The 268830-nt window shown below is 49.0% G+C and overlaps 4 protein-coding genes across 4 annotated transcripts; 1 reads left to right on the top strand and 3 right to left on the bottom strand.

Annotated features, from left to right (window-relative positions):
* Positions 1-16283: 16283 nt before the first annotated feature.
* On the bottom strand, positions 16284-21183 carry BHLHE40 (basic helix-loop-helix family member e40). The gene is made up of 5 exons (XM_082289083.1): positions 20931-21183; positions 20766-20835; positions 20446-20553; positions 19786-19909; positions 16284-18818 (listed from the first exon to the last, which is right to left on the bottom strand). The coding sequence occupies exons 1-5, from the start codon at positions 21008-21010 to the stop codon at positions 17959-17961; spliced, it is 1242 nt and encodes a 413-aa protein (XP_082145209.1). The 5' UTR covers positions 21011-21183; the 3' UTR covers positions 16284-17958.
* A 47074-nt stretch (positions 21184-68257) lies between these two features.
* ITPR1 (inositol 1,4,5-trisphosphate receptor type 1) lies at positions 68258-228255 on the bottom strand. Its single transcript, XM_082288495.1, has 58 exons — positions 228148-228255; positions 213629-213736; positions 209875-209945; positions 180638-180753; positions 177002-177088; positions 176115-176273; positions 175188-175286; positions 174588-174671; positions 174359-174505; positions 173038-173133; positions 171958-172002; positions 168871-169022; positions 167879-167978; positions 167268-167428; positions 166381-166522; positions 165731-165889; positions 164990-165162; positions 164620-164739; positions 163347-163541; positions 161097-161348; positions 159510-159651; positions 158409-158562; positions 157338-157525; positions 155642-155780; positions 155406-155464; positions 154821-154982; positions 154552-154722; positions 153564-153629; positions 152721-152858; positions 151086-151211; positions 150515-150715; positions 148609-148860; positions 147949-148074; positions 147117-147245; positions 144087-144207; positions 142811-142995; positions 142491-142639; positions 141493-141604; positions 123872-124004; positions 123046-123236; positions 109397-109577; positions 108545-108798; positions 104492-104692; positions 103282-103392; positions 101902-101997; positions 101298-101420; positions 100238-100342; positions 99097-99289; positions 96279-96401; positions 93144-93319; positions 92298-92462; positions 90872-91067; positions 90246-90347; positions 88137-88276; positions 86522-86687; positions 85164-85324; positions 74164-74325; positions 68258-69568 (listed from the first exon to the last, which is right to left on the bottom strand). Exons 2-58 carry the CDS (start codon positions 213718-213720, stop codon positions 69479-69481), a joined length of 8139 nt encoding a protein of 2712 aa, XP_082144621.1. The 5' UTR covers positions 213721-213736; positions 228148-228255; the 3' UTR covers positions 68258-69478.
* Positions 228256-232620: 4365 nt separating this feature from the next.
* On the top strand, positions 232621-254362 carry SUMF1 (sulfatase modifying factor 1; the record flags this gene model as incomplete). Its single annotated transcript, XM_082289009.1, has 9 exons — positions 232621-232812; positions 234284-234457; positions 236141-236215; positions 244604-244686; positions 246650-246772; positions 247309-247423; positions 248270-248383; positions 252084-252143; positions 253601-254362. 9 exons carry the CDS (start codon positions 232621-232623, stop codon positions 253709-253711), a joined length of 1047 nt encoding a protein of 348 aa, XP_082145135.1. The 3' UTR covers positions 253712-254362.
* Positions 254363-257474: 3112 nt separating this feature from the next.
* Positions 257475-259977, bottom strand: LOC309576956 (histone-lysine N-methyltransferase SETMAR). Its single transcript, XM_082288561.1, has 2 exons — positions 259897-259977; positions 257475-258667 (listed from the first exon to the last, which is right to left on the bottom strand). The coding sequence occupies exons 1-2, from the start codon at positions 259972-259974 to the stop codon at positions 257876-257878; spliced, it is 870 nt and encodes a 289-aa protein (XP_082144687.1). The 5' UTR covers positions 259975-259977; the 3' UTR covers positions 257475-257875.
* Positions 259978-268830: the final 8853 nt, after the last annotated feature.

Genomic DNA, 268830 nt, shown 5'->3' with positions numbered 1-268830 from the left:
CAAATGGAGTTGAAGGAATAGCATGCATTTTGCATGGGCTTTTGGGGTGATTTACCAGGGTTCTTGTCACTGTAACTGGGGTTATTTTAATTCCCAGTCAAATTAGGCCCAAATTCACACATTTTGCTGCTCCAGCTCTCTGGGGAGTTATGCAGTGACTTGTGCACTGAGGCCAGGCGGGAGCAAGAGGTGAGGTGGGAGCAAATGGAGATGCAGCAGGAAAAAAATCATGAGGAAATCTACAGAATGCCTGAGGAATATCTTCTGTTCTCCTGAAGCACAATCTTTTTCCTCAGGATTTCTTATGATGTTGCAGTAAAACTTTCATGACTCAAATGAAGGGCTATTAATGGATGTTAAGCAGGATTTGTTGGTTGTCAATAGATTGGAAAAGCACTACTGTTTTGCACCTGGCTGCAATGGTTCTCAAATTATTTTACAAGTATTAAAGAGCTAAGAAAATGCATGAAGAATGGATTGAGCTGCCTGGATATGGACCAGAGGTTACATGCTGTGTCTGGGACACCTGCAAAGGGTTCTCCTTCTCCACTGCTGGCAGAAGGAAAAGTTCTAAATCACACAGAAAAAAAATATTTTTCTGAGTTGGAAAAAATGGGTGTCACAAATCTACTTTTCAGAACAGTGTAAAACAGGTGTAAAAAACAATTAGAGTGGGATTGGTATAAAAACACCAAAGCGCGCACTGGGGACGATGGTCTGAGGGATGTGGATCTCCATCAGGAGGATGCACCACGCCCAGACCAGCCCTTGATGCTCCCGCAGCTCCCTGGCCTGGGGAGATCTGCACTAATTGGTCTCTTCCCGCAGGGCCTTGCGCAGGAGGAATAGCGAGGGCTGCACACAGAGAATAAAGCCCGTTCCCATCCCTCCTCGGGCTCACGGTGCGGGGAAGGCGCTGCCTTCAAATGCCGTGGCTCTGCCACACTGAAATTAGAAATTCCCAGCTCCCCAGTGGCAGCGAAGGCATTTGTGCGTGTGCTTTTTCACCCCAAAACACGGCTTTCCTTTGTATCCATAAAAAAGCCAACTAATATACTCCTTCCAATTAAGCTGTGATATGAACTGCACTTTGAAAGTTCTTAATCCATTCTCTGGTTCATTAACTCGGAAAATTTCATCCCCGTGGTTAGCCCTATCAGAGAGGATGGAATGCCTGGCACCAATTAGTTCTAATAACGAGCTAAGTTGTGCACAGATTTCGGAGCCTGTCATTAGTATGAGAAAATAGGACAGCTCCTCTCAGAATAGAATATCTTACTGGACCTTCCTTTAATTTGTCTTTGGCTAACGACTCCTCCCGCAGACAAAGGAACTAATTGATTTGATGAGTTGCAGACACCTACTGTGTGGCACTTCCCCTGCTGCTGAGCAAGGAGCTGAAGCCAAAAAATAGCGACAATATTGCTCTGAGATTCTGCTTTCCTGCTTGTTCACAACCCGTGCTTTAAGGCGGCAAACACACGTGCCCTGTTAGTGCCCTCAGTTCGTTTGGATGCTGACTTTCTTCCAGGGATTCAGCTGGGTATTGGTAAAATGTCTTAGAGATTGTGGGTGCCTCCCAGGTCAGGATCCTCCCTTGCCGAGGGAGGGAGAAGCTCTTAGATCTGGGGAATCTGAGGACTGTGAGGACAAACGGGAGCCTTGCTCTGCAGTGCCAGGAGGCAGCTGGGGGCTCTTTCCAGCTCTGCTCTTTCAAGGCCCACTTAAAATGATATCAAAAGAAACAGGGGCAGATGATAGCAGGTACAAGATATGTGTCACCTTACGTTACAGACTCTTACAGGAAAGCGTAAGATTAGTGGTCACCGCTAAAGAGATGGACATTAAATAACTGGTTCCTAAATCTGCCACCGCCTGTAGCAGAGTCTTCCGTCATTTTATACAGGGCTCTTGGTACTGCCACAGTATAAACAGTCACTAAAGAACCTGAGGAAGCAAAGGAAGGATTTCTCTGTCTGCCTCACTTTCCTGAAAAAAGAGATGTGTCAGTTACGCTGTTACTGCTTGAGCTAAACCAGAAGTATTCCTTTGCTATGAAGAGGGAGACGCACCATGAAAATTAAACTGTAACTTATTTCCTCAGAGATGTTTGCATGCTGCCAGCATGCCATAAAATCCGGCCTCTTTCTTCAGCCGAGGACAGCACCAAGTCTTCTCCACAGTGGGGAGGAGAGACAGAGAAGGGGAGGGAGGTGGCAGTGAGGGCAGCACAGCCCTGCTTTGCCAGCGACCCGGGGCACGCAGCAGCGTGACTCCTGCATGAAACCTGACGTGAGTGCCTGTATCTCATTTCCCAGAGTCACGGGATCACAGGGTGACCGAATGGTTTGGGTGTAAGTCAGAGGTGTGCATGCTTGGACACTGAGGTTTCCACATCTCTAAGAGGACTGCCTGCAGGTGAGCCCAAGTGAAAATCCTGATCTCAAGGTGACCTGGTATCGAGTTCATTGGGAGGCATCACTTTTCATGCACCTCCTTCACCTCGGAGTGAAGTCTCCAAGCCTGGGAACGTGGCAGCTCGGCGGCTGGCAAGCTGTGCAATTGTCTGTCACTGCCAGGGAAAATATAAATGATGGCAGTCGCTTTAGCATTTCGATTTCGTAGGTGCTGGCAAACACTCCCCAGCATGAGCTGCTGCATGCAAGTGATGACCTTCAGGAATGCTGGCATCTCCCAGTGCCGAAGAAGCAGGAGCATGAATCAGCAGAAGGGAGCAGGGAAAAAAAATTATAGTTAAAAAGGAGCCTGCTGTTAGCAGGAAGTTAAAAAAAATTCTCCTGGTCCTCCAGTCAGATTTATTAGCAGTGACCTTGGCACTTGCAGAGCCCCCTGCACAAAAGCCAGGCCCACGCTTGCAGATTTAGTGCAGAGTCAGGGCCTTGGCCAGCCTAGGGACTGCATTTCACCCTTTCTGTAATTTAGATTTTAAATCTAAAAGGAAACAAACCCAGTCTTCCAGTCTAAGCACAAACAGCCTCCAAGCGAGGCTGTGAAAGGCGGGCACAGAGCCCTGGGCTCCAGCTCTGCACAGACACCTGTATGACCAGCTTCAGAGGGAGCAGCACCTTGGGAAGGCCACAACAGGGACTTCTTGGAGGTCTTCGGTTAGACAGAGCCATGAGCTGCCCACCCAGGGACCATGCACATGGTGCCAGGCCAGGGGAGACATTTCTCCAGCCTCTGCTTTGAAGTAGAGCTCCCTCCCAGCTGCCAGGCAAGATCCAGCCAGTGCTGCAGCCCCTTCCTGACAAACCCCAGCGCCCACAGCCCAGGTTGCCATATGTATTTCAGTCCCAGCCAGGTGTTTTGCAGCTCATGCCCATCAGCCGTGGCCCCTGGGCACCACCTGGGCTACGAAGCATCTCTGAACCCAGCACCAAAGCACTGAGATTGTCTGTGCCATTCTGTTTAGTTCCAGTCGCGATTCTCCACCTGCTGTGAGACCCTGCCACATCATCAGGGCCACTCTGACCCACGGCACCGGGTGCTGCCCCTGCCTCACTTATCCATTCCCATGATGGGGAGTGGGATTGTGCCTGGCACAAATGTGATGTGGTCCCAATTTCTGCAGAGGGTCAGGTTGTCCCCAGCAAGAGCCCTCTCATTATGACAGGCATGGGATGAACCCCAGTACAGCCCCAGGGACCCCGGGCCTCACTTACGTTCTTTACACATTAATTTCCCCTTTTCCTCTCGAAGTGTTCTCCCTGGCTAGCGGCTGCTCTGCTGCCTTTGCTCGGATTGTCCAGGAGAGGGGGATGCAGCCTCACCAAAACTGTCCTCCTTCCCTAAAGCTTTTAGCTGTGTCCTCACCTTCATCCTCACCCTCAGCCTGGGCTGGGCTCCCTGCGCAGCACGGCCCCTGGCCCGGCAGTGCCAGCACCCACACCCAGCCCTCCCCTGGCACATGGGTACCACAGAGCCCGGCAAATCTTCCTCTCTATTTCTCGGAATAAATCCAAAGCAAGGGATGTTATCAGCCGTGAGCTGCTCACAGGAGATGGACAACAGGAACAGCAAAGCAATGTCCCATGGGAGCCCCAGCCTGCCCGGCGGGAACATCTCTGGGGGGCTGTCCCCAGTGTTGTCACGGACAAGGGGGGAGAGAATCCTGGGAACGGATTGTCACTTTGGAAGGAGGGAGAGACAAGGCTGCAGCCCAGGTACTATGGAATGCTGCACAGGCAGGTGCGAGTTTTTGCTCAGGTATCACTCTCTGCTGCCCATGCTCTCACCTTGTGGTGAAGGAGCATCCAATTCGCTCCAGGTGCGAGGGGCAAATCCCAGGTGATGCCTTTGCCTTTAGTGGGGGAAGAAGCAACACATCTACAGGTACAAACAGCATCCCATGAGCCCAGTCAGCTGAGCTGCACTGATTTACACCAGCCAAATACACAACCTGTTGCCTCAAGCACCTGGTGAGAGTCCTGAACTGAGCAGGGGGAACTTCATGTGTGCCAGTGCTGAAACCAGGAGCAGAAGGGAGCACCCAGCCCACTCTGCAGCCTCTCTTGCACTGGATTGTGGGTGCTCTGCTTGTTTGTATTGTCCTTTGTCATCTCCTCTGTGTCACGTTCCCTGTTGGCATTTGATGGAGCAGGGCCATCTCAGGGAGCTGGGCACCTCACGCCATCATGTCAGAGCTGTGCCTTCAAGGTTATTTCTTGTCAAACGCTCCTTCTTTCAGCCATCCAGTTATTTTCTCCTTGGCTAAATCATCTGAAAATAGTCTGCAGCCATCCTAGCTCTTCCTGCTTTGTATGCATGAGCAGGAAGGGGAATTTAGGATTTTGCTGTAATGCCATACACAAAAGCCTGCTGGAGAGCATCACTTTGATTAGCTCTTATTGTACACCCAAGAAAACAGAAAAGAATAAGAATAAGGGAGAGCCCAGCATGAGGCTGCTGTGCCTTGCTGCTTCAAGGCTGCTCAGAAAATCTGCCTGGTTGCTCAGGGCCCTCAATATCAATAGCATATTTGTGCATATCCCAAAAATGGGTTGGGTTTTATCTTCTTAATAATGAGGGAAAGAAGGACAGGAGCACTGTAATGATTTGCTCACTAGCACATCCCAAAACTTGAGCTCTGGCAATAAAGCAGCCCCGTGTGTGACCCCAAGGCCTCCCCTCCACTTGGTCACCTGCAGGCAGGTGAACCTTTCCAACCCCTCACCACACCACACAGGGCACAGCAAAGCTTCCCAGCTGCAAACAAGACATCCCAGCTCCTGGAAGTCCGAGATGGAAAACTTGATTTAGCTCTGGGAATTAAATTAGCAAAAGGGATGAAAAAGAAGAAAAATATTTCACATCCAAGCACGCATCTTTGGCAGAATTTATGATTGGAAAAAAGTATTGGGATGTGAATTTTGCAGACAGCTCTGATGAGTGATGGAATGGACCGAACTCCTTGTTCTAAACTCCCTGAACTTTGAGGATTTGATGCAGATCCAGATTTTAAATTTCCATTAGGGCCTTTCTCATTAAAACCAGAAGCAGAAGGATCTCGTTTCCCTACAGAGGCTGTACCAAATATTAACTTGCCCCTTCTCTCTGTGTGTACTGGCCACCCCCTCTTTATCCTTTCTCAGTTTACATGAGTCTTTGTCACAAGGCACTGACAAACCGAGCAGTCCTGGTTCTCCCAAGACATAGGGCACTGAGTTCTGGAAAACAGAATTAAGTCCAAGTATCTGCATATGGATTTTTAAAATAAACCTAATCCCAAATAAAGCTCATCCGAAGCTGTGGGCACTCAAATCATGTTTAAAAACACGAGAACACAGGAGAGACAGAATGCAATCAATGCTTCCCTGCTTCCCACCCAGCCAGGCGAGCTCCGGTCATGAGACTCACACAGCTTAAATCCCACTGTTACACTTTCCCACCAGACAAATCCTACTTTATTAAACCAAAGTGCAAGGGAATTAGCAAAACCGCCCGTTTCCTTCACACTATAGTATATATAAGCAACCTAATCCATACGCCAAAGCTCCCACTGCTCTCAAAACCTCTCAGTTGGGAATTCCCGTCAGCAGCTCGCAGTCTCCCTCCTGTCAGCTCGGGATTACCTTTCCCTAACAGGGCACAGGAAGGAGAAAAACACGTGGGCACCTGCCAAACCCATCCCTGCCGCTCCCCTTGCACGGTGACCCCGCCTGAAGGAGAACCGCAGGGATGGGGATGGGGCAAGGGGCTGCACACCAGACTAATTAGTGCTCGGCTTTGCTCATTAAAGAGGCTCCTTTGGCTGACCTGACCAAATACTTCCCATTGTTTCCTTCAATCCCATGGCTGCTGGGTCTGCTCAGCGGCGCGGGGAGGAGAGGGATTGATGAGCTAGGGAGGGATCCCCATGCCCTGCCCGTCACCCCTCCTGGCAGAGGCGGCCCAAAATTCTGCTGAGAGAGAAAGGAGGTGCGAGTCAGCGAGGCCGGCGTTTCATTTCCATGAGATAAGCGCCTCCGTGTAGCAATAGAAATCAGGGGTAATTGGAGGGGCTGGAAAGACGGAGCCTTTTGTTACACAAGGCTTAATGGGCCTCTTCGGAGGGAGCAGGAACCAGCGCTCCCACCAGCGAACATTGCCGGCCGGGATAGTGATGTGCTACATCCCATTTCTCAGGAGGGAGGAAGGAAGGAAGGACACGTGAAAAGAAAATAGCAGTAAATGATCCCACTTCGTCATTTTTTTTCCCTGTAACCCTTCTGGCCTTACAAACAGGAACTTCATTTTAAACTAAAAATAAAGCCTGGTGCCTGTGGCGCAGTTGCGATGGGTGTTTCCAAGAGCGCCGCTGGGGCTCAGCCCTGTTCTATATGCAGCCTGGGCTGGGCACCCTAGGAAAGTGCCTGGCTTTGCATTTGCTATATTTACATATCATCAGTTATCAGGAGAACAGGATGTCCCAGGGGATCTGAAATAGGATATATCTCACTCCATCTCCTGGTCAGTTCAGCCACGGGCCAGGCCCGTATGACTGATCCTGTTTGCCTGTCTGCCCGTGGCTCTGGGGCTGCCGGCGGTGCCCGGTGGGTGTTATCCATCCCAGCCCAGCTGGCACGTGGGCTGGGCTGCTGTGGCATCCCCAGCCTTCCTCCAGACACATGTGGCTGCAGCAGAGAAGAGCTAGGGGGTGGAAAGCTCCTATTTCTCTTTCTGCCACACTATTTTTTATTGCAAAGGCAGAGGAGATTTATTCTGCCCTCTGAAACATCAGGTCTGTATATCTCCTCCACACATTGTTTTTTACACAAAAGCCCCAGCAGCCATCAGGAGCCTTCAATACAGGGTGATGGAGCGCAAACAAGCCCTTTCCCAGGCAGAGCAGTGCCAGGGCAGGACCAGAACCCTTGGCACAGCTTCCTGCAGGCCCATGGAGGGGCTCACCGGGGTGCAAAGCACAGAGCCAGAGAGGGCAGGGGGGCAGATGGAGGGGGGGTACCCTGCTGGGGAGGTTACAGCTGGCACTGCAGACCCTGCAAGGCATGGGCTGTCCCGTTGGAAGCATGCAGGGTGCCCTGCCTACCTCACCACCTTGGATTTAAATGCCTTTCTCACACGCTGGGCGTAGCTGCCAAGTATTGTGCCTTCGGTACATCACTCCACCTTGATTTCAAGCCACTTCAGCTTGTGTTTGGGAGTGGTTTCCAAGCATTCAGCTCACCCATATCTTATCCACACTGGTTTCCTTTATGAGCTGCACCCACTACAGGTCCAGAGCTTTAAATGCAAACCCAAACAAGTCTGTGGTAGCGCTTCCCATTCCCACTGGACTGGCCTGGAGTGGGAGTGGAATGAGTCAGGAGTACCATAAAGGAAAGTGAAATAGATCCACCCTGAGCAGATGATAGGATCAGGGCAGATTAGTAGCCTTGGATCAGATTCAAGGGTCAGCATAAATCTTTAATCTTTGCAAAGTCCTCGAGCCTCCCTCCCCTCACTGTCTCACATGCACACACACCAGGCATGACTAAACAGCTCTCTGTGGGGATGGCAGACGCTTCAGAAACTCCCGGCTGGTTTTGGTTTGCAAAATACAACAATAAAGCTGTTCTCTGTTCTATAAACGTGAGAACTTCCCTACGCAGGCACCTCGCCACTGGATGCTGTGGGATGCTGCCAGGGACGGTGTCACACCACAGCTACCACTGCCACCAGCACCGGGGGCTCACCAGGGCCCCTCCGGCTTGCTGACCCCACAGTCAGGCTGCAGCACACTCACCTGCCAAAAGCATCGGGTGAGAGGCAAGGACAGTCCCTACCTTGTGCCTTATTAGGGCCCGACATGGTCTGCCAGCACGTCATTACTCATTATTCCTCTATATTTGCTCCCCACTGACGCTGTGCTCAGTGCACATAATCTGGATAGTTCCCAGGTTGCACGTGGAGCTGCAAGTGCCTGGCTCAGGGGTGGTAGAAATGCCAGGCTGCCCTGGGAAGGGGCTGTGTGGGAACAGAGGGGCTGGAGGAGACGTGTGTGCCAGCTTTGCACCCAACTGTGATGCACTAAAGGAAAAGAAAGAAAAAAATTATATAGCAAAAAGCCCTGGCCTAGTTTTTGCTAGTTTTTGTTTCACTGTGCTGGGCTCAGGCTCGAAGGATGTGGTTTGGTGGTCAGCGCATAAGACAGCAAATGCAAAAAAAAATTCCTTTGATTAAATCCAGATCAGGTCTGTGCAAGCTCTTCCTGCGGCCATCGGGAAATCACACGAGGGAAAACCCTGCCCACGCTGCCTGTGGCTGGGCACCAAGGGACGTGACGCAGTCCTGTGGTGGCCCCATCCTGCTCGGTGGGGCACTTTGTCCCACGGAGTGAGGTGTCCCATCCTGGCACCTGGAGGACTCAGTCCCCGGGGTGCTCTGAGACATCCATCTCACCATGCTGAAGGCTCCATCTGAAGCTTTTGTGATAGATTTATAACAATTCAAGTCACTCTCGCCACCGCTCTGCACACGAAGGGCCAGGCAAGTTCTGTATAAGTGAATATTTATATATTCCCATAAACATTTTTAAATGGGAAATTACCTAATATGCCTTATTAAAGGGAAAGCACGAACAGCTGGCCGAGGGCGCCTGGCAGAGCTGCTGACAGTGGATGTGCTGTTGCTGCTGCACCTCACAGCTCTAATTGTTTCAGGAATCCTTTGACTCATCTTCCAAGCGGCTCCAGGATCTGAACAGAGATCTTGGTCTTGCCGGTCTCCTTAAAAACACCTTTGCCTCGCTGTTGGGTTCAAAAAGCTCGTGCTGCAGATGCCTCCTGACCTCAAGTGCCCAGGTGCTTGCTGGAGCCCGGAAAACCCCTCTGTGGTTCCTGCCTCACCCGCACATAGCAGCCGGGCTCATGCTGCTCACACGTGCGGCATGGCCTGGCCCTGCCACAGCAGATACCCGGCTGCTGCTGCAGGTACTGGGGACAAAGACCTGCCACCAGCCAGTCCTCACCCCAGCAAGGTCCTGGGCCAGCCCCACACCTGCCCCTTCTGCCCTTGACCAACAGTTCTTTGCTCTCCCGGGGCTGCAGAGACACAGTGGAACCCTGACACGCTCTGAAGTGCAGGAGAGCTGTCCCCGGGCTCTGTACATCACCGAGGAGTTGGGGATGCGGACCACGAAGGTCCTTGGCTTCTCCCTGGGGACCAGGGATGTCACTGAGCGCTGCAGTGCCAGCCTGCTCTGTTACTATGGGGACAAGCACCACGGGGCTGAACAGAATAAATGTATAAAAATCCCCAGTAGCTTCGCTCCGAGGGTGGCGGTGGGATCACCAGGGTGCCGCAAGCTGCCCTCCCTCCCTGCCCCTTGCCTGGCTCGGTGGCCTCCCACCCCTTGCGACACCCAGCCCGTTCCTATCTTTGCCCAATCTGCCAGGCTGACAGCTCAGGGCTTACACACAGCTGTGGTTAGGCTGGCCCGGAAACGCCCCGCGGCGGAGGCGGCGAGCCCGCTGCCCCCTGCCCTGCCCCGGCTGCCCGGAGCATCCCTGCGGAGCCGTGTGCCGGGCCAGGGCCTGTGCCGCGGGCACGGCACGGTGGGCAACGGGCTCCGCGCCCCCACCAGCGCCGGGCTTGCCACGGCCGGGCAGCTCGGGAGCGGAGCGAGTCAGGCGTCACATACTCACTCCTTATTCACTCGGCTGCGTGAGCTCCAGGCAGCGGCTGAATTCCCCGTGACCTTTGGACACTCATTTCAGCCATGGAAAGGGTGATGGGCGGCCAGAGGGAAGGGAAAACAGGCAACTGGCCTGGCGAGATGGCAGCAGGTACTGCCGGGGGAGCCTCCACCCCGGGCTGGTCCCCAGGCTGGGCGGTGCCATCACCCCGGAGCCTTCCAGCGCCCGGTATGGGGTGGCGGGGCTGAGAGCAGCTCGTGGGACACCTGTGTGCTGGGGGTCCCATAGCTGTTCCGCCTAGGGAAAGGCGCTGTTCCCATGGGAACGGGCCCGAGGAGGGATTGAGTGCGGCTGTGCTGCTGGGAGGGAGCTGCCACGCACGGCAAGGCCGGTGACAGCTTTCCCGAGGGCATCGTCTTAGAAAGCGGCTCTTGGGAGGCCCGGTGATTCAAGGGGAAAGCTCTGCAACACTCATTCTGGGAAGTTTCCATTTGAATTGCTGCAAAGAGCAGTTTTTCCATGATAAACAGATTGCTTCAGTTCCCCAGCAGCACTGGGGGGGGTCACAGCCACCCCCTCCCTCCACGGGGCCCTGAGTCATCCTCCACCCAAAGGCTCAGCCAGGGGCTGGTGTGGTGGGGCTGGGATGGCAGAGCCCTGGTGGGATGGGCCGTGAGAGGTGCTCCGAGCAGCCTCCCACAGCACAGGGGAATTCAGCCCCGGAGCAGCCAGCACCTCTTTGAGGTCAAACGTCTGTCTGAAATCCAGACCCTGAGAAAACCCCTCCCCAGCCACCTCCTGACCAGTGCGTTCGGAGCCAGGGCCCCTCTGGGGCTCCCTGGGGGGATTGGGCTTTTTCATTCCTGAACCAGGACTCCAGCACTGGGGGGTCAAACATTTGGTACAGGCAATGCTGATGAGAACCTGGCCTCCTGTGTCCCCACGCCACCAGGAGTTCTGGATCATGGGGAGCTGCCCAGTCCCTCACATTTCACTGCAGCCCCAGAGCAGCACCCCAGCCCTGGCCAACCTCATCTCCTCCCTGGGGTGACACCAACACCAGGCCGGGTGCTTTGTGTTCCAGCCAGCTCCAAGGCAAACATCTAAGCAGCAGAGAACAGTGAGAGAGAGGAATTCCACTCCCTGTGCCTCTCTAATCCTGTGGAATAATGCATCCCATGAAGTGCAGTCTGGATCCAGTCCAGCACTCACGGAAGGCAATGACAGACCTCCCACTGATTTCAATGGGAGCAGAGCGAGCTGGGGTTTAATCAGCGTGGTACCAGCAGCAATAGCTCGTCAGCCCCAGCATTTCTGAATACATTAGAACATGTTGCCTATGCCCATAGGTCACATTTCATCTCAAATCACACTAATTTCACAATACACACACTAATACCACGAGATAATCATCAGCAACTGCTTCCATTTGGGATGGAGCTTTACCCCAATCAATAGCTGCAGTCAAACCCCACCAACAGGTCCCCAGGCCCTGCCACAGCAGGAGGAGGGCACTGGGAAAGGCCCCCAACATGGTCATAACCTTATTAATGATTCGGTGTCAAGAATAGAAATAAGAGTTAAATCTTCCCTAAGCTGCTCAGCTGCACACTGGTGGTGTACACATCCTCAGGCAGCAGCACAAACACGAGCTCCGTGCACGCCCCGTGAGGCGGATAAGCAATATTTCAGCCCTAATAGTTTGCATATTCATCAGTCCTTTCAAAGCAGGATAGATCTCAGCCTTTTCTCTCAGTGCCACTGCATGGAGGCAACCAGAGAGCAGCACGGAGGAGGGAATGCTGAGCACCCCAGGCTGAAGGGAGGATAAAGCTGTGTTGCAGAGAGAAACTAATTATTCCTCTTGTGCGACAGCTCTGGCAGCCACAGACCGTGGCCATCGCTTCTTGGGCTGAGCTGGTGTTCAGAAAACAACAACGTGGGAGCCCATCCTGGGCACTGGAATAAAGAGCAGAGAGGTCAGAGACAAGATAAAATGGAGCACTGGGGATAAACCAAGGCAGTAATGGCCAACCCAGCCCTTTCCTATCAGCGTTGTCACCCCTACAGATGGACACTCAGACACATGGGCAGTGCTGAGATGACCAAGAGTCCATCCCACAACAAACACCCACCTGCCTCAGCCAGGCCTGCCTCTGTGGAGGCATAAAGACTTGGATGCCAGGAGCAACCAGCCCAGGACAGACTCCAGCCAGCTCCCTCCATCCCAACACCAGCAACAAGCACAAGAGGTACTGAGGGATCTGTCTTTTATTTCTAGGAATTCCTGTTTCCCTCAGCTGTGTGGTGTTACCCAGCCTGCTCCATTTGCAGTTTTTAATGAGGCACATGTGGTGAAAAACCCTTCCCAGGCAGAGTTTTCCTATTTGGCCATTTCCAGAGGCACTGGGCGTGATGGCAATAACTGACTCCATGGGGTGATGTGCCTGGGGCAGAAACACACCTGGGAGAAAGGCAAATGTCTAAGAAATAAATTATTCCGAAATAGGTAGAAATACTATCCTCCATTTCTGACACCCCAGCACAGTGGTGCCCCAGGAGTGTGGGCACGAGGGCACAGGCACCCCCTCAGCCATGCCCAGTGCTCCCAGTGCAGAGGCGCTGTGCCCAGGGCCACTGATGTCCACTGCAATTAGCAGCCCTCGCTGGCACTGAGAGGCAGCGAGAGAGTTCTCAAGTGCCGTGAACTGCCCGGAGAAGGGCAGTGGGAAAGGTCTGGAACACGAGGAGCAGTGGGAGCCACATCTCCTGGCCCCGGCAGCACGCCAGGGTTACAAAACACGGACACCCCGTGTCACATAGCGAGGGTCAGTGTCACCAGCCCCGCGGGCTACGGTTACATGGGCTGAGCCCAGCAGAGTCATTCTGCCTGCAGCCCTGGGGAGATCATCCCGCCTCTGCCCCCGCTGCCCGGGCATTCCCAGCCCTCTCCTTCCATCCCGAGCATCACACGAAATGTCTAAGGGGAAAAAAAGACTTGCTCAAGACCTGCTGCTTTTTCCACGCTGAAGCAGAAACAGCAATTATCTGGTTCAGTCTGGTGCTGCTGGCCTGGAACATGCCATGACAACGTGTTTCTCGTTTCAAAGCCTCTTTTGTACTAGGACACAGTTCAAGGGATCTTGCAATGCCTGCATTTGTAAACACGCCGCACTTGCAGCTACACGCTCTGCGGATGAAAGCCAAGGCGGAGCACAAGGGCACTTCTCCCTCCGTGTGTCACGGCCGGGGGACGGCGGAGCTCCCCCCGGCTCGGGTGGACGTGCTGAATCAGGGCCCCGGCAGCCCCGGGGCTGGGTAACCATGCGTGGTCCTCAAAAGTCACGGCACGTTCAGAAAAATGGAGTCCTGGAAAAGGGGGGGGGGGGGGGGGGGAATCACAGCAAAAAATGTGCGTCACTGCAGATTATTTTAGGCCCTGGTCCATGCATAATGCAAATAAGCAGCTCCCGGGGTACATGCCTGTAAAAACCATCCAGTCCCACAGCGCTCGGCTACAGGAGCTTTCCAAACAGGTGCTGAAAAGCTAAAATTATGTCTGTGTGTCCTCACCGGGGTTAGGAAAGGCCCTGGCTCTCAGGAAGGCTCTCCCCGTTCCTCCACAGGGCTGGTATGAAACAGGACCGAGACATTAAAAAATTCAGGAGCATTTCTTTCCTTTTGAGGCAATCCTGCGCTCCCGCTCAGCAAACCTCACTCAGCACCTCCAGGACACCCTTTGATCTGGCTGACCCCGCTGCCCCCTCCCACCCGCTCTTCACACACAATAACTTTTCTCTATTTTTTTTTTTTTTCTAAAAATCATTGTATCCTCCTTGTCTGACTTCAAGGAGTCGCTCGGGAAGCCCTATTTATGGGTTGAAATGCTGCTGAAAGAGTTATTGCCGTGTTATTCAGCTGTTGTGCCAAGCCTGCATGGGGATCGGGTTTCTGCTGAAAGGGTGCCAGGCACGTCTTTTTCCAGGAACCAGCAGCCGTATTTAGCCTCCGGCTGCACATGAAAGACTGCAGTCGGAAACGTGACATTGTGTCAACATTTGAGGCAGGTCAGAGCTGGGTGAGACCATGAAAACAAGTCCCGGGAACTCAGCACAGCCCGGCGGGGCGGGCGGCACGGGCTGTCCCGGGCTGGCGCCGTGCCGGGGGTCGCCCCTCCATCCATCCACCCATCCACCCGTCCATCCCTCCCTCCTTCCCTCCCTCCATCCCCTGCTCCTGCCGGGCCACCCCTCTCCTCCCGGGCCGGGCTGGAGCGCAGGGGAGAAGCTGCTCTGGCAGGGCAGGGAGGGGCTGCTCCGGCGCTGGGGTTGTGGGCGGGGTCCCCACCCGGTGCCCCCCCAGGCGCAGCCCCTGCCCCACTCTGCCCCACAGAACTCACCTGTCCTGCTGGTGCCGGGCCAGGGTGCCAGAGAAAATCCCAGCCCGTAATAATATTTTGCTTCCTGAATAAATGTTCTCTCTTCCACTTTTTTTTTTTTTCACTTTTTCCCTCCATGGCTGAGGATCTGGAACTCGTGCAAGTTGTCCCACCATAGGACAAGGGGGGTCAGAATATGGAGGCCAAAGGGGAGTGAGAGCCATGGAAAGGAGCCAGAAATCCAGGGGGTCCCGAGGCTGGAGACACCGCTGCACTGAGCACCAAATGCTGTCCCCAAATGGGGTTGTTACCGTCAGCTTCAGTGAGATCAATATTTAGCCCTAATTAAAGCAAACATAACATGAATGCTGGGACTTGTGGAGGCCCCAAACACATTAAACCAAGGAGCATTTTTTTCTAGCATTACTTAAGCTAAGGTTTCTTTAGTTCTAACCACAGTCTAACAGAAGCATCGGCCTCTCCCTGTGGGGTCCTGGAGATGCTCAGCCCAGGACTGAGCAGTGCTGGCCCAGTCGGACACTTAAACCACTCCTCACATTTTGTGACTCACCTGCACAGTGAAAATCCAAAATACTCCCTCAGAAGTGCCCATGCCCCAACCACTAGGAAACGGAGTCCTCCCACCCATCCCTTTGCTTCACCTCTTTTTTGCCTTTGGGGGAGGCTTGAGGTTGTCGTCATTTCTTGTGGAGGCCAGAAACCAGCCTTGCTGCTGGAGAGGCTGGGAGGGCCCATGGTGGGATGAGGAGCACATCCTCCGGCTCATTTTGCAGCACTGGGAGCAGAGGCACCAGGCTGCTCCACCACTCACAGTGCCAGCTGGAATTCCCGAATCAGGGACACCTGGGACATGTCAGGGTAGCAGCAGGGATCACTCCCAGCAAAGGCAGGACCTGGCCCTTGAACCCCTCAGCCTCAAGGGCCTGGTGGGCACCATCCCTGGCAGTCCTGGGGCAGCTCTGACACAGATCAAAGGCACTGGCAAAGCAAAAGCATCTTGCAAAAAGTGCATTTTCCTCCAGGAACAGGGCAAAGGCTGTGGAAACGCCACATCCTCCGGGGTGAGGGGCTGCCTCGTCCCCACAGAGCTTGGGGCCCAGGAGCCAAATGCCAGACACAGGGAGCGCAACGTGACATCAGGAGAGAGCAGGAAAGCCAGCCAGGCTGCCCTGGCACCTCCCTCCAGTCTGGAAGGAAAAAAATCCCTGAAGGTGCCAAGGGAGTTAAAATAAATAAATACCCCTGGTGACAGGGGTAATGGGACCCTGAGCTCCTTTGGGCACTGACAGCAGAGGAGCTGTGGGGGGAGCAAGGAGAGCCCTGCTCCCACCTGCAGCCCGAGATCCCCGCTCCCACCTGCACCCCAGGATCCCCCATCCTCCCTGCATCCCAAGATCTCCACTGCCCCCTGCACCCCGGGATCCCCACTTACCCCTGAAACCCGTGACCCCGCTCCTCCCTGCATCCCGAATTCCTGCTCCTCCCTGTGCCACCCCCTGCTGGACCAGACCATGTGGAATGACCCTGCTCAAACATTTCAAAGCACAGGAGGCAAACCCTTATCTTCCACAGGAAAAGAATTATTTTATTAAGCATTTTTAAACAACTACTTAACATTTACTCAAGATAAAAATATGTACAATATCCCACCTTGAAGGCGGCTCCAAAATATAAACACTGTACCTCTCCCGAGAGAAAAACGGAATATTCTTCTCTTCAAAAAAAAAAAGACAACCCAGAAACAAGAATACATTCATATTTCTCACTTCTTTATGCTCAAGTAGTTATACAAATAATAGACATCTGAAACGTCTTAACTTTTAATATATTTATATAATATATATATATTTATAACAGGATTTTACAAATAAAGGCAACAACTGTATACCAAAAAAACCCAAAAAAACCAACAACAAAATAAACGTTAGAACACAATCTGCAATCAAGCATAGTGCATCTCAACAGCTGGTGCAACGGGAGGGCGACATGAGGGTCCAGACAGGAGTTCTGATCACCAGTTCTCAAAACCAGTAAGAAAAAAACCACCAAAGAGCACTGCCTTTTGCAGTGAAGTTTGGGGGTTTTTAATTAAAAAAAAAAAAAACAAACTAAACTGGAAATGATGTTCCTCTGCTGAGAAAGCCCCTCGCAGCTTACAGGACAAGTGTCACACCGAGCCCTCTCTCCTTAGCACGGGGATGTGGGCCAGGGTTTGCCAAGGAGACTGAGGAATCCAGATGCTCAAACCCTGCCGGGATTAGACTCCTTTGACAATCCCAGCCTTTTCCTTTTCCAAAGGCACTGTCAGGGACACGTTCAGCAGGGACGGCGCTGCCAGCTCCGGCTGAACTGCTCCCTCTGGCAAGGAGCTCCCGACCCGCCCGGCCGGGAGCAGCTGGGCCGGGAAAACCGCGGTGATTCCCGAGGGACGCGGTGAGACCGTGCAGCAGCAGCGGGAGAGGCTGGAGCCAGTGCCACCAGCAAAGTGATCCCAGGGACAGCTCCTCCCGACCCGGCCCAGCGTAGCAGCTCAAGTTACAGGAAGAGCGCAGGTTAATTTATTTATTAGATGTACGCCATGGAAAGCTCCAAGCAGCAGCTACCTTTTATTTCTTAAAAAATATCTATGTATCAGCAAAGGTGTGGAGAGAAACCCATCTTAGGGCTGCCTGATCCTGCGTCACCTGGCAGTGACCGCTGCCCTGCTCCTCCTGCACTCATGGTGGCACTGCCACCACCACCAGTGACCACTGCCCTGCTCCTCCTGATGACATTGCTGCCCCTGCGGTGACCACTGCCCTGCTCCTCCTTGTGCTCTCTGTGGCATTGTCACCACCGCCACCACACCACAGTGACCACTGCCCTGCTCCTCCTTGTGCTCTCTGTGGCATTGTCACCACACCCCAGTGACCACTGCCCTGCTCCTCCTGCGCTCACGGTGGCATTGCCACCACCACCACCCCACACTCGGGGCTACTTGGACACTAGTCCAGCTCAAACAAGCTAGCGGGGCCGTTGCCTTCAGAGCCGCTCAGGGAAGTACCGTGTTTTATATTCATGTATTTTATATTCGCAGACCCTCAAACCAAGTCTGCCCCATGGAATATTTCTTCACAGCTTTGCAATAGATTGGCAGCTGACCGAGTCAACTGTTGCTCTGTAGATGTGGAGAGGGAAGAAGGGAAGGGGTGAAGCACAAAACCCTTCTTTAATCTTTTGGAAGTAGTTGTGAACCGCTAAACTGGGCGCATCCTTCATCCTTCTCCAAGCTACCTGACAAGTCAGAGAAAAGGGGATTTAGCTTCCTACGTGCAGTGAACCTCGTCCCCACACCTCAGTCCAGCCAATATATAAAAGTGAAACAGTCTCTCAAACTAAAAAAAAAAAAAAGAAGAAAAAAGAGAAAAAACAGTCACACTGCACTCAGTCTTTGGTTTCCAAGTTCAAAGGAGGAATCTGCTTCAAAGCTTGAAGCAGAGCTGAGGAGTCGATGGGGGAATGGGCTGGTACAGGAGAAGGGAGTCTCTGGGGCATCAGCAGAGGGGGGGAGATTTTGTCAGGGTTCATGAAGCCCGTCAGTGCTGCGGCAGAGGCCGGGAGGCTGGGGTACAACACAGGAACCGAGGCTGGGTACCAGCACTTCTCCAGCATGGGCAGGTAGGCGGTGGCAGACGGCGGGATCAGGTAGAAAGGCAGGCACAGGGGAGGCTGGTGAGCGTGGGGGCCCAGGAAGCTGCTGGAAGAGCCCATCATGTCACTGCCAAAAGGGCCCTCATCCTGCGGCGACTCCAGCCGGCTCCTTTTGGCCGGCGGGTCCTCAGTCTCTTGCTTAATAGAGCTTATTCTCTCCTGGACAGCGTACTTGAGGTCGGTATCCTTTTTGAAATAGGGCTGCTCCGATTTGGAGTCACTTTTCTCCAGCTCTCCCCCGTACCCGCTGTCTGTGTCCGTGTCGCTGCCGCTCTGCTCCCCGCTGGAGTGAGCGAATGTCCGCTGGATCACGGGCACGCAGTTCTTCCCGTGGCCCTCGCCCGCCGTGCCCAGGGGCACCGGCTTCTCTTTCAAGTCCACCATTTTGGGAGGGATGTCCCCAGCCTTGCGGGCAGCCCCGCCCTGCAGCACCTCGCTGGCCATCCGGTGCAGGTGGCTGACCAGCTGCGACGACTTCAGCTCCTTGCCGTTCTCGTGCTTTGCCAGGTATTGCAGCATTTCCTTGGCACACATCTGGAAACCAGATCGAAACATTTCCTGGCTGGAATCAAGGTTTCTCGATGACAGGTCACCTAAGGAAACATTAACAGAAAGAAATTAAAAATTAACAACATGCTAAATAGTTCCATTTTCATCTCTGAGGCAGACTGGAGGCGATGCTGGACTTGGGTTACAGCACAGGCAGAGGGGAATGTGACAGCCAGCCTGGACTGTATGAACAGAAATCCCCAGATTTCTGCAGGAATGGACATTTTCATTGGAACATCCACCTGTCCACTTTTACATAATAACTTTAAACTTATTTTTTGTTATTTACTGTATAATCCACCTTCAACAGGTACTGGAGTGTGGAGCAGGGGAGTGAGTCAAGCTGTGGCTTCTCCAGGAAACCCCCTGGGGAAGGCAGGGAGCTCCTGGCCCCGACAGCAGCTCCGCCAGCCCCAGGGGACTCCACGGCTCCACTGCACTCCCTGTGGCTGCCGGGGCAGGGACGGCGCCTCCGAAAAATTCGGGTTTACTGCATCAGATTCACGTGAGTGCCACATGTGAAAACAGCAGGAGGAAGTGCATCTAAGGCTGATAAGCTGAAGCACCGGGTCCCCTCTGCCTGCAGAGCACAGGCCAGCTCGCTTTTAAAGAAACTTAAAAAAGTGTGTGTAGAAAGCAGATTTATATCTAATTCCAGAGAAAAACAACCAAATAAACCCGACTGGGTCATCCAAAGCTCCCAAACACAAATGGGAAGAGTCAAATGGCTTTGGAGAGAACCTCACAGCAAACCTGCGCTGTAACTAAAACTACCTAAAACCCAATTTAATTTCAAACAACCCCCAGGGCACTCTGCACTGACCACCTTGAGCAATGCATCTTTTTTTGTGAAAGCTCGTAAGCAAAGCCTGAGAAAATAACAGCATGAAAGGCCAGAATTCCTGTCTCCTCCCTTGTCGGGAACAAGGTGTCACAACCGCATTTCACAGGCTCCCCAGGGAAAGTCCATCACACACACACAGCTTCTCACCCCACCTTTTGAACACTCACCCGCCTGCAAACCGTTCTGCAAAGCGATGATCTTCTGCTGCTGCTGCTCGATGAGATTGGTCAGTGCCTTCACATGCTTCAAGGTGAGCTCCAGAACCACAGCCTTCTCCAGGTGACCTAGAGTCTGGGAGCACAGGGACAGGTTGACACCCACCGCAGGCTCAGCCACGCAGGCAGGAGCCCCACGGGGCTGCCAGTGCCTTCCCAGAAGCCGCGGGAGGACGGACACGGTGAGACCCTGAGCAGGCAGGACTACCACCGACAACATTCCACAGAAATAACTTAAAAAGCAGGCTCCGGAAAAGGCTGTCACGGAACCCTGTGGGTACTTTCGGACCAGCCGCATAGCCCGGAGGAAGCTTTTTATTTATCGGTTCTGCTGCCCCTGCTGGCACCGTGACCTGAGCCCGGGGGAGCCTGGGAAGCCCGGCCGGGGGCTGCTCTCGCCCGGCAGCGGAGGGGGGAGAACCGGCGGGCAGCTCCCGCAGGGATCTGCAGCTCCCGGGGAAGTTTGGGATGCGCTTACAGCCTGTCCGGGTGTGCGGCACCGCGGAGCAAAAAAAAACAAAAAAACAAAAAAACAAAAAACCACCCCAAATCCGCGGTGAAGCGGCAGCAGAGAGCCGCTGCCCCGTCCCTCCGCCCGCCGCTCGCACCTACCGTCAGCTTGAGGTGCTCGGGCAGCAGGTCCTTCAGCTGCGCGATGCACTCGTTGATCCTGTCGCGCCTCTTCTTCTCGATCAGCCGATGCGGCAGCTTGTAGGTCTCCTGCGGGGCCGGAGGCAGCGGGTCAGCGGGGGGACACAGCCCGCACGGCCCCGCTCCCGCTGCTCCTCCCGTCCCGAGTGCCCCGCGGAGCGGCCGAGCCCCCGCCCCGGGAGCGCTGTCACGGCCGATTTACCCCGTTAACCCCCAAATTACCCCGTTAACCCCCAGTCTACCTTATCGCCCCTCATTGTACCCCGTCACCCCCCATCTACCTTGTTGTCCTCGCTCCTCTTTAAGCCCCTCCGGGGCTTGTACACCTGGTACATGTGCGCGAAGTCCAGCCTGCACGGGCGAAAGGAGAGCAGCGCGTTACCCCCGTCCCGGAGCCGGCGGGGCCGCTCCCCCCGGGTCCCCCGAGCCCCCGAAGCCCCGCTTACCCCGGCAGGTCTCCGGTCTCCAGGGCGGGCAGCTTGCCCAGGCAGCCGGGCGGGGGCTGCGCGCTGGGGATGCGCTCCATGGCGGGGGGCGCGGGCGGAGCGGGGCGCTCAGGGCGGGCAGGGGCTGCGGGCGCTGCCGGTGCCGCTGCTGCTCATGCCGCGCCCGCGCCGCGCGGGCTGAGGAGCGGCGGGCGGCCGCGGGCCGGGTTAAATGCGGGCGAGTGGGTGGACGGGAGCGACGTGCGGAGCCCTGTGACCGCCGGCACGTCTGGCGGCCCCGGCGCCCCCGCCCCGCCGTCACATGAGCCTCACGTGGCGGCGGCGCGGGGGGAGGCGGGGCCGGGGCACCGGGCCCCCCCCGCACGTGTGTCCCGGCGCGGCGGGGCCGGAGGCGGTGGCGCTGGGGCCGTGCCGTGCCGTGCCGTGCCGTGCCGGGCCGTGCCGGGCCGTGCCGTGCCGTGCCGTGCCGTGCCGGGCCGTGCCGGGCCGTGCCGGGCCGTGCGGTACCGCTGCTGCGTCCCGAGATCGGGGGGGGGGGGGGGGGAAATCACCCTCAAAGCGACACAGGCACAAACACGGAGCCGGAGAAACCTGCAGCCGCGGAACTTTGGAAATGTGGGGGGAAAAATAAAATAAGTGAGAGTCGCTAGAATGTGGCTCTGGGGAAATGGCGGTGCTGCAGGCAAGTTTTGGGATGGTAGGACCCCATCTCTGGGGGTGTCCAAGGCCAGGTTGGACAGGGTTTGGAGCAACTCGCTCCAGTGGAAGGTGTCCCTGCCCCTAACAGGGGGTGGAACTAGATAACCTTAAGCTCCCGTATAGCCCAAACCGTTCTGTGATTCTATGATCAGCAGGAAATTCTTCCCTGTGAGGGTGGTGAGGCCCTGGCACAGCTTCCCTGAGAAGCTGTGGCTGTCCCATCCCTGCAAGTGTTTCATGGAGCAACCCAGTCTAGTGGAAGGTGTCCCTGTGCATGGCAGGGGGTGGAATGATGATAACATTAATGTCCCCTCCAACCCAGACCATTCCATGCCATCCCATGCCCATGCCAGCCCGTGGATGCCAGCAGTTGCACAATGCCAAACGATGATAATGGTTTGTGTGTACCTGCCAAGGCAGAGCTCTCCTGAAGGGCCGTGGTCACTTCCCTGCTGAGTGCTGAGCAAGTAGAGGCAGGCTCAGCTGATAAAAGGTGCATTTACCAAGATAAGGGAACAGCAGAGCTCCAGCACTGAGCTGCTGCTGTTGCCTGCAGAGCCCTGGCTGCTCCACCTCAAGAGGAATCCGAGGGCAGGAGGTGTTACATGAGAGCACAGAGAGGTTTTATATGGGCGATGGAGACAGGCTGTTTAAGGCTCACCCCCATCTGAACATGTCTGTTGTTACCAGGAAGAATCCCAACGGAAGTCAGAACCTCAGAAAGATGCTAGCCATAAATGTAAGGTCTATAAACCCCCAAAATCTCCTCTACAAGCTCCCAGCAGCATCTCTAGTGTGAATGCCAAAGCACTGTGTCAGTGACATGGGGCTTCCAAAAAACAAATGTTTGAGTTGTCCCACTCAACAAGGTCTTCTCTGTGTTTGACATCTGAGCCTGCAAACCTGCTGATTATGGCCAGGATCATGGAATCCCAGAATGGTTTGGGTTGGAAGGGACCTTACATACAACTCATTCCAACCCCCTGCCATGGGCAGGACCTCCCCATCAATCTTGGGGGTCTCTGTGGTGCCGCAGCCCCGGTGCAACGTGGAGGAGAGGGCTTGGGACTGAGCATGGAGCTCTGAGTACCACAGGATCACAGCTCCGAGCTGTGACCTCTCACAGCAGAGCTGGTCTTTCCTATGGGCACTGAACAAATTCAGCAATAACCATGAGAAGACTTGAGGGTGATGTGTTTGTCCCCTCCTGCAGCTCAGGGGACCGTAACCAGCCTCAGTAACGAGCCCTGGAGCAGACGGTTCGTTCTCTCTATGCCCCCAAGACCCAAGCTGTTATTTTCCAAACAAAGGGTGAAAAAACAGAGACAATTTTTCATCTATCCCATCACTGACCCTTTGTCCAAGGCAACAGAAATAATTAGAGCTTGCTGCAGCCTTTTGCTAATGAAAAATGAGGTTTGGGGCCAACCTGCTCTGCATTTGAAGTTCAGGCTCCAGGAGTGCGTGGACGGCTTCATGGCCGTGGATTGTCTGACTTCTGCATGCTCCTTCAGATATTTGGTACATTCCTGCAGTGGGTGGTGAGCCACAAATCAGGGTCAGAGGTAATCCCCAATTATTTAGCCCTTTTACTGTTCTCGTGCTTGCCAAACAATTCTCCATATCAGGATTTGCTCATGACCTTAAGGGATGTTGCCAAGGATTTAGGAGTCCCCCTAAAAGGAGGATCCAAATGAAGTTATTACATTCTTGGGCATCAAGTGAGATTGCTCGAGAGTTGAGTTACATTTTCCTGGGGATCAGTTTTCATAAGCAAGGGCTGATGCAATCATCAATTCGCCTTCTCACTTGTGTTTGCTGAATTATTTCTACAAGGAGGGCTTCTTTGCACCATACAATTCAGGGAGTAACAAAATGCTTAAAAAGGCTGAATTCCCTCAAGCCATCCGTGGAGCAGCAGCTCTCCTGAGCACTCCTCCAGCAGGGCTGGGAGTCACAGGACCGCGACAGCTCGCGTCCAAGGGGATTTGCAGTTATTTACAGCGGCACGAGAAGGTGAGAGTTTGGGGGCTGGTTTGGGGGTGGGCTGGGAATCCGAGACTCAGGATCTGCCCCTTCCTGGGACTGTCCCCTTCCGACTGCAGGGATTTGGGGGAAAACGTTCCAAAAATCCCTGGCACTGCTGTCTGATGGAAGCCTATGTGGGCAGCGCCGGGAGTTAACAGATGGGTTGTGGATTCGAGCTTACGATAAGGTTACTGAGGGTGGTTTTGTTTTAAAATGTCTCTTACTTAATATATCCATGAAGGCCAGGCATGTGCCTGTGGCCTGTAATCAAATCGCTGACTCTCCCTCTCTCCCATTTCCAGCAATCCCGGGTCGGGTTACTGGCACCGGAGGTGAAAGCTCAGCCCTGCCGAGGCTGGACGCGGGCGCGGTGCCGGGCGGGATGCGCTCAGCCCTCGGCATCCTCGGCCCCGAGCCTCCGGCAGGAACACCCCGTGCTTTCTGCTCAAGGAAAAGTTCCCGTGGAAGCCAGGCTGTCTCTGAGAGAGCTGGGGAGCGGGGTTCTCTCCTGTGCTCAGCAAACATGACGGCTCCGCTCCCGAGCCCGGCAGCTCCGCAGCTGCCGCTCCCGCCTCTGGGATGGCCGAGAGGCACCGGGTGGGCAGCAGGGTGCAGTCAGCCAGGGGGGACAGCACCTCCATCCCCATGGGGTCTGTGCTCCTGCACAGTGTGGTCAGTGTGGGATGTATCCAGCCAGCAGCTCCCAGGAGACCTGCACGCCTCATTTCCCACCGCAGTACCCAAGGAAGGCGAAGGAGAGCCCACGCCCCTCAGCCGAAAGCTGGGTCCCAAGGGACACTGTGGGACCTCACAGCACAAGGTCTGAGGAGCAGTTTGACACCCACCAAAGCTCTGTCTCAGCCTTCTGGGAGTTGCAAAAGCCCAATTTGGTGTGAAGCCGGGTGGTGTCAGCTGTGTGTAACTCTCGATAGCACAGCTGGCCGCGCTCGCTGCCGTGGAACCGCCAGGAACCGTCACGAGTCAGAAGTCGAGATTTCATATTGCAAATATGTGCATCTATCGCTGCTTGATTGCATTGGTTTAGGCTGCCATGGGCTCTGCCTGGATAAAGCACTGGGAAAACACAGCAAGAGCTGTTGTCTCTGTGCCCTCCCTCCGGCACGACCCTGGAGCGCTGCCGGGCACGTGAGAGCTGCGGGAATGACGCTGGCATCGCTCAGCGAAACTCGCCCGAGGACTATTCAAATGAAAGCCATTCCCCTCTTTGAGCAGAGATGTTTGCCAGCACCCAGGGCAGCAGTGGGAGGAACATGTAGGTGGAAACTATTTGGAAGTGGCAGAATTTGTGGACATTAATAAGAGACTTTAGCCCACTTTGATAGTGTGTTTAATAAAACACACCGGCTTCCCGGTGACATCCTGCCCTGCCAAGCCCCAGCAGCTCACGCTGTTTAACCAGTTCCCCCCCGGCTCTTGCACCATCTCGTGAGAAAGAACCCCGGGCGTGCACAGCCCGGGGCTGCACAGGCCTCAGCTCTGTCTGCACACGGCCTAATCACGGAATCAGGGACTCATGCAATGGGCTGGCTTGGAAGGGACCTTGAAGTTAACCAGTTCCAGCCTCCTGCCATGGGCAGGGACACCCTCCACTATCCCAGGCTGCTCCAAGCCCCATCCAACCTCCTTGGACACTTCCAGGGATGGGAGTCCACAACCCAAGAGCCATTTCAGAGGCGACATCCTGGCTGCTGCAGGTGGGGCAGGGGACAGCGATGGGTGACCCATGGTTTGGAGGGGCAGGGAGGATGAGGAATCACTTCTCCCGCTGCTGGCATTGTCTGGTGGATGCTCTGCACAATGGATCTGATCACATCCCTCCTCCTGCCTCACATCAAACAGTGAGTCAGCGCTGGAGCCCCATCAGATGTCTCTGCCTCAGCTTTCATATCTGGGAAGCAGAGAGGATGGCGCTCTGTGAGTATGCAAAGCAAGGAAAGCAGGGTGCCTTCAGATCTGCCACTTGGAAAATACCATGTTATTTATTTTCCACTGGCACCCACATACCCCCGCAGGAATCAACACCACTGAGGCTCCCAGTCTGGGGAGATGTTGTTCTTTCAGGGGATGCAGGTAACAACAGCTACGGGGCTGAAATGCATCATGTCTGAGTCAAATATTAACAGGGAGAATATTCTGAACTTGCTAATTGAGTCAAAAAAATTACACACCCACCCCTAAAAATAATAATAAAATAAAAGTGGAACAGGCAAAAGAAGAGCCCGGGAGTGTGTTCCTCCTGCAGTTCGTGTGAGGACATGGATGAGTTAAACCTTGACCTCTGAACTCGAGGCTTTGGGGCAAGGTCTGTGTGACCTCCCTGCTCATGGGGTATGAGGCACCCAGGGGTTGGGCTGGGGGGACTCGGTTCAAGCTGCAAATGCCAGGGGTGAGCACAGGGGTGAGCAGAGGCTGCTCTTCAGGGCATGGGGAACAGGTGAGAGTGTGGCAAGTGAGTGTGGGGAGCTGGGGGATGAAGTGCTGCCCAGGCAGATGGTGGAGTCACTGCCTCTGCGAGTGTTCAAGAGGTGGCTAGATGGGGGACATGGTTTAGGGGCGGTGGTGCTGGGGGTGATGGTGGGACTGGATGATCTTGAAGATCTCTTCCAACCTTGATGATTCTGTGATTCCCTGTGATTCTGGGAAGGGGCACACAGGGAACCCAAAGGACTTTGCCAGGATGCCACAGTCTCCTTGGCTGGAGACAAGGGAGAACAAGCCCTTGTGCTGCACGTGGCCTTCCTCAGCCCAGTCTGGTCTTTGTGTGATCCTATGGGATCAGGCACCTGCTTGGAGGGCCTGGGATGTCTCCTGGCTAGCTGAGGGCTGCAGTTGTCCAGATTTACCAGGGCTGCTTAAGGTGGGTGGGTGGCTGTGTTGGGAGAGGAAAAGGGATTCCTGGCACTCAAACTCATAAGGACTTAATGAACATTTGGCTCCTTGGAATAAATGGGATGCAAAGAAAATGAAGGCAGAAGGGGAAGTGCAGCTGCACGAGGCCAGACAAGCCATACACATGAGATTGTTTCCTCGGCAGGCAGACTGAAAAAACCCTTGGCCAGGAATATCATTGAGCTCTGGGGCAGTCTGGAGCAGCCGTGGGAGAATGCAACCCGTCATTTTCTAAATAAGAAGCCAAACCTCTGAATCCAGATCCACCTCCTCCCAAACTCCTGGTCTGATCCCATGTGCATCACGAGCCAGATGTGGCTTGGGCACTACTCCTGCTGCAAATTCAGCTGAAATAAGCACAAACAGGAATTAAATGGAATAGGAAATATTCATGGTGGATTTCTGCCTAATCAAGATTACACACACAGTTCTGCTGACTGTGTTCCTACAGCACAGAGCAGGACCCCTCCTACGTTGCTCCTGGACCCCTCTGTGCCACACAGAGCCCTGATTCCAGCCCCCAAAACAGTACCTGGAAGGGAACATGCCTGTGTTTAGGTAGAAAACACAGCCCACCAGGACAGAGAGAAAGGCAAAGGACACCCAAGGCATCCCTACGAGGAGTAGTATTTGACAGGAATGTCTCTCATAGTGCCCTTCCCTCTGTATCAGCAGGGATCTGGCTGAGAAGTCCTGGAGCAAACCACAACTGAGAGTGTTGCTGTCTTCCCCAAATACTTTCTCTAATGAGGTTTTTAAATAGTTTTGCCCCGCCTACACTGGCAGCCGGAGCACTTTCATCTCCAGGTGAATGGGAACCGAGGTGGGACTCAGCTGTCTGCCGGGAGGATCATTTCCATACTGCAGCGAGGCGGGAGGCAGAGCAGGGAGAGCTCCGGCTCCTCTGGGAGCTGATCCCGGCACAAATATTCACCTCGTGCATCAGTGTTTGAGATGCAAAGAGCGCTCGGGCGGTGTGGGTTGGCAGGACGGGGGGGCCTCTCGGTTCCACCCTGGGCCGATGAGAACGGCCCTGAGCCCGCAGGTACCCGCTGGAAAATGAGGTTTGTGAGCAGGACTCAATTTGTTACAACCTGCTCCGAGTAACCACACACCTCTCGTTCTTAGGTGGCAAAGATCACGTCTATCCTGGAGGCTTTTGGGTGGGTGTGGAAGTACTTTCCACAGAAACGCATCTCGCCCCCTTCTCCTCCCCTGCGCTGCTGCCGCCGGAGCGGCGCTGACGTCGCCGGGGAGGCGAGCGCTCGCCCACCCGCACCAGCCGAGGAGCAGCCCAGACTCCAAGAATCCCAGAATCGCTGAGGCTGGAAAAGGCCTCCAAGATCATCGAGTCCAACCTGTTCCTGATCCCCACCTTGTCCCCAGCCCACGTCCTGAGTGCCATGTCCAGCCCTTCCTTGGGCACCTGCAGGGATGGGCACTCCAAACCTCCCTGGGCAGCCCCTGCCAAGGCCTGAGCACCCTTTCCATGGAGAAATTCCTGCTGATGCCCACCCTGAGCCTCCCCTGGCCCAGCCTGAGGCCGTTCCCTCTCCTCCTGTCCCTGTTCCCTGGCAGCAGAGCCCGACCCCCCCGGCTGCCCCCTCCTGTCAGGGACTTGTGCAGAGCCACAAGGTCCCCCCTGAGCCTCCTTTGCTCCAGACTGGCCTCGTTCCTCTGCAGGGCTCTCTCCCACAGGGATCAGAAAATCATAGGATAGCCTGAGCTGGAAGGGGCCCACAAGGATCATTGAGTCCAGCTCCTGGCTCTGCACAGGACACTCCAACCACCACATCAGAGGGGGCACCGCATTGGCCTCATGCACAGGGTGAGTGTGAGCTCTGAGAGGTCAGACAGGGCTCTGAGCTCTTCTTCTAAGGGAAAAGGAATAATTTCATCCCCAAATATTCACATGGGCCGTACTGCAGTAATCTGGGGAAATAGAAATGGCCACACAAGCTTATTACAGCTGTCCATTCTGATTTTATAAACTGCACATCCCTATCATGGAAATAAAGTCCAGCCCTGGAGAGCTGTGAACATCTGCAGCTGCTGCCCAGATGTGGTTGCCCGGAGCCTGAGCAGAGGTTTCAGGGGAAAACCCCCGTCTGCCTCGCACGAAATGCCAAAACAGAGGACAGAGGTTTCGCTTTGTAACCCTCGACCAAGGAGACATTAAGTGCCTTTGATCTCCAGATAGAAAAATGATCTTTTGATTTCAGATTATGAAAATGAGGAACCATCTGCTAAGAAACAGCTCCGGACCCACGTTTTATTGAGGCCAGATGGTGTCCAGGGTTCCTACGTATGAATTCAATTAGCTGCTTGTGTCTGCGTCAGTGAGTCTGGATCCACCCAGTCATGTTTTTGGAACAAATATTGTAATATTCCCATGGATCCTCCAGACAGTGGGAGGTGTTTCCTTCACTGTGAAGGTTTTGGGAAGTGGTGACTTTGTCTCATTTTCATCATTTTCATCCCTGCTCTGCATTTCTAGTCCCTTGGTTCTCAAGGCTCAGGGCTTCCCCTGGATCTCTGAGCCAGCTGTGCTGAGTGAAGACATCCCTGATTCCAGTTTGCCCATCAGGGCTGAGGTTTCAGCCCCTGGGAACCTCTCCCATCCACCTCTCCTACCCCGGGACTGAGTTTCAGCATTATTTGGAATATAACCCATCTCCAACATAAGCCAGAGCTGCTCCAGTCTCCTTTGCATGGTGCTTACCAGGGCTTTACTCAGGGTTTAGCTCGCTGAGAGCGAGGTCCCTGTTGCCAGCACCTTGCAGTCTGGAAGGGGGGCACAACGGGAGGCCTTTCCCAGGATGCAGAATGTGGGAATGAGCAGCTGCCTGACCAGCCACCAACCCCAGCACAGATGGATTTCCTGCCTGGATAGCCAGGCTCTGCAGATCCCAATTAGCTCCCCTCATCTTTCCAGTCTGATAATCTGGAAGTCCCTGGTTGGTTTTTTATACAGGTGTGGCTCAGCACCACACGTTACCCTCAGCAAGCTGCGTATTTGCACCAATTTCCCTCATTGCAGTGGTGGACTGGGGAAAATCCTGCTGTGGGAATGGGCAGGGCTGCAGCCCCGGGAGCAGCAGGCTGTGATTTGGGGCTGGAAGGGCTCACTCACAGCCCACACCTTCCTCTGCATCCTGGGAACTCACCTGCCTTGAAAAATGTTCCTGAGCAGGTAGTATCCCTGGCAAAGGGATGGCATTTGTTGTTTTCTCTGGTCTTTCTGGGGAGGGATGGGGCTGTCAAGCTCAATTGCTGTTTACAGACACAGGCTCTGGGCACAGGGTCTGCCACTGCCCACGGTGACATCCCTTGTTTCAGGGTTCCTCACCCATGAGCTGTGTTTGACTCTGGTTTTCCATCACAGGGAATGCTGGGAGGTCCAGCCCCTCTCTCCCTGCCTTTCCTGCCATGGAATCACGGTCTGTCCGGGCACGCTGTGGCTGCTGTGCCTGGGAATCCCCAGGGCACCTTTCCGGGCTGGCTCTGCTCCTCACCCTGCACGGCTGTGATTACAGCCCTATTACCAAATTAGAGGATTATAAGCATAATAACACACAGAGAAACTACTAATTTCCAATGATTTCTCCTTTTAAAAAGGAAATACAAGCCCTTTAGCAGATGGGGTTTGCAAAGAGCTCTGAAGGAGCAGCCATGAGGGAAGAGCCGTGGAGCAGAGGGATGAGAAAATGAAGCAGGTTCTCATTAGGGTGCAAGGTGTGTGATAATTACTTGAGGAAGCACGGAGAAGGCAGGGCTGGGTTCACCCTGGATCCCACAGCCACTGCAAGGCTCCTCATGTGCAGCTGCTGCGGGCCTGGAACACGATTTCCCAGCTCTGCCCAACCCAAGCGTTCCTCGCTCCTTCCTTCCCAGGAATTCTCAGGAATCTGTACCTGCTCCCACATGCCACTTGGGGTTTTTCCTTCCTGTTGGTGCTGAACTGCCTGATAGAGCTGTTATTGCTCCAAACCCAGGATTTTAGGCAGCTGGTTCAAGTTTGACACCCCTCAGCACGGATTAGTCAGCTTTACACCGTACTCATCCCTCTGCTCATTCAGCCTCCATTGACAACCTCACCCCCACCAGATGTCCTGGTTTTCCAGCCTCACAGTTTGTGTTATTCCAAGGACCCACCAAAGCTCCTTGGATCTCTGGCAGGTCCTTTGGGATTCCCTTACAGCAGCAGGCAGCAGCTTTTGGGCTCCCAAACCTCAATGTAGAACCTTCCAGAAACACTGAATCCGCCCACCTGTCCCCATTTCCATCACACATTACCAACGTCACCCCTTGCAAACCACTTTGAGGAAGGTTAAGAGTTGGCTGGTTGAAGCCAAAGTTGTGACTAATATTTTTTGGGGAAAGTACTTTATGTCAAAACAAGCGAGAAGTGAAGCGGAGACATGTGGTACAGGGATGTGGGAAGGGATGGAGGGGCTTTTTGGTGCCAAATTTCCCTGTTCCCTGAAGGGAGAACCCAAGTTGCCTTATTTCTTAATGTAGAATGAGACAGAGAAGGAAAACAGAGAAGGAAAGCTTCCTTCTTTACTTCTTTTAGATCCTTGTGTTTCTAGAAAGCTGCTGAATCACCCCCCTATGATGGAGTGTCATGGAAAGGGTCCCCTGGCTCACGACAGTGGCCACAGGCCAAGCCCCTGCCGGGTTCCAGAGCTGCTGGAGCCCCTCAGTGTCACCCCCGGGCCCTGCCCAGTGCAGGCTGGAGCTGCCAGAGCCTGCAGCGATCCCTTTCCCTCATGGCCCCTTCCCACAGCCACAGGCTGCAGCTTTCAGGTTTTCCAAGCCTTTTTCCAGCCAGAGCAAGGTGTGCAGGCACGCAGACACCTGGAAAGACAGTCAGTGGGGTCCAGCCCCAGGGACAGCCGAGGCATCCAGGTTCATTCCCTACAAGGCAGCCGGAGCCAGGTGTGTCACACGGAAACCTGTGGGTTCCGTGACTTTGGAAGTGAAATAACCAGTTATTTTCAGTCATTTAGAGCAGGCAAAGGACTCAACCCTCAGAACTACTTTGCTTCCACAAGTTATTCAAACCCTGTGGAGCCACATATATTTGGTTATTAACGAAGCGCCTGTGCTGGCCGAGCCTCGTCCCGCCCTGCCGAGCCCGGCGGAAGGAGGCAGAGCCCTCTGCACCCCGGTGCCTGCGGAGGCTCAGCTGCAGAGCTCATTTCCTATTTACATCCCAAAAAAGCGCAATTCAGCAGCGCTGCTGCCCCTGCAGCCAGCGAGGTGCGCTGTGAGGTGTGGGAGGGTGATTCACCCCGCACCCACGGGTTATCTGCGTCCTGCGGCTCCCGGTGCTTCCCCGGCACAGGCAATTCCAAGCACACCCAAATAAAGTCCCAAATCAGTCCTGTCTGGCCTCACCCTCTCTCTCACCAGAGGGTTTGGACAGCTTCCATGTCTCTTTTTCTCTTCCTTCCAGAGGAAGTTCGCCTCACAAGCAACTCCCTGTGAAGGCCTGACCCAGGAGCTGGGACCTGGCCTTGCTGTCCCGCTCTCCCGACCTCTCCTGATGGGAGTGACAACCTCCAAGGCTCTCCTACACCCCAGATGGGCTTTCCTCTTGCCCACACACAGCAGCCCCAGCACCCTCATTAACCCCTACTCTGCTCTCGGCTGCACAGCCCGGGCAGGGGGAGCCCCAGCTGAGCTGGGGGGATCAGTGGGGGCTGATTCCTGACCCCACTGATAACTAAACGAGGCAGCAGGGAATGAGGAACTGCACATGGAAACGAAACATCCCACCACGTTCTCCTTTCAGCAGGGCCTGTTGCAATAGGACAAGGGGGGATGGTTTTAAACTTAAAAGAGGAGAGATTCAGATGGGATGTCAGGAAGAAATTCCTCCCTGTGAGGGAGGTGAGGCCCTGGCACAGGGTGCCCAGAGAAGCCGTGGCCACCCCATCCCTGAAAGTGTCCAGGGGCAGCTTAGAGGGAGTTTGGAGCAACCCGGGATAGTAGAAGGTGTCCCTGCCCATGGCAGGGAGTGGAATGAGATGGTTTTTAAGGTCCTTCCCAACCCAAACCACTCCACAACTCTATAAACAGCTGGCTGGAGCCTGTCAACTTTGGCTACTCTTTACAAACTCATCGGAAATACTAAAATACCCTGATTTTGGTTTGCCATCCCTTGGGAACAGTGGTATTGTTCCCAGCCAGCAGCCAGGAGCTGTCAGGATGCCCAGACCATGACATGACTGGCTGAATGCCCCTGACAACCCCAGTTTCACTGGAAATGACGGGGCTGGGCTGGACATCCGGGTGCTGCGGCTTTGCCAGGCTCCAGCCCTCTCGGTGCTAACGCACAGCAAAAGGCACTTCCTGGGGACAGACAGTGTAAAACCTGAGTGTTATCACTGCCAGCTCACCAGCAGCAGGACTCATTGCAGATAATCTTCAGGGACAGGGACCTGAGGAACAACCCACCTGAGCAGAGGCTGCTCCATTAATCACTTTGGCTGCCCCCAAACTGAGCGAGGTTTGAGGCTCCCTCCTCCATCCGAGACGCCGTGTCACACTGTGACTGGATACAGTGCTGAAATGCAGCTGCCGGAATTATGGAGGTGGAAGACCTTTATTTAGCCCAATCTTCCATCGTGAAACCTCCTCCAGACTTCCAGCAACCCCCTCCCAGAGCACTGAGTAACAGGACCAGCGCAGCTGCCTGCCATGACCTCCCCCGAGCTGCCGAGCCCTGTGTATTTTGGATACCAAACTATTTTCCTCAGAAAATAACTTCCTCAGAAAGTTAGTGGGAGATCTTGGGGTTTATTTTTCTTATGGGATTTAAAAATACAGATAAATTCTATTTGTGTTTGCAAAGAAAACTCTGAAACCTCCTTTAGCCATAAAACAATTTGGGAGCCCAACCTGCCCTTGCCCCGATACTGTTGCCTCTCCCCAGCCATGGCTGTCGTTTAGGCATCACTTAGCAACACTTATGAGCAAGAATCTGTGCCGTGCTGGGGTCACCACACCCACCACCACATCACACATCTGCGCAGCCAACTTTCCAGAAAAATGAAATTAAAAAACCAACGACAAAAAAAAATCAACTCTTTTGGCGGCTTATTCCCACTACTCAAACGTTACTGATTTGGGGTGGAAATTCCCTGGCAGGAGCTTCTGTTTCCATTCTGTTTCTTGGGAAACGTGGTGAGGAGGGTTTTGGGAGATGAGCTGGGGGTGCCAGAATTGCAGCCTCCCCCTGGGCTCCTGCAGACCCCTCAGATGTGACCCCAGCATGCTGGGCACCCACAGTGATGGTCAGTGGCTGCTGCTGAGCTGCAGAGCACAGTGCTCCCTGATCTCCTGGACAGGGATGCTCCTGGGCTCCACTGTAGGAGCAGTTCCACGAAGAGATGGGTGCACATGCACCCCTCACCCTACACCTTCCCTGCACACACAGACACCCCTGCCAGAGCACGCTGGGCTCGCAGGTGCAAGCCAGAGCCTCCATCCTTGGTGAGGAGAGCATGGACACACACGGACCTGGCACTCCCACAGCAGGAATCTCCTCCAGCTCCTAGCCAAGGACAGGATGTAGTGGCTAAAGGAAGGCTTGACCTCCATCCCAAACCCCCAGGACAGCCATTTGGGGAACTTCTTCCAGCTGGCTCGGGAGCACCTTTAATTACACACAGCTTTTGCCGTGTGACACTTAGAGCTGCCATGGAGCCACAGTGATGCCACCGGCGCTGGCAGGAGGTGACAGACCCCTCACACCCCATGGGGTGTTGATGATCCACCAGTGTTCTATCTTGCTTCTTTCCAATTGCAAGACATGGAAAACCCCTGGAGCCTGACATGGCCATGCCCCGAGGGCAGCTGAGCAGGACAGCAATGACTCAGGCCAGGAGCTTCCAGGTCAGCCTGGTCACAGGGCCCCACCAGCCCCCCTGGCCCCGGAGGAGGTGACCACCAGGTCAGGTGGGCACAGGGCACTGCTGGGCCAGCTTCCAGCTGGGGTTTGGGAAGCAGTGCTTGTTCTCGTGTCTCTCACGAGGGTGTGTGGTGTGGCTGTACAGATACCAGACAGATCTGGCTGTCTGGGTGCTCCCCTCCCTCAGCAAAACAGAAGGTTGTTCTTTACTTTTCTTGCTGGCACCATCGCTCAATTGCCATATTTTATCTCCATGCACAGTTTCTGTACGGAATTCTCTGCTCTGGGACTCTTAGGATGAAAAGCCCTGTGTAAGTTTAAAACTATTTCTCAGTGCCATTGAAATTACCTAGAAATAATATAACCGCTTCAGTTCTGGAACCTCAGCATGAGGCAGGATTTAATCTTTACTGTCCTTGGCCAAGCACATCCCTGTGCTCCCCAAGGTGTCTGAGCACCTGCCCTGAAGTGACACCACGCTGGGGTTCTGCTCTGGGACCCATGACTGATGGATTTTCACTGCTTGGCTTAAGTAAGGAAAGAAGGGAAATACTGAAATGAACAGAACTAAACCCACAGCTTCATTAGAACTGCACTACCCCCTTCCATCCAAAATCTGATTTCTGCAGCCTGGCTGGCAATGCCTCATCACTTCAATGTCACCTTATGGACCACGACACCCAGAATACCACGGCAGTACAAATCTGTGCTGTTCCCTGCCTTCCTTCCCCAAGGCAAAGAATTAGGAATGGCGAAAACAAAATCATGGGACTGAAATAATAAGAATTAAAAAATAAAAAAATAAAAAAATAAAAAAAAGGAAGAAAAAAAAGGAATCACAAGACCAGTGGTTTGGAGCTAGGTGGTGCAGGGAGGGAGTCCACAGCCAAGCAGTGACCTCTGCTTGGGCTCCCACCACCTGGACACACCACACAGAACCTTTCTGGGATTTCTCCCTCCTTTCTGCCTTTTTCCAGCTCCTCAAGTCTGCACCTGAAAAGAAGGCATGGAGGAGCCAAGCTGATTTACTGAGTTTTATCCTTTTTTTCCCCTATAAGGAAACGTTCTCTTTTTCCCCCATGAACATTTGAAACCCTGCACATTTTGGGGATGAAAGCTCCTCTGTGTGTCTACAGCTAAAGAGGGACTTTGACTTCCCACCTGCCACTCTGGGACTGATGCAAGCAGGAGTGCGAGCAAGCTGACTCCCATTTCCTGGGAGACAGATCAGCCAGATTTAGGAAAAACTGAGCAGTCTCCTGTGCCAGGACCCATGGCAGATGCTGGGGGAATGGCAGGGATGGAGCTCAGAGACTGTGCTCGTTGCCAGGGATGCAGCACAGGCTGTGCTCAGCTCTCCTGGGGACCCCTTCGGGCTCTGCACCCAAATACCTGAGGCAGGTCCCCTCACCTGGGTGTGTGTGGGAGGAGAGGCGATGACCACACTTGGAAGTCCTGTAACTGCCCAGTGGCTGTGGAGGGACCCTGCATGTCAGAGGAGACACTTGGCCAGGTGTGTTGTCCCCTTCCCACCATGGCTGGAGTCAGGGAGAGGGACAGGGTGCCACTTCCTTCGGCAGAAGGTGAGGCCACCTCTGTGCTCTGCATGCGTGCAGGACCCCAGCACCCCCCACACACTGGCACACATGCACAGCAACGGCTCCCTGGGCATTCCACATCCCTGAATCAGGAACGGCCATTCTGGGACCTTCAGGAGAAAGAAACAACTTTCATGAGCTCGAGTGCAGCGTTTGATGGTGAGATGAGCACCCTGCGAGTGCCCTCTCACTTGGGAGGCATGTGGAGACTGACTATTGACACCTAATTAATCTCCCTCCATTACCCCTCATCCTCCATCCTGAGGGCCTTTCTCCCAAACTTCAGCCCAAGACCACTAAGTGTTCTTTGGCTCCATCACAGCAGAGTTCATCACTTAAATTATTTTGCTAAATCCCTTGAGTTGTTGCTACCCAACAAGGCCAGCACAAAGAACCCCGGATATGCTGTGGCGGAAGGCAACCTGCACATTCCCAGAGTGCCTGTGCCTCCGGAGGTGTCAGGACTCCTCACTCCTGTTGGCAAATCCAACTCTGCAGTAACCCACATCGCCTGACTCCTGGTCTTGTGCCTGGATCACAAGACGATTTTTCCCTCTGCAAGAGCACTGGGAGCGAGGGATGAAACATCCCTTGTATTGCCCAACACCTCCCCCACGGATGTGCTCCACTCAGACCTTGGGACGTGGCCGGGAGCCAGGACCCAGCCCAGCAAGGACACAATTCCCGGGCAGCTCAGAGCCTCCAAGGGTTTCCACTCCCACCTTGGTAATCCCTGATTTTTACAGCACGGATTTGGGACTGAGGTGAACCTCAGGTAGGCAAGCCTGCATCATGAGCAATACCAGCTTTGGCCATGGGAATCTTGTTTTAGGGGAAAAAACTGAGATAACACCCTGGAAATTAAACACAACTTTCTGTATTCCCTCTTTTTCTTCTCGAGGTCAGGCAGGCCCCACTGCATTCTTGACAAATACAAATGCAATAAACCAAATTCATTTACATGGAAACTGGCCCCAGCCTACAGTAATAATTCAATATCAAGAGAAATTTTATTCAGTGGAGCATCTTTATAAACTGAAATCCTGTGAATTCATCCCTTCAGGATATCCCCTTTTCCAACCCTGCCCCAGAGCTCACTCGGGGCCTTTTCCTTCAGCTGCAGTGGAATTTGGATCAGATCAGCTAAATAGAGTGGGGACTCAACGTGCAAACTGCAGCAGACCAGTCAGCCCTGGGTCCTTAGGGGTACTGAGGCCAAACTGGTGAGAACTGGGGAGTCCAGCCCTGCTGTCCCTCCTCTGTGGATGCCATTGCTAGCACTGCACAGCAGCACGAGCTCTGCTCTGCATGGACCACAGATGCTCAGGGTTTTCAGGTGCCACAGACAGACCTGCTCCTGCTTTGGTTCTGATTCCTAAACTGTCCCAAGATAAAATAATGATCTGTAGATGAAGCAACAACCCACAGAGCAGAAGCAAGGCAAAGGACTGTGCTGGTGGTGCTGATGCTCTGGGTCAGGTACTTGCTGTTCCTGTATTTACACGCTTTGGGGAGTCATTCCCTGTCTTGCAGAACTGCTTTCATGCAATGTTAATATTTCTTAGACTTCCTGGAGCTTTACTCCACATTCTTTCTCATTAGTGAAGTGACTTTTTCTTTCTGTAATTAATAATGGCCCTCTCCAGAAGCAGATAATTTGAAAATATAAATGTTTTATTGATCACATTTTTACTGATCCAAACTGGACTGTCTCCTTAGGAGACAGACACCACGGCTTTGCATTACCCTGCTCTCTCCTCCTTGTCTTGACCTATTTTCCCCTCTCTTTCCAATGGAATCAAATCCTGTAACTAACCTTTAAGGCTTCCTTAGGCTTTATTTTGTTCCTATTAACCTTCTGCTTCTCTGGATAATTCTGCAGCCAAGAGTAGGTGTGACTCCCACGGCACAAGTCTCGCTGTGCTGTTGACTCATGTGCTGTGCTCAGCCAGCTCCTGGGATGGGAGGCTTATGCAACGTAGCGAGGTCTCCCGGAGCATATGCTGCTCCTGGAGCTGTGAGATCCCGGCGTGTTCTCCTGCTGGATGTGCCCGTGGGACGCGCGGCGGGCGCACGCGCTGCCGCCAGCCCTGACTGTGCCCCGAGCACGCACACCGGGCCCCCGCACAGCACTGCGCAGGGGATTTGGGCAGGTTCCCCCCCTGCCTCCAGAGCTAAAAATCAAATATCTGCACAGAGCGGCTGCTGGGCTCTGGGCAGGGGTGGTTGTGCAGCTGCTGCCTGCCCTGGGCTCCGGGAGCTCCCAGCGAGGAGCCCTCCCTGGGTTTTTAAAGGGCACTCAGTTCTAAACAGAGATTATATAAAGTGAACTTAACAGACGGTCAGATTTGGCCTGGCATGTTGGGAGGGTTCTCACACAGATCTTTTTTTTTAGGAGGGAAACTAGCAAGACATGTGGTGAAAAACACCCTATAGCTTGTAACTCCTGTCTGTGAGATCCAGCCATCTGTTCCCATGAACTTCAAGTGAGAAGCAGCCACCATTTTGAAGGCAGGCACTTAAAAAAGTGAGAGGATCCAGCCTTCGATTCCTTGGGCAGAAAGCGGCTCCGGTGCCTGTCTGAAAGGGCAATGCACGAACTGCAAACCTCTCTGGGCAAGATCATCTTCCCTGCATGGCTGAGCAAAAGCTGAGCTAATGGCTAGAAAAATAATAGAATCACCGGATGGTTTGAGTTGGAAGGAACCTTAAAGCTCATTTCATTTTCCATCCCTGTGCCATGGGCAGGGACACTTTCCACCATCCCAGATTGCTCCAAGCCCTGTCCAACCTGGCCTTGAACACTTCCAGGGATGAGGCAGCCACAGCTTCTCTGAGAAACCTGTGCCAGGGTCTCACCACCCTCACAGGAAAGAATTTCTTCCTAACATCTAATTTAATCTTCCCTCTTTTAGTTTAAAACCATTCCCTCTTGTCCTAGCACCACCTGTGTAAATCCCTGGTGCTTTGGCTGCGCAGGTCGGAGCTTTCCCTGCACGACTTGCTGCCACCCAGCCCATAAACTCACCAGACTCATAAACACAAAAATAAAACCTCCTCAAAAGCCCTGCTGTGGAAAGGACAAACCCATCTCCTGCTGTGCAGCCCGCTCGATTCTGGAGCCAGGATTTCCCAGAGCAAGCTGAAAACCCCAGGTTTGGGGCGAGGTGTCAGCACATCACCGCAGCTTTGCTGGAACTCCTGCTGGAAGGCAGCTGAAACATTAACCTGGGCTCGCCGTGGCACCTTTCCCAACAGGAGATGAAAGCCAGCAGCTGCTGATATGGAAAGCAACTGTTGGAGCCGCCGAGCACTGACACATGCGATCGCACGGAGCCACCGGCTCCTGCAAACGTGCTGCAGGAAATGACTAAACATTGAGTGCTTGTTATTGAGCAGGATTCCTGGAGACACGTAGGTGGTGTGGACAGCGTGGTATGTGCATTAAAGTGCAATTTAGGTCAGTGATTCTTTGAAAGGACCATTCTCCCTTTTTTCTCCCCCCTTTCTCCCTTCAGGGACGTTTGCTATTCAAAGATTAACTTTCCCAGTTCTTTTTTCCAAACAGTTCCCATCAGCTCTAAATAAAATTTAAAAGGGTGAAAAGACAGTAAAAATTGCCCTGGTTTAATATTGAAATCTCTCTGCATTTTTTTTCTCATTTCAGCTGTTTTTAATGGTAAAACAGGATTCCAAAGAAGCTTTAGAGGGAAGAGTGCGTGTTCAGACAAAACCAATCCTTCTTCATGAGGTGTCTGCGTCTCACTTTTTAACAGGTGAACCCAAACTGAGAGCCAGCCCTGGAGGGACTGGACAGATTCAGGCTGTGGGAAGTGTCAGCACAGCTCCAGCTCACGCTGGGGCGTGCCAGGGCTGTGATCCACGTTTTCCATGGACCCTCCGGTGCCCGGCGGTTCCTGAAGCATCTCCAAGAATGTAAGGCGGTGCCTCCAGCACTGCCCCGGCACCCAGAGACCTCATCAGGAAACATAAATCTTCTCCAAAAGCTGCTAAAAGCTCCACAAATCCATCCTTATATCATAGATCATATTTGCATTATTGCACAGAAAGCCAGACTCCCACAGAGCCAGAGGCTCCCTGCCCTCCTTGGAGACACGGAGACCCAGAGGGATAAGGCTGCCATGGAAGAGGGCTCAGCAGGGCGTTCACCTCCAGTGGAGCAGAGCCACGAGACCCACAGCTTCCTCCCCACCACAAAGGGACTCTGACACTCTTTTCAGTGGGAATCAGAGAAATCCCAGCCTGGAATCAGTGGGAAATCTGCAGTGGGGCTGGGGGAGGCAGCTGGCTGTGCTGCAGGACTGGCCTCTAACACAGGCATCACTATAGAAAAGGTCTCCTTGCTAAAGAGAAATAAATTATTGATGGCAATGCAATTTCCTGCAGTGAGAAATTCCAAAGACCCTTTCCAGAGAGGAATGAGACCTGGCAGAATACTGGTCTTCTCAGGCCACCTACTTTTTTTTTTTCCACCCAAGGACCAGCTAAACAAAATCCCAAGAAAAGCTCATTTGTATCCATTTAATTATTTAATCAATAGCTCTGCTTTCAAAGCTCCTCCTCACCCTCACTCCAGCAAAGCCTGGTATCCCACACATCCTTGGATATCCAGAGGACAGCAAAGAATTTTAGTGGGCGACTGTTACAGGAGTTAAATTTAAATAAAATTCAATTACAAAGGCATTAACGAGACAGAGCAAGGGGAAACAACAGCTGGAAGCCTCGCCAAGCTGATACAAGTGTTTGGGTACAAAAGGTGGCTTTGAGGAGGGTGGGCACATCTCTGGGATGCCCAGGTTATCCCAGTGTCCCTCCAAAAGCCTCAGGGGTCCTGCAGCTGCCAAGGGGGCAGCGAGCAGGACAGGCAGGAGGGTGTTCAGGGGATTGTCTCCTGGCCAGGACATCACCTCCAGCAGCCTCGTGCCCTGGGTGTGAACCCGTCCCCTCCTGACCCAACAGATCCCAGCACCAGTTGAGTCATCCTGACATTTAACGGCGCCACTGGCCAGCTGCTGCTGCTGCTGTTCTTGAACCAGGAGAGGGATCACAACAAACCAGAAGTCCAGATCATTTTTAAAAGCATTTTCCTTGTTTTTGCCAGTCTCTTCTCCAAGGCTTTCCTGCATGCACTCAGAGTGAGGGAACGGCTGTGGCTGACTGCAAAGTGCTGCTAATGGTGGCCAGGCACTGCTTCTCTACCAGTGATCATTTTCTGGGAAAAGTTTTTCAAGTCATTGGAAAACCTCTGCTGAATTTGAGACGTGTCTCTGGAGTCTCCCATCAGCAGGAATGCACATACCCTTGGTTAGGGGGCCTACAAGGGAGCTGGAGAGGGACTTCGGACAATGGCCTGGAGTGACAGGACAAGGGGGAATGGCCTTAAGATGACTGAGGGCGGGGTTTGATTGGATACAGGGAAAAATTCTTGATTCTGAGGGTGGAGAGGCCCTGGCACATGTTGCCTAGAGAAGCTGTGGCTGCCCCATCCCAGGAAGTGTCCAAGGTCAGGGGGTGGGACAAGATAAGTTTTAAAACCAAACCATTCTATGATTCTCTGGAGTCAGGATAGGTCAGATCCGTGGCAAAGGGATTGCACAAGCCACAGTTTCAGTGGAACTTCCTCCTGACAATGGGCTGCAGAAACACATTGGGTGTGCATCTCACAGGAGAGTCAAGGGGCATAAAACCCCAAAGTAAAGTGCAAAAGGGCTCAAAATGACCCCTTTTATGATGCAAAACACTACACACAACTGTCATTAGTTTTCTCATATCTCCTTCCCCACCTTTCCCTTGTTTGGGTTTGCTCCTGAGTCCCATTGCTCCCGGGGTTGGGACCAGACAGTGGCAACACCACCTCCCATCAGCAAGCTTTGCCTTGGCGAATTTTCCAGCATTTGCTGCCTCCCAAGCCATTTGTTCTGAGGTATAAAGCCTTTTTTTTCTCCGGGAATTGATCTGGCAATGCTTTCGGGACTGCTGCCAAGGAAAGAGTGTCCCTATTGCTCCTTCATTACCATCACAGCTACCGGGACCTCTGCTGCCTGTCTCAGGATCTTGGCTGCAGTTCCCGAGCCTGAACAATCTTTCCAAATGCAGGGAGTTCCCTTTGGATAAAGGAACAGGGACCGTCACAGGAAAGCTTTGACTGCCATTCCTCTAACATATTCCTTCATGCCCTTGCAGGGAGCTGCCAACACGGCTGGAGCCAGCCGGCACCAACCCAGTCCAGGACACAAACATCAATGAAACCCCCAGTGCAGCTGCAGAAATCACTGTGCAGCAAAATCAAAATATAGGAGATCTTCCCTTTTTTCCTCTTAACCCACTTAAAGGCCTTACACAGCAAAAAAAGCATTACTGGAGAGAAAAACGATGTGCAAATACTGAGTATCATTAAAACAGGATCAACTCATACACGTGGTAAGGAGAAGGAGCTCCAGTATTCCTCCTCCTCTTAGGGGAGGGAGAAGTTGTGATCCCGCAGAGTTCCTGCTCCCGGCAGCTCCTGCCCCGGTTTCTGGATCAGAGGAGCAGCATCCCTCTCTCATCTGCTCTGTCACCACCCTGACTTTTCTCAAGCCCCTCTCGGTATCTCACCAGTTACTGCCATATACTTTTCTCTCCAGACACTCTGGAGCAGTTACTATTCACAGATGTAGTTGCTTAGTGCTCCCTCAAGTCACAAACACAAGACATCAGAAGACATCTGAGAACACAGTTTCTCCAAGGCCCTGAAGTGTGGAGATAAAGGATGGCTTTTCTCAGGAAAACGTAGGGCAAACCATAGCTATGATGTTTAAGAAGCCATCTCGATTCCTTAAACAGGGATGACTTTGCATTAACAGTAACAGTGCCCTTTTGCTAAAGACCCCTAGTTTGGGTTTCACAGAATCATTTAGGTTGGAAAATACCTCCAAGATCACTGAGCCCAACCTTTAACCCTCGGTTTGGGAGCGGGGACGGTGGGGTGTGGAGCTCACGTGCTTCCCGATAATCATGCTTGACCACATGACTGAGCAGCACACATCCCACGCTGCCCATTGCCGCTCCTTCTCCGCACACTGATCTCTGCTTTCATCTCCCAAACATAACATGGGTGGGATTTGTTTACACTGGGTGGAAGGATGTGCAAGAGCCAAGCCTGCGACTGCAAGTGTTAGAAACTGGCAGAAAGGGCAGCAGCTGTTATGATGCAAAAGTACATATTTGCCTGAAGACTCTGCCTAGGAAACCATCAGAGAAATCCAGACTGATTCATGCTCTGCGCCCTCCCCAGATGACTTCTGAGAGTCACGCCAGCCCTGCTGCCACAGCCAGAGCCGTGGTGGCTGCCCCAGGCCAGCTGCTGCCACCAGAGACACCGGGCTGGGACCACCCAGCTGCCTCCTCTGCTGGTGTGACACGTCAGATAGATTTCTCTTTAATCAAAGCTCCGAATGAAGATATTAAATGATGGTTTAACTACAGCATCAACAGCTGAATCACAACAGCTGAGCAAGCAACCTGTGCCAGACAATCCCGGTGCCTGGGGAGCTGCAGGGGAGCAGGTGAAAGCAGGCAGGAATGCTCAAGGCTGCAGCACCTGCACTGCCAAATCCACCCAGCCACAGTCTCGTGGCAGGGCCAGGAGAGAAATGCCCATGTACTCCCTCTTTGCTACTGGGAGTAAAACACTCTGAGCCTCATCTGTGTGACTTGATGCAGAACAAACCTGCTTGTTCAAGGGACGAAAGTCAGGGAAGTGGGAGAAGAGACTCTTCAAGGCATGAAACCTTGGAAATATGGGCTGAAGTTTGAGTTTATCAGAAGACTCCACAAGTTAATTTACAGTCTCTAAGCACCCCTCCCTCAGCCAGAGCTCCCAATTCACCCTTTTGAGGATGAGGAAAAGACAGAGAAATATTTCTCTGGGGGTTTTCTGAGGTTCCAATTCAGGTTTCTACGTTTGCATGTGATATTAAATGAACCCAATGTGCTGCCTGAAGAAGCTTCCACCATCATATGTCCTGGTTTTGGCTGGGGTGGAGTTTATTTTTTTTCCCAGTAGCTGATACAGGCCTGTGCTTTGGATTTAGCATAAGAGTCATGCTGATAACACACTGATGGTTTAGTTGTTGCTGAGCAGTGTTTACATTAAGTCAAGGACTTTTCAGCTTCTCACCCCAAAATAACTTCCCCTAAGGAGTTCCTAAATATGACAACTGTCACAGATCAATGGGGTGGCTCAAACTTCTACCAGTTGCCAAAGGTTGGCAATTGTGGTTGCCACATCTCAACTCTCAGTGAAAGGTGGCTTTCCCCCCTCATATTGCAGTATTTAATTGCTAGATGCTTTTCCTAATTCTATCCAGCAGCATTCTCAGACTAAGCACCAGTCTTTCATAAATCAGTACCAATCAGCAGCACCTTCCTCCACTTCCAGATGGCTTGACTTGTGCCTACAAGTCAGGACAGGAATCCTCAAGTGAAAAGGCTGATCCATCAGGCTTTGGGATTTTGGGCTGCCCATCCTGGGATGGGACAGGTTTTTCCAAGCCAGGTGACATGGCTGCAGATCACGGCCAGCATGGTCAGACCTCAGCTTCTGGAGGGACAAACACCTTCCTGGGGTAAAGGGACTGGTTACTGCAAAAGGGGAAAAATGGGCTACACTGCAGAGAAATAGCAGCAAAGTCTCCCTGAATGTCCTCAGAAATGAGGAAAGACTCCTTGGGAATATGTGGTTTGAGTAAAACCTGCTCCAGGGTGACTTGCTCTGTTCTGCTAGTGGCAGAATGACCTGCAGAGCTCTGTGTGTGACAGTAGCAGGGTGAGCAACACCACGCTGGAGCCAGAGGTGGATTTTATGCCCATATGGTATTCCCAAGATACCCTCCTTCCCTTCAGGTCATAAACAGAGTTTGGGGGAACTAGCTGTTATTTTTTGGGGGGTTGCAGCCTATTCTTTCCCCCCAGTGCTTATAACAAGACCTCTACTCCCACACAAACTGGGACAAACTCCCTTTCCCAGCCCCAGGCGAACATCTGAGCATATTGCTCAACCAGACCACAGGCAACAAAGCCATCAACTGACAGTCCCAAACCCTCCAGCACAGCCCTTGGAGTGGGACAGGACAGGGCCAAACAGCAGCCCATGGGCACATGAAACCCTTGGCAGCTGCTCTGCCCTCCCTGTCTGATGGGGTTTGCCCGTACAGCTCACACATATCAGGGACCCCCGTGCATGGGGAACCACCTCACCCACAGGAGGGCTACAGCACCAGCTCTGGTGACAGAGGCCCTCAAGTCCAGAGGGGCTGAAGAGCTCTGATTCTGTGCTTTGTTGTTTGCAGGGACCCCCAGCACAGTGCCCTGAAGTGTCCCCAGCACAGGGGAGCTCTGTGCCACACTGCTGCCCACATTCCCTGGCACAAGGCTGCCCCACTGCCAAAGCTGGGGATTCCACATGCTGAGGGTGCTACGTGCATGTTCCCACCCAACCACGTCCCTCTGGGTTATGCCCTATGGAATACAGGTGAATTGCATTATGGAGTCCAATGCATAATAAAGAAATGCAAGGTATTTCCCTGCTTTTGTCTCCCTCCTCCTTTCCAGCCTTGCATCAGTTTTTTCCCCCCTCCTGCCTTAACTTCAAATTCCCTCCCTCGCCCGGAGAAGAACCCCACAGCAATGCAATGTCTCTGGGCTCTCCAGCTTCAGGAGTTTACTGCCCACGCTGGATTTATACTGTGCTTATTTATTTAATGGCCCAGTTAGGAAACTCAGAGTGGGATCTGTGCATGGGATACGCATGGATCTCAGCAAGACCTGCCGCTAGCGCCTGGGAAATCTCTGGCCTCCAACCAGTGCAGCGTCAAGCCATGCTGCATTCACAGAAAACAGGAGAATATCACTGCCCTTCTGTGAGAAAAATCACCCATTTCAGCAGGGCTGTGCACAGAGCTGGGCAACCAGCATCTGGCCTCGGGCCACTGGCAGCCAGTGGTTCCCAGCCATGGGTTTTCCATGGGCTGGCATGCCATGGGCCTCAGCCCACTGGCACAGGCTTTGCCTCCTCAACTCCTGCCTCATTGCTGTGAAAACTGTGCCGTAGAATTGTGGAATCACAGAAGAGTTTAGGTTGGAAGGGACCCTGCCATGGGCAAGGACACCTTCCACTATCCCAGGGTGCTCCAAGCCCCATCCAAGCTGCCCTTGGACACTTCCAGGGATCCAGGGGCAGCCACAGCTTCTCTGGCCAAGCTGTGCCAGGGCCTTACCAGTCTCTGAGTCTCCTAACATCTACTCTGAACTCTCAAAGACACTGGTCCCACATCTCCAGCCCTTGTAACCAGCCCATAGTTTGTCACATCCAACTCACAGGCTTTACTAGCACTGACAGCCCTGCTCCTCCGCTTTCTGTCCCTTACGTCACAACAAACTGTCTGGACATTGCAGGAAGCATTGAGGACACTTCTGTTAGATTTTATAAACAGAAACTTCTGTGGGACTCTCTGGCTGGGTCAGCTTTGCTTTACACGACATAGAGCAGCACACCCAACACAGAAAATGACAGAACATGGCCCACAAGTGTGAAAATTCAACATGAAGCAAGGTCTCCATCAACCCTCCCTGCTCTGGATTCAGGTGGTGGCCAGGCAGGCACAAGAAGAGGTTTCTCCTCTGGCCAGAAGCCAGCACTGAAGAAATGCCAAACCCGAGCACCTGGCTCCTACCACACTCGTACCAGTTCTGCTCCCACCTCCGAGGCCCACGACTTACTTTGATGCTGTTCCGAAATCTCCTTCTCCCAGCTCCAAACCAAGACTTGAAATTATTAGAGGGAGTAATGCCTCTCAGGGCAGAATGCAAATTTAAAACACTTGTCCCAAATAACAGGAGGTAGTAATTAGGCTGCAGCACTCCAAAGCAGCATCCCTCAGCTACACCCTTTCCTGCACTGCTCCACTGATGTAGGGCATGTGCCATGCCGTGCCATGCTGTGCTATGCTGTTCTATGCTGTTAAAACCCAGGTTGCACGAGGCTGTTTTTCTTTATCTGTGTATAAATCAGCTCCCTTCTTTTCATTTTCCTCCTTCACTCTGTGCTCTGATCTGTGAGCTTTGCTCCCTGCTTGTTTAAACCTTTTGCTTCTTGTTGCTGCCCCTTACCCTGGTCCCACTTTTTTTTTTGTTTTAGCCCCTCAAGGTGCCTGCTTCCTTAAATAGTTCTCTCTCTCTCATTCCTTCCTCCCTTTCCTTATCATCTTCTCTTTCTCACAGTTACCCAAGGTCTCCTTCTTCTTCCCCGGGCTTCCCCACAAGGCCTTTTGCATTCTTTCTTAATCACATCAAACAGGAGATTTCAATTTAGCAGCAATCAGGAAAACACCTCAGACACCCCATGGCATCAAAGCCTCCTGCCACCTCCGTTCCCCCAATCCCACTGAACTCTGGGTGCGTGAAGCAGGAGCTCGGATTCACTTGGCACCGAGATGACAGCGTGTGTGAGGCACTGCCGTGCCCCGCTGCCACTGCACCATTCCCCTCTGCTCCGGGACCGTGTCCTGTCTGACCGCAGCCACATCATCCTGTGCATCTCTTCAGGCCAGCAAGGGCAGCCCTGCTGCTCCTGTGAGGCAAAAAATGAAGCCAATAATGTTGACTGCCACAGGGTGAGGGCTGAGTTTAGGGCTCAGCGGGATCGGATGCCCGAGGCAAAATAACCGGGACACAGGTACCTTGCCCTGCTACTGCCCGTGCCCTCGGGGAGCAGCAGAAAGCTAAAGAAGACAGGTCTTTACGTGGCCTTTAGGAATTAGATATGTTCATTATAATCTGATTAAAATTCCTTACAAATACACTTTAAAGTTAGCTCTGAAATCAGGGAATGGTCGTGGATTTCCTCAAGCACAGGATTTGTGTTTAAGAAATTCCATTGTTATGGTAAATCTATGAAGAATGTGTCCAGCTGGGTTAGTGCTGCCACAAGAGCCTGTGGTTCACTGCTCATCCCGACTGCCAGGTTAAAGATAGGCGGAAGCTGAAATTCCAGGGAAAGTAAGGCAACCGAGAAACAGATGTTTTCAAAAAGACCAATGGAAGCAAAATGAGTATGGGTTTTCACATCACTTTTTCACTCTCAAATTGTTTAAGGTAGAATTTATAGGAAAAACATCTCCAGCCCCTCTAAATGACTCTCAGCCAAAGGTTCATGTGCTGAGAAAGCAGAGGGGAAGGGAAGCAGCCTGGTGCCAATTACACCAAGCCGAGGCTCCAGGACTTGTTCTTCAGGACAGCCAGTAAATTCACTGGAGTGATGTATCAATTGCCAGAATTTTTTTAAAGTTTTCTAATTCATCTGGACGTTTTCTTGCTCTGAGTATTGAGACGCTTGTCTGCACTTTGGATCCTTCTGCAGCCATCACGACAGCTCGAAAACTGCTTTGTTTTAAATTGGTAGCAGAGCTCTTGAGACATCCCCCACCAGGTGTGGGGGCTCTGGACATGCCGTGGGCCTCGCAAAGCCGGGGCAGTGCTGCTCCAGCAAAGGTGGGAACATCCCTGTGCCAAGGACGTGCCGTCCTGGGAGCGATGAGCTGTGTCAGCCCCATCCTGTGCTGGACCATTCCCAAAGAGAGATGGAAGGGTGGGGGAGAGGGCTGGTCTGCACCCCGGAGCGATGGGAGGACATGGGGGCACATGAGGCAGCGCTCTGGTCTCAGCTGACGCTGCAGAGAGAGTTCTGAGGCAGGCTTGTTCCCACAGTTCCCGGTGCATCCCTGCTCCGGGATCAGCAACCTCCTCGCAGCCAGCCCAGGGCTGATTTCACATCCTCCAGCCCGGCGCCGCTTCCCAAAGCTGCGGGAACTGCTGGAACGCGGTTACTATAGTGCTGCTTCCCGACGTCTGGCTACCCCGCTGCCCAATCCCTCCTCGTGGCTCCCCGTCTGGAGCAGTTTGGAAAACCCCGCGGCCGGAGGAGGGTGTTTGCCGTGCCCCCCGAGCAGCCAGCCCGCTCCCCGAACGCGGCCGAACGCAGCGCACGGGAGCGGGGCACGCATCCCGGGCAGCAAACACAGCGCACATCGCGCTCTGTTCTAATCCCGTCAAGGGTCTTCTCGGGAGCGAGCAGAGCCCGGCTGTGCAGAGTTAAGAATGAATCCCTATTTTTAGCCTGTCCTGGGTGAGGTAAGTGCGCGTGAGTCAGACGCCGGCGTGGGATGTTGCATAAGCCGGGCCTGCGCCGCAGCTCCCGGCGCACGGGGGTGCGAGGAGGAGGATGGAGGGAGCCTTCCCTCGCCGCTTCCTGGCATTGTCATTTCAAGACAGACCCTTCACGGTATTTAAATGCAGGGTTCTTTCTTCCCTCCCCACCCTCTCCCCCTCCCAGCCCCCCCCCCCCAAAAAAAAATTTAATTAGAAACAGCAGTAGGCTGGTTATGTAATGTGATTAATTGCAGCATTAGAGTGAAAAAATATAGGGCATACAGGTCTTAAAGATTCACATGCAAAGTCATGTGTGGGAGTGAGAGAGGCAAGGGTGAAACGAAAGACTTATCTGTTTGATTAGGTGCTTTTCACGGGGCAGTGATTTATTCCCTGAGTAATTTCGCCAGAGGAATCTGCAGATAGTTAAAGCAAAAAAGTAAAAAAAGGAGCAAATAAACATTGAGGAGAGAACGGGCCAAAAGTGCTTTCACAGCACCTCTAAAGGTTAGTGTTGTACCTGGGAGCAGGATGTTCCCTCAGCTGCAGACCTGCCCCTTAACAGCACTCACTCACACCAATAAAAAGGAGGATTTCCACTGAGTCATGATGAAGAAGCTGCAGACACATGCAGACACTGCAGCTAAACTTTCACTATGCTGGAACGTTATTCCAGGGAACATGTGAAGCTTCAGATGACTTCTTTTCCCCCTGCCTTTTGTGAGCCTCCCGGCAGGGAAGCCCCGGATTCCAGGCTGGCATTCCCTCCCACCGGTGACCTCCAAGCACCTGACGCTGAATGCGCAGCGCTGGAAACGCTGCACTCGCCACGGCTGTTGATTAAATCCAGCCTAGTTCAATAATGGCAAGAAGTCCCCAGCGTGTTTGATTGCTCAAGTGCCCTATATGCCCATGGCTCTGTCGCAGAACAGCAGCTGTTGGGGTCTGAGTGAGCACCTCGCCGCAAAGCGGAGCTCAGCGAGGCTGAGCCCGTGCTGCCACGGCTGAGGAGGCATAGCTGGCTGGATTTTAGCATTGCAGCTCTTCAGAGGGAAACAACTGCTGTTAATATTCATGCAAGGGGGAAGATGAAAAGGCACCGGAGAAGGGAGCTCGTGGCAGGGTACCAAGGATGTCTCAGCAGGTTTTATCCTGTGCTCTTGCTGGGAAGAGGAGGGTTCACAGCCTGAGTGCAGCTGTTCTTACAACAGAGATATTCTCCAGCGTTGCCTTAATTCCAGCTACCCCTAAACTCAATTCTGAGGCTCCACTAAACTAAGTATTAATTTAAGGCAGCCTGAGGTCCCTCTGAAGTGAAGGCTCTTCCCTCACTGAGCTCGGTCTAGTTCTACAAAGCTTAATTCCTGGCAGCCTTAGCTGTAAAGCCAGGGCTGGAAACATAAAAACCTCCAGACTTGATCTCTCCTGAATAAGAACTTCATTTGTTACAGCTGTGCGATGATTTCAGAGGCTTCGGATTTGTCAAGCAGGAAAATGCCAAGATTAATTTAAAAACAGCTTTACAATTACCTCAAGTTTGCATCTTGTTTCTTGCTTTACTAATAAGCAAAACACTAAACGATTCATATTAGAAAAGAGATTTCAGCAGTCTTCTCAGGCAGGCCCAGTGCTCACTCCAAGTGATAAATGTAGAAATTCCCTCCCATGAGGCTTCCAGTCTTAACTGGAGCCGTAATGTGAGGGAGAGTGAATGGGCCGAGAAGTCCCAGGCCATGAGCCAGGTTTGTGAACTACACAGCCTTGCAATATTCCTCAGCTGTTTTCCTGCATTTCCAAAGCTTTCCTCCCCCTGCACATGATAGCCGAGCATGAAATACATCCCTGGAGTCAGCACTTGACTTCACCTGTCCCAGTGCATGTGTTCCATATCACCTGAGCACACTTCCTTCTGCAGAACCTATTTGGAGACAATTGTAGGGACAGACCCTGAAGATGCTGCTCACTGACATCTTCCCTGGAACCATTTTCCAGTGGAAACTTTTTTCCACTGGACAAAGAAAAATTGTTCAGGTCTCTCAGTGCTATCTACATGCACAGTAAGATATCTCCTGAAGAAATCAAGATCAAAGCTCACACAATTAGAGACAAACCAAAATCAAGGGCACCTTTACTGAAGCTCATTAAAAATATCCTTTGTACCACTCTCCTGCGTGGCACCCAAAGTCTCCCAAATACTGTGCTCTAATGAGAATGCAGTGAGGGTTTTTTCCCTCCAGTATTTTTCTTTTCCCTAGCTAGCAACTGTCATAGTTTAATTAAGGGATGTCACAGGCACGGAGTGCTGCCCCGAGATAATCAGACCCTGCTGGTAGATAACTGCTGAGGTGAAGACAAGCAGGAACAGCCACCGTGCAAATGCCAAATCATCAAGGGAGGGCAAAGTTCAGAAATGGAACTGACAATCCTTCATTTATAGAGGTGGGAGATGTTTTTGCCAGCCTTTGTGAATGGGCCCCTCCACCCAGCTCCGCCTCACAACCCTTTCTGAGCTCCTGACTCCTCTCGGGCCTCTTTTTGCTCCCATGTCGTCCCTTGCAGGAAGATTCACTCCGAAGTATCTCCTGGGTGTCTCCAGCATCACAGACGTGCTGCTGGCACAGCCTTTTCCTTGGAGCAGCCCACTGACACTCCCTAAGGAAGGATCCCAGCTCCCACCCGGACACCCCGTGGCCTTGAGCCCTATGTAACCTCACTAAGAACTGACCTCCAGCCATTCAAATCACTACAAAGGCTCCCACCGCCTTTAATTTAGTCTTTCAAAGCATGCAGGTCTTTATTTATTAATATTTACCAAAGCCCTTCCAGTCTTTGGCTCTTTGATTTTACAACCTTTTATGATTCTCACTAGCTGAAGTTTTCTTTTCCTGGAAAACAACCCAGCCCCAAGCCAATCAGCTGTCTGCTCCTCTCTCCTGCTGTCTGTACTTGCTTTCATGGGAAGGTTGTCTCCCTCTCCTTTCCCTTTTCCACCCAGGTCATTATTGATCTGGTCATTCCAGCAGCAGTTTTGTGCTAACAGCTGTCTCTGGGCTGTGCCCTCCGATGAATCCATGACCTGCAAACCATCCTGATTTCTCGCTTGTTGCCCTTGCCTGGGTTCATTCACAGATCACTTCACAGAACAGTTTTTTGAAGGGATGGTCTATGCTTTATTTCACCAATTACTCCCATTTCTCAGCTTCTGTGGCACAACACCTTATGGATTCCCTGTCTCTTCAAAATTATCTTCCAGTTAATGTACAGGTCCTGTATTTCCAGCAAATATTTCCTTGTAAATAGAAAAGGTACCCTAAAAATGGCATGCTGGAGTCCCTGTATAAGTTCATCAACACAAAGTGCTCTGAAGATGGTCAGATGGGGCTCAGGTCCAGGCTCAATCCCTGTTCCTGATGAGGAGACCACCAGCCACACAGAAATAAAAGAAAACATCTCTTTAGAATTACAACACCTGCTACAATTTTTCCATGGTGCTGGGGACAACGCCAGCGTGGGGCTACAGCATTTTCAGACTCCACAGGTCAAGCAAGATGGATAATTTTTCTTGGATCCTGGTTGATCCCTCACTGCATTATTAACAAACAGCTGTATTTTGACTGGCTTTGATATAAACTTTATCTGACCCAGTGGTGAGGTTCTTCAAGCGAGCACTCCACAGAGGTCCCTGGGTGAGGGGTTCAGAAAGTAGTTGTGAGTAACAAAGAGGAGCCAAATTAATTCCTTCACTCTGAAAAATGGTGTGTATCTTCTGAGCCAGGAAACAAAAGGATTTCCATGGCATTCCCGTACAAAACTATCAATGGTTTCATTTCCGTGAAACCAGCTTCATAAAATATTCTGTGGCTTTACCAATAAACTGTGATAAAACCAAGCCCCCATACTGCTTAATTGCACTTATTAGCAAGCCAATTGTCTGTCGCATTTATTTTGTTATGCAGGCCATGCTTGTCAGAAAGAGCATGAGATTTTTAATCAAACTTGTAACAGTCACGACAAGACAGATTTTTGAAGGCACAACTTTACCCAAACAAGCACATTTTTCATCACTGAGGACACAGAAGAGGTGGCTGTATCCTGGTATATGAAAACAGCTGATTGTATAAAGATTTATTTCCTCCATCCCACTCTGACTCTAATGCATTTGCAGACCTGCTTGATGGACCTTTGGGTGAGCCTGGGGCTCAGGTCCCTGCCCAGGTGAGGGGAGTCGCAATGCACAGCACATAAATCATTGACAGACACATACATTTACGTGCTCAAAAACTGTCACGCTGCTTCTTTTCCAGCTGGGACAGCTGCATCTCCCTCCACCTGTTCTACCAAACTTCAGCCCCACAGCTCTTCTCTGTTCACAGTGCCTGGTCCAGCGCTGACGTGCTCGGCGAGCGCACGGCCGCGGGCAGAGGTCACGGCAGCTCTGCCTCCCTGGCAGACGTGTTCCCGGCGGACTCTGGCCTCTCCTCGCTGCCACACCACCCCAGCCATTGCCCGCAAGGTGCCCGGCACGAACATTTCTTAGGTTGCAGAAAGCACCATGATTGAACTTTCCTTCCAGACATTTATCTTAATAACGCACACACATCTTTAGCACGCCACCCTGTTCTTATTTTTTCCATGAATATTCCAGACAAGAGCAGTACACTGATTACAAAGGTTGTCCAACACCCTCCACCATAAACTGCCTGTGTTAAGTTGATTACAACTTTGAAAAGGTTCACTGGCTCTCTCAGCCAAGGAAGCAAGGGGGCAGGGATATTTTATCCATGCTAAAATAATTCTAAAATTGTTTTTTGTGGAAAGGTCTGATGCCAACATGCCTTGGGCTTGCACCCAAAACCTGGCAGTGGAGGGAAGGGTGAGTTCTGCCATCTTAATGATGAGGCAATTGACCTGATAAGCTAATAATTGATAAGCTTCTGAGAAGCTGCAGTTGTTGCACTTCTCAGCAGAGGTTTGATAGATGCTCCCAGCTGAATTCCTCGAGGACCTCATTCGTGTGAGGTCCCATGGGCTCTCCCCTGCAACTGCAGATGCTCTGGGCTCAGCCTGGGCACTCGGGCTGAAGATGGGGTATTTAACCTCCTTGTTTTCCTAGGGATCTTTGGGGGTAGAAGCTGCCCTACTCAAGCACCAGGAGGGCAACACCTGCACTTGTGTTCAAGAAACTTCCGTTTGCTTTAGCACAAACTCACAAACTCTTTTTTTTTTTTGGATATTGGTAGAGAGCAGTAGGGCTGGAAGGGAGACTGGGGGCCAGGCAAGGATGTAAGCACAAGCACATGAGAGGGGAAGGCAGATGAACAGGCTGAAGGACACAGTCCTCATGAGCCCAAGCCCAATGTCTGGCAGTTCCCTTTCAGAGCTTGTACCAGTTCCTAAATCTTCCAACTCCCATTGCACGTCTACCATCTGCTAGTGTCAATGAAACCTTCTGGCCCCATGCAAAAGGCTGTGAGAGCGTAGCTGACTGCCCCAGAGCTGGCTTAGGGCATGTGGGTCTCTCACAGCCACAGGCAACACCCCGAGTTACAAAGGTAAAGCAGAACATTGAGTCCTTGCTCGTTAAGAAACACCCTCTGCTCTGCTCTGCTCACCAGCGAGACAGGGCTCTGTGCAAAAAGCAGGAGAGGAATATCTAATAAGGCTTCTAATCCATGCCCAGAGATAAGCCAAATTAATTTTGCACAGGCATCTCTTTTCAGTCCCGGATTTGGCAACCACAGAATTGGCCTTTGAGGAATGTTTCGTGTCTGTGCTTTAATCATTTGGGGCTTCACTGTGCCAGCTGTGGTACAAGCGGGGACAATAATGACCAAGGAGACATTTATGTGTGGAAAAATAGACCCAGGAACCACTTTTTTTGTAGATAAAAAAAGACCCAGGTAGGTACCAGTGGACGGAGGACATCAAGGTACCACAGGTAGGTGAGGGATGGTCACTACTGACTCATGGAGGCAATTTAGAGATTGCGTGGAGACCCCATAGCAACCACCATCTGAAAGGGGCCTACAGAGAAGCTGGAGAGGGACTTCACCAGGAACTGTAGTGACAGGACAAGGAATAAAAAAATTTTTAAAATGACAAATCAAAAGAGGGAAAATTTAGGTTAGATATTACAAAGTACTTCTTCCCTGTGAGGGTGCCAGGCCCTGGCACAGAGTGCCCAGAGCAGCTGGGGCTGCCCCTGGATCCCTGGCAGTGTCCAAGGCCAGGCTGGACACTGGGGCTTGGAGCAGCCTGGGACAGTGGAAGGTGTCCTTGCCCATGGCAGGGGTGGCACTGGATAGGACTGAAGGTCCATTCCAACCCTTTAACATTCTACAATTCCATGAATTTGGAAAGGATGGTGAGTGACCCTTGTGCGCAGCACACGCAGTGAGGCACTGCTGAGGACGCTCACACACACGTGTACATGCAAAGAAGGAAATGTCACATTCATTTTACACCGTTTCCCACGCTCTTCTATCAGCAGGATCGCTGCCCGGCCGAGACATCCACTGTGTCCCTGGGGAGCGGAATTCACACCACGTCTGTGGGAAGCTGAGGGAGGTGAGGTGAGGGGTGAGCGCTGCGCGGCTCCCCCGGGGCCGGGCCGGCTCTCAGGGGCGCCTTTTCCCCGCCGCGCTCCGTGAGGGGCGGGCGCTGCGCGGCCCCGAGCCGCCCCCGCGGCGGCCCCTGAGGGCGGGCCGGGCCGGGCCGGGCCATGCGGAGCGGAACGTGACGGGGCCGCGCCGCCGGGGAGCGGCTGAAGCACCGCCTCCCGCCCGGCCCGGCCCGGCCCCGCTCCCGCACGGGGACGGGCGGGCGGCCAAGGCGTGTCGCGGGCGGGCAGCCGGCTCCCGTCCTGTTTCCCTCCTTCCCTCTCTCCCTCCCTCCCGTCAGCCCGGCCCCCGCGGGCACGGCCCGTGTCCGCCCGCCTTCCTGCCGCCCCCGCCGCCGCCTGGCAGCCGCCCCGCGGGGCTTTCCAGCGCAGCCGCCGCGCCCGGCACGGGGGCTGCACCGCGGGGCCAAAAGGCGAGAAAAGCCCCCAAAATCACGAGCTGCGCCCGCCGCGGGGGCCCGGACCGCCTTCGGCCGAGCCCCGTTAGGTGCCGGGGACGGACGGGGTGCGGGTGGCGGCTGCCGCGCATCGCCGCCTGTCCCTTGAGCTCGCCGCCAGCCGGGCTGTGCTCAGCCATTCTGAGATGAAATAAAAACACAGAGCTGCCGGATTTTTATAAGCTAAAGCCCGGGGCTGCCTCATGGGCAGAAATGTGACCCGCAGCCCCTACAGAGAGCCCGGGCTCCCGCGCAGCCTTGGACGTGCCCGCTGTGCCGATCCCGCACAGCGCCAATGCCCGAATTCCCGAATTCCCGCATTCCCGGTCCAGCCGAGTGGCTCTGTGCCTTTGGAAATTTTGAGCTCACCTTTTGCTAAGCACATTCCCCGGGGATTTCGGGAGGTGCAGCAGGCATTTAAAATAGAAGAACATATGAGACCTTGTTCTTTCCAAAAGGCCTCAGCATGCACTTGCATAATATTCAAGTGTTATCCCTGTAATTACATTCGGTTTTACTTTTCACAATATTTAAAAAAAAAAAAAAAGTTCAGTCAGAGCTTCACTTTGCAGAAACTAGTATTTCCGCTTTTTAACATTTTATAGATAATATTTAACTTGTTAAAAAAAAAAAAAAAAAAAAAAGAAAAACTGTTTCTCAGGCTGTTACCTTGCAGGTTATTACTTATCAGTGCAGAACTGCAGTTACTTGGGATCTGACTGATCCACTTGGCTCAGGCTTGCAAGGACAATGTGATTTTCGAGATTTGATTGTGTTGGGAGTTATATATCTGGAACCTAGTGGGCAATTTATGGCTGCAACGTCACGTCTGATGTGCCAGTGCCATTAGCGGCATTCCAGGCTGGTCTTAAATGCTTCATCTGCCCCAGTCGATGCATTATCGTGGTTCAGCAGAAACTGGTAATTTAGCACAATCGATGTCTTGCTTCCTTGAAGAAAGAATCCTTTCAGGGTTTTTAATTCAATGCCTCCTAATCTGCTGCAGGTATTGTATTTCCCCGGTACAATCCTGCAAAAAACCAGTTGTTCTTAAATAAAATATGCTTAATATATAAGTAATGCCTTAAGTAAACCTTGAGCCCTGACATGGCACCTAGAGATGTGATCTCTCTTTGAAACAGTATGAAATGTATTCCACATGTGTTTGTGTTTGTTCCAGTAATGAGGGAAAGGTGGTGATGGTTAACAAGAACCAAGAGGAAAACCCCCAGCACAGTCATTTTTGAAGTCAAACAGAGGTTGTGCCAAGCCAAGAGGAAAAATGTTTTCTGCTGTATTTTCACATGACATCGAGGGGGTTGAAGAAGCTGCTGCTGCCTTGCCCTGGCACCAGAAGCATCCGTGGGTTAAACGTGGGTGTTCCAGGGTGGATGTCCTTGGCCAGCTGGATGCATGGAGGGGTCAGGGCTGGGAGCTGCTCCTGCACCTCGGTGTCCCCTCTGTGCAGCTGGACCTTCAGGGGGCTGAGCAGTCCCTCAGTTTGCTTCACAGGGGGATTACACCTGTAATTCCATACATAATTCCATACATAATGCCATACATAATTATTAGTAACTGATTCTGTCAGTAAACAGAGCTTGTGGAGCTGAGTTTGAGTCTTCTCCCTACTAACAGTTAACACTTACATGGAACAAAGCAGAGGTTAGGTAAGGTAGTTTTACATATACCTTTTAATATACTTATATATGTACACAGTGGATACAAATATGCCGCTAGCAAGAATTTCTCTTGCTTCTTTCCAATTCCGTGAGATATTTTTCTCTCTCACGGAAGACATTAGTAGAGTTCTATAAACTATGAACACCTGCAACCTTGCAAACCTTTGTTTATAGTACAGTAGAAAAATAATTTGACAATGGTTGTTTTAGGATTTTAGACAGTCACCCCAAGGGGTGGCTGATCCTCTGACCAATTAGACTATGAAGAAAAAAGTCTATAAAAGAGTTGTAAAATAATTAAATAAATCAGTCTTGCTGCACGATTCCTGCCTGCTGGATCTCTCTTCTCCTCCCTACCACTACTGGACACCGTGATAGTATATACATATGTATATATACCATTAGAAAGTAAGTTTAGTACAACACAGGGCTTCTTACTTTAAAAAATTTTGAAGTGCATCAGCAAATGGTTACTGCAAGTACCAGTGACTTTCTCAAATACCAGTGACTTTCCCAAACGCGTTTTGGTTTCATTGTACCATTTTTTTCCACTCAACTGCCACTTTTTGTAACACGTGTTTTCTGGGAGCAGAATTGGCATCCCCTGACTAGGGGACACACAAGGCAGCCAGGCAGAAGTGGCAGGGCTGTGCTCACACTGCCCCTGACCTTCACACCATCCACTCTGTGGTACCCACACCTTCCAGCCCCCAGCGTGACTCACAGTGAGCAGCCCTGCACTGCCAGAGCAAACCAGGCTGGGGATGGACAAAGGATGCAAAACTCCTGCTCTAGAGCTGCTGGCAGCTAGAAAAAACAAACTATTAAAATCTACTAATTGCCCAAAAAGCAGATCAGTTGTGCATCTTTGTAACGAGCAGGAAGCTTTTTCCGTAGTTCAAGAGATGGTAAATCCAAATCCCAGCGGGGCTTGTGCAGAGGGGTGATGGTAATGTGGAGAAGCGTGGAGCAATCTCTAACATCCCATGCCAGGGATCACCCCATCAAAACATGTGGAAGAGAAGTTGGTAGTACAGGAATGGAGAAGGTCAAGGAAGGTCTACAAAATATTTGACCATTTTTTATTTAAATCACTTCTCTGTAGCTGTATGCAAAGCACCAGCCCGATGCAAATCAACACTGCTGAGTCATGGCCAGAGTGGGGGGGGAAAAAGGTAATTTAAAATGTGACCTGAAAACTATCGTGAGGGAAAGAAAAAAATCATTCTAAAGCTTTTGAGTTTGGAATTGGAACCGCTCCTTCGTGACAGTCACAGTGTACAATTAGGGGACAGTATATCAACGTAAGAAATGCTTAAAACTATTTAAATTAAACATTTATAGAGCCCAAATTATTGTAAATATCAGGTAAGGAACTGCAAAAATATTTTTTCATCACAGCATTTTTTCAAGAGCTTAAAAAGAGAAGCCCCCAACTTCTTAAAATCAGAGGTACAGCAGAGTAGATGGGTAAAACTCTGAATAACAGCAAAACCAGCTATCAGCTCGGGGGGTATTTTCTATAAGATAAGAATGTATCAATGAAAAGGACATGATTATCTAGGTCATTCTGGGTTAATTTCTCTAAGCATTTTGGGGTTCATTCTGCAGAGGTTCTGGTTAAAGACTGCAGGGTTTATCTTAACCCCGTTTTTCCCAGCGCTGAGGATGCAGGGCGGTGCTGAAGGGAGTTTGTGGAGACACAGGGGAGAAAAGCTGCTTTGCTACTCCAGAGAAACCACTTCAGCATTCGGTGCCTTTCCCCCTGCCCGTCGCTCTGGGCGTGGCGTGGCCCTTTCCGAGGAGGGCTGGGGCTGGCTCAGCCCAGGCTTTGGGGCAGGGATGGATTTGGAGTGAGGGTTATCACTGTCCTGTGTCCCGCTGGTGCTCGCAGGAGGGGGGCAAAGTCCTCCTCGTCTCTCTGGCGTCACTCGGGCATTTATCTTCAAAGGCCCCGTCGTTAGGGAGCTGTACCGGGCCAGAGGGAGAGAGGTGGGAACGAGGACTTTGGGCTGAACCGTGGCTGCAAACCGCAGCTTAAGGCCAGCGTTGAACTTGGGGCGTTCAGGAGGGGCTTTGCCAGCTCCCTTGGACTGGGTGAGGGTGCTGGCTCTCGGTCCCCGGCACAGCTCTTCACTTGAATTACCATCCCAGTTGTTCTGGTGGCTGGGGTCTAGAAATCTGTTAGAAGACAGTCTTTATCCCCATTATTTCCTACCAAACACATCCTTCCACTCTGGCACTTTCCTACCATTCCCTCTTAGTTTGGGTGAGAAACATCTCCAGCCAGAGTTTGGGCAAGGGCTCTGCCTCTGAGTGGGTGTTACGAGAAAAACCCCTGAGCATTCAAATGAAGGACAAGAGCAACAGCTGTAGTAGAGTTTATATTCCACTGATCATGGGACTTTGGGTCGTTTCCTATCTGTTTTTCAGTAACGTGTCTGGTGGTTATAAAATGAGCAGAATTTATCTGACCCGGGAGGCAGAGACATTACCTCATTGTCACGGGGTCAGTGGCAATTAGACTGCAAAGCCCAGCCAAGCAGTGCCGCTGGGTACAATAGTCTGTGGCAGGCTTAACCTTTATGGTCACCGCTGCTGCGGGGGGACAGCATCGGGAGAGCCAGAACAGAAATGCCCTTTCCTCCCCAAACCCCTCCCAGGCAGCTCACACACGCTCATCCCTGTATATGTTAAAAGACTGCAATATATTAATTTAGGCAGGATGGATGGCTTAATGATTTATATTGGTTCAGTCTCGATTTGGAGTTAAAAATTAAGTTTATCCCCAAAAAGGTGTAGTAAGGACTGAGTGTAACGCAAGAGCAATAATCTATAGACATCAGTCAGCCCGTGGTTACTGTAAACACGGTGTACAAAGGTGAGCAGCCAGGTCAGCAGCCGTGCCCAGCGTCACTAGCCCAATTTAGCCTGCACCTGGAGATGGTGACAACAGCACCGGGGAGCAGCGAGGGGCCCTACCCACTGCTGCCCACCAGCAGCTGAGCCTGTGCTCGAGGGCATTTAGAACTGAAACCAGGCGCTTTTCCTCTCTGGAGGTGGCACCCTGATATTTCTGGTGTGTTCACACCCCGTTGTTTCTTACACACAGCTCCTGTCTGTGGGTGACAGGCTTGAATCACAAGCCAAACCCCAGCTCTGAATTGAAGGGCCATTCACGTTCAGAGAGGACCTTGAACAGTCACCCCAAAGGAGCCACCGACTGAGGGATGCTGGTCACAGCTCCCCACTGTTACTCATTAGTGCCTGCAAGGATTTGTCAGGGGTGGGCAGGATGCTGCGGGAACGCGCCGCAGGAGCTGTGCCTCAGCCTGGCTGCCTGCCACCAGGGCTTCCCTGCTCCCTGCAGTCACCTGAACCTCTGATTCACGCTGTCTGCCTGGCCTACACGAGTTCATGCACCACCTCTGGGCTTTTGGATCAGGAAAATTGAATGTTCTGCCCATTTGTTTTCCCACTGTAGAAAATGTGGGGTTTGGCATAGGTTGAGGTAACCCTGGTCTCCCAGAGAGAGCTGGGAGAGAGGGGAGGGGGCAGCACTGTAGGTATTGTACGAGCATGTAATCTTCCCTCTTGCTTTACAATTCCAATTGCTCAGAATTTGGGTGAAGATGTAGGTAAGGAGCAAGGTTTTCCCCTACTGCCATGTCAGACTGAGTACTAGCCCCACAAAAAGACCAGGAGCTAGGCTTGGAAAAGGTCTGAAAACCAAAAATCCTAGAGTTTATGTTCTTACCTTGTAGCCACCAACTCAGGCCCCAAGTTTGGGGTCTCAGTTCTTAGGTGACAGGGAAAGAAGGGTGGGTATATACGGGAGGCAGGAGAGCCTCTGGCACAGGGATGTAGCCTCTACTCAGCACAGAGCTCGCTTCCAGCTGCTTTTCTCCGTGCTGGAATCACAGCTGGGAACTCTGCCCAGGGCGAGGTGGAGAGCAAACCGCAGTACGCACCGGACAGCGGCCTGGAAGAGCCCCACAGCATTCCCAAAATGGGAACAGGAGCAATGCCCTCTCATGCCCAGGGAAGATTTTAATCTAGTTCTTCCAGGTAAAAGCTCTAGCTAGCAAGAGATCCCTGCTAGGAGCTGCTTCATTCCTCCTTGGATACTTATTCCATCAAACCCTGTAACACAGGCCTGCTCCCCAGGTAAGGGGATCCTGCAGCCCACAGCCTTGCTGTCCATGCCTGCTCCAGGCAACAGCCAAGGATTTTTATTCACTCCACCACTGCCCCTGTGCATCTGTGCCAATGTCGTGGAGCAGTTGTTGGTAGAGCATTCCCTTCAATCGATTGCTCTCTTTGGGGTGGTACAAGGTGGCTCCTTCAGGGCTATCCATTCATCCCAGACATCCTTTGCACTGCTGTCCTTGGCTCTGTGCAGGAAATTTTCACAGGGCCAGGAAGAAACTTAGGAGCGGCCGTGATGGCACTGACATCAAAGGGCTGCGAGGAACCTGCCTTTCCATCTCTTCCCAACATTTACATTGAGCAGGTTTTGGAGGCCACCATTTCCTTCTATTCCTCCCACTTCCTAATTTTAGGGAAAAAAGGGAACAAGCTCTGGTTGCCAACCACAAACACACACCTTTGGGAGAGAGGCTCCTGACGCAGCAGAGCAGGATGTCTGGGAGCACATTCAGGACGAGCCCATCAGCAGCATTTCCCTGTGGATGACTCATCCTGCCCAGCCAGCCCTGCCTGTTTGAGGTTTTCCATAGCCCTGGTCCTGGCTTCTTCCAGACTTGGAGCAGCTGTTGGTTTGGGGGTGTCTCCAGGGTGACTCTGGATTTCCATGCATTTTGGGTTTAAATGGCTTAATTCTCTCATCAGCTCTAGATCTAAGTGGACACAATCCAGGTTGCTCTCTGCAGAAGTCTCCCGGCCACTGAGGTGACCTTTTGTGCTGGAATGGGACTCACTGGCAGCAAAAATTCAAACAAAAGGCAAAAAGTACATTTATCAGTAAAGGCCATCAGCCACAGGGCCACATTGCAAAGGTCTATGCCAAATTTAGCATCACACAGCGATGTTGAAGATGTGGGGAAGTTTTCCCACCCCTTTGGGGTTGGACACTGGGAGATACTCTGTGATCTGGGTCCTGCAGGTAGTTGTGCTACTGCACAACCTCAAGTTGCACCAGGGGAGGTTTAGATTAGATATTAGGGAAATTTTTTCACAGACACGGTTGTAAAGCATTAGAGCAGGCTGCCCAAGGAAGTGGAGGAGTCGCCGTCCCTGTAAATGTTCCAAAAAAGCCTGTGCAAGTGGCACTGAGGACATGGTTTAGTGGTGAGCATGGTGGTGGGGCTGGGTTGACCACTGACTTGATGATCTCAAAGGCCTTTTCCAACCTTGACAATTCTATGATTCTACTTGATTATAATGGTTCTTTGGTTTGTGAATAATGAATCATCCTGTGATTAAATTGATGTGAAAACTGCCATGGTGTGTAAATAGAGGCAAGCTGCAGTTTTTAGCTCCTTTTGGGGTTGCTAACACCGAGGGGATAGAATTTTCTTCCTGGAATGTGATTGTACACGATGTTTGCACCCATCATTCATAAGGAAAAGTTTCTTACAGACTTAACAGATTGTGTTTCCATCTCTGCTGCGTAAAAACAGTGTTACGGACACAAGTGAAATGGAAATCATAACACAGCATCTCCACTATTTTAGGAGTCATATTGGAACACATGGAACAGAGATGGAATTCCACTCTTCACTGCCTTCAGATTTGGTGTTCTGTGTATTTACTTAGCGCTAGAAAAGGAAAGTGAAAACAAACCCGTTGCCTCAATAAAGCCCGGGAACGGGCTTTGCTCCTGCCCATTCCCTTGGGACCAGGCAGCATTTCCAGGCACTGGAAGGGCTCTGGTCAAGCAAGAGCTGCAAAGTCATTCCTGAGAGGAGACAAGAAAGGGGGAAAAAAGGGCCGAGTGTCAGGGTGAGAAGAGCCAGCTGAGGAGCACTAATGGGTGAGCAAGCTGAGAAGCAGGTCTGAGGGATGATATTGCTTCTGGAGGGAAGGGCTGCCTGGAAATGGGTCTGGCTGTTCCTGCTCAGTGGGGCTCCTGGGGAAGCACCTGCCTCGAGGCAATTTATCCAGCTGCCGTCCTGTTCTCACAGAGACTCTGAATGCATCCCGGCACTGGGACTTTGGCTCCACACAGGGTGCTTTTCCCATCTCCTGCTTATTGTTGAAATTTCAGGCCTTTTTCCTGTGTTGCGCTAGCTCGAACAGCTCCTGTTTCTCCCATGGAGACCTGAGCACAGGGAGATTTGGTCATTTCCACACCAGCAGTCCAGCTCTAAATCAATCAGATTTTCTGGAGTTTTATGTTTTTTGGGTTTTTTTTGCAAACTTCTCCCTGCAATTGCAGCTGCATCTCCTGAGTTACTTTGATTCAGACCAGAGTTATTCTTAAATTTTTTTTCCTTATGTAATTTCAATTCCAAGTGTCCCCCTCGCACACGTAAGTGCAGCAGAGCAGACAGGATTGGGCAGGCTGCTCTGATCGAAGTGTCCGGCGTGGCATCTCCCGTGTGCACGTCACAATTTCGGGGTGACTAAGCACATTGGCGGTGGTGTTCAGTGGCATCTCTAGAGCACTGTGCTATATTTGTCTTTACTTCCTCTGTTTGTCTCGGTTTAAAAGGAAAAACGCGGGTTCAAGCTACGTGCTGACAAGATTTAGTGATTCTGGATGGCAGGAGGGGTACGAGGCTCAGTGCTGCGAGTACTGGAAAGATATTTGTCACTGCAGATTCTGCCTGTCATATGCAGAGATGACATGCAGATCTCCCTCTGACAGATTGATAGTCATTCCGAGATGCATCCACCCACAAAAACCACAGACATGCTGCTTGACTCAAATCTTGACTTTAACCACAACTTTGTGATGCAAAACTGGTGGAGTTTTTGGTACTTTTTGTTAAAAATGAAATCTTTATAGGGGTTTTCCAGCATCCTTGCTAGTTACTAAAAACAAACCAACATCAGCCTACTGGATGGGACAGCTCAGTTTACTCGTGGGTGGTTTTGACATTCAGCTCATTAACATGTTTAGTCTGAAAGAAGGTTGGAAAGGTAGTAAATAAAAAATTGGATGGAGAAGTACAGCATCTCTCCAGAAGTTCCTCCTTATGTCGCAGTGACAATGCCAGTTTCACTGAGAAGGAATATTTGTTCTGATTTTACTCCAAATATCCGCAGCTCGTCCTGAGCTAGCACAAAGCCTGGTCAGTGTGTTTGTAGAAGTAAATGCACTGTGCTGAGTGTAAAAGTCACGCTCTGCGCTGGCCAGGAAATTCACAGCTCGGCACGGAACTTCCAGTGCGGCGTGGGAGAACCTGGGCACGCTGGCTCACAGCCAGGGAGTCTCCCATGGAAACAGGGAGCCACCCCAGTCTGTCAGCAGGAGCTTACGGCCCCTTTGTGTCCCCTGGTGGGGCAGGCCCTTGACGTGGAACTGGCTTTGGCTGTTCTGGCACGGGGCGGCTCCACAGGCATTCCCTGAGACCTCCTGTGCACTCCTGCCACGGGCTCTGGGATGGTTCCAGTGGAGCAGGGATGCTGGGCCAGGTGATCCCTTCCCACCTGACCCATTCTGGGATCGTATGTGTGCCTGGAAATGCAGCCAGTGGGGCTGCAGAGCACACAGAACACACATGGCAGCGTCTTCAGCTGCTTAGTTGGAAACGGGAGAGGGAAAATACTCCAAATAAGTTTCTCTTGTTCGGAAATACAATGGGCAATTTAAAACCCCTATTAGGCATGTGTGTAGGAGCATTTCCCATCCAGGGAGACGAGGGGGATTGTTCTATGGAGCTGTATTATGACTTCCCCGATATCAATCAAGCCCCCATTATGTAACGAGGTCTCCATCACACGCGCCCCAGCGCGAGGCCCCGCCGTGAGCACCGAGGCTGCAATCCCGGCTCCTTTGTCCTGCCCTCTGCCAATTTGCTGCAAAATTGAGGATGAGGCTTGAATTTGCCATTGTGGCGGTGCTGGGGCCGTGGCTGTGCTTTCAGAGCAGTTATTTGCATTGTCTTGATTAGCATGTCACCTGCTTCATTAGTGGAGAAAAGGCTCCTCCACACACTCAGCCAGTCATGCAAATTGAGGAATGCACGGAGATCCTTCCCCTCTAGGACTTTCCATTATTAGCAAAATTGGTAGATTCGGTTTGTTCCTTCCTCCTCAGAAAGTCACTGATTTCCACCTCCAAATGGAAGTTCATATTTAAGAACAAAGTAATCATGGTCCCAAACTTTAACATACAGCAGTCCTGCCTAATGGGACCTGATGCCAGAGGAAAACCCAGGTGTGTGCAAGGCAGGTGGAACCTCCCCGCTTTCAATCTAATCCTTAAACCAACAGCCATCTGTCTGTCACCCAATCATTCATTTTACTGGCTGTCAGGGATGTGTTTTTAGAGCCAAAAAGCTCCCTCCTCTGCAGGACCTAAACTTACATTACAGATACCTCTCTGAAGTTTTGGAGGGTTTTTTCACTTGAGAGTCCAACAAGTGCAAATAAAGCTTTTTGTGATACCAAGAGATACTCAGCTTTTGTGGAAAAGAGTACCCCAAATGGGGAAATTAAACACATCCCTCACACAGCTTTTCTTTGAGATCAGGAAGTTGTCATGGGGCACCAGATCTCAGTCCAGAACGGGAAAGTCCTAACACAGATTTGACCTCAGAGGCTGCAGGGACAGAACCACCACCAGCCCCAGCAGGGTTTTGGCCATTCCCCGCCTCTGCTGGCGCAGCCACGATGGGCAGAGGAGTTCAGCCAGAAGGAAAAATAAAAGAAAGCTTAGAAAACCCAAGAGTGAAAGAAGAAAAAAGGAAAAATGTCGTGGTCATGCATGAAATGTCACTGCAGAAATGAATCTGCAGAAGTGAATGACCTGTTCGTGGGCTGAAGGGAGGAACAGAGTCACCTTCCTCTGCTGACCAGCTGACACAGCCTCTGCTCAGGCTGTGGACACAGTGTGACCTCCTGAGCCATCTGTGCCACCCCTGGAACCACCCACCTGCCCTGCACAACTGCATCCCCACTGCCAGGGTGGTGGCTGTGCTCTGCTTCTCTCGCTGCAGCTGCACCCGAGGGAGAGAACCTCCCTTTTTGCATCTCCCCACACCTCCTGGGAAGGCACAACCGCAGTGAGAACCCCGGGTTCCACCCCGCTGGTTTTCACACGGATCACAGAGCAGAGCAGGGCTGTGCCAGTGCTGAGGCACCCGGTGCTTCTGCCTTTTTAAGGTAAAGATGAAGCAACACCGCACATCCTCAGGGGTGCCCTCTCAGGCTGTGCTCAGCCACCTCCCTCTCACCCGACTGGCAGAGGCTCCGGGAAGCCTGACAAATTTGTGTGTCTCCTTATCCCTGGATGGCAGGAGGGGAAGGAGTGAGTCAGGTACATCTCTGCTGCTCAGGGAAAATGAAATCCTGCTCCTCCACTGCGCCACGCCGGTGGCAGCCGCAGCGCCGCGCTCCCTCTGCACACACCTCGCTGCAGAGGGGAAGGCAGATTTACCAGGAGATATATATGGAAATCCAAGTGATTAAGGAGTCCCAATCTCCCAGATAAATCTCTGCCTCGAAGACTGCTGGTCAGGCTGCCCTCCTTCCTCCCTCCCTCCCCCTCGGGTGTCCCGCTGAGCTTTCCTGATGACCTGAGCTAGGGACACGCACCCACCTCAGACAGTTGTGTGCACTTACCAGATTAAGGATGATTAATTGTACCAGGTAGTTCCTGCTACATCTTAATCAAATACACAATCAGCAACGCTGCTGTGCACACGATACTTGGAGCTGGAGGGGTTTTTAACTCTCACATGCTCCACTGACAGCCACAAGCCTAAACTATCAGTGGGGAGAGTGTGAAGTATCCCAACCCAGAGTGACCGCAGGTGACGTCCCTTGGGTGCCAGTGCCTCTCACTGCTGGAGGAGGGACATGTTCTGGTTTCAAAAAAACCAACCTCTGCCCCTCTGGGCACTGGGAAAAGGCCCATCCTTACCTGCAAGGCCCCTGTGACGCTGCATCCCAGGACATGTGGGTGTGACAGAACTGCCACACGCCACCTTGGAGGGCACACAAACCACCAGCAGCCTCTGACCATAGAGTATTTTGCGTCATTTATTTAAATACCTATATTTATGCATTTACAAATTTTCATAGCTCTGTCTGTAGCTTTTTTTTTTTTTTTCTTTTTTTCTTTTTCTTTTGTAGACAGTATTGCAGAGAAGTCAGCTTCTGTAAAATGAGGTCCATGTATAAAACTATGCAGCGGATTGGAGGAAAAAAAACCAACCAAACAACAACCCGACAAGTTTCCTTTCACACTCTGGAGAATCAGAAACCAAAGAAAGTGACCGAATGAAAGGGAACAGGGAGAGGAAGGGGTGGGACAGAGCAGCCTCAAACCAGTGGCTCTCACACAAGCATTACACACATCAGTGCTCAGCTACAGGACACGTTTCAGTCGGTGCAGTGCCTGTTTGCTAAAGCTTTAGCAGGCACGTAGGTCTCTAATGAAAAAATAGAAGGAAAGGATCCTACACACGGAGAATGCAAAGCCTGGACAGCCCCGGCATCGATCCTGGGAGACTGCACCGACTTGCCAGCAGTGCATCCTCATTCCAAACTTCATTTTGCATAAAAAGTTCCCTTTAAGAAATCTTAGCATTTAAAAAACCCGGTGTCTGAGCTCTTCTAGCCTCAGTATTCTAAAGAAATCTCTTGAAAAATACCTCCTGCTTTCCTCACTCGGAAGCTTCAAAATAATGTTTTGCTTTAATCGATACCAATTGAACAGCCCACGGAGTCCCAGCGTCATCCCTGGGAGGAAGAGGCAACAAATATGGCATTGCAAGATATTTACACACATGGTACAAAAATGTCCAAGGGTATGAAAAAATCACCAGTTACACAATTTTGCAGCAGCCTCATTTACACCTGTAATTTTATACCATTTATTACATTGTACTAACACACCAGATCCAAAGATGTGCACTCCCTTTAGGACATTCAGGAGTTCCAAATATATTGTGATTGCATAATTCATATTGCACAATTGTATAAAAACATAAATACTAGCTATTCTATTCTTTTTTTTTTTTTTTAAATACAAAATACATGTCACATAGTCAAATAATCTTTTCAAGTGCAATTCAGGTGCTCTCTTTAGTCCTTCCAAGAAAAAGGCAATTTTGATAGTTTTGGCACAAAGTTTAACCTCCGTCCCGTGCCAACAGTTCTAATCACAATCCACACGCCCCCAGCTTGATAGAGTAGCAGTCATATACATCTAGTATAAAACCTGGGTATTTACAGGATGCACAGAAGGTACAGGGAGCAGCCTCCGGGCTGGGATGGTTCGGGGTGTCCCGGAGGGGCCGTGACCCTCCCGGCTTAGGCCGGTTGCTGCTGCAGGTTCACATTCATGGGCGGGGGGTGTCCAAGGAGACCGATGCGCTGCTTCTGCTTCCTCTGCTCCGTCATCTGGAAAACGAACAAGTTTGCTCATTAGGCCTCGGCGCTTCCTGTGCGTCAGCTCGCCCAAGGGCCTGTTGTGCTTGGCGTTTGCTCCGAAGTGCTGGCTACACCCAGTGCCTGCTCCGGGGGCAGGGGGTGACTCCAGCCCCAGCCGTGCCCGCCCCGCGGTGGCCACGAGCCCGTCTGGGGGCTCGGACACTGCTGTGCCAGGGACAGCCCGTCTGGGGGCTGGACACTGCTGTGCCAGGGACAGCCCGTCTGGGGGCTCGGACACTGCTGTGCCAGGGACAGCCCGGCAGGGCTCGGACACTGCTGTGCCAGGGACAGCCCGTCTGGGGGCTCGGACACTGCTGTGCCAGGGACAGCCCGTCTGGGGGCTCGGACACTGCTGTGCCAGGGACAGCCCGGCAGGGCCCAGTGGGCAGCGGGAATCTGTGCGGGGAGCAGCCTGCAGAACCCTCCCCCGTCAGGAATTCTTTCTAACCCGTCCAGCAGACGAGACGAGAGGGCGGAAAAAGGGGCGAGCCTCGCAGTCAGGCTGGGAATACCCTTGCCTTTGCTGGAAAAAGCTGAGCACTCCCGCTCTCATCCGGAGTGAGCCAACAGCCCTCCCCATCCACCAGGGCAGGACTTAACCACCTCACTGCCAGACACCCCAAACCTCAGCATTCCCCATCTGCTTCCCGGTAATTAAATAACATTCCCCTGATCGGTGAACCGCGAACGGAAAATGGATCACTGTTATTACTGATATTGAGAAACGGCCACAATCCAGTGCTCCACTGCAGTTTTTTAAAACTTTGGGAGGTTTCTGACAAGTTACATAAGCCATGCAAGGAATGACTCTGGCTGGGCAGGGTCTTGGGAGCGAACAGCTGGATCCCACAGCTCCCGCCACGTCCCGGCTGCAGAGGAGCTGACACGTGGGATGGCTCCCAGGAGCTGTGCAAGGGAACACCAGGACAGCGCCTCATCCCTGCACTACCGAGGGCACCCAGGCTCCCCCAGGAGCCCCCACACCCTCAGGGCTCAGCACACCACAGCATGTGATCCACATTCCCATCCTGCTCCTGCTGCTCCTCTCAGCTACATTCACCATTTAACTTCTCCAGTTTTTGCTGTTTAATGACAAATGCCAGCCAATGTCACTACTTGTGGCAGCAACCCCAGGAGAAGGGAGGTGGTGTGTACATGTGCAGCTCACTTGTAACATGCTTGGGATCACAGAACTGTTGGAAGTTGGGAACGATCTCTAAGATCAAACCCAACAGTCAGCCCAGCCCCACCACCACGGTCACCACTAAACCGCTTGAGTGCACCTGTTTAAAACCACCAGTTTCAGCGCTGATGGAGTTTCCCAACTGGTGCAGGGTATCCTGGTATGCCAGGGTGGCTGGCCTGGGGCTGACCTCGAGTCTGGAGTTCTCTGTGGGGAATGGGATTGCTCCAAACAGGCAGTGCTGGACAGCCTCCACAAGGCTTCTCTGCGGGCCGGACGCGCTGCACACCCCACACCTCACTGAGGGTCCAGTGGCACTCCTTTAACCACCAGGAACGGGGCTGAAACACCATCATTCCTCTTGAAACCATCATTAACCTTGAGCTCAGCCCAGCACTGTGCTCGCTGCCTGGCCCAAGGGGAGGCAGAGCTGCTGTTTCCCTTTCCTGAGAGCTGACGGCAGCCTCCCGAGGCCAGGGCACACCTCCTGCTCCTCTGCACAGCTGCTGCAATTCCCTTCACAAAACGCCCTAATGCTTCACAGGGAATGGGAGCAAGAGGAGAAGGGTCTTCCCAGAGCTCTCTGAACACACACACCCCCCACTCCCTGCTGAACCTGAATGTTAAACTGCTTCCAAGATAACCCACAAGTGGAAATGCAGAGATGCTGCGAGGACTCAGCTTAAAACTGCCCCTTTACATTAATTATCTTCACTGAGCAAACCAAGAGTCACAATTTCACACTGCCAATAAACCGATTCAGAGGAAGCACGGAATAAAAACGCAAAGAAAGAGGAATAATGAAAAGGGATTCCAGGAGATATTTTTCAGGCTGTGTAGAAAAGGGGTGGTGTACCCTGGTGCAGGTGTTTGTAGAAGATGTGGCTTTAAAAAAAGGGAAGAATAAAGCAACCAACCGTAAGTAAGAGGGAGAAATGCAATTTTAGTGTCGACGCAGAACATTATTAATCCTGCACAACGCTTAATGCTTGTGTGGAGGGCACAGGGCTGCAGGAGGGAGCAACTTATTGCCATCACATTTACTGGAGAGTGAATCTCCTGCAAAAGCTTTCCAGTGACAGCACACCTGGGCTAACAGGCAATGAAAGCCATGCACAGCGAGTCCCCAGGGAGCTGCCAGGCCCTGGAATTGTGCTGACAGGATCCAAACACAGCCCAAGGGGCCCGGGTTTCAGCTGAGCCAGGCTGGGCTCCCCGATAACGCCTGGATCCAAAGGTTATGGTGAGTTGGAGCTGCCTCCAGGAACAGGGCACAGGCAGGGGCAGCAATCCCACTGGACACAGCACCTGCCTGTGGGGCTGCTGGCAGCTGAGTCACCCTGAGTCACACCTGGAGGGCAGGGGGGCTGCTCCCAGCCAGGGCCCGGCCCTGGGAGCGATACTCACACCCAGTGACACCGAGGAGGCGCTGGGAAGGATTTCTGGGTGATTACATCTAATCCCCTGCTGCTGCAGACAATTATGGTGTAATCTTTTTGCACAGAATTAAAGTGATCAGGATTTTAATGGCTCTTGGTGCACTTTGGGGAAGCAGGCGGGCTGGAGCTCGGTTTCTAATAATTAGTCTCCAGAAACCTAACGAGCTTGAAGAGCAAATGAATGAGAGGTTTTCCCTTTATTTAATTACAAGAAAATAAATACAAATAAAAATTCCCTGAGTTAGTTCCTTTCCTGGAGACAGTTCCTGATCAGGAGGAGGGATATACTGGCTTTGTCACGTAATTGGAGCATCCTGCATCTTCAGCAGGGCTCTCAATAATGGTACTTAGGGGAATTCCTAAAAGCTATCACCACATTAATGAAGCTGGTTTCCTCTCTTGCTTTTACAGTCAAATAGCTCTCTAAAAGCTAAACCCTTCATTCTTATTTTCACAAAGAGCGAGAAGGGGTTTTAGTGCTTGGTCAGCCAAGAGGGCTGCGAGCTCCAGAAAGGAATGTGTCGTGAGGCAGCGCTGGCTGCGGCCGGCAGGGAGGCTCCTGTGACTGCAGAGCACTTTGAGTCAGAGCCTTCAGCAGGGAGACACCAGACACATGGGTCAGGGTAATTGTTTCCAGGCAAAACAGCGAAACCACTGCCCAGCAAGAACTAAAGCCCAGACAAAAGAGCAACTGCCTCTGCCCTCCATCCTCAGACCAACTGGAGCAAGGGGCTCTGTGGCACCATGCCTGAGAACTAATTACAGCCCGGAGAAGCGAGGTTGTCAGCTCCCAGTCCCCCACATTAATCCCTTCCTTGCACTCTGCAGGGTGCTCGGGACAGGGCCCAGCTCCAGAGCGTGATTGGAAGGCAGCAGCCGGATCTCAGGCAGTACCGGCTGCCAGGGACGCCTGATAGAGGAATGGTTCCTGGAGAAACCCAGCCAGCCCAGCAGAGATGGGATTGGTGCTGGGAGAGGCACCGACCCAGAGCCGCTGGGCCGCTCTTGCCCTGGGCAGCTCCATCCTCAACCCGGGTGTAAGTCAGAAATTAATCTTACCCAGTGCCAATACCTACATAAAGTCACTAATTGAACCATCTGGCTGAGGTTATTAATGCACAGAGATAAGCAGCCACCACAAACAGCTCCCACCAGCACAGGCAGCAGTGCTTTCCCTGTTCCCTCCAGTGAGGCTGGAATCCCTGTGGACACAGTGACCTAAAGCCCTGATGTCTCTGTCTTCCACAAAGCCATCGCTGGGGCTGGCCTGGGAACCAGCCTCACGATACCCTCGTGCCCAGCCAAGGCAGAAGCCAACCAGCTCTTGCTGCAGAGAAGCTGCTGCACCAGAAAAGCACTCGGAGGTGTGCGGAGCGCTCGCTGGTTCCGCAGCAGCAGCGCTTGGTGCAGTGCAAACATCTCCTGGGATGTGTGTGCTGCAGGCTGAGGGTGGCAGCAGCCAAATCACATCTGCACAGCCACAGCACGGAGGGACCAGCAGCACCAGTAACCACTCAAGCGCTTCTCCAGTTTCTCGGTGGGTTTTGAGGTCCACACAGTGACACAGCCCTTGTATCAGTGTCACACCCTCTGGCTGACAGGATCACACTCAGCTCTTCGGGTTAAAACCCCAAACAACAACAACACCACCACACACACAGGCTCCCTGCACCAGCCAGGACTGGTTTAGGTTAACTCTGGTGACTTTTTTTAACACAGGTTTTCCCTTTCTTAAGTGGGCACTCTGGAACATGCCAGTTGGGTCAGCACCAGACAGGTCAGCTGGGGCACAGGGCTCTGGAGGGCCATCTGGTTTGTTCACTTCTTTCCTAACCACGAATTACTCTGGGAAAGCTCTCCCTTTGGAGAAGCCATGGAGCTGCTGGTCTGAGGGGCTGGCGGGAGCCGTGTCCTGCCCACCGCGGTGTGTGGCCGCTCCTTACCTGATCCTTGAGCTCTGAGAGCTGCCCAGAGAGGTTGGTCACAAGCTTCATGGTGGATTCCAACTTCTCCTGCAGGTTCCTCAGCTCGTTCTGCTCTCCCTCTGAGTCGCTGCTGACCAGTGACATGGCCCTCATCCGGGGGAACCAGTCCAGGTTTCTCTCCTGAGGATCACACACACCAGGGCACAATTAGAGTTTGCCACATGAAAACCTGCCCCGAGAGCACAGCACAGACAGCTCTAAAGCCACGGGACATTCCTCGGATGCACCAGCTCTGTACTTATCTGCAGTTATCTGCAGTAACCTGCATTTGCATCTCACTGGAAAGTTTGCAAAGTGCCTGCCCGAGGCACTGAGGCGCTGCAGCCGCTGGGAATTGGGGCTGCTCAGGGCCAGGCTTCCTCTCCAGCTACTCACTGCCCCAGCCCTTGCTCCCTCACACGCACTTCAGGATAAATGCACACTGGACATTAAACCAGCCCAGAGTTCACGTCTGGACAAGCACTTCCCAGTGCTAGAAATCCGCTGCCATCTTACAATCTTCTAATTGTGTTTGAGGAAGATTTTCTGCTTTTTTGGTCAAGCAAAGCTTGGCTGTGATCTCTGATAAAAGAAACCAAGTACTACCTGGAAATTCTTCCGTAGCTGAAATACTTCCTTTTTAATGAAAAAGAAAATCATATTTTGACTGTCTGGTTCAGGCTAAAATGTGGGACAGACACATCACAATGCACTGCTTGTTGGAGAGTTTTCCTTCAGCCACACAAATTCTTTACGATTCCATGTCTGAGTTACAGTCAGGAATGTCACTGGACACACACTCAGTTTGAGGAGCCTGTACAGAGGCTCACAAAGGCACTCGTGTAACACACCAGAGATGTTAAAAATAAAGGCAGGAGCGGAACAGAAAGCCACAAAAGAGGAGGAGGGGTGCACCCCACGTCCTGACACCTTACAGTTCAACATCAAACTGGCTTCCCATCTAGTCTGGTTCTCCTCCCACGCTGGAGATATGCTCTGAAATGGACGCTGAACTCGGGCTGGCTGAGATAAAGGTGTGTGTGCTCTCCCAGGTAACACAGCTGGGAAGGTTTAAACACACCAGACAAGGTGATGGGTGACTGCATTAACACCAAGGGATGCTGTTAATCAAAAATCAATCACCACTGCTGATTAACGGTGACCAAAGCTCGCCCCACTGTGCTGGCCAGGCTCTTCTCTGGGCTCTCAGCTTGTTTTTGCAGCACTGCAAACTTCTGGCTTTTTGTCATTCCCTGCCTAAATCTCCAGCTCCAACCTGCTTCCCCTCCATGCTCCCCCTCCTTCCCAGGAGCATCCATCCTGCTTAATCAGGGCTGTGCACCTCTACAGAGAGCTCCAGTCACATCCTCTCTGCAATTGAGATGCGATGCCAAGACTCATCAGCTTAAATTAGCTGCTTCTGATCTGCCTGGAGTTTCCTTTTGCCAGGATGAGAAGGCAGAAAGCAGGCCCTTTCCCATGCAGGCACCACAGCATTCCCACGTGATGCAGAACTGCCAGGAAGGCTGTTTGCTCCTGATCTCTGTTTACAGGGCAGATGGTTTCTGCTAATAAAAGAAAAAAAAAAATCTATGTACAAAAAAAAATATGCCTTTATCAAGATGAGTGCCAAAATATTTTGGACTTTAGGAAACGCCAGTCCCACAATTAAGGTTTAATAGTAGAACAGGCAACATTGCACTGTGTTCTTCCAGCTGTAGTAAAAGCCTCATTAGGGAGGAGGGGGCAGCTCAACATTTGTGCTCAGGGCCAGCGTCTCCCACCCAGAGAAAACAAACTACATCAACTGCACTTCCCTGTGCTCCTCCAGGGAAGAAACCAGGACAGAAGACAAAGAAAATCAGACTAAAACGTAATTTATATTTGCAGGTTTGCCTGGACCCTCAAGCCCATGTCCTGAGGTTTCTAGGCAGACACAGGAGTCCTGAAGCTCCTGCCTGCCCCTTTTTCCCTTGTTCCCAAAAACATTTCTAAGGCCATCCCCAAAGCGTTCCCAGGTCCCATCCTTGAGAAGGATGACAGGGATGCGAGAAGCACCAACCTTCCCTACCTGCAATGTTTCATAACGAATACCCCAAGCACTTTCCAACATTACTCTGCAATTTAAGCCAACGCTGCAGCTGCTGCAGAGGCTGTGACTTGATCGTTCCAGGCCCGGAAGGTGAAATCAAACAGCACCCACAGCTTCTGCAGCCTCCTCAGAGCTTCCATACTCACTGGGTTTCTGAAAGCCCCAGCCCTCAAAGTTGCTAAATCTTGGCTTTGATTTGGAAAAAAAACCAACAAAGCACCTCTAGTTCTCATGCCAACGTTCAAAGATTAAAACCAAACCACATGAACTCCATGGGCTGAGGAAGGGGAAGGCTGAGGACAAGGAGACACAGCCCTCTGGGGTGGCTCACTGACCCACCTGGGAAAGGGTTAACAGGCACCTGGAAATTCCCTGTGCAGGGACAGCCTCAGCGAAGGACCTGGACATCCCTGTGCCCACCCTGGCTGGGCTGCACTGATCTGCCTCCCCATTCATGCAGCTCATTAGCACCACCCAAATGCAGTATTTATCTGGACATGTCCAGCTGCCATCTGGCAGGAAACAAGGGGGTGTCCACCCAAACAGGGTGGGAAAACACGGGGAGAGAGGTGCAGAGAAATCCCTGCGGATGCAGGGAATGCAGGCAGCAGGGAATGCAGGCAGCCTGGAATGCTCTCTGCCCCAGGCTGGTGCCGGGACTCCCAAGAGAGGACAGAGGGAAGCTGCCAGCACAGCAGGACACAGCTCTGCCTCCTGCACACGCTCTTCATCCTGGATTTACATGGGAAACCTTCAGCCTGTTCTCCAGCCTCCCCCAGTCCCACAGAGAGGAGCTGAATGTGACCAGGCTGCTGACACACAGCCCATCCCTGTCCCTGCTGGGAGTGTGGGGGTGTTTTCTTTCAAATAAATAAATATTTAAGCAGAGCCAGCACCAATGGAACGCTGAAAGGTCAGGGGATGGTGATCCTGCTGGGCCAGCCCGGCTCCCGGCACTGCCACTCAGGGGTCAATGAAAGATTTATATCTCCACAATCCAGTTTCTGCTGAACTTCAGCTCAGCCCTGGGGTGCCTTTAGATACGGCCTCATGTCCCCCTTGGGGCTTTAGAGGTGTTTTAGAGGCACTGAGTGAGCCGGGAGAGGGGAGGCAGCCCGTGCTCCTGTGCAGCTGCTGGCACCCATGGACCGATGCCTTTTGCACCCTCTGCCCTGGGATCCTGGGGTGCCCTCAGCTCCCCGTTCCCGGGGTGCCCGTGTGCCCTCAGCTCCCTATTCCTAGGATCCTGGTGTGCCCTCAGCTCCCCGTTCCCGGGGTGCCCGTGTGCCCTCAGCTCCCCGTTCCCAGCACGGGTGCAGCTCCCTGTGCTGCAGCAGCCGGAGCGAGCGCAGCCACTGACGGAAGCTGGCTGACCGCAAGGGCTGGGTTTCGGGTTGCAGCTCTCTTCTAGGTAAAGTTGGAAAAGTCCCTGTTGTAAGGCAAGTCTCACCGAATCTTAGACACGGGGGTGACGGGGGTGACCATCCCCGCTTGGAAACGCGAGGAAGAGGAAGCGGTGCTGCGTGATGCACGCGCGATTCATTCTGAGAAGCGCCGGCTCCTCCCGGCTTCTGCCGAAGGGTTGGTTCTGAGAAAGGCCGAGAGGCGACCTCAGCACGAGCTGTGCCAGGAGAGGCAGCAGCTCTGCTCTTCTCGGGCAAGGGATGGCAGCTCACGGCAAGGACTGCTCCTCTCCAGGGTCTCCATTTATCCAGCTACCCCTGTGCCTGAGAGTGCTGAAGGGCTAATTCAGCCCTCTCCAAAATAAATCCTACAGCTGCCATCAAAGGGCTGCCCAGCAGCATCAGTTACAGAATCACAGAATTATTTTGGTTGGAAAAAACCTCCAAGATCACCAAGTCCAAGCTGTGCCTGATCCCCATCTTATCACCAGCCCAGAGCACTGAGTGCTACGTCCAGTTGTTTCTTGAACACAAGCAGGGAAAGGTGGCAGCAGCAAATTTCAGTTTCTGTCACGGGAAGTTAAAAATCAGACCCACAAAGCTACAGAAGAGCTCTGTGAAGCACTTTGAAAATTCATGTTTGTTTGTGGTGAGATGGGACTCCTCTTGGGTCTTTCTTGAGCTTCCTGGAAAAATCCCCACACCAGGTTCTCTCCCTGCTGCAAAGGGCTCACCATCACTTCTTCCACACTGAGCTGCACTTCTCCCCTCTATAAAAACCAGCACTTGCCAGTGTCCCCCCCTCCACACTCAGAACACTCCCAACTCCTCACATGCCCTGTGTTGTTACACAGGAGGCTGATGACACAAGGTTTAGGGTGCGATAACCTCCTTTTCTCTGTTGCCAGAGGTTAAATACCCAAGTGGCACATGGGCTGGTGCAGAGTGGGGAACCTGGAACACCAACACAATTGTCAAAGGTGACCATGGCCCTACAGCCCTGAGACAGCTCTGCTGTGGGAGACTCACTGGAGCCCAGCCAAGCACCACCCATCCCAATGGACTGCGGGAACAGGATCCCTGAAGGCCATGTCCTGCCTCCCGAAGCACAAGGCCACCTCTCCACACCAACTTGTCCAGGCTGTTTGTTTCTCCATTGAATTAGGGCACGTTACACCTCCACAGCTGGGCAGGACAAAATTCCCCAGCGGAGGCTGAGCACCACAGCTGGTGGCAGCGGCTGCTGTCACCCACTCTTGCACAAGCATCCGTCCGGGAGCGCCCGCGGGGTCACGGCGGTGACTCAGGGCCAGCCTCGCCCCGGCCCTGGGCCACCTCCTCAGCACACAGGGCCCCACGGGGCTTTCTGGTCCCAGCAGGTTGTGTTCCCAGCGCGTCACCCCGCGGTTTCCAGGCAGGAACCTTCCCCCCTTTCTCCCAGGGCGCTGGCGCTGCTCCAGGAGCAGGACACGGCACCCACCCTGGCATCTGTTTGGGATCCACCCAAACCCCAGCACATTATGCAAACACCCCATTCCCCAGAACTGGCCCCAAGCCCTTCCTTCTGCTTTCATCCACCCAGGCCCTTTTCATACACATGCTCAGCCCAAGGGAAACCTTTGCCTGGTCAGCTGGTATACCAACCCGACGTTCCCAGCATGGATACCAGGTGGTTTGTCAGGGAAAACCAAGCACTGGGCCATGTGGGGTTCCTGTCAGCAGCAGGAGGGTTTCCTGCAGCCCACCTTGGGGCAGTCAGCTCACAGGGTCCAGAGAATCCCAGAACAGGTTGGAAGGGGTCTTAAAGCCCACCCAGTGCCACCCCTGCCATGGGCAGGGACACCTCCCACTGTCCCAGGCTGCTCCAAGCCCCAATGTCCAGCCTGGCCTTGGGCACTGCCAGGGATCCAGGGGCAGCCCCAGCTGCTCTGGGCACCCTGTGCCAGAGCTGGGGAAGATGACCAACCCTTTCTCCCAGTGCAGCTCCTGGTTTGCACCAAGGGTGGATCCAGTTCCTCCCCTATGTGAGCATGAAGCTCAGCCCGTGCCTATGACACAGTGTTTCCAGCAGCCCAGGGCCTGCTACCAAACACTCTTGGCTCTTCCATGCCTCTGCCATGATTTCTTGTTTAACCCTGTAATTATATTGGCTAACTCTGGCCAGCTATCTCAAGATGCAGCTTGTTATGAAGTTACCACCAAACTAAGCGCTGTCAGCTCCAGGTCACATCCTGACCTCCTTGGTCCTCCTCCTCTCCCAGCCTGCACCAGTATCGTGGTGACCGGTAGCCCCAAAACCCCAATTTCCTCATCTGTAACTGAGGTATTTGCACGGGCTGCTCGCTCCTGTGTCTGCAGCTCGCTTGCTCAATATTGATATGACAAATCTCTCCTATTTGACTCTGCCTGAAGTACAGGATTTCCAGGCACAAATGACAGATGAACATCGCTTAGTTTCCAACACTTTCTCAGACTGTAATTTCATGTACGTATGTCTTTCACCAGTGCTGGAATCATTAAGGCCCTTTTGGAATGCTTTGGGTTGGATGTATCATGGTCTGCCCTTGTCATTCCTGTAGGTGCTGCAGTGCAAAGCCAGTCTCGGCCATCTCCAGCTGAACTGGATTTCATGGAGAGCCTGGGACACAGCCACTCCTCAAAACCATCACCACTTGGGAATCCAGCATTCCTGCTGGGTTTCAGAGCACAGTGACTGTCCTTGCTGGGTAGCTCCCTGGGAAAGGCTTCAAGTCACACTTGCACTTCTGGAAGGATGCAATTTAAAAGCCTGACCCTGATGGAACCTTCTCTTTGCACAGCAGGCTGTGCCTTGGCAGAAGCTGCTCAAACCCAGAATGAGAAACACCTCCCATTACAGGACAGAGCTCAGGACACAAAGGAAAAAGCCCAATAATATATTTAAATCCCCAGGTTTGTACACAGAGGTTAACTAAGGTACAAAGGGAAATCTGTAGCCTTCATTTCCATTCCAAATTCCTTAAAGGATATCTGTGCCATCACTCCTACTTGTAAACGGTCCATTTCAATGACAACACAATCCAGATTTGGAACTCAGTGCCCTCGATCTGGACGTGGCAGCTTGGGCAACCCTGGCACCTCTGCCTCATTTCTGTAATAAAGGTTGTTAATGACACAGATCCTGCTTGGATTAAAAACATGGGGAAACCGCAGGAGCTAGTGAGGAAGCTCTGTGCCGAAAACTTTTCCAAAGCAGCCTTTATTTTTTAATAAGCACATTTGCGCGCACAACCCCTGACAGCCGTGGCTCGTACCCACACTGCTCAAGGTGCAGAGCAGGGGATGCAGGAGTTGGGCATGCAAATATTTGTCTGTGCTGTGACAGCCCATGCAGCTGCCTGCAGACAGCTTAGGAATGCACACAAACCCCGGGTGCCTGTGTGGTTTTCTCTGTACGGAGCTGCAGACTGAGAGATTTTACATATTCTAAATGCCTGCGCACAGCTGGCTGTGGCAGAGCCCTGCCAAGGCCCCGGTGACAGCTGAGCTGGCGGGGCTGCCGTGTTGCCCAGGCTGCCACAGCAACTGCAGGCAAAGGCACAGAACTCCAGGAGGAATTCTCAAGCCAGGATGGGAAGATAAGACATTTAAATGAACTAGTCTGCAGGGAGTTGCACGGAGTTCACATGAGTCATTTGGGTGTGGATGTCAATGTCTGGCCAAGGCGATAAGTGGATCCCCCCACCTCCCACACACAGGGTGTTATTCAGACATCACCTGATCTTCCCGGTGACTGCAGAGCCTCGCAGGAACGGGGCCTTTGTTCCTGGGAATCACGGCAGGCACCGGGCTGCCGGCTCTGCAGCACCCTCCGCATCCTCCCCGATCAACCCTCCCCAAAGGCACGGACCCAGCCCCGCTGTCTGCAGCGCCCATCCGCAGGGATGGAGCCAGACGGATCCCTGCTCCGGCCAGGAGAGCTGTACAAACACCAGGAATTAAAGAGCGTCTCTGCTACCAGGAGATGTTTTCTCACATCCTGCAGCACTGCCTGTGCCGTATTAAATTGATATTAAGGAGGTGGCTCCGGGATGCATTTCCAAGGGGAGCTGCTCCATGCCAGGCTGCTGAATTACATCTCCTGACATCCAGGAGGCTGCCGGGCTGGGCAGTGCTGGGCAGGGGCAGCAGGGCAGGGATGAGCCAGGGCAGCAGTGGGGTGACACAGGCTCAGCTTGTCCCACACCCCCATCCCCCCGTGCATCTCCAGCGATTCCCAGCAAGGATTCCTAAGATACCCCGAGTTTCACATCATCTGTGGCAGCAGGCACATCCCTCGCTGATGAAAGGGAGTATTATCCCTGTTTACAGGGGAAGGAATTCCAGCCTCCATCAGCAGCCTGGACTGCAGCTACAAGCCCAGGGCAGCCTGGCCCTGCATGGGACTCAACCAAACCAGTCCAGATCCCAGAGCCACCAGCAGCCCCATACTGGTGCCAGAACAAGGTATGGGAGGGAGAGTGACAGTGCTGGAGGTTGAGAGTCACAGCAGAACAGTTATTAGATCGTGTTTTATAGAATCCCAGAACCCCAGACTGGTTTGGGTTGGAAGGGACCTTAAATCTCATCTCACTGCAGCCCCATGGGCAGGGACACCTTTCACTTGCCCAGGCTGCTCAGGTGAGATCACTGCTGGGTTTTTTTTAATTTTGATTTTTTGATCAGTCTTCAGTGCTCTAAACTCAACTCTGTTTCCAAGTGTACCTGTTGACTTCCTTCCTTGTGATGTGTTTGAACTTAATGAGCTTCTGTCTGTGAAGAAATATGGAATTCACTAAAGAACTGTAGTTAATCATTGATTTTCAAGGCTACAATTTCTTCTAATGTGGGGTCAGGTTCCTGCAGGGTGCAGGATGAATGCTATGGGCCAGGTCCAGCTCTGCCATACCCAGTACAGTGGGAATCCTCAAAACTGCCTCTCTACACACATTATTTTTAGACAAGAAAACATCAAAATTCAAGATCACTCTTAAAGGCTCCTGAATATTCACTAACGAAATTGTCCAGGATTCTTTTGATACCACAGTGCTTAAAATATCTTTAAAGCACTGTACAAGCAGCACTGGAAGCAACTCACAAACTGACAGTGGATATAATTTAAGTGTCCTAAATTCTTTATTTTTTTTTCCTGTTCTGTAGTGTTGGAACAACCCACAAATACTAAGTGGCGAAGGCAATCTTTAAAATGGTATTTTCTTAATTTTTTTCTTTCATTTACCAAAGGGTGGAAATCCAAGTTTTCTGAAGCTGTTTTGTTGGGAGGCAGAGCACAGGTGAAACATTTGAGGTGTGTTCTGCCATCACAGTGGGACTTGGAGCACAGGGTGCTTCCTACCCCTTCTCCTAAAAATGGGTACAAACAGCAGCTGGTCCCACACAGCAGCCCAGGGAAGACGTGCCCCATCTCTGTCACCATCCAAGATGCTACAGTGCCACCTTCAGTCTGAAATACGAGAGGAAAATCCCTTTAAAAGCCAGCCATGCCCTGAGGAGGCTTCCCAGGAGAGGCTGGTGGCTGTGACATGAACGAGCCCATGGGAAACCAGCACCTGCACAGGGACTCTCTGCCTTGGCAATCACAGACAAATTTAATGCTTTCCTTGGTCTGTCCTTCTGCATTCAGGGGACTTTGCCCAGAGAGGCTGAGGCTGGGGACTCCCCATCCTTGGCAGTGTCCAAGGCCAGGCTGGACATTGGGGCTTGGAGCAGCCTGGGACAGTGGGAGGTGTCCCTGCCACGGCAGGGGTGGCACTGGGTGCTCTTAAAGGTCCCTTCCAGCCCAAACCAGTCTGGGATTTTATGAAGACAGAAAGCTTGAGGAACAGATGAACCAGGCCCCACCCAAATTACCCTGAAAAACACCTTAAACAGAAAAAAAAAGCACTTCTGACTCTTACAGCAGCATTTAAAACAAGTCTGGTAAAGAAACAGATTCATCATGTTTTACTCCCAGATTTTAGGGCAAAAAGGGAAGTTTTAACATTAAAGGACACAGGAAAGAAATTGATTTTCAGAGCAAGCTTTGCCAAATGGCTCCTCAGGAATACAAGGACTGCAGAGGACTCCAGAGTGAGGGTGCAGCAGCCTGAGCCTGGGGCAGGATGGTGACAGAGCACTGAGGTGAAATCCAGATTTCCTTCCTATTCCACACTCATACAGCTCTTTCTGAGACCTGCTCTTAGTTCTTCATTTAAAACTGGCTCATGAAGTGCAAAACCCCCCCAGCTACAGACACACTCCAGACCTCTACCTAGAGCACACGGTTACATAAAATTGCATCAGCATGAGACACTCTGGCTATGCATAATTTATCCCTATTCCCATCCACACACAGTAATTAGCCCTTGCTGACACTTAATGAATGGGAATTCTCATAGAAGTTCTCCAGTGTTTGTGCTTCATGCAAACATAGTCAGTGACTAATTTTTGGTTCTTATCTAATTCAAACTGTTCATCTGAAATAAGGAATTGGTTGGCAGTTGAAACTTCCTTTAAACTGGCTTTAACAGCAGCGAAAACACAACACAAAATTGTCTTTTAGAAGCAAAAGCACAACAAAAAATTGTCTTTTTGAAGGAAAAACCCTTCAGAAGTGCAGTGCTTGCCCCTGAAGTCATGTGTGCTGCAGGGGGATAAAGGAAGGGAGCAATATAATCAGCCAGACTGGAAAGCAGCAGTGATGCACTTGGTTATCTCACTGTGCTAATCCTCTATCAGGTGACTGCTCACAAGATTTCTTTAAGCCCTCATTATTGAGGTGGAAATCCAGAAGTAGGACGGACACTTTGGTGACCCCAAAATAACACGTTTGACCTCAGAGAGGGCTCGGGGGGATTTACAAACCCTCCCCAAGGGAGGTGGGTACCTCACAGCAGAAGAGCTGGGAGGGGAGTCAGGAAAGTGCTCTGCTATAAAGAAACCAGATTGGAATGGTGTAAATCAAACAGCTTTTGCTCCCCAGCCAGAAGACACAAATTAGTGACTGGGCTTCGGATCTAATTCCAGGAGCTCTGAACCTGCAGCTTGGCAGAGATGAGGCTTTTAATTCTCTCATTAAAAGCCCTTCCAATTGAGTAGACATTAATTGTAGTTTTCCACAATAATAAGCTCAAATCATATGACAACAAATCCTACAAGTCAGTTGGAGGTATTTATACCAGGACAGGTTATAACCTGTTTGTTGTACTTCAGACACTTCCACCAGCTTGAAAATACTCTCTCTAAATGTGAATTTAAGGCAGAACAGGTTCTCTTCCCCTGATCCAAGCCTTGGGGACTACCTGGCTGTCACCACTCACTGTCACCTGCTCCAGCACACACACAGAGCACCCTGGAGGCTGGGAACTCACAGGTACATTTACAAAATAAATACAACACAGAGCACTGTACCAAATATTCCACTGGACTGGTCTAATCTACAACAAAACCCACAGCTCCAAACTCACCTTGATCATTTCTGCCACGTAACTCTCTGGTCCTGTGTATTCTGTGGAATCTTTGACTTTCACTAAGACAATAAAGCACAAATAGTGCCACATGTTGTGCTCTTCCTTAATGTGCTCTTCAAAGGTGACCGTCTTGTTGTCAAACTTATCTCTCTCCAAACCTGTGGGAGGGACACAGGGAGAACCCTGAGCATTTGCCAGCCGGGAACCAGGAAAATCAGCTCTAGCACAAAACCGATTTCTAAAGTCTGCTGCACTGCTGGAAGTCACAGTCATTCTGGAATGGACACTGAATAACGGGATAAAATCTGACAAATGCCCAGGGAGGAGAGAAAGAGGAGAGAAAGAGGAGAGAAAGAGGAGAGAAAGAGGAGAGAAAGAGGAGAGAAAGAGGAGAGAAAGAGGAGAGAAAGAGGAGAGAAAGAGGAGAGAAAGAGGAGAGAAAGAGGAGAGAAAGAGGAGAGAAAGAGGAGAGAAAGAGGAGAGAAAGAGGAGAGAAAGAGGAGAGAAAGAGGAGAGAAAGAGGAGAGAAAGAGGAGAGAAAGAGGAGAGAAAGAGGAGAGAAAGAGGAGAGAAAGAGGAGAGAAAGAGGAGAGAAAGAGGAGAGAAAGAGGAGAGAAAGAGGAGAGAAAGAGGAGAGAAAGAGAAAGAAGAGAAAGAGAAAGAGAGAGAAATATGAGAAAGAAGGGGAGAATGAGAGAAAAGAAAGAGGAAAAAAGATGAAACAATAAAGAAGAGGAAAAAGAGGAGGAGGAGAAGGAGAAGAAGAGGAGGAAGAGGAAGAGTAAAGAAAGTGTAACAAGTACTGCTTATATTTATTATACATAACAGAAAAATTTTGGTTAAAAAAAGGCAGCAACCCTGTAGCAAGCAGTTTGTTGGATTTCTTAACACATCTCCTATTTTTAGGCAAACTGATAGCAAAAGCAGCATTTGCTTTGCAGCAAACTTCCAAAGGTTATCCCGTCAGGCTGTGTGTTATGTAACATGGCAGGACCATGTCAGTCAACCACAGCACCTCCATTCCCAATCTCCTGGTGGGAAAAGCTTCCACAGGCACCACTCTGCACGCTTGGAAAAAATGACTGTTTATAAAAATCTCTCCCATTCCAATAGGAAACTGTTCTTCGAGGCAGAGGAGAAACAAGAACAAAAGTCTTGAGGAAAAATGGTATCCTGAGCATTCCCCATCTGCTCCTGCTGCCAAGCTCCAGTGCACGTGGTACCCAGGAACATGAACTGGCTGAGGAATGCAAGGAAGAACAGCCAGTAATTCAAGAGCTTTTTCCTGTGAGTTTGCTGCTATCCCTGGCTTACCCAGAGTAACCCCTTCTTGTTAAGTGTGTCTCCACACTTACCACAAATAAAGCAAGTAGTTTTTAAAATTTCTTCTTTCTTCTGTTTTTCACTCCTTAAATCAGCAAAAGTGTCAATGATCACCCCAAAAATCAGGTTCAGGACAATAATGATGACCATGAAGAAGAACAACAGATCATAGATCACTCTAGCAGCAAAGAGAGGTTCCTGCAAGACACACATTTGAAATATTAACAGCCCAAATAGGTGCACATCTTACCCTTATTTACCACCCTGTCCCACACCTCTTTCCCTGAGAGTCTCCACTGCTGATGCTCTCCAAGGGTAACTCACAACTCAAAACATTCAGTGAAAGTAAAATGCAAAACTAAAATGCAAAATCACTGAAAGAAAAGCCGAATTAGTCAGCTGCCAGTGTGGGATCTCTGCAGAGCTGCTCTTTCTGTGTCCAAGGTTTTGGACTTCTCTCACTTTCACGAGAGAAAAAACTCCTCTCTCACACACTGAAATTTGTTCTCACCCCTCCCTGAAGCCCTTCCAAATTATATCCTTATATTAATCTGCTGTATATCAACAGAGGATCCCATTAATTGCATTTAACAACCTTATAAATGAACGCTAAGCTGGGCTTTTCAGTACACATTCCATATTTACTGCAGGCCTGAATACCCAAAATATCCACCCCCCATTTTCACAGCCATCCTGCCAGTCAAGTGCCAAACTTATTATTAAGAATTATGTAACTTTGTAAGCTGAAAGTAAGGCTAAATAATAGAAAAAAAAATTAGGATTTCAGGTAAAACAAAAAGCATTGGTCCCCAGTGTGGCTTTGGGAGTGACAGCCTGAGCCTCAGATCACAGAATCATCACAGAATCATAGAATGGGTGGGAAGGGACCTTGAAGCCCATCCAGTGCCACCCCTGCCATGGGCAGGGACACCTCCCACTGTCCCAGGCTGCTCCAAGCCCCAATGTCCAGCCTGGCCTTGGACACTGCCAGGGATCCAGGGGCAGCCACAGCTGCTCTGGGCACCCTGTGCCAGGGCCTGCCCACCCTCCCAGGGAACAATTCCTTCCTAAATGATGGACACAAACACCTTCAACAGCAGTCAGAGGGGGAGCCAGAGGGGCGCTATGGAAAATTCCTGCTGCTTAGCCTCGTCCTCACTCTGCTGATGGCTCCAAACCACATCCATCCTTCCTCCCCCACACTCCCACTAACCCAGCCTGGTCCATGTCCTCTCATCCCTTCCATTTGACATGTTACCTCTCCTTAGGGATGCTCCCACAAAAACTCTTGCCACTGGCATCCACCAGCTACCACAGCGTTTTCCTCTGCCACCTCACATTCCTCCCTCACTAGTTCGTACTCATCTCCTTCCTTCAGCTCCTCAGCTCCCAGCACACAGGCTGTTGGCTCCCCTGTGCCTGTTCTTCTGGGCCCTACTCTGGACAGCCCACAAGCTACAAAAGCCTGGGTAGAAGGCTGTAGAAGTGGCTGGTGTTTAGTGTGACCCCCAGAGATGTGACTAGAGAACCCCAGGAACAGCGCGGTGCCTCCCCGTGTTTGGAGCAGTGCACACACACTCTCCTCAGTAGAGCAGATCCCAGCCCTACTCGGTATCACTCCTCCACCCCCAGTCAGTGGTAATTTACCTCTTTGGAAGGTTTCCTGAGCACATCACCTACTCCACCCCCGCTCCTGAGCCCGTGACTCAGTACAGTAACAATGCACATCAGCAGCGTCTCGCACGTATGCTCCTTGTTCTCTTCCTCCATCTCCTCAGTGATCAGCTCTGGGAACACAGCAAGCAAAGACACGTTTCACAGCCAAGATTAGCTCTAAATCCTCCTCTCCATTCTTTGCTGGTTATGCTCTCTCCCCCCTCAGACTGCCAGCCTGTGTTGCAAATCCCTATAGGTTCATTCCCCAAATAATCACAGAACAGTGTGGGCTGGAGGGACCTCTGCAGATCATCCACCCAACCCCTGCCCGGGCAGGGTCAGCTGGAGCAGGTGACACAGGAACACATCCAGGTGGGTTTGGGATGTCTCCATGGAAACTCCATGATTCCCTGGGCAGCTGCTCCAGGGCTCTGCCCCACCACAGAAAGAAGCTCTTCCTCATGCTGAGGCAAAACCTGATTTAGTTTATGGCCATTGCTCCTTGTCCTGTCACTGCGCACCACTGGAAAGGGTCTGGAACCATTCTCTGACACCCCTGGGGGATATTGTATGGATTGACGGGATCCCCTCTCAGTCTTCCCTGGACTAAACAGGCCCTCAACAGTCTCTGCCCATAAGGGAGATGCTCCAGACCCCTCCATGGCCTCCCCTGGACCCTCTCCAGAGCCACCCTGGGAGCAGATCTCCTCCCTGCCCTCCTCTCCCCACCGCCAGTTTTCTTTTGTGCCTGAACTGCTGCCTGTGACTCGGTGAAATCTCTTTCCATCCCTGCCTGCATGCACAGCTCAGATCACCAGATGCCTGTTTATACAGAATCCGAGCTTTTTGACAGCTCAGAGGACAAAGTGTTGCCTCTTCCACTCTCCCCTGGTGCCTGACAGATTGCACAGCCTTTGGGCTGCACTCAAAATGGCAACTTCCACTCAGAGCTTTCAAATGGCTAAAATATCACTGCTTGTGGAAACAGCATTTTGCTAGAAAAGCAACACACTTTTTTGACCTTCTCTTCACTTGGCTCAAGGCTCCAACTTCACTGTTTCACTTGCAGAGCTGCTAGAATTCATTCCCTAACCTGATACACTCCCCCTGTACCCATTAAAAATCTCACGACTTTCATTTCATCACAGAAATGCTCATGAGCAGATCCCACCTTCCCACAGCCAGCCCTGGAAAGGCCCCAATCCCTGTGCAACCCTGAAATAACCAAACCCCAAGAGCAGTGGCTAAATGTGGGGCATCATGAACATCCCTGAGCACACAAGACCTCGGGACTATGTTGATTATTTGTGATACAAAAACATCCCTGAGTTTTCCTTCCTGCAGCCAGAGGGAAGGAGCTGAAAAAAGCAGCTTTTCCTGTATTCAAGGCTGAATTTCAGTTTCTCATAGAGGATCCCTGAGCAAAGCAGAACCCTCTCTCCTCCTGTGAGCAGGGGCTGGTGGCCATCACTGACCTTTGATGGCCATGCAAGAGCTCCCCTTCCCAGAGAAGCTGGGATGTTCTGTCTGCCCCTCCCAGCCAGCACCGTAAATCTCCCACAAGGAAATTACATTTTCTAGGAAATAAAACGGAAATATTTCAATACCCAGGTAATATCTCACTTTCTTGATCTCCAAACCCCCCAAACCTACCCTTGTCTACTTAATCCATTGAGTACTTCCTGCCATGATATTAAACCAGTTTCCTTAGTTTGAGATAGAACAATGCTGCCAATAAACCGTATTTCACTGGGCATTATCCTCTGAGATCACATTTAATAGCCTAATGTTTTAAAATAATAAACTTTGCAAAGAGGCAAACTGTATCCTTCTCCAATTGATGTAGAAAATTGAAGAGTATGGCAGTGTTTTATCAAGTCTGGTTTAGTTCTAAGTTTCTCTGCTTTAGTCACTTCATGGAACAAACATTACTTATGCTGTTAGCCTAAATTAATCCTATTTCAAGTTAATCTCATGATAGCTTTGTTCCCAATTTTATTGCATACGATTTTTAAAAGAAATTATTTTAATTGAAGGTGCTTAACTAGAAAAAGGGTGAAAACTCAGGGTGTGAGTTTGGAATTCCAGAGTGATACTTACGGTCGGAGGGAATGATGGAGGAGCAGTTCTCACTGCCCCCTGCCTTGCACACGTCTGAGTAGAGGAACTCGCCAGTCATGGTCTCACCTGGCTCTGTGTGATCTGAAACCAGAAAATGCTGCATCAAGGAATGCTTTAACACCTTGCAAGGTGACTGCTCAGGTATAAGGGTTCCCCATCATGGTCAGTGTGCATTACAAGGCATTTAGAGCAGTATCTTACCCTAGAGTTTAGAAGGGCACAGCACTTTCTGATTTACACATTCCATGGTTTTAAAGTCAACCACAAAAGCATTTCTATTTCACAGAATCACAGATTCACTGAAGCTGGAAAACACCTCCAAGATTCTTCACTGAGTGCCCGACCCCACCTTGTCCCCAGCCTAGAGCTCTGAGTGCCACCTCCAGCCCTTCCTTGGGCACCTCCAGGGATGGGCACTCCAAACCTCCCTGGGCAGCCCCTGCCAAGGCCTGAGCACCCTTTTCCATGGAGAAATTCCTCTTGATGTCCAACCTGGCCACCCCTGACACAGCTGGAGCCCTCTCCCCTTGTCCTGTCAATGCCTGGGGAACAAGAGCCCGGTATTTCCCCAACACAACCCATGGGAACGAGCCGCCGGTACTGACCTGGCAAAAGGGTTTCATTTGGGAGCTTGTCCACTTCCAGGATGAAGTCATCCTTGAAGAAGAGGTAGCCCACGATGGAGAACAGGTAGACCAGGATGAGGGCCAGCACGGCAGTGAGGATGATGGAGCGCCCGTTGCGGGTGACGCTCTTGATGACGTTGAGCAGAGTCTCCTCCCGGTACACCAGGTCAAAGAGCTGGGGACAGCCAACAACAGCACATGGAGCACCACTGGTGGCATCGTGTCCTGTGCCACACATTTGGAACAGCAGGAACTGAGGCAGCTGTGCCCTCCTCTGCAGCAGCTTGGCCAGCAGCCCGTGCCCGCTGCGGGCAGGTGTTCCTGCCTCAGTGCTAGACGCACACCAAGCTGCCAGCACAGACTGCTATCTGGTTTTTACAGCATTATCTACCCCCTCACAGCCTCCAAACAGCTCACTGCAAACTGCAATTTGTTATTTCCTTTAAATCTTAATTTACTGAGCATATAATTAAAGAAGCAATATTTTTTCCCAACTCTGCGTTTAGATTTCTCTGCTGGTGTTTCCTTCATTTTTCACTGGGTCTGGGACAACTCACAGCAGAGGCCGGGCAGGCTGTGGCTATGCTGGTGGATGACAGGACAGGTGTCTGTTAAACTGGACCTCCATGAACACAGACAATAACCAGCTCAGGTACCAGAGGATGTGGCAAACATCAACCAAAGGGACAAAAATAGCCTGTTCTGAATGGGATTTCAGGATCGCTTCAACACTGACACATTTTCTCCACCAACACTAAATCCACTCCTTCAGTGTTATTCTTAGAAGCATTGTGCTGTGCAAGGTGAATCCCACCCCAGACAGAAGGAACACGTGTGCCAGGATCCGTGTCCATCCCGTGAGGGCTGGAGCCTGGATACAGCTATGGAGACACTCCAGAGTTATCCAGCTGCTCAGAAAGCACGGACACAGTGACAGCTATTGGTAATAACACAGCAAAGCATCAAAGCCCATCTCATTCTACTCCATGGGCAGGGACACCTCCCACTGTCCCAGGCTGCTCCCAGCCCCAATGTCCAGCCTGGCCTTGGACACTGCCAGGGATCCAGGGGCAGCCCCAGCTGCTCTGGGCACCCTGTGCCAGGGCCTGCCCACCCTCACAGGCAACAATTCCTTCCTCACATCTAATCTAAATCTCTCCTCTTTTGGTTTAAAATCCCCATGTCCTCCCCCTGAGTATGAAGTTACACATCACAAGAAGGGATGTGGCAGAAGTCCTGTTGTCTCCCACAGTAACCTCTCCTAAGGAAAATCTCCAGGCTATGGATCTTCCCAGTGTCTGTTCAACAGTTTCCCAGCAGAAAAGCAGAAATTTTCCTGCATGTGCCCAAGATGGAGCTTCACAAACAGACCAGGAAATGTTCTGAGGGCCAAGCAAACACCCACCAAGAGGCTGTAAAAGAACTCGTGCACGAAGAGCCCCAGGGCACAGATCAGCAGGTACAGCAGGTGGTAGAGGAACTCCACATCCATGATCATGGCCTTGTATCCTCGTGTGAAGGTCCCGCAGTTACCCACAAAACTCATCAGGAAAATGATTTTATTACAAACCTAAGGAAAGATCATCCATAGTTACAACAGGTAGGTTTTCAGGGTAAACAGGCTGTTTTTTCAAGCTGGAGATAACTTGGCACCTTGCTGGGCAATCCCTGCCACTGCCTGAGCGCCCTTTCCATGGAGAAATTCCTGCTGATGCCCACCCTGAGCCTCCCCTGGCCCAGCCTGAGGCCGTTCCCTCTCCTCCTGTCCCTGTTCCCTGGGAGCAGAGCCCGACCCCCCCGGCTGCCCCCTCCTGTCAGGGACTTGTGCAGAGCCACAAGGTCCCCCCTGAGCCTCCTTTGCTCCAGCCTGAGCCCCTTTCCCAGCTCCCTCAGCTGTTCCCCATCAGACTCACAGTGCATCATTCAGCGAGTCTCACACAACCCCATAAATACTGAGGCAGTTTGGGTGAATAACCACGTGCTTTAGGTCAGAGAGGCTCCTCCCCGTGTCGCTCTGGGGTGGGAGCTGTTCCTACACGGAGCAAAACGTCAGAGCTCTGTCTGCAGCCTGGGGAACCAGGATTTAATGAACAACACAGAGCACTTGTGCTAGGAAAAGCCCAAGGAGGGAATTGCTCCTCCCACAGTCCCACCACGATGTCCCAAGCTATTTTTGCCCATCTTCACGTGCAGGTAAGGAACCCTTACATAAGAGGCAGGAGAATATCAGAAAAGCCCACTCGGTTCTTACGTTGAATGCTCCCAGAAGGAACAAGGTGGGCTGTAAACCAATGGAGAAGATGAGCCGCAGGATCGTGGAGGCGATCAGGGCCCGGATGCCATGGGGCTTGGGGAGGGCGATGACGATGGCCAGGGAGATGAGCATGGCTGTCCACAGCAGGCCAGACAAGTGGGGCTCCAGTGTGCCTGGGCAGAGGGAAGACAAACCCATTCCTGCATAACCCAACTGACCAAAGCACTGCCATTTGTTCTACCTTTGGTGGACATCGCCCAGCCCCACGTTCAGCCATCCCTGATTTCACAGCAGCAAGTGCAACATCTGAGCCCAAAGCCTTCAGCAGGTTCTCATTACAAACTTGTTACTAAATCATTATGCAAATGGTAAGTACTACAGGATCTTCATTTTCGGGTCCACTGCTTGTACACCTGAGTGCTGAGGGCCCTTTGCACACGTGCTGTGCAGAGGCAGGGCCTGGGCAGGGGAGGATGCTCCCCACGCCCAGAGCCACAGCAGAGCCTCCTGAGGTGCTTTTGGTCAGACCCTCGTACCCGTTTTTGTCATCTCTTCTGCTTCTGGGTCTATTTAGACTGTCCCATGAGACTGGCTGCTTACATAACACCAAGCCCGTGTAGCTAAAAATACACTTCCCTGAAAGAGCCATAGAAAAGATTCAGCCCAAAACACCATTTACCCTGGGTTTATGCAGAATATGAGAATGCTCTTTCTGAAAGCTGACATAAAAAAATTTTGCCTTCAAGCAACTGGTTCCTCAACAGCCAAAAAGGCAAGATCCCCCAAATTTCAGAGCACTCTGCAGCCCTTCTGCAAGCACATTCTCACAGAACTTGTGTCTGACTGGCAAGATTCTCACTCAGGGCTTTTTCCTCCTGCTCCCAAATTCAAGCAGCTTAGGAAACATTACTCTCATCTGACTACCACGAGCAGCCATTTAATCTTGTTCCAAATCACTGCAGATTAATAAAGACAGCAGAGGATGGATGGAAATTAAAAGTTAATAAGCGTAAAGTTGAACAGCTGTTTTGGCTGCCTGGGGGGAGTTCGGGCTCCTGGAGCAGCGCTGCCACCGGAGCTGTCACAGCACAAGGTGCAGAGCTGGGAACGGAGTCACCAAGTGGGAACAAGCAACAGCACGGAGAGGGGACCCAGGAAATGTGCAGCAGCTTATTTAGGAATGACTTATCTAAAAGCTAAGTAAGATTTATTGGGAATATATTTGCTTTCAGGAGTTGCAGCAGCTCCCAGCAGGCCTGAAGAAACACCTGGAGTTACTGAAGCCCCCAGGTGTTCCCTGAACACCCACCTGGGCCTGGCCCACAAGCCCAGGCTGCCCAGCAGCACGGGGAGGGCAATGCCAGGACCTCACAGGACCCAGCTGTGGCACCTGCAGGGCAGAGCAGGGCTTGGGGCACAGGCTCCCCTCTCCTTCCTAGGGACAGAGAGGGGCTGGGAGCAGTGTCCTTGTCCTGGCACATGGAGCCAAGGGTTGGTCACTCATCATTTCTGCACCCAACCTGACCCCAAAGCCTTGCTGGGAGTGCCTACACAACCACAGGCAGGAGGAATGTGCAGGAAGTTCTCCCTGTCTCTGGAATTCTCACCGTTCCAGTACTGAATTCCAGGCATCCAGTTTTGTTTCTGCTCCTCAAGTCAGAAGTTTTACAGCTTCTGCTACTGTCAGATGCTCATCAGCTGCTCAGTTCACCGTGTCTGAGCAATTCAAGACACTGACAACTTCCCCCAAACAGTCTGTTTGGAAGAGTCTTTTTTTCTTAAGCTAAATATAAGATACACACGTATTTATTTATTTTACTTTCTGGATTCAAACTAGGAGAAGAAGAGGTTGTATCAAAATGTTACCTGATAAATAAAGAATTTCAAATATGTAGGGTAGGGCATCTTCAAAATGCCAAACAATCCCCCCCGAGTCTTGCAGTTTGTAATCTCAGGGAACTCATTTAACCAGCAGCTTTCCTGGCAGCCATAAATACAGAGCTTTTAACTTGGGATCTTTGCAACCAGAGACAGAAACTCAGTCGCACTTTGGGCTTGTTGGAACCTTCCAGCCAGGATCTGGGTTGTGCCCACCCTGCTGACACTGGGTGTGACACAGAGGAACAGCAGCTGCAGCCACAGCCTGGTGGTCCTGATGGCAGAAGTTCTCTTCCCCCTCTCAGAACACTGGATTTTGGTCTTAAATATCCCTCTGAGAGGCTTTCTCAGGATGCAAACCCCCTAGACACAAGGAAAAAGCTCCTACCTAGACATTCCCTTCACAGCACTCTGTCAGCGATGCACGTGACATTCCTGAGAATATCCCTGCAGGTTTCCCAATTGCTGCTGACAGGATTCCAGCCCTGCCCTGCCTCAGGGTGCAGCTCTGGGGAGAGGCTGGATCCAGGGACGAGCAGCTGCATCTGCTCAGTGCTCACTGAGCTGGCTCTGGGAGCCACCAGTGTCCCACAGCCCCGGGTGGGGTCAGAGGAGCATCCACGGACCTGTCACAGGGAGGCTGTGCAATCCCACTGTGTCATCCCAGAATTTGTGCCAGGAATGCTGGCAAGCCCTGCTGAGAGCCAGGGGGCAGGGCTGGCACCCTGGGAATCCTCTGCTCCCCACATTCCTGGGGCAGGCAGTCCTGGGAATGGGCTCTTCTCCCTTATCCTCCACGGGTTCCTACTGGTCACTTCCCCCCTGCCAAGGCAGGATAATGTCACCCACCCACCCCCAGCACTCAGAGGCCTCCTGGAGCAGTGGGAAAACTGTGTGGAAAATTAATAAACTGCAAGCTCAAGGAACACAACACATTCAACATTTCGCCTGTTTTTAGTTCAATCCTTAATTACAAAACTCTGAACTGAAGTAGAGCAGTCAAGTAATTAAAGGTGGATGTTTGCCTTGGGTAATTTTTTCCCCTAGGAAAAAGCATGGCTCCACATTTTCCTTAAAAATGCCTCAAGAAAGAGTAAGAGAACAGCACAATTTAAAACAAGGCAATTCAAAAAGCCAGATTCAGTTCTGCCCTCACTGATGTAAACAGCAGTGCACAGATACTAGTGGGGAGGGCAGAATTTGGCTCATTACACCTTCTTTGTTCACATATTTTTGTAGGTTAAGTATCAGTACCTCCTCGAATTCCTTTGAATGGGTAGAAAAATGCCACGAGCAGGTTCATGAGGACAGCCAGGTTAAAGGAGATGCTGCTCCAGAAGGACATGTTCCGAGCACACCAGTACAGGAAAGGCTGAGCTGCAAAAGAGAAAAAAATTTCTTTTCAATGGAAGGTTTAGTAAAAATAAGAGGTCTCTATAAAAAAGATACCACCACCAAAACAAGTTTATTTTCAGTTTGCCCAAAAGCACAGCATCAAAAGTAACAATACTCATGGCTTATCCTGAAGTTTATTTCATTATCCTTCATCTTGGGGGCACTTCAGGTTTCCTAGGTGGTGTTTTAAGGCCAAGGATCGCTGGTTCATATATGGTTTAGCAGCAGCAAGAGAACAAGCTGAGAAACTGCAGAGATCAGGCACTTGAGGCTTCCCCTAATAATAGACTTTGTACTCGGAGTCACACCAAGAACAATTTGGAGGAGGAAGATGAGCAGTGAGCTCCAGCCCCATCCCTCTGTGTTCTGCTGCTGCCAGCAGCTCACCTGCACCAGACACTGCCACCTGCAAACTCAATTTCTGCTGAGAACAGCCCAAAACAGCCCCAGAATAACCAGGGGGTGAAGCTCCCTGGCCTTCCCTCCACCCCGGGGGCAAAGGACTCAGCACATCTGCACTGAGCTCAACGCACAGTCCAACAGCACATTTAAATCCTTAATGTTACACAGAAATACTTCTCAAAAAGACTCCTAATTTTAATAATCCCTGCAGCCAGAACCAAGAGGCAGAAAGCAGAAAGATTCCTTTTCTGAAGTGGTCGTAAACCCTAAGTCAAAAAGGAAGCCAAGAAGCTGCCTTGCAGTAATTCCCTCTGCATCCAGGCTAAATCCCCCTGATTTTAGCTCCTGCAGGCTTACTGCACAGCAGATTGTGTCCTCCTGAAATCTAGAGTAGGGAAAAAATTCATTAAAAATGGTCTCAAAGAAGGGAAAGAACTGTTTTGCCCTAGTGAAAGGAGGCAGCATGTTTAGATACCAGAGAGCAATGAAAAAGCTCTCAGTAAAATTTAGGAACAAGCTGAAAATGCAGACTTTGGGGCTGAAGGGTAATTTATTACATGCAGCAGTTCTGAGCCTTGCAATAGCCACCATGTCTCTCCAGCAAATCCCCTCCTCCAACACCCCTAGCAAACAAAGGGGTAAAGAATTCCACAATGTCTCAATCTTCTCAATTTCCTCTTAACAGGAAAAATTTGTAAGCAGGTTGAATTGATTTCTATGAAATTGTTACAGGAAGGGTGATTATAAAGGCCCAGGTTTAACTTCACACTTTCCTTTGGGGATGGACACTGACTCTCTGCCTGTGTAGGGCTTCTGCCTGGCTTTGGCAGCTCATTTCCATTCTTAATTAACGCTTAAGAGACTTCTGGTGCTCAGATTATGGGCCAGCACCATGAGCTGAAGGGAGAAGTACATGGGTCTTTATTTCAGAAGTCTTTTTGAAGGTTGAATAAACTCTAAGTGGCATCACATGAGCACACACAGAAATGCCAGAGGTCACAGCTCCAACACAAACTTTACTGAAGATGTGAGAAACAATTGTATGAACATAAAAAGTCACTCAGAGGCCAGACAAGACCTGAATATTAGAGACAGAATAAATGATCCCCATTTTTTAAAGAAAAAAAAAGGAAATATTCTCCACTTTCTGCAGGTGGATCTTGGCTAATTTGTGGTCTGTTGTTAATGATGAATGCCTTCACAGCTTGCTTGGAGACAGCCTCAAAGTGACTGGAGCAACAAAATCTAACAGAATATATGGATGCTGTTGAAGTTGCAATTTGTTTAGGATGTCATAGTCCCAGATTTCTTGCAGAGCTCTCAGATTTTTGGAAGCCGTCCCACATCTGCTCCAAGAGGGGGTTCCAGACCAGTCCTGCTCTTGCACTAAACACTGAAGTGGAGCTGATGCAGGGAAGGGGAGCAGCAGTGGTGGCAGATGGCAGGGGCTGACTTGAGCAGGAAGGACCTGCCCTGTCTCACATTTCACAAGGTCATTGCTGGTCAGTCTCAGCACTGCCCACTGAGCCTCAGCTGCAGCATCTGGCCTTCAGCAAAACAAGAACAAAAATATGAAGCAAATGAGCTAGAAGGTTTATGGGGGGATGTGGGGGCACTGTGTGAATCAGAATATCATTGTAAGGGATTTCCCAGCTGCCAGCAGGAACCTCAGGGAAAATCAGTGCTTGAAAACACCTGCTTTCAGATATTCTAGCATCATAGGGATGGAAGGGACTTATCAACCTGTCAGCCAGTCTACTTGCCAAAAAAGGATGAATTCTACTTTACCACTACTGAGAAATCGATCTTTAACTTGTTCTTAAACATCTCCATTCCTAGAGATGCCCTAAGTCCACAGAATCATCAAGGCTGGGAAAGACCTTTACAATCACCAAGTCCAACCTTGCTGCATTCCCCAGCCTTACTCCTCCCTGCCTCTGGCACAGGCCACTGCTCTCTTCAGCTGGGTTCTCTCCCTGCCTCCTTCCCATTTCAGCTACTCTTCCACACATTTGTTCCTTCCTGCTGGATCTCAAAAGGGACGACCTGTGCTGCTCCGTTCCGCTGTGCCCTGCATCCCCTCCAGAGGGTCCCTCCTGCTCCAGCATCCAGCCTGCCTTTATCCCAGCATCCTGCCATCGTGCACAGAGCAGCTCTTGCGAACAATGATCGAGGTTGCTGCCCCACTGGGGAACCATCTGCTGCCCAGCCAACGTTTCAAATCCCAAAATCCTGACCTCAGCGTTCTGCCCCACGCGGAGCAGCACCGACCTACCTCGCAGCTTCTTCTGCCAGTTCATCTCATTGAAGAGGTCTTCTGACTTGAGGAAGAAGTCGTTGATCTTGCTGCCCTGCTCATCCCTCTCCGTGGTGTAGTAGATGCGCAGCTTGGACTCCTTGGTGAGGAACTCGCAGATGCTGGGCACGGGGAACACGATCTGCTCCATGGTGCGGTCCGACCTGACAATCTGCACAGCAGCCTCGTGAGCCCTTCCCAGTGTTTAAATGCTTTTATTGCTTGGTTTTCTGCCTGTTTTGCTCCCCCTTTCAAACCAGCTACATGCAGACGCATTTCCAAAGAACAGCAGCTCGACACAGATTTCATTTAATTTACCCTTCAAAGCAGGTCTACATTTAGCTCCAAAATTGTAATTTCTATGCTGTGGTCTTATTCTGGCAGTACTGGTCTTAGCTGGGATATCCAAGGGGCCCAGTGAATCCTGCACCAGAGCTGGGATGGATTTCAGAGCAATGTGGTGGCCCAATTCAAGAATGCTGGCAAATTTGAGCCATGGGCAAGTACAAGGAATAACAGTTAATTCTGTATTGCTGATTACAGAGTTTTGGGAAGTCACAGAACCATGGACTGGTTTGGGTTGGAAAAGACCTTAAAGCCCATCCAGTGCCACCCCCTGCCATGGGCAGGGACACCTTCCACTGTCCCAGGCTACTCCAAAGCCCTGTCCCGCCTGGCCTGGGACATTGCCAGGGATCCAGGGGCAGCCACAGCTTCTCTAGGAAATCTCCATATTTGTGAACATTTTACTTTTATAAAGCTCTTAGATGGCACATGAGGCCAAACTGTCATTTGAATCCAGAAAGAGTGGCAAAAGCTATCACAAACTTTCTGGATTCAGCAATAGCACCGGCCAAAATGTAACAGAAGCGAAGCCACACTTCCTCCTGCCAAGAGAGCTCTGCTCAGCTCCATCCCCGAGCCCACACATGACAGCTCAGGAATAGCTCCCCCCACCACTGCCAGGGAATTAAATAAATAACTCTCTATTTATGTTCTGTATCAGAGACAACAGTCCACACACAGGCAGGCAGAGCCACGACAGCACCGTCAATAATGCACTGGGGCTGCACTCCCTGGCTCTCTCCTGGGAGGCTCAGCCCCTGCAGGCTCCCGGTACCTCGATCTGTGCCGTGTGCTTGGCGTAGAACTCCAGCGCCTCGTCCCCCTCGATCTGACCCCCCGGCTTCAGCATGTTCTGCAGCTCTTTGTTGTGGCGAGCCAACTAAAATAAAGGAATGCACAGGGAGTGGGAGACACCAGATGTCTCTCTGTGATATTAAATTTCTGATTTTTGGCATAAAAAAAGAAATAGTACGCAGTCAGCTGCTAGGAAAGGGCAAAGTTGACAGAAGGCTTGTTCTGTTCCAACCAGACACCCTGCAGCTCTATTTTGGGAGCAAGTCAGAATGATTCAAATATGTATTTCTTTAATGCCAGTGTTGTACTCCTCTTTTCCCCATCCTCTCCCACCCTTTGCCTGGAATCTTTCTGAACGTTCACATTTGGTCTGTCCTTCTACACCACCCTAACCCAAAGGTGTGCTCATCACCAAGGATCCAGGCAGAGACAAAGAGAAAATCTGCACCAGCTGAGCAGCAGATGCACAGAGCACTGCTCCAAAAATGCTGCTGGGTGCTCCAAATTCATCCTGCAGCACAGTGAGGGTCTGTCTGCTCAGATGCTGGAGGAACAGGAAGTCTCTAATGCAGGGAGAGATGCAGCATCAATACATTAAGTACATTTAGGTATGTTTTTGTCCCCTTTGGTTTTTTACCTTTCAAACACACATTGTATCAGTACAATGGCCCTGCCTGGCTCCAGCAGAGAGAGAATGTGGCAAGGACCGAGATTTCTGATTACACTTTAATTGATCTGTGAGTAGCATTTCTTTGGGAGCATAAAGTAACCTTTGATACAGCTGAAAAACAATACACTGCTGCTCGGTGCTGCCAAGAATTGAGCCACGTGTCCTCAGGAACTCTGTCCAGAGCCTGCCTGCTTCCCACTATAAAAGAAAATTCCCAGATTTTCTTGTATTGTACTATTTTTGTTTCTGATTAAGATTTGGATTTGCTCTGATGACAAGAGAATGTGCAGTGAGTTTCTCTCAGAGATGAACCATGAAAACAGGGAAAACTCTGGCTTTCCCCAGTTTGTGACTTGTGGTGAAACTCTACCTGATGAGCCAGGATATAAATGTTGTGTCCCACATTCCTCGGAGATGCGGCGACATCTTCCCCGTTCTCTCCATCCTCAAACTCCACTTCTCCCTGCAGATAAGCCTTCTTGATCACTTCCACCTGGAGAAGGAGGCAGAGGCAAGGAGAGGAGGCTCAGGCAAAGGGTGGGAGCTGCTGAGGGCAGCACACCCTCAGCACTCCTATGGAAGGGAATGGGAGCAGAGCAGGGACATTTAAAGGAAGGGCAGTGGGTTTCTAAGCATCCAGGATAAACAGGAGGTCTGAACTCAGCTTCAGCCCAGCTCACTGGCACAAGAAACTGAACCTCACGTTCCCCTGAAGGTAACATATTCCAGGCCACCCTCTCTGCACCCGCATCACGTTCTGACCCTGGCGCCAACGCAGCCCCGAGCACCGGGACAAGTCAGTGGTGCTTTGGCTGTACTTTGGATTTCCAGCCTGTGTTTTCACCGGTCCATCCACTAACCAGCCCCAAAACCCTGCTATGGTTTCCTGGACAGCTCTTGGGGCTCGAGGAATTTTCATTTCTCTGTCTCCTGTACAAATGAGTCAGGAGCTCGGGAGTGATCCCAGGACTCACCAGCTCCTTGGGCCTCATGTTGTAGAGGATCCTCTCAGCGTTCTCACTGTCATGCCTGCTCTCCATGATGGCCAAGAGCAACTTGGAAGCATTGTTCTGACGGGAGGGAAAAGCAACGGAATCACTGCCAGGAGCCAAACAATGAGGGTACCCAGCTTGAGTGGCAGCATTCTGCTGCCAGAGGGGCTTCAGGGACCTGGGTCCCCCAGCCAGCAGCCACCACAGGCAGATTGTGCCAGCCAGCTCAGGGCTCCCACAGCCTCACCTCACCAAGCCCCCCCCTTCCTCTAATTACTGACCTATACAACTTAAAAGGATTTTTTAGCAGTTTATTCCCCAAATCCTACTTATCGAATGACATTAAATTAATCCCAGCCAAGGTCTGGATTTCTGAAAATGCTGCTGTTTCATGCTCGTGTTATTTTGTTTTGGTTTAAAGACACTGCAGCATCACCACAAGCTCTGAGCTCCCAAATGGTGCAGCTCAGCTCTGCTGAAGATGCTGCTGATTAAATCAAGGGACAGCCAGGGCTGAAGACACAGACGTGCTTTGCTGCTCTTAACTGAAATCACTCTGCAGTCTGCTCACGCCAAGGAACACAGGGAGGAAATGGGAAACTACCACAAGGCACCAGACTACATTAATACAAACAATTAAGATTAAAATCCATCATGCCTGACAATAAAACCCAATAAAAGTATTTAATTTTGAAGTATAATGCTAATCGAGTCTAAAAGCATTTTTTATTTACAATAATAAAAAACCCACATTACCCATAATAATGGTGTGAGTCGGCAACGAAAAACAAGGAGACACTGCAGTGCCAGTCAGGGCAGTAAGTCAGAAAGGAAATATTTCTCAAGCACAGGCTGAAGCAAGGGTGCTCTGGGACTGCCATTGCTAGAGGGGAACCTGCTCCTGTGTTTTGAAACCAACACCAGGGCTAATTATTTCAGCATTGATATGAACAGCCCTGAAGAACTGTTGATGATTTAACAGCAACCGATTAAAAAACACCAATGAAATACTAGAAAAGTAGTTGCAACATGAGGAATTTCACTTCCATTGTCCACGTAAAAGCTCAGCAACAACAGAACAGTTTTCATCAGCTTTAAATTTTTTACAGGAAATCGTTTTAGGATTCCTCAGCGTATTCTGACTGCCTGCATCCTCCATCTGAGAACTGGCGGCTCCATGTCATCATTTGAAAGATTAAATACCTGTGACAAACAATCTTTGGGCACTGCCTCCAGCTCACTGATGGATATAATTTTTGGGCACTTATGAATATTGGGATATAATAAACACCCACATAATTCCAACAATAAAATTATGTTCCATCTCACTGTTAACGTGCCTCACACAGAACATTCACTTGCCTTCAGCTCCAACACGAGGTCCATCCTCTTCTTTCCCAGAGGGTTGATGTCATTGAGAATTAATGCTGTGATGATGTCAATGCCATTGGACTCGTGAGTAGCAATGCAGTTCTGTCCAAAGAAAAGTCATCAGACTTCACTAATTGCCTGCACTACAAACACAGCCTGGGCTGGTGACCCTGCCAGAGCAGCAGAGTCCCCTCTGTCATCACCTCGTGGGCTGCCCAAGATGGATAACTGCACAGAGAGCTCCAGGCAGTGCAACAACAAAAGATTAAGGCATTTTGTTCCAAGCTTTTCCTCTCCTCAGCCATGGTCCTACTGGAGTCCCCGGCCCCAGGAAGCACGAAGAACCAGAGCTGATAAATTAAGCATTTCCATGCCAAACTGTCCAGGCTGGAGGAACAGTGTTTTACTGAGATTAGGGAGAGTTTTCTTTCTATAAATGTGCCAATCAACACCTACTTCAGTCCTGTCTACACAAAGAACGGGAATTTCCGTCACCTTCTGCCTACCCTTCAGCCCTGCTTTTGGAGTGGCCTGTAACTCAAATGTACAAACAGCAGCTTGCTGGCTTCAAAATCCAGAGAGCCCTGCTCATTGAGGTGCACACCTAAAACTCCTAAAGGGTTTTATTCCACCTGATCCAGAGAGCAGAGGGACACTGACAGTTCTCCCTGGCATGCACAGCCTCACACATTCTGTTGCAGAGACAAGAATGGCAGGAAAGTCACATTCCAGTCTTTCAGGAAAATATTATGGTTCAAGTAATAAGGAAATGGAGAAAATAAGCAGAAACTGGCACAGGGTGCCCAGAGCAGCTGCGGCTGCCCCATCCCTGAAGTGTCCAAGGCCAGGTTGGACGGAGCTTGGAGCAGCCTGGGATAGTGGAAGGTGTCTCTGCCCATAGCTTTAAGGTCCCTTCCAACCCAAACCATTCTGGGATTCTATGAAGAACAGAAATTCCCCACTCTCCCTATCAAGTCTAATGAAACAAATCTTAGCAAAGCAGAAATATTCCACTGCTTTGAGTGTTTCAACTCCTCTTCCTCCCTGAGAAAGACAAGGTGATTATGAGGAGTTTATAAAGGAAAAAATCCTCAGACTTGCAGGGTAAGTAAAGTGGGCAGTGTTATAAGACAACAGTGGTCTGGCAGAGCTGGGGCCCAGGGAGGAAGGGGGAGACATTTCACAGCTCTGGATTCATTACCTGGTTCTCGTGGCAGGGCCCCTGGCAGTACTCGGTCAGACTTTCCAGCGTCTGGTTGATCAGTGCCACGTTTTTCTCGTTTATATACAGACCCAGAAGTCCAAGGCCCCCAGTTGTGCTCCCACAGATGCAGTCCAGGAACTGCAGTGTCTCACACACCAGGTTGTAGTTTGTCTTGTTGTTCTGGCAGCGTAGGAAATTCTGTGAGGAGAGTGTCAAAGCCATGAGGGAGGGGCAAGGCCATGCAAACTGCTGTTTGGCTGATAGTATTTATTAAGTTCATCCATCCCCAAGTGCACTGCATGGTGGATTGCTCTGGTTTCACTGTACAAACAGTTTAAGCCTCTTTTCAGGGCTTATTTGCAATGTGCTGCTCTCCTGAGCAGCTTGCTGGCTTCACGTTGTACAGCAATAAACAGAGTGCATCCCATAAACATCTCACAAAGAGAGATCCATTAGAGCCTGACACCCAGCCTTGAACAGGCACTCTGGGAAACTCTCCAGGGCCTGGAAGCTTCACTCCACCTGCTGCATTTCCCTGCCAACCATCGCTCAAGGCTCCCTCCTCCCAGACCTCTCTCCAAGGTGGAAGCAGTGATTCCCTGGCTGGGGCCTCTCAGCAGCTCCACCTGCACAAGAGGCACCTGAGTCCACATCATGAAGGAAGGTGCCTTGAAATGGAATTCTCTCCACTGCATTTCTTCCCACATAATTACTGTAATTCCTGCTTGAGGCTGCTGATTAGGAGCAGCTCCTCGAATGAAAAGCCAGATTTCTCGGCGTGGATTTAACAGCTGTCTGCTCTCCTGTATTCCAAATGAAAAAAAGCACCAAACCCATCCAAAACTAAAGGACAACTAAAGAAACCCAATTTCTCAGTGACTCGGATGCTGTTTGCCAGTGCATTCCCAGCAGTGCTGCAAAGACCAGCAGCCACTACCACTTGCTTTTCCTTGAAGTTTCAGCAGGAAAACTCTTATTTAGCTTAATTCCAGCAGGTAACAACAATTCCAGGGTGAAAAGCCCCTCAGAGGAATAGAAGTACAGAACCAGCAGGGCCTTTCCTGCCAGCCCAGAGAGCAGCACTGGTCCCTGGCTGTCTCTGCCTGAGTCAGACTAATGAATCTTTTAAGGCAAACAGAGAGAGAAATTGCAGATTCAATGGAAGGCAAAGCTAAAAAAGGAAAACGCTGTCATGAATGCAGACTAAAGGTGACAGTGATTCAGCACATTTCAGCTGATTGCTCATTTAGTATCCTGACTTCTGATTAACTTGTCAGAATGTAAAAAAGGTTGATCCTACAGAAATCGGAGCTCGTGCCTTCCCTCCAGGAAAAAAAGCAAAACAAAAGGATAATACCCAAAGTGAGGAAGTAAAATGCTCCCTGGCTGCAGCACAGCATTTATTCTGATTACAGCCAGGCTTGTACCTGAGCTGCTTGATCCAGTCAATAAGGAGAGAAGAAGAATAAGGCCCAGGAGGTGGGAGGGAGTGCATTGTTACGGGAAGGAACAAGGGGAAGGAAAAAATTGTGGAAAACAAACCCCTGCTGCACTGTGATAAACTGCCCAGGAAGTGTCCACTGCTGTCTCAGCCAGGACAGAGTGAGCTCTTCATTTTCTGTCATCCAGAGCATCTCACAGGCTACAGAGGGGGAACACAACCCTTCAGTACTGAGTGTGCCATCCCACTGCTCTCCTGGGAATGACCCCGAGGTGTGGACCCTCTGAGAGACCCTGCATCCAGAATGAGCAGCCGCAGGCAGATTCAGCTGGAACATGTGGAAAATATGCACCCACATGTTCATCCCAGTCCTTGCATTCATATGGAGAGGGTACTGCAGCTCCTCCAGCCCCATGGAGGGCTGGAGGGAACAACATCCACATGGAGCAAACGGGCTGTATCTGGGAAGGGAAGGACTGACTGATGCAGAGGGCACAGCACTGCAGCTGCCTGAGCATCCCAGAGACCTCCTCCTCTGACACACAGCAGCTCATCCTGCATGACTTGCAGCTCCCTGTGTTTGCACATCAGCTCCCACAGCTGCCAACAGCCTGGAAAGGCTCGGTGTGCCCAGCCCACAGCTGCACCGGGCAGCTGATCCCAACTCACTCCTCATTCAAATATAACGTGCAGTTCTGGGACACACACAGACTCCAGGAGAGTCCCTCCTTGTTCCTTTAGGCAGCGAGTCCTCTGGCACTGCTGCAGGGAGCTCAGCTGCATGCACCAGCTGCAGACACCAAGATTTTGGAGGATCAGACACTTCTGCCTCCCCTTCGGGGCTGAGGGAGAAGGACAAACCTCGAGGCAGGCAGGCAGGCAGCAAGAGGATTACACTGGAAAAATTGTTCTGCCGCCTTTTTTTTTTTTTTGTTAAAAAAAAGAGAAATCCCTTTTTCTCTCAGAGCTGACTACGACTACCTGCTGTTTGGGAAATCTAATTGTTCAGGACAGGGAAGAGCTCAGGCCAAGTTTGTGCACTGGCTGGAATTCAACTGCGCTCCTATAGCTGCGGGTGCCTCGCCAAAGGCAGCAGCGGATCCTGTGCGTGCGGTTTGGAATCGTGCCACAGGAACCGCCGGCCTGCTTGGCTCCGACACCGCCAGCGGCAGGAAAACCCTCTGACAAAACACACATCAAAGAGCTCTTTTTCTTAAAAATGAGGGAAAGGCTGATGTATATAACCTGGGCACTCAGAGATGCTCCCAGAATGCCAGGCTGGAGCACGGGGACGGTTCCATGCAGCTGTGATCCCACGTGCTGCCGGGACGTTCCCGCTCAGAGGAAGCGATTTGGCAGCTCTGCAAAGCTCTCACGCAGGGTCCCACGCTCCTGCCGGCCAGGGAACAATGTGCAATCAAGGCAATTATTACTCTTTATGAGGGCATTTAGCACATTGTACAGCACCTCACCAGCTTCTCGATCCCAACCCAGCAGCAGTGGCTGCGCTGAACAAAAATCATCTGAATTGCAGCCCCTCTGTAAGGGGGAATCTGCTCTGGGCTCCCTGGAATTCTACAAACACATCCCAGGACAGCACAGGACAGCTGAGGCTGCCAGGACCTTTGGACACTGCAAACTCCAGCCCCTATCATGGGGCAGCCAGAGCAGAGCCTGGCCCCCTCCTCTCCACATCCCCCATCAGGTGTTTGCACAAATGGTGAGAGACCCTGAGCCTTCTGCTCTCCAGCCTGACTTCTCTCAGCTCACCCTGCCTCTCCTTACCCATCAGTCATCTCTGAGACTCCCTGCTGGACTTGGGAGTCCAGGACTGGCCACATACAGCCTGGGGCATCCAGCTTGTTTAAATGCACATCCAGCTTGTTTAGATGTTTCCCATCCCAATTCTCCACCAAGAGTAAGTCTCCCTTGCTCCAGACCTCACCAGGGTGTCAGGGATGTAGGGTTGGTGAAGGCCAGTCTTACCAGTGAAGAGCAAAGTGAAGGTGGCACTGAGCTCCCTGACCTTCTCCACGTCCTTTGGCACCAAGGACCCCGCCCATTCCACAGCAAACCCCCCCCTCCCTAATTCCTCCTGTGTGGACACAACCTAGAAACCCTTCTTGTCCCTCAGCAGATTCATCTCCAGCTGAGGCATTCCCGACACCTTCACCATGTGTTCAACTCTAGGCACATGAAGAGATCCATGAAAACCCAGGAGAACTTGGTCACTGGAAAGTTAAGCTTGAGGAACCAAAGTCCCAATGCCCTCTTCATTTTCCTACATGATTTTTCTTTCTTTCCCTCCCCTCTCAAAAGCAAATCAGCAACTTTACAGTTCAACGCTTGCTTTCAACATATGCTCTTTAAAAACCCCAAGAAGCGTTGATCCCACCACCTTTTATGCACCTTCCAAAGACCACTGGATAAATGGACTTCCTCATATCAGTCCAGCAAGGTCTAAGTACTTTTTTTTGGATTAACTTCAAGAGCAAAGAGAATAATTGGTCGCATAATCCATTTAAAGAGGCCTGGGATTAGGGATAATGGTGTGGCAGCAGTGAACGCACAAGGCACCCCGAGCACACCTGCCCGGAGCCAGGCGGTACCTGCAAATCCCGGTTGTGGTTTTCGCAGAGCAGCTGCAGGAAGCGCAGGATGGGCTGCATGATGGAGATGACAGCACTCATCTCCAGCTCGTCTTTGCTCTTGTCTGCCGCAGCCTGGGCTCCCTCTCCCGCCGAGTAGTGCTCCTCGGGGTCGGCCTCCCTGCGGTACGTGTTGTACGCCTTCCGCGTGGCCGCAGATGCCTCCAGCAGCTGGTCCCGCACCTCCTCCGTGATCTGGGTCATGGGCTCCCTCACTACAACACACAAGGACACATCTCCCTTAGGGAAGCTGGCTAAAGGGGGCCAGGAGATCTGTTCACACGTGCCCACGGCAGCTTCACCCGCAGGCCCAGCTGCTGAGCAGCAGCTCCCTGGTGAGTACGTTTAGTGTAGGTGAGGGGCTCGTGTCACACTCTGCACCTTGTACACCAGCCACAGCAGGGTTATAAATTTGGGGATTAATTGGTTAGGGCACACACATCTAGCACTAGCCAGAGTTATGGTAAAAGGACCTGCTTCAGAACAAAATTAGGATTTCTTCACTTATTGTTAGAGAAGGCGCTGACCACAACCCACAGTCCAGGGTCATTACTACGGCTCAGATTTGGCCAGCTTGTCACGAGACAAGGCAGCAGACTCTCAGCTCAAAAAGACTTTTCCTCATTTCAATAGCACAACCTCACAAATAGTTGAAGAAGGGATGAAGCTCTTGAAATCCTGAGCCAGGGCACCACTGATCTCTGAACTTTGCTCTGTGGGATCAGAGATCAGAGCATTATTGTATCAGTTGAAACGAGTTCAAAACACACTGTACTCCCCTGTCAGTTCAGAAAGGGAACGACTGAGGATTACCTCTTTTCCTGTTGGGGACATCTCTGTCTGAGTCTTCATCTTTCTTTTTGTTTCCTAAGTCACTGGTGTTGACTGTGACAGTTGCCTTGATTTCCTGCTGTGCCACTTTCATGCGATCATAAAAAACCTTAAAGAACTTCTCGGATTTCTTATCTTCTGTCAGCCGGCAGAAGAAGGAATGCTACAAGGGAAAAGGAAGAGCATCTGTAGCTCCACACACAGGTCTGAACCCAGACAATTCCACCTTTCTGCACCGTGTGGTATCCTGCAGGACCAGGAGCTTCATTAGTCGTCAGCAAATTGAAACTCACAGCAACGGAAACTTGTAGTTTATTGTAAGGCAGCCCCAGTGTCTCAGCTTTGTTAAACCCCTCATTAACAGCTTCAAATACAGATTTAAAGAGAAGTGAGGGCAATAAATCACACCAGCCTGATACACTTGGGCAGCACACCTCACTCTCAACAAGGGAGATAAGGTAAGTACCACGAATTAAGGAGAAGGGAATTCCCTATAATTTGATTCTCAGTTCAGAAACAAAAGGGTATGAGCAAATTACAGAGGAGGAAGAATCGTCCTGCCTTCCCACCCTCAGATCCAAGGGACTGTGACTCAACACACAACAGCCAATGTTAATCACAGTCCAAAAACGTACAAAACAGGGTGATGCCATGAGGGACATCTCCTGCTGAGCTTCCCCTGCCCTGCCTGCAGCAGGCTCCTTAAAACTCCTTTTAGTTCCCACTCCAATATATCTTTAAGTGACAGAAAAACTCAAAGCACTACTTTTAAGAAGGTTTATTACTCTTCTTCTGCACATATGTGCACAGAGACAGAAAGTTCTCCCTAAAATCGAGGAGAATACAAATCATGTACAGGTCAAGAAGGAGCCAACACAGTGAGTGATCAGACAACTCTTGATGAAACCAATATGCTGTTACATAAATCAAGACCAGAGCTTAAACACGACTGAAGGATGAACTTGTAAGTGGGTCACCTTATGCAGAGCATTATGAAATTAGTTAGCATTCTGCAGCGGCTCGCCAGCCAACAGCTTTACATGATGAATAGGAATGAAGCCTGATTTATTGAAAAAACAAATTAAAATGGGAATAGCAATATATCCTGCCCGCTCTGCTGTGGAGCACACGGGGCCGTGGCTGCTGCTGCCTTTGATCACTCCCCAGCAGCTGCACCGAGAACACAGGGAGTGACTTTGAACACTCCCAGAGTTGTGTCTTTGATTACAGGCAGAGCAGGAGTGTGGCTATTTAAAGAACATGGTCAATATTCACGAGATGTCCCTCCCACCACTGCAGCACCTCCCACCTGCCCTCGGCACCTCAGGTAAACTCGCTAGATTCTGTTTACTGCTAGGGATTGAGAGAGAGGAGAGAAAGGAGAACAACCCAGGACAGACATCCCAAATCCACAAAGACAGTCACAGCAGTACCCCCTCCTGAGACCCACCCACAGAGTGCAGCAAAGCAGAGGTGCCAGAGCACTGCAGGATATGCCCTCTGCCCAGTGCTGGGCCTGTGATGTGCCACCTGGTGATCTGGGTGCCCAATTCATTTATTAGTATTGGTACAGTAAAAATAAAATATCTAATCCAAGCCTTTATACCGACAATTTGAGTGTTTTCTCATAATGTGTTCCCATGGCTCTAAACTGAAAGAGGGCTGATTTAGATTAGATATATTCAAGAAATCCTTCCTGGTGAGGAGGGTGAGGCTAACCAACAACCAAACCCCTCAATAACTGGGTGGTTGAGGCAGCCAAGCCTGAACTAACTCTGTTACTTGGTGGCTACACAGACAGAGAGAAGAAGAGTTTGGATCTGAGGAGCATCTTGCAAATTTCACTCTACCAAGATTACAAATAGTAACAACAACAATAACAACAATTTACAGATAGACCAGCAGAAGCCACGGGCTCCAGAAAGGCCAAGCACTTTCCGAAAAATCCCACGATTTGCACATCAGGCAGCGATGGCCGTGACCTGGCTGCCACATCTCCAGAGCCCAGACAGAAGGAGTTTCCCTATGATGAAGCCGTGCTGAAGGAAAAGCCTTTTTTTAATGAACCACACTAAAGAAATACCTTTTATGAGAGTAATTACTACTTGCTGACAGACTTGATTTTTGTCGTCTTTTCAAGCTTCTTAACTGAGTTTCCACTGCGCTTCAGAGAAAAAAAACCCAAATGAAAGGAGCATTTCCAGTAAAGCTTTTTGTGCATGCTGTGCATACATTGAAGGGGTGTCACCAAATGATTGTTTCAGTTTAGGTCAGGATGCCTAACACCTTCACACATATGAATCAACCACATGCCAGCTCCCAAGATACTGTATTTTAAGAGGTGTGATCTTGCAAGTTGCGCTTGAGCAGGTAACGGGTGGTGATAATTATGACAGAAATCCTAAAATTTTATTTACAGATATAGCCTCAAAGAAGAAAGTGGAGAAATCTCCCTTTTTAAAACGGAAATCGAGTGGCCATTTTAGAGCACCGTCTGCTGGGGTCCTGGCTTGTGTACAGACACCATGGAACCACAGGCTGCTGAAAGAGCAAGTGTGGAGGAACAGCCAACCTCCACACTCCTGTGGGATTTGAGGAAAAGAGCTTTAAACATAGCCCTGACACTGCAGCATCTGACACCAGCCATCCCTGAGGATCCAGTCACCATCACACTGGGGCTTGGGAGCTCCTAAAAACCTACTGCAGGGCAGGGAACTGTGTCCCATAACAAACCAGTACAGGCTGTGCCTGGCTGTCCCAGCATGGAAAAGCTGTCTGAGAGGTAGTGGAGATACAGCTCCATCTGGTACTGGAGACACGGGCAGTGAAGGCAAGAGAGGGATTTGTGACAAGGGCATGGAGGGACAGGACAAGGGGAATGGCTTCCCACTGCCAGAGGGCAGGGATAGATGGGATTTTGGGAAAGAATTGTTCCCTGGGAGGGTGGGCAGGCCCTGGCACAGGGTGCCCAGAGCAGCTGTGGCTGCCCCTGGATCCCTGGCAGTGTCCAAGGCCAGGCTGGACATTGGGGCTTGGAGCAGCCTGGGACAGTGGAAGGTGTCCCTGCCCACGGCAAGGGGTTGGAAGTAGATGATATTTAAGGTTCCTTCCAACCCAAACCATTCTGGCACTCTTACAGAGTGCTAAACTCATGCAATATGAAACTGCATTTTATTTCAACCCTGCATTGTTAATGTCTTTTAAGTCATTGCCCCTGGACAGGAGCCACGGCAGGGCCACAGCAGCTCGTGAGGTCTGCCCCATGCTCTCAGGCTCAGCAAAGAGCTTTAGGAGTGCCCACAGCTCAGGGAAGCCCAGCAGATCTCCAGAGCACAGCAACCTCCCGAGCAAATGAACCTCAGCTGCTCTGAGGCGACAACGCCCGAGATAATGGGATGGTAATTAATTAATTACACAGCCACAGAAGGAAACCCAGACCCACCCCACGTGACAAGCACGAGTGGCTGACAGGACAGATCCTCACTCACTGCGAGCAAGGACACCGCCACAGAGCTCTCCAGCACTTCTGAGGAGGGAGCAACCACCACCTGCACACATTCATTGTTTCAAGGGGATGGAAGGAGAACCCAGCACAGGCACCACGTCTGCAAAGCAGCCACACCACTGCTCCTCCTGACATCCAATTAAAGTACCACAGAGCAGATCAACTCCTAACACCAGATACCAGCAAACTTGTGGAGTAACTTCTTCCTTTCCCACTCCATCACCCAACTCTGCTCCTAAAGAATTCCAGCCAGAAGCCTCATGCACAGCAGGACATCCCCCTTACACCTCTGTCCCTCCAGTGGATCCCCCCTGGGCAAAGGAGCTCGGTACATAAATACCATCATCACCTATGACTCTATCTCCTGCTCCACACAACGCATGCAGAAGCAAAGCTGCAAACCCAGAGATGGATTTCTCTGGAGAAGAAATTGAAGGCCAAGTTTCTATTGCAGCACCTTGACCAGCTACAGCCTGGCCCACCCTGGAGCACCAGCAGCCCCTCGAGCTGCCTCATCAACTCATCCTGTGTTCCACGTGTTTTTTTGAGAAAAGAATCCTTTCTTGAGAAAGTGTCAGAGATGATGAACTGTGTCTGTCTGTGGTCTAGTCCAGTGGTTAAAAACTGTTAGAAACATGTGGTTAAGCTCCTTTTTATGTCACTAACTTCCAGTCACTCATATTTTTTTAAGTTTGTGTCTCTTCTGTAGTTATTCCCAGGAACTTGGACTCCCCTTCTGACTATTTACACACTCTGTGAAATGTTTACCTAACGTTCCGTGCTAAACTGAAAATACCATTTTTGCTTGCTGGCTTTTTATTCAGCATTAATATCATCTTCTGTGGTGGGTATTTTTTGGCATGTTCTTAAATATTGCAAATCATTAACAAGCTGGATTGTAGAACCACATTAAAAAAAAATAAATCAGCAAAGAACAGGCACATTTCCTGGTATTAGAACTTAATTCTGAGACCTTTGACATATGTAATATACATAATTTCTAATGATGAGTGGAAGAGAAGCTCAGCTAACTCCCCAGCAGTTCAGGGGGGCGGGATTATGGAGGCAGGATAACCACAGGGGAGGGACAAATGCTCCTTAACGTGTCTCTCATACCAGCAGTTGGTAACAAATTGGATTTTAGCCAGCAGAACTGACATCTGTCCTTCGGAGAGTGAAACCATAAAGCACAGCAGTCTGGTACCTTTGTGCAAGGTGTACAGAGGACAGACCCAGGTAAGTAATCCACTATAAATGTAACTAATCCACAGTAAATTTAATGATGAGTGAGCTTGTGCCCAGTGTAGGATTGTTAAATGGGAAAAGAAACCAGGCAGCAGCTGAAGGCAGCTGATTTCTACTCTTGCCTCTGAAAGACTCACCAGTTTGGCTGGTGTGTGCTGTCCCCTTTACTGGGAACACCTTTCCCTACCCCATTACCTGGCTCTGCCCTGAAGTCACGGCTGTTTTGCCAGCCAAGAAAAGGAGCAACAGTTGGATTGTGTCTCATGGAACAGCTTGACTTTCCACCCCAGGCTAGTTCCGGGCTGGGCTGTCTGATCCTGTGAGGAACAGCACCAAAACCCAGCAGCGAGCCCTGGGTTTCAGCAGGCTCTGCACAGCCGTGTTTGCTCCCCATGAGGGCTGGCCTGGCCTGGGGCTGCCTTGGCTGCAGGAGCCACTCCGAGGTTGCCGTCAGCCCACAGAGCTCGGAGCAGTCCCGGGGCCGCACCCTCCCAGAGCTGTTTCATCAGCTACGAAGCCCTGCCAGACCATCCCAACACATCCCAAAGAATTCCCCAGCAAAAAAAGCTTTTGATTACCAAGAAATCAGGGAAAGCAAAGCCCCAGCAAACACCTCACCAATTAAAGCAAACTGCTGTCGTCTCCTTCCCCATTTCTCTAATGCCAGCGCACAGAAAACACCCCGTGAACTTGGCGAGCCAGGGACATTTCAGAGAGGAAAGTCCCTCCAGAAAGAGGAGAAAGCTCAGCAATCTGGCTTAAACTCAGGACATTTTATTCCAACACTAGAGAGAAATCACTGCAGGGACCTCAGCTCGCTCGGGTTATCCGGCCAGCACGAACTAATGCAAAACTTGTGTGCTACTTCATCTCTGCAGGAAGAGTTTGCCACCCCCAGACGAGTTCTTAGAGCTGGACTACTTCAAACAAGCCACATTTTAAGGGGAACTGCACTAACACAAGCACTGAATTAAGCACAAATGCCAGCCTTCTACATTCTGCCTAAACATACTGTGAGGGCTTCTGCTGCAGAAAATTCCAACCCAACTTTGCTTTCAGTCCCTCCTCATTTATTTATTTTAAATATCATTAATCCCTCTCTCTCGAAATCTCTCTTACGTCCTGGCTCGCTGGAGATCCATCACTTTGGGCACGAGTGATGGATATCATTAGTCTTGCATAGCTTAAGGAAATGGCAGCTGAAATATTTCACACTGAACATACTTCACAGTTTGAAATAAACCCATAAGGAAAATCTGCCAGAACACCTCAATTGCCTGTTTTTTTTGCAAACTGTAAAATAAACTTTGTCCTGAAAGCAGAAGGAGGACTTCCCAGCTCTATTTTCCACAAATAAGACAAACTCTCCCTGCCATGGGCATCCACTCGGCATCCTGCACAGCTCTGCTCTTTGCTGGGGGTTCTGCCCACCTTAGCGGGGAACGTTTTCTGGGGGTGATGAGTGTACAGATCCTGACCTGTGGAAATGCTTGTGTGTCCCAACCAGCTTTAAATGAGACCAGCAGCACAACCACACCAGGAAGAGCCCTCGTGTCCTACCTGTTCTCTTTCTGCAACACCCAAAAATCTTGATGCAACTTAAAGTCATTTCACAGAGGAAAGCAAGAACAAACCTCACAGAGATACAGTTCCCTCACACCCTTCCAGAGCCAGTGTGAGCCCTTGGAAATATGAGGTGACACTGGTGGTGAGGGCACAGTGGGGGAACCACAAGTATAAATGTGACTGTGGGGTCTGGGCTCACAGATGGCCTGGGGAGCATGGAAGACTCGGGGTCTGCCTTGCTGTCAGCACAGAGCTGATTTGGGTTCCTCCTGCATCCCTGTGGGAACACACAGTGCTGGGTCACTCAGCTCAGCCATGGCAGGAGCATGGATCCCATTCCCCACCGAACCGGCGAGCGCTGTGTAGGTGTGAGAAACAAGGAAGTCTGCAGACTCCCCAAAAGAAAAAAATAAAAGTGTAAGATCTTCTTGAGAGACAGAGGAATTAAAGAAAACCATAGCAACAAGTCAGTCCACCTACCCAAACCACCCACCCACCACCAGTTTCATTTGCTGACGCACTTCAAAAACAAGCTGGCTCCTACCCGCTCTGGAAGGTGAGCAAGCCCTGAGAGCTCATTAAATTCCCTTCTCAGCTACTCTTGTGTGCCTGCAGCTAGTGAGCAAGTGGGATATAAATAGAAGTTATATAACAGCGCTTTGTTGATTCCTGTGCTTACCAAAAAAAAAGGCAGCATGACCTTGTTTTGCTGAATAGCTTTGCCTCTGCCTGCTCGGGGAGGACTTTAATCCTGCTAGGGATCGTCTTGAAAGTTTATGTTGGACGTGGATCCCGTGGAGAGGAATTGGGAGAATTACTGATTTATCTCCCTGCTCCTTGCAGGATCAGGATCCCAGTGGAATGCTGAGAGGATTGCCACAGAGGAGGTGGTACCCAAGCGTGAACAATACAAGGCCACCACGACACAGCTGAACCCTGAGGCAGCGCCTCTTCTCCTTTTTTTCCACCTACACTGCTCAACCGCACAGATGGGCACCTCAAAACCCAGTGGAAGACTTCCCTTTGGGAAAAAAGACTGGAAGATGTTCTGCTGCAGGAATACTGATGGCCCAAACACACCTCAGAAAGCAGCAGGAGCTGCAGCTCAAGTGGAAAGTTGAGGTGGTATCGTTACCATCTCACCTCATCCACCCTCAATCTCACCCATGCATTCCAGTGCCTTGAAAGAAAATGGAATCTCCCCTGCAGGAAGGATTGCTCACAGTGCATTATCAGAGGGGCTGGACTGTTCTGAGCATGGTGCTATCCAACAGCTGTGGGACACTGAGACTTCACTGTGCTAAATACATTAAAATATACTCCAAGGAGATGGGCGTGCTCCTACAGGCTTGGCAGCCCAGTCTCCTCACAGGCTGTGACAGAGCATCAGGACAGAGGTTTCTTCATGGCTACTGCAGGCCCTGTACTTTCCTTGGAAGGCAGCTGCACTATCAAGGAGGTCAGGATTTGCACAAGGTTTCCTTTCGGAGAGGGCTCTTTCACAAAAGGACAAGATCTCTGCCCACAGTTGATGATGCAGGTCCTTATCAACTTTTTTTTTTTTATGTCATGTTTGTAACATACTCAGAATGTAAAAAAAAAACCATATGGTGTATTTTACCTTGAGGAAAAACACATTAAAACAGTGAAAGACACAGGTGATTGTTTAACACATTCCAAGAGCTTGCTTGGCTGTGCTTTCGTTTCCTAAACAGGCATCACTAAAACAACGGAAAAAAAAAAGATATAACATCCTGTATCACAGAATTCTGCCTGTCAGAAACAAAAAAATTTAAGACTTGTTTTATCAATGATCAGAAGTTCTCAAGTGCTATTTACAGAAGTTTAGTGACCCAACGACATTCTTGTCTCGGAAGCCTTTGCTTTATATACAATTGTCTGTGCTCACTGATATCTGTGACTGCTGCAAATCTTGAAAGAAATCTGATTTAAAAACTCCAAACCACAAATTAAAGCACTATTGTGTCACTAAGCCTACATTTTATCCCACCAGTACTCCTGTAACGTTTTGCAGAGTTTCCCCCTCATTTTGCAGGGCAGTTGCAGCCACATAAAAAAAGAAACAAAGTGTTCCTGCAACCAAACAGGACATTTTGTCCACAGTCCTTCACAGCCAATGCTACAATGAGCTCAAGGACATAAACTTGTCTTGAAGTCTCTGCTCTCTCCAACCCAAGGGCTCCAGTGGCTGGTACCCCCCAGTGGGCTTCCCTGGGTCTCCTGAGTGCCAAAACCACAAAGAACTGGATAGCTCTGCATTCAATTCCTTTTCTGCACCAATCCTGCAATTATGAAATAACTATCAATCATCCCTGGACAGTCCGAGGCACAGAAAAGGAGACCACAATTCACCCTGGTGGGGTTTCCTCACTGGTTGCAAAACACGAGGAAAAATGTTGAGAAATGTCAACTGAGTCTGAATGCGGAGTAAGACCAGGCTAGGATGGGAGAGTTGTGTGAGTCCAGGCCAGAATTTCCTACCAAACCTGACTGATGAGGAGGTGGCTGCTGGGATTTCTGTGTCCATGGCACCTCTTCCACAGGCAGCACGGCCACAGCCCCCAGCCCCACAGAACACTCAAGGGAAGGCACACGGATCCTCTGGGGAGGCTCAACCAACAGCTCTGGAAGTTCAAACAGCTCAAAGCCACAAGCTTTTTGCACAGTCACATCTCAAAGGAGCCTCACATGCTCACGGTGAGCTCCAAGCCACCATTCCGTACAACATGGATTCACTCTTGCCATGCTGTGATGGAGGCACAACTCTCCAGTTCACCACCTGTCTCAAGTCAGGGTGGCCTCTGCTCCTCATCTCACACCCAGCTGCTGGGGAGAGGGGGCTATGAAGCACATCCCATCATCATCCTCTGTGCAAGAGCAGCAACTCTGCTCAGATGCCTTAAAGCCAGGAGCAAATCCCACTTCTTTCCTGAAAAATAATCACCCTTTCCTTGTGTGCCAACTCCCATCACCCCACCCTCTGTGTCTGCAGCCCACCTAGGGGGACAACAATGGACAAAGGGGAACAAAGGCACCACCAGTCTCCGAAGTGGCAGACGTGCATTGTGTCACCTTGGGGCAGCACTTAAAAACTGCCTGAAACAACCAATGTCGTCAACCTCATTTTACCTTCCCCTGCTGAAAGCACCAACATGTGCGTGTGGGTAATTTGTCACGCAAGCTGACTTTTGAGAAGATCCCTAATTAAAGGAGCAGAGTCTCCATGGAGAGGTGTTATGTAAGGGACTTTACTTGCCATTAACTTCCACCGACCAAGAAAACCCGAAACGCAGTGGAGGTGAGGCAGAGTAGCGGCACATGGAATTTTTACTGAGCAGACAAGAGACGAGCATTGCAGGATGAGTCCTCAGCAATTTCCTGCACTGTCACTCATGTGCCAAGGTTGCTGCACCAGAGGAAAGCCTGGCTGTGCTGCCACACGTGTGGGAGGGGATGGAGCATTCATCCCTTCCCAAGGAGATGCAGCTCTGAGTGCCCATGAGCACCAGCACCCACCAGAGCATTCCTTGCTCTGGGGAAGGGAGCCCAAGGCAGCACCAGGACAGCAGCCAGGCACTGGCACCCGGGGAGCAGGGCAGGCTCAGCCCTCACCCTCCAGAGCAGAGCTTGGGGCAGCCCCAGGGCTGCTCAGAACCACTGAGCCAGCGCTCCCCTGGGGGATGCTCAGGGTTATATAAATTAATAAAGGGGTTGATGTAATTTGCAGCTCAGTGAGTTGCAGCATTTGTCAAGCTAATTTGTTGTCTGGTGCTGACCCCGTGGTTCCACCTCTGCTTCTGTCTCCGTGCAAACGAGGGCAGGCCTCCCACTGAAACCCAGGGCTCCCGCTGAGCCGGAGTGACGAGCTGAGCTCACCAGGCACAGCCACCACAAGGTCACCACCATCCTGCTACCAAAGAACCTGACAGTGCTTCTAAGTTAATTCCAAAAGCTAAACCCCAGAAAGTTTCTACCTGGAGAGCTGGAAGCAGGCAAAGACCTTCCCAGAAGAGCTCATTTGCCACATTCACATTCACCCCTGCAGCAGAACGTGGAGCAGCGTGGGATTCACTGTGCCACACATCACCAGCTCAGCCTCCTTCCTGAGGTGAACCAGGAGCGTTTTCTCTTGTCCTGCTTCTCCCCCACATTAATTTTCTTAACAATAAAAATCCCTCCTGCCAATTACAATAAGGAACCTTTCGAGATTTGCTTTTCTGCTGGAGTTGGCAACCACCTACTTTGCCTACCCTTAATACTGGCCCTGCCTGTACCTAATGAAACAGCAACACCTATTCCAGTTATCCCTTCCCAGCATCATGGGGATCTGTTCTCCCACGGAAGCTCATGGGAGTTACCCGGGAACTCCCATTATTAACCGTATTACAATCAACATGTGCAAGTTCCTGTGTGTTGGTACAAACCTTCTGCTTCACTTCAGGCTGAATCAATTTCCCTTGTGAAAACCTGGAGTTAAGAAAATGCCATGCAGGGGTGACACGTTTCTGGCTTTGCTGCCAAAGAGCCTTTTTTACATAACCTGTCCCTATCCCACCACTTTCCTATTCTCAAAGGCCTGCAGACAGAAGCAATTAAAGTTCAGCAGAAATTATTCAAACTGAGCACAGAACAAACTTGTTTGGGACACTATCAATCAAAAGCTGCTTAAAGTAACCAAAAAATTTGTGAAATGAAGATAAACTCTGTTAGACCTCAAAGACAAAGCTGGCTGGTTTGGCTAGGTCATCTTTCCCAATGACAAATGCATCTGATGCAAAATGAACACAGTCATTAGTCCAGAGACTGAGGACGACTCTTCCACTGGCATTTGCTGGAAACTGCAGAAAAGCCACTCTGAGGTTGCAGAGATTGCCAAGCCCTACCTACCCACTCTGCAAAACTTACCAAAAGAACACAGATTACAGAAAGACCGGGATAAAACACAAGGAAAGTACTGGGTTCATTTTCCTAAGTGCATCTAGTTTCCACAAGCAGCCAAATTTTGCAGAGTGTTTTGTAAAAATGAATTCCTGCTAAGGGGAGACCATCACTTTGCTGCACTCAGTAAATCTTCACTGTGTCATAGCCAAAGGCTGCTATACAAAACCCATCAGCTTTGCAGATTATCAAGTACCCACACAGCTCTCCTGAACAGCTGGGCTGCACCCAGGGCCCTCTGCATTTTGAGCCATTCTTCCTACATGGAGACAGCAAAGCTTGATTACACAAGTTCACTGTCTCAGGATACCAGTTTAACTTGGCCATCACACCACTCAGTAACTACTCTGGGAGATACAGCCCCGAACTGATGATTTTACTGAAGAGCAAGCCTCCACCTTCGCTTTGATTCCCAGCGTGGAGCCAGCTGTTCTCCCAGAAGTTAAACTTTGTGGTTGGTGTTTTCCCCACTGCAGTTCCACTGACTTGGCTCTCTAAAGCCCTGCTGAAGCTCAGAATGCTGAGGACGTGCTGTTCCCGACTGCCACTGCCAGTGTCCCACGGGCCCCCATGTGCTGGAGCCGCTGCAAGGCACCAGAAATCCCTCCCCCTACCACCAGTTTAACCAACGTGGAGGAAAGCCACAGACCATGTCTGTGCACTGATTATGCTCCTTTTTCGCCACGAAGTCCATGGAGTGTTCTAGCACAGAATATCCACATCCCAACGACTCCATGGGATATTTTCAATAACATCCCATTTGAGCTTTGCATGCATTAGTAAGAGCTGCTGGGTGTGTCTGAGCCCTCAGAGCTCACAGCTGTAGGCATCACAAGTCGTTTGGTCCCTAAAACATTCTGTACTTAAGAGCAGCCCACACTCCAGCAGAGCCCCCTCCCAGCCCATCCCGCCGGAGCACGCAGACGCACCCGGGGACTGCTGGCTGCCTGGAGTCTACAGACACTTGCCAAGGACTTATTCCTGAGTGGGAAAGGGTGGAAAATAACCATTCTGGGTTGTGGAAGCACATCTGTAGAGGCTGGAGTGCAGCAGGACCTGGCAGGAGTGCACGGGGCGGAAGCACCACTGCCCTGAGAGCCATCATTCCTGACCACAGGGCTGTTCCACAGCCTCCCAGCTCCCGGTTTCAGACAGCAAATGAAAATGAAACTATCTCCCTTTTGGGCAAAGAAGGTGTCTTTGGAGATGGACTGCAGATTTTCCTGTTGATTTCCACTGGGTGAGCTAAGGAATCTGCTTCCAGCATGGATTTGTGCACAGTGGGAAGTGACTTTGCTCAATCCTTTAGCACTGGGGTCCAGCACAAGCAAAGGATCTCTCCCCGTCAGGCTGGTGCTGAGTTTGTTTTTCCTTCCAGCATGACAGTGCAAGGTTACCTGAGGCTCCCCGAGAGCTGTAAAGATGAAAGCTCAGCTTCCTCTACATTAGAGGAGAGCAGGAAATTTAAAGGCGTGACTGTCCCCCAGGAATGTTAATCCTGTCACTGCAGTTTAAGGTGACACAGGATTTTCAGCACTCAATTTCCGCTTTGTCTTTTGCACAGAAGTTTCATTCCAGAGCTTATACACAGGGGAATAAGGAGGGTACTGACTACAGAGACAGACTGAAGGAGCCCAGAAACATTCCCTGTCCTCTCAAGGGAAGCTTGCATCGACACAGGAGGTGCTGCTGTAGGGATCTACTGTGTGCTTTAAGCACAACAGTCAGTTATAACTGGCCAGGACTCAGCCCCACAGACAGACTGCAAACACAACACGTGTAGAGCCAAAAGAATAAGATATCACATAATCATCTTTGTATGCAAGTTTTGCTGGAATAAGGTTTTACTTTCCATTTGGAAGAATGTAAGAGCTCGTTGGTGTGTGTTCATTAATCCACACCAGGGACAATTTTCATTTAGGAGAATCTAATCCTTACTGAAAACATGGAAAGGAAGAACAGTGAGATTGCAGGAGAGCAGTGGTGGCCTGGAGTTTACCATACACTTATTTCAAATTCCAGTCTGAAATTTAACAGCTCATTGTAAAAGTCCCTGAGCACATTGCAGTTGCTTAAGTTATTTGTAACAGCAGTCAGTAACTTACCTACAAATCTGTTTTATTATACATTCCTCTATATTGCCCTGGGAAAACACCTCAATTACCCAGTGCCCATGCAGACATTTAATAAGTTCACTTTTGCATGGCAGACACTAATATTTCCCTTAATTACAGGTCAAAGATCATTCAGTCATTTCCCCTCCCACCTCCTTAACCCTCTCAAATTTCCTGGATTTCATAAAAACATTTCCCTTCCCGACACGGTTCAGTCACAAGAGAGTTTTCCATTTCCCTACCTGTATCGTGGTGTTCCCACCTTCCAGCAGGGCAATGGCCAGCAGGATGCTCTCGTGGAAGACTCTGTCACTGGTGGCATTCATGATGAGATCTATGACCAGGTTGGAAGCACCTTCTTTATCCAGGTGACACTGGACATCTGCCAGGCTCATCTCCCCTCGGCTCATCGAGCTCGCCCCGGAGCTTCCTCCTATAAAGGTGATCATGAGAAACAGGTTGGCACTGACTCCAGGGGGATGGCAAAGCCAGGCTGGACAGGGCTTGGAGCAACCTGGGATAGAGGAAGGCATCCCTGGCTCATGGCAGGGGTTAGAACAGGATGAGTTTTAAGGTTTCTTCCAACCCCACCCATTCTGTGATTCCATTAGTGACTTTTCTAGCAACGGCCTCAAATTACATAAACTTCACTGTATAGCTGACTTCAAATGGAATTTTTGCCCATCCTACCACACAAACTCTCAGCAATACCACAAAATGCTTTTGTTCCAGACACAGTTAATAATCTGACATCCTTACGGGCACATTTCTTAGACATTATTGCAAACATTAAATTGATCAGGATTTCTAAGTACATTTATTCAAAGCAACGTCACAAACGTCAAGCCAACCCAAGGCAGTCACTGGAAAGCACAAAGAGCTCTGTCTGCTAGTTTTGTCCTCAACTGCGCTCACCCACGTGGACAGTTCTACTTTTTTTAGGAGTTCAGAGGAAGAACCGTGAGGGAAAAACATCCTGATTTCAGCTGTGAGGTGCTGATTTGCCAGGAATACAGCGCCCCAGAGCATGGGAAGGGCAGCCCCAGGGGTGAGCAGAGCATGTCCTACCTCCCGGGCCGGCCTTGCCGGAGCCGCCGGCGGACAGGGGCCCGTTGCCGAAGGTGGTGAGGCTCTCGCGCCGGCCGGCCGCTCGCACGTTGCCGTAGTAGCGGTTCACCAAAACCTGCCTCAGGGCCTCGCCCTGGAGTCAAAGAGCAGAAGGAAATCAGGATGGGAGCTCCACGAACAAAGCAACCACCCATGTTCACTGGCAGCAGGGCTGCTGTTACCAGTACCCTTCTTGTGGTGAGGGAGAGGGGAATGAAACCCTGGAGAGTTGGAAAAATCCACCGAGCAGCTCCCAATGTGCTGGGGCAGGCTGCAACGCGGAGGGGTCTCACGGGGCTCAATAAGATGATGAGTTCCCCCATGCAGCACAGAGACAGCTGCAGCTTAGGTTTTGCATAAAGCTTTCTAGACAGATTTAATTTTCAGAAAGTTTTGCTTTAATTAAGTTCTATTGTCTCAGCCTTAAATGCAAGAAAGTTGCATCTGTACAGCACCAACACAAAATCAAGAGGTGGATTAGAGGAAGAGGAACATTAGAAGTGATTCTGTGAGCAGCAATCCCATCTCCTCACACCTCTCCTGTTTTGCCATCCCACCAAGCCTCTAGGGCTATGTGCTCTGTTGTCCCTCCAGCAGCAGCTGACGTGATCCACCAGCTGCCGAGCGGAAACCCGAGCGATGCCGCTGGATCCCGGCTCTTTGTTCCCTGCTGGCAGGTGCCCGAGTCATGCCAGCCCTCCCATCCCATCCCAGCACACAGCAGGTCCTCACATAACCCCAAATCCTGGGAGCACCGGGAGCTCCGGCACAGCCCCCAGCACGAGCCAGCGGAGATCCAACATCTCCAGGTGGAACGTCACCCCACTGCTGTCACTTCAGCCTTCACAGGAATTCCCAGGAATTCGGGCAGCCGGACAAAGCCGGTGGCACTGCCAGCGGCGACAGCACACAAACACCGCACCGGGATTAAGGGATTTTTGTAAAGTGTTTGTGCACAAAGGAAAACGGGATTATTGTCACCGGGAGCTCCTGCCCTGCTAATGGCAGCGTGGTTACAGCAGCACCATCCCAGGACAGTGCTGCAGAGGGGAGGGAGGGGCTTTTCTGGGGATTCAGAAAATAGACAATAATTTAAAAAAAAAAAAAAAAAAGAGATCTAGCCAAAAATAATTTAATGTTAAAAATATGTCCAATGAACTAAAGCATGTTATTTTTAATTCTATTCACAAAACTTGTGTTTGTCACTGATTTTCAGTTATATTTCAAATTAAATTGGTTGTCTGACTACAGATTCAAGATGGCATTTAATACATTAGCTGTCATAAAAGTGAAGTCTTTTCAAACTTTCACAGGAGGCCTTTAAAACACAAGTAAATGGAACAACATAAACGTGCATTAATTGGCTTGTACAGAACTCCAGCCCTGCTGCAGTCCCACTGATTTGATACACAGCTGGCGCTGAGAGGGTCACTTCAAGAAATCCTTATACCCCAAAAGAAAAAAGACAAAAGCCTGTCTGATAATCAGGTTCTTCACCAAATTTCAGAAATCACTTCCACAGGGAGAAGCCCAACACACGCCTGGAGCTGGCGAGGGATCTCTGCCCTCCCCACAGGGCTGGGGCTCAAGTCAGGGCTCCCACTGCCACCCTGTCACCACAATCCAGCAGCACAGAAATGGTTCCTGTGGATTATCAGTGTGAAAGCTGCAGCACGGGAGCTGCATTTTATGGAATCAGATGGGGAGGGAACAAGTGTCAGGGAACAGGATGTAAAGTAAACACAAAGTCAGTGTTCCAACCAGCTGCTTCCAAAAGCTCCCAAACAATAGAAAAAAAGGGAAATTCCTGTGGAAGCAACAGCAGGAGGAGATGAGCACTTCTCCAAGGGGCACAGGCTTCCCATCACCGCTTGGGCCAAAGAGTGAACACGTGGGACAGGCAGGAGACAGCTCAGGAGCTCCAGCAAATTCCCGTCCCGGAGGAGCTCCTGTGACCGACAGCAACATGAGAGTGTTTAGTACACGAGGCAGTGCTGTACCCACCTCCCTGCTCCCAGCCTGGCAGGTAGGGGAGGCTACGTGACAGAACAAGGCCAAGCCAGACAGAAAAACCCCGAACTACATCTTCCTTGTACATGTGCACCAACTAGAAAGGCAGCTTGACACCCAGATGGGCCCTAGGACACAAATGGTTACAAGGGAGCTCTCACATTAGCTTTCTCCTCCTCTGTTGAACTAACTGGCAGCAATCGTGTCAGCTGGCATTTAATCAGTATTTTCTACCACTTACTACACAGATAACACACAGCCAGCCTCAAGAACAGCTGCTCAGCAAACTCCACCTTGCCTGAATTCAGGAGGGCAACCAAAGCTCCTGGAGCTGCCCCCAGATTCTCCTTCTGGCCCCTTGTGGAGCAGGAAGTGATTTCTATTCTATGGTCAAAATAGTTGGGGCGAGCAGAGAGCTGACCAGGACAGACCTGCAGCACCTCTGGTGTCTGTAGGTGTTGTGTATCCAAAACAAGACAAATCACCAGAAAATACAAGCAGGAACAAGTATCAAGCAGTTGCTTCTAGTCAGAGTGTGCTGGTCCATGGTTTCCCAGGTCTGGCAATACACAGTCAGCAGCACTTCACATTCTAACTGGGAAGAAAAGCTTTAGTTCCCACAAATTTATCCAAACCCATGGTATCAGCTAAGAAAAATATGAGCATGTGATCAAAGTAAAAGGGAGAAAAAATAAGCGGTATTTAAGAAATGTTCTAATTAATTCAGCTGCAGTGCTTGGCTCCAGAACAGCTCTTTAACCATCCTGTTAGTGCTGTGCACCACTTTGATGAGGGCAGTGTGCAAACAAATATCAGATGTTTGGCAGTAACCAGAAAAATCAAATATGGTACCTAGAAAAAAACCCAACAGTGTCCAGTTTCATCTGCATTCACCACCAGGTAAAGTAAGAGTGAGTCACACAGAACCATCACTGTACATGTACCAGCAATGCAGATGCAACACACAACTCTAAGCAATATCAGAAACCTGTTACAAGCTTTAAAACAGAGCACCTTTGATATTTTAGGGTGAAGCAGTTGTAAGTTGCTGCTGTTGTGCTCCCAACTGCAAGAGCAGAAGAAATGGAGGAAGGGACCAACGATGCTGATTGTGCAGCTTGGCTGGGTACAAAGGGGTGGTGTGGCCAGAGGAGCCAACTCCATGAGCACTGATTAATGTCAGTCCACGAGTGTCACCACCCAAGGGCAGTGTTCTGACACTGTGAATGGAGCACACCAGGGCCTGAGTTTAATTCGGAGCAGCCAAGCACTCGTCCCTTCCATGTAACCCCAGAGAAGGGCTCCAGCACCTCATGCTGTAAATATGGCTCATTTTTTAGATCTTCCAAGAGCCCAACAGCCAGCACTTAACCCCACAAGCTCCTTACATGACTTAGGCTTCGCTGTTTACAAGGGAAAGGTAGAGATTAGTTCTGAATGTGCTTGACTGCTGTACATACCCTTCTATGGTCCTCCAGTTGCCTCTGTGGTAGACTTTGATCAAGCTCCTGCTGTGCGTGCAGAAAGTTCATTTTAAAGCAGAACAACACTCAAGAGACACCAACATCTTGGCACTCAGGGGAATATTGGGGAAGTCACAGCTCGATGCAACAGGGGGAGATGAGGGAGATGGACTCACAGGCCATCGAAACAGGACACCGGCCCTCTGCCAGCCCTGACCCCTCTGCTCTGCCACCCTCACACACCCCCCTGGCATGCACGTGTGCCAGCAGTCCCGGGTTCTGAGGAAACACAACGTCTGTCTGGTGTCACAGCTCCCAGGGACACACACAGGTTTTCGGGGAGCTCAGCCCACGCATGCCCATGCACAGACACAGGTACACCCCCCCAGCCCACTGGACACACACTCTGGGGGTGGGGGGCTCCAACACATCCCACTGTGGTCACTGAAACTCATTTGAGACTAGGGAGGGCCTTTGGAACAGCCTGGGGGGCTCCCTTCCAACTCAGGGACGTCAGTGGGGAGTCACTGAACAGAGCCCCTTGGCACGTGCACGTTTCCCAATCAAATCTCTCCCATTTCAGACATTCATTTTCAGGAATGCAACTCCCACTTTGCAAAGCTGAAGCACATTGAGGTTTTGCTGCTTTAAAGCATCTGAAAAGGTGTAGAATAACTGTTCTACACAGGGACCCAGCAGAAACCAGGAGCCATCTCCCAAACATCTCAAATCCATTTGATGACCACTCAAGAGTTTTGGGTTACATTTAAACACTGTTCCACAAAAATTACAAATACAAAGGTCTAAACCACCACAAACATTTCTTTTTCTACATGATTTCACATTTATAATCTTCACAGCTCAGAGAATCAACACTCTCCCAGATTTAGACTTCCATGCTGTTTCACTTAGGTTTGCACTGATTTGGCATCAGTTGTACAATGGACCAATGCCATGTCTGGATGTCCCATGAATTTCAAAGGAATTTAAGATTTGATAAATTTTCCTGCCTTCTTTTTGGCAAATAATCTGCTTTATGCACATAAAGGACATGTTCCCACATATCCAGTTCCCCTAAAACCAGTGACCTTGACAATATGCAGCGATCCTGATCATCCACTGGGCCATTTTAAATGGGACACCAGTTGTGCTGGAGTTATGAAGCTTCCATTAACAACTTCTGACACCTCCCTTTCTTTTAAGCATTTAAGTTTTTAAGTATATGAGGCAAAGGGAAAACCAAATTCTGCATTAGGAGCCAAAATGAAGTCTCATTTTGCCAATGCACGAAAATTTGAGAGGAGACCTTTCCCAGTGCCACCCTTAAAGCATAAGGGAAATGGCTGAAAGGAACAGACTTAGGATGAGTTTACTTTTATTTTTTTTTTGGTGTTTTCAGACTACCAAGCTGATGCTGTATCGGATTAAGGGACTTCAACAAATCTGCTCATTTCCACTGTCTAACACCACGCAGGAACACACATTTCACAGGGGTTTTTACCAACAAGACACTCCACTAGGACTACTGAAACACCAATATTTGTGTGCTGTACAAATATAGGTGGCTGACACACCTCTACAGGGCTCTCCGTTTCTGGAGCTTGCGGCAGCTAGTTGAAAGTAAAATGCAGAAAAATTAGTCATCCCTCCAGAATCTTTCATCCCAACAGCAATCCAGTGGTCAACAGTGAGGGGAAGGGAGCTGGCAAAGCACTTGACTTCAGCTGAATCATCACAGATGAATTATAGCTGTAATTACCGTTTACACCCTCCCACCCTGAAAGGGCCACATTTGGCAAATTTTGCAGGTATGCTTTGAACATCCCAAACTGCTCTGCATGAACGCAGAGGCACAAGCAAAGAAATGTAATTGCAGGTGCCCAGAGCACTTTTGGGGACCACACGCCCAGGATCCGTGACTGGAATGCTGCACATCCATCCCAGTGGGGAGGAGGAGGAAGCCAGGGCTGCATATCACAAAGGCAGCAGCCTCATAATTTTAGTTAAAAAAAAAAGTATTCTGTGGATTCTCATCTATAAACATACTTTTCTCATGATGAAAGAGATAAGGTACAGCACCAAACAGGAACAATGAAGTAAGGGCCTGAATGGTGACAGCTTTTCAAATTTAAAATGCTGATCTTCAACTGGAACAGATGAAGACAAGTAACTTTTATCTAGCTGAGCACAGACACACAACAGAGAGGTGAACATTCAAACTCAACTGCTGATTTAATTGTGGGGAAATTGCTGTAACTTCCCAGGAGCAGACACCAGGAAATAACACATCCACAATCCTGTGACCCCAAACTGAGCCACGCACTCACGGCCACATCTGCCCAGAGGCCGCAGGGACGGACAGAACAATGGAGCACAGACTGGGAGAGCAAACCAGGATCTGCTGCAGCCTGGGGAATGCCCAGCAAAGGGAGAGGGAGGCCACAGATCCAGGAGCAGGGATAATGAGACTCCACTTCCCAGGAAGGAGCCCCAGGAGTGAGCGCTTCTCCCGCAGTGCTCCACGAGCAGGGGCTCCTTGGCCAGGAAAAACCCTTCTCCATTCTCCTCCTAAGGGACTTTACTCCTGGCCAGCTTCCACGGCCTTTGGTAGTTGCTTCCTTGCATTGTCACCACTCCTGGACACGTCTCAAGCATGCAAACTCCTTCTCTGGCCAAATGGAAGCCGTGAGGACTTAATCCAGAGGAGCACAAGTGAGCAGGAAGCAGCTCGTTCCTGCAGAGGAACACACCGTCCCTGCCCTGCCCGCTGCTCCCAGGCTGCACCCGTGTCAGGTCATGGGGAGCCTGGGCACATTGTCCCAACTGCAGCACTGCCTGGGGCACAGGAAACATCCCTGCCTTCTCCAGGAGCCAACAGCAGCAAGGAAACTGGGCCTGTTCCCCTGCAGGGGAAATGAGGTCCCTTCCTCCAGGGGAGGGGAGACTGGAGCTGACAGGTCAAGTGGACATGACTGCTGGACTCAGGATTCCAAACAAAAGTTTACTTCTGGCACTGGCAGAGGTTTCCCAAAGAAACTGGATGATTTTCCATCCCTTCAAGTGTTCAAGGCCATGCTGGATGGAGCTCTGAGCAACTTGGGCTAGTGGAAGGTGTCCCTGCCCAGGGCAGGGTGTGGAACTGGATGAGGTTTAAGCTCCCTCCCAACCTAAACCATTCTGGGATTCCTGGGCTGATAGTTTGACCCCATTTCAACCAAACATACGTGTACATTTTGGGGTTGAAAAGCAGCACAGATGAAGAATCAGCACAAAATTAGTTTGCTCTTTCCCAAGCTAAAATTACATATTCCAGCTCACAAATTCCTGTGCCTTCCCTCTGTGGCACAGACAGCACACCAAAGCCAGCCCCACACACTGCCCTGGGCAGTGCCTGCATGGATCATCCACAGCAGCACAGCCCTCAGCAATCTTCCAGTAAGAATATAAACTCCAAATCCTGAAATCATTATTCTCTGAGTCAAAAATGGGTTCAAATAGCAAAGAATCATTGAGCTATTGTTGCTGTGCTACACTTTGCACTCTCCTGTGTGCTGCAACAGCAAAGTATGACCTTATGCTTTACAAGGATTGAACAGGGTGGGAGAGCAGCCCAAAGCAGTAATTGTCCAAGATTTCTTGTGCCTCCATATATTTCAGCTCTCCAGCTATATAAGAAAGTGATAGTTTAGAGGGCAGGGGCAAGTTTGTAAAATACAAAACACAGCCAGGTGAGCAGCAGGATGCAGTGGACAGCTTTTAAACCAGAACCCAGTGGGTGGCCAGGTCAGAGTCCAACATCTGTGCTTTTTACAAGCAGTAGGGAAAGGTCCTTTCAACTTGCTGTGCAAAGCCCTCTCTTCCTTTGAAGTTTCCACTCCCCCAAGGCTGGCCAATAAACCACTCCTCATGAGCCATGACTGGAGATGTACAGAAACTGACCCTCTGGTGACCGGAATGCTTCCAGCATCCATTTCCCCAGCACAGGCCACGTGTGCTTCCCAGAATGGACTGTCTGACTCAAGAGTGGATGTATCACCACCAGAGCACGTGACAGCTCCAGGGCAAATTCACTACATCTCAATTTCTGAGATACAGATGAGCTTTCCATCCTTTTTCTTTACAGTTTGGAGGAATTCACCCAAGTTTTATTCTAATTTGCTTTCAAAACAACAATCAGGATGAAACTTATCCTTCCTTCACAGAAATTCAAACTACTACTGTGATGGAGTGGAAAAGCAGAAGGATTTTCATTCAGGTCTGAAGCATCAGAATTGCTTTTCTCCGTTTTTTTTTTTAAACTCAACTATGCAATGAACACCCAGACCACTGAGCACTGAAAAGGCTTGAAATGCATTTAAAAGGCTGGTGGAGATTCCAGTTCACAGACTGGGCCTGCTCCAGAGAGTGGCTTCAGCAAAACAGGCTGGAAAGCATCACACATTGTAAATAAATGAGAGGGAAATAATCTTATCAAAAAACCCCCCATGTTTGTGAGAGCACACAAACACACATTCAAAAACCTGGTCCTTTTCTCTTCAGCCTCACCAGACTTTGGAATTTTGACAAAATAATGGACAAACGAGCACAATTCCAAGCACAAATCTCCTATGCTTCAGGCTGCCCCGGAGTTCAAAGGACTGAGAGGTGACAAACCTCACACTGCTGAACTGCTGACACTTTCCAAACTTCCACACAATTCCTTCAGGTCTTTCTCCAAACATCCCTCTCAATGGGACAGGAAGGCAACCAGCTGGTGCAAGGCAAGAGTAAACTGACACCTGCCCTGGGAGGTCCTCACTCAACACTGAGCTCTTCGAGGAAGCTGAGCCAAACTCCATGGATTTGGCTCCACAGATACACAGTGGTGAGGAGTGGGATGCCCTGGGCCATGCAGGAAGTTGGGTTCAGTCACTGAGAGGTCCCTTCTGGTCCCGAAATCTGTGAATTCAGGAACTGACCCAACTCCGTGCATATGGCATCTCATTACTGGGGTGGCAGGGGGAGACATTTGGCAGAAAGAAGGAAATAAAAAGGGAAAAACACAGCTACAGAGTTAGCCAAATAGCACATTAAGCTTTTGATAGCCAGGCTTTACATCCAGATGCGAGGAACTGGAGTGAAGATGTCAGCTGAATGTTATTCTGAAGCCTCTGCCTCGGCTCCTGCACTGCCATCTCCAGCATCAGCTGGAATTCCAGTGGGAATGGCTGTTCAGATTGAGTCCTGCAAGTCCCTTTCCACTTTTTCCTCCCTTCTCTGAACTTCTCTGCACTTCTCTGCTTTTCCCTTTGAAATACCATCAGCTCTTCCTTGAAAGGCACACAGCAAAAGCAGCACCTTGTCTGATTTGTGGCAACAGACAAGAGCACAAATTATGTTGCTGTCCTTCATAACTCTTTAAAAATACCACAGAACTCTGTGCAGCTTCCTTGCCAAGTCCCCTTTGTAAAGCCAACACTGTTACCTTGTGGAGCTGAAGAAAAATTTGGATAGGAAATTTCTAGCCCCTGCAGATGATCTGTAGGTGTTTGTCAAACAAGCATTTGACTTGTTATGGAGAAGTTTCAGGGCAGAGGGGAATAACTGGGACCCAGGAGCACTGAACTGCTCTGACAAACTTCCCACATTACATTTCCCCCTGTACAGACGTTGCATTTTCAGGGATGGAGGATCTCAGACCTGCCTAACTCGGGCAGAAGGAGACATGGGGCAGCCGTGGGATTTTGGGGGGCAGGGGCAGCCCCCCAGCCTCCCAGCCCTGGCCTCACCACACACCCAGGGCAGGGACCCAGCTGAACATCCTCCCTCTTCTCAGGGAATGTGCAGAGACTTTGTGCACTGCCAGTCGAGGAGGTGGCAAATCTGGCACAAGGGCTGCCAGTGCCTGCACTCAAAGGTCACCAAGATCTGCCTACGGGAATGCCTTCCCTCATTTTCCAGAGTTTTCAGTGGAGAAAACGTATTTTAACTTGGGCTGGGACTTTCCAGGAGCTGGAGACCTCAGTGTCTGCCCTTCAGTGGGAGTGCAACCACTTCCTCCTCTTTAAATCCGTGATCTTGCAGGACCTCTACAGTAACTGAATACAGTAAGAACTCCTTTCACAACACATTTTACAGCAGCAGTTTTAATTAACCAGTAAGATGGTATAACTTATTTTTTTGGTGACAAGTAACTATAGGAAATGTTCCAGTCTCCTTTTCCAAAGAGCTCACCAATTCCAGTCCGTGTTAAAAAAAAGCCCAGTCCAAAGATTGCAGGATTTCTCAAGGGGAAAAAAAAATATAAAGCAGCCCACAAAAATTTATGAGTGCCTGCATTTCCTCTGCTTGAGACATAACAAGTGAAGCACTGTCTAAGTGCAAAATACACAAGAGAAATGACTGTGGAGTAAGTTCTCTGCAAGGAAAATAATTCCCAAGTGCAGCTTTCCAGCTCTGAAAAGGTTAATACATTTCCTGACTCCAATCAAAAATGCATAAAACAGCACATATTTTGCACCTTAGCCATTCAAATTTTAGTTTATCACAGATGAAGAACAGTGAGAAGGTTAATTCAGGCAACCCCTTTGAACCAGGATCTTCAGTTCCTTTTTCACCTACTTGAAACCTCAAAACCAAAGGAAAGAGGCGAAAAAACCCCAAACCTAAACTCTACTGAGCGGGTCTGCAAGTGTATTTTACTGGATAGAGCTGCCTTTAAACGTATCAGCTGCATAAAGAAGTGTCACTACTGAAAAAACAGATAAAACCCCAGCACAACCCTAAAAAATACCTCAGTAACTACAAGGGGAACTCCGTGTGCTTACAGAGTTCTGCTGGATTTGGTTGGGTGGTTGCTGGCCCTTACCCCAGCCCTGAGGGTTGGGGGGGAGCAGCAGAGCAACCCCATTTCACCCTGGAAAATGAGGCAGAGCTGCAGTGGTGTGGGATCAGCCTTGGGAAGCAGCAGCAGCAGCCCCAGGCTCGGCTGCTACCGGCACAGGCTGCGGGCCAGCGCCGGTGCCTGTAAACATCCCCAGCGCCTTTATTGGCAATTACTGCTGAAGGTCACACATCAGCAGCGGGCCTAAATTCCAGGAAAAAAAGCTCTTCTTATGTAACTACTGCCTGAATGTTGGCAGGTGCCCAGCGGAACAGCTCACTGCAATGTGGCTGGGAGGGGAAAGAGGAATTAAAAAAAAAAAAAAAGGCAAAGTAGGCCATCTCCCAGCGCGATCGGCATCCTGCGCGTGCCACCTGCAGGTCAGCACCAACGGGGCCCTGCCTGGCAGGCGTGGAAGATTCATGGTTTCTCCACCATGGGTGTGTTTTAGTACCCAGGGCTCGCACTGCAGGTGGAAACTGGGCCACAGTGTCCCCAGACGGGGACGTCCGAGGGGAACGTCCTTCCCTGCTGGCCTGGAGCACCGGGAGCCCACGGTGCAGCTCAGCCCCAGCGTGCAGCACCGGGAAATCTGCATTTGCATCACGCCTGCACCTTTCAGTGCGTTGGGGATTGAACTGACAGCAAATTAAGCTGTTGTGCCTAATTAGAAGCAGGGTTTAGCTCTCGCTGTTGTGCAAAGCGATTCACACTTGGTGGCACTGAGGAAGAATTTACCTCTGCCCTGAGACAGCAGCACAGGCAGCAGCTCCATCAGGAACAGGATTAGAGCAGTTCCAGCCCAGGCAGGAGGCCATCAACAGAGACTCAGCCCAAGGGCTTTTAAGGACAATGCCCTGTATTGGGGTTTTGGCTTTATCACCTGAGACACCTGCACAGAGCCAATGTCAAACACACCCTGAGCTCTTCAGCTCCAGTCAGAGCCTGCAGCTCCTGATCCCATCCCATGCTCCAGCAGAGGCAAAGAGCAGCCCCGACACCACCCAAAGGCCAAGCTCTGAGCACACAACTCCCCAAGACCAGGACAGAACCAACACAACCACGGTGCAAGTGTGGCGTGACACAGTTTACAGCTGCCCACGGTTTTGCATTTCTATCAACACTGCACCACATCTCCTTGGCAAACTGCAGTTCCTCCCTGTCCCTCCTTTCCAACACAAAGGGAATTACAGATAGACCCTCAGTAGAAAGCAAGTGAGTTAGGACAACAGCACCAGCCCTGCTGTTCCCCTCCACTCCACTTCTCCCCACCACTCCACTGAGCCCCCCAGCTCAGCCCGGTATTGTCCGGGGCTGGTGCCAACCCCACATTCAGGGGATCTCCAGCCATTGGGTGAATTCCAGCATTATTCCCCCACTTCCAAAGGACACTCCCTTCTTCACTGACAAAAATGTTAAAGAGGGTCTATCATGACTTCCTATCACAGCTTTCATTAACAAACACATGGATCTCCTGGCATTTTTAATAGCCTTTGTTTTTTGGACCCACTGCTCGCTGGGTTACCTTGCAGGACACAACTAAGATAACTCAACCTGCATAAAAAACCACCATGAAATCATGCCATAAGCAGTTACTTCAGTGGAGTTTCCCCTGAGGGAACAAGGAGTGTTTCAGCCGATCAAAACAATTTAATTGTGCATAGTTTTGACAGAAAAGCAAGTTAATAATTCTACTAATAATGGAGATTTTTGTGTTCTTTGCCCTAAATGTTTACAGTTTCCAGGGTTGACAAGGGGAAAATAAGAAAACCAGAAAACTCCAGGATTTCTGAGACTTGCCAATGGCTCCAACTCCATCTGAGTCCTTTTCCTTACACAGCCAGAGCTCAGTGCTGATGGTTATACACACACCTGCTCCTTCCGTGCACTTGCTCCATCAAGGAGCAATAAAATTCCTCCTCTGCAGCCTCCAGACCAAATCCTAAATTGCTCTGCACGCTCTGGCTGATTTACTGCAGGCAAAGACAGCACATCACAGCCAGAAACCAAAGGGAAAGACTTTCACATAATGACTTAATTTGCAATTAAACAATTCAACTTTCTCTCTGAAGTTTCTCCAAGCTAAAATTATAGATATACACACGTGCTATTCTGGGAAGCTGCAGCAGCACATCATCCAAAGGACCTGGCCTGATGGAAATGTTTCTGTGCTACAGGTTAATTTTTGGAAACCAGAGCAGACTGCTGATGTGTATGCCCCAGGTAAGAGGGGAAAAAATCTGGGTTTGTTAACAAAAAAACCCAGAGAAACAGACAGCAGAGCACCTCTGTAATGCCAGAAGTATGTGTGAAGCTTGGAGACACACCTGAGATCTCATCCCAGCACAGCTCAGAGGCGATGGCAGGGCAGGAGGTGAACTTGTGCAACAAGAAATTTGTTTTTCCAAGTCAAAATCAGACTCTGGGCTGAAAGTAGTGATAGGAAACCCATGACATTTTTCCTAGGGAAGGGACCTCCAAGCCTAACTGGACCTTCAGCTCCAGCCCTAAAGGTCCTCCTGAATAAAAATACCCTCCAGGCCAACCCGGGGTGACGTGCACAGTATTTGTCTACTTCAATGACAAGTAGTTTGGCTTTCAAGTCCACTTCACCAGGCAAGGTCCCCAAATATTTCATTTTCAGAATGAAGTTTACCCAGTGAATTCAGGTGATTAACATCAAAATTAACAAGTCATACCAAAAAATTGTTTTCTGTAGATTTCACTACCTACTCCACTAAATAAAGGTCAGAAATGCTTTAGACATTTTAAGTGGTTGAGCTTTGCTCCAAATAAAAGGCTGGCTTGGGAGAGAACACAGGAAACAAAGCACTGAGAGGAAAATACTTCTTTTTTCCGTGGTATTTCAGTAAAATAAGGTGCCAGTCAATCACTTTCTCAGTATTATACATTTATGCAAATTCCACGCCCACACGAGGGTTTTTTTGAGCTGATGAGGAAGTTGCACAGCAGAGGCAGCTCAGCTCCCTCCGCCCTGCGCTGCTGCCCCGACCAGACACTCGGCTTGTCAGAGTCCTTGGAAAGCTTCATTTCAGTTAAACTCCAAGTTTTCCCCCAAACAGGGCTCTTCTGCCTGTGCCAGCACGGACACAGCGCAGTGCCAGCCCCGGGGTGATGCAGGAAGCTTTTCACCCAGAAATAGCTTCCCAAGACACCGATTCCACAGGGTTACGCACCACCCATCCCACTGCCTGACGTGGCTTCACACCCAAACCTGACTGAGAGGCACAGGAAGGGCACTGGAATGCTCTCACGAGCTGCAGGACTGTCACCTTTTTGGGAAAAGCAGCAGCACGATTTCTGCACAAGGACCTGCCCCTCTCCGGTCCCACCTGCACCTCTGCTTCTGCATGGACACAACTGAACGTCACTATTTAGTTTTCCAAATAAAAAGAAATAACCCCTTCACATACGACACGGGAATGGTGGCCAAGTGCTAAATGCTGACTGCTTAGAGCAGCTCATCCTCCAGATCTGATCCTAAACTCCACAGGATCTACCACGGCACCAGCTGATTGCAGACTACCAAAAATGATAACTCCATTTGGATTAATATTCCAAGTAATGACACATGGAATTAGTTATGGTAACTATTCCCAGGATAGACACGCAGCAGACTGAAAACTTCACTAATTCACTGACACAGGCACACAAATCAGAACGCTCAGTGCTGCAGAGACAGGACAGATCACAGGGCTACTGGTAAAACAAACACCATAGAAACAACACTGGAGAAAAGAAATAAAATTAAAACCTCAGCATTATCCAATTCAATGGTAATCTGCCGGGAAAGAAAGAAAGAAGGGGAAGAATTGAAAGCAAGGATTAGTAAGAGAAATGACACATAAATTTCATGTTAGGATCTTATAAATCATTTAACACTTTAATGCTGCAATCCAACATTATTTCTGCAGTGGGCACGAGGAACATCTGCCAGCGCCGGGTTAGGGAACAGACGCTGCTGGGAAAGCTGTGCCAGGGAGCTTGGGAGGCAGGATGTGCCCTGGCTTTGTTCCTGTGCCAGTGACAAACCACGTGGGCTGGCTGACCTGGAGCCAAGGACTTCACCCTCGGGCAAGGGAGTGTCACGAGCTGTGAGCAGCAGTGGCAGTGCAGGGGCTGCATTTCCACTCTGGGGGGAAAAATGGAGCTTTCCTATCCAAGTCCTGCAGAGCTGAGGCGAGTCAGCTGGTAGGCACCCGGAGAGACGTGCATGAATGACATGTTTCAGCACAGTGAAAAACTTGGGTCTAGCCTACACTGTCAATGTAGTGCAGTTTTGTGCCTATTAAATACTCCACAGTATGCTCCCCGTCACTGAGCCATCCTGAGCGTGTGCCAAGCGAGGAGTCTTTAGCAATATGTAAAAATTTGAGCCTTCCCACAGGCTTCTGTACATCTGTGCTCTCCCCATGGATTTTGCTCGCTGCTGAGGAGCCCCAGCTGTGGGAGCTGGGTGACAGGAGCACACCCCGTGTCCTCCCTGCACTGCCCACCTTCACCAGGGGCACAGGCCAGGAGGGTGATGTGTTCCGTGGGCTGGGAGATCCAGCAGGAGAGGAGGAGCCCCATCCTTATGTAATTCAGGTTGTTCCAGCGAGCACCACGTGGTGCTGCAGCAGAATCACAGGCGCTGCCAGAACTGCCCCGGCGCTCTGTGGCTGGACACGGGTGGGGAGGGACAGCTGAGAGCCCTGGGAGAGGGACAGCACACGGGGGGACAGCTCTGCACTGAGAGGGGTTCAAACGGGCTGTCAGGAAAAAACCCTTCCCCGTGAAGGTGGGGAGGCCCTGGCTCAGGTTGCCCAGAGAGAAGACCTGTGACTGCCCCAGTCCATGGAAGGGTTCAAGGCCAGGTTGGAGCACCTTGGGCTATGGCAGGGATGGAACTGGGTCATCTTTAAGGTCCCTGGCAAGCCAAGCTATTCCATGGTTCTGTGCTTGTGAGGTCAATAAGCTGCTCACAAGGGTAAGTTCTGCCACTTCAATGCGTGGAACCCACGTCTATGTAGGGACTCCAGGACTTACAATGGGGTTTTTACAATGTAAGAGGGTTTTTTCCTTCTTTTTTCTGTTACACTACAGGATGATTTTGAAAACAAAAGGTGCTGCCTTTTAGGTAGCGACTAAATTCAGTTCTCTGAGTCACAAGGGAGAACAAATCTGACTGCACTGCTCACAGCCAGACAGTAAAAGCTGTTCTACTACTACTCACAGTCTATCTGTGAGCAATCAGCTGCTTCTTCCGACTCGGAAATCACTTCACAGGCAGGCATATCCTGACTCCTTATGTAACTGAGCTACTGCTTCAGAAATTAATGCTTCTGCCACACTTCGAAGATTTTTTTTAGCATCTTGTGGGGTTCTCCATGGTCTGAATGGTGCAAGGTATGTTAACTGCAGCTTCTAGAAATACTGCTTCATCCAAGTTAGCTGAATAAAGTCTAAGAAACTCCTAGAAATTGACTTCCATTTTGGAAAATCTCTCAGTGGCCAACAGCATTTAAGGAAAACCCTCAAAGCCTTGACTTGGGTCTCACTGGTGTATAATATATACAGTATGCATCGCCCACTGCTTTTATTACTTAAGGTGACCTCGGACAGTGGCTCCTAGCTGTTTTAACAGGAGAGGGAACACTGAGCTGCTAAAGAACTGTGAAATGTGATCTGTGGTGAACCTGTTACACCCCCAGTGCTGAACATCAGGAAGTACCAGCCCTCGTTAGAGGATCACCAATCCCATTCCCAGGAGCAGACTGACTTCTGCAGGCCACAGCCAGCCCCTGCCAGGTGGGATGTCTCAGCGAAGGGACCTTGAGGAGAGGACACGAGGTGATGCCCCAGCACAGGATTCGGCCACTTGAGCAGAGAAGGACGATGTGCTCCAAGCTGACACCTGCAGCTGTGCCCTTCCCTATGAGCCTGCTCCCTCCCCATCCCACAGGGATGTGCTGCTTTCCTGCAGCTGGCTAGGGAATTCCCTCCAGCCAGTGGGCTTCCTCAAAACCACTGCTGCTGCACAATGAGAAGGCCCCAGGCAGGAGCAGAGCCGGAGCCGGGAGTTGGGCTGTGCCTGGCAGCACGTGGGAAGAGTGTTCCTGGCAGGGCAGGCAGCACACCCCTGGCCATCCCTACCCTTCGGGCATTTTCCTGGGAGTCTCCTGCTCCCTGGCACTGCCTGTGCTCCCTGGGCGTGCTGGGAGCAGCCCACACGTGCACATGCACACCCACATGTGCCAGGCTCCCACTATTCCCTCCCCAGAGCCTGGGCACTATGTCCTGCTCCTATCTCCTGGGGACATTCCCAGCTGGCCACGATGCTCCAGGTTCCTCTGCCTGTGGAGCATCTCCCTCCCTGGCAGCTGCTACACATGAATACTGCTGTTATGAAACACTGAAGTTTTTGCCCTTTTTGCTGTGAATTGAGCACGAGGCAACAGCTCCAAACCCAGCTGTGGGGGAGAACCAGACTGAGACACCACCTGCTGCTGGGCACAGCCTCCCGTGGCAGTGAGAGCCCTTCCACATCACAGCTTCCCCCAGCCCCAGCTCCTGCTCCCCAACACCTTCACTGGAGGGGGTGTTCCTCTGTACCCACTGGGTGACATGGGAAGAACCTCAGCTGATTAGAATTCCAGGAGAATCCCCAAATCCCAGTCTCAGCTGACTGTAGCCATTTCTAGGAACACAAGCATATGGGTGCATACACACCCTCCTGATGTAAATAAAGAATAGGTCTGTACCTACAGAAGAACATTCTTCTCAACCAGTCAAGAGTTGTATGTAGGAAAGGGAAAGAAGAACCATGGGTAGGTGTACAGAGTGTTTCCATCTATAAATCACAACAAGATCACTCAGTTGTACACAAATTCCAATTAACTACAAAATACCCTCTTGTTGCAAGGTTACATGACCTGGTGAAGAGTCACCTAGACCCAGGAAGCAGATAAAGAGGTTATAGCCTTCATAAAAAGGTAACAAATTGATATTTTAGAGTGCCAGCAGCTGCAGGGATTAGACTTAAACTTGCCAGTCTCAAGTAGAAAAGCAACAGAAATAAGCTTAACTTCAAATGTGATTTCAAAGGTATTAGTTGACTAAAAATGTTTTGTTCCTGCTCCAGCCTAGAAGTGCTTACACATACAAAACACCTTGAAAAAGCAGGAGTTTTATTTTCCTTTACTGAATAAAGACAGTGTTTAACAGGATGATGGACTGTACCTTACCTTTTCTCCATAGCCTCTATCTTTGGTCATCATTTCCCTGAGCGTCTGTAATACCTTAATGCACAGTTTCTCCTCATTCTCCTCCAGCAGCTGTTTTGTGTGCTTAATTAACCTGAAAAAAGCCATCAATCAGGTTAGTGCAAATATTCTAAAAATGGGTTAAGATACACGTGGTTATCTTCATTGGCTTTTGTTGCAAACAAGCTTTGTCATCACACTCTTACACAACCATTTTGGAACGTTCTCTCCAGAGCAACAATCGACAGCTACCAGGGGAAGCTGTGGAGGAACCTGCAGTCCCTGGGCAGGAAAAGAGCCAAAAACTCCCTCTGGCTGCAGGCAGCAAGGAATCAGTGGGATCCAGGACCTGATGGTCCCCCAGAATGACCACTTAACAGTAAGAAATTTATTCCACTTGGTTAAAAACCACACTGAGAGTCCTGGATGGTGCAACCTGAAATCCATCCCACCCAGCTCTTGGGACAACCTCAGTGCCCAGCTTCCATAACCTCTGTAGAGAGCCCACCCCTCCAGGAGGTGATGGGAGAAGCTGGATCTGCTCTGAATTGCCCTCTACATGACCCTGTAATCTTTCCCCTTCCTCCTCTCTAACTGTGCTGATGCCCGTGACAACAACTGATCCTCATGTGTTCACCCTCACAAACATGACTGGGCTGAAGGCAGGTATCAATAACTGGGATCAGCTCAAAACTTAATTCATTTATACAACTGCTCAGGACATTTATATCCTGCAGCTAACGGATTTTTAAGCATTAGCTGGGAGAACATATCAACCAGTCTTTCCCCATTCCCACAAGCAGGTTTACCCCCACCCCCCCCCAAGGAGAAACTGCCTTGACCATATCACAAAATACTGATTTTTACAGGTATTTTAGAGGATATCAAGTATTTACCAAGCTCAGCAGGAGGGTTCCATTCCACAGGGCATGGGAAGATTGGGAAAAAGCAAAACAAGCCAGACTTCTAAGACAACTTACTTGCAAATGAAACCTCCACTTTCACATTTCCTCCTGGCATCCGTGTTCTCTGGAAAGAGCAGCTCAGGCCTGTGGAGCACATCCACCAGCACTGACAGCTCTGCCTGGACCAGAGGGCGCAGGCGATCCTCCAAGGCTGACACTATGTCCTAGGAAACAACCACAGCCAGGTTTAAACTAACATGAACAACACACACATCTATGGGTGAAGTCATTTTACAAACGGCAGCAGAGGGTCAGGACAACCAGGTGTGTCCTGCCTGAATAAGTTTAAAGACCTCAGGGTTTGGTCAGGTGAGACCTGGGAGCTGTGCAGTCACCTGTAACCTCTCGATGATGTTCCTGTAGTCCCTGGAGGCGGCGAGCACCGAGTCCCTGCGGGCGGCGTTCCGCGCAGTCATCCGCCAGTTCATGGCAGTCTTCTGCACGATGTTGTGGGATTTCAGGAACAGGTTGTTCACCTGACTGTCCAAGTCCACGGGAATTGCAATTGCTCGGCTTTTTGCTGCAACAAGCAAAATCAGCGGGAATTGAGCCCAGAGCCCATGAACCAACACAAAAAACAAGACAAAGGTCTATGCAATTCCTTCCTTCTACAAACTCTCCTTCACAGCATGAGAGGAAACAGCCTCTAGTTGCACCAGGGAAAGTTTAGATTGGACATTAGGAATTTTTTTTTTCACAGAAAGGGTTGTAAAGCATTAGAAGGGGCTGCCCAGGCAGGTGGTCAAAAAAAATCCTGTGGCTGTGGCACTTGAGGACATGGTTTACTGGTGACCACGGTGGTGGTGCTGGGCTGATGGTTGGACTTGATGACCTTAAGAGATCTTTTCCAACCTTAACCATTCCATAACTCTCTGAGTGTATTCTAAACAGGGCAGTGCTCAGTCCCCATGCAGGGTCAGGCCTGGGCAGGACTACGTTTAGAGGCTTCCACACCTCAGAGCTGTCACTGTTTTTGAAGTGTGGGAGTAGGAATCTGTCCCTAAACACACACCCCCAACAACTCGTGCTGGCACAATTGGACACAAAACCAGAACCTCACCCCACATCCAGTGCAAGCTACTCTTGCAGACACTGAAGGTGGAGCAAATTTATGGGCAGGAGTGGGACTCCCAGATGCACCAGGGGAGGGTCAGGTTGGACATCAGGAGTTTCTTCATGGAACAGGTGGTCAGGCACTGGAACGGCCCAGGGAGGTGGTGGAGTCCCCACCCCTGGAGGTGTCCATGGAAAGTCTGGATGTGGCACTCAGTGCTCTGGGCTGGGGACAAGGCGGGGATTGGGCACAGCCAGGACTCGATGATCCTGGAGGGCTTTTCCAACCTCAATGCTTCCATGAAAAATATCTTCCTGCTGCAGATCACCTGCAGGAGGACTACAGGGAGACTGCAGAGAGAAAGCACTTCAGGTGACAGTGACAACACCCACTGCTCAACCATGATGATCCATCAGCACAACCCTGGCTTATGAGTAATCCCCAAGTGGCACCTGCAGGACGCAAACCGCACCGTCCCTGTGGCAGGATGACACATAAGCAGCAAGTCCTGGATGGCCATGTCTGAGCAGGCAGCTCTGCTCACACCCACTCCTTACCTACATCTGAGAGCACCCGGATGCAGCTCTCCACGGAGGCCTTCTGGCTGGGCATGAGCCAGGTGCAGTGGTACACCCTGAACACCCCCTGCAGCAGCTGCACGAACACGGGCTGCCGAGTCTGCAACGCAAGCACAGCACAGTCACAGCCCTCACTCTGAGCTAACCCCAGCCCCAGCTCAGCAGCACTCTCCAGTCACTTCTAACTGGTCTGCAGCACTTGTTGGGCAACTCCCTGTGGTAGCTGGGCTATCTACCACAGGATCAGCAACTGGATGGGAAGGGTGGGAACCAGCGCTGGAAGGGAAACATGAAACAGGAGCTTCTGCAGCAGAAAGCTGTGGCAATTGAGGCTTGACTAAGCAAAGGAAATAAGCAGTCACCTTCATCTGTTTAATCAGAGCTATCAGCAACCCTGGCACACAGATTCCTCTTTTAGTGTGGACCAGCAGCTGACTCAAGAGGCCGCAGGTAAATGGGACTTGGCTGTGTGACAGCACAGCTCCAGAGTTGAAAACTCATAATTCCAAGCATTATTAGCTGGTATCTAATTCACTGAGAAACCAGCTGTGTGTTATTTGGAACACAGGCAGTGGCTGGTGGCAAACACTGCAGCTGCTGCAGATCAGCCAAAACCCAGGTGTGGTTTTCACCCCTGAATTTCACAAGGTGATCTTCCACTACAGACAGGTGAGCTGCTCCAACACACCCATGTCCATGAGTTCCTTCACCTTTGCAGCTGCCCAACAATAGTGACCAAAACTCCATTTGGCTCTGTACAGTGATTACTTAGCAGAACAAAGTATTTTACCTGTAGAGGAAAGAGTATTTTAAATATTTCAGACTGAGAGGGAACACCCCCTGTCCCTGTGCCCACAAGCTATAGAATGCTTCTATCAGCTAAGAGAACTACACCACAGTGCAAACACCACAGGACTTAGGAACCAGGGAAAGAATACCTCATTTATGCTGGCCAACAGTAAAGCCTGTTTGCAAGAAAAGAGTGTAGTTAGAGTAAAAAGCCAAACCTATTAGCTAATTAAATCTATTATATCAATTAAATAAAATGCACAAGAGGAGAACCAAAATGCAAGCCCCCAGAACTGCTAGGAGGCAAATAGCCATTATCCTTTCTGGAAGTAAGCCAAACACCAAAACCATGGCAAACAGCAGCATTCACCCAGGGCCCTGAAAATACCTGCATGTTTGGATTTAAACCACCCACACATTCCTTTCGGTTCATGTCTAAAGATCTTTTTTTGGTCTTAAAAAGCCTTTAAGATGTTTCACTTGCTTAAACAAGGTCAATAAATCAAACAGGAAATTTACTCCATGTCTCTCGTGTCTCCAACTGCACTTGGGAAGGGAAACCCTGGGCAGCAGCAGCCTTGGGAGGCAAACAGGATGAACAATGTTTGTTAAAGAGGAGCTGCGGGCAGCTGTCCTTTGCCAAGAGATTCGTGTCCTCCTAATTTTATACAATCTGAGCCACATGATAGATGGACAAGGTGTTCCCTGAACCAGCAAGGCTGGGCCTGACTCAGGGAAGGAACAGTTTCAGTCACACAAGCCCTGACATGAAGGAGCAGGAGGCAAGAGGAGGCTGGCAGGGGAAGGGACAGGAGCACGAGGTGCAGCAGGAAGGGCAGGGAGGGACTGAACCCAGAGCAGAGCGGCCACATCCCTCACCTACAGACATCAGCCCACCTGCAGCACCTCAGAGGGGAGGAAATCCCACCTGGAGCAGGGATGGACAGCAGGCAGGGGGTCCCACAGGCTGTGCTCCTCAGGGGGAGAATCCCTGGGTATAGACAAGAGTATTGACAGGCAGGAAAAGGGAGAGAAACTGCTTTTAACTTGGAGATGTAAAGATGAATCTAGGACAAGGCAGATCTATCAACTGAGATGGGAAAAGAGGTGAACCAAGTGACTTCATCCTGCTAGACAGAGGGGGAGATTGAGAAACTAAAGAAAAACTGCTGATATAACATTAACAGATGGCTAAAATAGGATGGCAAGATGTGTGCTCAAGTGCTGCATCTCAGAGATAACAACCCTGAGCGAGGCAGCCCAGGTACATGGCACAGAGGGGAGGGCAGAGCCCTGGGGACAAGGCCACAGTCTCCATTTCTCACTTCTTTGATGAGCACAGAAGGTGATGAGCAATAGCAGCTGATGTCACCTGAGGAGCAAATCAGCTGCTGCACTGCTCAGACTCACGTGAGGTCAGAGACAGGGGTAGGACTGGATGAGCTTTGAGACCTGGAGATTGCACTGCAAACATCTGCCTTTGGCACCACCAGGTTGCATCAAGTTTCAACAACTGCCCCTCTCAACCTCCTGCCAGAGCTGCCAGGCACCTGACTGCTCCACCACACCCTCCCAGAAGTTACTTATTAATAAAGAACTGTGTTATCTCTGTGCAAACACAGATATTAGGGTGCATCCTGACACTGCTGTTCTGCTGTACACATCTCTGCCTTCTCCCCTTCACAAGTGTTCCAAGCTCCTCCTTCACATTTCCCCAACTTTTGAACAAGGCAAAAACCTGCTCAGTGAGACGCATGAGAGCTTCTGGATTTTTGTTCTGAATCCTTTCTTTTTTTTAAAGGGAAACTAGAATCATTCTATAAAATATGCTTTCATTAATCAATCACCCTTGCTCCCTCTGTGATGCCCATGGCACGGGCTTGGATGAGATGGGCTTTAAGGTCCCATCCAACCCAAACCATTCTGGGATTCTATGACACACAAGAACTCTTCTCCAAAAGACCTTGGTGGTAGCACAGAGTTGAATCCACTGATGAATTAATGTGACACCTGAGCTTTTCTAGAAGAACATTTGTACTGTGATCTACAAATCTTTCCATTTCTACAGCAGAAAGACTGCTCTGGTCACCAAGAGCAGCGACGTATTTGCTCCCCCATTACAAGGTGTGTTTCCTTGGCACTGGTAGATGGCACCGAAGCAGAATGAACACAACTGCCTTGGCAGTGCTTTCCCTGCTGTGTGTCTGTGCATGTCCCCACCTGCAGGGTGGTGCTCTGGTCAGAGAAGGGCGAGCTGAAGAAGGTGGTGACGATGCTCATGACGATCTCGGTCACGTACTTCTCCAGGATGGAGTCCGCGTGCTTCCTGTCGCTGGTGTTGTTGCAGGCCTGCAGCACAAACCAGAGCAGGGTCAGGAGCAGCTCACCAAGGCAGCTGAGTGAGGCTGAAGCTCCTCATTTCACCTTGTCCTGGTCCCAGCACTTCAATGACACCGACGGCACTGGGGCTCTGCATTTCCAGCACGTGCCAGAGCAAAGCCAGAGCTGTTCCTGGTTTGATGTGCTGGCACAGAGCACGGCTGGGGGGAGGGGGGAAAAAACCACAGTGTCTTGGAGGAAAGCAAGAGGAGGATAGGGAGGACTGAGGTGTAATGCTTTCGTATGGGGAAATACTTGGAATCCCAGGCAAAAAGCCATATGGCCAAATAAACGGCAAGCCTGGAAAACAATCTGTCCTGACCTGCCAAAAAACGCTGAGTGCTGCTCAGGAAGGAGCTCAGTGATCCTGGCCAGAAAAAGCAGGCCAGGTGGCAGGACAGAAAAGGCACTGGACAAAGGAGCAGGGTGTGGAGCTTCACTGAGCTTTGGTTTGGGCTTGTTTTTTTTCTTTTAAAAAGGAAAATATTAATGTGTTCCATGGAATATGACTAATGAAATCCACAGGCATAAGGAAAAGGAGGCACATATTTGCAGGAACAGAGTAGTCAGGGTACTTATTGCCTTGATGCACTGGCATGTCTTATCCTTACTGTTCTGGATTAAAGAGGTTTTTAAGCTTTCTGAATTCAGTTCCTTGATGCAGATACATTACCCGACAGATGTCAACCAGGAAGTTCTCAAACAGCTTCCACATGTGATTACTGGTGTAAATCTCTTTCATTTCTACTTCTGTGTCCACATAGCAGTGATTCAAGAAGTTGATGTATGCTATTTTGACCTAAAAGTGGAAAAAATAATTAATAAAGAATAAAAACCTGAATCGTGGCATGAACAAACAAAGCCACATTAAAACTGCTACATAAATAATTTGGAATTCTACTTCTTCCTTTTACTTAAACACTGGTGAAATTTAATGCCATGAATAGCAAGACACCATCCAATAAAAAACCACCAGGATTACTGCAGACAAAACGTCAGCATAATAATAATTTCCAGTTCTGCAGAACCATCTGTTCAAGGTTAGCAGCACATCCATAAACCTCTCTGCCTCAAGAACCCTATAAAATAACTAAGTACAGCATCACATTCCCACTTTCAGGGTAAGGGGTAAGTATAAAAGGATTTAACTTGACTGTCCAGGTTGACTGGGGGTGCCAGCAGCAGCAGCAGGGAAGGACTCCTCCAGTTTCCCAGCTCACTGCCCACCTGCACCACCCCCCTTCCCAGGCCAGACTCAGCAATACCAATCCTCTCTCACCCAAACCCAGCACATTTCAAATAGGAACAGCCCAGTTCTCCCACCAGCCCTCACCTCAGGAATGCAATCCTCGTGGGTCACCACCCTAACAATGTCATCCAGAGGGAGGAGGGAGTTGCACTTGATTTCTGTGTAGACGTTTTTGCCCTCTGTGCACACGGCCAGCAGCTCTACCAAGTGGATGTGGTACATCAGGGGGCTGTTCTCATCCATCCGGTCCCTCTCCGACCTCATCATCTGCACCAGGGTCTGGAAGGAGGCTCTGTCGTTGTAGAACACCAGCACATCTTCCCCTGCGTTCACCAGCTACAGGGCAAGGACAACATTCCATCAGCAGAGCAAAGCCTGGGGTCCCCCCACAGCGTCCCCCTCTTTGGGGGCTGTCCCTCTGCACAGCCCCACTGCTGCTCCTCAGCCCCTCAGGGCAGCTGGGCACTGCTCCTGGGCTGCCCTCACAGACACAGGACATTTCCTCCTGGAGAATTAACTGACCACTTCTGAACTGCTGAAGAAGTTCAAAGCCAGTCCAGCTGCCTGCTTAGCCAGAAGCTGTGCCAGGAAGTTTGTGGCTTTCCATTGTGCCTTTCCATTTCACGTATGTCACCTCGGGTGACTTTCTAACGCAGCTGTGGCCAGCCCTGTGCTGGTGGAGAGCTGCCCGGGGCACAGTGGATGGGAGGACTGCAGGGCTCACTCCTTCCGCCCTTCCCAACAAGCACCAGCTGTTTTCCAAGGCCAGGGAGTGACATGTTAAGTCACACACTGAAGATTTCCATCAGCCTCACATTTGACACCTGACTGGACATGATTTCAGAGCAGCTCAGACCTCCTGGAACTCCAGAAAGGGAAGGAGATCGAGCAAACAGAGCCCTGGTCCAGACTGGGCACTGCTGAACACACAGCTGGAGGGAGCCAGGGCTGTCCTCCTGCAGGGCTTAGGAAAAACAGCAGGATAAAATGCAGAAGAAAACCCCCAGGGCAGCTGCTGACCCCGGGGAAGCCCCTTGCTGAGCATTTCACACTCAAATACACGTTGAGAAGCTCATGGAGCTGGCTTTGAGCTGAACAACAAAATATGGAAAATTTTCGGTCCATCTATCAGGACTGACGCTCAAAAGCCAGATTTGACAAATCTGATCCTGGGGCTCCCCCTGCTGAGGAGGCCAAAACATCCCATCAGATGTGCAAATCTGCCAAACAGATCCCATCCAATGTCCCACTTAAAGGCATTCATTCACCCTTCTTACCTCTCCCTTTTATCCCGACACCCCAATTTCTCATCACCCACACACCTAAAGCCAATCCTCATCTTTTCCCCCTTCAGCACCTGAACAGCTGGATAAGCACATCTTGCTAGGACTATTTGCAAGGGCTTGTAGAGACAGGACAAGGGGGAATGGCTTCAAATTGAGAGTAGGTTCAGATAGCAGGAAAAATATGGGTGGTGAGGGCCTGGACTGGGTGCCCAGAGAAGCTGGGGCTGCCCCATCCCTGGAAGTGCCCAAGGCCAGGCTGGACGGAGCTTGGAGCAGCCTGGGACAGTGGGAGGTAATTCTACGGTGGTTCTATGATTTCATGAAAAAAATCCCATCAAAATGCTATCATGGTGAAATTCTCCTTTTGTTTTAGTGATCTTCACATTAAACTACTTCTCTTCAAGCCAATTTTTCTAGAGAAAGGCCCCCTTGCTTCATAACCCCACCTACACGCTGCTGCGTACAGGCCTGGGAAGTAACTCCTGCCATTAATAACCAACCCCTCGTTACACCTGTGAGTCAAGAGCTCAGAGAGCTTTTGGTCACAAAAAGCCTGAGCTTCCTGGGAGCTGCAATGCTCTTTTTGCACGGTGAGAGCTGTCAGCTTCTTGGCAGTCCCCGAAGCGAGAGGATCAATTTGTCATGTTCACCAACTGCTATGTGCAAACTTCTGTTCAGACCCTGCAAATCTCTGCAGCTCTCACCTCAGCCATTACCATATCTTGGCATTTCTTAATGAATTTCCCCTCTGCCTTGACGATGGTCTGCAGGAACTTGATGTACTGAACGTTCCTGCCGTGCGTCTCGATGCAGTGGACGAAGTGCTGCACCACGCGCTCGTTGATCTCGCTGCAGAGCTGGAAGTTGTTCATGAAAATGTGCTGCATTGTCACTGCTTCCAGGATCTGACAGAGGGGATGAAAGGAAGGGAAAAATCAGAAAATTGACAACCCACCGCAACCCCACTGAGGTCAGGGTAAAGCCAACACTCCTGCAGGCGCAGGGCTGGAGGGAACTTCGCTGAGGACCTCAGCTTTCAACACCACTGCTCCTAGCTCAGCCTATTTTTCACTCCACTTCAGCCTCTTGAACTTTCTGCACTGGAACAGCCCTAAACAAACATCTCGCCAACTTTTGAGGCTTTAGAATGAAAACAAAATGTGACCTCTTCAACCAATCTTGCAACAGAACAGCCCCAGAGGCCTCACCAAGGACAATCCAGTCCCTTCTCTCGCTAGAATGAAAAAATAAATCATGGCCTGAGGTTATTCTTACCCCTGGGTTAAGGAACAGGTTTATGTGCTTGTGCAGCAAGGCCTGGTTCTGTTGGTTCCCAGCACAGAAGTTCTGCAGAAACTCGTGTGCAAGCTTCATTATCTCCTGCATCCTTGTGTCTTCGGCCTGGGATTGCACGACAAAGAAGAGGGGGTTAAAAGGAATCCAAAGGTTCACGCTGAGGTGAGCACAGGATGAGCCACAGCTCCAGCAAGGGAACTGTCACGTCCCTCACACCCCGAAGGAAAATAAACCTCCACCCAGTTCACAGACGTTTGGGATGAGCTGGGCCAGCTCCACGCTTCCAAAGAGCGTCAAAAATAAAGCCCGTAATAGAAATTACAGTAGTTTATTCTCTAAAAGTGCCTATTCCACAGCCAGGCCCGCCAGCAACGTGCTTTAGTCACTTCTACGCTTCTGAACATCCCAGCCCGCTGGCCAAACCACACATCATCACCTCGGGGCTACCCAGGAAAGCTGCCACGTTCCACTGCAGCGCCTTCCGGCAGCCACGGACCGGGAAAGCTCATGGCAAGGCAGCGATGGAAAGTTGCTGTTGCACCAGCTCAGCCCAATCTGTGTTTACTGGAACCTCCACACTCCTTGCAGCCTTCCAAGCACTGCTGAGGAACTGGTGCCCTTCCTCTGACGTCAGTGTGGATTCCCAACCCGCTGATGGCAGAAGCTGCACTTTGGAAAATTACTGTCTGTTTTTATTTTTAAGGAATTTCACGTATTTCCAAGGGTGAAACCCCTTCCACACGGCCTGTCCGATGCGCATTCACACGCAGGGGACAGAAAGGTGATGAGAAGGTGCTGAAGGGTGTTTTTGCTGCGGATTTTTTAGCAAAATGTGATGCAAGAAACCACAAGAATTAACATTAATCAAAGCTACTGTGTAGAATTACTGGTCCTCAGAAACCTGTCGAGTTTGGAACAGAGGACAGCAGAGTGACCAGGAAAATGTGAAGAGGTGCCTCAGCTCTGCACTGATAAATACCTGTCACCTGTGACTAATGAGTAGCCAAGCTGATGGCCTCGGGGTGTGCTGTGTCAGCACAACCTGGTGCTCTGGAGGCTCACCAGGCACAACCCAGGCCCAGTGGGCTCCAACCTGCACAGCTGGCAAGTGTTGGCACTGATATGGCTAATTAGGAGCAGTAGACCTCAGCTGGAGACCCAGTTGGTATTTATTCACTTCTCAGGGGGAGTTTAGGGCTCTACCAACTGGGGGGAGGGTCTGTATCTACTGCTGATAAATCCCCAGGGGACCAGGCCCCCTCCCTTCCCTCGGTGGTCCCAGGGTGGTCACACAGCTGCCTCACAGCAGTGACAAGGGGCTTTCTTCCACCTTGCTTAACCTCAAGGCAGCACCTCCCACCCATGAAAAGCTCAGAGTTGAGCCTTAATTCTCAACTATGATGCAGGAATATTTCTTCAGGCAAGAGTACAGACCTGTATATTCAAAGACTTCAAATAAACAGAGTTTGTCTGAGCTCATTATTTCTGAGTGTGGCTATTTTACAGACTGTGAGGCTACACAAACCGGCCTCTGTGCATCCAGTGTACAGGGAAGAGGTTCAGGAAGACTCAGAAGAGGTATGAAAAGCCTGTCAACTCGACACAAAGCCTCACCTTCTCGTAAGGGATCTGCAGCAGCTCCAGCACCACAGCGTGGGCTCCCATATTCCTCAGGAGTCGCTGCTGCTGCTTCCTGCTCTTCCTCACCGAGGCCCCCTCCTGCACGCAGAGCTTGCTGAGCCGCAGCAGGATCTGCAGGAGAGACTGGCCTTAGAGCCCCAACTCTGGCTTTTCTTCCAGAGAACGCCAGGTCCCAGAACAGCACCAGGGACCAACTCATCTGCACGGAGCAGAGCGGCTCCAGGCAGCACCTCCAGTGGCCCAGGCTCCATCCGTGGCATCTGACTAGGGCTGCTGGACTTGGATGATCCTTGTGGGTCCCTTCCACCTCAGGATACTCTACAATTCTGAGATTCTACGCTCCTGCAGAACTCAGCCATGTCAAGTGAACCCAACATCAGGCTCCACAGCAAAGCCACAGACACACCTCCAGCTCACACCACACCAGCACCACAGCATGTTCTTGATCTGGTATTTTCTACATTAAATTTCAACAACACAGTGGGTTTGAGTGCAAGGTACTCAGGACAGGGCAAATTAAATGGCTTCTCCCCTTGCTTACTGCCTTTGCAGTCCTTAACAATAAAAACATTGTGTTACCATTGAAACAGCAGCAAAGTCACATTTCTCACTAATCCATTCCTAAGGAAAATACACACGTTGTGCTTATTCTGTCCTGGCTTCTCATTCAAGTTGGGATTTGTTATTACTCAGCAAATAGTTTCCACAATGGCAGAGTGACTCAGACTTTCCTGGGTGCCTCCCTCTGACTGCAGCTCTCCAGAGCTCTGTTACTCATTTACACTTCCAGTGAACTATCAAGAAGCAAAGTTTTACCTCTTTTACTACCCGGTAGTTGTAGCTGCTAGTACTTTCAGGCTTTTGAGACTTGCTGTGACCTTCCTGAGGATAAAATCAGACAATTTATTAGTAGCTTATACTACTGTCTACATGAAGGCTAAAATTACCGTTCTAGGATAGCGCCCGCTCTCCTCCTGGGAAGGACTGTCATCCTCCAGCTCTCTGACAGCCTCAGAAAAATACATACAATTATCCTGTCAAGTCACATTGACCTCTAGAACACAAAATAAGGTGAGGGTGGGATGATTTCAGAGACAGCAACCTCCTGTCCTTTGCCTGTCACATTCTGTCTCTAATCAAGTCTCCCCTCAAAAAAGCCCCTTACTTTCTCTCCCTCTCTGTTGTTATTAAACTGTCACTGCACAAAAACCAAGAGATTCCTTACAGCAGTGTGTACAAGAAAAGCAACAAGTACATTACTCGTATTTACTTCTGACAATAAATGTTCCTAAAGCAGGGGCTGCTTCTTGCATCCCCTCATCCAGTCTTTCCTATTGACTGCAAATTATATGGAAGTGAAGATGCTCAAGGAGTTCTAAGCCAGATGTGCATGTTGTGGAAATCCTACGTTAACCAGGTACAGATAAAGCACAGTTCTCTGCTGTCATTTAATCCAGTGCCATGACTCAAAATGCACCACCTGAGCAGTTCACAGCTCTGCCCTTACCTTACTCGAGGTACTTTTGTCTGCACAAATCCCATGCCATCGGTCAGTACTGAAAGGACACAGCTGGGGAGCCAGAGCAAACCCAAACCAGCCTGTTAGACCCTAAAGGCGACACCTCAGTGGCTGCTACTGGGCATCACCTGGCTCAAGTTCTCCTCTAATTCCTGCCTCAACCTGAATGCAGTAGAGAGAACCTCACCTAAGCAGTGTGCTGGGAAGATGGGCCTTGTCACAGTTCTGAAAGCAGCTACACCCTCCAAACACCCACCCAAATCCACACAAACACAACCCAATTACCTCTTTCTTCTTGTGCTCGTTTTCACCTGGCACACTGTCCATGGCCTCATCAGGACCTTGGCCTTTGTACACCCAGAGCTCAGATTTCTCTACTATTGACCTCAGCTGGTCCAAATCTTGTTTGATCTGCTTGTAGTTGTCAACATCTTGGCTGGTAACAAGCAGTTGAACCTTACAGAGAGGCAAGACATTAAGTTGCACTCAGGGCTGGGCTCAGCTGCCATAAATACATTCAGATGAGGAATAACTCTCTCCAAACACACACATACCTGCTTGAAAGCCTGAAGGACTTCTTGTCTCTGGCTGAAGTGCCTGAAGAGCAGCTGCAGTGCCCCAGACACCAGGGGAGGGTAATCGTGCATCGTTAAATGCAGCAGAACCCGGAGAAAAGTCCTGCCCCCGTGATCATCCAAATCCAGAGGGGTGTTCTCCTCACTGGAAACACAGCAGGAGTTAACCAGCACATTAGACTGAGTGCCCCAGCAGGTTCTGAGTCCACTTGGCAGTGGCAGAAAACCTTTTTTCTTACTTTTAAATAAGGAGGGAAATTGTACTGAGATTTTATTGCAGCATTGAGCTGAGATGCACTAAACCTGCGCCTTGGCTTTCACCCACACCACGGGGCCCTCCCCTGATGATCCTTCTGGCTGAAGAACCTTGTCTGTGGTTTTTGATCCAAATGGACACTACTTTGAGCTGCATCAAAGCCATTTTAGAAAAATGAAGCCTGGGTAACTGTAGCAGCTGTTTCCAAGCTTTTCCCAGTCCCCACCTCACTTTGAACTGGAGACCCCACTCCTTGGGAGCCCTCCAGCCTGGGGACTCCCCCTCGATTAGCACCTGTGAAGAGATACTTTCCTTCCACCAAAGATCCCCTCAGCTTGTTCTTCAATATGTTCAAAGTCCAGGGCTCCTGGGAAAATAAACAAGACAAACACATGAGGTCAGAGAGGGGCATTAAAGATGTTTTTCTGGCCTAAAAACATTTCAAATGGCAAGCTGGGACCTGAAACAATCATCCCATTAGCCCCTTGAAGATTCCAGAGACTTCCCTAAGCCACACAACCTCCTTCCTTGCAAAATAACCCACCTGGTACATTAGCTGGCATTTCTTGACTACTGCTTCCAGTGGGGGATTCAGACATCTGGGCATTGCTTTCATCAAATTCGTGTTTAAATATACAAAGCAGGCAGGAGATCCTGTAGTCCAACCGCACATTCAGAATAAACTGATGACAGAAGTAGGAAAAATGTTGAAATAATTTGTGTATTTCCAGCACATCTACACCTCACACAAAGCAGAGCTACCAACGTGCAACATCAACTGAGTAGAGATGTGGATTTAACTTGGAAAAGTTACCCAGGGTGCCAGGCCCTGGCACAGGGTGCCCAGAGCAGCTGGGGCTGCCCCTGGATCCCTGGCAGTGCCCAAGACCAGGCTGGACATTGGGGCTTGGAGCAACCTGGGACAGTGGAAGGTGGCCCTGCTATGGCAGGGATGGCACTGGGTGGGCTTTAAGGTCCTTTCCAATCCAAACCATTCTGGGATTCCATCTTTCTAAGATGCACAAATGTTGCCTTAAGAATCCCCAGAATTCAGTAATATTTTCCAGGGATTTCAACGAGCATGATACACCATACATAATACTTACAAGCAAAAAATGTTGGCAGAGTTTTGGTGCCTCATTACTGTGTGATGCTGGCATCCTCACCCCATCCCCCAGGAAGGGAAAGCAGCATTTCCAGCTCCCTCCTGAGCACGTGCTTCTGTTCTCCCATGGCATGGGGACACAGGAGCAGGACACGAGCTGCCAGGAGCCAGGCTGTGCCATGCAAGTTACCACCTCAGCTGGGCTGGACCAGCTGCTGCCAGAGAAACCTCCAGCCTAGCAGAGACCACCTTCTCCATGGTCTTCCTCGTAAGGAGCTACAATGCCAAGAACACTTTGCAGCTTTCAGGGAAAATGCTTAATGCCAGTTTGAATAGCCCCTGGTAACAGGGAATCCTGGCACACTGAAATATCCCCCTGCACATGCCAGGCCATGAGAGAAGCTCTGGCTTGAACTAAAATTAGCAATGGTGCAAGGAAGGAATGGAGCCTCCCCTGTGCTGCATCTGCTGCCGAGGGAAGGGCACAGCCTCCCATGGGGCACAGGGAAGGAACACCATGGCTCTCCTGCTGCTCTCCTGCCTTCGCCCACCAGGCTCTGGCAGCATTCTGACCCCCAGGACCTCGCTGGTGAACCTACTGAGCAGAAGAAGGACTCCTACACCCAGAGGGGGAAGATGCATTTCAGCATAATAATTCTGAGTCAGTAATTAGGAAAAAACGTGTGTGTCCCAAAGACTTTGGGGTGAGCAAGTGAGAAAACCAGACAGGTATGGAAGAGAGAGAGGCTGGCTGTGCACACTGAAAATACATGTCAGGCTGATGGCTCTGCAAAGAGGAGTCTTGAGATCTCCTCATTCTTTGGGGCACTTCAGATGGCCCTGCAGACTCACAGAGCCTAGTAAGACAATAGTGGGGGAAAGGACAGCTCTGCTTCAAGTCAGATACTCACAAATCACTGCTAAATACGCAAATGTCTCCTGCAAGCTCTTTTCTGGTAAATTCTTTCAGTAGTGGCACGATATTGTCATGAACAAGTTGGGAATCAAGTGCCTGACAAGGTCACCCTTGCAATGCTTTCCCAGTTTGAGAGTGAGAAACACATGAAAAGGCAGCAGGACACAATTAATGCTTGGAGACAGCACAAAATGCTGCATCAATCTGCACTGCTGGTACCTGGAGTATCTCGATGATCTTGAGCTTGGTGTCCATGACCAGGATGTCCTCCTTCTCCGGCTCGCTCTGCTTGACGTTCCCCTCGGGGGCAGCTGCCAGCGGTGTCATGGGCAGGAACCCCCCGCCCCTGAGCACCACCTGGGTCATCAGCTCCCCCACGCCGTGGATTGACCTCATCACATTGCTCCCTTCAGAGAGGAAACAGCCAGGGTTAGGGTGCTGGAATGGGACTGAGTTAACAGGGCACGGGCTGGCCACATCCTACAGAGAGGAACTGTCTCAACACTACACATCCACACCCTGGGGACAGGGGGAGCCAACAGAAGCACTGCAGTACTTGGAGAAGCCCCCTGCCCTCTCCCTCTCCCATCACAGGCACTACTCAGCTTTACAACCAGGCCATGGACAGAAAGGAGATTTCCAAGCACTGCATCACTGGCCAGGGAGGGAAAGAGGGAGGGAACTGTCCCAATCTGCTCCACACTGGGGCGGCCTCACCGCCAGTCCTGGAGGCAGTTGTGGCGGCCAAAATCTAAAAGATCTAAAGATGTTAGTGAGCACCCAAAGCAGGCTACAAAGATGGGGAAGGGGCTAGAGGAGAAGTGATACGAGGAGCAGCTGAGATCACTTGGTCTGTTCAGATGGGGCAGAGGAGACTGAGGTTGGACCTCCCCAGGGGCTGCAGCTCCTCCCGAGGGGCAGCTTTGATCTCTGCTCTCTGTGAGCAGGGACAGCACCCACAGAGCAGCTGGAGCTGTGTCAGGGCAGGCTCAGGCTGAGATCAGGAAAAGGCTCTCCCCCTAGAGGGTGCTGGGCACTGCCCAGGCTCCCCAGGGAATGGGCACGGCCCTGAGGCTGCCAGAGCTCCAGGAGTGTTTGGACAGCGCTGCCAGGGATGCCCAGGGTGGGAGTGTTGGGGTGTCTGTGCAGGGCCAGGAGCTGCACTGGGTGATCCTGTGGGTCCCTTCCAGCTCAGGATGTTGTGTGACTTCATCGTTCCACCCCACGCTGACACTTTGAGATGAACTAGAACCACCCAAGAACTTTCTGTCCTACACTTTCCAGCCTTACCTTTACTTTCCTCGCCTTTTGCCATCTTGGTAATAGGGAAGATGGTAGTGATGTGCACACAGTCTAATATAGCAAGGAGGATTTTGGTTAGTCTGAGGAGGTCACAGAAGTTGTAGAAACCAAAATATATCAGATTTCTGGCTAAGTTAACAACCTACCAAAATAACAATAAAAAGCCTGATTAATACTAAACATTTTGCTATCACAGTCAAGTTGTCTTAACACAGTGACAAGATCAAGAACCTGGCTGAGGGTCATTATTTTACCATAATATCTGGGAATTCTGCAAGACTGTCTAGTCCTACATCACGTCAGAAAGTTTTATACTTGCCTACAAATACTGCAATGCTTGCAGTTAATGTCTGTCTCTGCAACTGATATGCTATAGCTACAAAACCAGACTGTATTTGTCTCATCATAAAACAGGTAAGACAGGGCAAGACTAGAGGGAAGGCACAGAGAATTTTTATCATTGTCTTACAAAAAAGATATCGCATATAAAGCTGAGCTTTGTAACTTCCAAGTTGTAAAGTTTCCCCACAAGTCCACCCCATAAAGATCCACATAAAAATATCACATATAGGGCAAATATTTAATGTAGCCCCCCTCATATGAAGTGTATTACCTCAACTGCATTTTTTACAGAGTATCACATCTTTTCTTAAATTAATGGTTATTTTTTTGCACGGATTTGCTACATTTTATTTGCCCAGACTATTTTAACAGGCCAGTAAGTCACAGGACACTTTTTCTCTTGGTGAACATCACTTTAAGCTCTGGAGACTCTCTGTGCCTGCAGACAGTGTTCAATTTTTGAGATCTTTATTCCAGTAAAGCCTGGCTTTGCAATAGCACTGAGAGCACACAGAGTAAACAAGGCTGCTGCAAACCTCAGACATAAACTCACATTCATGAATTGTATTTCAAGAACCATCATTTCAAACTCACAGACTTCAGTGGGGTTACTTGCACGAGGAAAAAGGAGCCAGCTGAGGCTCAGCACCCACTAATTACACTCACTAATTACTTGCCAAACTACCTGGTGAAAAAATAACCAACATTCCATAAAAGAAAAGGATAAAATCAGAACTGGATAACTACCTCAAAAGTGAGTTTATTTTTCTCTTTATCAGAGAAAGGGAACCTCTGACACACCACATCTCTTAAATATTCCTCTACAAATTCCATTGTTTGTGCAAATCTCTCCTTAATTTCATCTTTGGAAGTTCCACTGCTATCATAGCTGAAGAGGGGAAAAAAAAGAACAAAACAAAAAAGAAAACAAAACAAAACTTAGCATGCAAATACACAGGGCTCTTTTCCCCCCAGTACAATTTTTCATTGGTTTGTCAAAATCTAAGAAAAGCTAAAGGCTGGTAAATAATTTATCCAAACGAGGGAGTCAGGACACTGACACCAGAATTTCCTGGCTTTTGTTGTTTTATCCCATATGCTCATTAGGTACTATTTTAAAATGTCTGAGGAAAACAAAAAAAAGATAATTTTGTCCCAAAAACCAGAAAAAGCAACCCTCAATGTTTGAGTGGAAACAATGACAAGCGATGTGCAGCACTGAGGAGAACGGGTGGCCAGGAGAGGCTGAGTGGGGATGGTATTTTTCCTCCAAATAAAACCAATATATATGCAAAGGAGATATTAATTTTTAATATAAATTCTAGGGTTTTTTCTCAGTATGTGCACAGTGACTTTGAGAAGTACAATCCCACCACCTCCCATGAAATACTTTTGCTTCCTGTTTGATCACTTATCACTGGTGAGCCTCTGCCAGAGCTGAAACGGTTTGGTTTTATATTTTGGCCTTTAAATTTGATTTATTATCTACTGCATCTCTCTCAGCAGAGAAAACGAGGCTGGCAAGGAGGGAAATAACAAGAAACCACTGAACACCAGTATTAACATTGACAAGACTTAAATTCCTAACACGTAGCATCAATTTCAGGTGTTCATTTTCTCCAACTGAAAAAACCGAGCTCTGAACAGTTGAGTACTATCAATTTGAAATTATTAATTATAAAGACTTAATACAAGTGGTCAAGAAACCAGGTGCCTGCTCCAGCATGGTTTTGTGCAGGTTTTTCAGCACTGTGCCAGAGGATTTTCCACTGCAAGTTAAGGAACATGTTCTTGTTTAAGCATCTTCCCCCTTGTTGCTGCTGGTGGTGTGAGCTCCCATAAGGACAACCTGCCCTGAGGGGACCATACTCAGAGGAGATGGCCTCAAGCTGGGGAGGTTTAGAGAGATTTTAGTGAAAATATCTTCACTGAAACAGTGGTTAAACCCTGGAATAGGGGGCCCAGGGCAGTGCTGGAACCACCATCCCTGAAGGGTTGTGGATGTGGCATGTGGGGACATGGCTCAGTGGTGGATGTTGGACTTGAGCTCGAAGGGCTCTTCCCAGCTTAACAATTCTATGGTTCTCCTCTACCCAAACGAGCCAGGGGAAGAGATGCAACCCCTCCCTCCTGCCCAGATCCAGGTCACTCCATGGTCCCATGGTGAGCCCTGAGCTTACCCAGAGCTCACCCCACCGGCACAGAGAGCTTATTTAACTCTCAGGAACGCATTACGCAGTGTTTGATTTATCTACAAACAACAACTGCATAAAAACAACGCACGAATTTGGGAGCGAGCTGGTGCTGCCCCACCCCCCCCAGCGCAGCACTCACTCGTCGATGGCGATCTCGGAGGGGATCTCGGACCAGAGGCGGGCGTATTTGACGGGGGTCACCTGCTCCTGGGGGTCCCTGTCCACGTGCATGTGCAGCATGAGGCGGCAGAAGGAGGCACGCAGGTCGTAGGGCAGGTTCTCGTCGGCCATGCAGCGCAGGATCAGGTCCACGTCCAGCTGCCCAGAGATCTCGTTGATGGCCAAGTACTGGCGGTCAAGGCACATTCGAGCAAAGAGGTTCAGCTGGTATCTTCAAAATAGAAGAAAGCAATATGCTTTCATTTAGGTGAGCTTGAAGTTTATGGTTTAATTTCCTGTGTAGCATAAAGCATGGATAAATATATGTACAGTATACTTTATACATTAGATACAAAGCATTACAAGTACATATAAAGTATACTTTATATATATATACACTATGAAGTATGTATACTGATATACTCCTAGGTATTAATAGAAATAATATTATATTATCCAGTAATAGAGCTCATCCTTACTGTGGAAAGAATAAAGTACTTCTCAAACACTAGCACAACAGAATAACTTAAACAGCATAGAATAAATAAAATAGAATCACTGATTAAATATTACTGAATCACTGAATAGTTTGGGCTGGAAGGGACCTGAAAGGTGACCCAGTTCCACCCCTGCCATGGGCAGGGACACCTTCCACTGTCCCAGGCTGCTCCAAGCCCCAATGTCCAGCCTGGCCTTGGACACTGCCAGGGATCCAGGGGCAGCCCCAGCTGCTCTGGGCACCCTGTGCCAGGGCCTGCCCACCCTCCCAGGGAACAATAATTAATGCTTTTTATGAAAGCTACAGCAGAATGCAAACAACACTCAAGGCAACTCAGCCTAAATATCATGCAAGGCCAAACACTTCTTACAGATGCTGAAGCCACACTTTTCCCTGAGGCAACAAGACAGATGGGTCCAGTCATTAAAAATCAGGTACCTGAGGTAACAACTACTGAGTTCTGCTCTCTTCAGTGAGAGAACTGGTAGAGAAAAACTGCACTTTATTCCTAAGCTTTTCAGTCCATGAGCTGATCACTGGCACCTCACTTATGCACAACCAACAGGCTGATAATTCACCTTTAGCCATAAAGCCCGTGCCCAACACTCAGCAGTGTTCACGGGCTGCTGCTCAGTACTGTCAAGTGTGAGGCTTCCTAAAGAAAAGAAGATTTAATTGAAAGCAGACTCCTTTCACTTTTAGTACCTCTCATGGAATTTGACCAAACCATATCCTAAGTCCTTCTTTTAAGCATGTTTATGAGGTATCACATATACTAAAAATAATTAACACTACCATTCTTATACCAATATATATATCTAACTAGTAATAACTAACACTACCAATTCTATTTAAAGCCAAGTTGAAGAAAAACACCTGTTTTGAAAGCACATACATTTAAAGAACTTGTGTCTAAGAGGTCTCATTCTGAGCTCCAACAGGCTCACATAAAACCACGTATTAGGAATTCTCCTGCAAGAATCATTTCGATGGAAGAGACAATTCAAAACAAAATTGTTATTAAAACAAATAATCTAGTTGTACTTTCTGTGCTGCCACAATTGAGTCTGTCAAATGACTCTCAGGGGTTTATAACCCAGACACAGGAATTTGGTCTGGGCTGAAACCTGACCTTACACTATGCCAAGAACTCGGTGTCTTGTCAAGTCATCTGGAAACATTGCTGGTGTCAGACCTGCCCAAAGCACGGCCTGGGCTGTGCAAAGCAGCCCTGCACACCCTCCACACCCAACCTGGGGCACGAACACAACTTCATGTTTGTGCTGCTGGGAACTACGGGACCACTGCGGGCTTGGGGAGAAAGCAGGAGGCACAGAGAACAGCAGTGACTTCTTGCAAACCAAAAAGCAAAGCCATCTACACACCTAAATCCTGCAGTCCCCAAGTGCCCCCTGAGCACAGGGAACCCAGGGTCACTGGCAAGGGCTCTCCCAACAGCCACCAGCAGGAAACCCAGCACAAACACAAGCACAAAGTGCTGGGGAAATTCAACACACTCGAAGCCTGAAATACTTCTTTAAAATCATTTTAAACCGGCTCATGTCAATAACCGGACTCCTCAGCATGAGTAACTGTGTGCTTTCAGCTCTCACTTCTGAGAGACTTCACCCTCCCTCTCTGAAGGCTGTTGTGTGCATGAAACAGGACCTTTCCTCCCAAAGGAAGGCACCCAGGGCCTCCCCACGCTGAACTCTGCTGCGTGTTGTTAACCTGTAGTAGCTGAGCACGTCCCGATCCTCCTTCTGCCCCTCCTTGGCGTCCTGGGCCAGCTCTCGGATGCTCTTGCTGCGGATCTCCTTGTTGCTGTCCCTCCAGAACAACCACACTTCTTCCTCATCCTCTCCAACCTCCAAGGCATTTTCTCCACTTGACACTTCCTCGAATTCAAATCGTGAGAGCACCAGCCTGCCAGGAGGAGGGGAGGTTACATTCCAGACACACATACATCCTTCGCATTTCTTGCAAGACACTTGCTAAAATGTATCTTACCCTTTCAGCAGTAGCATTTTACTACACCAAACCATTGGGCTGTATTATTAAAAGCATTAGATTATAAGCTTTCCATTCAACCTTAAAAATATGAACATTTCAGCTCCTTTCAAGTGAAAAAGATGAAGAAACAAGGAAGTTAAAGACACCTAATAATGGACTTTCAAAACCTTCTTTACAGGAGAGTTCAAAGATCATTCAACAGACTAGGAAAAGATATGGGAAAGAAAAATACCTAAAAAATTGATTAATTCTGTATCCCATAAATGCCAAATGGATCAGAACTTCTGTTTATGTCATGAAGTAACTAGAAATAAATCAGCTGCTGATACTATAAAAGGCTTCCAGCAAAGAAAAGATCAACATCTGAAAAAAGCTCCAAATTAAATACTCAAGGACAAGTAAGTGATGTACCAATATTAAGAGCTCGTGGAAATAAGTACAGCCTTTATGATCTCATGATAACAGTTAAATGTGCAAGAATACTCTCAGACATTTGTGTTTTAAATCCTACCTGCTTCCCTTTTGCAGTATTTTGATAATGGTTATCTATTCCCTAGTATACATATGGAATAAAGCCACCTTTATCAAAGACAATCAGGATTTGGTGCCTGCTATGAGGCCTCAGCAATGGCAGAGGAGGGCTGGAGCCCCAAATCCCACCTCAGTGGGAGGAAAGGTGAGCAGAGCCAGACCAGCTTTTGCTCTGCTGCCAGCTGAGCTCCCTCAGAGCTGGGGGAGGATCACACCAGGAACCTGCACACCTTCCTGCAAAGTCTGTGTGCTTTGGACCAAACGGGAGAGATCTGAAGGATTTCTGCCTGCAGGGCTGAGGATGCACCTGGCAGACACCTGCTGTCCCCAGCTCTGTGTGTTTGAAGAGGACCCCACACAACTCCCTGAATCCCCAGGACGTGCCAGCAGCACGCTCAGCTTTGAGCCACCTTCCTTCTGCTTCACACCAGGAGAACCATCTTGAAAGGCACCAGCTTACTTGGTTTCAATGAGAATGTCTGCATTGGCTGGGTTCAGCACGGCTTTACAAATCAGCTCCTGTGTCACGGGAATAGACTTGTTCATGGAAACGCACAGATCCGAGAGGTAATCCAAAAACCTGTTGGAAAACATGAGCCAAAAGGGTATCAATCACTGTTGAGATCTAGACTGAAGCAATCTACATTTCAGGAAGCAAACATTCAGAACTCCACTTGAACAGTGCACAGCAAGACTTGCTGCCCGAGGGGACGGCAGGGCGAGTGCCAGAACACAGTGAACTGGCTGTGCTTCCTCCTGAGCAAGCTGGCAGGTACAGACTTTTCCCAGAAGGGGAAGGGTAATCATATATTCAAAAATGCAGCTCTCACCTGGGCTCCCTATTTTTCCTCACGAGACTCACAAAGGTGTCAATCTCAGCAGCTGTGATGTGCTTCTCCAGGAGCTTGCGGTTGTTATGGAGCAGGGCTGTGATGGTGTCCTCGGCCAAGACGTCGTAGCCAATCTGCTTCTGCATGAAGCCAAACTGCTTGGCAATGTATTCCTTCAAAACACACAGGCAAGGAGGAAGGGGGCATGCAATTAACCCTCAGAATTAAAAATAATAACAGAAAACAGGACGACGTTTGTCAACGCCAACATCCCGAGGAGCGAACGGGGTTAGATCCAAATTGTTTATGTGAAAGACAGCAAACAGTGACAGACATCCCTAAGCCCCCCATCCGTCCCTTCTCTCCTGGGCTAGACACCAGCAAAGCATTTATACTTATCTGACAGGACCTTGTTTTTAATAACGGCAACAAAAACTCAACAGCCTTAATTTACAGGGCAACTTTCAGCGGCGCCTGTAGCCAGCAAGAGCGAACAAAGTCTCACAATTCACCTGTGTGGGACAGTCAGAAATTCTGCTGTTTTCTTAAATCCCACTCAGAACCAGTGCTAATTACATTATAGTCTCCAACAGAGGTGAAAAATGCCAGATAGAATAAAACTGAGCCATCCCAAAACCTCTTGCTGACTGTACAACCAGAGCAGAGCAGGGTTTACTTTAATGAACAAAGCTTTTTTCTTTGAGTGCAGGAACCACGTTGGTGCCAGTGACCATTACAAACCTGATTTTTCCTGTAGTCCTGCTGGGAGTGCCTGAGCACCCTGTAGCAGAGCCTGCAGATGTGCCTGAAGGGCGCGTGGCGCTGGTCCCCCAGCTCCTCCAGCCGCAGCATGGGGCCGTCCCCGCTGTCCGTGAAGGGTGCTTGCAACAGCTTGAAAATCTACAGATTTGTAAAAAAAACACAGACACAACTCCATGAGGCACTGCCTTCTTCTGCTTCAAATTAGTGTCAGAGCTCAGTGCCTCTGTGTTCCAAGAGGTACATCAGAAATATGCTACAGTCACCAAGGCTCTTGGCCATGGAGCAGCCCCGACAGAGGATGTTGATCACCGTTACTCAACACCATCTGGTGGAACTTTTAGTTCCAGCCATGGTGAGCCTACAGTCCACTGCCCAGAGCCTGATGAAAGCTGGAAACTCAAAGGACCTTTAGGTCCCAATAATTTGAGACCAAAATTTCACAGAGCCACAGAATGGCTTGGGTTGGAAGGCACCATGAAAATCATCTCATTCCAACCCTCTGCCACAGACATGTCCCACCAGCCCAGGCTGCTCCAAGCCATGTCCAGCCTGGTCAGGTTCTCTATAATCAGGTTTTTTTTTCCAACAGCTCTTCTCATAGGCAGAGCTTAGAGAAAACCACAGCCTACCTGCTTTAGAATATTCTGCTCTCTCATCAGCTTTTGCCGTTCTCTGTTAGGTTTAGAAAACACCACTTCAAGGACGTCCTGGCCAGAATTAGTTCCACCAGTAACGAAGTAGACCAAATCCTCCAACAGTTTGGTAACAGATCTACAGAAAAGCCAGGAGTTGTTAACATGAGAATACAAATTCTCTGTGCTAAAAGAGCAGTGCCAGGGTAAGTTTACAAAGATTTCTAAATGCTAAGTGAAAAACTAACAGCAATTAGAGACTGGATAAAGCTCAGAGGTTTGCACAGAATTTGAAATTAGGAACTAATGCTCCCCCATTGCTGCAGCCTCACTGCCCAACAGTTAAACCAGAGCAGCAGCAGGACAAGAAAATCACTTTAGGGCAGCCCTACACTTGCCAAGATCTATTTGGCATTTCTTTCAAATGCCACAAACAATAAATCAGGTGATTATCTCTCCCACAGCCAAATAAAAGGTACTGGCTGTGGAAGCACACAGGCCCTGGCGTGACACAGCCACCTCTGTGCTCTTTTTGTGTGGCCACATTTTCAGGGACACAGTCAGAGGATTTGTAGCAAGTCACATGTTCAGTCCTCACAAGATGGATTAGGAGCTCCCACACTCCATTGCAGAGGTATGCTGGGGATTAGTCCCCTAAGATCACAACATTTCTCATGCTCTCACTTCAGAGGACAAGGAGGGCTGGACAGACCAGGCCTGAGAACCTCCACTGCAGACACAACAATAAAACCATACATTTTTTAAAATCTCATCAAGGAGGAAACCAAATCCCTCTTCTATTGCTTACTCTGATAAAAATTTCAAAGAAACAGTTAGTGAGTAAAGGAAACAACACTATCTGAACCCAATTCTGGTTTCCTTACCTTCTTTCATTCTGGGTTATTGTTCCCTTTTCCAGCTTGCCAGCAATGGAACCTAAAACTTTACTTGCATCATTTGCAAAATCCAAGTCCCGAACCTCTGCAGGTGAGACTGGCACTATAGCAAAAGCTTCTTTGTCCTCCTTCACTGGAGAGGTACCGATCTGAAACCCAGAGAAGCTTTATCAGCAAATCCAAAGGCAGGAAACAAAGCAGTGCTTCCCACACTCAGTGATAATGAAACAGAAAAGCCACACTCTGCTTAGGCAGCATGGGACCCTGCTGAAGCCAAGCTCTGAGAACACTACCCCTCTCTGTGCAAGCTCAGAGCTGCTCCTAAATCAAAGGAGCAGCAGGTGAGAGGGCAAAATGTTGCTGTAGCCAGTGGAAAAAACATCCTCCTCCTGATGACTGCTGTGGGGTAGAAGCCGAACAGTGTAACTAGGAAAGTACCATGAAACCAAGCCATTAAGAGCAAATACTTTGCCCAGGCACTGTTCATTCCTGTCACATGCTTGGTGTGTGACAGTCTCAGGGAGTGGAACTCCTGCCAACAGCACTTTTGTGAAGTACAGGAGTCAAAGGATGTGCTTACACAAAGTACCAAAACTTACCTTCAGCATCACGGGTTTCTCCTCTTCTTTATCAATAGGGATGTTGGTGCTGTGAACCCAGGTGTTGGTGCAAAGGTGCCTGAGCCTCACGTAGGAGTTCCTGAAAGAAAGTCAGGAGTGTCCCAGCATGAGTCAGCTTCCCAGCTGGGAAGTCTTTGCATTGCTGGGATTTTGAGATGCTGGCAGGAACAAGTGGAAAAGAAATGTCATCTCTGTCCACACCGCATCCTACAACTGAAATAACAATCTTACTGCCTTAGCTCATGCTATAGATTCACCTGAGCAAGGCTTCTTCTGTAATGAAAGAGATTCTGCTCTGAAACAGAACCACAGCCACTCCGAGCTGCTGTAACTCAGCTGCTGCACAGGAACAAATTAAACCTCTTCCCATCCTCGCTCTTCCACTGCTATGAGCTGCCAGCTTCCTCCCTTACCTCTGGGGTTTTCAGCCCAGAACTCCCTGATGTCTGTATTTTGGGGTATCTGATGCTTTAGGGAGTTGCTGAATAGATGGAACAAACGTGCTGTGCTTTCTCAGTGGGACCAGCAGCAAGGGGCTGCGTGCAGAGTGCGTGTCTTGGAAGGGTGCAGCAGCTTTTCAATAGCAAGAGGTGCCACGTGAACAGTGAAGAACACGTAAACAACAGAAAAACCTGTGCTAAATAGCTGGTATTACATCCTAACACAATACAGACAGGTCACAGGAACGAATGCCTTGATAGGACACCCAAGGCTTTTAGTCCCAGGTCATTCCTGGCAAGGAAGTCACTTAGGAAACCACTTAGTCTCAATTTTCCCATCTGTAAAATGGTGTTCTCTTACTTACACCTCAACTGTAAAGTACTCAAGCGAAGCTTCAGGCATTTTCTCATTCTTTCTACATTCATTTGAGGAGGAACCTGCTTCCAAAGGGTAAAAGGAAAACAGTCTGGGGCAGCTTTACCTCCAAAAACCCATGAAAAGCCCCGAGCTGAGGCAGGTGGTCAGTGTACCTGGGGACGAGGCTGTCTCCCCCTCGCAGGGTGGTTGGGTCCAGCTCGAAGATGGAGGAGATGTCGTTGCCCTCGGGCACGGACACCAGGGAATAGGCCATCTTCTCCTGGGCCCCCCGGCCCCGCCGCGCCGCGTCCTGCTCGGGGTCCAGCTGCAGAGGGAACCCCCACAGCGTCAGGACAGGCCCTGCAGAGCCGCCCCCACAGCCCCAAACACACTGCGGGCGCAGACAGGACTCTGGAGCAGTGAACTGGGCTGCAGGACACCAAGAACACTGACAGCAGCTGCCCTGGCCAACCACTCCTTGCTTCCCCTGGTGTAACTCCTGAGTACCACCACAGTAATTCCCCCTCCACACAGAATTTGTGTCTTGTAGACAGTGCCAGAAGAGACAAACCTCACCAGCCATTCACCCCACGCACACTGGGAGCTCTGACTGGTTTCTGATAACACACATCAGCTGAGATCCCCAATCCTGACACTACCAGCTCTCCAAACATATCCCACACGTTGCAATTATCCCTCTAACCAAGAAATTAGCAAGCTGAAAATATAAAAACCAGCCACACCACATACCAACAACCTTGCCGGGAAATAATCAGCTTCAGCAGCAAAAATGAGGCCCACATCCATCAACTCCAGGCAAGAGAAACAAAAAGCTAATCAAGGAGCTGGATGTCTTGGTATTCACACTACAGCTTGTGCTGCTCTCAAGCACAATAACGTGTTCCAAAGGCCATGGCACCAGAAGGATCTTTATTCCCAAGGTGCCAGCAAATCCCCAGCCTCCTTCAGCCAAGTAAAAATACATCAACCGGATAAAACCCCAGGGGTTCATATGAAAGGACTAAAAACAAATGATGAAAGGAAAAAACAAAGATGAACTGAGAAAAAGGAACAACAACTTTCTCCAAATCCTTTCCTAGGGAACTCCCAGATCTCAGAAGTCCCTAAAGAAGTTGCTCACTGTCCTGGCACGCTGGAGCCAGCTGTCCCTGCACAACCACCTAAATCCTGGATGCAGATTTCAAGGTGACCAAGAAATCAATTTCTCAACTTTTCTGTGATGGTGGCACCAGTGAAGGGAGGCACCCAAAGGAGTCAGCACTCAGGCACCTGCCTGTCAAGTCCTGCTGCAAGGCACTGCCATCCTGAAGCATATGGAAAAGGTATCCAGCGTTGCTTGTGCCTCAGGATACTCCCAAGTTAACATATTTGCAGTCAATGAACTTGGCTGCAAAGCAGTGACATTTAAAGTCTGATTTTGTGCATGGGAACAGGCAGTTATCTGTATGGAACAGAAATACACTTTGGGAGTGTGCCTTCAAGGGAAGGAGCAACTCTACACTCAGAATCCATCTGGAGAGAAATTCTGGGAGAAATTCGCTCACTTGGAATGAATTCTCCGAATTTCAGCTGTCTCCTTCATCCCCCCCCAGCAAGGGGAGGGAATACAGTGAGGAATACAGCTGCTCTGCATTCACAGCTCATCCTTCAGGAGACAACTGGTCACTTCTTGAAACTGTGGCAAAGCTGAACATGAGCAGTAAAGCAAAAAGCAGGAAATGGGGCAATTCAGGGAGCACTGAAATTCAACCCCAAAGCTGACAAGGGCAGCCCCTTTTGCTGCTGGAAGGTAGAGCTGGCACCTCACCCGTGCCCATGTAAACCCTTCCTGCACAGCCCTCTGAGGGTAAGAAGAAAGCAATGATAAAACCACTGAGCTGTGCACAGAAACCCTGCAGACAGCTCGCATTTGGATCAACTTGGAGTTTGGATAAAGTTGGACAAAGCAGCCTACACCCTCCTGTCACCAGTGAATGTTAAACGATGTGGCAATTTCCTGTCAGAGCTGAATTATGTGCTCCTGCTCCTGTTCTTGCTGGTCTGTTTTTGCCATCTAGTGGTAAAGAGACAGAGCAGGGAAAAAGCAGAGAGCTGAGACAGTGCATGAATGTTATCCATGCACGTGTCAGCAGGACACACCACAGGAGCAGGGGTGTCTACCTAAAGGACCTCAACATCGACTAACCCTCAAAAAATCAACCCAACAAAACATCTCAGTACTGGGTTCCCCCCACATCCCCCCAAACAACAGCTGTGGGTGGGGTTTGCTCAGTTTTTTACCACATTTAGTGCAGTCAAGCTGCCAAATGCCACCAACAAGTAATCAGGAAAACAGCTCAATATCTGAGGGCAAGGGAAGCATTTTAATGGCCAGGCTATAATGACAAATCCTTTTAGGAGGAAAAATGCGCCCTGCAGCATTTCTAAGCATCCCATTCATCTCTTGGGAATGGAAGGAATAGCTCTTTGTCATATCCAAATGGTGCAAATCTTCCATAACACAGGGCAAATGACCAAGAAAGCTGCATAAGCCTATGATCAAACCCAACGAAATAAATAAAATCCACAATGGAAAGTGCTGTTCCAGTTCTCTCTGTTTTCAACTCCTGAGGCAAGGCTGGTTCCCTCTGACACCAACGAGAAGCTGCTGTTAATACAAAGCACCACACACTCAATCTTTGACACAACAACATTTACTGACAACACAGACTTGTTCCCACGGGAAAATCAGAGGAATGGCACTGGCACCACCCTCCCCCTGCCATTCCTGCTCTCTGTTACCCTGCTTTCCTGAGACAAGGTACAATGGCAGCAACTTTGCTGCTTAAACACAGTGGTCAGACAGGCACAGCACTGGGGGACATTCCCTCAGGGACATTTCCCATCTGGTGTCACCTTGAGCAACTTGATTTCCAGCCCTTGGCAGGACAGTGCTCCAAGGAAGCAAAGGTTGAGGAAACAGGAAGACAGAAAAAGATGCCACAAAGGGAGGAGTTGAGGGGGGTTCAGGTAATGTGTAAATTCAGTTCCAAGTGGGTTGCTGCTCTTCACTAGGATCTAATCCAGGCGTCAGCACCCACTCCTTGGATAGGCCATTAAAGCCTCCAGAGCATTCTCAGGTTTTTAATTTCTTCACTAACAACGAAGCCTGGACCAGCCGTGCACTGGCCAGGTCAGTCCTGGGCCTGTGCCAAGCCCTCCTCAATCAGGGGCAAGACCATACCCTTGCCTATACTTACTGAGGATTGACACTCCAGGTCATCTTCCTCATAGTCAGGGTTTACCTGATGGAACAGAATCACAGGCACGTCAAAACTCCAGCACAGCTGCAAGGGGGAAACAGCCTGAGCACCGCCTAAACTCTCGTGGTCACCAGTGCCCTGCACTCCACAGCACCACCAGGCATGCAGAGCACACTGCCCAAACCCAGCATGGCTCACCAGGCCAGAAATCAGTTAAATAACCTGCAAACATGCAGGGACATTTATCTCATTCAGGAGAATCACTACAGGAGCAAGAGTACAGAGTTAACCACTTTGTGCTTTTTTTTGTTTGTTTAAATTCCAAGTGGAATTTCCAACTAGAAATTACTGGCTTGGAGAAATCTTTTAGAACAAAAACTATTCTAACCAAGGATCAGGTGAGCAATCTCCTCTGGTATACTCTTGCATGATCTAAGAGCATGTTTTTGTTTTGGCTGATTAGAAAACCCAAGATTTACTGGAAAAGCTCTACACTGGATCACTACTGAAAAGGATTTGCAGTGTGCATGTGACAAAATGCTTCTAGTTTTCCAATCTGCTTATCAGAAGAACACAGAATGGGATATTTAATCTGGACTTTTCTCTATCTGTAGCTCTTACAGACTGGTCTGAAGTCAGTGTTTTCATTTTACACTCAGTTCTACGATTCTGCTGAGAAATCAGTGATTCGAGAGAAGTTACCAACACTTGAATTCATTTTCCCCCAAAGGCTCTCAGTCATTTACCATTTATTCATCAGTTAATAAAGTCACATTGACTCCAGGGCACACGTGACAGGATACTATTTAGTGCCTATTCTTTGCAGGAGAAGCTCTTGCCTCTAGAATTCATATAAAAAGTTTCATCAGCTCACGACTACCCCAAACCATGGTATTCTTTCAGCTCTTTCATCTTATTTCCTATGTTTAGCATCTATTTTTTTATTAATCCAAATGACCACTCTCCTCCCCTCCCCGTGTCCAGTTCTAGGGTGGGAAATGACAGATTTTGAGAAGGTGCCAAAGGAAGAGAACACAGTGCAAGGGCAGGCAGAGGTGCCAGCCCAGCCCCACGTACCTCTGCTGCCAGGTAGTGCCCTGTGGCCAGGTGCTTGAACCTGAAGAGGCTGTTCCAGTAGCCAGCTCCCCCCCGGCAGGGATCGTGCTGCACCACCTGCAAGGGAAGGGAACACACCCTGAATGCAGCACAGATCCCCTTCCCAGCAGGATCTGCCTCACTTCATGGGCAGGGAAGAGCAAACAGAGCCAGGGGCTGGGAGAAGACAAAACCAGCTCTCATCTGTGACCAGCACAGTGCAGGGAATGCTCTAAGCTGGCTGGCATTAATTCACTTCAGTTTATGAATGAATTAAAGAAGGTGCTCTCCATGTGCATGTGTTGCCAGGTCTTGAAATAAACCCTTAGAAAAGGCAACAAATCCATTACTCTATGGCTATAACTCATTTTTAACTGCTTAAAGTGGATGAGGGAAGACACCTGGAAACATCTCAAATGCAACAAGGCTGTACAAAAGAATATTTATATTTACTGACCAAGGGGGGCAAGCAGAGCCTCCAACACCTGTAACCCCATATTGGCTGCTCTGAGGGTACACCTGATTCCTTGAGGAAAACTCATCACAGCTGCCCTGCAGCTTTCAGGGAAGAACCATCTCACCTATGCCAGGTAACTGCACACACATGGGCAGTTACCACAGACTGGTAACATGCCAAAGTAATGCTAATTACAGGCAAGCTTTCATCTGAAATACAGGAGAAGCTGAATGTCACAGCAGATACTTCTGGAACAGGAATATAAAAACACCTGTCATTACAACTTATTTTTTGATTCTTATATGCACTCCATAATTTAATCAGATTTAAAATCATAAACCAACTCTAATAATACCAACAGACTGAGGCTATTTTCAGAAGCCAGTGATGGCCAAGGTGTTAGTCACTCTGTTAAAAGCCAATGGAATAAAAGCAGCCAGTTCAGACAGACTAGCAAGGGGTTGCAGCCTCCTATCAAATGAGGATATGCATAATCACATTATTCCACACCAAAAATAGAGCCTTCAGTACACTCAGCAGGACAGTGGAAATTATAAGCTGTTCTTAAACTTCAGTGACTGGTAAGAAAATGACTTCATTGATGTTTCTCTGTGCCCTTTTTCTGTAGTGTAAAGCACCTGAGTTCAAGAGCTCTGTGCTGCACCATCAGAGAGCAGAGCTGCGCTGTGATTGTGCACAGAAAGCACAGCAAGCGAAGGAATTTTAATTTAAACTTGTAACACCAGGAAAATTTAACCTAAAGAGAGAAATCCAGATAGAGTGTTTTTAAACAGAAGCAGTAATTGTTCCCACCAAGCCAGCCCCAGCCTGGGTTCCAGTCCTTACCTCCACCTCCCACAGGGCTTTGGAGCTGGTGGCAGACGTGGCTGACTGCCTGCCCGTGGTCCTGAGGAACACGTGCTGCTTCTTCCTGTGCTCATCACACGTCAGGAACTTCTCCTGCTCTGCGTGGAACAGCCTCACCACGTCCCCCTGCCAAAGGCAGGCAGCAGGGTCAGCAGGGGCAGTGCCCAGCAAGGCCCCAGCTGCAGACAGGCACAGCTCTGGCTCTCACCCCTTTGAGGATGTCGTCCTTGTTGTCGCTCCATTTCATGAAGAGCACGATTTTCCAGCTGGTGTTGCAGTTCACTGAGTTGACCTAAAAGGAGAACAGACACCATCAGTCCCACTGTCCTGTGCCTGCACAAGATACTGCCATGAGGCACTGTCTTATTTTTTAGATAGCTTTCGCCAAAACACTGCAGGCCTGGCTGCATTGCTCTAGAGAAGGGAAGTCCTTTCTGTATCTGCTCCAGAACAAGTGACTCAGAACTGACTTGCATGGAAGCCACTTGTTACACATCTGTGCTGGTAGGTTTAATTTTCTTCACAGTGACTAGAATGGGGCACATCACTGTGACAACTTCTGACTTTGAAGGAACACCTTGTTTTTAGCCAGTCATGCAAAAGAGACTGAACTCAATCCTCTGCCAGCACCCAAGAGAAAGTGGAGCTCAAAGACTTTTCACTTGAGTCACTGATTACCAGGATAACTTTTCCTAAGCAGTGCCACAGGTACCAGCCAACTTGCTGAATTCTCAACCATGCACAAACAGCTAAGCTGAAGCACAGAGGGGTTTGTACAGCTGCTCCAGCTGTGCCAGTGTCCCCTTACCTCATTGCATCCTGGATTATCCACAAGCTGATGGCTACTGGCATGGAGAGGCTGGCCAGCATTGACAGGATTCAGGACTACTTTGTCTCCAATGACAACCTGCAGAGAAGTGCAGCATCAGACAAATTTGCACACTGGGAAAGCTCTTTTTCTTCCTTTTTTTTTTTCCCCAGTGGAAGTGATGGGAGGAAATCACCTTTTTGCAGTCTGGAGAGATGCCAGTCTGAGTGTTCCACCAGGATTCTGTTTGGTTCAGAATTTAGCTCACCAAACTCAGTCACTGAGGCAAAACCCCACTATGCTACTGGACTCAGAGCCTTGAAGAAGAAGCAGACTGAGCTCTGGTACAGGAAAAATGATGGCTGATTGATAAATTCACCATGTTTAGGTGCAAATATATACCCGGCCTAAACCCCAGAGCACACTGAAGCTTATGACCTCCTGGTTTTAGGAAGATCCTATACCCAAGTGACTCAGATTTTGCAAAAGAAGGGATGAAAATGGCAATGCATTTAATCATTTCCCATGAACAGCAACATTTCACTTCCTTATTACCTCACTCCTCATATCCAAAGTGATGACGAATTTTGATTCTAAGCTGACAACACTGAAAACAAAGATGCTAATTATTCCTTCCAAACCTCCTGAAGGAGCTTAACACTTCCTACCATTTTGAATTGAGCAGGAATTGTGCAAGGCCAGCCTAATTAGGTCCCTTATTCCCTCCAATGTTAGATCATTCCACGTTTCCAAAATACAAGTTACCATAGCAATTTTCCTCCCCCTCATGACAGCACAGCAAAAAGGTTGTTCCTGCATCATCATCACGCACTCAGAGATCTGTACATTGCATTAATTGCAAGACAGGTCTCCCAAATCCAGCCTGTGCCCACAGGGAAGTGTGAGGATACTGCTCCCAGCACTTACACTGTCCCCGATGGAGCGCAGTTTGTAGAAGGGCTGGATGTAGAACCAGGAACCTTCATTTCCAGCTTCATCCAAGGTCACCCTCATTGCATTCTTCTCTAGCAGAGCTGGAAGCCTCTTATTTACTGTTAAGTATTTGTTACTTTTTAAGTGAAGCAGCTAGAATAAGAATCAGAGTTCAGTTCTAAGAATGCTCCTCTTCCGCCCCTCAACAACCCGAGCGTGCATGAGACAACTGCAATGCTACACAGGGCTGCAAACTGAACTGTGTACAAACACTGATGGGTGCAGGCACAGTTCCACTCACACACAGAGACACAGAACAAAACACCTTCAGTTAATCCAACTGTCCCTTCCCCAGCACGGACACACACATGGAAATGCCCTCACCACTTACAACAACCTGCTCAAAAAAACCCCGGACCAAAACTCGTGAAATGCTGGGGACTGAGTGGTTCTTCCTGGTGAGAGGCAAAGCTGCTCTTCTCTTGCTTTGCTTGGTCTCATTTAACTGAAAATGTAACTACTTCTATTGATTTTCCTTCTCGGTGTCAGTTTATGGTTTAAGTGTCAACATTTCACTGTGAGAGGACATTTGGTGTTGTACATGTGCCACCCTCCAACAACTCTAATGAGGGCTCTAACAACTATTTCTGAAGAAAACAATCAATGGTGACCTCAAAACCAAACACAATTAACCCATAATAAAAAATTGACCTCATCACAGGTTTAACACCCAGGCCCTGCTTCCCAGGATCCCACTTCAGGGCATGGTCAAACTGGCAAAACTACAGACTCCTGACCATGAATTCCAGAAATTTAAAGTCCACTGAGCAGGGAATTTTCAACTAAATCCTCTCCAGCTTGCACAGACGTTCACAGCCTACCTGGATGACATTCCCATACTGGATGACAGTTCCCAGCAGTTTTCTGTTTTCAGTTTCGTTCTGTTTCTTTTCCAAATCCGCCGCATGCTGAAATTAGGGGAGAACAGTTCAGTTGCTAAGTGTTTTAGAAAAGGGGGTTTTATGAAAGTCCCTTTTCTTTGAGATTATTTCAAAGCACTGGAAAAACAGCAAGCATCTGAAAGAGCCTAATTTCCTTTTTCCTCAGCTTCCAACAGCGTAATTTCCAATTCCCTTTTTCAACTGTTTGGGGAGATAGACACACAGCATTTAAGTAACCTGTAATTTGGGTACAATTGGACACAATTTTGGAATAAAACATGAGATGAAAAGCTCAGACAAGCTAGAAAGCAGATATCTAGTGGGGGGAAAGGTGAAAAAGGGACGGGTAACAACTCCAGCCAGGAGTTCTATTTTCCTTTCTACTGACTTCTACACAAAATGAATGAAAGAATCTCAACTTTGATTCTTTATTTTCCTTTGCCAACACAGGCTCCAGCTGCCCTCCAAGCTGTGTTTTTCTGGAGGCTCCAATGCCCCTCCCTGTGCAGCAGGATCCTTGGGAAGATTCATACAAATGCCCACTGCAGCTCTGGATTTGAGAGTTCCTGACCCCCCACACCAGAGCTTGTGCTCCCTGAGGTTATGGATCCTGTGTGCCACAGCTGAGCATTCCTGCACCACACCAACAGGGCAAGGAAAGGGAAAGCCCCTGCTAAATTGAATTATTATAAAGACACAAAGACCTAGTTAATAATTTACAGTGAGCCTCTTGCCATTTTTGTTTTACAAGTGAGATATTTGGCCCAGGCTGTTTTAAAACAATTTCATTTGGTAAAGAACTTCTCCTTCACTTTACAGGAAAGATGATGTTTTTGAATTAGAAACATAACTCTGTATTTGCTTTAACTCCTATCTGGAGGTGGAGAGCAATTTAAAATTGGACTTTTTAGGAGGCTGAGCATCAAGGATTATGGTTTGGTTCTCAGGTCTCAAGGACTGTGGCAGGTCCAGTTTTCTCTTGGAGAAGAAAGTGTCCACAGTTCCTCTCTACAGGGAGGTGAAGTACCAATAACACAGGACAAAGGAGCAGTTCTTTGCACACTGTTAGAGAATGTCACCAGCTCCAGCTCACTTAAAATCTGCTATTTCTAGATGCTGTGCTAGGTATGAAAACTGGCTTCTTGCTCAGGAGACCCTGAGATACAGCTGCTCCTTCAAATTCAAAATTTTATTCAGCCATGCAATGCAACACAATTTTCTCTGTACTACTAAAATACAACTTTTTTGCTTGATTTCCAAGTATTCTGTCAAGAAAAGGTTTCATCAAGACACCGGAGCCCTCCCCCAATAACAGCAACCACAGCCAGGACTGCCCTGCCACACTGGGTGCCACATTTATTATAAATACAGAAAACAATGTATTCTGTGGAAGTACAACTAGGACTTAGGACATACTTCAAAAGCATCCCCCAAACCCGACAGTCTCCCCGGGAGAACCACTTTTCTGGCCACTAGATGTCAGCTCCTCAAGCAGCTCGGATGCTGCGACCACAGAGAGACAAGTGTCCCAGATTTTAAATCCCTTAAATGGCATTAACTTAAAATAACCTGACCTCAGCATGGAGCGCTCTGTGGCAGACAATAAATTCCACCAGCAGACAAACAGAAGCCAAAAAAGGCAAGTGATGATGATGAACACATCTTGCATCATCAACTGCGTTGGAAACGCAAGGCACTGATAAAGAAGTCTCACCCTGGGCAGAACTCACAGCTGTGAGCCCAGGCACAGGGTCCCATGCACAGCACAGGGTGTAGAGCATTCCATGCACCAGCAAGTGGAAAAGGTGACACATGGACACGTAGGAGCAGCAGAAGGAAGTTTTGATACGAGTGACATACACGGGACACAATTATTTTCAAGCCCCGGGTCGCTGCAGACCTGATGGGCCCACCTGACTTCATGGCCAAGGGGTGAAGATTAAATAAACCCCCATAGAATTGTAAGGCACTCAAATCCTTCTGCTAAATCAAGCAGCTCATGGTGGGACATGTCTGTGCAAGCATCACTCAGCTGGGGCTCATCCTGGAAAAATCTCATCCTGTATTTCCAGAACATTGGCACAAAAGGGTCAAGTGTCAGAAAAGTAGGGACAGGTCCCAAACACCTGCACTGGGATGTCCTATGGGAAGGGGAGACAACTCCAAATGAGACTGTAATCCAGGGCAATTCCAAAGCCTTTTTCTTCTACATGTTGCAGTATTTAGACTCTATTTTCTCGTAAAACCCATGAACTCTCCCCTTTCCTGATACACCAAAACAGCCAACCCCAAAACCCCCATCACTCTAAGCTTGCTGCCACAGCCTACATCCCTTATCAACATGAGAAACACGGCCCAGGTGAGGGAGCTTTGTGCTACCAAAATAGCTTTGTCCCTGCCAAGCTGATACTTTTGGGTTATAAATACATTTTTCTGAAGCAGAAGGAGTCCACCAGCGGGTCTTTGTGAAGTGCAGGAGCGAGGCAGCCATATGGCAATCAGCAAGTGACACTCTCCTACGGGGCCATTTCATATTCCAGGCTACAATGAGCTTAATATAGGCTTAAAGAACCTAAAAATATTTAGAATTGTAATTTTGACATGAAGTACTCCAGCTATGTAATTTTAACATAAACACTGAGTTTATTTAACTCTGAAGTCAACAGATGGTATTTAAGTTAAGTTGGCTTTTTTTTATATAGGAGCTCTAAAAACAGCAATCAACTGCCTTACTGAGTTTTCAGCTGCTGAATGTCAACATTTTACCCAGAAAATATTAAATACTGCAAGCTAATACGGAAGGAGAGGCTGTCTGGCCTTATAATTACTCATAATTACCCATCAACCTTTCCATGTATCAACAGCAGTGATGTTTGTTTGAGCAATCCCAATAGATTGATCAGACCAGCAGCTCCTGATTTCCCACTTCAAGATGCAGTGCCCGAGAATCCTCTGTGCAATTCTTTCAAGGGTCCTTTTTTTATGCTGTTAACACCCAAAATGCTGCCCTGGAGCACCATTATCTTTACCACAGGTTAATGACAAAAGCTCCAGGGCTACCCCAGCTTTACCCCAGCATCACGGACACCGTACTGGGGGATCCAGACCTTGAGCAGGAACAGGAGGGGCAGACACTGATCTCTGCTCTCTGTGAGCAGGGACAGCACCCAGGGAACAGCTGGAGCTGTGTCAGGGGGGTTTAGGTTGGAGATCAGGGAAAGGTTCTTCCCCCAGAGGGTGCTGGGCACTGCCCAGGCTCCCCAGGGAATGGGCACGGCCCTGAGGCTGCCAGAGCTCCAGGAGTGTTGGGACAGCGCTGCCAGGGATGCCCAGGGTGGGGTTGATGGGGTGTCTGGGCAGGGCCAGGAGCTGCTTCCAACTCAGCTTATTCTGTGAATTTGTCATAAATCAGAGGATTGAAACTGTGAACATCTCCAAAGGAATCCTGCACGCTGATTTTTATGTACACTCGGTGTCTGCTCCTCAACTGTGCCAAGCTGACTGGAAATCCTTATTTAAAAAGCAGGATAGCTGTGAGTGCTGAGGGTGAGGAGGGCCCTGCAGAGGGATACTCACGTGCAGTTTATTGAGCAGCACAGCATCCGTGGTGCTGTTGGCCCCTGGCTTTGCTGCCTTCCAGAACTGCTTCTGCGCCGAGTACCGGTTCATGGGACATAGCTTGAACAGGCAGTCTAGAAAAACATGGAACAAACACAGAGATGGCTTCAGCCAGTCATAATTATCTGGATACTTGCTGCTAACGCTCTCCAAATATTCCAGCGGCAAGGAAAGGTTTATAAACAAATTCCAAAAAGCTCTTGATCAGACAAATGCTTTTTTGAGCAACAGGAATGCTACCCCATGAATGATAAAAACCAACTGCTGCTGCCAACATCTGATGCAAGACCAGAAAATTTATAACTTGTCCGAGTCAAAAACAGTACCAGACTAAAACGGGAACACGTTCCAGCGCTTTCCCAGGCAAACAGACTTGGTTTCTGCACTTTCAGCTTGGAGTTTTTTACTTCAGCAGGTAAACTATGTCAGGGTGGGGGGGTTTTGCTTTGGATTTTTTCACTGCTGTTGTTGTCTGTTTAGTTTTTAAATCAAATCCCTTCTATTGCTAGGGAAAACAGGGCAAAAAATTAAGAGAACCTCACCTAATAAAGTGGCAGCAGCACAAAATACCCTCAAACAACAGCCTGCCCAAGCACAGACATTCAAGGCGTAGCTCGAGGTAACATCAAACCCTTCAGGGTGTCAGGTTCTATACCCAATGCCTCAACACAGTTTATTTAACATTCTGCCTGGCAAAAGTCAGGAATCACAGCTCATTAGTCTTATTAAAAATACATTTCTGTATTAGAGATGCTAACTTATCAGTAATAAACCCACATGAGCTGCAGTGACTGTTTTTCCTCCTCTCGTCGCTAAGCAACGGAACACGCAAAAAAATAAATTCAGCTATTCAAAGGCAGCGCCTAAAGTAGCAGCTCAGAAGTTCAAACAAAGTGCCAGGAGAGCCAGGAGGCTGTTCCCAGCCTCTCTGGCAACAGAGCAGATGCAAGGCTCAGGCTCCTCATGCACACGGCCTTTCTCCAGGCTCCTGGGGTATCCCTACAGGCAAGCACCGCAATTTGGGAGGCACCAAGGTGAGGAGAGACCCACCTGGTTTATCCTCCCTGCTTGAAAAACAGAGCTGCTTGTTCATGGGCACTCTGCATGCAAGAAGGGAGAAACCCCACACCAGAGATAAGTCATGGCAGCTCTGCCAGAGGCTGAAGCTGAAGGGGCCTAGACAGACCTTGGTAATTTCACCTCTGGATGCCATTTGAGATTGACACCTTCACTCTTGTCATGCCTTTCCTCCAATCCTTCCCCAGAGCACACCAGGCAACATCAAAACCTTTCACAGAAGGGCAAAGAATCCCAGAATGGTTTGGGTTGGAAGGACCTCGGAGACCATCCCATTCCACCCTGGTTTAGCAGCCCGGGACACCAGCAACAGATCCGGCAGGAGCTGGGTATGGCACCGGGGCCCTTGGACGCAGCGACACAGGGGAAGGACAGAGCTCAGGGCACCAGGAAGGAGGCTGAACTGCATCTCTGCAGAAACACTCGGCTCCACTTCCATCCACACTGCCAGCCTGGGGCTGCTGAACCACCAGCAAAAGTGCAAACCACACTTTCCAGGTTTGCGCTCTTCACCATCTTTTTCATTTGCACCAGGATGATTCACAGCGATTGACAGCACAGCAGAGATTCAAAAAGCCACTGCGGGCTGGCACTTCAAGCTAAGACTCCGCATTGTAAGCAACACACCAGTTATAAAATTTTCTATTTTTGCTTAAACCATCAGTTCACACAATGACAGCAATTAACACACAGAACTGCAGAGAAGAATTAATTGTACGCTAGATTTAGTCACAGTGCACTTCTTTCCATCCTTTTCAGTCAAGAAAGTTGTCAAGTTAAGCTTAACTTCCAAATTGTTAACTGCAAGTAACCCCCTCTCCTGCCTAAAGCACATACAGAGGGCTACAAGTGTGTTTGACCTTGTCCAGTGCAAGAAAGAAAAACACAACATGTTTTTCTTGGGTTTTCTCCCCAGTAACAAAGCTACAGATCTAAAACAAACAACAAAAAGCACCCAATATATTTTTTTTCTAGTATTTCTCCTATGAAATCTATTTCTGAAGTGGTTGAGAAGTTCAACTTTATCTTATTCACCTTCGTATGGCCACCAAATGTATTTCACCACAGGTCAAACTACATGAACTTTATGACCAGAAGACTTTTAGATCTCCAGACCCCATGGCCTTGGATGTTTACAAAGCCAAGGATGTGCTGGCTGAGTCCCATCATGGTCATTGATCTGCAACCCACAGTCCTGATGACTGTGCAAGATAAACCCACTTGTATCAGACCTAAATTCTGTAGGGATGGTGTCTATTTCTACAACAGGAGCCCAAAATCCAAAGCCAAAACTTAAAAATGAAGCCAAAGCAGCAAACCATCAGCTCCCTGCTCCGCTCAGTGATTCCAGCAGCTTTAGCCACAGAGGAAAGGTGATAAATAAAGCAATTACTGCACAGTAACGACATCTTTTTATAGACTGTTTGTTGAATATTAACCAGGAAGGAATGCATTTTCCTTTCAGATCTTCACGATATACGGTGAAAAATGGCAGAAGTGCACAATGAAGAAGTATAAAAATAAAATACTACGTCACTGTTGATGAAGCGATGATACATCAAGCCTGAACACCCAACAAAGGTCCTGCAGGAAAAAGGGATTGCATAATCCTACACTACCCCAGCAGGATGCTGAATGCTACATAGGCACGTATTCAATGTGCATTTCAACGCTTCCAAGCTAAATCCTGCTCTTCCGTCAGCGGCTGCTCTGCACGGAATAAAGCGAGGCCGAGCACGGCTGCGACGGCACCACGTGAGAGATGAACGCTCTCACTGGTGGGACACGCAGCCCACGTGGGCCTCTGCCACCTGCAGCTCCCCGAAATATCACGGCAAGGATTGGTTACCCTCTGCGTGCACCGGCAGCACAGAGGAGTCGTCAAAAGCAAGGATCCTGGGAACGCTAGAAACTCCCGTGTTCCAGAGTATGTTGGGGTTCAAGGAAGAGGGAAACTTGCCAGCACCATTATTCCAACTGCCAATTCCTTCTACCCCATTCTTTCTGTTTTCTCTTCTCCATTTTTCATTCCCTTCTCAGTTACACCACGCTCCTTTCCAACCAGGCACAGATCCCAAACTTCCAACCCTTCCCTCCAGCCCAAGGAGCCCCATCTCAAACGCCCAATTTCTGCTCTCATAGCACAATGAAAAACCTGACAAAGACTGAGCTTTTCTTTTTCTTACAAAGGAGTCCATCACACAGGAATTTAAGTCACATTTAGGTAGCACATTAATAAGATTACTTGAAGATATAATGCAAAACTTGTCAAAAATTACAAATACCAAGGTTAGAGAGGCTGGAATGCTATGGAGAAGGGAGTATTTCAGAGCCCACCCAAGACATCATCACCTTCTTTCACACGAAGTTGCCTAGAAATATGCAAGTCAAACATTCCCAGGCAATTCCAGCCTCCCCTTCAGAGGCTTTTCCCACCGTTTGGGGCATTAAGTGATGCCATTATGTTAATTCTACCCTTGATCTAGGAGGACAGCTCAGAAAGCTCCTGAACAGGCACTGCTGACACCCAAAGCTCCACCAGGCAATAGCAAAGATTCATGGAATCATGGAACGTTTTGGACTGGAAGGGACCTCAAAGCCCATCCAGTGCCACCCCTGCCATGGCAGGGACACCTTCCACTGTCCCAGGCTGCTCCAAGCCCCAATGTCCAGCCTGGCCTTGGACACTGCCAGGGATCCAGGGGCAGCCCCAGCTGCTCTGGGCACCCTGTGCCAGGGCCTGCCCACCCTCCCAGGGAAGGATTTCATCCCAATATCTCATCCTACTCTGCCCTCTGGCAGCGGGAAGCCATTCCTCCTTGTCCTGTCCCTGTAAATAATCCCTCCCTATCTTTTCTGTAGCTCCTTCAGGTGCCATCCTGGTCCTGTCAGAGCTCAGCTCAGTTTGGAAGGCCCCAGCCCATTTTCCTCCCTCTGCCCTTCTCCAGCGTGCCCGTTCCAGAATGATCTGGAAGCAGTTTCAGCTCCAGCCAGGCTGGTTGTGCAATCCACCACTCATCATTTTTTCCAAATCTCCACTGCCTATTTTAAGCACTTAGAAGAAGGTCTTCACCAACTTTTCTGCAGTTGGAGAGAGCAGGAATCAAATACTTTGTTGGCAACAAAAAGGTGTGTCGTTATTTCGGGTTTTAAACCCAGACTCTCCAAAATGCCAACTGGAGAAAGGTAAGAACCAAGAGAAATTACTCCCCCTCACAAAAATCATACTTTAGGGTGCTTTCAAATGAGGGAAATCTATAAAGATGAAGATTCTTTAAATAAGTCACTTACAAATCCACTGAATATTTAACACCAACACAGCTGTTTCTTCATTACTTGGAAAAAACCAAATTCATTTTTGCACAGCAAAACTAAAATTAAAAGAAAACCAGCAATTCCCTGCTGAAATTTAGCAGTTTCTCTTCAGACTTTTTCTATACTTAGATACCTGATATTTTCCCAAGGCCAAAGCCTGCTCACAGGAGAGAATAAATACACAGATAGTATTTTTCCTTTTTATTTTAAATACGGAAGAATAGCTGTAATGAAGAAGTAACATAGCTGGCAATGATGGAAATACTGTAAATAGAAGTTGTTGACTTTATATTTACAAAATTGCACAGCTTTAATACACTCACAAGGATGGTAATGCTCCACAAGATGAGGAGTTTATTTAAAGACAAAATGAAGACCTCTCTTGTGCTCAAATGCAGTATTTTCACACAGGAGACTCAGAGAATAATACAAAATGCACATATTCAATCACAGACAAGTTTCACCTTTTCAGAAACGCCTGGATTACTCCATCATCTATTTCTATACTTGTTCCTTCAGAGATTTAAAATTAATAGATGACAGCCTAAGAGGTTCAAAGAATATAGAACAAAAGCAGCTACAGAAATGTGTTGATTATTAATCATTCCTGCATTTCCATGAAGAAGGAGAAAAAAGAGCCTTATCCTACTGAAATGACTCTCTATGTGATGAGAAGACATCCTTTCATTTTCAACTTGCAGTGATCAAGCTTTGCTGGGAGCACAGCAGCTCAGTTCAGAACAGGATGTCAGGATGCAGCAGCACTCCCAAAGGAGCTCCATCCACAGCTCCACCCAAGAAACCAAACCTGGACCCTGCACATTTAACCTGGTGGAAGAACTCAGCTGAATTCTAACCTCGTGTTGCCAACAGTTCTGCCATTCCACACGTGGGGAAACTGAAGCACAGGTGAGCAGGGCATTGGTACGGAACAGAAAAAGCTGGGACTGCCCCTGGATCCCTGGCAGTGTCCAAGGCCAGGCTGGACATTGGGGCTTGGAGCAGCCTGGGACAGTGGAAGGTGTCCCTGCCATGTCAGGGGTGGGATTGGAGGAGCTCTAATGTCCCTTCCAGTCCAATTCTATTCCAGGCCCAAAGATCTCGTAGCAATCACATCCCTCTGCAAAGCAGCCCAGTCACTCAGGATTCAAACCCTGCACTAATTACATGACAAAATTTATTAGAGGTTTCTGCTGTGGTGACGCCTGTTACCTCCCTGCTTTGTGCTGCTGCATCTTGTGTTTCAAGGGCTTTCAATGCTTTGCTTTTTAAAGCAGAATAAAGGGGGGAAAATCACCCTTGTAACCAACATTTAAATTGAGAGTGTGCACGATTTGTGATCTAAATATATTTTAATTTTTGTGTTAAAATAACCACCCTCAATTCCTATCTGCAAGACACGAGGGTAACCACCCTCTTGCTATTATATTCATGTATGCAAAGCCCTACCAATGGGAATTGCTGCTTCATTTGTTCAAGCTGTAACAACACAGGAAATAATGTAATTGTTATTAACTTGGAGCTGAGGTATCAAAGCCAAGGGAGAAGACTGAACAGAGATTTCAGAGAGAGAAAAATTATATACCTGAGAGCTGGACGCTGACTATCAACGTCTGCTAAAGCTACATATTCAGCAATGAAGCATTAATTAAAAAGCAATGGCTTTTTGACCACATAACTCACTAGCATATGCCTGCACCCAACACTGTGACTTCACAAAAATAAACACAGCATTTTAGATTTATTGAAATGTGCTGTGGGATAAGGCTGTCATTAGAATCATGGAATCACAGAAGGGTTTGGGTTCTGGAAGGGACCTGGAAGCTCCTCCAGTTTCACCCCCACTCCATGGGCAGGGACACCTTCCACAGACCAGGTTGCTCCAAGCCCCGTCCAACCTGGCTTTTCCTTCAGCAGAAGCCCAAGAGGAAAACTTGATTGCAGCAAGGAAGAGCAAACACCTCACTCCTCACCTGCAGGGATTCATCTCCTGAGGCTCCGGACACGCTGTCACATCTCAGGGTAAGCTAAGAACCAAAGCACAGACAACTCACCCCCCAGGCACCCCCACGAGCACAACAGCAGAAAAGCGCCCGAAAAACGACCAAAATACTGACCTGAGAAATGCACCTTTAAGTAAACACCTTGTGTTTCAAAGAGTTCAGAACACACCAGTGTTTGTTTTATTTCTACACGTAACCTCTTTGGTCTCCTTCAAAAAGAAAACTGCTACTCAAAAAGAGAGAAATATTTAGACACTGGATATACAGGCAGTTCCAAAAGGAAACATTTGCAGGAAAGACCAGATGCTTTTTTCTATCTCTGGTACTGAGGGAAGATGCTGCGTGAAAACACAGAGCCAGAAGGGAGAGCAGCACAAGCAGAAAGGAAAAAAAAAACCCCTAAACCCCACTGATTTAACTACAACATATCCCATTTGACATCCATTCAGGCTAAAGAAGCAAGGAAACCATTCCTCTCCTTGTCATCACTATAGATAAGGTGTCCCTGGATGGGCAATGCTGGCTACAAGAGAGCTGGGATGACAAAACAGAGCCAATTCCCTCAGAGAAAGCTGTTAAGGACACAGTGAATGCTCCACATATCCCTGGAAGCATTAAGGAACAGCCTCACTTATGGACACGATGGATAACTGCAACCAAGAGAAGCTATGTAAAGAATAATCTCTTTAGAAATCGTCAAAGCACTCTGATGGCTCCTGGCTAATAACAGATAGAAGTTGGGGAAAAACCTTTTCATGTTGAGGAGAGGGAAAAAGAGAAGGAAAAAACCTCAAGCAAGGGGTTTACAGCTGCACATGTTGATGTGAGTTAACCCAGGATCCCAAGGAAGCTGCTGGTCCCAGAGAGTGTTTCTGCTGTCTTAGCTCAGTTGCATCTCTGGTCCAGCCTGAAAAGGAACCCTGAACAAGAGGCCACCTGGACAAATTGAAAGGCCATCCCTTTCTCTCCCTCACAGGCACTGAAAATCAATTTTTACACACATGGAGAAGTATTTGTACTTTATATGAAGGGAATTCAGCAAACTAATGTCATATGAGTTGCAGAAGCAATTTTAAGTAAATTGTTGTGGCTCTAGCCTTTTTCCCAGCCTGAGAGCTGGATCCTTGACCCAGGAAGCCATTCCCTCTCTCTCTTTTCATAGTTTCCATGACAAATCTCCCTGTGAGACACCAACACAATTCTCAGGACAGGAACCCTGCGACATTCCCTCCTCAATATCTTTGGGTCTTTTCAGTCTACATTTTACCCCGGCAGTAAACCAAAGCAGATTTATTTGCTGGCCAAATTTCATTTAAGTTTGGCTGCTCACCCCTCAGATTTCATTCTCATATTTGCTTCTTCACTTGCTCCTGCTTTTCCGGATTAAAGTTCCTGCTGAAAACGGGGCAGGAAGTGGGGGCACGAGGCAGGGAAAGCTTGGACAGTCTGAGCACAGGAAGAACAAGGAAGATCAAATTTCAAACCCCCTCTGGAAGCGTCAGTGTTGACCAGCATGGAAAGAATACTGTTGTGCTATTAGACAGAGCTAACTGAACAGTGTAACAAAAGTCACTTCTATTTAAAAACATTTTGTGTGCGTGTCACAGGGAATGAACCACCACAGCATCACACAAGAGAAAAGACAAATTTTTCAGCTGTTCAATAAAGCAGCTCCATTTTCAGCTCTTAAATGGATTTGGCTTAAAGAAAAACTGCATTGCCAAAAAAAGATGTAGGGACATTAAATAAATATTTGATAATATTATTGAGCTCTTGGTTGGAAGAATGGAAGAAATAATAGAATTGAATTTAGTGCTTCAATTTTTCTTACACTAATGAAGCACTTGGGATCTCTTGCCTGAAATGCTTATTTGTTTCTTTCCTTCGGCACCAGGTGCTGCCCTCCTGAACTCCCAACCCACTCTGCCTCCTGCAGAATTCCAAATACAGGTTCACAGCCCCTTGGAGAGCTTCCTTAGATCATCCCTCCCTTCCAAGGGCAGAATTAGCTCCATTCCTGCGTAACATCTGAAGCGATCCCTTCCAGCACTCCATTATTTCTGTATCTAACAGATACAGAATTTGTTTTTATTTTTACAACTTCATGCCATGATTTCCTTCCCTCTCCACATGGACACGCAGAAGAGAACTTCTCCCTTTCCCAGCAATATTTGCAGGCTCCTCTGTCCCACAGCTACCAAGATGTAAGACTGCTCAGTGGTGTTCCTGCCCATTTCCCTCCTGGATTTTCTCTCGTGCCTTTCTGGAAGCACGAGGTGCTGTACTGAACAAGAAACTTCACCTGAGGCTCTGCCAGGAAGCAAAACTGGAAAAAATAATTACTATGCTTTTTGGCAATGTTTCCTTTTATACATTTTCCAAGGCAGCAACTGCACTTTTTGTCAGAGCACAGCATCAACAACTCCTTTTCTAAGCACGATTCCCACACCATGGATCCTTCCCTATCGCACTGCCATGTGCCCACCCTCCTCCTCTCTGGATGCAGCCAACTGAGAGCAGTCTTTGACAGGTTCTGAGTGAATTCCCAAGCTGGTGTCTCCTCTGCAGAGCTCGCAGAGCACAGCCAGCTGTGACCAACACTGTGGGCAGACATGGGCAGCACCCAGGAGGGGTGAGCTGCCACAGATGTTCAGACTTCCAGAAACTGGCTTAATAAAGCAAAGACAAATGCAAAAAAACCAGGCCTGCCTTAACTACAGGGACCACTCTGGAGCTGAACAGAGCCCTGCTGCCCAACCGTGCTGCATTCCCAGGCAAACGCAGCAAAACACCGCTGCCCACATCTCTTCCCAGTCGGGGAGTTTTATTCCTTGCTTTCTGTTCCTGGGCTTGAGTCTTTCACCTCCCAAAGGCCTCTCCCTCTCTCCACTTTAAACAGTCCCCGTCCTTTTGGCAGGGGCCCAGAGATGCTCTGCTGAGGCCTATCAAGTGATGCAGCTCAATCTGTCCAAGCTCGCTCCGGTGCTGGGCGCCGCTTCCCCTCCTGGGAACATAGCACGGAAAACGCCAACAAATCATGCAGCTAATTAAAATCTGGCTTCCAGAACATAATCTTAGCACTGAAGGCTGCACTCTGGAAGCCGTTTTAATAAGCAGGTTATGCTGACAAGGTGTATACACCCTGTAAACACAAGTGCTGCCATATATTGCCTCTGCAGCAGCAAAGCTGAGCATTACAGCGGAGTGTGAAACAGCCAAGCACTTCTAAAAAGCACAGTATTCCAGCCTGACAGCACTTAAGAGTTAAGCTGTGCCAGCACCGCTGCTGAAACACAATCCATGGCTTTAGAGATCAAAAATGAAAGTGGAAAATAGTCCCTAAACTAGCAAAACAGCCCCTTCCAGGAACAGCTTAAGAGCTGTGCGTTACCAAATAAGGGAAGTGAGCGCCAGGAGCCAAGGCAGCAGAGCCACGCTGGATCCGGGACGGCAGACAGCTGGATCCCAGCGATGGGAAGCAGCCAGCCCCGCTGGGCTGCACTGCAGATGGGAAGAACAAATGTTCCGTGGCCGGGAGCGGAAGCAGAGCCCGCCAGCAAGGCCTGCAGGAGCTCATCCCACCGGCAGCACGTCCTCGGGCCTTCCGCGGGGATGGAAATGCAGGGCTGCCGCTGCAAACAGGCAAACCCACCCAGAGATTGTGTCAGAGACATTGATGGGGCACTTGCCACCACCTGAAGCACCTGAGAGCCTGCAAAGACATTCCCAAATGCTGGGGATGCTCCACGTGTCCCACAGGGATGCAATTCACCTGCTCCACGGAGCTGCCAAAGTGCTACCACACGAGGACAACACGGAGTTACTAAAGAAAAACTGATCCTTTTTCAACTTTAACTGAGTTGTTGTTTTCTTCTCTCTTTTTTAAATGCATGGATGTAATTCAATTTATTTTTGCCTGCTCTACTACCTCACTGTCTTCCAGCAAAAGAAGCGGAACACGCTATCATCCATCTCAGGGATGTTTCATATATGCTCCCAGTGTGAGCCTGCTGCAGAAATAAACACTCCACTAACTTGCTGTCTATTTTCCAACAGACAGAGCAGCTTCTCTGACTCCTTGGTTTATCACAGCTGATTATATCTCCCTGGAGAACAGGCTGTAAGAGCCCACAGGAACACCAGAACTTCATGTGATAAACCAAGGACCTAAAACACACCTGCAGAGAAAACCACAAGTTTCATTTCTTTAACTCCGTGTCCAACTACAAAGCAAAGAAGTCTGGGTTTAGGTGCTGACAATGCCTCCCCTATTTCCCTGAAATCCTGGAGACAAAAACAACCAGAAAAAAAAGAACATTCTGCTGAAACTACAATGAGGCTTCTCACCCCTCTGTCATAGCAGCTACAGCAGCCAAAGCAGGGCTCACCTGCCCCACAAGCACTCTACTCCTGCAGGATTTGGCTTTCTAACCTGCTCTCCCTGCCTGGAGCAGTCCCAGTCTCTCCACCCAAGCCAAGCCAGAAGTATCCATCCACCTGTGCTCCATCCCAAACACCACATGCTTCCTAACCCGATTTCCCTTCAAACCCACAATATTTACCAGTCCTTGAGTGTCAAAGCCTATTAATTATTGCCTTCTCACAGGTGTGTGAATCGACAGCTTCACTGCCCTCAGTCCCCCCGCCACCAGCTGCAAAGAGATGAGCAAGGCTGCACATTAGTGTGGCCTTGGCCAGTCACAGCTGGGAGGCTTTCCCAGTGTGCAATCACCTGGAAAACAGGAGGGGAGAAGCAATGATCAAACCTTTACCTATCACTGCAGCACTGATAATGTTACTCCTTAATTAAACCCTTGTGGTGGAAGTGTAACGAAGCCCTTGGACCACAACAACAGTGCACCAAGGCATCTGGATTGTCAAAAAGGACAGTGCCCATCTGCCCCCCAAGGCATGACCACTGTCACCACCAGACATGCCTTCCTGTGTGCCTGAAAAGTCTACAGAAAATAAATATATTCAAGCTACTTTGTGCTACAGCTATTTAAAAACTTCCTTTTCCACAAAGAACAATAATTAGGTATTTTCACTGTTTTCAGGCATCTTTCAAGCTGCCTTACTGACACAATGATAACACATGAATCAGTGAGGGAGAAAGCTGGATTCAGAAGTGATGGATGGGCTGGGAGAATTATTAAATAACACCAGCTGCATCACTGAAGGCATCCTACACTCACATCCACCCAGAGTCAGCAAAGAGAGTTGTCTTGGCTCACAAATACCACCTCTGTTGGTAGCCTCAAAGCACAAATAAGCTTCCAAGTTCAGAAAAACAAACTGAAATCTTCTTTTAACACAGTCTGCTCCTCTCCATTCTCTTCCTTCATTTGTTTCAATCACTGTCTTTATTTCCAATTATTAATTGTATCATAATTGCATTAGAACTGTTTCCTGGTTATGTCAGGTGGTCCAGTCTCTGCTTCCAGATCTACATCAGTTTTGTGCCTTGATTTCCAGGATTTCAGGGTTCCGATTAATTTAATCAGGTTTCAGATCAATTTTCCTTTCCTGCACAACATCCTGGCATTCAGAAACAGCAGAAGCGACCAAAAAACCCCGATTCTATTGCACAGATTTGATAATATCCATTTCCAGCTGTGGGTCTGCAGAGCAGGATGGAGCCACAGAGCAGGAGGTGAGACCCTTTGGTGGGGACGTGCTGGGACCGCCTCAAATGGTGACACGTGGCCCAGGCAGCCACGCTCAGATTTAGTCCCACAGAGGGACAGGACCCAGCCCTGGTGGTTTTACAGCCAGGATGGAGCATTCCAAAAGCTCCTGGAGTCCCCTCTGGCTCTGCTGTAAATGGAGGTGGAGGTCTCAGAACTTCACCAGCGGTGACGCCTGAGCGGTGCCACTTCAGCCCTATGGTGCCACTTGCTGGTTCCAGCCCCTAAAACCCAGCCCTTGGCACCCTCAGCTCCAGGAAGGCTCAATGCACCAGCCCCTGCCAGCTCTCCCACGGCAGAGGTTTAAAACAATGCTTCCCAGATTTATGGCTCCAGAGGAAAACTGCAGCAGCATGAGGTAGCACTGGACTATGTTACTCACCTGTAGATGCCTCAGGTAATTTTTACCCACAACAACTCCAACCTTTGGAAAAAAACAAGATTCTCAACCTCTCAATCGAACCAGCAACTCCCACATGATAAACCAGACACAAGCTATGAAATGTGGATTGCAAGTGTCCTTGGTATTAGAGATGCTCAAAAATAGATTCAGAAATAACAACTATTTCAGCAGATCCCCAGTGAAACCCAGACAACTGATGTTATCCAAAGGCTCCATCATGGAAAGTGCCAACTGTCCTGATGAAATATCTGAACCTTATTCTAAGATAAATGATAAAAGCAGAACAAAGCTCCTCTCAAAACATCTGAGGATATGGACATTATGTAAAAAAAAAAACAAAACCCCAAACCTATGTGAAAAACTGATTATCTGCAGTTTCCTGAGCTTTTCGATCTGGAGGAGCATTTGGGACTTCCCACATGGATTTCCCATTCTACGAAGATGTTTTGAGGAGGATGCCACTGGAAGCAGTGAGGTAAATTCATCTGCCAAGTCTCTGGACTTTTAAAAGGTGACAACCATGCCTTCTCTTTGCCCACTGAAAATATCCCAGAAGTCTGCTACTTTTCCATTCAAGTACACAAACTGCACATTAGGTATCTGCAGAACAAATCCATTATTTTTTATTAAAGAGCACTCATGATACTCCACATAAGTGAAATGAAAAACTTCTTCAAGAAAGGATTATGGGTCTAAACAGAAGATACTGGCTGGCACAAACTCAGTGAATTGTATTTCCATCATCTTCAGCTCTGGTAAACACAGAGAACCATTAATGAACAGAAGTGTCACTGGTGCCCTGTGGCAGCACTTCCACTCTACAGATTTCCCCTACTGCTCATTCCAAAAGCTTTGAAGGATTTTTTTTTTTTTTTTTACAAGGTGAAGCCATTGAAAATATGGTTAAAAACGTTACAAAAACCCAGTATTTGAGGAGAAACAGATGAGCTGCTAGAGAACCACGTGGACTGCAGAGCAGTTTCTGAGCCAAAACGCTTCTATGATACTGTGAGAATAATCCTGTATTTTTTACAAGGCAATATTGAGGCTGGAAGTGTGACAGCAGGGCAGAGTAGGGACAGCACAGTGCTGCAGACAGGGATGGAGCAGATTTGCTATTGCAGCCCTGAACTCGCACTACTACAGACACTGCCAAGTGTTGTAATTTTCATGCACATTATCTCCATTTCTTTGATGTAACATGTCTAGAAAGTTGTCATCAGCTTGCCCACACTCTCAGACACTGTGTCCCACGTTTGGGGACACGAATGACCGCTAAATTGAGAAAGCTTCCAGCCTGCACTCGAGGGCTGCTTGTGGATTCTGAGTGACTTCAAACACCTCAAGCTCACCCCAGAGACCAAGATTTTCTTGTCAAACATCCCTGCGTGGCACTTTTACTAATAAATACACCCAAACAGCTGCTGAGTACAAGCCTTAAGCCATATGCCAGTTACATACACAAATCAACTTTTTCACTAAAAATGTTTAGAGTGAAACTGTTGATAAACCCACTGTGATGGAGCAGATGGATCCGTCAGTTCACCATCAGAACACCCTTTTGCTAGATTAAAAATTTGCAGAGGACTTCCAAAGAAGTAACAGAGTTGTTCTGCACACCCTTGAAGGGGCAGAATCACAGAATGAACTATGTTGGAAAAGACCTTTGAGATCATCAAGTCCAACCTGTGCCCTAACACCTCCTCATCAACTAAACCAAGGCACCGAGTGCCACAGCCAGTCTTTTTTAAACTGGTTCAAACAGTGCAGAAATGCACACAGGATGGACCAGGAACTCAACGAAACCCAAAGGCCCATGAAGGCCACCACGCCCATGAGGTCTTCACCTCCTCCCTCCCAAGCAGTGCAGGGAAAGCCACTTTGCTCCCATAAAAGCTCCACCCTTCGCCTCAAACCATCTGTCTCCCCAAGGAACGCACACAGCTCTGGACAGCAGAAGTTCCCAGGATTGCCTGCAAGAGCAGCCCTGCCGGAGGATCCTCCCCCACTGCTCCCAGCGCGGCCCTCAGGCAGCTGGTTCCTGCCTACTCCCACCCCACGCTCTCCTCCATGGCAACACTTCCATGCACGCCGGGGAAACGCGGAGCGAGGAGCACGGATTGTTCCTGCGCGCTCAGCCCTCGCACAGCGCCGGCACCAGGAATCGCTGCAGAGCAAGGGCAGCGCCTCAGCCACTCGGCCACTGTAGAAATTCCAGCCCAGAGGTTGGACTGGCTCCGTGGGAATCCCAAAAGCCCATCCTGGCAGATGGTGGTGGCACCCAGCACAGCAAACCCTCACGGGACACTGCCTGCCAGAGCTCCATCTCAGATGGTGAAAATTCCTGTGGATCCACGTCTCAGGAAAGGCTGTTCCACTGGACACCTTCCTTTTCCCGTCATCACAAATATCCAGTCCCTATCACCTATTCCTACCATCCTCAGGCTTCTGAGTGTTAAATGGGGATAAAAAGGTTATTGCAGCCCGACCACAGCCACGTGGTTCCTTCACAAAACAAAACTGGTTTGCGTGTATTCACACAGGATTTGCTCAAAAATTCCTTTTGATACACTCAGGAACTCTCAGTAGGTCACCTGCCTGATTCAGCAAAAGCTCTGCCGTGAACCAACTCTCCCCATACCATTCCCAAAGAGCATGAGGACATAAAACACAGCACTAGGCAAATCTCACCCTCAAGAACATTTAGTGTTGTACAGAGGAACTCAGCATTTATCTGGAACAAAAATCTAGATAAGCTTACCTTTACACTTGCAAAATAATAAATATTTATAAACAAATGTTCCCCTTTCTACTCAGAATATCAGGGCACTATGCCTTTACACTTTAAAAATCTAAATATTGGAAGCATGGTTTAAATTAGCACAGCGCACAAGATACTGCCAGTGAATTATCCACCAATAAAAACCACATTTGGAGGCGGGAGAAACTCTGGGAGCTTCCAACACGCGCCACAGAACAGATATTCAAAGTAGCTGAGTCATTGTGGTTTTCTGAAATGAGCCTCCAACCAGGACTTGAAGGAAGGAACATTAAGTGACAAACACTTCAACATCTCTGACAGATTAAAGTTTTTCTTTTAAAGTTCCCCAGTTCTTCAGTCTGAGGCTGCAGCTTCTTTACTTCACACTTTTTTCCCTTTTATTTCTGGTTTTTGACTACTTTGATATCTAGCTCCCAACACAATGTTTAACTTCAATCCTGCATTAAACATCAGAGCAAGGACCAGGCTCACCAGACTTCTAAAAACCCAGGGCAGACAGGCAAATCCAGTAGTTTCTGCACAGAAAAGGTACAAGAAAGAACAGAAAATGTAAACATTGGAAATACCTGGAGGGAACACAAGGTACAGCAAGATGGAATTAATTCAGAGTGAGATGCAGACAGCTCCCCTCAATCCCTTCCTGGTTTTAGGCAGGAGCAAACCTCAGTGAAGGATCACAAAGATCCTCAGTACAGCACAAATGTATGCAGCCATCAGGTATGGAAATAACACTGAAAGCTGAAAGAAAGGAATTTCTGCACATAAAAATCCCCTGTCCCTGGAAAGCGTCTGGAAACAAGAACCAATTTTTCTGATTTTTTTCTTTCCTCTCAAGAACTTTACTTTTTCACTGAGGTTTTGGGTCGTGCTTCTTTTTTCTGCTGAATTACAGGAAATTAAAAGCTTGGATATTTTTGTATTCTTTCTCAGTAAGGAATTCATGGAAAAGCTGCAAGAACAGAGTAGTTTCTCCTGTTCAATTCTGAACATTGTTTTACTCATCAGTGGGAAGAATAAGAACCCCACGTGGACTCCACATCTCCTCAAAACCTTGCTAAGGTTTTTCCTCCCATCCTTACGCGGTGCCCTCTCCCCATTTAGTGGGTGCTGGCTCGGGGTGCAGAGGCAGCACAGGGAATTGTGACACCCCTCTGGAAGCACACCCTGAAGCAGATCAGCCTCAGTGCAGCTGCAAGGTTTCCCCTCAATCAAACACTCCACAGAAGCAAAGAACTAATTACATTCCTTCCCTTTACAGCTCTCCCTGCTACTCCTCTGCCTTCAAGGTCCTCCCAGTATTGCTCAGCGCTGAGGACTGGGAACAGCGAGCAGCTGTGGTGATGCCTTCTGATCTTTCAAGGTAACTGCACCTAAATACTAAAAAAATAAACATGAAAACACATCCTCTCAGTTAGTTTTGCATCAGATAATAACTACAAATTAAATGTCAACTGTAATACTAAGATTAAAAAGAGCTGCTGTGAAATACTGGAGGATGTTCATAGCATAAGCTACTACAATTAAACATAAATGTAAGATCATCTCTAGATACTGTACTTCTTTTTCCTACAGTGTTTATTTGTATATACTTACATACAGAAATATATACATGAACCTGTAAGGAGACTGCAATACAAATAAGCTGTTACAGCCCAGAGTTCTCTGCAGGCAAATTCCGATCCCAACGCAGAATTATCATCTGTCAAGTTTCCCGAATCTTCACAGAACACAAAAACTTTCAGCACATGACAGGCTGCATATGGAAAAAATTATATTTGGGATTAAATCTTATAAATCATATTTGAAGGATCTTCTCCTCATTGTCATTCTTCATGACCAAGGCCATCTGCCTGACAGGGAGTGGGAGGATAGAAATTCTTTACTTATTTTAAAGCTTGTCAATGCCAACCCAGAATGTTATTTGTAAAATCTATATTGCCTTCAGATTTACCTCCAATCCCCAAGGCACGAGCTCAGGGTGCTGCCATTCCTATTTAGAGAGGATGCACTTTGCAGCAGGGAAAGATTATTCTCCCTACAGAGCACAGGCAGGGCACAGAGCCACCATCCCATAACACTGCCAAATGTTCCTACAGCAAAGACACAATTGTAATTTCCCAGGAAAATGTGGTGATCAAGTCACTCTTACAGGACCTCAAGTTCTGATCAGTTTTTGTAGCAATCACCTGAGTATGGGACACATTATTAGCTTTTTAATCAATAAGGAAAATGCACTTTTGAAGGACAGAACGAAGTCAGTCAACACAACCCTCAGTGAAGTTGCACGAAAGTGTCTGCTCCAAAAAGCCTCTTTGCTCAGTACTGATGTTAAGACATGAGCAAGAAGTCAAAGGCACCTGGATGCATTTGCCATAAAAATCCAGTTAAAGGTACATGAAAATGCTGTGGTTGAGAAGGGCTCTGTGCTGAAGCTGTTTGTGACCAGGCAACATCACAGATCCATCACTTGGTGCTTTCTTTGGGGCCTTTGGTGCTGGTAAATCAAAGCTTTGAGTCTGGAGCGTCTGCCAGATCAGCATCGCAATTCCTGCTTTGGGGAGGAGTTTGGGAAAACACCAATGCCAACACCCAGCTCAGCCCTCTCTGGTCCTGTTCCCCCCTGCACAGGTCTGCAGAGGGGACTGAACTCTTCCTCTTTCCACACTGGTGCTGGTTACATTCTAATAATGCTGAGATTTATTCCTCTTTCTCTGACAATAAAACGCAGCTTTATGGCAGCAGGAGCAGCTGTGGACTGGAATCCCCAACCCAAACCAGCCCCTTTGGACTGGGTCCCAGAGAGTGCTGGGCCACCACCAGCCCAAACCTCTGCCCCCAGGGCTGGTCAAAGCCAACTGGTGCTGGCTGGAGATCACATGCTGCTCCAAAGGGGAGGGAAAGCGTTTTTGTAGCTCTAGCTCAGATTTTTTCCTTTTCAGGATGGCTGCTCCCTCATCCAGCTCCCTCACTTCCTCATGCCTGCAAGTTCTGTGTTTATTTTTTCCTTGTATAATTTTTAACCTCGACAAATAAAAGGGTTGACATTCACTAAACGCAAGGTCTAAGTGCTACCAGATTGCTTCTGCATAGCACAGCTCTGTATCCTCAATAAAACCCAGCTCAGGCATAATTTGTTCTGGTTCATGCAGGGGAGGATCCTGTAGCAGTGTTTTCAGCACTGTCATGGTTTCTCTGCTGTCAGTAGAGCTTGCAGGAGATTTCTTACTCTGAACATCTCACTGAGAGCTACAGAAAGGCTCTTCAACCACAACACAAGGAGTTATGTTTTCGTTGAACTTCTGTACATTACATAATCAAAACAGATGATAATTGCCAACACTGAGGGCTCAGTGCTGACTGTTTTCTCAAATTAGAAATGAAGAAGTGTTAACCCTAACATGTAAGTCCCTCTCTGACTGAATAGTTGTTCATTAGAATAAAATTTTCAAGGAGCACTGCGCTCGGTGTCAATCTGTAGTGGCTATTCTGGTGTTTCCACACTCACGTGAGACATAAGGCTTCTTTTACACATTTGTCAGGGGCCACCAAAGCTAATCCAGGATTTTTGCTACTCGCTACCCCTCAGCCAGCCAGCTGCCAAGCAAGGAAACAAACAGTTTATTCCTAAAGATCCAGTAAGGTGCTTTTCAAAACTGACCTTACAGCAGTGAACTCCTCTCTGGATGGCAAAAAAATGCAAAGCAGTTTTCAGAGACAAGAACCCTCACCAACAGCTCATTTCCTGGAGTTTGGATGACAAACTTTCAAGTCAGGCAGGAAAGACTGGGGGTTTTTATACACTCAGGCCCCAAATCACCAGGAGCTTGACAGATCAGCACTGGCACCTTGATCTCCACCCAGCAATGTGAAGAATGCAGCTGGAGGTGCTAGAACTGCAGCAGGAACTGAGGGACAGGAATCACACTCAGGTGTTGACACATTAAGTACTACACTTCATCCTGAAGGATGAATCCAGATCCTGCAAGGAGAAGGGCAGAAGATTCCATCTCCAGCAGTGTGGGAAGGGAGGAAGACGTGAGTGGCACAGGCTGTTTGCTGAAGACACCTGGCAAGGTCTGGCTTCCCTCGCAGCACATTTTTATGGCTGGCTATGCTGGCAGCCTCAGCACTTTCCTCCTGACTGCTCTCAAACACAAGTACTCACAGCTTTACTTCCCTGAGACACCACCACTGCAGTCAGGACTCTTGCTCAGTGAAGAAGAGGCTGCCCAGAAAATCAGAAGTGAAATTATTTAACTTCTGCGTTGGGTTCCTCTTGGACTAATGACTTCCACTTGGCACTTGGACACAGCACCTGTAAGGCCTCCTTGATAGGGGGACTTAACATATTTATCTCTTGTCTTCTAAAGTAAATAAATTAATGTATTTTTGAATTGTAACTCATTTCAAAATATAAAGCCTTATCTTTTAATTAAAGTAAGTTTTTAGTGTAATTTACTCCTACCGCAAGCAGCACAAAACTTCACTGTGCCCTAAAAGCAAGAGAAGGGAGATGATACCAAAGAGACTCTCTGAAGAGTTTGACACAGATGAGCTCCCCAGGGGTGTCACAGTGCATTCATCTGCTCCCTCTGAACAACCAAACACCTCATAACCACAGCAAGTCAAGGGATGAGAGGAAATCAAACCTGGCAACAGAGAAACGTCAAGGGGGAAAAGCTTAAGAGGCCAGGTATGGTTCCCTAAAGCTTGCTGGGGAAGGCAGACCTAAACCCAAATCTCCTGAAGCATCATGATGCAAATCTAAATGTGAATTGGATGATCCAGGAGCATAGATCACACCTTCCCTGACTGTGGGCTCATCAGCAATCATCAAGCCAAGCAGAGCCAAGAGGCTGTGCCTGAAGCTCAGCCCTGCAAGTGTCAGCACTTCCAAGCTGAAAATGCTTTTCTGAACCAAACCTGAGTGCGTTTGGCACCGAATGTCTGTGCTTCCACACATCCAGCACAGCCCACAGCTAAGTCCTGGGAACGTCTTTAAGTGAACTACAGCTGCTTTTGACTGAATACAAGCACTTTTAACCTCAACTGCAAAGCCCTGCCACAAGAGGTGATGATGCACTGGTAACTCACTCTGCTCCCATCAAATTGGGAAGCATCATTTAGATGATCCTTGTCTAAAAGACCTTTTCCCATGTCTTTGGATGTCTCAAACCCCCAACAGTAGGTGAACACAGCTCTGAAGAACTCCAATTCCAACAGCAGTGGAGAACAGACCAGCTCACCCAGCCTCCCACCCCAGACCTGCCTGTTTTGTATTTTTTGTATTTATACCCAAATAACCAACTTGCACATAAGAAAACAATTCATCACAGCTCCTGTATTGCAAAGAAACAACTCTTTGGCTCTAGGTTACCACAGCTGGATAAAATCTCACCCCAGGGCCAGCGTCAGTGAGCCTGGGCACAATAAATACACTCTCAGTGAGGTGTTTTGGACTGCCAGCAGCATTTTACACCCCAGACCTTACCTGAGGCTCTCCCTTAAGTCTCTCAGCACTTTAGACAGTGAGTGTGCAGCTCAAGATGTTCCCAGTACCTGGGAGACTTCTGCTCTCATACACAGGGTTTTTCCACACAATTCATGACATTATCCATCTGTCTGCATCCTTCTAAACAAGTGAGACTCCTTCCCCTGCAGAGCACTCGGGCTGTGCTGGAAGAAAGCACAACACCCACTCTGCAGTTTACCTGAAGATCCTCTGGAAGTAATTGGGATCGATGAGACTCCCCAGCACCTCAATCTTCCCAGCTCAGAGAACATACTCTGAGAGCCTTTCAAAAGGAGCAGAGCAAAAGAGATGGGGAGCAGAGAGGAGCACAACAGTTGACTACTCTAAATATTAAGCAAGCCACCAATTTCAATAACTTTGTTATATTAAAAGATAGGCACCAATGTCACCCCGCCCCCACAATTCATCAAGGCATTTCACTCCCTTGGGCTCTTGTGACTAAGTATAATATTTCATTAAATATCCTGTTCATACTGGCTTATGTACTGGGGAACACACTAATTTTAGAAAACTGATTAGCTAGTTCTTTCTAACCGAATGTTATTGTAGCTAAGGTCAGATTTTGCACTGAAACTATGGCAACAAAGCCACAGTATTCTTTTGTCTACAAGGTTGGGACCAGGTTTATTAACAGAGCTGCTCTACTTAATAGCTCAGCACTGCTTTTTGGCAATCCCTTCCTCGATCCTACCTGAAATACCCTGAGAGCTTTCCACAGGGGAAAAGGCTCAGACCTGCAAGAGTTGAGAAAGAATGCATGTTCAAAACAGCATTTTGCTTATTTCTTCAATTTTAGGGCACAGTCAACCCCCCTTGTCCCACTCAGAACTCATCAGGACTGAACTGCCACCCACATTTGCTGATGGACCAAGTGCACAGACCAAACTTCTCACCAGGCATTCAAATAAATCCCCCCCTCCTTCCTCTGCTGTACCTGAACCAACAGATTGGGTTTCACACAGTGTTCCAGTTATGCATATTAATAGCACTTTCTGTTTCAAAGGGGCTTTGCTCTGCCTTCATCTCCATGCAAAGCATCCCAGATGAAAGCACTTGAAACCCAGGAGTTGGCAGGCAGATGTTTGGCCACAGGACTCCGGGCACAGAGCAGCAGGGAAACACAGCCCAGCAAATCTCTGCAGCCTGTGCCTCACAGAGCCAGCTCCTCCTGCCCACAACCATCTGGGACAGACACTCCTGATCTGTGCCACACAGACCCTTCCCAGTGATCTTGGTATGCCACCAGTAGGATGCAGAAAAAAAAGTATCCAAAACCACCTTGATTAAAGCAGTAATTATTTAGCCAGTCATTTATTCATTATCTCTGCTAAGCACATCAACACAGAATCCCTGAAGGGTTTGGGTTGGAAGGGACCTTAAAGCTTATCTTATTCCCACCCTGCCATGGGCAGGAACAACTTCCACTGTCCCAGGCTGCTCCAAGCCCCAATGTCCAACCTGGCCTTGGGCACTGCCAGGGATCCAGGGGCAGCCCCAGCTGCTCTGGGCAACAAAGCACCACAGAGTCAGGATGTCTTTGGGATATCCTGGTACTCCATCACAAATATTTACTTACTGCACCACAAACTTGTCTGGCTTCACATACCAGTAAGGAACCACTGAAAGAGATGTGGAAAATGAAATAAAAACAACTTTCCAATTCACTCTCCTTGATAAAAAACCCAACCAACCTTCCCTTTGATTCCTGCATCCACCCTGAGCAGGGTGTCCCAAGCCTTAGCAGATATAAAGCAAACTTGTCTGCATGAAAAAGCAACACCTCCAACTTCCCAGCTTTTTTAAAATACCTAAATGCTGCAGTGACAATTGTCCCCAACATCTGCTTGCACGTAGGCTGCAGTGGGCTAAAGTTTCACAATTCAGAGACAGGATTCAGGATTTCTTCATCTTATAAAGGGCAGCAAATTCAAATGTGTACAAGCAGTTGGCAGTTTTCTAGTGCAGCTCTATAAATACTGAAAGATTCCTCCTCAAGGCAGCATAATGTATTTTAGATTTAACTATATCCTAATTCAGCAAGATTGAAAGATTTTTTTTTTACTCAAAATGCTCAATGCTTCAATTTTGAATAAAAAAAAATTATTATAGGCACAACAACAACAGACTATTTTTATCATTTTTCTCTTCCATTGAACAACCTAAAAGTTTTTTTTTATTTTACACTTCTTATTTTGATTTTTACTCTTTTTGAAAATGGGGTAAGAGGCATCATTGTTTCTTTTTATAATGTTTGGCTGCAGAACAGAGAAGCTGGTAAGTGGGTATTTACTATTATGCTTCACTTTCTACTTCTGGTATTCAGCACGGGCATTTTAATCTGACTTGGACATCTCAGAACTGGAAAGGAGTTTCTATTGCAAGAGATGGATGTCTCTGTAAGGCTTTGGCCTTAGTACTCAGACACTCCCCAAAGTTCTGCTTCCTGCATGAAAACAAATCCTGCTATTTGAACTGCTAATATCAGAGGGGGAAAAAAAAAGTCCTATTTAGACTCTAGTTTAAATATTCCTTAAAGGAATCCAGGCACCTTAATAATTAATCCAAGCATTTCGGCAGCATTAGAAACTCCATGTTCAAAATGAAAAGAAGCCAAACTTGGCTGTGCAGCTCAGGTCTACCTCAGCCTCTTCACCACCATTCCAGCTCAATCCTCTGCAAAACACCCACTCCAACTCAGCTGAGAGAGTCAAACAATTCAGGCTATTTCCCATCAAAGTTTAAAAAGCTGGTATCATCACTTTCACCACAGCAGATCAGGAAAAGTGTGCGTGGAGAGCACCAGGATTCAAGGCTGCCCACTTACTAGAAGCTGAACACAGGAACCTCAGGATGATCCCACCAAAAATTCGTGATGAACACAGCACTGAGCCACCCCACAGCCTACAAAGGGCACTCTATATGCTGCTCATCCTCTTCCAAAACCAACAGGCAGAGGGACCTGGTTATTTGTTTTAGCTTGTTTTTTAATTTTCAGAAGTGTTTGGGGAAATTATGCATGTGACCCTTCCACTGAAAGAATCCCTTAATCTCAGCCCTGATGCCAAACTATAAACAAGTGTGGCCTGGCTAAATAAGGGTAAATAATGTGTACATGTGCAACAGAATTCCAGAGTCTCCATCAGACCTGCATGAATCACAGATTTTCTTCATATTTTTCCTTCATACGGAGTTTCCTTCATGTAACACAAAGCAGGGGTGGGGAGGCTTCAGATCAGCGACAGCAAAGCTCTGAAGGGCAAAACATAAAACATTTCTGCTGGGGAGAAGCACACTGACTTCATCAATGCTGAGCACAGGGATAACTCAGGAACATCCATCAAAACTGTGACTGGATATTGGGAAGGAATTGTTCCCTGGGAGGGTGGGCAGGCCCTGGCACAGGGTGCCCAGAGCAGCTGGGGCTGCCCCTGGATCCCTGGCAGTGCCCAAGGCCAGGCTGGACATTGGGGCTTGGAACAGCCTGGGACAGTGGGAGGTGTCCCTGCCCTTGGCAGGGGTGGCACTGGATGGGCTTTAAGGTCCCTCCCAAGCCAAGCCATTCCATAATTCATACTAAATACAGTTTTTATACCCATCTATTTATAAACTGAAGCTGCCTGGGGAGTTCCTCCTATTGCAGATGAAGCTGCAGCTCCAGGCTGAGCCCCCCAGGGCTGGCCCCCCACACCTGCAGAGGCACCAGCCACAGGAGCACAGTATGGATTAGGATCAAAAGAACAAACAGAATTTGAACTACTCCTCTTCTGCTTCGCCATGAGGGTATTTTAAGTCTAAGATATGGGTTCATTCCTTGAACATCTTGCCAAAAAAAGAGTGTTGCCCAGCAACTACTAAAACAATGTTCTGGAAGGAGGGAGCTGCTGGACAAATTAACCCAGTGCATGCCCTTTTTGCCAGAGTTTCAAGCAGCTATTGCAGGGCTGCTGGAAGCCTGGCAGACAGCTCTGCATCCCAAATAAAGAGCTGTAAGGAATTTCCTGAGAAGGCTGTCAGACAGACTGTTTTGCTGTAGTAGCAGTGTCTTGCATTAAACAAACACATTTGGCTTCACGCAGGGCTGCGCTCCAGTACAAATGAACACAAACCTCTGCAAATGCACAGTCAAACTCACTAATAGAGCCCAGAACAGCAGCTCCAGCACAAAATCACCAGCCCCGGGCTCTGCTGCAGCTCCACCACCACGGGCAGGGCTGACTTTCACTTGCAGAATAAGGATCTCTCCGAGCATTTCAGCAGGAGTGATTTCCAGTGGAACGCAGGGCTTTTAGCGCGGCTGAGGCTCAGCTCCAGTTCGTACCTCCCACATCAATCCATGCACGTTCAAAGGAAATTCATTTATAGCCACTCTTCAGCTGCACAGTCACACTCAAAGAGGGCAATTAGAGCAGTGCTTCCAGCTTAATGAAAACATTAAATGTCTTTTCTGTTCAAAGAAGTGCAGGTAACTAAGGAACTGCCACACTGCTTTTTTTTGGAGACTCGTACAAGTAGGATTTCTTCCAGGAATCTCACCTGTACACAGTCATTTACAACAGTTAAGTAAAAAAACCTCTTTTGCACATTAACTTTTTTAAAAAGGAACACCCAAATGAATGTACTCTTCAGTCTTCACATTTTGCAAGGCAGTTTTAGAGGACTTTTGAATTATTTGGTGTTGGAAGCACAAAGGTCCAGAGAAACACCGTACTTGAAAAAAACCAAACACATCCAAACCACCATATTTAAAGTGGACACAGAAAGCCAGAATGAAAAAAAATCCACTGAAATCTTAGACCATAACTACCATCCAACCTCAAACCACTGACCTCAGGTGCTATGAAATCCTGGTTAGGATGGAGAAGAGTAAGAAAAAGTATCAGCCTTCACACCTTCAAGTGATCAAATGAATGTTTTAATGACCTAGAGACACCACAGCATTTACCACGTGAAATAACTGCAGGTAAACACTCACGAGAACTTGAGCATGCTGCACTGACTTCTTTGGAGTTCTTTCCAACTCCAGCACTTCACATTTTTCCATCTAATAGCCCTGGAATTCTTTTTGGTTTTTTTACCATCTCATTTACACTTTTACTCCACATTCCAACCCTGAACACCACCGCCTCTGACTCTCAGCTGCCTCTTGCACCTCACCCCTTCCAGGGCTCCCCCACCACCAGATCCATCTGTCAGCCTACTTTTTCCACAGCTTTTGTCAACAAAGCCAGCCCTGGTGTCCTCAGGATCCCTCTGCTTGCTTCCCTCCCTGCAGACTGAACGGCTCTGTTGCTCCGAGCTCCGACTCCAGCCCTGCTGCTGCACATGCTCCTGTCCCACCAAACACACACCCAGCTTCCCTCGCTCTGTTTGCCTCAAGACAACTCCAAGCCGATCTTTTCCCAAGCAGTGATTTCCTAGCACACAAACCCCACCTCCGTTTCAGCTGGGAAGTGGCTGTTTTTAGGAACACGTTCCTCAGGCAGGGCTATTTTCACACCACGAGCAGGTTATCAGTGCTCAGTGACAGAACATACTCACAGTGAAGCATTCCTGCCAAATCCCTCTCTCCAGGCAGAGGGATGGTGCACACCCTCCACTTTGTGCACAGCAGCTCTGCTCCATTTCAAGGGTCTAAAGTAGAAAGAAAATCCCCCACCCTCTAGACCAGGGCCTTGCTGCTGCCACCAGATGCAAGCGATTAAATGCAGCCTTGGCAACGTGACTTTTTACAACCTGAAGCACCTGTGGTTAGGAGAAAAAGCAGGATGGATCCATTCTGCCACTGGATAGATAGGCTTGAGTTTCACACTGAATTTTCTTGGAGTCATGTATGCATATCTAAGCAGTCAATCTTGCTTCTAGAGATCTCTCCTCACATTGATTAAGCATGAAATTTATATTTACAACTGTTTTACATCTGCCCACAGAAGACAGATCTGCTCTGAAGAGCTCAGAATGACACTTCTCTAAAAATGATACCAAAAATAAGATCCCCAAGCCTGGCCAAAGGTCACAGGCTCAGTGTCCATCCCAGGAGAGGACTGACCTGCATCTGGACACCTTGGAGCACAGGGACACAAAACAGGCCACAGAACCACTGAAGTGCTTTTCCAGTCCTCTGTAAGGGTATAATGCAAGTCACTTCCATTTGATTCATTTTGTTCTTGCTCCAAGAAGATTTTTGAACATTCCTTCTTAATTACCAGTGCCTGACCCCACTGCTCAGGCCTGCAGCTGCTGTGATGACCAGTAGGATTCAGACATGGTTTGGGTTCAAGGGACCTCAAAACTCAACCCATTCCACCCCCTGCCATGGGCAGGGACACCCCTATTCCAGGTTACTCCAAGCCCATCTAACTTCTGCACAAAAATGGGGTATTTTCCATTTCTGGTGAAGATGGGGTGATGAACTCCATTATTACTTCTTCTGAGCATATTTATCATGGAAAGCATTTTATCTCAGACTACACTTACAAAGTATGTGTATAAATAAGACAAAAGCCTGCTAAAATTTTATGGCTCTTGTTGCCATTTACCATTACGCATAAACTTCCCCATGAAAGCTTCACTGAAGTAACTACAAAGGTTGGAAAAGGTTCACACCATTCTTTCTCCCTGTATAAATTATAAGTAATATGAGAACATTTACAATGTCTAACCACGGTGTTTTATGTCAGACAAATGTCTCTCTGTACTTGCAGTTCCTAAACTGTGCTAGCAAGAATTGCCTTTTTCTCATTCTTTTCTCTCTCTCTCCCTCCGCCTCCTTCTGCACCCAGCAGTCTCAGTCAAATCTGGCTTTATTCTTTCATATGATTTTAACATCAAGAATGCCTCAAGTCAAGGCTCTGCTTCACATAACAACATTGTTCTTTCTTGGAGAGCTTAACACTGAATGCTGAAACTTCCCCAGGTTGCCTCTTTAGTGTTTCAATTATCAGCTCTTCAGTTTTCCAGGAAAAAAAGGGAGAAAAACCAACAAGAACTCACAGACTTCAGCAATATTTTAAAAGGAGAGTTTCATTATATGTGACACTGTGTCATGGCAAAAAACCCCAAACCCACCCAAATAACAGCAAGCAAAACTAGCAGTACAGATGGTACACGATTTTCAAGAGCCATCACCTGCAGCTCTGGCCAAATCTGAATGGAATTATGGTGGTTCTGAGGCCCTGATAAAGGCAAAGCACAACCAAGGAAACAAGATTCAAAGAAACAAGACACACATTTGCTGCTACATCTGAAACAATAAAATCCAGATCAGAACTGTAGAATATTTGGCAGAGTTATCCTTCGGGTAGAAGATGCAACCCAGGAGAGAGAAAAAGAATTCAAGGTCTTTGCAAACAAAATCCCAGTTAGTGCTTCTCTTCCTGTCTGAGGCCTTTCTTGGACAAGTCAGCCCTTGCCAAACTGTGCAAAGCAGCATCCCTAATTTCTTATCACTGGGCATAAGTCTCCTGGCAGAATGAAAGCAAAGCCCAAGGTAGCTCGTATCAAATCAGGTCAGACAACAAGAGTTGTGGCAAACACTTGCTTCTTTTTGTTTTCCTCCTCCCTGAGGCAGGTTTGGTACTGGCTAATTAGAATGTGTGATAGAATGGAGAAAAAGAAATGAAATTTCCAGGGATCCTGGAAGTTTGGACAGATGTGAAAGGCAAACAATTGACAACCTCAACCCCACCCCCTCACAAAGGTTTCTTATCAGTTCCTGGGTTTGGCTGGGACAGAGTTAATTTTCTTTGCAGTAGCTGGTGGAGCCACATTTTGTATCTGTGCTGGAAACTGCTGATAACACAGGGATGTTTCAGTGACTGCTGAGCAGATCTCTGCTCCTCACCTCACCTGCAAGGGCTGGGGGGGCACGAGGAGCTGGGGGGGCACGAGGAGCTGGGGGGGCACGAGGAGCTGGGGGGGCACGAGGAGCTGGGGGGGCACGAGGAGCTGGGGGGGCAGAGCCAACTCCAGGGATATCCCAGACCGTAGAGCATCATGCCAGGATACAGAGCTGGGAGTGCCTGGAGTGATGGCATTTGTCTTGGCCCAACACCTGCCTGCCCATGGGAAATGAGGGATGAATTCACAAAGACATTGTTTTGCTTTGCTTGTGTGTGAAGCTTTTCCTTCATCTACTAAATGCCTTTATCTGAACACGTGAGTTTTCTCACTCTTCCTCTCCCCCATCCCACTGGGTGGAGCTGACTCAGGTTAAAACACCACAATCCCATAGACATTCAACACACACACATTTTTCCTCAGGAGCTGTCATTGGTGAAAGAAGATGGCACTAAAATATGCTACAGAAAGCACAGAGGCCAGAAATTGTTACACATCACTGCACAGAACGAAGAATCATTTCTAAGCAGAAGGGTAAGGAGCTGTCTGACCGACTTACCTCTGAATTTTTTGGGTGGGTTGTTAAGATCACCTGCTTCTGGCTGTACAACACACCGATCATCCACAAGGCTGCAAAGAAATGAGCAGTGAAGTGAGATTCCATCCCCCTGCAGCCCCCTACAGCCTCGTCAACAAAACCAAAGTCGTTCACTTGCAATATTTCATCCGAGTGGCCACTTCAGCAGAAGACATTCCCCAAATGCCAACTGATGCCAGATCTTTCTAAGAAGCATGCAGCTAATTTTTACTGTTGCCCAGAGCTATGCCCCTGGTAGGTGGGACAATAATTAAGTCATTGCTCCTGTGTTCTGCATTGCCTTTGTGTCCCCTGCTCGAGGTGCAGACAGAACAGCCCATATTCTAGGGAGGTGACAGACAGCCTCAGGACAGGTCCTGCCTCTTGGACAGATTTGAGTCACACTGCAAACGTGTTTATATGAATAGAGAACAGGAAAATGTAGCAACTGTGCAAACTGGACATTGACCCTGTGACCCCTCAAGTATTAAGAAATGGCAAGAACAGTCACTGCCACAATAAAAATTGACTCCTGAGAGAAAGGAAGGCACAAATGTACCCTCCTGCTCACCAGCCAAACACAAGGTGAGTTGAGGGATTGATCCAACCTCCTCCTGTTCTACCAGGAAGCAGGGCAGTTGGACAAGTGAACCCAAGAGATTCCAAGAGGGAATGCCAGGACAGAGCTTTCTGTCCCTGCAAAACCCCCACAGGGTCAGCTGAAATCCCACAGAATAAAGGGAATAGTTAAGAAGCACCTCTTCCCACTGCTCTGCCTGAGCAGCTTTGGATCAAGGTGGAAGTGTGCTTTTCCCAAACACTGCTTCCAAATTGGAAAATTGCACCTGTAAAATTGTAACCAAACACTTTGGGGGTTGATTTGGTCCTAAATGACTCAATTTGGCCCCTCATATCCAATCTGTCAAAGAGGCTTTCTACACAAACGTAGAAACTCCAAGGTCAAAGGTTTGAGAGGTCCATTCTCATGCAGAATCAACTGGAGAAAGACTGAGACCTAGAATATGAGAGTTGTTCCTGAGCAGAGCAGAGGCTGGTCACATGCAGGGAGCATCTTGAGACAACAATTAGAGAAAATCAGGAAGTGCATGAAAATTAAGAGATCGGAGAAACTAAGTGGGCTCAACAGTTCTGTGCAGCTAAAGTTTGCATATGCAAACATTCAGAGTGAATTGCTTTTTCCCCATGGATTTCCTCCCTACTCAGTACTAGATATACATAGAGGTGCTCCAACATGAACAGTATTAACATTTGAGCTGAAGCACCTGCTTCTGATGAACAAAGGGCCAAAAATATCAAGGAGAAGGGTTACTCTGATCATCCCACACAGATAATCTCAGTGCAATATATCCCTCTCATCTGAGATTAAGTTGAAAGTAAAGAGGAACTTCCCAAACTAGTAAGAAAAAAATTTGCAGGGCGAGAAATACGAAAGAGGATATATTGTACACCAGTAATCATCATGATGACAGCACTGAGTTTGGGAAACAGCAAGAGTAAGGTTCTGATTAAGCAACATGTCATAGGAATATTAAATAGGAACATTCTTCAGAGATTTAGGACAGCATTAGAATGTAGAGGGGCGTCTGCTCCTCAACCTTCAGTAACCACATAACAAGTCATTACACATCATTATGACATCAGACTGTCAAAACTCCACATGGTCTAGAGGACAATTACACCAAATCTTTCCTTTGCTGCTTTAATTTTCTCCAGGACAAAGACTAAATTAAATATGGGACAAAACTAATTCGATTACGAAGGCTTATTAAGATGATAATGCATTTCATGTTTCACATAGCAATTAGGATTTCTGGCTTAAATTAGGCTCAGAGATATGTGGCCATTATATAATGCAGTTACCTTAAAACAGCACTAAGCAAATCAAAGAGGAGGCTTGAACACTGAGGTGTCTTTAGGCCTGCCATGAGAACATCTCATCAAGCCTAGGAAATACACGTGCTTGGGGCCTGCAATGTCCAAAAGGACTACCCATGGTGAAAAATATCTGCTCAGCAATGCCATCAGAAGCCACAGCCACTGCATACTGATCATCATGCACCGTATGGGATTCCACATGACATCACAACTTTCTACTCAGTCTGGAATTATTTACTGCCAAACTCGCTTCAGGACTGGGAAGAAAAACAATAGGCAGATGTATAGGATAATTCATGTTGCCAGTGTTCAGCAGATAGTATTTGGCCCGTCACACAGCTGATCCAGGACTGCAGAGTGCACGTGTCATATTTGACGAGGACCTGGGAAATCTGTCAAATACATTCGCCAAATACTATTCGACCAACCCTACTTACTACATCCCTTGCTTTTATCATACCTTCTTTCCTTTCTGGCAGCATCCCATATTTTCTTCTCTTTCCTATAATAGATCATGGTGCATCTTCAGTGTCTGCTTCCTTCTCTGCCCCCTTATTTTCCAGAATCCTAATAGCTAGAGGACTAAACCTACAAGTTAGTTTGGAGTCACTCAGGTGAGATTCCAGCCCATCGTTTCCTGCCGAGGCACTTACCAGGATGCTGTCTCTGTACCCTGCTTGGGAGCTCCATTTATCAGATGCATCTGGACTGTAGGCATCAAAAAAATGTGCTGTGACTGTACCCACCCTGAGGCCCTTAGGGCTACTGGAAATGAGAAAGAGCAGGTTGTGCGTGGGGCCCTCGCTCGGCACATCCCCGTGTGCCGCACGCTGCTCCCGCCCTCGCGCTCCTCACGCCTTTGGGAACAGGGGCAGAGGTGCTCCTGGAGCTTCTCACCCTGCAAGGGCTCCTCCCCTGGCAGCACCCAGCTCCTCTGCCAGCTCCTGATGTTTGCAGAGGTTCCTCCTCAGCAGGATCAGACATTCCCTGGCCCTCCTCAGAGCTGCGTTCCAACTTCACGGCTTTGCTCTGCCAGCTCTTCCTTTCCCCATGTGAAAAGCTACTTTTTTGGTTAATGGAGTAGCATTCACTGCTCCCTGCTCCAGAGGAGCTCTGCTCCAGAGCACCTGCTCCATGTCCTTGTGGAAGGCAGCACAAAGGGGCTCTGTGGGAAGCACGCCAGGGGCAGGAGACGGCACAGCACAGCTCCCACTGCAGCTCCAGAGCTCTGGCAAAGCAGAAGGGTCAAAACATGCTCTCCTTTGATGGGAGAAAAACAATTTTTGTTTGTAGGAGAAACCTCAAATTAAACCTCAATTTAAGACCAAACTAGCTGTAGCAGTGAGTTGCTGGTATTTAAACCATTTGGCTCGGGAATTTGGTTTGGGTTTTTTTTGTTACATATCTTTTTTAAACTACTTACATTACCTATGCTACATCCTTTTGTGCAGTCAGCAGAGTGCACTGGGGTCTGTCCATCCCTGACTGGGGGAAGGGGCAGGGAGGGACAGGACGGGACACACAGATGGACACGGGACAGACAACAACATGAAAATCATTGGATTGTATTCAGTCCCCCTCTCCCCACACCTTCACTTGCCAAGGTTCTTCCTCCCCACCACAGACATAAAACCACACTACAGCCATTGATACACTCTCCAGCCTCCCAAAATCTACCTTGCCATATTAACTTTAGGCCATTTTTAAATTTAGGGCCCAATCTATCCATAAAGCTCCCTTGCTTTACCCAGTATTCTCTGGGATCAGGCTCAGGAGAGCTAGCTGAGCTCTGCTAGTCCTTCTTACGGTGTTTTTAACACAAGAGAACAGCTGTTCTTACCCCAAAGTGCTAATAAATCCATTTGTTGAGCCCTCTGCATAGAGAGAACAAATATCTCCAATATGAAGGAAGCTCGACATCTTGTCAGTCATCTCTGGCTTACTGCCCCTGGAAGAAGGAATAAAGCACAACATTAATCAGGCAGAATTCCTTGGTGCAGCTACACAGGAGGTTACAGCAACAGGACCCTTTGCCTTTGATTGTTTGTTTGTTTGAAAAACTGAACAAGTTCTCGCAGTGGAATTTCAGGTACTAAAGAAAACCCAGCACTCCAGAGTGCTTGCTTGGAAAAATAAACCAGGGAAAAACAAGCAGCTACTGGCATCCCATTCCACGTGGGACTGTTTCACAGGCAGGCATTCGTCCCAGAGGAGCCTGCATTTCAGTCCAGCTGTACCAACCCATTCCATCCCACCTGCCAGAGGGACAGGGGACTGCTTCAGTTTAAGGCATATTTGTGCCTAAATCACATTTCTTTGCCAGAATTAAAGGTAGGTTTAAGCATCCTTTAAAGGTTCTCCTTTGTGCTGGAATGGTGCTCCTGAGAAATTCAAAACATTGACCTGATTTATGGCAACATTTTTTTGGTCATGTCAAAATTTTGACATGACACCAGCAGCCTCCTGCTTACACCTGCAGGCCCAGAACCAGAATCAGGTGAAGAGCCACTCGGTATGCCTGACAACAGATTTTGCATGTAAAAACAAAGATTAAGATTTTTCAAAGTCAAATGCTTTATCAGGAAGCCATATCCCTGTGAAATCAGTAATACTTCAATCCTGGGTTTAAAATAGATGGCTTAAATGTAACACTGAGGAGACAGACACCGAGTGTTGCCAACTTCCACTGTATAAAGAACTTTATTTTCTCTAAAGCCCCAAGTTCAAACGACACAGGACCCACTTTTCATTTAAATATATATAGAAAAAAAGTGAGTTTCAATCAGTCACAGCAACAAAGAGACAACATGAGCCCGGATAAAAAACCCACCTGAACAGATTTCCAAAGACATCTTTTCCAAGCCCATTTACTGGTTTCCTGGAGATCCTCCCAAGCCCTGCTTTTTGATCACCAAGTTCAAAAGGCTCAACCAGCTCCTGTGCTGGAGGTTTCAAAGAGCAGGAGCACCAAGCTGCTCCTCCCAGCAAGCTGTGAGCCCTGCCAGCCAACACTGCCCAGGGCCACGCTCCCACAGATAAGGGAAAAAGGACTCAAAACACTTCCACCCTCTCTCCCCATCACACCCAGAGAGGTTCTAAGTGGTTTAGGAACAGAACAACTGAGCAGCAGGAAATTCTGCTTATTCTAGAGCACAGCCCTCACTGTACAGGGATAAATATCCCTCTTCCCTGGATATTGCCTTGTTTACCAAAAGCATAAGGATCAGGTTGTTAAGCAAGGTTGGAGCTCAACAAGGACAAATTCACAGAGATCTCAAAGGTGATGTTTGCAGCTATGAAAGGGCAATAAAAACCTGAAGTTACACTTTTCTTCCGAAAAGCTCCAACCAGCTCTCCCTCCTCACTCCCAAAGGGTCCGTGCTGCTGGGAGTAACAATAACAACTTTCCTTATTACTAAGTCAAAGCACATTCTAGACATTCTATCCCTGTAAACCTGTGTCACTGGTACAACTAGAAACAAGTTCAGGAAAACCAGGAGATAACAGGCCAAGCTGACATGCAGGTAAAGGGGTCTCAGCTTCTCTGGAACCAAATCTGGGTGCACACAAAACCAAACCCTTTGGCTCCAGGTTGCTTGTTAAATGCCAAGTCCTTCAAGCACTGCACGTTACACAGTCTGTTCCCATTCTTTCTTGATAAGTGGACAAAAAACCACTGCTACCTATTTTAAGATATATGCCACGAAACATGCAGAAATAAGCAGAGTGACTGAATTAGCAGCACTGGAAATGTAACTTTCCCCGTTTCCTGACTTGGATGTTAAACTACCAATGTCAGACTAAAAAAATTTTCATCCCTCAAAATTAAGGTCAGCCCTGAATTAATGCAGCCCAAAGCAAAAGCTGTTTAAGCCAACAAAAAACATAGGTACTTCCAAATTAATCCTTTCTACAATGGCATTAAGGTTTCCTTTCCAGGCCGTGAGGGGGATTACTTTTTCCTTTGGGAGAGGCAGATGGAGGCAGATGTTCACCACAGCTGTTCCCAAGGGAACATGAAGGTCAAGATTACTGACTTCCATTAGAGATTTTTTTCTTGGCCAAAAAAAAAAAAATCTCAGACTACTGCCCAAAACCAGCCTTAGGGATGGACAAGCAAATTCCTGCATCGCTTTTCAGGACACAGCCTCAATTTTCTTACATTTTCTTCACTGAGGAAGACTCCAACATACCATGATACTGTAACCCTGACATATCACGACAGTGCAAACCCCTAGAAAAAGCTCTTCCGCAATTTATTGACAATTCCACTGATAAAATGCTTATCAGCTTTACCCATAACCATCACAGAGTTCTGGATAGCAGAAAGGTCGTGTGAAGCCTGGCAGCAGTTCAGTGAATTGAGCCGCTGCGCTCTTCACCAAACCCCTCTCAGAATTTCTGGGCAAGCTTGCAAAGTCATCACTGCAGAGCTGGGTTTGGGGCGCAGCCTGGAATCCCAGCCTCTCCTGCTCCCAACCAGGAGAGCTGTGCTCCTCACACCTCCTGCTGTCACCAGCTCTGCTGGAGCTGGGTCTTCCAAAGGGCTGATCTGGCTACAATAACCTTGTTTCCCAAGGCTTAGGCAAGGATTAATCGTCATCTGAGTCCTCACTCCCCCTTCTCTTGTATTTCTGAACACTGTTCTAACACCCATCAGTGTGATGTCATCTGCAACATACCAGGAGATGCTCCACCACCTCGGGAAGCAGGGAGCCAATTCCCACTGGGGTGAGCCTCTCATAAAATCCTGATTTATCCTAAGGCTTCCCCACAGTCAAAATGAACACTGTCTACATCTATTCTTTAATAGCCAAATAGCCCAAGCCAGTCCCCCTGACACTTCTCCTTAGAAATGCTGCTGCTTAGCTGGGCCAGGGCTCAGGAACAGGCTGGACTGGCAGATGGAGAGGGGGCTCAGTGACCCCACAGGCCTCCCCACGCACAAGGGAAGAGAATCATTGCTACACTGATTTAGCTTCAAAGCTTTTTACAGCCTCCTCACAAGGGACTAACAAAATTACTCCAGTTATTGGCACCAAGCACTAAATAATCAGCCACCTCAAATGTAGTATTTTCTACCCTTGACAATTGGGAAATGTGAAGCAAAAAGTGGAACTGGAAAGTTTTCAAGAGCAAAGTTCCCAGGTACCCAGTTTGAGAACCTTTTTCCTAAAAGATGCTGTCAACAACAGCAGACCACACTAATCCTCCCAAAATCAGACCTCTGTGGGGGTCATTTTTGATTATTTTCTTCAGCAGGACAAGCCAGAAGCGGAGGCAGTAAAAATCTGTCAGCCTTGGCACATTTATCCCAAGTTCACAGCCCAGGGAGACCACAGGGATTGAGAGAACAGGTTTGCTCCTGGATACATCAGTCAGAGCATCTGGGCACATCCCCCTGGCTGAAGAGGGGACACTTCCCTCCACAAGGCACTGACCACAGACAGGAGATGACCATCAGGAGTCCCTGGAAGTGCAGGACAGGAGGATCCTCACACCCTCCCTGTACCTGGCTCCAATGGGTACAGCACAATCACACGGCTCAAAAAGCAATTGTGCTCCATAGACAAATACAACCATTACCCCACTATTTATTTATTTTAGATATGCCAGTGCCAAGAGCAATTGATTTGTACTAGAGGAGGGGACGGCTCTAAGAGAGCATTTGCAGCTATTCTGTGCATAATCCCAGTTTTAATGGCACTGTCCCAGCCTTCCAAGAGGGGAGTCCTGCCGGAAATTCACCCTGTTCCAGCCGAAACACGGCAGTGTTACCCAGGGAGCATTGTCCTCCTCTTCCCCTTAAACACTGCAGGAAAACAAGATTCCCCCTAGGTAAACTCACTTCAAAAAAATCAAAGATGAAGCACTGATAAGCACAGCAATATCTAGCAAAAATGAAGTCAGGTTTCTCCAAGCAGCTTCACTCAGGTGGCAGCAATGTCGACAGCAGCAACCCAAGCTTTAAAAATAATGTTCTTCTCCCACTAAGCTGAAGGGTCTAATTTTAACAGACAGAAGGACTTGCCAGACTACAAAAGAAACGTGAACTAAAAGTGGACTGTACGTTGAGAAGTTAACTATATCTGCCCACAGACATCAAAAAATTCCTGGGAGATGAACACATCCTACAGTATTTTTTAAGCCCTGAAAGCCTGAACTTTTATAATTATGTTGGTGACTATTTCCTTATGTCTATATAAAAGTGACTGTCTGAATATGTTTTGTATACAGTTTATCTGCACAGGAGAATAAAATCAAGTCTCTGTTAAAGAAACTGACCAAGAATAAATAAACAAACATAGAAATCTGATTAATTTCATGTGAATTTCAAGAAACTGCCCCACAAGTTATTTTGCCAGTCTTTACTCTGTGTGGCTAGATCTGAACATGCATTAGCTAAACCCAGGCAGAGAAATAAACCCAGGAAAACCTGCTATTCAGCTCAGGAGTTTCAGGACTTCCCCCTCCTGCTCTAGTGAGCACAAATCTGCACCACAGCATCACGAGTTTGATGTTCTGACTGAACAGAAAGTGACAACTCCAGGGTTCAGTTCTGATTATTTCTTAGTACAGATTATCTTGTGTGTATCTTCAGAACCAGATGCTTTTCCTACAGCAAAAAGGACTGAACAGAACCAGTTCTGAAGCAAAGAAAGGGTTTGTACAAGCCCTTGACCACGGTTTGTCCCCAAACCCAAGGAGAAGCTCTGCACACCCAGAACGGTTCCCACCAGCTCTCAGGACCCTGTTGTATTTTAGGGCACAAGCAGAGCATACACTCAGCCTAATGGCCTTGAATAAACCAGGATAAGCTAAATAGAGTCCCTGAAATTCAATCCTTTTTCTCATGAAAACACATTTCATACCAGCAGTTAAAGAAGGATTAACAGTGAAAACACTGCGAAATCAAACTGACTGCTCAGTATCAAATACCTTAATGAGGCTGCTGCCTTTTCAAACTCTCAGAATGGGAAATGCAAATGCTTTGTAAACATTTCATGATAATTTCTCTCATCACTCATCTCCCTCCCGATGCTGCTAGGAAAAGCAGGTTTCAAGAGAGACGCTGCAAGTTTGCTTTCCTTGAAGAGCCGAGTCAAGGCCCCTTTTGAAGTCCCTCCTCACGGGGACTGTTTGTGACAACATCCCTGCACTGTGTCATTCCTCATCTCAAGCATTTGTGAAAAGGCTTTTTCAAAGAATCTGAAGCTATTTCCCTGGTTTCATGTCTCACACGTCTGCTTTGCGTGGGATTTTAATTCTTTACCCTGCAACTGCAAATCCTGTTTTCAAAATAAACAAGCCCAAATGTGTCTTATTGCCGACTGTTTGAATCCCAGCAACTGGGATACAAATTACTGTATCTTTCTAAGATGGTTCTAAGGATGTTTGTTTAGAGCAAAAAAAAGCTCCTTGCTGTGCCCTGCAGTCCCAGGATGCACTCAGGTCTCTCCTGGCAGATTTTAACTGTGGTTTAGTGCTCAATTCAATAAACACTGACAATTTTATACATACTGGTACCAAAACTGGAGCAGCACTTTATCAAAGTCTTTTCCACTATCTTAGTTGTTTAGGAATAGAATCTCAAGCCATACTTAAGTGTTTCAATTTCATTACTGCCAACAGGAAACTCCAGAGTGGAAGTTTAATTTTGTTTCACTTTTTGACAGAAACAAGACCAGAGTTTAAGGGTAGAGAGACAACAAAGAAGCAAACACAAAGAACTGCTTAAAGGCATAAGCAGAATCGTCCAGAAATTAACAGATCTGAGAACCCCCCAAGACCAGGTAAGTCTGTGTTTGAATTAAATGGAATTGGGTCATGAATACTGGTAAATTAGGCCAAGCAAGTTAACATTTTTTAAATGCAACCAGACCCTGCACTGTGAAAGACCAGTGCTTAAATAATCTGATACATCCAAATTTTACAAGATTACTTGGCTGAAAGTCTGGCCCTACAGACTAACCAAGATTTCGCGTGGTTTTTTGGATAACGCCCACAGTGCATTCATTCTGTATCTATTTTCACAGGTGCAGCTAACTTGAAAATCTGAACCCAAACCTGACGTTTCTCATTCTTATTTCAGTAAAAGAAATGAAGGTTTCCTCCCTGAGGACACTGAGAAAAATTCCTAAGAATCCCATTAAAGCAGCTGAAGAAGGGAGGAAGTGCTTTATTTAAAAGATCACCCAGTGAATAATCACTGTGCTGGGGCTGAGGACAGAGCTCCGTCATCTGCCAAGCTTCTGACTTAGCAAATCTAAAAGGAGCTCTTTGCACTCGCCAGGGAAAGGCAAATAAAGGGATTTTGGGATATGGAGCAGGCCATGTCCTGAACTCCGGGATCCTCACACACCTGCAGTGGGACACAGCTCAGGCACAGCACTGGGAGGGTTCAGCACCGCTCATTTTATGCACATGGAGTTCCATTTCAGAGATTACACATTAAAAAAACCCCCAAAACTATCAGTGCAGTACATTTATCTACCACAGGATCTTGTTTTCCCCTCAGCTGCAACCTTTCATGTCCAGGAGACTGCTATCTGCCACACATGGGCGGCTGATGAACCGTTAGATTAAGGAGGAGAAATGAACTTTCTCAGACAAAGTATTTTTCCTCCTGATGCTTAAAACGCAGCAGATTTTTCTCCAATTTCCAGGCTGAGCAGGCAAGATGGAGGCTGGGGAAGAGGGGAAGGAGGGAGCAGCACAGCACTGTGACTTTCTCAAGGACATGCAGCAGGTCAGACTGTGAGGCCGGATCTGAATCCAGGTCTCCCGAATCCCCATCCACCAGCCCACACTCCCCTCTGCTCCCAGGAGGGAGATCAGTCTCACTGCACATCTAATCAAGCACACGCTCCCCCTTTCTCTAAAAATAAGTAGGAAGAGGAGCGTAAATTCACACAGCAAGATGATGGCCAAGTTAATTACGTTCTATTCATGCTATGTGCCCCTTCACAGATAAATAGATTCTTTTTATCATATCACTGACAAACTTACTCAGAAGTTACTATTTCATAGGTGCAGCAGCAGTTTAAGAAAACAGATAAAGTAACTCATTTTGGTAACTTTAACCTCAATAAAACCTCAGCACAGGAAAGCCAACGTGCACAGTGTCCTTTTCTCCTTAGAAAGGGTGCCTGCATTTGTTTTTTTTCAATTATTTTCCCAGTGCAACCAGACAAGCTAGTTACAGGAAATTCAGGTTAGAAGCATAGAAGCTACACTCTGACAGCAATCCCTTACACAGCAGCCACTGACTGAGGTAAGAAACACGACTGACAGATCCTATTGACAGGCATCTGCAGACAGCTGGAAAAAGAAAATCAATTAGAGACACACTGTCAGGGGAAAAATACCATATTTTTGTTCCAAACCAAGTACAACCTGACAGCATCTTTTTAATCCCATTAAAAGTAAGGAGCACTTACTGAAGCTGATACTTCCTGAAGTCTATCCTTGCTGACTCCAGCCCTGCTGGGAGGAGGCAGCCTGGACGTCAGCCTCTGGACGAGGCCCCTATGAGCACACAATGTTTTCCAGCATATTTCTATCAGGAGAGAGCTGGAACATGCCAAAAGGACCAGGACAACCAATGTCATGGGGAAACAGAGCAAGCTTGGATTATTACACCAACTGGAGTTCGGCCAAGGAGCAAAGATGGCCAGGGAAGAAGAGGGTATGGAACAGTCCCAATGTCACTTGGCGTGGCCAGGTACCTCCTGAGGGCTCAGCACAGCAGGGGCTGGTTCCTACAGCCCGCTCCCCACATCGACCCGCCACGCTGCCTTCCTCGCACTCCTTAGCAAACGCGACACTCCCTAAACTCAGCAGCGCAGTTTCCTCGCCTGTCCCCCTGAGCAGCCTCCGTCCCCCAGCAGCTGCTCGCTCTCTGCGTCCCCACTGCCCAGCACCTTCCCCTCCACGTCCCCTCTCCAGCACCGCACCTCGGCGGGGGCTCCCTCTCCTCCATGGTGCTGCTGCTGTCGGTCTCCAGGGCTGGGCTTTGCAGGGCGTCCCCCGGCACGCTCGGGTCCCCACTGGCAGTGAAGCCAACGCTTCTCTCCGCTCGCAAGCCCCTGCAGGCTCCGAGGGCTCGTCCGTGCACCCGAGGCAGGACCCTCCCGTGGGTGCGCTCACCGCTCGTCCCTCCCGGACACCTCCGCAGGCTCCCGGCTCTCTGGATAAAACCTCAGCGCCCAGGACAACCAGCCCAAGAGGAGGAGCCACTGCCAGCACATGATGAGCACGTGTGGAGAGCCACTGGTGGCCAGGGGACCTACTTTGAGCTCTGCTGAGCTGAAAAGCCCTGATGGGCTGGGCTCCTTTACAGATGAAGACTCCAGTTCCCAGACTGACTTTTACCTGTTGGCCTCCCAGCTGTAATTTTCTAGAAGGCAAAGGTTCAAAATACTGAACCACCCACGAGCATTAGCATCTGAATCTATTAAACACTTAAGAGAGGAGCAGCCAAGGATTGCAGAGTTATTTTAATCAGAAGTTTCCAATTAACCGTTCAGATCAAGCACCATCAGCCAGCCGAGGTTGGTGTTGCATCTGTGGCCATGTGTTTCTCCTTGGAGTGGGATGCAGATGGGACATAGCTGGACTGCAAACAAAGCTTTTTTCTTCACAACTTCTTGGCAGATTTCTGAATTTCTGAAGAAGTGGACAGGATGGGCCAAGACACAACAGAAATGTTTACACAAGCTTCATGCAAAACTGCTACTAAACAATTCCATAAAATCAAAACCAAAGTACAGCCCTTGGGCAACAGCAATTTTTTGGCCTTCTACGATCAGAGATGTCTTCCATGTGCATTCTCAGAAGTTATCATCTTCTGACCACAGACATCATGCACCAGGCAGGATGAGGAGAGAATGAACTGCCTGTGTCCATCATGACATTGGGTTCAATCATCCAAGCCTCTTCCCTTAGAGCTCAGCATCACATTACTCCAAAAGCAGAGCATTACCTGACATCCTACCCCAGAAACATCTGGCATTTCCACTTCTCACAGCTATTCCCCCTCCTTTGATCACCTGTGCAGCCAAATGGTCACAGACTGGCTTGGTTTGAAAGGGACCTGAAAGATCATCTCGTTCCAGCCCCTGCCATGGGCAGGGACACCTTCCACTAGAGCAGATTGCTCCAAACCCTGTCCAACCTGGCCTTGGACACTTCCAGAAAAGATTATCAGTGAGATATGAACACTCAGCTTCCTGTACCACTCCTCCTCGTGTTGGCGTTCTGGCACGTGAGGATGCAGTTATATTGCCACAAGCCACAAATAACACAGACTTCCATGCACACTTCCAACCCATTTTTCTCTCCAGAGGGTTAACTTGCTCAGATATGAACTGACATTTTATTCTCCATAGAACACTGCTAGGAAGTTCTGATCCAAGTTTTGACAAGCTTAACCAAAACCACAAGTATGAAAATGAAACTCCTCTGAGTTCAGAATCCACAGCTGAATGTTGCAGCTTTCCTCGCCTGAATTACAGTTTCTGTAGTTTCCATTTCATCCTCATCTTTTTCACAGAACAGAATCCCAGAATGGTTTGGGCTGGAAGGAACCTTGAAAATCATCTCATTGCACCCCTTGCCACAGGTAGGGACACCTTCCACTATCCCAGGTTGCTCCAAACCTCATCCAACCTGGCCTTGGATACTTCCACGGATGTGGCAACCACAGCTTCTCTGAGCAAACCTGATCTCATAAACCACAACTGCCCTGAAGATCTGGAAATGTACTTTCTCAACAGGTACAGCACAAGCAAGAGCTACATGAGGAACCTCTGGATGCCTCTGCCAATCTAACAAGTAGTTGCAGCACCCTGGAAAGAGGGCTCCACCTCCATCCACTGCCTGCCCATGCCAAGGCAGAGAACCAGGCAATAATTGCTGTAGTGCTATTGTAGTGTCCGTGGGGAGCAGAAATTAGACAGGAATATCGAGCCAGATCAAAGCTCGTGCAGTTTTGGCATCCTGCCTCCTGCAGCAGCCTCCAGGAGAGGCTCGGCGGAAGAGCACAGCAATCATTTGGAACAGCACGGACACAGCCAGCATCCGGCCCCACAGCACAGGGATACTCTGTGCTGGCTCTTCCAGTCTGGACCTTTACAACACCCCATAAAGCAGCACCCATCCCCAGCCAGCACAGGCCACCAGATCAAACTGGGCAGCTTTTGACTCCCCTTGTGCGTTACCACACACAAACAGCACAAAAAAAGGCTCCAGGCCACCCAAGCATCTTCAGTTTCTGTTGCTATCTTAGTGGAGGAAAGTAATTTGGGACATACTGTAATGCAGATTTTTAGGAATCAGGATTTACACCACAGCCTCATTGTGACAGAGATGTTACATTTACATAACTTTCTAGCAGCACATGATTTTCCACCTCTAAACCCTCTGGTCTCCATAAGCTGCTTTGGTGAGGCCGCCTTCCCTCACACTCACCCACGGGCGAGCCAGCAGCTCGTCTACCAGCTACTACAGAGCCACTACCCTCATCCCACCTCCCACGGGAGCCTGAGATTCCTCCTGGCTTTAAGACAATCCTACAACTACAACTATCTTGTATTTATGGGGTAATAATGTCTCAAAGACTCCCAGCACACTTTGCAACTTGACACATCAGGTATTCCAAAGGAGCTTGCTGTGCACTGAGGAATCACCACAGCCAACAAACCAGCCAGAATCACAGGAGTATGGAAGTTGGAAAAGACCTCCCAGGAGTCCAACTGATACCACTGTACCCACTAAACTGTGTCAGGAGGAGCCACACCTGCTCAATCTTTGTACATCTCCAGGGATGGGAACTCTACTGCCTCTCCGGGCAGCCCATTTCAGTGCTTGGCTACTCTTTCAATTGAAGTTACTTTTCCTCATATTTAACCTGAGCCTCCCCTGGCCCAGCCTGAGGCCGTTCCCTCTCCTCCTGTCCCTGTTCCCTGCGAGCAGAGCCCGACCCCCCCGGCTGCCCCCTCCTGTCAGGGACTTGTGCAGAGCCACAAGGTCCCCCCTGAGCCTCCTTTGCTCCAGCCTGAGCCCCTTTCCAGCTCCCTCAGCCTCTCCTGGGGCTCCAGCCCCTTCCCAGCTCCGTTCCCTGCCCTGGACACGCTCCAGCCCCTCAATGTTTTTCTTGCACTGCCCCCAAGACTGGAGGTGCCCCAGCAGTGCCCAGTACAGGGGACAGGCACTGCCCTGGTCTTGATGCCACACCAGTGTTGGGACAGCTCAGGTGCCATTGGTCTCTTGCCCACCTGGGCACAAACAAGTCCGGGTGGCCAAGAGCAGCTACACCTGCTCCAAGAGCTCATCAGAACAAGCAACACCTGCTCTTCTGTTGGCTTCAATTCAAGAGCAGGTACCAGACAAGGGCTCAAGATATCTGGGATCTGCTTTAATCCTGCTTGACAGCACTGAACAAGAAGTTCCACCTCAATACTGTCCATTTCAGCAATTTACCAGGAGTGACCAGCTCACCCTACAAGAAGCAGCCAAAGTGAACTTCTGCTTTCAGAATGGACTTCTGGACTACCCCAATTTGACTAGCTCATGGGACTGTTCCCTTCCCTCTGGCATGCACACAGTACTGGAGGAGCTGGAACCCCAAAATTCACCCCAAACCTGCCACTCCTGCAGGTGCCTGGCCCTGTTCTCATGCCGCCATGCTGTCAGGGACATTCAGCACTGTCTTTTGCAAGAAGAGTTACTGCAAAATCAGACCAAGACCTCACACCACCCAGCAGCAGGACATGCGGGTTTGCAAGTCTCACTCTAAGCTGCAATGGCCTCACTTGTGAGCCGCCAGGACTTGAGATTATTTCTTCACTTTAACTCAATTCATGCACTTTCTAGACTATGCCACACCAAAACAGGTTTGTTGAGGGAACACGAGAGGATTGATGGTGCTGTGGATAAGATCATGTTACAGAACCACTGAGGCTAGAAAAGACTTCCAGCATCATCAAGTCCAAGCTGTGCCTGATCCCTACCTGGTCCCCAGCCCAGAGCAGCCACATCCAAGCATTCCTTGGACACCTCCAGGGATGGGGACTCCACCACCTCCCTGGGCAGCCCATTCCAATGCCTGGCAGCCCTTTCAGTTAAGAATTCCTCCTGAAATTACACTTCCCATTTATAACCAGAGATCACACCTGTCCCTTACACCCCCTCTGTCCTGTTCATCAGTCCCAGGACAGCTCCATTCATCCCAACCTGCAGCTCCACCAACCATCACCAAAGAAACACACCCAATGCTCCCCCACTCCTGTGCTCTTAACTAAGGCCTCTTCCACCCTCCAACAATGGTGTTCAGGATTAGCACATCTCATAAAAATACACCATTTCCCCGAGCTAAGCTCCACCCCACGATTGCAAAGGCAAACCAAAGTTACTCTTGTTTGTTTACTTCCTAATTTATGAAACCCTGTAAGAGGAAACTATTTTCAAGGCTTAATCAACACTGCAAAACAAGCAGATGGGGGAAAAAACCCTCATCTAAGCAAACACTTTAATCTTGGGGAAATAAGGTATTTTAATAAGAAAAACCCCTATTATTGACAAACAAGAGGCAGCTTAAAGAAAACATTAGAAATAATCAGCTCAGCATCAGCTTGTTTTGAAGCACATTGGCACTGTGGTTTTATTTTCACAGTGAATCCTTCTTCTGCTTTAGGCACACTGAGCACTACACCTTCACACCAGTTTGAGCTGCTGGGTCCCACAGTGGTCAACTTTCACGTTTGTTTCACCAAGTGTCCTGTCACACCTGAATTTCTGGCCTGATGGATGCCACCAGCTTTCTCTACTCACTGAACAGCCAGTGCTGGGCAGCCAAGCTCTGCTCCAGCCATGACACCCAGCAATGCTGTTACTGTGTCAGGCACTTACACCAGCAAAACCACAAGGCATTTAGAACCTGGAATACTCGCTGTGCACGGAAATTGGCATAAATGAAGGTACAGAAAATAAGCCAACAAGAAATCCAGTGCCTGGTAGCCCATTAACTTGGCCACAGAGGAACCACTGAGGGAAAGGAAGGGATATTGGCCTCACATGGCATCCCACACTCACACAGCTGAACCCTGCAAGGAAAACAGCTCCACCATGGGCCTCTGGCCTGGACTGTGAGTCAGTCAATGCCCTGGCTCAACAGGTCTGGAAGTCCTGGGATACCAGGCAAATTTCCGAGCACAGGAAAAGAACTGCAAAGGCAAATAGTAAACACACTTTAAGAAATAAAACATGCACAGGTACTGATGCTCATTAATAAATAAAACCAATGGCTCCCACACACACTACTCCCCGCACGATTCACGGTCACTAAATCTTCATCAGGCAAAGATCTGGATTGTATTAGCCGCGTTCTCCCTTCCTGATTTGTGAGCAGCAGGACCACAGCCCAATCCATCCGTGGCTGAGCAGGCACACAACCGCTACACAGCAATAAATTCAACTCAAACCTTTCACCTGTTGAAGTCTTTTTAGACAAACTCTTGGGGGCCAAAGCGGACTCACCTGGGGTAAGGAGGGGAAAGGCCGAGCCAGCCGCAGCTGTTCCCGCTGCATGGAGCCCACTGTCCCCAGCAGCTCCGGGGAAAAGCCCCCGGAGCCCCGCACAGCAACAGGCACAGGGAACCCGTGCCCAGCCGGGGCAGCGCCAGTCCCAAACAACCCGCAGGACTCGAGCGCTCGGCATGAAGACGTAAAGCCGCTCGGGATTATGGCACATCCCACGTACATGGACGGGGAATGCACATGTGCCCCCACCCCTTCCCCCGCTGAAGTCCAGTTATTGTAGTCCAGGAAACAGCCAAATATTTGGCCTGTCAGGCCAGTCACCGGGACCCTCCGAAACATCCACCCACAGCTGCCCGATTTTTGACCATTTAAGAGGAAGATCGCCCATAGCCAAGTCCCCATCGGCGCTCACAAGTGTTTACATAACGCGGAACATCCCTCGCAGCTGAGCCCCAAGTACGGGGGCAAAAACACAGGGAAAGTTGGAGCGGACGCGCAGCTCCACTGCCGAGCCCACAGTGGTCCAGGGGACGGGACCCCGGTCCGGCAGCGCTGCGGGACCCGCCGGGACGGCGGAGGGGTCCCTGCCCGGTCCTGGGAGGGCTGCGGCGGCCGGGCATCCCCGCCGAGCAGCGGAATGCATCCCTGCACAGCAGCGGGCTGCATTCCCGGGTATCCCCGCCTAGCAACGGGCTGCATCCCCCGGGCATCCCCGCCCAGCACCAGGCTGCATCCCTCGGGCTGCGGGACGGGGCTGCCCCGGCGGCCACTCACCGCCTTCCTCCCTCCCCAGCCGTGCCCGCTCTCTCCCGACCGTACCTGGCTACGGAGGCGCGGGGCGGGTTATGGGCGGCTCGGCAGCCCCATTCCGGCGGCGCTCCCGGTCCCGCTCCCGGAGGCTGCGCCCGCCGCCGGCTCAGCTGCGCGTCCACATGGTCACTGCGCTCCGCGCCCGCCGCCGCGCCTTAAATAACCCATGAGGCACGCTGGGTAACCGAGTCCTGCCGCCGCCGCGCCGCCGCGGGGGGGCGTCCCGCAGGACTACAACTCCCAGTGTGCCCCGCGCGGCACTTCGGGCAGGGGCCGCGGCCACCCGCGGGTCCGTGCGGTCAGTGATGGGGGTGAACCCCCGGGTCCGTGCGGTCGGGGATGGGGATGAACCCCCGGAATGGGGACGTGGTTGTGTTTTGGTCCGGGGGGCTCCGCACAGAGCCCTAGAGTGGGCGGGGGGCGAGCGTACAGGGGTACCGGGCACAGAGGCTGCGGGGAAACCAGCCAGGGAGAGTAAACACTGAGTAAACACTGAGTAAACCAGGTGTCAGTCCGACTTGGGGAGCGCAGAATGGCCGGGAGGTGACGGCTGAGGTGGGCGCCTGCTGGCACAGGTGCTGTCACCTGTGCCGTGACTCAGGTGCGAGCCCTTGGCTGAGCAGGGTCACGGCTGTTCTGCAGGAAACGGCTCCAGGCTCTGGAAACAGCGAGTGTCTCTGGGGTTCCTCTTCACTAAAATTATGGCACGGGGGTATCACTAATGCGGCGTCACAACTTCAGACAGAATGACCAGCAGCACATATAAAACAGTAAGATTTCATTTATTTATTGTATTATGCAATTATTTGTCCTTAAATATTAGCCAAGGTTATTTCCCACAGTTACACCCTAATTTTCCTGCCCTCTGTGGCTGGCTGGCAGCACCCAGAGACGTGCAGAGGTGGATGCAGTGTTTGCCTGCGGAACAACTGTATCGCTTTAACTGGGATTTAGGTGAAGGAAACACTTCCCTCCGCTCACTCCCACCCACACCCACCTGCTGCCGTGGGTAACACACAGGAATGGTGCCCAGCTTCTTGCTTGTTTCCCTCTCTAAAGCAGCAGGATAACGCTGATGAATGGGAACAAGCCCAGATTAGCCAGTGTTTCAAATCAACATAACCTCTCCCTGCACTGGTTCTCCATTAAAAATAACTCCAGAGGAGTTGTAGTTGTGGCTCTGGAGCAAGGGTATGCAGAAGCTGAAGCCCGTGACTCAGGAACTGAAGCGAAGGTCAGAGAACAGAGTTTTATGGGTTTCTTACATGGCTGCAATACTACAAACCATTACTCATCAGGAATTTGGCAGAGCAGTGGTGCCTAATATCATTAGATAATCCTAATGAATTCTTGTGTAATCAAATCTAATCTCTGGATGGGTTCAGCAGGCGGAGGCTGTGAGTGGCTGCAGTGGCTCCGAGGCAGTGACAGAAGGGCTGTCACCAGAGCCAGGGGCAGAGCTTTGCCTGCTGAGCACCTTGAGCAGCTCTGCAAACAGCGTGCCTTGAAACAGCTCCAGCACTGAGGGATAACTCTGAGCAGCAGCAGTGGGGGAGAACACGGGAACAGGCTGCCCAGGGAGGGCGTGGAGGCTCCCCCTCTGGAGACATTCCTCTCCCAAACGCCAAATACCAAAGGCCACATTTTCTCTTACAGACTACGTTTATGATTCTGGGTCTTGGTCAATTCTTCAAGGCCTGAGGAGCTTATAGAATCCCAGGATGGTTTGAGTTGCTCCAAACCTGGCCAGTTGTATCCAACCTGGTCTTGGGCACTTCCAGGAATGGGGCAGGCACAGCTTCTCTCTCTAGGCAACCTGTGCCAGAGCCTCCCCACCTTCCCAGGGAACAATTTCTTCCTAATATCCAATCTAAAGCTATTCTCAGTCAGTTGTAATCCATTCCCCCTTGTCCTGTCATTACATGCACTTGCTACTGATGGCCCCTCACCAACTTTTGGGCCTTCAGCCAAAAATACTGACCAAGCTCTGTGAAGAATGTGCTCGGTTTGAAGGGGTGCTGGCAAAGACAAGAGAATCCTGGAAGTTTCCAGTGGAGGAAAACGTTTCCATTTGTCTTTAGGAACTTGCTCTGGGATGCTGCTGCAGGCAGTGAGTTCATACGGCTCCTATAATCTTATAGCTCTAAGAAGAGGTAAATAATTAGGGCAGTCTGGGAGTGGAAGAGGTCACTTTGGGAAGTACCAGAGCTATTCCCTTAAAGGAACTTTCCCTGACAATGGGAACTACAGCAGGCAGCCCTGAGATGGGAAGAGAGTCCTGTTCACTCAGTAGCAAATGAGAGCTGGGCTTGGAGCCCACACACCCCCAGAGGGTCGAGGGAATGAACTCAAGAATTCAGAGAGGAAGTAGTGAAAAAACACGACGTGGTAGGTATCGCTTCAGCCCTGGGAGCTATAATATGAGAGTTTGGCCCAATTTCACATGCAGTTTCAGTCACAGGAAAACAACTTGTGAGGGATTTTTATTATTTTTTTGCTATTGGAGTACTTTGTTCTTTTTCTCCTTTTCGAACCTACTTTATTTTTAGCAATTATGGAAATTCAGCATTGATGAAAGACGTTAAAATGAAGCTTGAAGTCTTTTATTTGCTTTTTATTTCTATTGTCTCGTTTTATGCTGTCAAATTTGCAGCTAGCCATTGACTTCCCTGGGCTGTTTTGGAAACATTGCACCTCCAGCCTGCAGGGTGGCTTTGCACAGGTTTTGCCTCTGCTGTTGGCTCAGCTGCAGCTCAACAGCCCTGGAAGAAAAACGAGAGCAGAAGATATTCCAGGACTCTGAGGATCAATCTGTCTCCTCTTGCTCATGGCTGATCTTCACGATGAGGAAGCTGATCCCAAAAGTTCCCTGTCCTTAGGGAGATCCATGCCAGCACTCAGGGATGAAAAGCACTCCTGACAAATGCTAGGAACACCTCAGCCTCTCAGTGAAGTGCTGGAAAGTCTCTCATTCCCATCACAAATAACAGCAAGACCAGAAGTGTGGGGACTCGGTGTGAGGATAGAGAAAAACTAAAGCCTGCATGGCTGAGCACAAACATGATCCACACCAGGAAAAGTTCTCCAGAGTCCTCAGGATCACACACTGGAAGTTGGATGTTGCTCAGAAGCAAACTGTAATTATTTCATCTGTTCTCTGGGGAGAGTAAGGAATATGAACCCTCCTGATGGAACTACACAAATGGTGCACACAAGAATTCCAGGGAAACGAGCCATGAGAACAAGTGGGCAGGATACACTAGAGAGCTGTCATTGGAAATCAGCTGATTTTCCTGAATTCCGTCATCACACAGCCAGAATCCCATTGCTTTAATAAGGGGAGGTTATCCTGGCAGACTGTTTTCAGTTCTAGAAGTCTGTAGAATTTGGATGCCTACATTTTGCTCTCACTTCAGTGAATTGTGTTGGGCAAAATTTGGAAGGAGAAAAAAAGTTTTAATGCTCATTTTCATAGACATTCATTCACGGACACAGGGCAAAGATCACCGTGCCAACGCAAAAGGAGTATCTCCCTTTTCTGACCCCAAAGCAGCAAGGGTTGCTTGTCTAATTAAGTTTGCACTAATTTGTTTTCCTGCACTTGGATGCTTTTCCAGAGCACGTCACGGGGCAAAAGGGAGTCTTGATGGATGACTGGAATTCACCCCTGCGAGGCCGCCCCGCACTGCTGCTTCACACACAGCGAAACGTCCCAGAGCCAACACAGCTGGGTGCAGCTCCTTTCGGTACTCACACACACCGAACAACAAAACCCCTCCTTCACTCTGGCCACGCTTCTCTTTGCTGCAAGGATATGCAAAAAGTATATTGAATATTTGGAATTCATATCCCTCAGGATGAGTAAAGATTTATTTTGGCGTAGGGGATGATGCAGAAGGTCCATTCTGTTGATAGTTCCGAACAGAAGCTCCCAAAAGAAAGTAAGGATTTTACATGGCAAAGCACCAGAATCTTCAACAACTACAGTGAGCTGCAGGGAAAAATGATGGAAAACTCAGGAATTGCGAGTTCCCTGATGTGGAGGGGGAATACCAAAGCACCCTTCCTGGAAAGGGTCTGGAGCCATGCTCTTGGCACCCCTTATGAGATATTTGTAGAGATATTCGAGGTATTTAGATGGACTGGTGAGATTCCCATGGGTATTTGAGGTTTTTACGTGGATTGCCGAGTTCCCCTCTCAGTCTTCAGTCTGGAGTGAAGAGGCCCTGAACACTCTCTCTTCATCAGAGCGATGCTCCAGACCCCTCACCATCCGCACAAGCTCTGCAGGTACCGATGTGGGCGGGGACAGGGAGGGACACGAGGGGACGGAGAAGGACAGGGAAGGACATGAGGGGACAGGGAAGGACATGAGGGGACAGCCCCGGTCCCGCCCCTCACGTTCCCCTCGGGGCGCGGCGCGGCCCCTTTAAGGCGCGGTCGGTCACGTGACCGCGGGCGGCACGTGGCCCGGCCGCCAATATGGCCGCGCCCTGGCGGCTGTGCCGCTGCCTCCTCCCGCTGCTAATGGCAATGGCAATAGCGGGGCCCTCCGGGACACCCGGCACCGGGGACTGCGGCTGCAGCGCCAGCCGGGCCGCCGGGGACGGGCGGGAGGCGGCGGCGCGGCGCTACTCGGCGGCGGGCAGCGGGCGGAGCGCCGGGCGCGGGCCGGTGAGCGGCGGGGGCCCAGCGACCTGGGGGACCGGGCCGGGCCGTGGGGCTGTCCCGGCGGAGCAGGACCTCCTCCGGGATAACGGAGCAGCCGGGGAAATGCTGTGGAGAAGCTTAAATTAAATTAAAGGCGGGTGGGCCGAACGGCCGAGGAACTGGGCTTGGGCGCGGGTGCTGCTTCTGGCCCCATCTCGCTCTTCTCTCTCGGAGAGAACGAGAAACAGGAGGGGCTTCCTCTCCAGTTGCCTCTGTTGTAATGCTGGGAAGCTGCATCAGCTTGGAAAAACCTGTGTCACGCAGGCAGTGTGGGAACTCGCTGAGGGAAAGACGAACAGCAGCGACTGTGACTCCAGTACTGCAGGCTGCACTTCAGACACTGGAGAATATTTAAAGAGTAATAATCTCTGTTGTTCTTGGGATCCATGTCACTGGTAGACATTTTGTGTGACAAACCTGAGCAGTTCACTGTGGGTCTGGAGAATGAAAAAATCCTCTGACTCTTTATGCAGCGGGCAGCTCCAGCAGTAGGTAATTATGCTAATTACTGCTGGTTTATGTTATGGTCACAAGATAACTTGATGATGCTCAGCTAGAAAACATCTTTACCAGCAGAAAAGGGAGAGAAGAATTGGCCTCTCCCTCACCCACAAATAGGATTATTTATTTCCAGCGTGTTTTTAGAACTGGGGAGCCAGGAAGAGTTAATTTTGCACATGGTTTGGGACCCGTGAGCTCTGAGCCTGGCTTGGAAGCCTCTTCAGGGAGCTGTTTCAGCTACGGAGGGTTGAAGAGAGATTGGAAGGGAGGAAGTGGTGCAACTCTGCACCACGCTGGCATTTACTAAGTCCTAAAAAATGTAAGCAAATTTATCCTGAAGCCCTTTTATGGAGTCAGTTTCAGACTATCTGTAAGTGCTCAGATTCTTCTCAGTGGAGAAAGTTACGAGGACACAGCCAGCTTCAGATGTGGCTAGGCCAAACGAGAAGGTATTTGGAGCATTTTTTATGGGCCAGTTGCAAGTCGTGTGAATTTCAGGTGTTGCTGGGAGAGACCCAAGCAGGAGGAGAGATCTACAGTGGAGAAGAAACAATGAAATGGGATGTGTAAGGTCATGGCAAATACTCACTCCAGCTGCCCCAAAGAACAAGGAGAGGTGCTGGGGAGCTGCTGTGAACTTATTTGCTGCCCTGGCAGTGGTGTAACTGCAGAACTAACGTAAGAAAGGGTAACATAAGAAACAGAGCACACATTTCTCCTCATGAGAGCACAAGCATGACCCAGACTTCACGCAGAAAAGCTGCAAACAGGGATTTGTTCCCAACTTAAGTTCTGTTTGCTGTTTCCCCAAACGGGCTGGTCAAAATGGTGTTTCAAAAACAGCTGCAAAGCTGAGGTGCAGGAGGAGTAAAACCAGCGTGGGGCTTCTCAGTCTTTCACTTTCCCAGCTCTTTGGGTGGTGTTTGCTCTGCAGATGGTGGCGATTCCGGGAGGGGTGTTCACCATGGGCACCCACGAGCCTGAAATCCAGCAGGATGGAGAGGGGCCCGCCCGGAGAGTCCGCATTGACAGCTTCTACATGGACCAGTACGAGGTCAGCAACGAGGAGTTCGAGAGATTTGTGAGTTCCACTGGATACATCACTGAGGTAAGGCACCAGGGCATCCCAGCTCCTGTCAGCCTGAGGAAATCCCTGTTGAAAACCGAGGCTTTTCTTCTTGAAGGACATCACAATACTTGTTTGGGATTTGCAGGCTCCAGTGCTTCTGATGGAAGTAGTGGAGAGAAGGAATTTTCTGGCCTTGCTGTCCCGGGTTGGAAGAGCATTCAGGTGTTTGTGGTTGTGTTTAATAACTGACACCTGAACTCATGTCTGTCCCGCAGCCTGGGTGATGCCAACAGCTCTCTGCAGAGTTTTTTGGGGTGGTTTGCTTGGGGTTTTTTGACATTTGGGTCCTAAAGCTCTTTGTACCAGTACAACCAGGTTAGATTTTCCTTGTTTTAGAGAAACTTGGAGAAGGCATTTAACAAACTGAGACAGCCAAGGACTCTGCAGGCTGGCTCAGCACAGCTCCTTGCTGGTGAGCAGAGAGCCCTGTGCCCGAGGAGGAGACAATAGCAAGTGCAGTAATAATTGTGTGCGTGTAGCTGGGAACAATGGACTAGGAATATGTTAAGGTTCTTCCCAGAAAGGAGCCACCTGTGCCTGAAGCTCAGATCCCTCCTGACAGCTGACTGTTCCTACGCAGCTTTGACAGAACCCTGACAGCCCTTTTAGGCAAATGAAAGCCTCGGTAATGAGCAGGTCTCAAAGGAGGCACTTTGCTGGATTCACTTGATGAACTGGTTCTCATTTGGAAGGCAGGATCCTCTGGTTGGATGAACAGCTTCTTTTGTCTACTATTTCTGTTCCTTAGCTCAATAATTATGAAAAAAGGCTGTTTAACTATTTTGAGTTGGAACAAAGCTTGCCTGTTGCAAACAGCTGCTGGGATGAGCACGTGTGTGGTGGGGTTAAATGTGGAATCATTTGGATCAGCTGGAAGGGACCACAAGGATCATCAGTCCAACCCCTGGCCCTGCACAGACACCCCAACAATCTCACCCTGTGGGACAATCCCACTGTCCAAACGCTCCTGGAGCTCTGGCACGTAGAACTGCATCATGTGGGGTCTGTTTCAGACTTCAGGGCTCAGCTGCTGTAGTTGGGTGCTCCACTTACACCTCCTCTCTTTTTTCCTCTTGGTAAAATGTACCATGATTGGTTGAATTATTTGTATTTTTTATTCTTTTGGCTTTATATAATGCTAGATATAATGATTGAGTTACTTTTAACTCTTTATTGTCATAGCAGCACTTTAAAACATGGTACTGGTGATGATGGAGCAGTAAGTGACGAGGCTTAAGTCTTCTATTGTGATTCCCAAAGGAAAAATAATAGGAACTGAAATGTGCCCTTCCATGTTAGATTAATGACTGTAGTGTTTGAAAGCAGCTGGGACCATCAGAACTGCATTTTTAATTAATAAAAGTAAAAACATGTGCAGAAGGTCAGTGAGCTGCCATCTGCCCAGTGGCTGCTGAACAACAACAACAACATCCAGAGAAAAAATCCCTTCTTTTCTGTTCCAAAACAGCTTCCTTGAAAGAGAACTCAAATTCACTGTTAAAATCTGTGTGGTCAAAGGCTGAACTCGATGTACTTGGAGGTCTTTTCCAACCTTACTAATTCTCTGAATTTTCTTATCTTTGATAAAGCAAAGCTGTAAATGTTGAGTGTGGTTTTAAGAATAACATTCTTAAATGGTTGAATCCTTTGTTCTTTCCATAGGCAGAGAAGTTTGGTGACTCCTTTGTGTTTGAGGGGATGCTGAGTGAAGCAGTGAAGGCTGACATCCACCAAGCAGTGAGTAACACAGCAGGGGGAAACTCCCTGAGCAATCCCTGGGCTATGTTGCCAATTACAGCAGGGGTAACTAAACTCTGTGATGTCCCCAAAGCCAGCTGCAAAAATGGGGGTTATGGAGAGCTGTTTGGCCTGGAATCATGGACTGAAGTGGGGAGGATTTGCAGTCTATTCTCTGTCCTTTTTCTTTAACAAACAATTAAAAATATCTATTCCTGATTAGCAAAAGTTGGTATCAACCTCTTATTGTCTTATTTTGCTTCCTACCTGAGAAGTTCAGGCTGAGTCTATAAGATTCCTTATGTTGTGAATGGCTGAAGTTTATGATGTTTCCTCCTTGTCTGTAGAAGATCCTGTGTTCATCTGCTGCTTTTCCAGCTGCCTTCATTCCCCCTGGGCAAAGCAGTGACCCTGGGAGGGGCAGTGCTGACTATGCTGGAGCTGATCCAGTTTTCCTGTTGCATGGAAGTGAATATTGGTTTAAAAAGAAAGAAAATTGCATAGTAAATCTTCCCTGCCCTCCCTTTCCTCTTTTTCTGTTGTGAATGTGTTGCTGAGCCTTTCTCAGGCTTCAGTTACCTCCTCTTTAACCGTAACAGGTCAGGTCCCCTTTGCAGCTCTTGACAGATAAGCAGATTGTGTCCTGTCATCTGCTGGATGAGTTGATCTGCTCTGAGCACAGGTTTGGGCACAATGACCTCCTGAGGTCCCCTCCTGTCAGAATTATCCTCAGCTCTGATGGGCACAGTTTGATTTTTTGTTTTCAAGGGGCAGCCTGAGAGATGGGAGGTTTCAGGAAGCCCTGTGTGAGTGTGTGCTGTGAGGGACTGGAAAAGAATGTGGGATTTGGGTTCCTCCTGCCAGGGAAGGAAGATTACAAGTGCAGTTTGTAATCTCTTAATTCAGGACTAACATTTGTGCACTGTGAGAGATAAGACTAAATTGCAGTTCCCACCACCAGCATAACTGATGCTAAATCCATCCATGGATTTGTTCTGCCTTAATAAAAATAATTAAAAATACAAATAAGAAAAAATGAATGGCTCATCCCATCTTCCCAACCATCAGTAGTGCAGAAATTCTTTTTCCTGTGTGGTTCTGTGATGCAGAAATCCCTAAATCAGGTTATCTGTTTTAAAACAAACAAACAAACCCCAAGAATGCTGCTGTAAGCTCAGCCCTGGCAATTTTGTAAACACAGGGTGCTGGGAGCCACTTTCCTGAGTGTATCAGCCAAATTTCCAAGTGTTGGCTGCAGTGCTCACAGGACAAGTGCTATGCCAGAGGCCTGGAATGCAGCCTGAACTGGTCTTTTTGGCTGCTGCTTTGTGAAGGGTTTCTGCAGTTGTTAAAAGTAAACTTGCTGTGAAGAGTCAACTTCTTCAATCATAACTATCAGATGAAAAGCAGAAATAAGATATAAATATTGGCATGTTACTGGCACTGAAAATCCCTCCAAGCAATGGGAGAAAGGATTGTGGTTTTCCTTCGTCCCAGTGGCTCAGGAGTGTTTTGACAAGGATTTTCTCCAGTTGAAGCACAGGGATGTGAAATGCAAGTGTGAATATAGGGGAAGAGCAGCAGGAATGTAAATTTAGTAAGCAGTATTTCATCTGCAGTGAAATAACTGGGGAAAGGTGAAAGTGGAGGTACCAAACTGAGTACTTCATAATAGAGAATGAGCTGTGTGTGTCTGGTGGGGGCTTTGCTCTGTTTGGCCACTTTGTCTTCTCCAGTTCTTAAAGCAGATTTATCAGAGCCTCAAAGCCATGACTGAGGGCAGAGCTGGGGCTGGTGGCAGCTGCTGCAGGAGTGATCCAGCTGAGCACGTAGGGTGATTGTTGGAGCTCTGGGTGTGCCTTTCCTGGAGGTGAGGTGGGCTCCCAGATAGCTACTGACAGGAATGTGGGCTGGCCTAAACCTCTGGAAGGGAAGCAGTAAAAAGGGGTGTAGCAGCCAATGATGGAATTGTTGCAGATTTCTGGGAACTCAAGTTTTAGTTTTGGCCTCCAAGTTCATGGTGGTCACGTGGCAGAGAGGGAGGATTTAGTGCTGTGCCAGATGAGGGTGTTACTGATGGAACTGGGGAGGGCTCCTTCAAACGGAAAAGGATTTTGTAGGGCAAGGGTGAAAGGTCCTTTGAAGCTGAAGTGCTTCGTGTGGGCTTAAAAAATTTTTAGAGCTTCACATCTTAAATTCTTCACATGCAGCCTGGAGAAGAGAAGGGTCTGGGGAGACCTTACAGTCTCTTCCAGGGCCTAAAGGGGCTGCAGAAGAGATGGAGGAGGACTTTGGACAAGGGCCTGGAGAGACAGGACACAGGGAATGGCTTCCCACTGGCAGAGGGCAGGGATAGATGGGATATTGGGAAGGAATTGTTCCCTGTGAGGGTGGGCAGGCCCTGGCACAGGGTGCCCAGAGCAGCTGGGGCTGCCCCTGGATCCCTGGCAGTGCCCAAGGCCAGGCTGGACATTGGGGCTTGGAGCAGCCTGGGACAGTGGGAGGTGTCCCTGCCCATGGCAGGGGTGGCACTGGATGGGCTTTGAGGTTCCTTCCAGCCTGAACCATTCTATAATTCCATTTTGTTCTGAGGGGATTTGAGAGCTCTTGCCAATAACTGCAGGAGTTTTCTTTGCTGTCCAGGTACCATGGAAAAGGGAAACAGGGTGGCACAACAGGAGTGCAGCTTCAGTCTTTGCTCACTGGAGAGAGTGAGAATGTTGTTATTCCTGGCTTGTGGAAGGCAGAAAAATTAATTTTTGCTTCAAGGCCAGATAAATTCTGCACTGAGGAGCCTGAGAGCATACAAATGTGTGTGCTGCCTTTGTCTGTATGGGCATGGAATTTTGGGCCTGGAATGCAATGGAATGGGTTCACTGGCAGCACAAGCAAACATAAATTCTGGCCAATCCAGAACTATGGGATGCTGCTTTCATCCCTGTTGGTATGGAAATCTCTGCAGTGGCCTGGAGCTGTGCAATTTGCCTATTTCATAATAACCCCAAACTGAAACATTCTGCATTTCAGCTGAACATCTCCAGTTGCTGCTGAGAGGAGCCCTGGTTGCAGGTGGGACAGCAGTGCCAGTGTGGGCAGGGTGAGCTGTTCCTCACAGCCCCCAGTGCTTCAGCTACTCCCTACAAGGAGCTGGGGAGATGGAGCTATTGAACTGTTCCTCTGGGTTTTTGTGCTCTACTCCCACCGCTGGGATAAAGAGGGATGTGCGGGAATTCTCCCTGGGAATTGCCAGTAACATTAGCCCGTGTTTATCAGAGCAAACTGCAGCATTACAGCAGGGCATGGTTTGTGTCTCAGGCTGGGGATAAGTCCGTGCACATCTCCTTTCCTTAAAGCTCATGTGCACTTGGTTACTGGAAAAAATGACCACTTTGAGTGCAGATTTAGATGTTGGCTGGAAATTAGACTTGCAGAGGTGTCTGCCTTTACCAGGAATATTGGTTCCTCAAAAGAAGCTTCTTCCGATTCCAAAACTTGCACTTAATGAATCTGACTGGATTTTAGCATCACATATTTGTGGTTATTTTTCTTGGAGGATTGACAGGGCTGTGAAGTTTTACACTGTCTGAACTGAAGTTCAATGACCTTTCCTTACGCAAAGGAAAAGGTCCCTTCATAAAAGTGCTTGTTTCCAATCAAGGCTGAAATATTTCTTGTAACTGATGACTTATAAAGTAAAAATAAATATATTTTAAAGCCGCTGCCTTTCCTTTGTAAGCAGTTTCAAACTGCTGTAAAACACTGGGATTTAAGGCAGATAATATCAATATTCAATATTAAACAAACCCCCTTGTTGCTTCCATTTCTGAGCTCATGAGGGAGGCCATTAACTTTAGAAAATAAGAGTGAGAACAGATTCTTCTGTAATTAGAGCTTTGGGGGAGCTGGGACTTGTAATTGATAGAATAAATAGCACGGGAATTGCAGGAGCTGGCAAAATCAGGTATTCCCAGAATCCCAGGCTGGCTGGGGTTGGAAGGGACCTGTGGAGATCCTCTAGCCCAACCCTGATGCAAATGTGAGTTACCTGCTGGACAAATACTCTGCTAACGGTGAGTTCGGGTCTGTGTGTGACTGATCCCCTGCAGACCTTCCCAGTCCTGGCTCAGTTCTTGTCCCTCATTAGAGCAGGTTTGTTCTCTGCAGGGACAATGGAGTGGATCCATTGCACAGTAATTATTTTTATTTCTTAAACTTCTCACCCTACTAAAAATGTCCCATTTTCTGTCTGCGTCTTTCTTCAGCAGTTCATTAATCAGTGCTCAAGGTTTAGGATCTGGCTTACGGGAGGAAAAACTGTCAGAGATTTATGCATATCTGCCTTACATGGATAAAATAAAACCTCATCCAAAAATTATGTTCTTTACTGAATAACTAATTTTTTCTCACGTCCTACCAATGCTAGCAAGATCCTTCTGCCTATCAAAGATGTACACAGCTTAACACCATCTGAGTCAAACAAGTGGTAACCTATTAAGTCAGCTTCTGAACTGGAGTTTTTGTAAGAACCCACCACTTAATAAATGATTCGTAAAGTGTTTTCCAGACTTGGGCTACTTTTCACTCAAAATCTCTTTTCACACAGTCAATTCTGAAATTGCTGAAGTTCTTACTCTGCAGTCACTTTTGCTTTTTCCAGCTGTCCATCCTGACCTGGTGTAAGGCTTTGCTACATTCAAATAGCATTAGAATGCTGCAGCACAACAGAAGATGATGTTTGGTGCCATGTGTCTGGCCAGCAGCATGAATTTGTCATCATCATGTGGGCCTGACTTAAGGTTCAAATCTGCAGCTTTGTTATTTCAGAGGACTTGCTGCTTGATAGAATGTTGGAGTTGGAGCCAAGATGAGCTGCTCTGTTGAGTTTATTTTGGGTATTTTTTCTAATACATAAATCTGATTTGAATTTGAGATTTGCTCCTCAAGCAGGGGTTGTTTTTCTCGAATGTGGCCAGTGTCGTGTCAGTGCAAGACTAATAAATGTTTTTATTGCTATTGGCTGGGGGTTGGGTGGATTTGGGGTGTTTTTCAGGGGTATTCCCCTACTGCAGTACCAGCAATAGGGTAATGCTCCCAATGAAACTCACTTTGTGATGTTCCCCACTCTAATATTTTTTCTACATAGATTTAAGAAGGAATTTTCCTCAAGGTAATTGTGAAGTAGTTTAAAAATCTTGACATCATGAGGTAATGGAGCAATTAAAGTTAGGCTGTCCCAGCCTACTTGGAAAAGAAAATGGAACACTCAGAACGAGCATTTTCTGCAGGCTGTTTGTGGGAGTTGAGGCTTCAGCTCTGCAAATTGCTCCGCCCCAGTGCAAAGCTCGTGGGTCGGAATTAATTGCTCGAGCTCTTCCCAGTGTTATCACACTGGGCTCTCTTTTCACAGTGCTCTGAGTCTGTAAGAAGCAGAACAGTGAGTTCTTGAAGTTTAATCCTGGAGGGGAGAGCTGGATAATCCCCGTTTCCAGCTGGATCAGACCAAAACGAGCTCTTGTGCCTCTGCTTTGCTCTGGGAAGCGTTTCCCTGTGCACGAGCAGTTGTGTAAGGATTGCAGGGCAGGTGTGGGTAACCTGGGACAGGTGACATGCTGCAAGAATCAACCAAAAGGAGGGGAATTGTCCTCTGATTCAATATCTATTCAGCAGCATCTGCTGCTATTTTGACAGCAGGAATCTGTTGCCGGTGCCCAGAACATGTTTCAGAGGGAAGCAGAACGTGAAGTGTTATGAAAGTAACTAAGCTCATTAGTGGCAAGGGAGGACTTGGCTGAATTAACTGTGATGTTGTAATATCTGTCTAATTAGCTCCTCTGCTAATTAGATTTAGAGCAATTAAAAGCTTTAAAGACTTGTGAGAAGTTCTGTGAGGGGACTGTAGATTTCAGGTATGAGATTTCTGGAAGGAGCAGCTTGGTGTGTGTTCACCAGAGCCAGGGACTGCCTTAGATGAGTCTCCAGGTAATTCTTGCAGGCTCTCCTGGCCTCTGCCTGGTATCCCTGTCCCAACACTGCATGTGTGCCTGCTCTGGAGCTCTGGGTGCTCTGCAGAGCCTGGCAGCCATTTGGTGCTCAGCTCAGCAGAGCCACAACCAGGAGCTGTGCACATGCAGTGCTCTCCTGTGGAGACATGACATTTTTCTTGGGTTAAAATAAACCAGCCTGATTGAAAGCATCTGCTTTTTCTTTTGCATCACAAAAATGTTTCCCAAAATTAAAGTCGTCTAAAGTGTAAATCTTTGCAGTCTCCTGCAGAGATGTTTTTATCCAAAACCCAGCAGTTTAATTTGCAAAAATATGTTGTGCTTAGAAACTGTCGAAATCTTGCTTGTGATCTTTCAGATTTTAGCTTAAGCAAATGGTTCTGCTGCTCTTTTATTTTCCTTAAATAGCTGTAAAATGCTAATTTTGGATTTCTGTCCTATTTTCAGTATAGTTTAAAGGTCAAACCTCAATATGGGCAAGGAATTGGTTAAATCAGACTAGTTTTAAACCTCTTGACTGTAGTATCAGTTCAGCAGCTCGGTCGCTCTGAAGCTTCAGTGCTGTGAGGGTTGAGCAGAGTAGCTGCATGAAGGACTCATTTTGGGGTTTGAATGCTCAGTAACAGAGCTGTAGCTCCTAGCAAGAAATCTGATATTTCTCATGCTTTTTGCAAGGGGCAGTGGCTCTGCTTGGGGTGAGAATGTGCTGGGCTTGGTTGGACACTGAGCCAGAACTGGGGTTGGCCTTGTTGGTTTATGTGCTTGTCGTGCTGGGGAGGTCAGAGAGGGTCTGTAAAAACTGTCATTGCCTGGGGGGTCTCACTGAGAGCAGGGAGAGCAGGGGACAGAATGTCTGGGTCACCAGCAGGCTGCTGGGAGCCCCTTTGTTCCTTTGGTACTGAACACTCAGGTGTTCCCTTTGGAAGGGAGGGTGTCCCCACCCTGCGTGTGAACGGCTTCCCAGCCTGGAGGAGCCCTGCAGCCTCCTCAGGGATTGCAGAGCCCTTCCCCAGGGCTTCCAAAAGCTGTGGGCTCTGCAGCTTTAGTCCGGGATTGCTGTTGGTTTACAGGGAGCTTTTAGATACCCAGATGTGCTGTAGGCAAAATCCGTGTGTGCTGAGAGGGGAAGAGGGAAAAGCTGTGGGGAGTGTCAGAGCACAGGCTGCTGAGGTGCTCTAAACCCAGGCTAATGTGTGCTTGTGCAGCACCTCCCGTGCTTGGGCACTTTGTTGATTTTCCTACTGAAACAGCCAGATGAGGGGTTTGATGTGCAGTTTGGACCCGAGTTTTCTCAACAGTTGATGTGTGACATAGATAATCTTTTCTCCCATGTATGTGTAATTACATGTTAAGTGCTCTGTTGAAGGATGCAGCTTCCCCCTAGAAGCTGCTGTTAAAATTGTTTGCCCAGACTGATTCTGGGTCTCCTCAATACCAGCTTGCAGTGACTTTTTGGACTTTGCTCTGGAGGTTTGGTGAGTTAAAGGGTAACACTCTTGGCACTTTTCCTACCTGTGTGAGTAACACTTGACAAAGTTGGTCTAGGACTAACCAGCCTCTGGGCTGTTTGCCTCCTAAAGCATTCCAGACTCATTTCCTTTGATTTTTGTTCTTTATAGACATTATCTCTGTAACAGGACTATTTTGGAAGCTGTTGGAATAAACCCACTGTTGCTGGGTGGCATAAATGTTCTTTTTTTGCCTCAGTGAAGGCCCCATTATTAAAATAAGTATTTCTAAGTGAACATGAATCAGAACAGAACAGTTAAGCATGACCTCCTCTGCTTTGAAGTAAGCTTAATAGAAGAAATCCTTAAAGAATGTCTTCCAGGAAAAACTCCTTGGCATTGAAGACCCAAATTTGGGACTTCTGGTTTGAAAGAAATACTCAATGTCTGCATTGCTACAGAGGATTTTGGCTGTGTGATATATCCCAGCAAACCAGCTGGGGGAAAGAAAAAAAGAGAAAAGGCTTCATGCTTTGCTTCCCTTGTGTGGTTCTTCTGTCTCCACCTTCTGGAAGCTGAGAGCAAATAATTTAAAATCAGCTTAGTGGGTTAATGACCTGGAAAGCAAATGTGTCGCAAGATGTGTGTTTGACCCCCAGCTAAAGGGCATCATCAGGGAGTTGTTTCAGTTATGTCAAAACACTGAGTCCAGGGAGCAAATAATTGGGGTGAAAATGCTCTTTAGGCCAAAGTGGTAATTTTTTTATCCTCTCTGCAGACTGTGTCAGGCTAAAGTCAGCCAGGAGGTTAAATTCATACAGGTACAGACTGGTTTGGGTTGGAGGCACCTTAAAGCCCGTTGTCACCTGGTGGTTTTTCAGAAAACCCCTTAGCTGGGAGTTTAAGTGTCCTTCCCTGGTGCTCTTGTCCTTTTTCAGGTGGCAGCTGCTCCCTGGTGGTTGCCTGTGAAAGGAGCCAGCTGGAAGCATCCCGAGGGCCCTGACTCCGGCATCTCCAGCAGGTGAGCCATGAGCAGCCATTCCATCGTCACACACAGTGCTGGTGCATATCCCTGTGGCTCTCACCAGGAGTGGGGCTGCAGGAAAGGGTTTTTATTTAGTCACCTGTCTGCTGCTGCTGCTTCTGGGACTGTTTTCCCACCTTCTGGTGCATTGCATGCAGCGTTCCATGGCCGTGGTCAATGATGGAGTGCACAAAGGTCTGTGAGGACCATGCTGAAATGAGCCTCAGAGTTTGCTGTTCACGTTTGTGCACCAGCAGTGAAACACAGCAGAGCTTCCAAGGGTCAGAACCTTCAGTGCAGACCTGGGTTTGGAGAGGGAGGATAAATCCTCACTGTGTGCACACTCCAGGAGTCTGGGTAGAGTGCACTCTTCCATGTGGGATTTGGAAGCCTCCTTCTCTGGCAACTGAAGAGTTTTGTGCTTTTTTTACTGTGTTCTGACTTTGTGGAAAATCAGTTGTGACTATCTAGAACCTCTAAATGCTTTGGAAAACTCTGCTTTTTCTTACAGTTAGTGCCACGCTCTGCCTGCACAAACCCTGAAACTTGCTGATCCTTGTCTTCATACAATTGCTTTCCATTCTGAAGATGAATTTTAGGCCTAGAAAATCAAATTACTCTCTTCATTTGGGACCACTCACATTGCAACTGCCTCTCTCACCAGGCACGTGTCAATGAAGCTGGCACTTCAACTAGTGAAAGTTTCTAACAGCATTTTGAAATCAAATCAGACTCTCTAGCCTAGATCTAGTAGGTTTTTGAGTCCTCTAAGGACAGGACTTTGTTAGTGCACCATCATCTGATGGCTGAAGTGCTCAGTAACGAGTTGTCTGCTCTCCAAGGGCAAGGGAAGAATTATCTGAGGCAAAAATAGAGATAATAGCTGGAGGCGTTGTTAGGGGGAGACAGGAATTGAGGTCAGAGCCAGCAGACAGGAGCTGGAAACCTGCCATGAAATTCTGGGCTTGTGCAAGGGTGGTGCAAACCTGGCCTGGCACAGCTGCTGGGAACCTGCCACGTGGAAGTGGCCCCATGGATTAACAGGGATATGTTGGCTTCTTAAACGGGGCAGGAAAGAGAAATTTGTAGAAAGTTCCTCTCTCTCCTGGACCAGTACCCTCAGCTCTGGAAGCATCTTGGTCCGTTGGAGGCTTGGATGGGGAGGATCCTTCTGCAAGAATGCCTGGGCATTTTTTCTGTCTTTTTCTGGAAAAAAACCCCAATGACTTTAATGTCAGTCCTGGAACCAAACCCCATTAAAGATGGGAGCTCTTGTGTAAACTGTGGACTGCTTAAAGCACCCAAGGAAAATCACTTCCCAGCTGAATTTCTGTGCTTCAGTTTCCTGGGCTGGGTGCTGCAAACGCTGGTGTTGGTAAGACTCTTCCTCATGTCACTTCTCCCTCAAAACTCCCCAGCTGGCCTCAAGGAAAGGACTCAGAGCAGGAGAAGAGCCACAGGGGAGTGAAGAACAATCACCATTAAATTGCAATGTGCATTTTCCTGTTGAGAATCCTGGCTTCTGGCTGAGATGCCCCTTGCCAGGCTGGTTTGACTGTGAGGATGCTGCAGGCCTTTGGTGTCTTCCTTTGGGTCTGCAAGCACCCAGGTTGCCACAGAGGGCAGGGTAGGGACAGTTCCCTGCTGCCTCCTGGGTGCTGCACTTGAGAAAGCACAAGCCATAAATAACTGTAGAGCTGGAGGTGGGAGCAAGACGAGACAAACAGAAGTTAATTGTCTTCTCTTCCTGTTTCCCTCTGATGGCTGCATTTCCCTTCCAGCATCTTGCTGCTTTTCCTTAAACAGTTTCTCTTCTGTAAATGTCACCTGGTGCCTGGTCCAGCTGTAACTGAGCTGTGAACTCATCAGTCCTGTGTGCCTCTGAGTGTCACATTGTGCTGTGCAGCCCTGAGTCTGCCTGGTGCCCTGAGCAGCCTGTCCTGTTCCTTTTTTTCCCCAGAATGGACCATCCAGTCCTTCATGTTTCCTGGAATGATGCTGTGGCCTTCTGCACGTGGGCAGGGAAGCGGCTACCAACGGAGGCTGAGTGGGAGTACAGCTGTCGAGGGGGCCTTGAAAACAGGTACCTGTCCTGAGGGTGTCCCTGAGCAGGGTCTGAAACTGGGGTTTGCCAGATAAGGAGGAGTTGTGAGGGGTTTATGACCCTCAGTGTGCTCTGCAGCCAGGCTGGGAGAGCTGGGGGGGTTCACCTGGAGAGGAGAAGTCTCCAGGGAGAGCTCAGAGCCCCTTGCAGGGCCTAAAGAGGCTCCAGGAGAGCTGGAGAGGGACTGGGGACAAGGGATGGAGGGACAGGACAAGGGGGAATAGCTTTACACTTAAGGAGGGGAGGTTTAGATTGAACATTAGGAAAAAAGTATTTATTGCAAGGGTGGGCAGGCCCTGGCACAGGGTGCCCAGAGCAGCTGGGGCTGCCCCTGGATCCCTGGCAGTGCCCAAGACCAGGTTGGACACTGGGGCTTGGAGCAGCCTGGGACAGTGGAAGGTGTCCTTGCCCATGGCAGGGGTGGCACTGGATGGGCCCAAACCAGCCTGGGATTCTATATAACACTGACTTTTAATTAGAAGTGTTTGACAGCTGTGCTGTTTGTCCTTTCCCAGGCTTTTCCCATGGGGTAACAAACTGCAGCCCAAAGGCCAACACTACGCCAATATCTGGCAGGGAGAATTCCCCACCAATAACACAGCAGAGGATGGGTACAAGGGGACTGCACCCGTAAGTGTGTCTCAGAGACAATCCAGCATGAGGAAATGATCTTAATCTTCCTAAAATTAAGGTCTGTCTTCAGCAGGATGAGCCATGGCTGTTTTCCATCCCTGTGCTCTTTCATTTTAAGTTACATTAAATTTCACTGCAGGCTTGAGCATTATCAAGGGACACTTTTACAAGCTAATTGAAAAGTAAAGATTACTTTCATTTTAACTTCTAGTTCCTCTCAAACTGACCTCTTTTCCCCCTTTCCAGTCAGTTTGTAGTGAGAAGCTGAAATACTTTCTGCCTGCACTTCTGGCCTCACAGTTTTGTGAACTCAAAAATCACACACTAGTTAAAAAGAAACTAAACTTCCCTTTTGGAGAAAGGTTGAGCCTGTCCAGTATAACAAACAGAGTGGAATTTTAAAGGCAATCAAGAATAGGATCGAATTATTTAATGGTAGTTAAGTAAGTCCAAAAGTTTCAGAAGAGGAGCCTGCACAGGCAGGAGTTGGCAGCCACCGTGGCTTTTCCTTGGTGGGAGGGGAATCTGGGAGCTGTGAGTGGGATCAGGGCATTAATGCCATGCCAGGTGTGCCTGCTGGTCAGACAGTGCCTCTCTGGAGAGGGTCAGTCTCCAAAAGCAGTGAGGAGATGCTGTGTCACATGGGACCCAGAGGCGGTCCCAGTTTTCCATCCTGTTTGATTTAAATGCAGCATGTAACAGTGTTCCAGTTCTGCACTGGATCTGGTGTCTGCTTTTGGGGCTCCTCAGAGTGCCCCTTCAGCAGCCTGGGGCTGGGATTGAAACCCTGCTTTGTGTGGAGTGGTTTCAGAACTGTGCTCCTGTGTTCCCTGTCTCGTGCAGGTCACTGCCTTTCCCCCCAATGGCTACGGCCTCTACAACATGGTGGGGAATGCCTGGGAGTGGACATCTGACTGGTGGGCTGTGCACCACTCCCCACAGGAAGCTCACAACCCTGTAAGTGTTTGGTTGGCATCATGTCAAGTACAGAATCCCCTCCTGTGACTTGGATCTCGTTGCTGTTTGAAAACCTCCTGTTCTTTGCTCCAGGGGTGGGCTGTGTTCTGGGGAATGGGAGTATCACGCCACAACACTGGAATTACAGTGCTCTACTGCAATTTTTGTGCTGTTTGCTTGGTTGTCCACACCTGGTTAACCATTGAATACTTCCAAACTGGCCTCATATTGCAGAAATCAAGAATTTATGGAATGACTTCTTAAAAAAGGAAGGTTTTTAGTTCCTTTATGTTGCTACAAGCTGTACTTATTTTATCCCTACCAGGCAGAGAACAAACCAGCATGAACTATGAACTATCTTTCTGGCTTCTGGTAGCTCATTTTAAACTGGACATGTGACAGAGCTCAGGTTTAGGAGAAGTCACCAGGCTCTTGAGAGGTGAATCTTTGTTTTCCTTTGTGGCAGGCAGAGAGAGGGTCCTGCAGGGTGAGACTGTGTGGGGTCACTGGTGCTCTGTCTCAGCAGATTCCAGTTCTAGTGTTAGATCTGCTCCTCTCCTGCTTACCCAGGATGAGTAACTCTCATGACCTCACACAAAATATGACAAGTGAGGCCACGTACAGTTTGTCACTCAAAACCCCACCAAAACCCCAGTGTTTTTTATTTGCTTACAACTTACAAAGCACTTTCAGGTTTATTTTTACTCCTGGTAACTATTTGGGAATGCAAGACAATCAGTTATGACCCCCCCCCCCAACAATCCGTGTGCAGAATTCCATACATTCCTTGTAACCAATCCCCAGCATACCCCAAATCTCTCCAGTACTAGAAAGCTGCTTTGAAGATTTTTGGTTGTTAAACTAAATATGTTAAAAACTTTGCCTGAGCTCTGACCCTCTGGAAGAATTCAGAGTCTTTTCAGCCCTGAGAACACATCCTATATTTAGGCTACACTGCCTTGTGCTCTGCAGAGACTGAAGAGCTGGGCTCTGATAGATCTGGTGCTAATCAGTTCTAATGTCTCAGAAGATAACTGCAGCCTGGCTATTTTGGGACACCTTTTCACATGAGGAGATTCAGTTTCCTTACCCATTTAATCAGAAAAACCCTTTGGAATTCACTTTGAAGTGCTCTGCCTCAGACACTGGATTCTGACAATCAGTTTGCATCTGAAAAAACCCTAAAAGCCTCATTGTTAACACCTAGTTTTTAAATACTTTCTGAAGTGTCTGGATTTAAAACCTCAGCAAACTCATGGAGCTTAATAGAAAGCAAAATTCACAGGACACTTGTTCCCCAGCATCACCTTAATCCAGCAGGAAGTGCTGCTGCCTTGGCATCATCAACACCAAAGTGTCTCACTTAAATAATTTTAATGAAGGTGCCTCACTGCAATCCCAGAATCCCAGACTGGTTTGTGTTGGAAGGACCTCAAAGCCCACCCAGTGCCAGCCCTGCCATGGGCAGGGACACCTCCCACTGTCCCAGGCTGCTCCAAGCCCCAATGTCCAGCCTGGCCTTGGGCACTGCCAGGGATCCAGGGGCAGCCCCAGCTGCTCTGGGCACCCTGTGCCAGGGCCTGCCCACCCTCCCAGGGAGGAATTTCCTCCCTAAAATGTAACTGATCCTTTAGCAGAGAGAGCCAAGTGTGTGTGTGAGGTCAATCAAACCACAGTCCCTTTATGGGTTATTTTGTGGTGACTTCTGGCTCTGATTTTTTTTTTTGTATGAGCTGCAGTTCTCTGTTTGAAAACTGATTTCTCTCCAAACAGAGTAACCATGTGGCTGGTGGTGTACTGCAAATCACTGTGCACCATCAGAAAGCATTTGCTTGATGTACTGAAAGAAATACAACTTTATTTTCAATAACAAAAAAGCTTCTGTGTTGTTTTTAGTAACTTTTAAAAGAACAATCCAACTTTTATGAGCTTTGGTAATGGAATGCACAAGCACTTGTAATTATGTAATCAGACTGGAGTATGGCTGTTGCAGTATTGTAGTACAGAATAACCTTGCTAATATACAGTAAATTCTGGGGTTTAAATCTGGGATCAAAGTCTGGACAGCTCTGGCCCTTTGCACCAGGCAGCCAATGTCCTTCCCCTCCAGTACCAGCTGGTGCATTTCTCCAGGTCAGGCCATAAAACAGTGGTGTTTGATAGAACAGAGATCTGCTTGTTTTAATCAAATGTGACCTTAATTGCTGGGCTGTGATTAGCTTTAGTGAGGGGAAGCACAACCAAGGCAGTTTCCTTCATCTCTAAGTGAGATATGTGCACAAGCAAATATTAACACTGCACATGCTGATGATGGCTATTGGTTTTCTGATTTTCAGACATCTTTGCCAGTTGTTTTGTGATAAACTCCTTACCTTCAGTGATTTTAAATAGGAGGATGATGTTTTGCAATAGAATAGATTAATGGAGGACACTACAGCAGATTTCTGCAGGTGGTGAAGTGTTTCAGTGCTGTAATCCTCCTTCAGAGGCTGTGGGGGTCAATTTAAGTTGGTTTTTTTGTTAGCAAATAACCTTTGATGCTCAATTTTTGCCTGGTGGAAGATACTTGTAATTAATAAAAAGATGTACTTATGAGCCTTTGGTTCATGTGCTGCTCAGTACAGGTCATCCCTTTGTGATTGCTGACACCTGATAGATTTAGGGCTCTCTAACCCAAACTAAACGTGTTCCTCTTAGTTTATAAAAGTGTCTCTGGAGCCAGTAGCACAGATAGCACTGCACACACAGTGTGTGCACTGCAGCATTTAAGGGAAATCCTGCTCCACAGCCCCATTGTTCTGCTTTGTCTTGTTCCCGTGGAACTTTTTTTAGGTCAGTTTTCTCCTGGCTTCCCTTAAAATGAGATTAGCAGGCTGGGTGATAAGTGTGCTGGTTAGTGGCTTATCTCAGAGCAGGGACTGCATCCACATGCAGGTGTTGTGAGGACAGTTTCCAGAGGCCTGGGAGTGGGAGCAAGGCTGTGCTGTGGAGGAGCACCCAGGCTTGGAACCGAGCGGATGCTGCCTCAGGGTGTGGCTTTCCTTGACTATTTTGTGTGCCACTAAATGCAGTGGTAGGCCAAATTCTTTTTCACAATTACACATTTTGGCAATAAACATGAGGCTGCTGCAGTTTGTGTGGTGAACTTCCCTACAAAGCAGTCAAACTTGGGGGGTGCAGGCAGGAGCTTCTGGAGTACCAGTGTCAGCTCTCAGGATTTTCTGACAGTCCCTGGGATTTCTGTTCAGTTACAAATGCTCCTCTGGGGTAGATTCTTTTAGGACATCACCCCTGCTAATGCAGACCTGGGTGGGAGACAACTGTACCCCTTGAGACAGGGTAGGAGAGTGAGATCCATGCCAGGTGTGGCCTGACTGGTTGCAGGGTAGTCCACTGAGGAAAGCTGGAGCTCATTTTCTTCTTGGTAAAATCCTCTTTAGGAACCTCCCTGTTATCAGGTATTAACCAAAACAAGGCACTGGTGGACAGCAACTGGAATGTTAAATATTTGCAGTGGGGAGGGAGCACAGTTACTGTCACCTGCAAGTCCTGCATGGCAGAATTATTTCAAGCTGTCTGGTTCAGACACCACTGACATTTGTTACACCCCTGGAATATTTATGATTGCTCCTTATCCTTCTCCTTACTCTCTAATTAGCAGTTATTCCCTGAGTACTGACCAGTGTCCTCCCCTCCCCAGAAAGGGCCATCCTCAGGCACGGACAGAGTGAAGAAGGGTGGATCCTACATGTGCCATAAGGTAACGTGGTGTTTCCATGTTCCTCTTCCCTCTGAAAGCACTTGACCATGAAATGATCCTCTGACAGAGTTTCCTGGCAGCCTGGATGCTTGTCAAGGGGTTTCATGGAATTTATGAAGAGCAACACCTGATGTTCCTAAGGATCTCTTTTTGTTTAGCTTGGAATCAAAACAAGTAAGTTTTTTCCCTCAGTGTGGGTTTTAGACACAGAACGTCAAATTGATGTGGGCTTCTAATGCTGTTTACATGAGAGAGCTTGAGTGATACTTGTCAGAATAGAAAGTGTGGATGTGACTTTGTTTTTTAAGTTTTAGAATGGCTTTTGATCCAGAAAGGATATGGAGCTCCCAAGTAACCTGGTCTAGTGAAAGGTGTTCCTGCCCAGGGCAGGGGGTCGGACTGGATAAGCTTTAAAGGCCCTTCAATCCAAAATCCTTGTATAATTCTGTGGTTCTATGATATCAGGTGTTAGTTTGCAGAGCTGGCTGGGAGATGAAGTGTTTCAGCTGAGTTGGTGGCATACCTGAAAATCCTTCAGAACAGCCAGGATGTGACCACAGAGCGATGGCTGTTCATGACACAAAATCATGTCTTAAACTCTGCTCATGCAGTGCTTAAAACCCCTCATTGTAGACCTCCTGTTTCATTAAAGCTGTCCTGCTCTTCTTCCCTTGCAAAGCCTGTGGCTGGCAAATCACTCCCATAATTAGATTAAATTTTCTACAGTGAGATCCCATTTTCTACACTGATTTCCTTCTTAGGTGAAATCAATGTCAGATGTTAATTAGCAGTTTTGATTAAATTAACAGTGGAATAGGCTCCTCAGTGATGAATAACATGACCCATTTTGAGGGTTTGTGAAGATTCTAGTCTGCCCTAGTCTTTTTTTGTAGGTGATAAAACTAGGCTGTGTATCAAGGCAAAACCCCACTGAATACTGTTAGTACAAGGGCTCTTTATGAGGTGCCTGACGTCTGCTCAGACTGATCTTTCTGTGCTGATGCTCTTCTCCCTCTCAGAGCTGACAGAGGCTGAAGTTGCATCTTTTTACATCCCATCCCAGAAGTCTGGCATCTCATTCAGGGAAATGTTCCCAGGCAGGTGCCAGTACCTGTCCATTCCAGTGGGGCATTAGCACACGGATACACAGCTCAGCCTCTGAAGGGAAGCTGAATGGTTGTTTTAGCTTTTGCCCAGAGCAGGAGAGACTGACACTTACTGGCTGACACTTTAGCAGACACTTTGCCATTCAGTCTAGTTTTTGTCAGCTGGTGTCTGTGTAGGCTTCCCTCATTTCTAACGCAGTGATTTCCATCTGTATCAGCTCATTGATCTGTCTCTAAGCGATGGCAATGTTTTGCTGTGTTAATCTAACTAATTAATCTGCTAACCTAACAAACTGTTGCCTGAGGAGCCCCAGCTGTGCTAAGAAGTTCCCTTTCTCTGTTGCTGTGCAGTCCTACTGCTACAGGTACCGCTGTGCAGCTCGGAGCCAGAACACCCCCGACAGCTCCGCGTCCAACCTGGGCTTCCGCTGCGCTGCCGACACCGCCCCGGGGCCACACTGAGCAAAGGGATGTGCCTCGGGCACAGGAAGGGCTGGATCCCAGCCCAGGCAGAAGAAATGTGAACAGCATCCCTTGCTGATGACACAGAATGGAAAAACCTTGCTTCAAGTTCCTGCTGGGGGAAGAAAAACCAGCACTACTCAACAGTGCTTGGAGAACCTTTGTGTTCATGAGGAACCTGGCCTGGACTTAAATCCCGACCACAGTGTTTTGGATTCAACTGGAACAAAACTGAGCAGAAACATGCCAATCACGTTTTCAAAGATTACTTAATCCCAGAATTACTTAGACTGGAAAAGACTTCCAGGATTATTGAGTCCAACCCTTGACTGATCAACTACAACAGCTCTTTTAGACAAGATCTTTATTAATTAGTTCTATTTATATAGAGTTTCTACACTCAAATGCAATACGCAAAGACTTTATAAACTTCTAGACAGCTTTAAAAGAAATCTGAGGCAGTTAGGAAATTCTAGGCAGCTTTAAGAGAGAATGAAGGAGTCAAGAGTGAGGGCTGGGAGATGACAGCTCTCCCCACAGGCAGCTTGCACAGCCTGTTACATTCCACTTGCAGTGAAAATCATGTCCAGAAATGGGCTTCTTCTGGGGAGATACTTGCTGCTCTTTAGGAAGTGCCTTCTGCAACTGAGGGTGATGATCCTCAGGGTGATGATGATTATAAATCTTGTACATATTTGAATAAAATATCAAGCTTTTGTTTTTGCCAAAGACTTTTATTGATGGAAAACCACAATTTCCTTTGAATTTCTTGGACGCAGCGTAGGCTTATCTTAGGGACTTGGAAAATGCAGAACTGGCCTCATTAGAAACTGAAGCTAATGAATGATTCTACTTGAATAAAAGTCATGGAAGCGATGGCAGATGGAACTGTGAGCCCTAAGGCCTAATAGGGTAAATTTCTAAACTGTTTTGTTGAAAATAAAATTCCTCACTGAAAAGGAGAGGAATTTTAGCAAGTAAGAAGGGAAATGGGAGTAATTGAAAAAAAACTTGTTTTGGGATCTGAATGTAACAGTGGATTAACAAAAGCCCTGGCACTGATGCTGGTCCTTGCCAGCATTGTCTTTGCTGTAGAAAACTGGGTTTGGCTTTAATGCAAATCCATCACTTGCCAGCTCCTTCTGCACTGGTTTCATGTTGAAAAGATGACACAGGAGAATGCCTGGGCAGCCCTCCATCAAACACCAGCCTCCAGTGGGGTCCAGGTAAGTCCAGCAGGCAGAAGAATCTATGCCAGGACACAGCATGATGTGGCACAATATTGAGAGACTGATAATCATTATTGCACTCAAGAGTAGAAAGGAGGAGGGAGGATGAGAGGAAACTCAGAGTCTTTTGAGCTGTTTGATTGGATTCATTGTGGAAGAGCACACTGAGCTGTGAGGGGCAGACTGGGGCTCTGAAGCTGCAAGGAGCCTGAAGGGGAAAGTGAACAGAAATTCAGCAGGTACAAGAAAGGGTCTATTTTTTTTTTCTAGTTTCTGGGAATATTTTAGTAGGATTTTGGTCCACTCCCCAAGGCAGCTGCAGTGCCAAGGCATGGTGGAGTATAGTGCACATGCTGTATGGAAAAAAGCCTTTAACAACTGTCAGGGTGGTTTAGAACTCAGTAACTATTACTTTGTTTTTGCAAGGCTTTCAGTGTGGCTGTTTTGAGCAGTCCAACATTGTGTTCCTGTTCTGTGCTGGGAGGTTTGCTCTAAGCAGATAACTGGGATCAGCTCACTTGCCAGGGGCTGCAGCACTGGTGTGGGCTGAGGGATAGGATTGCAGGGACAGAGGGCTCAGCTGTGCTCCTGCTGTAAGGCTGTGATCAAGGACTAGATACTGCTAAAGGTGGTTGGGGTTTTTTTTAATCTACACTTCCTTAACTACTCAAAATCATGCCAAGTGCATATTCATAACAGGAAGGTAACAAACTGTGCTGTCATCCTGAAAACGAGGAGTGCAGATGCTGTAAAACTAATCTTGAGACTTTTCTCAGGAGGGAAAGACGAAGCGGATTGGATCCTCTGCTCCCAGCCCTGTGGTCTGAAAGTGGCTGGCATGATGCCTTTTCAGGGAGAAAACCAGGTAAGACTCTACACAAGAGACCTTGCAGTCCAGGCTGTGCTCTGGAATCCTGTGCATTCCAGGATACAGGATCCAGGGAGCTTCTCTCCTATAGCAGCAAGAACCCTCAGGCAAGGAGTGAAGTTAATGGTCACTCAGCCTGTAAACTAATTCTGACAAGCAGCTGAAACCCTTTGGAAGGTTTCTGCACTGACAGAAATGACACTTAATGATTAACCCTAAGAGGAATCATGTGGTAATGTTTATCTTCATATGAACCCACAGCAGTGTGTAAACCCCAACAGCAGCAGGAAGGCACTTAAATGGGAGAGGCTAAACTGCATCTTATCAAGGAAGCAAAGGTAAACACCAAGTAGGATTTTGTTTAGCAAATAGCAAAATGTCCTTTATCCCTGGTCAGTATCAGGTTAATCAGAGAGAGGTTTGGGTTGTAAGGGACCTTAAAGTTCATCTTGTTCCAAAAAGCCCTCCCCAGAGCAGGGGACCTTCAGTTTGCTCAGAGCTGCATCCTTGAGTCAATCTGATCCTATTTCAATAGGAAAGTAAATCTCCCAATGAATATTGAAATACTGATAATCATTTCTGCTCTTTTAGAGTAGAGAGGATTACAGAGAGCTCCCAGTTTTTAGCTGGTTGCCTGGATTCCTTGTGAAAGAGCACACTGAGCTGGGAGTGACAGCTCAGTCCTTCATTGGCACCAATCTTTCAGGTCCAAATCAAAGTTGTCTTTAATTTAAAAATGAAGTTACTGATAGCCTGCAGAACAGCTGATCCCCACGAGATGTACTCCCTTGTGTTATGTCAAAGGGTATGGAAACAGGTAAAGATCAAACTGTCCAGAGCAAATAACTGAGGGTTTGTGCTGCTGATGGCACAATGTGACATGAATAAAAAGCTGCATTGCAGTTTATCCATCTTAAATATCAAAACCAGCCTGTGTGAAGCTGCCTTAATTTGATCTTTGCAGCAAGGAAGTGAAGGAACGTGCAGTTACAGAATGTGCCCATCTGGCATTGCATCCCTGGTGGAAGGAGGTGCTCACAAAGCCCTGCACAGCTGTTAGAGCTGGACAAGGACAATGCAAAGAAGATGCAAGGACTTGCTCCCTGTGCTGGGAAAGGCCAGGCCTTGCTTAATGCTGCCTGGCCCTGGAGTAGTGAAAACATGGATCAGTTAGCAGCTGAAAGAACCCTCGTGCATCTGTCAGCTGTTCAACACAAAAACACAAATCTGTTGTTGTTCAGATGTACTTCTGTATTTCTACTTTCAGTCAACTGTCGGCATCATCCTGCTTCATGCTGCAGGGGCTGGATTTGCTTCCTGAGCATGTACTGACAGTGCTGGGGAGTAACAGATGTGTTGCTTGCTGTGATTGCAGAGATCTGATCAGAGCAGCCTCGAGGCTGAGGTGATTAAAAAGATGGGATGTTGTGCTCCTCAGAGACTGCAGTCCTGCACCACTTCCACAAAGCTAAATGGGAGTGAAATAGCCAGTCAGTCACAGTCTGCTGTGGGCATGCAGCTACATGGGACACACAAAGTATTAAAGCTACTCTTTCCTTTTACATCAATAATAAGTAGTTACTATGCTTTGTGAAAGAAAAAGAAATTACAGCAAGTAATTTGAAAACAATAATTTAATGGATTTTAAGAAACCTAATGCCTTCCTTGCAAGTGTCACGATTCATGGTGTCATTTTCTTGTGCCATTGTCAGTGACTTTTCTTGCTGTTATCACATGTCCTGTCCATGTACAAGTGCTAAAGGTACAAATTCTTTCTGAAGGGTACAAACCAAGAGAGCTGCTTTAACATACAGCAAGCTGTCAGAGGACAAGAAGACAAAAACACCAGGCCTGGCCTAGTCCCTGATTTTGGAACATCCTGAAGCTCCAATAATCCCTTGTACTATGCACCTTGGAAAATCCTTGAAAAGGTTTTTCCATGAAATTCTTGAAACCTGGTATCTTTGCTGCTACTCAAACCCACACGTGCTTCCTTGTTGAACACAAAGAGTTTTACTTAACTACTAGAGGAAATAATACTTTTTAGGTGTGTTTAAGGCTGAAAGGCTATGGAGAACTCGCCGGTGTGGAAAAGAGGGAGCTGTCCCAAGGCAAGAAGGAAGCACACGTGCGGGAACCACAGTAGCAAGGTTTTCTCAGCCTGTTCTCTTCCTCCAGGGGTTTGTGTTCTCTGCTAGTTCCTGGTAAATTATGGAATCTTCCAGAGTAATCATATGAAAGTTCCTCTCCAGCAGAAATATCAGCGGCTGCAAAAAGCGCCAGTCTGGGCACCATGGAGTCAACTCTCACTGGCACCATAAACAGATTGGGTTCACAGGAGTGGTTCAGGAACCTGCCCACGTTCCCGATGTGCGTGGGATCCACAAAGGTCTCCATGACCCGCCCGTCGTGCAGGTGCTCCCTCACTGCTATGATGTAGTTTGGGTCCTGTGCTGTCTGGGCCTGGATTCTTCTGTGAGCCTCAGCAAAGCCCAGAACCTCCCCAGCATACTCACACACAAACCTGCCCCTGGGGACGGGCTCCAGCGCGCGCACTCCCCAGCCCTTCCTCTCGGTGCGGAACACCTGCAGCCGCAGCTGCAGCCCCCGCTGCACCAGCCTGTTCTGGCACCCGTCCCCACACTGGCACAGGCTGTTGCACTCAAACACAGGCCTGGAGAAGTGCTGCTCCTGCTGCTCCGGCAGCCTGAGGCACAGGCTGCTGCTGTAGTTCTCCCCGCGGCACAGACAGGGGCACTCGGGAGCCACGCAGGAGCTGCTGCGGCAGGAACAGCCCGGGAAGGTGATTTCAGTGGGGTCGATCTCTCCGTCTGCTCCGGCCACGCTGTCGGGGCTGTACTGCAGAGAGAACAGAGGTCAAAGCCTTGGTATTGTCAGTGCTCAAAACCAGAGCTTTTAAAGTTTGTATCTGCCAATGACTGATCCCAAAACTCAAATCGTGAATGCTTCATTTTTCTGTAAACTTCCAACTCAAACTTGTCTGAAGTGTTTAAAAGAACACAAATCAGGTATTTCGTATAGACCAAAAAACAACTGATAGTCTTGTTAGTGTCTGAATTTCTCAAAATAGCCCCCCAGACACAAAAAATGCTTGGCAGAAAAAAATCAGCTAATTAGCTCTACTATGTATGGCTTTCATTTATAGAGATACCAAAGATAATTTATTTATGGATATATTTATTTGCAGAATTTTCAAGGTATTGTTAAAGTAATCTCCCCAGACTTCAAAATTCTCAGTAAGTTACTCCTGAGCTTAATCTATAGCTATTCTAAGCCACAGGATTTCAAATACACATTTATGTTAAAAATGACGATTCAAGTTGCATCCAAACTTCCTCCTAGTTCCGCTAGAAAATCAGGTTCTCAAAATTACACTGATGCCCCCAGCAGGTGAATGGTTTTAGAACCACGGACTATTACAAAACAAAACCTGATAGAAACTGCAACATTTGAAAACCAAGATATATAAACAGCCTCGGGTATATTTTCATTCCTTTCTCAGCATTCAGCTTTATTTAGAAGCCGGAAGGATGTGCTATCACTAAATATTACATTTCACAGCAGCTTGTACCTGGCAAGTTCTGGGTGTTGTGAAAGATGACAGTGCATTCGCAAGTTTCTTTTTTTATAAACAGCTTCTCAGTCACTCGGCTTTACTCAAAACCCAGTTTAATGTTCCTCAACGACCACAACCTTTCCCGTTTCGGTAAAATACGAGCACACCACGTAATTCCGGGATATCTGGGTCTATAGGGGTCACATCTTTATTTTTTCCCCAGGCTTTTTGGAAGCTTTTTCAATGTGTTTTGTAAAGACTAATACCACTGAAGAAAATTCCTAGGCATGCTGGAGTGACAGGGCAAGGGGGAACGGACCCAAACTAAAAGAGAGCAGGTTTACATTAGATATTAGGGAGAAATTCTTCTCTGCGAGGATGGGGAGGCCCTGGCACAGGCTGCCCGGAGAAGCTGTGGCTGCCCCATGGCTGGCGGTGCCCAAGGCCCGGTCGGACGGGCCTGCAGTGGAAAGTGTCCGTGCTCCCCTCTCCTCCCCGGTCTCCCCGGTACCTGGAAGGCCGGCGGGGCCTCCCCGGGCGGCCACAGCGCCACGGCCACGGGCTCGCTGCCGCCGCTCAGCTCCGCCATGCCTGGGCCCGCCCCCCGCGCCGCGGCCCTGCGCCCATTGGCTGCGCGGGGCCGGCGCCGCTCGCTGATTGGGCGGGGGCAGTGACTGACAGCGCCGCGAGGGCGCGGGCGCTACGTTGCGCGAGCCCTCCCTCAGCGGGGCGGGCGCTCTGAGCGACCCCTCCCGGTCCTCCCCGACCCCTCCCGGTCCTCCCCGGCCCCTCCCGGCCCCTCCCCGGCCCCTCCCCGGCTCCTCCCGGCCCCTCCCCGGTCCCTCCCGGCCCCTCCCCTGTCCCTCCCGGCCCCTCTCCGCTCCCGCTCCCGCCCGGGCCGTCCCCGGCTCCGCCCCGGCCCCGCTCCCGCTCCGCTCGGAGGATGCGGCTGCCCTTGGCAGGGTATGGGGGAATGCAGTGTGACCGCCTCGAGTCCCTCCCTCCCTACCCGGGGCTGCTCCTCCCAATCCCGGTGTGGTTTCATGCGATGTGTGAAGTGCTCGCACCAGCTGTCAGTATTAATCGCAAACCACGGAGTTGAGTTGTTTTAATTCTTCACGTGGCTGTCAATCCTTGCTTGTTTTGAAGGTATTCGGGTTTGCTTTTGTTTATCTTTTTTTTTTTTTTTTTAAACAAATTAATGTTTGATGATGCAGATGGGAACCTGAGCCCTCAGGCAGGGGAGGCAGCACCACACGCTCCTGTCCTGGGGATGGGAAAAGCCATGGCCATGGCTTTTGGCAGGACATAATCCAGCCAAATCAGTGTTCTGGATGATGGAAGACACAAATCCATGGAAACAAGTTCTGGCTTGGGATCACAGACCAGTTTGGGTTAGAAGGGACATTCAAGCCCATCCAGTGTCCCCCCTGCCATGGGCAGGGACACCTTCCACTGTCCCAGGCTGCTCCAAGCCCCAGTGTCCAGCCTGGCCTTGGGCACTGCCAGGGATCCAGGGGCAGCCCCAGCTGCTCTGGGCACCCTGTGCCGGGGCCTGCCCACCCTCAAAACCAAGAATTTATTCCCAGTCTCTCATCTAAACCTGGCTCAGGGAGGTCCTGCCAGTGCAATGTATGACGTTCTTCTACAGCATCTAATGCGATCTCCTTCTGAGCTGGAAACTGCCCCGTGTCTTGGGAAAACAAAGCCAGGCTTATGTTCCCATCCTGGGGGTTGCATTAGCTTTTGTACTGACCCCCTGGCTCAGGTGTTTTGGGTTTGTGGTTAAGGAAGCTGTTAGCATCAGTTCACCTGCTTTGCATGCACCATGTGTTTCAATTTGGAAGTCAATTAGCACACCCACAAATAAGCCCCCCGCTCAGAGCTGGGAGTTAAACGTTTTGGGAGTGTGCTCTGTGCTCCTTTACGACGGTGTTGGTTGTGTCTCTTTTTCTTTGGGATGGTTATTGATGTGGCTTTTCTGATTCCTCTTTCTGCAACGTTTAGGAAATAGAAAGAGTTGCTGCATTTTTTGTTCCCTTTCTCCTGCCTGAGAGAAGGAGCTGAGCAACAGCAGGAGAGCTGCAGGTGAGTTTGGATAGTGTAATCTGTATTTATGGGGGATAATGCAGATAGGGAATTGATGGGAAAATATTGAGAGTACTGTTTATTGGATAATTGAAAGGGTTGTTTATTGCACTGAGGTGTAAGAGAAGGGGAGGTATGGAAGAGGCACTTCTGGAGGTCAGTGTCTCCTAGTATCTGGCCTGTGTAATTTTAGGGAAGACTTCCATCAATTTAAACTTGTGGCATCAGTGCTTCATAACTGTTATAAATGTATATTGTAATATTGGCTTCTCGCAAGTATTAAAGTAGATATTATATAATGTTAGAAATGCTTTTGCTGTGTGGATGTAGTTTTCTTTCTTTTTCCAAGAATGTTAGCAAGTGTGAGTAAGTAAGAGAACCTCCAAGCGAGCAGAGGATGAGCCCCGAGGAGCTGCTGATCAACGCTTTGTCCAGAGAACAAAAGGGCCCAAAGGCTGCTCCGCCCGGAGAACGGGCGGCCAGGAGGGTCCGAGAGCCGCTATCACCGCTCTGCCCGGGGGGCAAAGAGGCAAAAGCTGCGATCAGCCCTGACTGTCTGGAGAATTGAGAGATCCACCCTACCATCGACTCTTACCTAGCGAGCCCAGGCCCAAGAATCAAAAGAAATAAAACCGCAAGGCAGAAGAATACGCATGCTCTAAAAAGGCGGGACCAGGGAGTGGCCATGCAGAACAGCTCCTGGAAAAGTTTGAATATGCATAGAGAACAGTTAAAAATGGGATAAAAAGGACTAACCTCGAGCATCAGGTGTGCTCTTGGCAGAGCGCCAAGGCACCCGGCCGTTATCCCTTTGCTTTATTTTGTGTGTCTCTTATTGTCTTTACATTAAACTCTTTAAATTCTCACAGGAGAGTGAACTTCGTTTTTCACAATAACTGATCAGAATGTACATGGTGGAAGGGTTTAAACATGGCCTGTTTTTCTGGGTTTGTCTACCCACAGCTGCTCCTTGTGGTGCCTCTAAGCCCTGCCTCCCTGGGATGGCTGCTCTTGTCCCGTGAGCCCTTCCCAGTGTGGGGAAGGTGGCAGATCAACTTCATGAGAGATGCTGGAATGCTGAGTGATTGGCAATATTACAATGTACTTCAGTTTAGGAGTTTCTGCTGTTACCGAGTTGACCTTTAGATCAAGACACTGTAATCTGGCTGCTGATCCATAGTGCCAGATGGAATTCTCTATCATTTTGAAATGAATAAAGTAGCAAGTCGTTACTCTGTTGTAGAAGAAACAGATTGCTTATATGTACAGGAGAGGGGTTTGGGAATCTGCGAAAGGTCATGGAAAATCCAGTGTCTTCCTCCTCCTTATCCCACCCAGGGCTCTGTTGTGTTGAGCTATGAATAGGTTGAACTGTTGAGAGGTCCGGGATGGGTGAAAAATGGGTGAAAGCTCGTTTCCATTTGTTATGTAAAATTGTTGTAGAAGAAAAGCTTAAAATGGAGCTGGAAGAGTGAACTGGAGGTGAACTTTGTGGTGCTGAACTGAGGCACCTGGTGCAGCTGGGGATTTCTTTTGCGGTACATTCTACTGCCTCTAGGATGAGACTGCAAATCCTTTTTGTTACGCTGCATGCATTAGGCTGTTGGGTTTTCTCCCTATATAAATAATGCTTTCTGCTCATAAATCACTTTTGTGATCCTTCTCTGTACTTCCTTGGCTTTCTTAATATCCTGTTGATAATTAGGATTTGGGATATTAACTGTGCCTGAACTGTGAGTTTGCGTCTTTACCTCGCTCCCCCGAATTTTGGTGGCTGAGGCTGTGCGTTGTAACAAGGCGGTGGAGCTCGGGGTGGGGGTGTGAACCTGTGACTCATCAACTGCAGTCAAGGGAGATGCGCTCAGAAAACTCGGTACAATCCTAGTTTAGCAGAAGCTGGATCTAAAACTTCCCAGTCTTTTTGGTAGGTAAAAGACCCAGGAATCAAAGAAGCCCTTTCTAATATCGGTGTGGTGGAAGCTATGCCATCCCAAGTGATAAACACGGGGATTCCATGTGTTTCTGGTGCCATTATCAGTGCTCTTGGGTGGAAGGGGACTCTGGGGATCTGGTGCAACTATTTCTCCAGCTGGGAGTGTTGCCACTTCTCCATCAGCTCAGCTGTGGCTTTCTTGAACTGATTTTGGCCCCAAAGGGTCCCGGTTTCAGGGCTGTAGCAGCCTCCCAGGGAGAGTGAAGCCTTTAAAGGAGCCTGTTTGAAGGCTCCCTTTGGCTTCCTAGTTTCCTGTGGAACTAATCTCTGAAAGAGTAAGGTATCCCTTTTAAGTGTTTTATTTTACATTGCACTTGGTTTCTCTCTGCCTTTGTTCTGAATAGCCTATTCAGATACTTTTCAGATATTGAAAGTTGCTATTTTACATTAAAGGGAAGCACATTTCCTGTGTGATATACTGGAGATGCCTCCTGAAGTGTTTCTTAAATCGTGGCATTGAGCACAGACATTCCAAAGGGACTTTAGTCTGTCATTCCCTGGCTGAGAGTTTTAACTGCCTTATCCATGCCTGCTTTAGGCTGTGGTAGTTAATATTACTTTTTTTTTTTTTTTAATTCCGTTATTTAAAGACTCTTCTTTGTGCTGCTCTTCTCTTCATGCCAGGTTTAAATTTTCCTTTGATTTGACCTTCATTTATGGATAATCCTCTCCATCAGGTTGGTGGGCAGGTACTCGGTATCCTTTTGCTAGTCTCTTTTGTGTCTATTAGAATATTGATTTGCAGAGAGTGAAGTATAAAAAGTCAATGTCCCATTAAGTGGAGTGAAGTGACAATGTTCTAAGGCTGGGCAAGTTCAGGCTGGTGTCTGCACCCTGAGGTGGGGTTGGCTGGGCAGGTGAGATAAAACCCCATCCTGGTAGGGTTTTGTTCGTGTGTGTTCATAGAAAACATCCACATTTTAAAGCGTGCTTATAACGCAAAAAGGTGCTTGGATTTATTAAAACGCTTGTAGTTTATTGGTTTTTAGTAGTAAAACAGTAGAATATGTGTTCTGCAGAGGATTTAGGCAAGATGTTTAGACAGGGGCAATCTGACATGACAGTAGTGTCTGTCCTGAAGTGCTCAGAGAATTGTGGAGAGATCAGGTGTAAAGATTTTTTTTTAATTGTTTTTTGTCAGTATGAGATGCCTGCCACGTAGAGGTGATGCCTGCAGCTCAGCCACCTGCCTCAGCTGTCTGCCACTGAAAATGGGGAACCAAAGCACATATTTTTGTTTCCTACTTCTGAACCATTCTCAGAGCAGTCTGCAGTATTTTATCAGGTGCTCCTTGTGCTTTAGAGCCGGTCACAAACACCTGACTGACCACAGGTGCAATTCCTCTCTGTGCAGCTGATTATAATAAACACATTAACACTCACTGCTAATTGTGCAGCTGGGACACCGGGGTTTGTCCGTTTATTGTGCAGTCCCTGGAAGTGCCCTCTGGCTGAGGTTTGGAGTATGGGGCTGCTTGGCCGGGGCTGCCTGCTCGCTGCTTGGCTGAGTGACCCCGGCCCTGCTGCGCTGGGAGCAGCACCGGGAGGGTCATTGCTCAGCCCGGGCTCCTGCCTGCTGCAGCTGGCTCCTGCTGCGTGCTAATGAGCTGCCTAAATCTTCCGCAAGGAATGCACGCTGCAGTGAGAGCGCTGGTAATGATGTTTGTAAATTCCGAGAAGGAGAAGTTGAAGATCAGTTTATTTAAGCATGCCTTAGCTGTGCAGAGAGGGCTGACCTTGGAAAATGCTGTGTTTGAATAACAGAGTTTATCAAAATATCTCCAAGTGCTTTTGCAGAGAGAGATGAACTTTGTTTCATTTCTTGTACAGATAAGAAAACTGACGCAGGGACACATGAAAGAAGTTAAGCAGTGGTTGAGCTCTTGGCTATCACAGGGTTCTGCATTTCAGCCCTCCCCGTGTGCTGCTCTTGCAGCATTGATTGGGTAATAGGAACCATAAATCTCTTTGCCAATACATGGGCACTCACAAAGTCTTGACTTTGAGATGAGTAAAAAAGTTTTATAACTTAACATTTTGTCACATCGTTGGATGTAAGCAACCAAGTTAGAGTAATGGGAACAATTCAGCTCTCACCATGCAAATTGCTTCCTGATTAATAGTAACATGTTTTTGTGTGAGTTCATTTTGGGATGTATTTCAGGTAATTAAATTCACACCTATGAAGTATTTTGGCCTGGCAGCAGCAGGTGAGCCACTTGCAAAGAGTAGGTGGACCACTTCTATCCTAGCGAAAACTGTATCACGTTTTGTAGGGAATCTTTCCTGAGTGTCTTATTCCATTTTTGTTATAGAGAAAGCCATAGAACAGCATTCCAGTTAAACAGACTTCTGTGTAACAGTATTTCTTCAAAAGAAACTCATTACCAAGTGAGACACAGAATTGCCTCCCAGACTGGACAAATTTTTTCCCTTTGAAGTCCACATCAAATTCCTTCTGTGCTCCCCATCTGCCTTGTATGAACAAACTTCATTTGACATCAGTGACCTCTGGCATTTCCCTCCGGATGAGGGAAATGTATTTGCACACCATTCAAGTCTTTTATGGACTACATATGTAATGGGCAGTTCCAGGGGATTGAAGGCAGTGCTTAAATGGATGTATCACTGCTACAGCAGGCGCAGCAAACTTCTGCGGCAGACTGTGGTTGGTGATTTCACTTAATGTGCTGCTGCTTTTCAGCTGATTGCCAGAGGCAGAACTGCCTGTTCTGCCAGAGTAAATGGAGCTGAGAGAGGATCCCCATGAATTTGCTGTCCTGCCCACCCCCAGAATGAGTGTTGTGCAGCTCCTTTTGCCCTTGCCTGTGCAGGGGGGTCTGGGTTGTGGTTAGTGTGACATGGTGGCTTTTGCATTTTTACAAGGCTGTGCTTCCAGTGTTTTCAGTCCCACAGATGATTGACTGCAGCTGCCTGAGTTCTCTTGTCACCTGGAGAGTGCTTTCCTTGACACACAGGTGGCTGTGTTGAGGTCCTGTGTGTTGGTGACCCCTGTATTGTGGGACACTTAGCTGGCTGAGGTGTCAGTCCCCTGTTAGAGCTGGCAGTGACAGTGGCACCATGTCAGCAGCTCTCTGGGGCAGCCACAAAGGTGGCTATGGTGCCAGGGTGCTGCTCACAGCCTCGCTGCCAGCCCTCACAGCTGGGGTTGGGTGGTAGTAATGTTTATTTCAGAGGTTTCCTTAGCCTTTTCACTGCACATTCCCAGAGCATTGTGCTGCACACTGGCAGGAAAGGGTCACAGTGCCAGGGTCTGCAGGTTTGTTTTGTGAAGGTGTATTTCCCATTATTCAGGGTATTCCTCAGAGCCCACCTTGTTTTCCTTTGAGACAAAACTTCTTTGCCCTCCTTGCTGGAGATGATTGGGTCACAGGTGTGGATCTCAGTGTTCTGGAGGGTACCTCTGTGTATCAGTGCACCCTTGGGGTGTGAATATACACATTTCATACAGTGTTTTCATCTCAACTTGCCCCAAAGAACTGTATTGATTGAAGCTCTCTTCTCAGAGTTGAGAATCCAAATGCTTCCTTTTTTCCTGGGTCTCACCTCCATACCTCATAAAGTAGGCTATAACGAAAATTTCTTATTTTTTTTAGCTTCCTTTTAAAAAGAAATAATGTCGTTTCTTCCTCTTGATTTCTTGTCACTAGCGTGGCCTAGTGCCTGTAAATACTCTTGTTGGAGTGGTTCTATTTGGTGGTTTCCTGTCAGTTGTGAGTGTTTCATCTTGCTGGTTAATGTCTTTCAAGAAGTACTGGAATGCAAGTCATCTGAAAATGCACAGAAGCACAGGCTGATGGAAAAATCGTAGTGCTTTGTGAATAATTAGAAGGTTGAGTCAGGAATAATCACTTTTCTCTCGAGCAAATGTTGGGTCAGGCATGAAGGATTAGGGAGAAAGTCCTTCTAGTTCTCATCACATGTAGTGTCTTGGTCTGAGCCTTTCCTTTATTAAATGATTTAACAGTAATAAAAATGGGTTAGGGTTTGGTTTTTTCTCTCCACAAGCAACGTTTGCTTAGTATATCACAAATTTTTCACTGTGATGATTCAGTACTGTTTATGCTTTCAAAAAGATTTCGTTTTGCATTTTTTTCCATTTGCATTGTTGAAAAAGATATGTTTTGAGACTAAAAATGTCCCTTATCTTGTTTTGCTGCTCTATAACTGTACTTCGGTTTAAATGAAATCCATAATTTTTCCTTGTTGGTAGGACAACAGAAAATATAAAGGTGAGATTAGAATAGGAATATAGATTAATGTTAACTGTGTGTGCTGTGGTTAAATAAATCACTTAATGATTACAGAATAATAATTCAGTGTGGTCTGCAGTCAGACAGGATGCTTTTAAGGGGGGAGGAGCAGTATAAAGAATGAATTATGTGTGTGTTTAATGTAGTATTTCACTGTGATAGTAAATCAATTCCCCTCATCAAATTACCCAAACCAATTTATGAGTGTGTGTGTATCCAGGGCAATTAATAAACCATCTTGTATAGGACTGAGATATGTAGTTTTGCACTGTAACCTTTAGATACAATTTATCTCAAAGGCATAATGCTTAAATGTTAAATGTTCCTTCTCAAAGAAAATTTAGGAAGGAAAAAAAGAAATAATGCCTTACTAAAAAAAAGTTAGCTTATGTAGGATTTCAGTTTCTTCAAAATTAATTATCCTTCAGAGCTATTAATTTTGATGTAATCCCTCAATTTTTGTCTTAATGTTCTAAGCAACACTATTTTTGTGTGGCTTTAAACTGACAGAGTAGGTTTAGAGGCAATATTAGGAAGAAATTCTTGCTGGTGAGGGCCTGGCACAGGGTGCCCAGAGCAGCTGTGGCTGCCCCATCCCTGGAAGTGTCCAAGGCCAGGTTGGATGAGGTGTGGAGCCACCTGGGATAGTGGAAGGTGTCCCTGCCCATGGCAGGGGTGGGATGGGATGGAACCATTCTGGGATTCTATGAAAACCTCTCAGTCTTGGGAATGCTTCCAGTGCAGTGCAGGTAACTGGGAGCCACAAGAAATGGCCTCACTCTGTACCTCCAGGTGTGCAAGGCCAGCTCAGTGCCAGCACTCACAGGTGTTCCCAAATATATAAATCAAATGTTAAACTGCCAGTGGGAGGATCCCAGGGAGATTTCTGGGCAGTCTCCATGTGGGAAGTTAACTTTAGGGATACATCCCTAGATCATTAGTCCTGCTCTGCCTCTGAGCTCCATGAGCGTGTCCTTTGCATACAGCCCCCATCACAAAGGGCTGAGCAGGCAGAGATGGACAAATGCTGCTCCTGTTTGGAAAACAGCTGGAGTGCTGTGGGAAGAGTCTGCTCTGATTTCAGTGGAGT

The sequence above is a fragment of the Coloeus monedula genome, assembly GCF_965178545.1.
Source record: "Coloeus monedula genome assembly, chromosome: 11".
NCBI lineage: Eukaryota > Metazoa > Chordata > Aves > Passeriformes > Corvidae > Coloeus > Coloeus monedula.
Note: the sequence above shows the minus strand (reverse complement) of the source record. Positions and strands in the feature narration are given on the sequence as shown.

Bases quoted from the DNA above. Each gene is read 5' to 3' on its own strand.
- BHLHE40 (XM_082289083.1), bottom strand. From the start codon at position 21,010: ATGGAGCGCATCCCCAGCGCGCAGCCCCCGCCCGGCTGCCTGGGCAAG. The intron at 20,554-20,765 runs GTAGATGGGGGG...CCGGCCCCGCAG, and splicing joins AGAGGAGCGAGGACAACAAG to GAGACCTACAAGCTGCCGCA. The intron at 19,910-20,445 runs GTAGGTGCGAGC...CTGTGCTCCCAG, and splicing joins CCGAGCACCTCAAGCTGACG to ACTCTAGGTCACCTGGAGAA.
- ITPR1 (XM_082288495.1), bottom strand. From the start codon at position 213,720: ATGACTGACAAGATGTCGAGCTTCCTTCATATTGGAGATATTTGTTCT. The intron at 173,134-174,358 runs GTAAGGACTGGA...CTTCCCTTGCAG, and splicing joins AAGCCCTGTGGGAGGTGGAG to GTGGTGCAGCACGATCCCTG. The intron at 88,277-90,245 runs GTAAGTATCACT...CTGTGTTCCCAG, and splicing joins CTCCATCATTCCCTCCGACC to AGCTGATCACTGAGGAGATG.
- LOC309576956 (XM_082288561.1), bottom strand. From the start codon at position 259,974: ATGGCGGAGCTGAGCGGCGGCAGCGAGCCCGTGGCCGTGGCGCTGTGG. The intron at 258,668-259,896 runs GTACCGGGGAGA...TTCTCTCTGCAG, and splicing joins AGGCCCCGCCGGCCTTCCAG to TACAGCCCCGACAGCGTGGC.